This window comes from Cynocephalus volans, chromosome 2, assembly GCF_027409185.1.
Source record: "Cynocephalus volans isolate mCynVol1 chromosome 2, mCynVol1.pri, whole genome shotgun sequence".
NCBI classification, from domain to species: domain Eukaryota; kingdom Metazoa; phylum Chordata; class Mammalia; order Dermoptera; family Cynocephalidae; genus Cynocephalus; species Cynocephalus volans.
In genome coordinates this window covers 159913490-160201847 of record NC_084461.1, presented here as the reverse complement: position 1 = coordinate 160201847, position 288358 = coordinate 159913490, and the positions used below count along the sequence as shown (strand labels likewise).

At 42.9% G+C, this 288358-nt stretch overlaps 4 protein-coding genes across 7 annotated transcripts; 3 read left to right on the top strand and 1 right to left on the bottom strand.

The window, feature by feature from the left end:
- Positions 1-24340: 24340 nt before the first annotated feature.
- On the bottom strand, positions 24341-25356 carry LOC134370661 (calcium uniporter regulatory subunit MCUb, mitochondrial-like). The gene is made up of 2 exons (XM_063087690.1): positions 25333-25356; positions 24341-25279 (listed from the first exon to the last, which is right to left on the bottom strand). Exons 1-2 carry the CDS (start codon positions 25354-25356, stop codon positions 24341-24343), a joined length of 963 nt encoding a protein of 320 aa, XP_062943760.1.
- A 43395-nt stretch (positions 25357-68751) lies between these two features.
- On the top strand, positions 68752-69259 carry LOC134371155 (large ribosomal subunit protein eL21-like). The gene has a single exon (XM_063088173.1). The coding sequence runs from the start codon at positions 68777-68779 to the stop codon at positions 69257-69259; it is 483 nt and encodes a 160-aa protein (XP_062944243.1). The 5' UTR covers positions 68752-68776.
- A 70368-nt stretch (positions 69260-139627) lies between these two features.
- GFPT2 (glutamine-fructose-6-phosphate transaminase 2) lies at positions 139628-185533 on the top strand. The gene is made up of 19 exons (XM_063086225.1): positions 139628-139711; positions 154264-154371; positions 156078-156176; positions 156664-156789; positions 160634-160692; positions 161354-161488; positions 163569-163630; positions 166727-166806; positions 167317-167434; positions 171203-171366; positions 172806-172901; positions 173007-173104; positions 173402-173522; positions 175641-175798; positions 176112-176226; positions 179125-179252; positions 181147-181314; positions 183175-183336; positions 184645-185533. The coding sequence occupies exons 1-19, from the start codon at positions 139705-139707 to the stop codon at positions 184687-184689; spliced, it is 2049 nt and encodes a 682-aa protein (XP_062942295.1). The 5' UTR covers positions 139628-139704; the 3' UTR covers positions 184690-185533.
- Positions 185534-195219: 9686 nt separating this feature from the next.
- Positions 195220-243159, top strand: MAPK9 (mitogen-activated protein kinase 9). 4 transcript variants are annotated; one of them, XM_063085277.1, is made up of 12 exons: positions 195220-195414; positions 205241-205411; positions 215473-215602; positions 218392-218450; positions 220894-221032; positions 230180-230345; positions 231886-231957; positions 236113-236295; positions 237396-237520; positions 238538-238601; positions 239990-240061; positions 241441-243159. In XM_063085277.1, exons 2-12 carry the CDS (start codon positions 205290-205292, stop codon positions 241581-241583), a joined length of 1275 nt encoding a protein of 424 aa, XP_062941347.1. In that variant the 5' UTR covers positions 195220-195414; positions 205241-205289; the 3' UTR covers positions 241584-243159. The 4 variants fall into 4 exon arrangements, with proteins under 4 accessions (XP_062941347.1, XP_062941350.1, XP_062941348.1 ...); XM_063085280.1 differs by lacking the exon at positions 231886-231957 and adding an exon at positions 231461-231532; XM_063085278.1 differs by having other exon boundaries at positions 241436-241533.
- The last annotated feature ends 45199 nt before the right edge of the window (positions 243160-288358 follow it).

The window sequence follows — 288358 nt, the reverse complement described above, 5'->3', positions numbered from 1 at the left end:
GGGAAACACACATAAACAAAGACTTTGTCCATGTCTGGGTGCCTTTGGTGGCCCCAAGGGAGAGGCAGAAGCTTCTTTTCAGACCTAGGGGAGGTATATTTGACTCCTGAGGAGTGATGCATACTCTCAAGCTGTTTGCTCCCAGAGACCCGGTGTGCATTCTGTCATAAGAATCCTCTCCCCATGTATGGGTACAGTTACCAGGAAAGGGATCCAGATTGTGTCCTAGTACACCTCTTCTGTCACTGCCTGCCTTTCCCTCACTACTTCTACTCCCCTGAAGAGTGGTTAGTTTTTAAAGGGAGGTTTTGGTCTGCAGACCATTGAAGTACTTGCATATCCTACTGGCTAACCCAACCTTCCAGGGAACATAGAATCCAAACTGCTGCTTCCCTTTTGCCCAGAAACCCTGCTGTCTGCCAAGCCAACTAGGGGCTGTTCTCCCCTTGCAGTCCTTAGCAGACAGAAAATTTCTGACACCAGTGTATGAGAAGGCAGTTTGGGAGCTCCAAGCTTTCTTTGGGTAGCAACACCAACACTCCTTGGGATATAAGTGTCTGAGGCAGGAGAGAGAGGCTAAAGTTAAACATGGGAACAAGCAATTCTAAACCTATTGTCCTTGAATGTATTTTTAAAAACTTTCAAAAGGGGTACTCTGGGGAATATGGAGTCAAATTGACCCCTGGAAAGCTCTGGACCTTATGTGAGGTAGAATGGCCCAGTTTTGGTGTGGGATGGCCCTCAGAAGGGATGCTAAGTCTCCAAAGGTCTGAGCAGTTTATGAGGTCATCACCAGGGAACCAAGGCACTCAGATCAGTTTCCATACATAGATTCCTAGTTGACTATAGCTATGAATCTGCCACCTTGGGTCCAATTCTGTATTCATAAGGGAAAGTATAAGGTCCTTGTTGCATGAATGGCATAAAAGCCAGAACAAAAACAGGAAAAAATGAAGAAGCCTATATAGGAGAGACCCAGAAGAAGAACTCATGCCTCCACTGTATCCCATCCCTTCAGGGACACTTGGCCCTAGACATCCTTTGCCAGATAGCCCCCCAGCTTCTTTCTTGTTGGCCCCACCAGCATCACCGCCAGAGAGTCCAGAGAGTCCTGAACCAGTGGGGAAGTGACTCTGCTCGGCCCAACAGGTTACAGCCCTTCAGATGCCCCTGTGGGACACCCCAGGCACACAAAAAATCAATCCAGGTGGTGGTGTGCAGCCAGGGCACCCCCTCTTTTATTACCAACCCTTCACAACCACAGATCTTTTGAATTGGAAGCATTATACTCTATCATATTCAGAAAAACCCCAGGCTCTCATGGGCCTTCTGGAGTTGATTTTTCTCCATCACCAGCCTACCTGTGAAGACTGCTGTCAGCTACTTCTCACTCTCTTTAGTACAGAAGAAAGGTGACACATTCTGACTGGAGCCAGGCAATGGTTGCAGCAGGAGGCACCCACTGCCACAATGGACCCCCAAGGCCTGGGCAAGAGATGCTGCACCAGGTGCCGCTCCAGATTGGGACTTAAATGAAAAGAAGGGAGAAACCAGCTACACCAATATAGGGAAGCTCTTCTCCCAAACAGCTGAGAGCGGGGGCCAGGAAGCCCACCAATATGTCCAAAACTACCATCATAACCAAGAAGCCAGATGAGCCATCCACAGAGTTCTATGCAAGGTTATGTGAGGCCTTCCAAATCTACATGCCATTTGACCCTGAAGCAGCCAAGAATCAATGAATGAATGGTCAATGCAGCCTTTGTAGGCCAGTCCTGCACTGACATCTGCTGCACGCTTCAAAAGCTGGAAGGCTTTGCTGGAATGAATGCAATGCAACTCCTAGAGGTAGCCAACAAAGTGTTTGTCAATCAAGACAAAAAGGCCCAGAAGGAGGCAGATAAACACCTGAGGCAAAAGGCAGCCCTTCTGGCAGTGGCACTCAACCCAGATCAGAGTTCTGCACCAAAGAAAAAGAACCCCTGCCAAGGAGGACAGGCGCCCCTACAGTCTAATCAGTGTGCTTTCTGCAGACAGTTGGGCCATTGGAAGAATGAGTACCCCCAAAGGAGGGTGAAATCCCAATCGACAACACACAACAAGGCACACTCTGGAAGAAAGAAGTACAAGCCTGAACCAGCAAGTCAAGAACTACAGGACTTCATTGGCCTTGCAGGGATAGACTCAGATTAGGAAAGACCAGACTCCTTGCTCCTGGGTCCCCAGGAGCCCATGGTTGAGATGATGGTATGGGGCCAACCTATGACTTTTATGGTGGGCACTGGGGCGGAACAGTCTTTAGTCACCAGCCCAGTGGCCCCATTCCCAGGTCAAAAGGCTACCATTGTTGGTGCAACAGGGACATGAGCAGACCAGCCATTCTACAAGGCCTGAACCAGCCACCTCAGGGGTCACAGGGTGACCTATGAATTCCTATATTTGCCCAACTGTCTGGTACCCCTACTAGGAAGAGATTAGCTGAGAAAACTAGGGGCACAAATAACACCTACACACCCAGAAAAGCAGCTCATTTGACTCTGAGCAATCAGGAGACTCTAACAATGGCTGTAAAGTGCCTAGAGAAGAACGGCACCTCTACACCAAGGCTAAAGAAGACTCAAACACAGGACCAGCAGAGCTCTTAAGAGACCACTTCTTTAGAGACTTTCTGTCTGGGAAGAATTGGGACCTCTGGGTATGGCAAAGAACCATGCCCCAGTATAACAGAGCTGAAGCCAAGGGCCATGCCAGTCAGGGTGAAGCTATACCCAGTCCTGCAGGAAGCTCAACTGGGAATCCAGGAACACATCCACCAGTTGCAAGCAGCAGGAATCTTGGTGGAATGCCAATCGCCCTGGAACACACCACTCCTGCCGATCAAGAAGCCCAATGGAAAGTCCAGTCCAGTATCTGTGAGCCCTGAACAAGGCAGCTGTCACCCTCCTCCCCATGGTGCCCAATCCTTACATGCTCCTGAGTCTGCTCCCTGTACAGTCTAGATGGTTCTCCTGTCTTGATTTCAAGGATGGCTCCTTCTGCCTCTGACTGGTGCCCAAAAGTCAGCCATTGTTTGCCTATGAATGGGAAAATCCCCAAACAGGAAGGAAAACTCAACTAACCTGGACTACACTGCCACAAGGGTTCAAAAATTCACCTACGCTCTTTGGAGAGGCACTAGCTTCAGACATAGCTGTCTTTCCAGGGGACAGGTTGAATTGCACCCTGCTTCAATATGTGGATGACATCCTCCTCGCCAGCCCCACACGGGAAAACTGCTGGAAAGGAACAAGAGCCCTACTAAATCTGCTTTCCAACTTAGGATACAAGGTGTCATGGGAACAGGCACAGATATGCCAACAGAGAGTTAGGTACCTAGGATACCACATCTCTGAAGGACACCACTCACTGGGAATAGAAAGGAAACCAGCCATTTGTGCCGTACACAGATCAGACACCAAGAGAAAGGTCCAAGAGCTCCTTGGGGCTGCTGGATTCTGTCAACTCTAGATACCAGGATACTCAGAAAAAGCTAAGCCCCTATATGAGTCAATCAAGGGAGCTGAAAAGGAGCCTCTAATATGGGGCCCAGAACAAGAGCGTGCATTCTCAGAAATTAAAACTCTGTTAACCCAGGCTCCTGCCCTTGGAATTCCAAATATAACTTGGGACTTCAACCTCTTTGTACATGAAAGAGATCATGTAGCCATGGGGGTCCTCAACCAGACTATAGGGTCCTGGCAGAGACCATTGGCATACTTGTCCAAACAATTGGATAATATGGCATTCGGCTGGCCACGTTGCCTGCGGGCCCTGGCAGTCACCATCACTTTAATCCAAGAAGCAGACAAACTTACTTTGGGACAAAATCTCAATGTGAAGGTCCCACATGCAGTGACCACCCTGATGAACAGTTGGAGGTACAAATGGCTGACCAACTCCAGGATGACTCACTATCAGGGACTCCTCTGTGAAAACCTCCAGGTGCAATTTGATACAGTGCAGACTCTGAATCTGGCCACACTTCTGCCTTCTGAGTCCAGCTCCCTGGACCGTGACTGTGAGGAACTGATAGATGAAATATACTCCAGCTGGCCCAATTTGACAGACCTGCCTTTGACTGATCCAGACATGGAACTGTTCACAGATGGGAGCAGTTACATTGAGTGAGGCGGGACAATGAAGGGCCGGATATGCAGTAAGGCAGAGCCCCTACCTCAGGGTTGGTCAGCACAGTGGGTAGAGCTATGGGCACTCATTCAGGCACTCAGACTCTCAAAAGGAAAGCAATTTGACATTTATACTTACTCTAAATATGCTTTTGCAACCTTGCATGTCCATGGAGCCCTATACAAAGAAAGGCGCCTGCTAACAGGAGGAGGGAAAACAATCAAAAACAGAAGAAATTCTTCAGCTTCTTGAGGCAGTTTGGGAGCCCACCCAAGTGGCTGTTATACACTGAAAAGGCCATCAAAAGGGCACTGACAGGATCAGTGAAGGAAATCAACTGGCCGATCAGAAAGCCAAGAGAGCAGCCACCCAAACAGGGCCTCTCAAAAGCCTGGAGGAAACTGCCAAAATCATGCTGGTACCAGAGAGCACAGCAGATGAAGTATACAAAAGAGGAGGCTCAATGAGCAGAAAAGGAAGGTGGGATTAAGACTCCTGAAGGATGGTGGAAGCTCCCAGACCACTGACTGATGGTTCCTCAGCGGCTAGCCCACCAGCTAGTCCTGGAGTATCACAAACTGACACACTGGGGGAAAATGGCTCTGGAAACCATGCTGAGTTGCTACTACTTCATCCCAAAGTTAGCCTCTCTTTGCACCCAGGTCAGCTCATGATGCCCGACCTGCATCCAAAAAAATGCCAAGCAAGGACCCTGACCAGCCCCTGGAGTCCAGGCAGTTGGGACATCACCCTTCAAGGACCTGGTAGTGGACTTTACTGAAGTAAAGCCCAGCACAGGCTATACGTACTTGCTGGTGATGATATGTACCTTCACTGGGTGGACTGAGGCATTGCCCAAATGGTCTGAAAAAGCCTGAGGGCCACAAAAACCTTTTTAAGGGAAGTGGTCCCAAGATATGGGCTCCCTTTAACCATAGAGTCTGATAATGTACTGGCTTTTGTCACAGAAGTTTTCCAAGGACTGGCCAAAATGCTGGGGATAAAATGGAAGCTTCATACAGTATATAGGCCACAAAGTTCAGGAAAAGTGGAGTGCGTGAACCGGACCCTAAAGACTATATTAGCTAAGCTCTGGGGTTCCCTTACCCTTGTTATGGATCCGGTGCATGAGGGACCTACCAGATATTCCCCTTTTGAGATTATATATGGAAGACCACCCCACTCATAGCTAAATTGTAGATGGAACCCTGCCAGCTGGAGAAGATAGAAATGTCACAGTACTTGCAGTCACTGACTAAGACTTTCAGTCAAATAACCAAGACAGTTTTAGAACGAGCTCCCACCCCTTTAGGAAGTTGGGCTTATCAGTTTCAACTGGGTGACACAGTGTGGGTAAAAGACTGGAAAAAGGCTCCTTTAAAGCCAACCTGGATGGGGCCACACATAATTGTATCAACCACCCCTACTTCAGTTAAGGTTGCAGGTCTGACTCCCTGGATCCACCATACTCAGGTGAAACAGGCAGACACCCTAAATGACATTGTCTCATGGTCCGTGAAGGCTAATCCCACCAATCCGCTCAAGGTTTGGTTCCAGAGACGTTCCCCCACTGATCATCACCGTCCTGCTCCAGTCACACTGGAAACTGACTGGTCCATGCATGGCTGAAGTCTAAGGATTGACAAGCCCTGCTTCAGCCACTCTGGAGGCTGGCTGATCCATGCACGGCCAAAGCCTGAGGATTTTGCCATCATGGGACATGATAAGTATATGCCACCTCTTGTCCCTGGCCTTTATTATACTACTTGCTTTGGTATTTGCTATAGGATTGGCAGGAGCTGCCCCAAAGGATTGCAATAGTATAGAGAAATTTTTCCTGGCACTCCTTCACCTCCTGTCAGTAGAATGCTTCTTAGCAATCTCATTGTGGCAATGTGCCTTTTAGATTAACCCTTTCTTTGCCCCATCTGCTTGCCCAGACTGCTGGATTTTATTCTTAGACTAGTGATATTTTTCCCTGTTATGCTCACCAACATGTATCACATTACTATTCCCCTTTTCCTGCAGAAACATGGACTCTAAGCTATTACTGTTCCTGACTTTGATTAGCTGGACATTTGTTTTTGGAAAATCTGAGAAAGGTTTACCCAAATGCCATTGTCAACTACCCGTTTATACAATGCTTGAACCCACCATCAGAATCATGCTACCAGCTTCAGATACCCCAAGCATGTAATAATGCCATTTCTTGGGAAGGACGGCCCCCTTTACAGGTCAATATAGCAAAGGAAAGACCGGGACGTGACCACCTTCCTACCCCATACTGTTGGTACAGGTCTTCCCGTGGATGTACAGCTATCTATACTGGAAATACTTTCCTCCCAATTAGGAGGGCGTGCACACGCATAGACCCCCAAAGCAGGACTCAGGAGGTCCTGATTAAGCCTACCAACCTGACCACCCAGATTCCCAGAACCACCCCAACTGGCTATCAGGAAATGGGATTCCTCACCCAACTCAGGGCCTCCCTTGAAAGAACCCTAGGCTTATCCACAGTTGGTGAGAACCTGTTCATACTACTGGCAGAAAGCATAGCCAAAACCCTAAATATACATAACTGTTGGATATGTGGGGAAGCCCTTGTGAGTGAGATCTGGCCATGGAAAGGGCCAAGTTTAGAGGTTTCCAAAATTCTTCTATGGAATAAAACCATAACCCCACAGGCGCCTGCCCACCCTTTCAGTTGGATTTTGCCTTCAGAGGTTATAGGATGAAATTGTCTGAGTAGAAAGGGCCAAAGATTCACTCAAAAGGTTGGAGAAACTCCCTGCCAGCAGGTATACTCCTTAAATGAAGCAACCTATACCTGGTGGCCTAATGCCACCACCCAGTATTTGGTTCGTCTTTCAGCCAATAGAGTGGCCCACAACCATATTTGCACTCCAAATAACAAATACCCTCAGTTACAGAGTTGTACAGGAACTTGGCCCTTCCAGGGAATTTTAGAAATCAACCAGTACTGGGAAAACTTAAATTCTACTGACCCCAACGTTTGCACCTGAAGGACTGTTTTGGATTTGTGGGGGAAGGGCATACACCCATCTCCCAGATAGGTGGAATGGATGTTTTACTCTAGGGATTATTCTACCAGGTTTTTCCCTGCTGCCCCAGGAACGGGGCTCACAATTGGGAATTCCCTTGTATGATGATTTGAGATCTAAGCGATATATCAACACAGCAGATATAGGGGACATAGGGGGAACTCAAATGTGGGGAGAGGATGAATGGCCTCCCCAACCAATAATACAATACTATGACCCACTCCCTGAGCTCAAGATGGTAGTTGGGGATACAGAACCCCCATCTATATGCTTAACCACATAATAAGATTACAGGCAGTTTTAGAACTAATTTCCAATAGAACCTCACAGCATTAAAACTCCTGGCTGATCTCAAATGAGGGCAGCCATTTATCAAAATAGACTGGCATTAGACTACCTCCTAGCATAGGAAGGAGTTTGTGGGAAATTCAACTCTTCAGACTGCTGCCTTCAAATAGATGATAATCAAAAGGCAGTCACTGACATAGCCGCAGAAATACAAAAATTAGCCCACGTCTCTGTGCAAAAATAGTCGGGAATGAATCTCAAGTGCATATTCGGTAACTCGTTTGATGTGCTTGGAGAGTTCAAAACATTAATAGGAGCAGTCCTGATCATTTTCAGTATCTGCCTGATTGTACCCTGTCTACTTCCTTTGTTAATGCACAGCATTCATGCCACCATAGAAACTTTGGTCGACAGAAGGACAGCCAGTAGTCTGTTAATCTTAACAGACCACTCCTCGCTCAGTCCTCTCTTAGACCCTGAAGACAATGTTGAACAAAATGATGCTCACTCCAAAGTTTAGAGAGCATCAAAGGGGGGAAATGTTAGAAAAATTCAAGATGAAAAATTTTGTGCTTATGCAGCACTTCTGTGACTAACTGTGCTTATCTACCAGGGCCCCAGAAGTCAGCCCAGTTAATAATCAGCTGCCTGCTCAAGTCTCATGAATTCATAGAAACCAAAACTTAAAGAGCCCACCTAACCTACCTATAAAAAGCCTTGTAAGATTCAGGGCAGAGTCCCAGATTTCAGAATGTGAGTTCGCCTGGGTCCCACTAGCATAATAAGCTTTCTGACTCTCCAACCCCCAGAGTGTCTGGAGCTTCCTTGCCATGTCCATTCCATAACAGTGCCTGTGCACCTCTCTCTCTCTCTCTCTCTCTCTCTCTCTCTCTCTCTCTCTCTCTCTCTCTCTCTCTCTCTCTCTCTCTCGGGAGTGTCTCACCCTCTAGCCTTTCTATGTGGCCTTTCTCTCCAGCAAGATATTATCCTGGACTTCTTACATTGCGACCCAGGGCTCCAAGGCAGAGTAAGAAGAAGCTGCCCAGCCTTCTGAAGAATGTCACTTCTTCTGTATTCTATCCATCAAAGCAGTTACAAGCCCAATCCAGATTCCAGGGGAGAAGACAGAAGCCATGGAGCAGCTGCATGCATATACGGGGAGGGGCAGATTTATTTGGGGCTATCCTGCTGGACTAGCTGTCACAGGGAGGGTGCTAATAGTGTTCTCGCCTGCACATGTACTGCTCTTTCTGCATATCTGAAGAGAATCCCTCACAATGTCCACTCATGTTTTCATATCCAGATGAAAGTGCCCCTCATGTTAGGTAAGACCTCTCATTGCAAGTTATAAAACCCCAACTCAAATAGGCTTATGCAAAAAAGAGGTTATTTATTCAGGTGTTACATAACTGAAAGTTCAGGTGTCATAAGACATCATCAAGATCTCACTCCCCAACCTCTCCTCTGCTTTCTCTCTGCTAGCTCCTCACACAGGTAGGAAAGATAGCCAGCAGCACCTGTAGGTGTAGATTCTACCAGCTTCTGCATTTGGATAGAGAGAGTTACCTCTTTCCTAATAGTTCGAGCAAAAGACCTAGGGCAGGCTCTCACTGGCCAGAGCTAAGCCCTATTTCTACTCCTACAGGTAGGCATGAAGTCAGCCCCACATGAACCAGATGTATTGAGAGTTGGGAAGGGATGATTCCTCAAGGACAGTTGGGGGTGGCCAGGGAAAGGAGAGCAGATTCCACCTCACCCCTCCTCTGTGAAGGCTTCTCTGGCAGAGTTAGTCACTGTCTCCTCCAAACTCCCAGGTTCTTTTCCCTTTATTGCAGCACTTACCAGACAATGTGCTTATCATTTGCTTTTCTGCCTCCCCTGCCAGGCTGTGAGTGCTCCAGTCTCACTCCTGGTTTTGCCTTCGCACTGCCAACTGGGATTGCTTCTGAGTCTTTTTTGCTTACAGGCTTTCCTCTGCTCCTTCTTTTAAGAGAATCCTGCCCCTCAGACCCAGGGGAGAGCATGTGACCCAAGCAGGACCAACCTAGGATTGATATGTGGATGTTGGAAGAGGGTTCTTGCCCCATGGGAATGCTAAGCTAGGACAGTATGGATTGGTGGCAGCCAGTATCATTTTCCCCACCACCTGGAAAGATGAGAATGATGAAGGGTGACCATCTTTGTGACATAAGGTCTCAAGGCTGGGTGCTGACATCCTGATTTTGGTAGTTTTTCCTCTTAGCCTGTGACCTATCCCAGAACCTATCCCAGGTACGTGAGCCAGTAAGTTAATTTTTTGCTTAAGTTAGTTTGAGTTAGTGTATTAGTCTGTTTCTATTGCTTATAACAAAATACCTGGAATTGGGTGATTTATAAAGAAAAACAAAATTTATTGCTTGAAGTCTCGGGGCCTGGAAAGTCCGAAGTCCAGGGAAGACATTTGGTGAAGGCCTTGGTGGTGGCAACAGTGACCCAGGGGTCTCACATGGCAGAAATGGTGGAGCAGAGTGATAGAGAGTCTCACTTCTCTCCTTTCAAAGCCCTCAGAACCATGCCCCTGACCACCATTATTAATCCTTTCACTATGGCATGGTCCTACAATCTGATCACCTCTTCAAGGCCCTACCTTTCAATTACCATAATAGGATTTCCCACTGTCAACAGTTAGAGAGAAGATTAAGCCTCAATGAGGTTGGGGGATGGGGGGTGCATCCAATCTATAGCAGTTGAGTGTCTGTTACTTACAATCAAAATAATTCTAATCTGATGCTTGATAAATGTATTGGGTAGATGGATGGATGGAGGAATAGTGAAGATAACCAGGTGATGGCCATGATCATAGATGTTGCTGTGGTGTCTATTACTCAGACATGGCTGGAGCATTGGAATTCAAACCCAGGGTTGATGTAGGATGTGGACCATAACTTTATGAGGCCAGCAACTGGTGTTGCCAAGGTCCCCAGAGATGGGGGGTGTTGATCAGACTGACTATAATAACTAAAATTCACAGGAGAGTGCCAAATGAAGTAGGTCTCAGGGTTTATTTGCAAGACAAATTGAACCACTGTGTGACCAGAATGCTTGCGGTGGAAGATCTATGAATCCTTTTCCAATAGAAAAGTGCATGCAATGCTAAGCCATACTAGAGGTTTCCTGGTGAGCCTGAAAGATGAACGATGTGGAGCTATTCAGCTGCAATAGTCTGATGCCTCCTCTCTAGGGGTAGAGGCTTGGTAGCCAGGGACCAGCAGTGATGACCAAAATTCCTCACTCTTATGCAGTGCCAAGGACATGGACACATGCTGGCCATCTGTTTCTACTTCTCTGGGCTTAAAAGCCTCCAGGCCACAGCTTTCCTGAGAAAAGGCCTGATAGAGTAGAAGAAGTTTTAAATACCAATCATATCTCTACCACATTATCCTTTGTCTCTGGGTCCACTGTATTAGCCTGTAACTGATTGAAAGCCCAACTCATAGCACTTTAGGGAAAAAAAAAAAAAGAAATTAGTTGGCTTAAATAGCTTTAAAAGGCCAGCAAAAGTTCACTAGCTTCAGGTGTGACTTGATCTGGGAGCTAATGACACTCTCAGCTCTGCTCACCACCATGGTGACTTTATCATCAAATGCTATATTGAAGCAGAATAAATGCCAGTCCTTCGAGTTTCAAGCCCAGCAGGAAAGAGAGGGCTTCCCTCAAGAGTCAAACAAATATCCTGGGCCTGACTCCCATCATGTCCATCCCTGAAGCAAACACCATGTTCAGGGGAATGTCATACCCTGGCCAGGAAGAAGTCACATGCCCACTCCTGGAACTTCATTGCCTTCAGCCTCTCCCAAAGCATATGCTATGTTTTGAATGTTTGTCCCCTCTGACACTCATGTTGAAACTTAATCCCCAATGTGGCAGTATCAAGAGATGGGGCTTTTAAGAGGTAATTGGGTATGAAGGCTCTGTTCTCATGAATGGACTCATCTATTCTTGGATTAATGGATTAATAGGTTATCTTGTGAGTGGGACTGGTGGCTTTATAAGAAGAGGAAAAGAGACCTGAGCTATCACACTCAGCCTCCCTTACCATGTGATATCCTGTGCTGCCTTGGGACTCTGCAGAGAGTCACCACCAGCAAGAAGGCCCTCACCAGATGCAGCCCATTGACCTTGGACTTCCCAGACTTCAGAACTGTAAGAAATACATTTTCTTTATAAATTATCCAGTTTCATGTATTCTGTTGTGACAGAAAACAGACTGAGACAGCATACATGGAAAGAATGGGGGGGGGCAGAGAAAAATTGGGGATGCTGCTACTGAAAGAAAGAAGAATAAAAGTGGAAGCAAAGGCAGTGGAGGCAGAGGCCTGAGGTTCACTCTATCAAGCCTCCACCTGCACGAGCACAGACCCCCTTCCTGACTGCTTCTCCAGGCACCTATCTCGTCCTGGCTTCACTCCCAGTATGTGGAGTTAGAAGATGCCTTGATGCCTCAGATCATGGGAGACAGAGTGAGCTTCCTATTCAGAGCTCAGATGTGCTCCCTGAAGACTCAACTTAGAGAATTGATGGGAAGAGGGAAAGGCAGCAAATCTGTTTCTGTTTGTATTGTTATAAAAATAATTTGTAGGCATAGTTTTTTTTACAAAATTAAAACTTAAAAAGCAAAAAGGCATGAAGAAAAAAGTGGATATTTCATCCCTGTCCCCACCCCTATCACACTCCCGAAGGACAAGCATTTGAATTGATTACAATGCTTCGGGTTTAAATAACAAAACAAAACAAACATCAAACCCACTTACTAGATGAGGATACTTACTCCAAATGAAGGATGGCCTTTAGGGTTGTTTAACTTAAGGCTTAATACAAGTATCTAAAATGTCTAGAAGCAGGATATATTTATTTTTAAACAGGGTGTTAGTCACATCTCAAATAATATGCCCAATATGGTGTTCATCAACTACCAGACACCATTTCAGACTAATTAACTTTTCAATTTAAATCAGTGGGTCCAACTGTTGAGCCAGGGGGGAAAAAAGAAAAGAACTCCAGGCTGTTTTGGACACTCTGTATCTCATTTGCATCCTTCCAGGATATTCTGATGGTTTGGGTGTGTGGTGTGAGAGGCAGACGGGAATGAGGGACGGAACTAAGGCGTTTGGCCCCATCTTCTGGAATGTGAATCAGCAATGCTCCAGGTTGTGGGCAGAGCTCCGTTTTGGCCCTGCTCAGTTCCAGAAAGGGGCTGGCGATTCCTCCCACTCAGACATTGCAAGATGCCAATGCCTACAGGCAGATTAATCACTAATACTCCCCTGCGTGAAAAACATTTTGAGTTACCTTGCTACTTATTATGGGATATGAGGTGTTGGAGTGATGGCAGGTGGCTTAACCAGGAAGGGAGACCAGAAGATACTTATTATAGAGATTGTCCTAAAAAAAAGTTTAGGAAACTATGGACCTTGTTCATGGCAGGTAACATAAGGCCTGTCAAGTTTCCAAAAACTGACCTTGTCAGTCTGACCTTCCAGGCCTCTGGGAAACCACCGTGGGCCAGCTAAGGAATGATGTTAGTCTGGAGGACACCCCTCGGGGTACTGCACACTGGACTGATGGCCTGGTCAGTGCACCTCTGCCTCCATGCACAGTGGGTTGGTTCATAATCCCCCCCAGGGTCTCCATGGGAAATCTTGGTGGAGCTGAAGGTAAAAATCTGAAGAGATACAAAGAATGTGGGTCCTCCCAGAGTGAGTGGGGGCCACGGGGCTTCATTCAGGAAACTGGGTGACAGAAGTCTCAGGTTTCTTCATGCATAACTTGATTCATGGGCCACCATCTGAATTTATTAGGACACATTCAGTTTCTAGAATAAAAACCTGATTCAAAGTAATGAAAGCAAAAATAGAAATTTGTTGGCTTAGGGTAATGCTAGCTGCTCTAATCAACAGATACAAAAAAATAACAATTTATTTCTTGCTAACATTCCATTGTGGCATTCCTACTCAGCATGTGATTTTCTTCCACGTAGTGATTCAGGAACCTAGGTTCTTTCCTATAGCAGATTGAATTAGGTCCTCCCAAAACTCACTGAAGCTTGAATTGGGTCCCCCAAGTTTAATGTATTAGAGACTTAGCTCCCGGGCCAGCCCGTGGCTCACTCGGGAGAATGTGGTACTGATAACACCAAGGCCATGGGTTTGGATCCCATATAGGGATGGCTGGTTAGCTCACTGGGTGAGTGTGGTGCTGACAACACCAAGTCAAGGGTTAAGATCCCCTTACCGGTCATCTTTAAAAAAAAAAAAAAAGAAGAAGAAAAGAAACTTAGCCCCCACTGTGACTGTTAAGAGGGTAGGAAATCCTATTATGGTAATTGAAACATGGAGCCTTGAAGAGGTGGGACTGTAGGACCATGCAGTAGTGAATGGATTAAAAATGGTGGTCAAGGGCATGGTTCTGAGGGCTTTTAAAAAAGAGAAGAGTCTTTCTCTCTGTGTGTTCTCTCTGCTTCCACCATCTTGTAATGTGAGACCCCTGGCTCACTATCGCCACCACCAGATGGACTTTGGACTTCCCAGCCTCAGAAACTGTAAGCAATAAACTTTATTTTCTTTATAAATCACCCAGTTTCAGGTATTTTATTATAAGCAACATAAATGGACTAATACAGAAAATTGGTACCAGTGAAGTGGGGTGTTGCTTATAACAGATACTTGAAAATGTGGAAACTGCTTTGGAATTGGGCATTGAGGACAGGTTGGAGGAGTTTGGAGGACTGTGAAGAAGACAAAAAGATGATAGAAAGTTTGGAATGCCTTAGAGACTGGTTACGTGGTGGTGAGCAGAATGCTGATAGAAATATGGACAGTAAAGACCATTCTAAGGAGGTCTCACATAAATGAGAAGGGACTTACTGGAAACTGGGGCAAAGATCACCCTTGCTGTGAACTGGAAAGGAACATGGCTGTGTTGTGTCCATGACCTAGGACTTTGTGGAAGTCGGAACTTAGGAGTTGTGAACCAGAGTATTTGACGGAAGAAATTTCTAAGCAGCAAAGCATTAACGAAGCTACATGGCTACTTGCAATAGCCTATGCTGAGTTATGGCAGCAAAGGCATGACATAAAGCCAGAATTTCAAAGGGAAGCAGAGTGTAAAAATTTAGAAAATTTGCAGCCTTGCCATGTGGTAGAGAAGCAATGGTGCAGCCCAGTGACCATTAGCTAAGAAGGTTAGTACAAAGAAAAAGTATTATCAAGAGAAGAGGAAAAGGGTCCTGAAGGCATTGCAGAAGCCTCTGGGCCAATCCTTCCATTTCAGGCCCAAAGACCTAGAAAGATGAAATGGTTTTGAGGAACAGGCCTGAGGTGCCTTCCACAGGCTCACTTCTCAGGACCACCTTGGGAAGCTGCTTCCAGCACCAGCACCCCAGCTGCTTTTGCTGCTCCAGCCATGGCTACATTGGTCCTGGGTGTGGCTGGACCCACGGCTTTGGAAGATATGAGCTGGAAGCCTTGGCAGCATCCATGTGGTTTTAAGTCTTTAGGCTCACAGAATGCCAGAGGTGTGGGGACTTAGGAACTTCCAACCCGATTTCAAAGGATGTATGGAAAAATCTGGGGGCCCAAGAAGAGATCTGTCATAGGGGCGGGGTCACTGCAGACAGACTTCACTAGAGCAATGCTGAGCAGAAATGTGGGGTCAGAGTTGGAGCAGAGAAACCCCAACAGTGCCATGCCTAGTGGAGCCATGAGAGCAGGACCACCATGGAGACCCCAGACCTGTGGAGCTACCAGAGTGGAACACCAGCTTGGAAGAGGTGAAGTGTGGCCTGAGACCAGGAAAGCCATAGGAGTGGGGTTGTTCAAGGACTTGGGGACCCAACCCCCACAAAAGCATGCAGAGGAGGTCGAACATGGAGTCAAGATACCTGATTCACCAGCTTTGAGATTTAATGCCTGCCCTGCTGGATTTTGGACTTGTTTGGGACCTGTTTCTCCTTTTTTTTGGCCTATTTCTCCCTTTTGGAAAGGGAATATATATCCTATGTTTGCCCCACCATTGTATCTTGGAAGTAGATAACTTGTTTAATTTCACAGATGAGACTTTGGACTCTTGAGTTGAAACAAGTTAAGACTTTGGGGATGAAATTAATTCATTTGCATGTGAAAAACGTGAGTTTTGGGGTGCCAGGAGCAGAATGTAGTGGATTGAATTGTGTCCCTCCAAAACTTCCTGAAGCTTGAATTGTGTCCCCCAAGTTTTATGTATCAGAAACTTAGCCCGGACTGTGACTGTTAAGAGGGTGGGAAATCCTACTATGGTAATTGAAAGGTGGAGCCTTAAAGAGATTGGATTGTAGGACCGTGTAGTAGTAAATGGATTAAAAATGGTGGTCAAGGGTGTGGTTCTGAGGCCTTTAAATAAAGAGGACAGTCTGTCTTTCTCTCTCTCTGTTCTCTCTGCTTCCTCCATCTTGCAATGTGAGACCCCTGGGTCACTATCGCCACCACCAGATGGACTTGGGACTTTCCAGCCTCTGAAACTGTAAGCAATAACTGTCATCTTTCTTTATAAATTACCCAGTTTCAGGTATTCTGTTATAGCAACACAAAACAGACTAACTTACTTCCTCTTATAGTCCTGTCATCCCCTAGGGCAGGGTTCTTATTCTGGGGTTCATATACTACTAAGGGATCCATCGATAGAATTCAGGGAAGGGGCCTGTGAACTCAGATGGGAAGAAATTCAGCATTTTCTGTCATTTTGAATATAGGGAACTAATCTCAGCAGGATGAGCAGTACCTGTGACTGTCATCAGTAGAAAATCCAGCCAGATATTTTCATGTTCTATCACAGTTGTTAGGAAGATCTTTTTTCCCCAATTAATTTTTTCTTATTTTACTGAATTGAAATTTACATTACATAAAATTAACCATTTTAAAGCACACAATTCAGGGGTATTTAGTACATTCACTATGTTATGCTGCTACCACCACCCTTCTCTAGTTCTAATTTTATCACCCTAAAAGAATATGTTGAAGATATCTTGAAATATCATTCTGATTCTTTTACTACTTTGAAAATGTGATAGATATTAGACCCACCTGAAGATCTTGTCATTTAATATGCTATTTAAATGCACAAATATTGTTATGTCATAATACTGAAAATATTTTGGTAACTATTTCAACATAACTAGTTTCCTTTGTAATTCTATGTATTTTCTTTTTTTTTTTTTAGAAGATGACCGGTAAGGGGATCTTAACCCTTGACTTGGTGTTGTCAGCACCACGCTCAGCCAGTGAGCGAACCGGCCATCCGTATATGGGATCCGAACCCGGGGCCTTGGTGTTATCAGCACCGCACTCTCCCGAGTGAGCCACGGGCCGGCCCTGTATTTTCTTTTATGCTATTAAAAAATATTATTCTGAACAGGTATGTGTAGGTTTCACCTGACTGCCAAGAGGGCATAAAAAAATGTAAAGAACCACTGCCCTGGGCTTTGGAGCCCTCTGTATCCAGGCAGTAAAGAGGGAAGTGACAAGAAGAAAGCACAAGTACGTCTTATCCAGCTCATCCTGAAGTCACCAAATCATTTCCTCTCATGGCCATTGACAAGAAATGGTCACGTATCACCACCAATGCAAAGAAGATTTAGGAAAGATTTCCACAGACCTGGAAACCACTTTCTCAATTCTGTCTGAGCACTTGCTTCCAGCAGCAAATCTATACAATGGAAGGGAGAACATGAATTTTGTTGAACAGATAAATATCTCTGCCACAGTCCATCTCTCTGGCCACCAAATATCCACATGCATGTTTCTTCTAACAGGGGGAACTTACTCTTCCTGTCCCTGACGGTGGCCCCATCTGTTGCTGCCTCCTGCCCCTCAGCCTTTCTTCTTTCCTGCTGCCTGGAACACGGAGCGGCCATCTTGGACCACGAGAATAAGGGCCACAATGGCAGAATAAAAATGGGGAGCAGAAAGAAGCCTTGTTGGGGGAAAAAGAGGAATGGGTTAAGGGACATGAAAATCAACTACAATGTATATTGAGAAATTAAAATAATTAATTAAATAAATAAATAATAAACAAACAAACAAATAAATAAAAGCAAGCCTTGTTGGTTCCTGAGCATTTCGTGGAGCAGAGGTACCACACTGGCTCTTGGCTGAGGCCCATGCAAAGACCAAGAGCTTACGGCAGAAAGTGGATTGAGAGTGTTGCTTTTCAAACCAAGTTGGTTATTTCAAAACTGCCTCAGATTCTTTAAGCTGTGAAATTGGGTAGTGAGCAGACCACAAAAGCAAATAAATAATGGACCCATGTCTTAAAGTTTAAAAACTATGCCCAGACAAGACCTTTGGCTATGGATACTTTCGCATGGAACTAATAAGCTGAGAATAGACTGGAAGCCTACAAGGTTTGGGGAGAAAACGTATCACCAAAGAAACCACAAAAATGACCTACAATCCCATAAGTATCAAAACTCAAAAACCCAGTCTGCCAAACCTGCACCCAGTAGGGAAGCAGGTGCTCTAATCCCCAAGTCCAATATGACCATGAAAGAACTTATAACTCCCAGAAGGCAGGGGAAAGCTATAGAGACCAGTGGACAAGGAAGTCCCAAGCGGGCTGACCAATACATTGCTCTTCCTCCCGAGAAGGGGGGCTGCAGTATTTCCAGAAAACCAGATGGGCAGGAATCAGTGACTGTTGTGTGTCTACCATCCTCCACTTTCTGAGTCAGATTGCATTTGTTTGCCGCAATTGTTCTGTTCCTAATGCCTACTGTGTGTGTTGGGGTCTTTTCGTTCTTAGCTTCTGGGCCATGCAAGCCATATTGGGATGCAAGCCTTTGGGTAACACTCTTGGGGAGAGGATAAGAATGGGATGATGTATGGGAAGAAGGCTTTGCAAAGGGGTAGGTTGTACCAGAACTGCAGGATAACTCTTCTCCCAGCACTCCTAGAGCTGAGTCGGAATAAATGACTAGAAACTCTCTGCTTTACCCTCATCAGAGAACAAACCCCTGGGGGGAGGGGCAGACACCTGACTGAGCAGAGTTGGGGAGGAGACCTGGGAGTCTAATTTCTTCTCAGAGTGGTTTCTCCTGTACTTTCTTTTAACACCACCCCCCCCCACCCCAGCTGACCCTTCAGCAGATCATATGTAGCTGATGCCAATTTCTTTTGAAGATTTTGAAGTTTTTAAATTTTTCTCTTTTGCTGCTCAGGAGTCCCCTTCCCCTTTGGAGGAAAAAAAAAAACCCAAAATCCAAACACCTTTGTATTTTGAAATAATTATAGATTCACATGAAGTTGCAAAGAAAGGTACAAAGAGGTCCCATGCACCTTTCACCCAGACTACCCCAATATTAACATCTTTAATAACCACAGTACAATCTCAAAAACAGAAAATTGACATTGGTACAAACCATAGAGCTTATTCAGATTTCACCAGTTATACATGCACTCAGTTATGTGCATGCGTGTGTATAGCTCTATGCAATATTATGCATGTACCTTCATGTGACCACCACCACAATCAAAATACCTAATTGCACCATCACCTCAAGACTCCTTGTACTCTTTCTCAATAGCCACACTAACCCCTCCCTCACCCATCCCTAACCCATGCCAATCACTAGTCTTATCTCTTCAATTAGTTATTTCATAAATGTTCTATAAACGGAACTGAGCAGTATGTATTTTTGAGACTGGCTCATCATAATTTCTTTAAGAATCATCCACGTTGTTGTGTGTATCTATAGTTCCATCCTTTTTATTTGGTACATAGTAGGAGTCATCAAAAAGTTCATGGAAGGGCCGACCCCGTGGCGCACTCGGGAGAGTGCGGTACTGGGAGCGCAGCAGTGCTCCTGCCACCGGTTCGGATCCTATATAAGGATGGCTGGTGCACTCACTGGCTGAGCGCGAGGTGGCCGGTCACAAAAAGACAAAAAAAAAAAAAAAAATGTTCATGGAAAATTTGTATTATCTTTCAATTCTATTTTTTGAGGAATTTTTTGAAGTACCCTTGTATTATACGGTACAGATATACCACAGTTAATTTAACCACTCCTGTGTTGAAAGACAGCTGGTAGTTTCTAGTTTGGGACTATTATGAATATAGCTGCTATAAACATTTGTGTACAAGTTCCTCCATGAAAATAACTTGTAATTTCTCTGTGATAAAGGCCAAAGAATGTGATTACTGGGTCGTACAGTAACTCCACTTTAAGGTTTAAGAAGAACTGCCAAACTGTTTTTCAGAGTGGCTCTTATCATTTTATATTCCCACCAGTGACATATGAGTGAAACAGTTTTTCCACATTCTTGCTAGCATTTGGTGTTATTACTGTTTTTTGTTGTTGTTTTGTTTTGTTTTGGTCATTCCAATAGGTATATAATGATTCCTCATTATGGTTTTAATCAGCATTAGAAAATGTCTAATGATGTTGAATATCTTTTCAGGTGCTTGTTTGCCATCTGTATGTCCTCTTCGATGAAATGCCTGTGCATATCTTGTGCATATGTTCTAATTTGATTGTTGGTTTTTTTAATGCTGAGTTTTAACAGTTGTTTATATATTCTTTATACAATTCCTTTGTCACATATATAATTTGCAAATATTATTTCCAAGCCTGTAATTTGTCTTTTTGTACTCTTAACAGGGTCTTTCACAGGCCAGAAGTTCTTAATTTTGATGAAGTCCAATTAATCAATCTTTCCTTTTATGGTTGGTGCTTTTGGTGTCAAGTCTAAGAACTCTTTGCTTAGACCTATGTCCTGAAGATTTTTTTCTAGGAGTTTTATAATTTTACATTTTACATTTAAGCCCATGATCCATTTTGAATTTTAAAAAAATTGTATAAAATGTGAGGATTAGTTTAAGGTCCCTCCTTTTTGTTTTTGTTTTGTTTTGTTTGCTATGGATGTGTGATTGCTTCAGCATTACCTATTGAAAAGGCTATCCTTTCCCCCATTGAATTGCTTTTGTACCTTCATCAAAAATTAATTGGGTATGTCTACATAATCTATTTCTGGGTTCTCTATCTGATCCATTGATCTATATGACTATCCCTCCACCAATACCATACTGTTTTCATGACTGGAGCTAATAGTAAAGACTTAACTTGGGGAAGAGTGATTACTCCCATCTTTTATTCTTTTTAAAAATTATTTTGGCTATTCTAGGACCTTTTTCTTTCCATAACAATTTTGGATTTTTTAAAATTAATTTTCTAATTTATTTAATGTTTAGATAGAAAAGTATTTTCTCAACATACAAATGAAGGAAAACATCACAAATTGAATTTAAAGTCAATTGATAAGGAAAAAATTTAACCCACAAATATTAACATCCTTAATGCATAAAGAACTCTAAAAAATGAATTAGAAAAATCATAACAGAAATTTGGTGAATGACATGAGCAGATAAGTCACGCACCCAAAAGAAACACAAGTGGCTAATAAGTACATCCTAAGATGTTCATAGAAATGGGAATTAAAACAGAAAAGTGACATTTTTCATTTCTCAAACTGAAAAAATATGATACTGTATAATACTGGTGCTATGAGAGAAACAATGTCAAAATCTTCTAGTTTAAGTAAAAATTGGTAAAACTTTCTTGAAGAACAGATTGGATTCATAAGTAGAAGTCTTTATAATGTTCATACACATTCAACTAATTATCCTACTTCTTGAAACCATAAGAAAATAATCCAAGAAAATATACTGTTTTATGTGGAAGGCAGTTATATAAAGATAAAAAATTGGGAACAAACTGAATGTCCAAACATTCGAGAATGGCTAAATAAATTATGGATCTCCATAAAATGTAATATAATGCAGTTATTAAAATCATAATTTTAGACTATTTAAGACAAATTTTAAAGGTGTAATATTAACTGAAAAGGCAGGATGAGAAACTGTGCTAAAAATTACTAGGTATTTTTAAACTCCAGTTACACCTCAAAAAAAAAAACTAAAAAATTTTTTTTATAAATATTTTGCTAAAAGGGAAATTTATTTAAATGCATATATTAATAAAACAGAAAGATCTCAGATAAACAAACACCTTTGCACCTTAGGAAACTAGAAAGTGAAGAATAAACTAAGCCTAGACCTAGCAAAGAGAGTAAATAATAAAAATCAGAGCATAGATAAAAGAAATAGAAAATAAAAAAAAAATAGAGAAAATCAATGAAACCAAAAGTTGGCACTTTGACAAGATCCACAAACTTGCCAAACCTTTACCTAGACAAACTAATAAAAAAGAGAGAAGACTCAAATAACTAAAGTGAGAAATGAAAAAGGGATCGTTACAACCAAACTTACAGAAATCAAAACGGTTATAAGAGAATACTATGAATAATTGTTGATCAACAAATTAGATGATCTAGATGAAATGAATAAATTCCTAGAAACATGCTTCCTACCAAGACTGAATTATGAAAAAAAAAAAAAAAACCCCAGAAAGTTTGAACAGAACTATAGCTGGTAAGATGAGCGATTATCATTTTTCAGTTTCCTGATGCAGGACTCCCTGGAGGATTTCTTGCAGAGCCAGTCATGTGGTGGTGAGCTCCCTTAGTTTTTGTTTGTCTGGAAAATACACTATTTCCCCCTCATTTCTGAAGGGTAGGCTTGCTGGGTACAGTACTCTTGGCTAGTAGGGTTTTTTTCTTTTAGTATTTTGAATATATCATCCCATTTTCTTCTGGCCTATAGAGTTTCTATTGGGAAGTCTGCTGTTAGTCTGATAGGGGTCCCTTATACGTGACTTGATGCTCTTCTCTTGCTTCTTTTAAGATTTTCTCTTTGTCTTTGAGCTTTGCCAGTTTGACTATAATGTATCTTGGAGAAGATCTTTTGGGTTGAATCTGTTGAGCCTCCTGGATCTGAAAGTACATGTCTCTCCCTGTACCTGGTTAAACTTGGGAGAAGTTTTTGGTTATTACTTTGTTGAATAGGTTTTCCATGCCTTTTTCTTTCTCCTTCCCTTCTGGAACACCCATGATTCAAACATCTGTGCACTCAAGGTTGTCTGCTAGCTTTCTTAATTTTCTTCATTTTTAAAATTTTTTTTTTTCTTTTTTTGTCTGCCTGGATTATTTCAGGAAGACTGTCTTCAAGATCAGAAATTCTTTGGTCTGCTTGGTCTAGCCTGTTACTTCAGTTCTCAGTTGTGTTTTTTGTTTTGTTGAGTGAATCTTTCAGTTCCATGAGTTCTGCCACATTCTTTTTTAAGGTATTAATCTCTTTGTAAATTCCTCTTTCATATTCTGGATCTTTTTTTCTCATTTCATTATGTTGTCTAACTGAGTCTTCTTTTATTTCAGTGAATTTCCTTAAAATTGTTGCTTGGAATTCCTTCTCAGTCATTTCAAAGGTTTCCTGCTCTATAGGGTCTGGTATTTGAGAATTACTGTATTCTTTTGGTGGTGTCATATTTTCTTGGATATTTGTATTTCTAGTGTCTATGTTGATTTCTGGTCATCTGGTAGAGCAGTGCTTCTTCTATTACTCTGCAGAGGGGTTTGAGGAGAAAGACATCCTCTTCTTTTTCCAGTCTCCCAGTGACACTCCTTGTGTCAATGTAGTCGAGTGTCTGTCAGGCCACCTGCATGGTAACTGTGACTGCTGCTGTGCTGTCAAACCACTTTTGTGACAGCCATGGCTGTGGCAGTGACTGTAGTGAGCCACCTGTGCAGAACTGGTGTTTTTATTGTGGTCTTTGCCTGCTTCTGGGTGGAATGGGCAGCTGCACTCAGCACCTGCCTAGGCCCCCTGGGCGTGCTCTGCTGCTTCCATAAAAATTCTGTAATAATCTCTTCCATATCTATTTTTAAAATCTTACTGAGATTTTAATAGAAATTCTAGTAAACTTATAGAGCAACTTGGGAAGACTTGACATCTTTACTATGTTGAGTCTTTCAAATCTCAAATATGGCATGTCTCCAATTATTTAGGGGTCTTCATTGATCTCTTTCACTAGCATTTTATAATTTTCATTATACAGATCTTATGCATGTTTTATTAGATTTATACTTAAGTATTTTATTTTATTTCTTTGGAGCAATTGTAAACATTATTTTTGATTTAGTTTTCTACTTGTTTGTTGTCAGTACACAAAAATACAATTGATTTTTGCATGGTAATCTTGTATCCTGCCACCTTACTAAACTCACCTATTAGCTCTAGGTGATTTTTTTGGTACATTCCTTTGGAATTTTCTGTGTAGACAATCATGCCATCTATGAGCAGAAACAGGTTTTTTTTTTTTTCCTTTGCAATCTCTATGCTTTTTAATTTTTATTTTTATTCTATTTTATTGTTTATTTATTTATTTTTGCTTTTTCTTGCCTTCTTGCAGTGGTTAGAACTTTCAGTACTATGTTGAGTAAAAGTGGTAAGACCAGACATTCTTGCCTTGTTCCCAGTCTTAGAGAAAAAGCATTTGGTCTTCAACACTGAGTATGATGATAGTTGTAGGTTTTGCAGATACTCTTTATCTACAAAGGAAGTTTCCCTTTATTCCAGATGTACTGAGAATTTTTATCATAAAAGTTTTATCATAAAGGATTGCTGAATTTAGTCAAGTGCTTTTCCTGTGTAAATTGATATAATCATATGAATTTCTTTTTGATTTCCAAATATTTAACCTTTCCTTTTTTGTTTTGTTTTGTTTTGTTTTGTTTTACAAGAATTTATTAACTAAAAGAGACTGAACAAATTGAAATGAATTAGGGACTCAAAAATGTCCACTTTTCTAAGTTGCAAAATCAACACAATGGAAAAATCCAATGACGTTTAAAAACATAAGATTAATTCTTTTCATTGAGTTGCTCTACTTGCATTCGCAAATAGGGAGAATGGCCCACCTGTTTCAGGGATTCTCTAGCCTTAGCAAGGTCTTCTTTTAATTTGTTGTATTGCTCCACATCAAAATGCTGTTGTTTTGATTTCTTATGGAAGAACTGAAGAAAGTGCCTACTCTTAATAGATGAGTAAGTATAATCCTGCTGAGTGACTATGAAGTATGCAAAAAACACCATGGAATTCGCAAATGTGATGAGGTATGTAACTGGTTCCATGATATCCCAGGAGTACACCCACCAAGTGAGCCAGGCCAGTGCCCCACCCTGAATGGACAGCAGTGCTAATCCAGCCCATAGGAGTCTGCTTGATTTGGCTTCTGAGCCAGCTTCAATTCTAGCTTTCTCCTGTTCAAGGGGCTGCAACTGTTTCTTCAGATGGTCAATTTTCTCTAGTAAATGGTGCTCTCTCTTTTTCTGAAACTTTTCTAAATGCAAGACTGTAAACAGTCTATGAACCAAGGATTTCATGTTTTTCATCTCAATGGCATGCTCATTACTCGGTTTTTCCTTCTTGGGGCATTGCATATCATATGCTATTTTATTAATGACAAGTTTAAAATCATTCATTAGCAAAATATCCATCAAGGTTGAAGTTGGAATCTTGCCACCATCTATTGTGAAGATGGCTGCAGTTTTGACTCCTTTATCTTCACTTTGTAGGTCCTGAAGGAAAGAACCAACTGTTGACAGCAATGGCTTGACTACAAATTGACAGCGTTCGTGTCTGGATGGCAAAGTAAGTGTTATCAAGGGAAGGCCGTGTCTATAATTAACTGTTATTTCATCAGGTGGCACCACTGTACTATAAAGGTGTGATTGGTAGTACTTCAGATTTCCATCCAGCTTCACACACAAAACCAGGCTCCGAGCGAGGGCTCCAGGCTCCTGTCAGGCTGCATCACAATCCTCGTTTCACTCAGCTAACCAACTTTCCTTACCTGAAGTAAATCCCACTTGGTCATGGTGTATTATTCTATTTCTTTTTAAACACCAAGGTACCTTTATTGTTTTCCTTACGGCACATTCACATGGAATGAGGATAAAAACTTCTATGTCAGGGCAAAAAAAAATTTTTTTTTGTTTGGTGGCTGGTCAGTTCAGATATCCAACGCTTCACCTTGGTGTTATAACATCCACTCTAACCAACTGAGCTAACGAGCCAGCCATGGGCAAAAAAAAAAAATTTTGTTTTAAAGATGACCAGTAAGGGCATCCCAACCCTTGACTTGGTGTCATCAGCACCACCCTCTCCCAGGTGAGCCAACTGGCCATTCCCATATAGGGATCCGAACCTGCAGCCCTGGCACTATCAGCACCACACTCTCCCAAGTGAGCCATGGGCCAGCCCCATGGACAAATTTTAATGGGTGTTGCACCCACCCCCTCTAGTCTTGTTGACACATTTTTTCTGCTCCACATTCTCCCATCACAGGCTCACTTTATGCAATGTACTCACCGGTTCTAGATCAGATGAAAGCTCAGCCTTGCCATACTCAGTGCAGCGGAAAGGCTTCTTGCATTTGTGGGTCCTCTGATACCAGGAGAAACCTGACAGTGCCTTAAAGGCTGCCTGCCGTCCTGGCACTCATTGGGCCTCTCCCTGGTGTGCATTCTATGCTGCTAGATGAGGTTGGAGCTCTGGCTGAAGACCTTCCCACATTCTTTACATTCACAAGGATTCTCTCCATCCACTTTCTTTATATTCATAAGGTTTCTCTCCGTTGTGGAGTCTATCGATGCGTGAGCTGTGAATGAAGGCTTTCCCACAGTCGCTGCACTTGTAGGGCTCTCCCTGGAATGGATGCTCTGATGTTTGCCACATCTGAATAGCACTTGAAGCTCTGGTCGCAGGCATTGCATTGATAAGGTTGCCCTTTTAAATGGCCCCTCTGATCTGTCATGGAGCCCATGTTCACAGTGGCGTCTGACCCAGACACACCGTTCTCATGGCTAGTTCTGACTTCCAGTTTTCTCAAAGATGACTGGTCCCACAGGGGCCTCTCTGGACTTCTCCCTTCCTCATTTCACAAAGATCAAGAGACTCCAGTGCCCCAGGAGGCTCTGTACTGGCTCTAGCACAGCCTCTCTACATCATTCTCCTTCTGAAGGCTCCTGTTTTGGCATCAACCCTATGCTCTGAGCTGCCTCCTCAATAGCTGAAGCAGCACACTCGGCAGCCTGGCTGCCACTTGATGCCTGTGTGAGAGAAAGAGCTTACTCAGCTGTGGGAGGGTCCATCAGGGTATCCTTCTCCTTGACATCTGGAGGCCCAGGCCAGAGGGTTCTCCCCCTTGCTCCACCCTGCAGTGGGAAAAATTTCTATAAGTCTACTTCATCTGCAAACTGTTTACAGAAGCAGTCTTGGAAGCCTTCCAGTAGAAAGTAAAAGACAGGGGCCAGAGTGAGCTGAGAGGGCAGACTGACAAGAGGGCCACTGGTGGCAGTGACCATCAGAGCAGTAGCAGGAGTCCCAGCACCAGAGTCTCAGCTCCTGGCCATGTCGCCTCCCCTCACCCTCCAAGAACCAGAGTGCAAACAAGAGAAGCTGGGGAGATGCCTCGTCATGGCCACACCGCCAGCCCTGTGGGGGGCAACAGTCCCCAGGCCTGCCCATTGACCAGCCCCCTATTATTCTTTGAATACATTCTTGGATTTGATTTGCTAAAATTTTCTTGAGGATTTTCACATTGAAGTTCAGGAGGGAGATTGGTCTTTTTTGTGTTGTTTCTGTCTGGTTTGAGTATCAAAGTAATACTGCCCATGAAATGAGCAGTATGTTTTTCCTCTCCTATTTTCTGAAGTAGGTTTTATAAAATTGGTGTTAATTCTTTGAATGTTTGGTGCAATACCCTAGTGAAACTATCCTAGCTTGGAGATTCTTTATCTTTTTCCATCCTTTTACTTTTTTTTTTTTTTTTTTTGCAGTTGGCTGGTTCAGGGAATCAAACCCTTGACCTTGGTGTTACAAGGCTGCTCTTGAGCCAACTGAGCCAACTGGCCAGGAGCCTCCATCCTTTTACTTTTAATTACCTATGTAATTATCTTTGATGTGCATTTCTTGTAGATAAATGGATCATGATTTTTTTATCCACTATTCCAATCTCTGTCTTTTAATTGATGTATTCACACTATTTATATTTAAAGCAACTATTGATATGTTAGGGCTGAGTTTCCCTCTTTGTTGTTTGTTTCTGATTGTTGCCTCTGTTTACGGTGCCTCTGTTTCTTTTTTCTTGGCTTCCTGTTGGTTACTTGAACATTTTTTTTTAGAGCTCCATTTTGTTGTTTTTATAAGGTTTTTTAGGGTATCACTTTGTATAATTTTCTTAGTGGTTGCTCTTGGTATCACCGCATACATAAGTAACATCGCAGCCAATTGGTATCATTTTACCACTTTAGCAAAGTGTAGAAAACTTCCATTTGGGTCCTCTTACCTGGCCACTTTAAAAATATAACTTTCTTAAATAATTATTCTATGTACATCAAGTGCAATGTTAGATGGTGTTATAACTTTTGCTTCAACCATAAAATACGATTAAGAGAACTTATAAGGTGACAGGTAATTTATTAGGTTTACTTTAGTTTATTCATTCCATCATCCTTTCCTTTCAGAAAAAGTTTCCATTCTTCTGTTATCATTTTCTTTGTTTCTGAAAAGCTTCCTTTAGCCATTCTTTAAAGGTAGGTCTGCTAGCAACAAATTTTCTTAATTTTTCCTTCATCTGAGAATGTCTTTATTTCCCCTTCACTCCTGAAGGACAATTTCACTAGATATAGGCTTCAGAGTTGATAGTCCTTTCAGCAACTTGAAAAATGTTGTATCACTTCCTTCTGCTCCCATAGTTTCAGGTGAGAAATCTGCTGTCATTCAAATTGCTATTCCTTTATAGATAATGCCTACTTTCTTTTTAGCTGTTTTAAATATATATTTCATTGTTTTTAGTTTTTGGAAGTTTAATCATGATGGGTCTTGGTGTGGATTTCTTTGGATTCCTCATATTTGAAGTTCTCTCCAATTCTTGAATCTGTAGGTTTATGTCTTTTGCCACATTTGGGGAAGTTTCAGCCATTATTTATTTGAATATTTTTAGTCCCAGACTCTTTCATCTTTCCTTCTGAAGTTCCTATGATATCAACGTTACTATAGTCCCACAGGTCTCTGAATCTCTACTCATCATTTTTTTGGTCTGTTTTTTCTCTGTGTTCAGACTGAGTAAATTCTATCTATCTGTCTTTAAATTTGCTGGTTCTATCCTCTGTCATCTCCACTCCCCTATTGAGTCTATCCAGCAAGGTTTTAAATTTTGGTTATTGTGTTTTTCAGTTCTATAATTTCCATTTGGTTCTTTTTCATAACTTCTCTCTTTTTTCTGAGATTTTTAATTTTTTCCAGTGTTTCAAGGTAATTTGTAATTGATTGTTGAGGCGTTTTTATGATGTCTGCTTAAAAGTCCTTGTCATACAATTTCAGGATCTGATTCACCTCAGTGCTGGGATCAGTTGATTTTCTTCTCTCATTCAAATTGTTGTTTTCCAGGTTCTTGACATGTTGAGAGATTTTCTACTGTACCTTCCCATATTTTGATTATCATATGAAGGGATTTTTAATCCTATTTAAATCTATTTTAGCAGGCAGTAGCCTGGTTTATCATGTAGGTACTGTCTACTTTTGTAGGCTTTCTTACTGATGACAAGTTAGTTTTCTGAGCCCTTGCAATGCTATTCCAGTCTGCTTTGTTCTGGTGCAATTGGAGCTTTCACCCAGTCCCTGTGAGAGCAGGAGGCACTTTCCTGGTTTGCCTGGTATTGCTGGGTAAGCTCTTGGGGAAGCAGAAGCCACTGGGCCTATGTCTCCTTCTGCCACTAGGTGGAGGGTAGGGAGACACAGGGTTTTGCTAATGCTGCCACTGCGGGGCCCACCAGTGCCCTGGTTGTACAGTGGTGTCTGGGAAACTCCAAGGCTTTGCTGCTACTGCTGCTGAGGTTAGATAACATCATGGCTGGGGGCCTGGTTGTGAAGTGGGAGCTGGGGTGGTCCAGGACTTCACTGCTCTGATGATGCTGGTGCATCATATAGCCCAGGTTGTGGCGCAGGAGCTAGATTTTGAGTTTTTAATCTAGTTTCTTACCTTTAATGTCTCCTGGATTAGTTTATACTATCTATAATATGTCAGTTATGACTCAAGTATCTGCTATTCAACTTCCAAAATTTTGTTTCCCCCTCTTGTTTCTCCCCATTTTTGTTGTGGGTTTATTTATTTCTCCCCAGTCCTTTAGTTTTTATGGGGTTTTGGGAATAAGCAAAATCAGGTAAGTGTAGAATTAAACGGTATTTTTTCTTATACTTTTTAATCTCCTGTATATCTATAGTCATATCTCTTTCCTCATTTCTAATAGTGCTTATTTCTGTTTCTAGCTTTTTTCCCTCCTTAAAGTCAGACTTGCCAGGGTTTTGTCTATTGGCATATTTAAATGCAGTCATTTATTGAGGCTACTTTTGTTTTGTATTTTATTAATTTATTTTTTATTTTTATTAATTTCCTTCTCCTACTCTCTTCATACTTATTTTAATATTCATTTTCTTTCTAGATGTGAATGCTTCGTTCATTCATTTTCAATTTTCTTTATTTCATAAAATTTCATGAAATTTCATGACTATTTTTTCCCTGAGTTTTCATTAGTCTGTATTCAATAGATTTTAAGATATAATATTCCCACTGATACTACTTTATAAATTAATATTTCTCTTTGTGTTCTTTCTTTAACAAATAGTTACTTATGAAGTTTGAAAATGTCTGGATGGCTTTAGAATTCTGGATAGATGGGGCGAAGGTAAGGGTGGAGCAGAAAGAAGCCCCCTTTTGAAGTTAATTTCTCAATTATTGCTTCATGGTGAGAAAATACCCTGTACAATTTCACCATTTTAGAATTTACTTAGATGTTCTTTATGGCTAAATAAAACAATTTTGGTAAATGTTCCATGAGTATTTGAAGGGAGTGATAGTTTCTGCAAGAGACTCTTACACTTGTATGTAGAAGACAAGGGAAAGAATTTTCACTGTAGCTGTATTAGTCCATTTCTGTTTCTTATAACAAAATACCTGAAACTGGGTGGTTTATAAAGAAAAATGAAATTTATTGCTTACAGTTTCTGAAGCTGGGAAGTCCAAAGTCCATCTGGTGATGGTGACAGTGATCCAGGGTTCTCACATTGCAAGATGGTGGAAGCAGAGAGAGCAGAGAGAGAGAAAGACAGACTCTCCTCTTCTTTTAAAGCCCTCAGAGCCACGACCCTGACCACCATTATTAATCCATTCACTACTGCATGGTCCTACAATCCAATCACCTCTTCAAGCCTCCACCTTTCAATTACCATAATAGGATTTCCCACCCTCTTAACAGTCACAGTGGGGGCTATGTTTCTAATACATAAAACTTGGGGGACACAATTCAATCCACTACATAGCTCTTAGAAAACGACTGATATTTACTGAGGGCTTATTTTGTGCCATGCACCATTCCAGGGTTTCTCAGCCTTGGCACTGTTGACATTTTGGACTGGGTAATTTCTTGTTGTGAGGGTCTGTCCTGTGCTTTATAGGATGTTTAGCAGCATCCCTGGCCTCTACCCACTAGATGCCAGTAGTATCCCTACCAGTTGTTTCTACCAAAACTGTCTCCAGACACTACCAAATACGTCTGAGTGCAAAATCACCCCTGAGGGAGAACCACTGCACTGTTCTTTTTTATTTTTTTCTGAATTATAGTTGATTATACCTATTTTGGGGATTCAATGTTGACATATGTTGATAAAATCGATATTACTAGCATATATATTGTTATAAATTGTACTTATTCTTCATGCCCCTTGTCCAATCTCCCCCCATCCCCCTCTCCCTCCCCACTCCCACCTCTGATAACCCTAGATTTTTTCTCTCCCTCTAAAAGGGTAATGGTTACTCTGTTGATTTGTTGCCCAGATGGTCTGTCCGATGCTGAGAGGTATGTTTGGGTCCCCCAATATTATCATAGAGCAGATGCTTCTTCTGTCACTCTGGAATGGGCTTTGTGGAGAGAGACGTCCTCTTCTTTTCTTTGGTCTCTGCTGGTGATTCTCCCTGTGTCAATGCACTCCAGTGGCTGGTGGACCATCTGTGTGGTGGTTGTGACATCTAGCCACTTTTTCAGCAGCCATGGTTACTGTGGTGGCTGTGGTGGGCCACCCACATGGAGGTGAAGTTTTGGGCATGCTCCTTGGTGCTGGTGGTGTACCTGGTTGTGGGGGGCGGTCTGGTCCCCAGCTTGATGCCTCAGGTCCCCAGGCAGGGCCCCAAGGCACTGGTGGTGTGCCTGTTCGTGGGCAGTGAGGTCCAGTCCCCCAATCCATACCCCAGCCCCCTAGGTGGGGCCCTGACACAGTGGTGGTGGGCAGAGTGTCCAATCCCTGGCTCCAGCCTCAGGTCCCCTGATGGGCCCTGAGGTGCTGGTGGTATGCCTGAACCAGAATTAATTTTTTATCCTTTTCTTACTTCTAAAATGGGGGAACTTCCTGTGGGAACCAGTACTTGAGCTCTGTGGTTAAGCTAAATTGCTGCTTTGCTGCTGTTTCCCTAGGGAAGGCTTTTTGTACAGCTCAGGGTTTAATGGTTGACCTTATAGGTACTTCCAGCTCTCCAGAGACCCAATGTACCTGCGTTGTGTAGAAACTCTGATCTGGGCCTGAGTCTTTTCATCAAACTGCATGCCATGCAATTCTGTATTCCTGACCAGTCTCCTCTAAGTGGTCCTGCGCTGGCTCAGGAGTCGATTGGCTGACCTTGCCATGTCCCAGTGTTCCCCCATGGGCCTGTCTCCACCACCACCCATGCTCCAAACACTTCCCATGGGACAGGCCCTGCACCAGTCCCTTGCAATGACTTGCCAGCCTCTGAATGGCTCCTTTTTCAGTTGTTCTGGCTCCTCGCTCCTGTGTGGGTCCACTGGAACCCTATTAGTGGTCTTGCTGTCCTGGGGGCCACCAAGGCCCTCTTCTCCACTGCCACCTCCAAGCAACTCCATCTGAAGGGAACAGCTGCAGGTTTTGCTGGCTCCTGCTCCATGCGCTCAGAAGCTCCAGCCTTAAAGTAGCTGCAGCACGAAACACTCTGAGCAGTTTTTTCTTTCTCTCATCATGGCTTCTCCTGCCTTCATGAGCTCCATAGGTCTCTCATCCTCTTCCCCTGAGATCTAGCAGCCCCAGCTTGGCTGTTGTTACATTTTTATAGTTGTCCATTGCACTCTTCTAAGGGATTACATTTATGAATTTATTTAATCCTCATCACAAACCTATGAGGTATGTTATCTTACTATTACCCTCATTTTACAAATAAGTATCTGTAAACAGAATAAGTGTCTGTAAACAGAAGCCTGGTGAAATTAGAAGTAATTTTCGAAGGTCACAGGGCTATTAAGTATCATTTATAATTGCTAACAAAACCAAAAAGCCACAACCCAGAATCAACCTAAATGTCATTGAATAAATTCTAGAACTTGTATACAAAGGAATGTAGAACAAATTAACTGCTTCATTTATTTATAATGAATAAATCTCAAAAACAATACTGAGAGAAAAAAACAAGTTGCAGACATCCTTTAGATGGGGATAAAATATGCAATATCATCTGTAATCTCTCTGAGAATTCTAATTAGAATTTTCTTCTGAAGTTTTTTTCCATTCCCAGAATTGTTTCTGTGTCTGCGGGAATCGCGGTTTGGGTCTCTTTTTCTTGGTCTTTCCCTTTCAGAAAGCTGGCTTTCTCAAGTGTCAAGTGACTCTAGTTCTTCCAATCACGTTTATGCAGAAAAAATCAGGATATTTGGGGTAGGACTTGTTGACCGACATCTGTTACCACAGGGCTGACTTTGTCCCTGGAGACGAGGATTGCAGATGGCAGACACTTGTCTCCTAGCCTCGGCCAGCCCAGCACTGTCAGGCCAGCCAGTCTTCTGGGAAGAGTGCTGGTAATCCCCCTTGGCTGGGTGGTCTTAAAAATCCCAGGGGGTGCTGCCACAGCCTAATTCACCCATTCCCCATTCCTTTGTGGAAACCTGTAACTACCAATGTCTTCTTTTCACCCTGTTAGGGGCTCATAAGGCCTTTATCACTTTACTCTCATTTTAACACAGCCTTAAGAAAAGAGTAGACATTCAACCAAAGCACACTGCTAAGTCAGTTGGCACTCAAATATCTGCTTTCCAGCTTCCAAAGTTTTATTGCTATTGTTCTCTCATCTATCCTCCCCATGTTTGTAAGAGTGCGTGTGTGTGTGTGTGTGTGTGTGTGTAAATACATATATCCCAGTTTAAATACACACACACATATACACCAGTTGGTAAAATGCTGAATATCCGATTGGTAAATAGAAGCTGCCCTGAGCCCCAAGTGTTCCCCGTAGTTCCAGCCCCTTCTCTGAGACCCGCCAGGCCCCTGTCCCATTTCCCACTATCCACAATCCAGCAACTGATGGGGTAGGGCTTGGTTCAGCAGGGAGGAACCTCCAGAGCCCACCCAGCTTCAGGGCAGAGTCTTCCTGCCTTTGGCTACTTTGAGTGCCATCATCAGTTGGGAGGATGGGGAGCCAAGTGCATGTGGGTGATCCTGTAGGCCTCACATCCAGTTCAAAAGGGCTCCCTGGATGATTCTGACGGCCAGCCAGATTTACAAAGCCATTGGCACAGACAAGAGATCTGGGATTCAGATTCTCCTTCACTTCCCAGATGTGTGATTTTGGGGTTGTGACCTCCGCTCTTGAATATCTCTTTCCCCATCAGTGAAATGAGGATGAAGATCTCTCCTGCAGAGTTCTTAGGAAAATTAGAAGAGATACTGTGTGCAGCGACCCTATCCAGTGTCCAAGAAGGGGACTTACTAGTAACCCCCCTTTAGGAAGGTGGTGTAACTTACTCAGAGGCCACCAGGTGGAGCCATTAGCACCAGCGAGGAAGAGCAGCCTAGCTCAGACTTGGGTGTGCATCTGCAGCTCCTGCATTGACTTTGGTGGTGGTTTTGTTGTTGCTCTTGTTTAAATGTTGTTTAAAGAGACAGAATCAAAATCTCTGGTACTGGAACTAGTGTGTGTGTGTGTGTGTGTGTGTGTTTCTGTGTGTGTGTGTTTGTGTGTGTGTGTGTGTTTAATTGACAAATAATAACTGTACGTATTTATAGGGTGCAATGTGATGTTTTGATATATGTGGAATGATTCAATCAGACCAATTAAAAAATATATTACCTCACATCCTTATTATTTTTTTGTGGTGAAAACTTCATAAATCAACTCTTTTAGCAATTTTGAGATATACAATGCATACTTTTTTATTATAGAACATGTGTACTTCAAGTGGATTTTGTCCACATTTGAAAATCTGAGACCCACTGATTTAGAGCACCAAGTAAAAGGGGTGCAGGCCTGTCCTCCCACTCCCAGTAGTTGCTGGGGCTCATTCTTTGCTTTTCCTCACGTTGGCCCAGGACTTTCAGCGCCACTGTTGGATGAACCCCTGGAATTGATAGGATGGCTCCTGTTAGGGTCCATTTCCCAGCTTTGATCTTGGCTGTCCCTCCAGTACAACACTTTAATGCAATCCTCCAGCCCAGTGTATAGCATCTGTGTGCAAGGAGAATCTTGGACCTTGCAACCCACAGGAAGAGGAGAATGGATAAGTCATACCTATCATGGAACATTTGATTTCTCCTGGGAGCACCCCTCACAACATTAACCCAAGGAAAACATGTCAAGAAGGTGGCTGTAGTCATCGGGATAGAAATGATGGGACCTGAACTCAGGTGTGGTAGAGAGAGGGGAGCAGAGGACAGATTCAGGAAGTTTTCACAATGTGGAGGGGGAGCTGAGAGAGAGGGAAGAGTCTATAAAAGCCTCCTTCTTCCAACTGTGCTTCAAGGACCAACAGTAGCAATACCTGGGGACTTCTTAGAAATGTGGAATCTTGGGCCTTCCAGACCTGCTAAATCAGAACCTGCAGTTTAGCAAGACTTCCAGGTGACTTATGCATACCTTAAAGTTTGAAAAGCCCTGGTCTAGAATGACAGCTAGGATTCTGGCTATTGCGAGTAGGCAGCAATGACATCACCCATCATAAACAGAGCATGGAAGAGGAGAAGCAGGAGCAGATTTGGGGGGAAGATATGTAAGTTCCATTTGGGTCTATGGAATCTGGGGGAGCCATCAGTGTCTGGGAGGGCTGGGCATGTGCCAGAAGCTCTGGGAGTTGGGGGGAGGGCAGGACCTGGTGGGAGGTGCAGGTGTGGGAGCTGTGATGGCTGAAGTCCCGAATGCAGATGAAATCCCTCTGGGAGAGTGGGTAGTATTACAGATGCTGGGTGACCCACTGATATGGGTGGAGTGGATTTGAACTCAGCTCCTCTGACTCTGTGGTGAAAGCCAGAACTTGCCTGTGATTCAGACAAGTGTCCTTGATGCCATGGGGACGCTCAGGTTTATGTCATCTGCCCAGGTCCCTTTTCCGAGTTGCCAGACCCTTGTGACAAATTGTCCACTTGAAATCTCCACCCAGTCCTTCAACTGGCACCTCATACTCACAGTCCCCAGTGGAACTCATGGCCTTCTCCCCACTGCCCCTGAGCCTGCTGCTGTCGGAGGTTGCCCCTCCATGGACTGCATGGTGCACCTGGCCACTTCTGTCAGAATCCTGGGTGTGTTCCCTTCCTATCCCCAAAGTCTTGTTGATTTTGCTCCCCATCTCCATCCACTTCTCCTCATTCCTACTGCCACCACCCTGGTCCAAGAACATCATCTTGAATCATACAACTGCCATGGCCTCAAAGTGGTACCCCAGGATCTGGTCTTGACCTCTCCATTCCACTTCACCCACAACAGTCAGTGGGATCTTCCCCAAATGCAAATCTGTTACTACACGTGTCCATGTCGGCATCTACTGGTGTCTTCCTACTGCTCTTAGAACAAAGACCAAACCTGTCACTGGGTTCTTAACATATGAGATGCAGGGCTCAGCAACCTCTCCAACTCCACCTGGGCCACTCCGCACTGCTTCCTGCACCAGCCTCCCTGACCTTCCTTCTGCATCTGGCCAGGACAGCTCTTCTCAGTCTCAGGACTTCCTGTGTGCTCTCAGCCTCCACAGCAGGCTCCTTTCCTCCCTCCCCACCTTGGAGGGGCTTGCTGGTGATCTCCATTCTCAACGCACTGAGTGTGTCCCTCATAATGGATGAGTGGATAGCACTGAAGGTGCCTGACACCAACGTTGCAATGATGTTTGCTCATTCCCCTGGTTATGGTCTGTCTTTCCCTGATGACTGTCAGTTCCATGCAGCCAGGATGGCAGGTGACAGTTTCTCTAGCACACCCTTGAATTCATGCTGGTATTGAGTGACTGGCTGAAGTGTTCCAGGATCCAGAGACATTCCAGGTGCCTGTGGCAGAGTGGTTGGGGAAAGTTTCCTGGAGCCTTCTTGAGATAAAGCTGGAAGGAGGGCAGGCTTTTTGTAATTACAGACTATTTCAGGCAGGGTCAAGCATGAGAAATGAGACTGAAATGTGCTTACAGGAGATGAAGGAGAAGGACCCATCTAAAGCAGTGACATGAATAGCTGCAGGGAGTCAGGGACGTGAACACAGAAGGCCTCAAACACCAGGTGATAAGGCTGGGCTGGGGAAGGACTGGAGGCCTCTGAGCAGATTCCAGATTCCATGCCCTGCTCCTGACCCTGTGCTCTGGCCTGTCCACAGCCCAGCCCATGCTGTGCCCACCTCCTTCTGAGCTTACCTTGGCTTCCCTGCCCTGACTCCTGTGGCCTTCCTGACTCTCAAACCTTCTGATCTCACGTCAGCAATTACAACCACCCCCAACCCAACATGGGCCCTCAGCCCCCTCCTCCACCCAGCCCAGAGTCAGCTGCTCTCATCTTGCTCTCACCTGCCTGGCCTTGGGGTGCTTTAGCCATGCTCTGGGCCCCAGCTTTTTTGTATGTAAACTAGGGTAAGGACATTTCTCTCTGACCACGTGGAATGTTTTCCCCAACTTCCCCACTGGTGCTGACCCATGACCAGAAAACAGTCCCCACTGGCCCTGAAATTTGACCTGAGATATGCCCTTTCTCCTTGTACCACAGACAGAGGGGCGGCTCCCTTTGTCACCATCTCCCCTTAGTTCCGTGGATTCTTATCTCGAGCGTAGGGCAGGGCCTTGCCTGGGACCCCAGGATGACTCTCCTCCCACCCACTAGTCCTCCCGTCAGTTCTCTGCCAAAGGCAGTGTGCCAGCTGTCTATGGGTACCTACCCAGGGCTTCCCAGCTGTGGCTGGTACAGGAGGACAACCCACTCTGACTTTCTGGAAAACCCTGGGGAATTCCAAGCTTATCCTTGGCCTCAGCATGAGCTGCCATACCCTGCCTCTTCAACATCATCACAGCTGTGCCCACAAGCACCCTCTGATACTTCCCATTCTCTCAGCCCCAGGCCTAGCTTCCTCCTCCAGGGAGCCTTCTTGATGACCCCAACCCCTAGGAATGGGTAACACTGGGCCTCATGCAGAGCTTCATTCACTAGTTTGGTGCTTTGTGGGGTGCAGGGTCTCTGCTTTGTGTCTGGCCATGGCGAGGAGGCCTCAGCTTGTCAAATAACTGAAAACAACACTGAGCAGACGCATCTCCAACCCACAGGAGAGAGAAGGGAGGCTTGCCAGGCTGCTGGCTTTGGATTCAGCTTCTATATGGTGCTTCTAGCAACTGGCAGAGCAACCAGGACACCAGGTCACAGCTTCCAGAAGGAGATACTCCATGGCTGATGTAACAAATCACCACCAACTTGGTGACTTATAACAACATGAATTTGTTCTCCTACAGTTCCGGAGGCCTGAAGTTCAAAATCAGTTTCCCTGGGCTAAAATCAAGGTGTCAGCAGGACTGGTTCCTTTTGGAAGTTCTAGGAGAGAATCCTTCCCTCACCTCTCCCAGCTTCTGGTGGCTGCTAACATCCATTGGCTTGTGGCCACATCGCTCCAATTTCTGCCTCTCTGGTCACACTGCCTTCTCCTCTTCTGTGTCTAACCTCCCTCTGCCTCCCATTTATAAGAACACTTGTGATTGCATTTAGGGCTCTCCTAGATAATCCAGGATAATCTCCTCATCTCAAGATTCTTAATGAAATCACATCTGCAAAGTCCCTCTATGCCACGTAAAGCAACATTTACAGGTTCTAGTGACTAGGACTTGGATATCTTTGGAGGCCATTACTCAGCTGACCACACTCTCCCTCCCTGGGAGATCCCAGCCCTCAAGCTGGAGCATCCCAAAACATAACAGACATGAATGATTGGGCTGCTGGGAGAATGAAACTCCCTGGGATCCACTGTTCTCCAGTGAGGGTAACCAGGGTCTCCACACCACACACTGCCCGGAAGCTTGGTGGACAACTGCTGCAGCAGTCCTGGGCTGTGTGGCTTCCTGACAAGTGGCCGTGGCTCCACTTGATGCAGCCTCAAAGAACATGACTCTTTCTCCCAAAGCATGAGGTGGTGGTTAGGGATGAAGATTCCCAGGCCCAGGACTCTGGGTCTTTCACAAGCTTCCCAGAGGACTTAGATGCTATTGGGGCCTAGATACCATTGGTGTACAGTTCTCAGCTGATGAGCTTAAGGTCATCACTGTCTTGGGGGTCATTTTCATTCAGAGAGACTCCTTCCTCACCTCTGAAGATCTGGGGACAGATGGGTGAGTCTAACAATCTCTCATGAGCACCAGGTAATCAGCAGCATCCACCACTTCAACTAGAGCTCTAAAACAAAAGCATCTCCAAGTTCAGGGCCCTAGGAACTCATCTAGGACAAGCCCACCCAGGCAGGAAGCCTCCAAAACACCTCGCAGAGGTGGGGCATTACCACCATCAAGGCGGCTCTTCCCACTCTGGGCAGTCCTGCTATTTGAAAAGTTTCCTGTAAAGACACCACATTGGCCACCTCAAAGAGACTCAACTGTCACTTCAGGTTGGCTGCCTAGAGAGTGGCAGATGCTCCTCATGGCCCCACAAATACTGATGAAGGGCCCACCATGGGCAAGGAACCATTGTGGCACTTGGGACACTTTTGTGAATGAGGAAGACAAAAACTATGTTACTGTGGAGCCAACTTTCCAGAGGATGGGTCTGTTAGGACTGAGCCCCTCTATTTCCTTCTTGGTAGAGCAGAGATGAAAACCCACCGCACTGCCAGGATGAAGTGGAGCAGAGGACAGAGAGCGGTGTTACTCATCTACTCTTGGTTCCCCTTCTCTCTGAGCCCCCAGTTGGGGTCTGCTCCCCTGGCTTGCCTGCCTGGTCTCAGGATTCTCTGTCTCAGCTGCTCTGGGTCCTAAGAGGATGTCGTCCTCTTCACCATAACTTTGTGTCCAGTCATGTCACCAGCACTAGCTCCCTCCCATGAGAGATGAACATTTCAGACAGGACAGGTGTCTAGAAGTCCATGTGGCTTCTTCACCACCAACTCCTCTTGGGACCAGCATGGTGGTCATCCCTCACATCCCGCGGGCACAGAACCACCATTCTCCTGTTGCTCATCTGTCTTTCCCAGTGCCCCACTAGCTTTTGTCCTGGGGAAGAGAGAGAAAATGGAAGGAGCCTTCCCAATGGTGGGGGGGCGGGGACTTAGAGCCCCAAGAGGGCTCTGACAGCTCAGGAGTATGGCTTTCCAGGACCCCAGCCACTGGACACAACGCTTAGAGTGCCTCCTTGCTTCCATAACACAGATATGGCGCTACTCTACCTTCTTTTTTTTTTTTTTTTCTTTAAAAAGATGACCGGTAAGGGGATCTGAACCCTTGACTTGGTGTTACCAGCACCACGCTCTCCTGAATGAGCCACGGGCCGGCCCTTACTCCCCTTCTTTTGAGGACACCCTCCTCTACCCACTGCTTCAACCACATGATACGAGCATTTACTGAGCACCTACTATGTACTAGGCATTGTTTTAGGCACTCCGGATATAGCAATGACCAACCCAGACAAACGCTCCACCCCCATGAAGCTTATATCCTAGTAGGGGACAAGAATATGTGGTGGGGGGTGTCTTACATTCTAGTGGGGGAAGTACACAAGGGTTAAAATTTTATTAATTGGGAGGCCATTAGGCTGAGATGACTCCAGTGCTTTGGGTCCCTACATAAGCAAACAGAAACCCAACTCATTTGTTATACCTAGGTTAACCAAACTTTGACTTAACCAATCAGAAACCACCAACTAACCTCTAACTAGGGACTTTCCACTTTAACCAATCAAATATCTTCTTCGTCTTTTTTCTGCCAAAACCTTATAAAGTTTTCCCTTTGACCCCTCTTGGTGCAGTGCTGAATCACTTATGGTATGGTGCTGCCTGATTCACAAATTGCTGAATGCTCAAATAAACTCGTTAAAATTTTGATGTGCCTAAGTTTGTCTTTTAACACAAGGAAAGATGTGGTAGCCAGATGGTGGCACCTGCCATGGAGAAACAAAAGGCCGGGGTGGTGGCCAGTGAAGGTCTTATATAAGGAAGCCAGGGAAGGCCTCATTGACAAGGGGACACTTGAGCAGAGACCTGGGAGCAAGGGAGGAAACCATGCAGCCATGCGGGGTAGAGCCTCCCAGGCAGAAGGAAGCCCAAGTGTAAATTCAGAGGCCCCAAAGGGGGACCATGTTCAGCTATATCCTCATGTGTCACCACCCACCAGCCACAGAATTTGACCCTTGACACCTGCTGGTTTAATCATAGTTCCCACCCCTGGTCACAGGGATTGATCTGCAGGGGCAGGAGGACTTTCACTTAAGCCAGCTACTGGTTGCTCTTTTCAGCTGGAGTAGAAAGAAGTACCTTTGCCTCTGGTCCTGGAGCCGAGGCTGCCATGTCTCCATCCCGGGGAGAGGCCGGTCTGCGTTAGTGAAGCCAACACACACTTGGGAGTTGATGGTGAGAGGGGAGGGGAGAGGCTGTTGTGGCTCCAGCTGTCCTTATGGCTGCCTCCCCACCCCCGACCTTCCTGTGTGTCTTACAGCTAATTTGAGTTAGCTTTCGAATTGTTTATATTTTTAATCTTCTGTGTATTATGATGTTTTGACATATTAAAAAAAAAAAATTTCTGGCTGGGGAAAGACTGCTCCTCTGGAGCTAGCCAATTCTTAGAGATAGCAAAGGGCTTAGCCCTGAGCATGCCTTTGATATGCAAACTACCCAATCAGATGCAGACCTCCTCTACAAGGCCTCTACACCCCAGGGGTAGCATTCCCTGCCTTAATCATCCTATCATCCCAGGGCCAGGTATCAAGCAACTCGGGACCACCTCGATAGTTTATTTTTTTTTTTTTTAAATTTTATTTTGTCGATATACATTGTAGCTGATTAATGCTCCCCATCACCAAAACCTCCCTCCCTTCTCCCTCCCCCCCTCCCCCCCAACAATGTCCTTTCTGTTTGCTTGTTGTATCAACTTCAAATAATTGTGGTTGTTATATCTTCTTCCCCCGCCCCCCCAGTTTGTGTGTGTATGTGTGTATGTGTGTGTGTGAATTTATATATTAATTTTTAGCTCCCACCAATAAGTGAGAACATGTGGTATTTCTCTTTCTGTGCCTGACTTGTTTCACTTAATATAATTCTCTCGAGGTCCATCCATGTTGTTGCAAATGGCAGTATTTCATTCGTTTTTATAGCTGAGTAGTATTCCATTGTGTAGATGTACCACATTTTCCGTATCCACTCATCTGATGATGGGCATTTGGGCTTTAGAGCCAAACTAGCCAATCCTAATCTGTTCAGCCCTCCTTGCCTTGCTTTCCTTGGGGAAACCACAATAAAGACTCTTGTCTAGACTTTCCCCTTGCTCCTGTTTTCTGACTCCTGACCAAAACCTGGTATCCCTCACATGACCCTGTATGATGTGCCATGCCTCCTGTGTCTAGGACCTGTGAGTATAATAAAATTTGTTTCCTTGTGCCTCTCCTATGTCTCCTTTTGTAGCCACATCCAATTGACCATCCCATAAAACAACTACTAAATAGCTTTCTCTCACTTCCTACAGAAAGTCCTTCCCTGCCTTCCCCACTTGTAAAACTCTTCCATATTCTTTAAGATTCAGCCTGAATGTCACTTTCTCCAAGATGTTTACCCCAGTAGCCCCCAAAAGGGCTCCCTCTCTCTTCTGGGGTCTTGCAACCCACAGCTAAGTAGTCAAACTTTAGGGATTTGGGGCAGAGATGCTCAGTGCTTGGCTACAGCTTGGCTAGAGCTTACCACATTCAGGAAGTGCTATGGAAGTCCAAGTCAGAGTAGATTGCTTATGCAAAAGAGCTGATACAACTCTTTTCAGAAGAGTCTGTCAAAATGTAGCAAAAACTTTTAAAAGGGTACACCATTGGCCTAACACTTTCACTTTTAGGAATCTACCCTTTGGAAGTAACTCTTAAAAATTAAAAAATAAAAATAAAAAAAGAACTTTCTGTGTAGAAGTGCTCATCACAGTATTATTTGTTTTCAATTTAGTGTTGATCATCAATGTTTTGCATGTACATCATGTAAAGACTTAAGAAAGAAGAATTATACCAAAAATAGCACATACTCCCTTTCCTGTTCAATTTGATTTTTTAGGCATTTAACTTTCATATCTGTAAATAGCAGCTAATATTGCTACTTCTTGACTGTTTCATCTCAAACTTCATTTATTGAGTATGCACAATCCAAGATGAGAATTTAGCTCTCTTTCCTTCCCTTTCTGTCCCCAACGCCTACACCCACTTCTAATCCCTTATCTTCCCAATATATGCAGTTTTAATGCCCTTTTGGTTAGATTGCTCTTCAGGGATAATATCATTGTGACTATGTAAATGCTATTCACAGCTGAACTCTTTGGTACTGTAATTACTTTTCCTTTCCTAGAACAGCTTTTTGTTTGCACTAGAGGTAATGACTGCCATCACTTTCTCTATGTACTTATCACTAATTTTATCCCCAAACTTTCCTCCTGTAAGGTACATCTGCTTTCAGCTGTGTAAAAACACATTAGATGTCTTTGCAGTTTTACCTTCCTGAGGAGCTCTCTTCCCGGCCCTCCTGGTCTGCCCAGTTTGGATGGGTGGCCCTTGTGCCCAGCCCACGGCTTTCACCCAAAGAGCATCTTTCACCATCATCCTGAGGCTCTCTTTTGCCTCGCTCCTGAGCTAGAGCCTCTCTTTCTTGGACCCTATGTAGTCCTCTTTCCTGATTTTCTTCACACACTCTATAGTAGCTTCTAGAAACAGAATCATGGGAGTTAATTATTTTAGGAACTTGAAAGTCTAAAAACATTTTTAATCTACCCTCATGAGTGATTGGTGGTTTTGTTGGATATAGATATCTAAGTTGGAAGTGTATTTTTTCCCTGTTATTCTGAAGGTGTCTGTTTCCTTCCAGAGCTGCTATCAAGACACCTGAAGCATTCTGATTGATTTTTTTTTTTTTTATGGAATGTGTTTTTTTTTTTTTCTTTCTATCTGGGAGCTTATAAATTATGTTCTTTTTACTCAATGTGCTTAAATTTCATAGTGATGTACTTTGGTGTTGGTATACAGTAGTCCCCCTTTGCCCACAGTTTCACTTCCCTATGTCTCAGTTACCCACGGTCACTTACAGTTTTAAAATATTAAATGGAAAATTCTAAAAGCAAATAATCCATAAGTTTTAAATTGCATTCCATTCTGACTGGCATGATAAAATCTCACACCATCCTTCTCCATCTCGCCTGAGACGTGAATCTCCCTTTGTCCAGCATATACACACTGGAGACACCACCTCCTGTTAGCCAGTTGGTAGCCGTCTTGGTTATCAGATCAACAGATCACAAGGAGGATGAGTATTTTGAGAAAGAGAGAGAAAGAGCACAATCACATAACTTTTATTACAGTATGTTTGTTCTACTTTATTATTAGTTATTGTTGTTAATCTCTTGTTATGCCTAATTTATAAATTAAACTTCATCATAGATATTATTATTTCTTTGTTTTTCTTTTTTATCACAGACATGTATGTATAAAAAAAAATCATAGTACACATAGTGTTTGGTGCTATCCATGGTTTCAGGCATCCACTGTGGGTCTTAGAACACATCCCCTGAGGATAAGGGGAGACCACTGTATTTTCGTCAAGTGTATAGAGAACTTGTCCGGGGCGGGGAGGGGTGTCCTTTTCATTCTGGACATTTGTGCTTCTGGGGAATTACTTGAATATTTCTTTGATATCTCTGTCTCCTGTTTTCTCAATTCTCTCTGAAACGCCTATTATATAGATTTGAGATTTCTTGGGCTGAATTGGATATTTTTAAATCTTTTTTTCCCTCATATTTTTTCATCTCTTTGTTGAACTTTATATGTCTAGGATCATGTTTTTGTTTTCTAAAAGCAGTTTGTTTTTCTCTGAATAGTCCCCCCCCCCCCCGCCTTTTAAAATGTAAAATCCTTGAATTCATGAGTCATAAGTGCACTATCTTCCTGGGGATATTAATAATAGGTTTCTTTTGAAAGTTTTTCTTTCCATGCATGGTTCCCACCTCATTCAAGTTATTTGTTTGTTTGCCTGATTGTTAGTTTTGGTCTCTGGACTTGATATAAGAAGGTTTCCTCGAGCGTGTGGTAATCCTTGACTATCCATTCCAATTTAACAATGAGGAGAAGTAGAATGGAGGATTTTCAGCCCCAGCTATGACAGAGAAATAAGTACCGGATTTAGCTTCCTGTCTTAGACAACAATAAAACTGTGGAAAATATGTGAGGTAATAGTACAGGGATATGATTTTGAAAGAAGATGAACAGGTGATGAGCTCCATATTAATTTCAGCTTTCTGCCTGGGAGCACTTTCTTTCCAAACAAACTGTTGCTGAAGTAGAAGGCATTGGTCTTGGTGGGAAGAGGAAATGGAGATTAGAGTTCATAGCTGCTGCACTAGCTGAAATATGTGGGGCAGAGTAACAGAGAGGAGCTCTGCAGAGAAGAAAATTAGAAAGATGCATAGTGGTTCCCTTGACTCTTTGGACAAATACTAAGCTGGAATGCTCAGGGTAATATTCTGTGAGGCCAATCAGAGAACAATGACTGTGAAACTAAGTTGAATGGAGATTCCTGAGGTAACACAATATTAAAAAAATTGCAGTTCCGGCCGGCCCATGGCTCATTTGGGAGAGTGTGGTGCTGATAACACCAAGGCCACGGGTTCGGATCCCTATATAGGGATGGCTGGTTAGCTCACTTGGGAGAGCGCGGTGCTGACAACACCAAGTCAAAGGATTAAGATCCCCTTACCGGTCATCCTTTAAAAAAAAAAAATTACAGTTCCAAACAGCCAAAATAGAAAGAACATGCTAAATGCCAAGCATGCAGATGAGATACTGTAAAGGTAAACAAAACACAGCACTCTTTAAAGGACAACAATATAATCTAGTCCCATAAAAATGTAGCATAAGAATGTTTCGCATACCATCAAAAAACATATAAGAAGTAGCAGGAAACCCATAAAAAGAAAAAAATGTCAATAGAAACCAACTCAAAGATAAGAAAGATAATGGGACTGGCAACCAAGGTTTTTAGACCAGCTATCACAAGAAATTCAAGGATTTACAAAAAACCATGGAAATAAAGAGTGAATAGATGGGGAACCAGAACAGAAATGAAAACATGAAAGGAAAAGTAGACATTTTAGAACTAAAAAATACAAAATCTAAAATTAAAAATTCACAGGATACACTTAACAGGAAAATGAACAGTGCAGAAGAAAAAGTTGGTAAATATGGAGGCAGGTTAACAAAACTACCCAAACTGAAGCAAACAGGGGGAAAAAAATAGAAGCTCATTGATCTATGGGGCAATATAAAGCATTCAAAGACTAATTTACTCTAAGACTAATTTCTACATGTAGTTAGTCTCAGAAAGACAGAAGAGATTCTGAAGCAGGAAAAATACTTGATAATGGCCAAAAATTTTCTAAAATTGAAGTAAAACATAATCCATATATCCAAGAAGCTCCATAAACTCCAAGAAATGTAGACAGCACACAAAAACAAATACCTTTGGCACATCATAAATGAGGCAACTTCAAAAAGTTTGTGGAAAAATAAGATTAAAGGAGAGTATGAATCATCCATGAATTTTTTGAAGACTTCCCAGAGTAGAAGTGCTAAAACTAAAAAAAGTCTTGAAAGAAGCCAGAGAAAGAGGACACAGTACATACAGGAAACAGCAATAGAAATGACCATAAAATTCTCATCAGAAACAATATAACTCATAGAAAATAGAATTTTCTCCTTTAAAGTTCTGAAAGAAAAAAAACCCCACCAATAAGAATTACATATCCATTGAAAACATCTTCAAAAATGAAGGTAAAATAAAGATATTTTTAAATAAACAAAAGCTGAAAGAATTCATTAACAGCAGACCTGCACTACAATAAATATTACATCTTTGAGCCTCACAGGGACAGCTTCAAAACCTAAGTGTGAGTTCTCCTGCCAGATATGCCCCCAACCAGTTAATTCCCCTATAAGCTGGACCAGCTACACCCCACCCGGTCCTCAATCTAATGGGTTTCACTTTCCTGTTGGCCCATGAAATTGTTTAAACATCCTCCAGCTGAGAACCAAGGGTCACCTCACCTGCCTGTCACTACAAAGCCTGCCTCCTACAGGCCCTGCTGGTTCACTCTGCTCCTGAGTGTAAACCCTATGTTGCCCTGCATGGCATACAGTATCCCTTTCCCCTGAGCTGTGAGCATATGTAACTAATAAGCTGCTGTCAATCTCATCTGTCCAGCGTTAGGTGTCATATGTTCAGCCAACTTGTACTAGTTATGGCAAGGAATCACTTTTTCACCAACAGGGTAAATAGGAGGCAATCAAAGAAATGGCTAAAATTAAAAAGACTGATCATACCAAGTTTGGCAAAGACGTGGAGACTTTGGAACTCTCAACACTGCTGGAAGGAATATAAAATGCCACAATGACTTTGGAAAACAGTTTGGCAGTGTCTTAAAAAGTGTGATATGGAAGACATGACTGAAAATGGTAGAGCAGAGAACTCTGGGGGGCACATCCCCCCTAGAAACACTGAAAAAACTTTGCAAAAATCATCAGAAGAAACGTTATTAGAATTCTAGAAGATAGTTAAAGATTTATATCAACCAAGCAAACACTTAACAAGAAGAAAAGCCACTGAAACATGATAGGATAACTTTGCAGCAGTTTAACTTACCTTTGCCCAGTCCCTTCCTTGGGGTGGCAGCACTTTCAAAATCAGCAGTCCACCTGGGGCAGAGTGGACTTGTTCCCAGGGATTTATGTTTATCTGTTTTCAAGATAGGAGGTGTTCAGTTTCCATGGGTTCAGCTTTCAGTACACACCTCTGGGTCTCAAACCACTCTTCAAAGTCTCAAGACCCTCACCTAAAGGAAAGTCACTGTTGCTTGTTGGACCTATATTCGGTACCAACGAGGGGAGATTGAGACCACAAGGGTCAGACTTATGCAAATCTAATGGCTGAGCATGCTCAGTAAAAAGCATTATACAACAAAGGGAGTTTATTCTTTGAATGACCTTCTACTGGAGGTGCTAAAGAGCACAGAATATTCTTGAATATGTCTGGTGCATGTGATAGAATTTGATCAATGAACATGCCCTAAAAAGAGACCAACTGAGCATGTGCAAGACGATGTTACATAACTAGGAACCACCCCCTTAGTTGAATATTCATTAGATAGTATAAATATGTATTAGATAGTGAAATTAATAACAGTGGAATCCGGTAGAAGCCTGCACTTTGCCTGAAGTGTATATTTCTTTCTTTTTATATCAAACTTGCCTTTAGCAAGTTGCTATTCACTCTACAGCCAGCCTGCACTTTGTGAATGTGTATTTCTTTCTTTTGTATTAAACTTGGTATGGGCCCTGCCTGCTCAGTCTCTGGAACTAGGCTGCCCTCTCTGTGATACCTGTATCTCTTACTTATTACATTAAACCTGTTCTCACTTTCTATTGTGACTCTGCTCTTGAATTCTTTCCTGTGGCAAAGTCAGGAACCTGGTAAGAGGACGGGTTGGGTTGAAGCTGCCCATCCGGCCTCCCCAAACCCTCTCCTCAGGTATCACTTTTACCTTGAAGGATTAACACAAGGCATTTACCTTGAAGGATTAACATAAGACTCTTAATTTTGTTTTGCCAACTTGGTATTCTTTCAGGCTGGAGAAGTGGGTACACAGAGAATATTTCTTTTAAAAAATTGAAAGGCAAATGAACATTTTGAAAAAATAATGGAAACAACAGGCATGCCAAAAGTCTTGTAGGAATAGCTAGGGGGTGAGATACTTTGGGGGAATAAGAGCTTTGAAAAGCGTCTGCATATAATGGAGAATCTGGAAAGCCATGTTCATGCTCAGGGGGGATGAATGCTCAGCAAAAGTCTGAGAAAACTCTAAGCTTTTACTTCTTGCTGATTTTTAGGCTCTGGACAGAAGAAAGTGAAGTCTGAGGTGGAGTTCTAAATGGCCTGGCTAAGCATCAAAGGAGTGCCCCAAGATAGAGACACTTTTTACTCTCTCTCCATGCCTCCTCTACTCAATGTATTTAAGGAAATTTCTGTCAAACCATTGGCTGATGACTAAGCAAGAAGGGCAGAGACTTCAGAGGCCATACAAAACAAAGAATACAGTGTTTACATAAATAGGTTTTAAAAGTCACAAAACAAACAACTGCAACTCACAGCAAGCAAGAACAAATCCTGAGAGAATTTGATTTTCAGAGTTACCACATTATAATATTCAAAATGTCCAGTGTTAAACCAAAAAAATATGAGGCATGCAAAGAAACAAGAAACAATGGTCTATTCGCAGGGAAACAATATAACAGAAAGTGTCTTTGAGAAAGCACAGACATTGGACTTAATAAATAAAGATCTTAACTTTCTTAACTATATTCAAAGAGCTTAAAGAAACCAGGGACAAAGAACTAAAAGAATCCAGGAGAAGACTATCTCAACAAATAGAAAATATAAATTTAAAAATACAAACTATAAAAAAGAACCAAATAAAAATTTTGGAAATGAGAAGTGCAATACCTGAAATAAAAAATTTACTAGAGGGGACTGAAGCAGATTTGAGCTGGCAGAAGAATTCATCAGATAACTTCATCAGATAAGGCAAATGAAAGTATCCAGTGTGAGAAGCAGAAACAAAAAAGAATGAAGAAAAATTAATAGAGCCTAAGAGACCTGTTGGACACCATCAGGCACACCAACATATACATTATGGGAGTCCCAGAAGGAGAGGAGAAAAAAAAGGAGCAAAAAGAATATTTGAAGAAATAATGGTCAAAAACTTACCAAAGTTTATAAAAGACCTGAAACTAAACAGCTAAGAAACCCAACAAATTCCAAGTAGCATAAACCCAAAGAGATCCACATGTTGTAATCAAACTGTGGAAAGAGGAGAGAATTTTTTTTTTTTGGTTGGAAGTTGTAATTTAAAAAAAATTTTTTTAGACTGACTGATAAAATTGTATGTATTTGTTGTGTACAACATAATGTCTTGAAGTATATATGCACCGTGGAATTGTGGGATGACTAAATCTAGCTAATTAAAATATATGCATTATCTCTCAGTTATCATTTTGTGGTGAGAACACTTTACATACACTTTCTCAGCATTTTTCAAGAATACAATATATTATTAACCATAGTGACTGTGTTGTAAAATAGATCTCTTGAACTTATTCCTCCTTACTAAAATTTTGTATCCTTTTACCAACATTTCCCTAACCCTTTCTCCAACCACCCAGCCCCTGGTAACCACCATTCTACTCTCTACTCCTATGGTATCAAAATTTTTAGATTCCACATGTCAGATCATGCAGTATTTGTCTTTCTGTGCCTGACTTACTTCACTTAACATAATATCCTTCACATTCATCTGTGTTGTGGCAAATGACAGTATTTCCTTCTTTTTTAAGGCTGAATATTATTCCATTGTGTATTTATACCACATTTTCTTTATCCGTTCATCCACTGATGAACATTTCGGTTGATTCCAATCTTGGATATTATGAATAACACTGCAATAAACATGAGCATTCAGATATCTCTTTGACATACTGATTTCATTTCCTTTGGATATATATCCAGGATTGGGATTGCTAGATCATACGGTAGTTCTGTTTTTAATTTTTTTGAGAAATCTCCATGCTGTTTTCCATAGTGGTTGTACTAATTTACATTCCCACCAAGATTGTGCAAGCATTCCGTTTTCTCCACACCCTTGCTAACACTTACCTTTTGTCTCTTTCATAGTAGCCATTTAGGGCCGACCCTGTGGCTCACTCGGGAGACTGTGGCACTGGGAGTGCCGAGGCCGTGGGTTCAGATCCTATATAGGGATGGCCGGTGCATTCACTGGCTGAACATGGTGTGGGCAACCCCAAGCTGAGGGTTACGATCCCCTTACTGGTCACAAACAAACAAACAAACCAAAAATAGTAGCCATTTAACAGGTATGAGGTGATTTCTCATTGTGGTTTTAATTTCCACTTCCCTGATGATTAGCAATGGAGCATTTTTTCATATACCTGATGGCCATTTGTACGTCTTCTTTTTTTTTTTGTAGCTAGCCAGTTTGGGGAACCAAACCCTTCACCTTGGTGTTACAAGGCTGTGCTCTACCCACTTGAGCCAATTAGCCAGCCCTTTGGCCATTTTTAATTGGGTTATTTATTTTCTTGCTATTGAGTTGAGTTCCTTACATATTTTGGATATTAGCCCTTTATCAGATGTATAGTTTACAAACATTTTCTCCCACTTTGTAGGGTGTCTCTGTTCTGTTGATTGCTGCCTTTGCTGTGCAGAAGCTTTTTATTTTGATGTAATCCTATTTCTCTATTTCTGCCTTTGTTTCCTGTGCTTTTGGGGTCATATCCAAAAAGTCATTGCCCAGACAAATGTCATGGAGTGTTTCTCTTATGTCTTTTTCTAGTAGTTTCATACTTTCAGGTCTTACATTTAGTCTTTAATTCATTTTGAGTTGATTTTTGTATATGGTGTGTGATAAGGGTCTAATTTCATTTTTCTTTGTGTGAGTATCCAGTTTTCCCAACATCATTTTTTGAAAAGATGCTCCTTTCTCCATGTATATTCTTGGCACCTTTGTAAAAACAATCAGTTGGCTGTAAATGAGTGGATTTATATCTAGGTTCTCTATTCTGTTCCACTGGTCTATGTGTCTGTTTTTATGACAGTACCATGCTGTTTTGATTATTATAGCTTTGTAGCATATTTTGAAGTCAGGTAGTGCAATGCCTCCAACTTTGTTCTTTTTGCTCAAGATTGCTTTGGATATTTGGGGTCTTTTGTGTTTCCATACAAATTTTAGTTTAGTTTTTCTTTTTAAATCTCTATGGAGAATACCATTGGTATTTTAATAGGGATTGTGTTGAATCTGTACGCAGTTTTGGGTAGTATAGACATTTTAACAATATTAATTTTTCCAGTCCATGAATATGAGATATCTGTGCACTTATTTATGTCTTCTTCAATTTCTTTCATTAATGTTTTATAGTTTTTGGTATAGAGATCTTTTACTTCCTTGGTTAAATTTATTCCTAAGTAATTTATTTTCTTTTTGTAGCAATGGTAAATGCAATCCTTTTCTTGATTTTTTCCTCAGATAGTTCATTTTTCTTGATTTATTTCTCAGATAGTTCATTTTTAGTGTAAAAAAAAAAAGCTCCTGATTTTCTGTGTTGATTTTGTACCCTGCAACTTTATTAAATTTGTTTATTGGACCCAGAGGGGTGAGCACCAGCCTGCCCCACCCTGCGCCCTGGAATCCATGCTGAGGTGAGCCTGGCAGCAGCAGCAGCGGTGGTACCGTATGACTAGAGGCAGCCCCTTCAGCCTCCTTGGACCAGAAGGGGTGAGTGCCAGCCCACCCTGCTCCCGAATCTGTGCCGAGGTGAGCCCAGCAGCAGCAGTGGTGGTACCACGTGACTAGAGGTGGCTGCTTCCCCTCTCCCTTGCTTGGACCTGCGAGGGAGCACCAGCCCCTGGTGTCTGACCCACTGAGGTGTGCCCAGCAGAACCGCATGGAGCTCGGGGCTCATTCTATGACCACAGATTCTGGAACGGGAACCAAGATGGTTAAACATAGCTGTCACCAAGCCTATTGTCAAGCAAAGACAATTCACCTCCACAGTACAACCAGGGCCACTCCATAGCCAACTTTAGTGTAATAGAAGAAGCAAACCCTCTACCAAATGACCAAACATCAATGAAAAAATACTAGAAGTACAAACAATCAAGAAGAAATTACACCACCAAAAGAACACAGTAATGCTCCAAAATCAGACTCCATAGAAGAGGGAATCCTTGAAATGTCTGAAAAAGAATTTCAAGCAATGATTTTAAGAAAACTTGAAGAAATAAAGGAAGACTCAATTAGAGAACACAACGAAGCAGAAAAAATATCCAGGGTATGAAGGAAGAAATCTATAAAGAGATTAATACATTTAAAAAGAGTGTAGCAGAACTACTAGAAATGAAAGATTCATTCAATGAAATAAAAAACACAACCGAGACCTTGAGCAGCAGGGTAGAACAAGCAGAAGAAAGAATTTCAGAGCTTGAAGATGGTCTTTTTGAAATAACTCAGGCAGACAGAAAAAGGAAAAAAGAATTAAAAATAATCAGAAAAGTCTAAGAGAGATAGCAGACAACCTCAAGAACTCTAGCATCTAAATCCTGGGTATTCCTGAAGGGGAGGAGAAAGGAAAAGGTATTGAAAACCTACTCAAGGAAATAGTAATAGGAAACTTCCCAGGTGTAGGACGAGATACAGACCTTCAGATCCAGGAAGCTCAAAGGTCCCCAAACCTATTCAACCCAAAAAGATCTTCCTGAAGACACATTATAGTTAAATTTGCAAAGCTCAAAGACAAAAAGAGAATGCTACAAGCAAGAAGATAAAAGCATCAGGTCACTTATAGGGGAACCCCCATCAAACTAACAGCAGACTTCTCAACTGAAACCCTACAGACCAGAAGAAAGTAGAATGATATATTCAAAATACTAAAAGAAAAAAATTGATAGCCAAGAATTCTTTACCCTGCTAGGCTCTCCTTCAGAATTGAGGGAGAAATAGTCCATTTCTCAGATAAACAAACACTGTGGGAGTTCACCACCACAAACCAGCCCTGCAAGAAATTCTCAAGGGAGCCATTCATCTGGAATCTGAATAATGGTGACCACTATCACAAATACACTAGAAAGGGCAAAACCCACAGTTAAAACAAAAATACCATCAAGAAAGAGAAAGAAGCAAATCATCCCACCTTAAATTCCCAACTAACATTGAGAAGAGAAATAAAAGGGGAAATAATCATCAAAAGATATTTAAACAATCTAAACAAGAAGCAATTAAATGACAGGAATTAAGTAACACGTGTCAATAACTACTCTAAATGTCAATGGGCTAAATTCCCCATTTAAAAGACACAGACTGACTGATGGGATTAAAAGCTAGATCCAAGTATATGCTGTCTACAAGAGACCCACCTCACCTGTAGAGACACACATAGACTAAAAGGGAAGGGATGGAAAAATATATACCATGCAAATGGAAACCAAAAATGAGCAGGAGGAGCTATTCTTATATCTGACAAAATAGACTTTAAACCAAAAATCATAAAAAAAGATAAAGGCCACTATATAATGATAAAGGATCTATCAAGCTAGAAGACATAACAATCATAAACATGTATGCACCCAATACTGGAGCACCCAGATATATAAAGTAAACACTCTTAGACCTAACGAAAGAAATAGGACCTGATACATCAATAGTTGGTGATCTGAACACCCCTCTCTTAGTATGGGACAGATCCTCCAGGCAACAAGTCAACAAAGAGACACAGGATTTAATCTGCACCCTAGACCAGCTGGACTTGGCAGATATATACAGAACATTTCACCCAATGACTAAAGAATACACATTCTTCTCATCATTTCATGGTACATTCTCCAGGACAGACCACATATTAGGTCACAAATCTAGTCCCAGCAAATTTTTAAAAATTGAAATCATTCCAACTATCTTTTCAGACCACAATGGACGAAAATTGAAAAAACAGTTTAAAAAATATATATATCTGAAAAGATAGTTGGAATGATTTCAATTTTTAAACAATAAGCAAAATGCTGGAAGCTATACAAATACATGGAAACTAAATAATAGGCTACTGAATGACCAATGGGTCCAAGAAGAAATTAAGCAGGAAATCAAAAAATTTCTAGAAACTAATGAAAATATAGATACATCATTAAAAAACTGTGGGATATGGCAAAAGCAGTACTAAGAGGCAAATTTATTGCAATAAATGCTTATATCAAAAGAATGGAAAGACTTCACATAAACAACCTAACACTATGCCTCAAAGAACTTGAAAATCAACAACAATCCAAATCTAAAGGTAGTAGATGGAAAGAAATAATTAAGATCAGAGCAGAACTAAAGAAATAGAGACCCAAAAAACAATAGAAAAGATCAATAAAACAAAAAGTTGGGTTTTTTGAGAAGATAAATAAAATAGACAAACCATTAGCTAGGCTAACAAAAAAAGAGAGAAGATCCAAATAACAAAAATTAGAAATGAAATGGGAGACATTACAATTGATACCACAGAAATACAAAGAATCATTAGACTATTATAAACAACTGTATGATAACAAATTCGAAAACCTGGAAGATATGGATAACTTTCTAGACACATACAAAGTATCAAGACTGAACCAAGAAGAGATAGAAAACCTGAACAGACCAATAATAAGCAAGGAGATTGAAGTGGTAATTAGCAATCTTCTAACAAAAGAAGTCCAGATCCAGATGCTTTTACAGCTGAATTCTATCAAACTTTTAAGGAGGAGTTAATACCAATTCTCCTCAAACTATTCCAAACAATTGAATCAGACACTACTCTCCGAAACTCACTATATGAGGCCAAAATAACTCTGATACCAGAACCAGATAAAAGACACAACAAAAAAAGAAAATTACAGGCCAATATCTTTGATGAACCTAGATGCTAAAATCCCCAACAAAATATTAGCAATTAGAATACAGCAACATATTTTTAAAAATTATACACTATGATCAAGTGGGATTCATCCCAGGGATGCAAGGATGGTTCAATATATGAAAGTCAATAAATGTGATACATCACATCAGCAAGGTCAAGGACAAAGACCATATGATCATCTCAACAGATGCTGAAAAAGCTTTTGACAAAATTCGACATTCCTTCATGATAAAGACTCTCAATAAATTAGGTATAGAAGGAAAGTATCTCAACACAATAAAAGCCATGGCAAGCCACCACCAGTATCATTCTGAATGGGGAAGAATTGAAGGCCTTTCCCTTAAGAACAGGAGCAAGACAAGTATGCCCACTCTCACCACTTCTATATAACATAGTACTAGAGGTACTAGCCAAAGCAATCAAGCAAGAGAAAGAAATGAATGGAATCCAGATCGGAAAAGATGAAGTTAAACTTTCTCTATTTGCAGATGACATGATACTATATATAGAAAAACATAAAGACTCTATCAAAAAACTCCTAGAGCTGGTTAATAACTTCAGTAATGCTGCAGGTTACAAAACAAATGCCCCCAAATCAGTAGCATTTATATACTCAAATAATGAATTAACAGAAAGAGAAATAAAGAAAGTAAGCCCATTTACAATTGCCACAAAAAATAAGATACCTAGGGATCAATTTAACCAAGGAGGTGAAAGACCTCTACAATGAAACTACAAACCACTTCTGAAAGAAATTAAAGAAGACACAAAAAGATGGAAAGATATTCCATGTTCTTGGATTGGAAGAATTAACATTGTGAAAATATCTATACTACCCAAAGTGATCTACAAATTCGATGCAATCCCCATCAAAATACCAATGATATTCTTCACAGAAGGGAAAAAAACAATCTTACATTTCATATGGAAAAACAAAAGACCCCGATTAGCCAAAGCAATCCTGAGTAAAAAATATAAAGCCAGAGGCATAACACTATCTGACTTCAAGTTATACTACAAATCTATTGTAACCAAAACAACATGTACTGGAATAAAAATAGACATTCAGACCAGTGGAGTAGAACTGAGAACACAGATATCACCCCTCAGGCTTATAGCCATCTGATATTGGACAAAGGCAACAAAAGTCTGCAGTGGGGAAAAGACTGCCTCTTCAACAAGTGGTGCTGGTAAAACTGGATATCCATATGCAGAAGAATTAAACTAGATATGCATCTCTCACCAAACACTAAAATCAAATCAAAATGAACTAAAGACTTAAGTATAAGACCCCAAACTGTAAAATTACTAAGGGAAAATATAGGTGAAACACTTCAGCAATTAGGTCTGGTCACAGGCTTTATGAACATGAACCCAAAAGCACAAGCAGCAAAAGAAAAAATAAACAAATGGGACTATATCAAACTAAAAAGCTTCTGCACAGCAAAGGAAACAATCAACAGAGTGAAACAACAACCTATAGAATGGGAGAAAATATTTGCTAACTATGCATCTGACAAGGGATTAATATCCAGAATATACATAGAACTCAAGAAATTATACACTAAAAAAAAAAAAAGACCCAATTAAAAAATGGACAAAGGAGCTAAATAGACATTTTTCAAAAGAAGACATACAAATGGCCAACAGATACCTGAAAAAATGCTCAACATCACTAGTCATCAGGGAAATGCAAATTAAAACTACATTGAGATACCACCTCACCCCAGTTAGACTGGCTATAACCAAAAAGATGGTGAATAACAAATGCTGGTGAGGGTGTGGAGAGAAGGGAACACTCCTACACTGTTGATGGGACTGTAAATTAGTATAACCACTATGGGAAACAGTATGGAAGTTTCTCAAACAACTACAGATGTATCTTCCATTTGATCCAGCAATCCCTCTTCTGGGTATATACCCACAGGAATGGAAATCATCATGTCAAAGGGATACATGCACTCCCATGTTCATCACAGCTCTATTTATAACAACCAAGATATGGAACCAACCTAAATGTCCATCAATGGATGACTGGATAAGGAAAGTGTGGTATATATATATACCATGGAATACTATTCTGCCATAAAAAAGAATGAAATTCTCCCATTTGCAACAATGTGGATGAACCTTGAGAAACATGTTGAGCAAAATAAGCAAAACACAGAGGGATAAATACCTCATATGCTCACTCATATGTGGGAACCAAGAGAGAAAGGAAGGAAAGAAAGAAAGACCACAGTAGTGCAGTGGTCTTACAGAGGAAGGGAATATTCCTAGGGCTGCAAAGTGGAGTGGGGGGGCAAGGGGGAGGGGGAAGGTGGTTGGGGGACAATAGGGTGGGGACGTGGGTTACAAAAGCAATTTCTGGTAATTTGTACCTCATGAATATTCATAATAATAAAAAGTAAAAATAAACAAAAAAGGAAAAAATAAAATATATACAAAAAAATGTATCAGTTATAACAGGTTTTGGTGGAGTTTTTAGGGTTTTCTATATATAAAATCAAGTGGTCAGCAAGCAGAGACAATTTCACTTCTTCCTTTCCTATTCTAATGCCTTTTTTTTTCCTTGTCTAATTGCTTTGGATAGAACTTCCAGTACTACACTGAATAAAAATGATAAGAGTGGGCATCTTTGTCTTTTTCCTTATCTAAGAAGAAAAGCTTTCAACTTTTTGCCATTGAGCATGATGTTAGCTGTGGACTTTTTATATGTGGCCATTATTTTGTTAAGGAACAGACTTTCTATTCCTAATCTATTGAGAATTTTTATCATAAAGCAATGTTGAATTTTCTGAATTTTTTTCTGCATCTATTGAGATGACCATAAGGTTTTTGTTCTTCATTCTGTTAATATGTGTATGACACTTATTGATTTGTGTGTGTTGAGCCATCCTTGCATCCTGGGGTAAATCCCACTTGATCATGGTGAATATCTTTTTACTGTGCTGTTGAATTGGTTTGCTAGTATTTCACTGAGGACTTTTGCATCTATGTTCATCAGGAATATTGGTCTGTAATTTTCTTTTCTCGTAGTGTCCTTGTCTGGCTTTGAAATCAGGGCCTTGTAAAATGAATTTGGAAGTCTTCCATCTTTTTCAATTTTTGGAAGTGTTTGAGAAGGATTGGTATTAGTTCTTTAAATGTTTGGTAGAATTCTGCCATGAAGTTAACTGGTCCTGGGCTTTTCTTCAATGGGAGATTTTTCATTATTGATTCAATTTCCTAACTTGTTATTCATCAGATTTTCTAATTCTTCATAAATCAGTCTTTGTAGTTTGTATGTGTCAAGAAATTGTTCAGTTTCTTCTAGTTATCCAGTTTTTTGGAGTATAATTGTTTGTAATAGTCCCTTACGATCCTTTGTATTCTGGTTGAATCAGTTGTAATGTTTCCTTTTTCTGAATTTCTTTTTTAAAGATGACTGGTAAAGGGATCTTAATCCTTGACTTGGTGTTGTCAGCACCACGCTCTCCCAAGTGAGCCACAGGCCGGCCCCTCGTTTCTGAATTTTTTTATGTGAGTCTTATGTCTCTCTCTCTCTCTCTTTTTTTTTTTTTTTTGGTCTAGCTAAAGGTTTGCCAGTTTTGTTATCTTTTCAAAAAACCAACAATTCTGTTTTTCTTCTGTATTTTTTTTGTTTGTTTTTTTGTGGATTTTTTAGTCTATATTCCATTTATTTCTGCTCTAAACTTTATTATTTCCTTTCCTCTACTAACTTTGGGCTTAGCTTGTTTTTGTTTTTCTAGTTCCTTAAGGCATAATGTTAGGTTGTTTATTTGAGATTTTTCTCCTTTTTTGATGTAGACATTTATTGCTATAAACTTCCTCTTAGAACTGCTTTTGCTGTTTTCCATAGGATTTGATATGTTGTGCTTCCTTTTTTGTTTGCCTCAAGAAATTTTTTAATTTTCCTTATAATTTCTTCTGCATCCCATTTATTATTTAGGAGCTTGCTGTTTAATTTCCATGTATCTTTGAATTTTCCAAAGTTCCTCCTGTTATTTATTTCTAGTTTTGTACCATTGTGGTTCGAAAAAATACTTGATATGATTTCAGTCTTGTTAAACTTGTTAAGAATTGTTTTGTGGCCTAATATATTATTTATCCTGGAGAATGTTCCATGTGCAGTAGAGAAGAATGTGTATTCTGCAGCTGTTAGCCAGAATGTTCTGCATATATCTGTTAAATCCATTTCATCTAGAGTGTAGTTTAAATCTGATGTTTCATTATTGGTTTTCTGTCTGGATGATCTGTCCTTTGCTCAAAGTTGGGTGTAGACTTTTCCTACTGTTGTTTTACTACAGTCTGTCTCTCCCTTTATATCTATTAATATTTGCTTTATATATTTAAGTGCTCTAATGTTGGTTGCATATATATTTATAATTGTTATAGCTTTTGCTGAATTGACCTCTTTATCATTACTTAGTGACATTCTTTGTCTTTTTTTTTTTCAGTTTTTGACTTAACATCTATTTTATCTGATATAAGTATAGCTACTCCTGCTCTATTTTGGTTTCCATTTGCATGGAATATCTTTTTTTCCATCCCTTAACTTTCAGTCTATGTGTGTCCTTACAAGTGAAGAGAGTATCTCATAGGCAGCATATAGATGGGTCTTGTTTTTACCCATTCAGCCATTTTGTGTCTTTTGATTGGAGAATTTAATGTATTTACATTCAAGGTAATTACTGATAGGTAAGGACTTACTACTGTCATGTTGTTAATTATTTTCTAGTTGTTTCATATATCATTTGTTTCTTTCTTTCTCTCTTGCTATCTTCCTTCCGGCTAAGTGATTTTCTCTACTCATATGTTTTGATTCCTTGCTTTTTACTTTTTGTGCATCTGCTATAGGTTTTTGCTCTGTGGTTACCATGAGGCTTACAAAAAAACTTAAAGTTATAACAGGTTATTTTAATCTAATAGCAACTTAATTTTGATCACAAAAACTCTATACTTTTACTCCATTCCCTCACTTTTCACATTTTAAATTTTTGATGTCATAATTTACATCTCTTTATATTGCATATCCCTTAACAAATTATTGTAGCTATTATTATTTTAAACCATTTTGTCTTTTAACCTTTATACTAAAAATATAAGTGATTTACACACCACCATTACAGTATTAGAGTATTCTGAACTTGACTATACACTTACTTTTACCAGTGATTTTTATACTTTTAGATGGTTTTCTGTTACTCATTAGTATCCTTTTCTTTTAGCTTGAAGAACTCCCTTTAGCATTTCTTATAAGACAGGTCTGGTGGTGATGAACTTTTCAGCTTTTGTTTGTCTGGAAAAGTCTTTATCTCACCTTCATTTCCAAAGGAGAGCTTTGCTGGGTATGGTATTTTGCCTTGGCAGTTTTTTTCCTTCAGTACTTTGAAGGAAGGTACTGACCTCTCTCCTGGCCCATAGGGGTTTTGCTGAGAAGTCTGCTGATAGCCATATTGGAACTCCCTTATGTGTTGTTTGCTTATGTTCTCTTGCTGATTTCAGGATCCTCTCTTTGTCTTCTGATTTTTGATGTTTTGATTATAATATGTCTTGTGATAGCTTTATTTCGATTAAATCCGATTTATGACCTTTGACCTTCCTGTACCTGGATATTTACATCTTTTTCCAGAAAAATTTGGAAAGTTTTCTGCTACGATTTCTTTAAATAATCTTTCCACCTCTTTATCTTTCTATTCTTCTTTAACACCCATGACTTGAATATTGGCTGTTTTGATTCTGTCTCGTAAATCCCATGACATTTATTCATTTCTCTTCATTCTTATGTCTTTTTTCTCTTTAGACCATATATTTTGAAATAACTTGTCTTCGAGTTCACAGATTCTTTCTGTGAGGGAAGGATGAGGTGTGCAATGTAAAACTGTCTTTCTTAGCCTCTTCAATGTGTCTTTTCTTATTATTATGCTACAACCAGGTACTGTGCTCTCTCACCTGGTTTCTCACCTGTGGATAGACGTTCAAGTTGATGTTTTTGTGGAGGAGAGGGATGATTACTGAAGAGTCTTACTCTGCCATCTTGCTCCCCTTCTTCCATCTAGTCAAGGAGAGAATCTTGAAAGCATCAAGAGAGAAGTGAACTCGTCACATATAAGGGATCCTCAATAAGATCAACAGCTGATTTCTCATCAGAAATATGGAGTCCAGAAGACTGACATATTTAAAGTGCTGAAAGAAAAGAAACTGTCAACCAAGAATTCTATATTTGGCAAAACTATCCTTCAGTAGACAATAGATAATAATTTAAATGGGGAACAATCTCTTTAACAAGAGGAGCTGGGCCAACTGGATATTTATATGCAAAAGAGCAAAGTTGGAGCCTTCTCTCACACCATATATAGAAGTTAACTCAAAATGGAGGAAAGATCTAAATGTAACAGCTAAAACTATAAAACTCTTCAAGAAAAAATTGGGACACATTTTCATGAGCTTAGATTGGGCAATGGATTCTTAGATGACACCAAAAGCATATGTAGCAAAAGAGAAAAACAGGTGAATTATGCTTCATCAAGATTTAAAACTTTTGTGTATCAAAGGATACTGTCAAGGAAGTGAAAAGATAAACAGTAGAATGAGAGAAAAAATTGCAAATGATATATCTGATAAAGGTCTAGCATCCACAATATACAAAGAACTCTTACAACCTAACAACAATAAAGACAAACAATCCAACTGAAAAATGGACAAAGGAAAAACAGACATTTATCCAAAGAAGATACACAGAGGGTCAACAAGCACATAAAAAGATGCTAAACATCACTAATAATTAGGGAAATGCAAATCGAAACCACAGTGAGATACCACTTCTTACCCACTAGGATGGCAATAATACCAAAAACAACAGAAAATTAGTGTTGGCAAGTGTCTTAGTCTGTTTGTGCTTCTATAACAAAACAGCACGGATTGGGTGATTTATTTTCTCACAGTTTGGGAGGCTGGAAGTTCAAGATCAAGGTGCCAGCAAACTTGGTGTCTGGTGAGGGCTACTTTCTCTTCTTCCAAGATGGTGCCCTATTGCTGCATCTTCTGGAGGGATGAATGCTATGTCCTCACATGGTGGAAGGAATGGAAAGGCAAGAGAGTTCTCCTTTCAACCTCAAGCCCTTTAATAAGGGTACTAATCATAACAAAGGACACACCTCTTAATACTGTTGCACTGGGGTTAAGTTTCAGCATGAAATTTGGAGGGGACACTATCATTTAAATCATAGCAGAAAGGATGTGGAAAAATTGGAATTCTTGTGCATTGCTGGTGGGAATGTAAAATGGTATAATCATTATGGAAAACAGTTTGATAGTTCCTCTATAAGTTAAACATAGAATTACCATATAGGCCAGCAATTCCACTCCTAGGTATATACCCAAAAGAATTCAAAACAGGTACTCAAATAATATCTATACAGAAATGTTCATAGCAGCATTATTAATAATAGCCCAAATGTATAAACAACCGAAATGTCCATCAACAAATGAATGGATAAACAGAGTGTGATATAGAAACACAATGAAATACTATTTGGCCATAAAAAGGAATGAAGTGTCAATACATGCTACAACTTGGATGAACCTGGAAAACGTTATGCTAAGTAAAAGAAGTCAGACACAAAGGTAACATATTGTAGGACTCCATTAATATGAGATATCCAGAACAGGCAAATCCATAGAGACAGCAAAATTAGTAGCTGTCTAATTGGGGGGAGGGAGGAATGAAGAGTGAATGCTTAATGGGCATGAGGTTTTCATCTGACATGATAAAAAAAGTTCTAGAACTAGGTAGTACTGGTGGTTGAACACTTTGTAAATGTACTTAGTGCCACTGAATCAAATGCTTTAAAATGGTTTAAATGGTAAATTTGTTATGTGTATTTTACCACCAAAAAAAAGTATGCATCATACAAAATGATGCAGCCATTCCACCATGAACAGTCAGGACTCCACTCCTGGTTCCACCACCTCCTGGTGGGAAACCCTGGGCACAGCCATCTATCTCTGTCTCTTCTCTGATACCTCTCTCTGAGGAGTTTGGTGGGATGAGCCAGGAACCTGCTCGGGAAAAGAAAGCTCTGTCAGCCTCTAGAGCCATACTTCAATGGGACATGAGCACCCAGAACCCTGAGGGTGAGGTTTGAAATCAGATCCTGGGTTGAGTCAGGGAGGCGGGCAGTGCCATCACCTGTGCAAGCCTGTGAGTGTTCAGCCTCAATTTCCTGTCCAAGAAGCCACAGGGTACACCAGAGATTGCATGAGAGAAAGAGAGAGAGAGAACCCAGTGGAGGGCTGGATCTTTGTGCCCCTGTTTATCTTCAGTACCTGCTCCAGAGAACCTGGTCCTGGAGACACAGATGCAGGTTAGTATCTTAGTTTTATGCCTAGTAGCCAAGTAACTTTCATGAAATTACCAATCCCTTGCAGCCTCAGTTTCCTCATCTGTAAAATGGGGATAATAATATCCACCATAAGCTATCATGAAGAAAGATTTTGCACTGTTTTAAACAGTGAGAAAGATTTTACTCATTCCAAAAAGGTTTCAAGGCAGTAAGATAATGCCGGCAAAGGATCTCACACCTCTCCGTCTGTATCGCTCTGTTGCCTCTGCCCTCCACAGCCCTTCCCTCTCTCCCTCCCACTCTGCCTTCATGATCTCACCCTTCCCCACCCAGGATTTCGGGAAAGAGTCTGACTATCCCACCCTAACAGGAGAGGCCTATCTGTGTGAGCACAGGACCTCAAGACTGGCAGAGAGGAAAGGGGTGAGGACACTGTAGCTTTGCTACAGTATAAAGCTGGCTGGGTTTTCACCAAATGAATGTTCGTGGGCCACTCCGGGCTCACGATCCATTTCCACTGAAGTTGTACCTGTGGCCATGACAGTATGGTCATGCTGAAAACACCCCACACCCTCAGCCTCCCACCCCCTGCTTCCCAGAGGACCTGACTCTTCTCCAGGTTCCACACCCACCCTTACCTCTCCAGGTCTCTCCTGGCTGGGGCCTCAGGCACACATGCCTTCACATGGCTGTAATCACAGTGCACTTCCCAGCTTCTAGTTCAGGCTTCCAAGTTGCAACATAGTCCTCAGAACTCTTCTTCCTAATTCCATCAAGCCAAAGGACGTAACTCACAGAGCCACACCCTTGCTGTGAGAGGTTTTCCCCTTCTTTTGAATTATTTCATCAGAGTAAATTCCCAGCAGTTAGATTCTTGAGCTAGAGAATATGAACATTTTAATGGTTCTTGCTGCTTATTGCCAAATTATTTTCCCACATGCTTGTATACTTTTACTGTCAGTAAATTAATATACTGGTTTCACTACAGCATCACTGGGATTGAGTCTTATCATTAACTTTTCAAACTTTTTGCAAATATATTTATTCCTTAGTTTTTAGAGAATAAAAATTGCTGTAAAAATATTCTTATATTATAGACAAATAGGCCACTGGTAAACAGATATATTACACAAAATAACTATAAATTTCTGGTCTGCTATCATAGCTCTTTCTAAAACACAAATCCTATTTTACCCCTATATACTCCATAAGGACATTTTCCTACATAAATGTAATACCATTATGATACTAAATGAGTGAGAAGTCTTTGGTGTCATCTACTGCCACAGTCCACAGTCACATTTAACCATTTCCTCAAAAGTAAAGTCTCTTTTCATGTATTTTGTCCAAACAAAGACCACACATGAGATTAGGGTGTTAGGCATCTTAATTCTCTTTTAATCTAGAGTGCTCCCCTTTTGCCTTCTTTCCATTGACTTGCTGCATGAGTCAGGTCAGTTGTCCCACAGAATATCCCTCCTTCCCAATTTGGGCTGCCTTGAGGTGTCATTTAACCAACTCCTCCATCTCCCCTTCCTGCTCAAAACTGGAAGTCAGTTCTAAAGCTAATTCATTGCACTCAGAAAACCTCAGAGGAGGGGCTGGGAGCTTCCCCTCATATCCCATGTGGAGGAACATGACATCTGGTGGCTCCTGTCTCAGTGATACCAACATTGATCCCTCCAAGGTAGACATCCCTATCAACATTTTAGGCATTGATTGGTGACTGTTGCTTAGTGGTCAGCAAGGATCCATTCATCAGCTTAGTGCCGTGGGGAATGGTGATTCATTCATTTGCTCATTCATTAATTCTTTCCAGTTGAAGATAAATTTGGAAAGAAAGGGAGGAAGCCAGTGTTCATTGAGCACTTGCTAATGAGTCAGCATGGTACCTGGTGCCTTATTGTGCTCTGCTCTATTTAATCTTCACAACAACATGATGAGGAAGAAAGCTGATATAATTATAACAGAAATAGCAGTCTAACATTTGAGCTGTCTCATCTTATTCGGTGCTGCCCTTGTGGTAGACTTTGTATGTTTGTCCCTAACTTTCTGCTAAGTGATTCAAGGCTCAGATAATGTCCTGACTGGCCTGAGGGCAGAATGCCAGGAAGAAGCAGGGCAGGATGTGCTTGCAGGTCTCCTGCTTCTGCAACACCCCTCCCTCCAGCTCAGGCTGGGTCGTGGATCTCAGCCAGCTCTAGCATTGGCTGCCCTCAGGCAGTGGGGACTGAGACACAGGGTCAGTGTACACATATGCCCACCTAAGGCTGCTCTTAGATGTTTCTTCTAGAAAGATACGAGCACCACCAGCAGTGTCCTCGGTTCAACAGTCATTTACTGGCCACTGTCCCTGCTCTTGTGAAACAGAAGCCGGTCTGTTGGTGCCCATGGGCCATACAGTAGAGGTGGCCAGGTGAGGTTAACACTGGGGATGAAGCTGTGGAATTGCTGGCACAGAGATAAGAGCTGGGTCAAGGCAGTGGAGGTGCTGGCCAGGCCGTGTGGAGAGTGAGGTGCCAATGCAAGAGAAATGATCTAGCCCCAAGTAAAGTGTCCTGGTCTGTGTGGACTACTGTAACAGAATACCATTGACTGAGTGGCTTATAGAAAACAGAAATTTATTTCTCACAGTTCTGGTAGCTGGGAAGTCTAAGATCAAGGCGCTGGCATATTTGGTGTCTGGTGAAGACCCACTCCCTAATTGACAGATGTCTTCTCGTTGTGTCCTCATGCGGTAGAAGGGGCAAGCGATCTCTCTGGGGTTTCTTTGATAAGGGCATTAATCCCATCATGAGGGCTCTACCCTCATCACTTAATCACCTTCCAAAGGCCCCACCTCCTAGCACCATCCCATTGGGGATTACGAATTTGGGGTGAGGAGGACACAATCAGTCTACAGCAGAAGGCAACTGCAGAATCTTACCTAGAACCTAAATGTCTATCAGTAAGAGAAAGACTACACCAGTCTTTCTAGTCATAATGGGGATCACAACAGCTATTAAAAGAATGGCAGAGGGCCTCACACTGACATATGTTTCACTTAACAAGGCAGGTAGATAGTGAAAAAATCAAGCTGCAGAACAATATGGACAGATTATGCTTTTTATGACATGTGCATAGAAACTCTTTATATATGCAAAAGTGGACATAAATGCATAGGTAAGTTTGCAAAGAAAGACAGCTAACCCAAACAATTTTATCTAGGGTATGGGATTCAGGGAGGGGGAAGTGGTAAAATGGTCCTCAGCTTTACTGAAACAATTTCATTTGTATAATAAAAATGTATTCCCATATTACTTGAGTATTTAAAATTAATTTAAAAATATAAATGGAAAACTGCTCAGAGACTGTGTGGTGGCTGCTGTCATCTCAACCTGGAGGCTCCCAAGGCTTGGGGATACTCCAGGCACAGAGGGAAGAGGGATGAACAGCTCCCTGGGATATAGCCCATGGCTACCACCCCCAGCACTGAAGAATACAGGAGGGGACATGGGCACGGCTCTCAGCTCAGGGCCAAGCCTGCATCAGGCCCTCGTGCACAGTGGCTGGGCCATTCATTGTCCTAGGTGCTCTATTGCTGGCCTTCCTCTGGAAGAAGTGGGTGGGGACAAGCTGGGAACTTGGGGGTGGGCTTCCCGCTGGATGTGAGCTGAGGATTCCACCCTGTTCTGCCTGAGTCATGGGAGGCCTTAGTCAGGGTGACCCTGGGCTGATGGTGCTGGTGAATTGGCTGCAGCTGGTTGGCTGTGGTCATCCAGGCCTGCTATATGATTACTCCCCCAGCTCCAGAGCCCCTGCACATTGAGGTGGGGGAGGAGGCACTACCATCCCAACCCAGCACCACCATGTTGATCAGAACAGACCCAGATCTGGCCAAAGGATGAAAGGGGCACTTGCTGGGGGTAGAGCCTGGGAGAGACTTTCCTCCCTCAAAAGAAGGAGGTGCTCCTGAGAGGCCTCTTCCCTCCTACCACATTGTACTCTGTACCCTGGATTGATGACTGACCAGATGAAGCTGCAAAGTAAAAGAGGAGAAAGAGCCTAGCCCCTCAGCAGCATCTCAAGCCTCTGACCAGCCCTGATACTGAAATTCTATTTCCATCCATGCTGTTGTTTGAGTCATGTAGGTTGGGCATTCTGCTTCTCATAGCCAAAGCGGCCCACTGCCAAACTGCCCTGCGGAGAGGTGGTGCCAACTCAAACCCCACCAGCAACTCATGGGTGTGCCTGCATCCCCACAGCCTTCCTTGGGGAAAAGCTCTGTCTAAAACACTTGACAAGAAGGCAAGGAGGACACGATTTTGAAAAAAGATCAACTGCCCTGGCTTGGGTCCCTTGGCTTGCCCCTCTCTAACTGTGGAACTGTACAGACACTGCTGGTAGATGCCCTGCCCAAAGCTGAGGCCTACCCTGAGGTCACACAACACTTCTGAGTGTCCTCAAGGACAGGCCTGAGGTCTGCCCTTGATGCCCCAGGATGAAAGTGGGTGGGTAAGTACCCCATCTTCCTTGCCCCTCAGTGGCACCTCAGAAGGCCCCAGGGGATTGAGGATCTCAGGTCAGATCAGCATGAGCAACAAAAAGTGGAGTCATGCCTTTGGCATGTCTGACATGGGTACTATGGAGTTTGTGCCCTGCCCCTCCACTTGTTCCTGTCTGGAGCCCTATGGCTGACAGCATCTTGATCTGTCTCATTCCCCACGCTATCCAGCCCAGTGTCATGCACATTATAAAAGCCAAATAAGAACATATTTAATGGCTATATAATTGGAGGAGGGAGTCCAGTTTTTAGCTTTGGGGAAGGCTGGCCATAATCACTATTAGAGTACACAACAGTTTCATCACTCAGAAAAAGACTCCTGCCTTTCAGCAGGAACCGCCATCTTCCAGTAATTCGCCAAAATGACGAACACAAAGGGAAAGAGGAGAGGCACCCGATATATGTTTTCTAGGCCTTTTAGGAAACAAGGAGTTGTTCCTTTGGCCACATACATGCGAACCTACAAGAAAGGTGATATTGTAGACATCGAGGGAATGGGAACTGTTCAAAAAGGAATGCCCCACAAATGTGACCATGGTAAAACTGGAAGAGTTTACAATGTTACGCAGCATGCCTTTGGCATTGTTGTAAACAAGCAAGTTAAGGGCAAGATTCTTGCCAAGAGAATTAATGTGTGTATTGAGCATATTAATCATTCTAAGAGCCGAGGTAGCTTCCTGAAACACGTGAAGGAAAATGATCAGAAAAAGAAGGAACCAAAAGAGAAAGGAACCTGGGTTCAACTGAAGCGCCAGCCTGCTCCACCCAGAGAAGCACACTTTGTGAGAACCAATGGCAAGGACCCTGAGCTGTTGGAACCTATTCCCTATGAATTCATGGCATAATGGGTGTAAAATATATAAAATAAAAGACCAAGACTGCTGTACTATAAGAAAAAAAGAGAAAGACTCACTCATGCCACACCTTTGTAGAAAACCCATGCCCTATATCTAGTTCTTGGCCACCACTGATCTGTTCTCTGTCTCTGTAGTTTTGCCTTTTCCAGAATGTCATAAATGGAATCATTACAGAATGCAGTGTAACCTCTTGAGTCTGACTTCTTCATTCAACATGACGACTTTGGGATCATGCATGTTGCTGCATGTATCAATAGTTCATTGCTTTTTAGTGCTGAGTAGTGTTTCATTCCATGAATGAACCACAATTTGTTTATCCATTCAACTATTGATGGGCATTTGAGCTATTTCCAGTTTGAGGAAATTATGAATTGAGATGCTGTAAACATTTGTATAAGATTTTGTGTAAATATATATTTTCATTTCTCTAGGGTAAATATCAAGGACTGGGACTACTGAGTCATATGGGAGTATGTATTTAACTTTATAAGAAACTGTCAAACTGTTATGCAGAGTGGCTGTACCATTTTCATTCTCACCAGCAATGGATGAAAGTTCCAGTTACTTCACATCCAGCACTTGGAATTGACAAAGTTTTGTTTGCTTTTATATTTTTTAAATTCTAGCCACTCTCAAACGTATGAGGTAGTATCTCATTGTAGTTTTAATATACAGAGCAAAACTTAAGTTTTGATGAAGTCAAATTTATCAAGTTTTACTTTTAGGAATCATGCTTTCAATATCATATCTAAGAACTGTTTACCTAACCTAAGGTCATGCAGACTTTCACCTATGTTTTCTTCTAAAAGTTTTATATTTTTTTGTTTGTTTTACATTTATATCTGTGATCCATATTGACTTAATTTTTGTATAACATGTGAGGTTTAGGTTGAGGTTCTTTTTATTTATTTATGTATTTATTTATTTATTTATTTATTTATTTATTTTTTGCATATGAGTGTCTAGTTGTTCCAACAAAATTGTTGAAAATATCCATTCTCCATCAATTTGCCTTTGCACCTTTGTAGAAGATCAATTGGCCATAATTGTGTGGGTCTACTTCTGGATTCTCTATTCCTTTCATTATCACATGATTATGGAGAAAATCTGATGAAATCTATTGAAAAGCTACTAGAACTCATAAGTGGGTTTAGCAAGGTTCAGAATTCAAAATAAATATACAAAAATTAATTATGTTTATCTATACCAGAATTTTAAAATCAGATATTGAAATTAAGAATAAATATCATTAAAAATATAACAAATCTGAAGAAAATGTGAAAGAGCTGTATATTGACACTACAAAGCATTCCTGGGAGAAATTAAAGAATACTAAATAAATCATGAGATATACTTTGTTCATTTATCTGAAGATTCTATTCTATGTTGTTAAGATGTCAGTTCTACCAAAATTGGCCTACAGATTCAGTGCAATTTCAGTCATAATTCCAGGAAGATATTTTTGTGAAAATTGATAAGCTGATTCTAAAATTCATATGGAAAGTGGTCCCACTTGCCCACCTGACTGACAGCACCAGAGCGTGTTACAACCTCACTGGCCCCTGGGAAGTGGCCCTGCCCAACTGATGGCAGAAATACAAAGAATCATTAGAGACTATTATAAACAACTATATGCCAACAAATTTGAAAACCTGGAGGAAATGGATAAATTTTTGGACACATACAAACTACCAAGACTGAACCAAGAAGAAACAGAAAACCTGAACAGGCCAATAACAAGCAACAAGACTGAAGCAGTAATCAGCAGTCTCCCAACAAAGCAAAGCCCATGACCAGACGGCTTCACTGCTGAATCCTACCAAACCTTTATTTTTTTTTTTTTTTTTTTTTTTTTTTTAATTTTATTTTGTCGATATACATTGTAGCTGATTAATGCTCCCCATCACCAAAACCTCCCTCCCTTCTCCCTCCCCCCCTCCCCCCCAACAATGTCCTTTCTGTTTGTTTGTTGTATCAACTTCAAATAATTGTGGTTGTTATATCTTCTTCCCCCCCCCCCCGGTTTGTGTGTGTATGTGTGTATGTGTGTGTGTGAATTTATATATTAATTTTTAGCTCCCTCCAATAAGTGAGAACATGTGGTATTTCTCTTTCTGTGCCTGACTTGTTTCACTTAATATAATTCTCTCAAGGTCCATCCATGTTGTTGCAAATGGCAGTATTTCATTCGTTTTTATAGCTGAGTAGTATTCCATTGTGTAGATGTACCACATTTTCCGTATCCACTCATCTGATGATGGGCATTTGGGCTGGTTCCAACTCTTGGCTATTGTAAAGAGTGCTGCGATGAACATTGGGGAACAGGTATACCTTCGACTTGATGATTTCCATTCCTCTGGGTATATTCCCAACAGTGGGATGGCTGGGTCGTATGGTAGATTTATTTGCAATTGTTTAAGGAACCTCCATACCATTTTCCATAGAGGCTGCACCATTTTGCAGTCCCACCAACAATGTATGAGAGTTCCTTTTTCTCCGCAGCCTCGCCAGCATTTATCGTTCATAGTCTTTTGGATTTTAGCCATCCTAAGTGGGGTTAGATGGTATCTCAATGTGGTTTTGATTTGCATTTCCCGGATGCTGAGTGATGTTGAGCATTTTTTCATATGTCTGTTGGCCATTTGGATATCTTCCTTAGAGAAATGCCTACTTAGCTCTTTTGCCCATTTTTTAATTGGGTTGCTTGTTTTCTTCTTGTAAAGTTGTTTGAGTTCCTTATATATTCTGGATATTAATCCTTTGTCAGATGTATATTTTGCAAATATTTTCTCCCACTCTGTTGGTTGTCTTTTAACTCTTTTAATTGTTTCTTTTGCTGTGCAGAAGCTTTTTAGTTTGATATAATCCCATTTGTTTATTTTTCCTTTGGTTGCCCGTGCTTTTGGGGTCGTATTCATGAAGTCTGTGCCCAGTCCAATTTCCTGAAGTGTTTCCCCTATGTTTTCTTTAAGAAGTTTTATTGTCTCAGGGTGTATATTTAAATCCTTAATCCATTTTGAGTTGATTTTAGTATACGGTGAGAGGTATGGATCTAGTTTCATTCTCCTGCATATCGATATCCAGTTATCCCAGCACCACTTGCTGAAGAGGCAGTCCCTTCCCCAGTGAATAGGTTTGGTGCCTTTGTCAAAGATCAGATGGCAGTAAGTGTGTGGGTTGATTTCTGGATTCTCTATTCTATTCCATTGGTCAGTGTGTCTGTTTTTATGCCAGTACCATACTGTTTTGGTTATTATAGCTTTGTAGTATAGCTTAAAGTCAGGTAGTGTTATGCCTCCAGCATTATTTTTTTTGCTGAGCATTGCTTTGGCTATTCGTGGTCTTTTATTGTTCCATATAAATGTCTGAATAGTTTTTTCCATTTCTGAGAAAAATGTCTTTGGAATTTTGATGGGGATTGCATTGAATTTGTATATCACTTTGGGTAGTATGGACATTTTCACTATGTTGATTCTTCCAATCCAAGAGCATGGAATATCTTTCCATCTTCTTGTATCCTCTCTAATTTCTCTCAGCAGTGGTTTGTAGTTCTCATTATAGAGATTTTTCACCTCCTTGGTTAACTCAATTCCTAAGTATTTTATTTTTTTGGTGGCTATTGTAAATGGGCAGGCTTTCTTGATTTCTCCTTCTGCATGTTCACTATTGGAGAAAAGAAATGCTACTGATTTTTGTGTGTTGATTTTGTATCCTGCTACTGTGCTGAAATCATTTATCAATTCCAAGAGTTTTTTTGTAGAGGTTTTAGGCTGTTCGATATATAGGATCATGTCATCTGCAAACAGGGACAGTTTGACTTCATCTTTTCCAATCTGGATGCCCTTTATTTCCTTCTCTTCTCTGATTGCTCTGGCTAGTACTTCCAACACTATGTTGAATAGGAGTGGTGAGAGTGGGCATCCTTGTCTAGTGCCTGTTCTTAAAGGAAAAGCTTTCAGCTTTTCCCCATTCAGGATGATATTGGCAGTGGGTTTGGCATATATGGCTTTAATTATGTTGAGATACTTTCCCTCTATACCTAACTTATAGAGGGTCTTTGTCATGAATGAGTGCTGAACTTTATCAAATGCTTTTTCAGCATCTATAGAGATGATCATATGGTCCTTGTGTTTGAGTTTATTAATATGGTGTATCACATTTATTGATTTACGTATGTTGAACCAACCTTGCATCCCTGGGATGAATCCCACTTGATCGTGATGAATAATTTTTCGTATGTGTTGCTGTATTCTGTTTGCTAGTATTTTAGTGAGGATTTTTGCATCTATATTCATCAAGGATATCGGCCTGTAGTTTTCTTTTTTGGTTATATCTTTACCCGGTTTTGGTATCAGGATGATGTTTGCTTCATAGAATGAGTTTGGGAGATTTGCGTCCGTTTCAATCTTTTGGAATAGTTTGTAAAGAATCGGTGTCAATTCCTCTTTGAATGTTTGGTAAAATTCTGCTGTGAATCCATCTGGTCCTGGGCTTTTCTTTGTTGGGAGCCTTCTGATAACAGCTTCAATCTCCTTTATTGTTATTGGTCTGTTCAGATTTTCTACGTCTTCACGGTTCAGTTTTGGGAGCTTGTGTGTGTCCAGAAATTTATCCATTTCCTCCAGATTTTCAAATTTGTTGGCGTACAGTTGTTTATAGTAGTCTCGAATGATTCCTTGTATTTCAGATGAATCAGTTGTAATATCGCCTTTTTCATTTCTAATTTTTGTTATTTGAGTCTTCTCTCTTCTTTTTTTTGTTAGCCATGCTAATGGTTTGTCAATTTTATTTATCTTTTCAAAAAACCAACTTTTTGATTCGTTGATCTTTTGAATTGTTTTTTGGTTTTCAATTTCATTCAGTTCTGCTCTGGTCTTAATGATTTCTTTCCGTCTGCTAACTTTAGGTTTGGATTGTTCTTGTTTTTCTAGTTCTTTAAGGTGAAGTGTTAGGTTGTTCACTTGCCATCTTTCTATTCTTCTGAAGTGAGCATTTAATGCAATAAATTTTCCCCTCAATACTGCTTTTGCAGTATCCCACAGGTTTTGGTATGATGTATCATTGTTTTCATTAGTTTCAATAAACTTTTTGATTTCCTGCTTGATTTCTTCTTGGACCCATATGTCATTAAGTAGAATGCTGTTTAATTTCCATGTGTTTGTATAGTTTCCAGAGTTTTGTTTGTTGTTAATTTCTAGTTTTAATCCATTGTGGTCTGAGAAGATACATGGGATAATTCCAATTTTTTTGAATTTACTGAGACTTGATTTGTGACCTAATATGTGATCTATCCTGGAGAATGATCCATGTGCTGATGAGAAGAATGAATATTCTGAGGTTGTTGGGTGGAATGTTCTGTAGATATCTGCCAATTCCAATTGGTCTAGAGTCTTGTTTAGATCTTGTGTTTCTCTACTGATTCTTTGCCTAGATGATCTGTCTAATATTGACAGTGGAGTGTTCAGGTCCCCTGCTATTATGGTATTAGTGTCTATTTCCTTCTTTAGGTCTAATAGAGTTTGTTTTATAAATCTGGCTGCTCCAACATTGGGTGCGTACATATTTATGATTGTTATGTCTTCTTGATGGATCAGTCCTTTTATCATTAAGTAGTGTCCCTCATTGTCTCTTTTTATGGTTTTTAGTTTAAAGTCTATTTTGTCAGATATAAGAATAGCCACTCCAGCTCGTTTTTCTTTTCTGTTTGCATGGTAAATCTTTTTCCATCCTTTCACTCTTAGTCTGTGTGAATCTTTATGGGTGAGGTGGGTTTCTTGTAGGCAGCATATAGTTGGGTCCTGCTTTTTGATCCAGTCAGCCAGTCTGTGTCTTTTAATTGGGGAATTTAAGCCTTTAACATTAAGAGTTGTTATTGAAAGGTGTTGATTTATTCCTAGCATTTTATTGGTTGTTTGGTTGTCTTAGGTGTCTTTTGTTCCTTGCTTTCTGATTTACTGTTTGGTTTCTTTGTTTGTTGGTTCCTTAGGTTGTAGATAGTGTTTTTGTTAGCTTGTTTTCTCTTCATGAATGCCATTTTTATTGTACTAGCGGGTTTAGATTTTTCTTAGGTTTTTATGGCAGTGTTAGTTATTTTTCAGGAACCAAACCCAGTACTCCCTTGAGGATTTCTTGTAAGGGTGGTCTTGTGGTAGTGAACTCCCGCAGTTTTTGTTTGTCTGAGAAATATACTATTTGCCCCTCATTTCGGAAGGATAGCCTTGCAGGGTAGAGTATTCTTGGCTGGCAATCTTTGTCTTTTAGTATTTTGAAAATATCATCCCATTCCTTTCTAGCTTTTAGGGTTTGTGATGAAAAGTCTGATGTTAACCTGATTGGGGCTCCCTTATAGGTGATTTGACGCTTCTCTCTTGCAGCTTTTAAGATTCTCTCTTTGTCTCTGAGTTTTGCCAATTTGACTATGACATGTCTTGGAGAAGGCCTTTTTGGGTTGAATACGTTTGGAGATCGTTGAGCTTCCTGGATCTGAAGATCTGTGATTTTTCCTATACCTGGGAAGTTTTCTGCCACTATTTTTTTGAATATGTTTTCAATGGAATCTCCATTTTCCTCCCCTTCTGGAATACCCATGACTCGGATATTTGAGCGCTTGAGGTTGTCTGATATCTCTCTCAGATTTTCTTCCATGTCCTTGATTCTTTTTTCTTTCTTTTTGTCTGCTTGTGTTATTTCAAACAGCCCATCTTCAAGTTCAGAGGTTCTCTCTTCAACTTCGACAAGCCTGCTGGTTAAACTCTCCGTTGTGTTTTTTATTTCGCTGAATAACTTCTTCAGTTCAGCAAGTTCTGCTACATTTTTTTTCAGGACATTGATTTCCTTGTATATTTCCTCTTTCAGATCCTGTATACTTTTCCTCATTTCATCATGATGTCTAGCTGAGTTTACTTGTATCTCATTCAGTTTCCTTAGAATTATCACTCGAAATTCCTTGTCAGTTATTTCAAGGGCTTCTTGTTCTATAGGATCTAGAGTATGAGATTTATTAACTTTTGGTGGTGTAATTTCTTGATTTTTTGTATTTCTGGTGTCTTTTTTTTGGTGTTTATTCATTGTTGCAGGGGGTTTCACAGTCCACCGGTTTAAGACTAATGACTAATAGGATGTTGCTGTGGTTGCCAATTTGGTATGGCTCCCACCGTGACTGCTCAGTTGGCCTCTAGTGTCTTGTGTGTGTGGTTGCCTCGGGTCTTGGGCTTCTCCGGGGATCCACCTTTCTGGTCAGCTTGTACTCTGCTGGGCTGGTGGATCACGTACCACAGGGTGTGTGATCTCTGTTGAGCTTTCACTTTCTGTACAGGACTTCTCCCCGTTCCGTGTGCTCTGGCCCAGGCTGTTAGATCGTGCAGTGGCGACCCCACCGGGTGTGTGGTTTCTGTCGAGACTCCGCCTCCCTGGCCGCACGTCTCCCCCCTCTGTGCACACTGTGCTGGGCTGGGGCGTGTCTTCTGCACCCCTCGTCTATCAGCTGGGCCTTCAAGACCCTGCTCAGCACCGCCTCGCCCAGGAAGTCTACCAGGTTTCTGCTAGGCACAGACGACCGGTCTCTCTGGGTGCCTTTGTAGCACTGTGTAGATCTTTCTCGGGTCTTGTTGACCTTTGTATCCCCCTGGTATAAACCGAGTCTAGTGCCCGCCTGCAGCCTGCTCTCCGGCAGGTTCAAGCGGACCTGGGAACTCTCCTACCGCACTATTCCCAACCAGAAATTCGTTAGGCTTTTTTCCAAACTGGTGGTCGCAGAGATGGTATCTGCCTCCCAGTAACAGGAAGTTTACCGGGGCCGGAGTCCAGGGTGTGGTGGAGTGACAGTCGGCCCGCCCGTACTTCCTAGCCCTCCCAAAACTGGTCGGGACGCCCCACACCCCCAGTCCTGCCAGAGAACCGCGGAGGGAGTGGGAGAGGAGGTCGGCCCGCAGGGTCCGGAAAGCCCCGCGCCTGGCCAAGCAAATGGGCTCAGTGATGGCCGAGCAGGGCGGAGCTGCCCGCACCTGGGAAAATGGAGGCAGCACCGGGGGCAGTGAGTGGCCTGGTGGTGCAGTCGGAAGCCGCGTGGGCATTCACCCCCCGAACAGAGCTGTGCCAGGGATCACTCACAGTGCTGTGCCAGGTCGGGCGCTCGCTCTGTCTCTGGTTTGTTGCCTTCCGTGTTCTCGGCGCTGCCGCCTCGGGCTGTTCAGTCGCGGCGCCGCTCGGGCGCTCCCAGGAATCTTCTTTAATGCCGGCCTGAAACCTCGAATCCTGAATAGGGCAGCTGGCCGCCTTCAGTGCGGCCCCAGCCTCCGGGATCCTGGCTGCATCCACAGCAGCCCTGGCGCCGTGTTCCCTGTTTCAAGACTCACTTTTGCAGCTAAGAATCAGTTCTTTTCCTGCTCCACACTTCAAAGCTGTTGCCTGTAAATGAGGCAGCCTCTCCTGCCGGGGGCAAAGTGGCGTTGAGCCCCCACGACCGGCCAGCAGCAGCAGTCCTCCCTTAAGAGATGGCCAGAGGAAGGTCCACAAGTTTCCCGGCTGCCTGAGGTCCAGTGGCCACCTTTTCCACCTCAGCTACTCCGCGCCAGCCGCCGCAGCCGCCGCCATCTTGAAACCTCCAGCCTACCAAACCTTTAAAGAGGAATTAATACCAATCCTTTTCAAACTATTCCAAAAAATTGAAACAGAGGCCATTCTCCCAAACTCATTCTATGAGGCCAGCATCACCACGATACCAAAACTAGATAAAGATACAACAATAAAAGAAAACTACAGGCCGACATCTCTGATTAACATAGATGCAAAAATCCTCAATGAAATATTAGCAAACAGAATACAGCAACATGTCAAAAAAAACTATATACCACGATCAAGTGGGATTCTTCCAAGGGATGCAAGGATGGTTCAACATATGCAAGTCAATAAATGTGATGCACTACATCAACAAAATCAAGGACAAAAACCATATGATTATCTCAATAGAAGCAGAAAAAGCATTTTTTTTTTTTTTTGTCGTTTTTTCATGACCGGCACTCGGCCAGTGAGAAAAAGCATTTGATAAAATTCAACATCACTTCATGATAAAGACTTTCAGCAAATTAGATATAGAGGGAAAGTATTTCAACACAATAAAAGCCATATACACCAAACCCATCACCAATATCCTGAACAGGAACAAGGATACCCTTTTTCACTACTCTTACTTAACATAGCATTGGAATTACTAGCCAGAGCAATCAGGCAAGAGAAAGAAATAAAGTGCGTCCAGATTGAAAAAGACAAAGTCAACCTGTCCCTGTTTGCAGATGACATGATCCTATTTGTAGAAAAACCTAAAGACTACGAAAAAAAACTCGACCCCCAAAGCACAGGCAACAAAAGGAAAAATAAATAAATAAGATTATATCAAACTAAAAAGCTCTGAACAGCAAAGGAAACAATTAACAGAGTGAAAAGACAACCTAAAGAGTGGGAGAAAATATTTGCAACCTATGCATCTTACAAAGGATTAATATCCCAACCATACAAAGAACTCAAACAGCTTAACAGTAAAAAAAAATGTTACCCAGTTTAAAAATGGGAAAAGGAGCTGAATAAGCATTTCTCAAAGAAAGATATACAAATGGCCAACAGACACATGGAAAAATGCCCAACATCACTAAGCATCAGGGAAATGCAAATCAAAACCACATTAAGATAGCATCTCACCCCAGTTAGACTGGCAATTACCAAAAAGACAGAGAATAACAAATACCAGCAAGGATGCAGAGAAAGGGGAATCCTCTTACACTGTTCATGGGACTATAAACTGGTGTAGAGATGAAGGAAAACAGTATGGAGATTCCTCAAACTACTACAAATAGAACTGCCATACGATCGGCAATTTGTCTGTTGGGCATATACCCAAAGGAATGGAGATCATCATGTTGAAGGGATACCTGTACTCCAATGTTTATTGCAGCTCTGTTTACAACAGGCAAGAGTTGGAACCAATCTAAATGCTTATCACAGGACAACTAGATAAAGAAAATGTGGTATATTTACACAATGGAATACTACTCTGCCATAAAAAATAATGAAATACTGCCATTCACAGCAACATGAATGAACTTAGAGAAAAGTATGTCAAGTGAAATAAACCAGGCACAGAAAGAGAAATACCACATATCCTCATTCATATTTGGGAGATAAAAAATAAACAAATAAATAAAAAAGAAAGAAACAGCGATCACAATAATAAGTTGAATTTTCAAAAGGAGAGAACAGAATTGAGGTTACCAGAAGAAGGAAATGGTAAGGGGAGTATGAGAGGAATTGGTAAAGGGACACGAAAATTGTACAATGTTGAACATACTAATTACCCTGACTTGAGCATCACATATCACACACAGGTATTGATATTCAACACTGTGCCCCACAGATGTGTATAATCAACTATGTTTTAATAAAAAATAAAATAAAACAAAATAAACATATTTAATTCAAAAAATAAATAAACAAAATAAAATTCATATGGAAATGCAAAGAACCTAGAATAGCTGAAAAAACTTTTGAGAACAATAAAGTTAAAGGACTCACCATACTTGATTTCAGGACTTTTAAAGTTATAGTAATCAAGACAGTGTGCTATTTGCCTAAAGATCCCATCTTTTGGATTATTTGAAAAGCTTTTAGTATTCCATTTTAATTTATCTATATCTCTCAGATATATGTCTTTGTAAATAGTTTTTTACTGGTCACTCTAGGGATTATGATATGAATACATAACTTTCCACCATCTACTCAGAATGAGCACTTTAACTTCAAGTGGAATACAGAAACCTTCACCATACCCTCCCCTTTATACTGTAGTTATCTTAGATATTGTCTCTACATGCCCTAGAAACCCCATCAGAAGATGCTATATTTTATATTAAAAATAAACAGTATCAAACACTTCTAAAGTGTTTTAAAGAACATAAATGTAGAATAGCCTATTATATTTATCCAGAGATTTACCATTTCAGTTGCTATTCCTTTACTCCTGATGTTCCAAGTTTCCTTTTCACATCATTTCCCTTCTACCTGAAACAATTCCACTAGAAATTCTTTTAAAATAAAAGGACAAATATCTTAGTTTCCCTTCTTCTGAGAATATCTTTACTGCACCTTATTCCTTATATTTTTGATGAATCTGAAGTTCTGTGTTGAACAATTTTTTTCTTTCAACAATTTAACTATAGTCTTTCATTCCCTTCTGATTTTCATCTCTACAAATGTGAAATCTTCTTCAGTCATTTCAATTTCTATTTCCTTATATATAATGAATCCTTTTTCTCTGGCTGTTTTAAGATATATTTTGTTATTTTTAGTTTTTAGCAGTTTGATTTTGATTTGTCTGGGCATGGACTTTTTTAGTTTATCCTGTTTGGGGTTTGCTTAGTTTCTTGAACCTGTAAGTTTATATTTTTGGCTAAATGTTTCAAATACTTTTTCTGCACTCCTTTTCCCTCTTTCTCCTTTCTTTTTGACACCCTGAAGACACAAATGTTACACCTGTGGGTGTTGTCTCATGGGCTCCTGAGGCACTGTTCATTTTTTCTACATTTTTTTCTCTGTTCATTTTGGATAATTTCTATTGCTCTGTCTTTGGATTCAGTGACTCCCGCTCCAGTCAGTAAAATTTCTTTATACTGGTAATTGTATTTTTACGTTCTAAAATTTCCATTTGTTTCTTTTTAATATCCTCTGTTTCTTTGCTGAGACTTTCTATTTTTCCACTCATTTCAATAGTCATTTGCCCTTATTTCCTGGAGCATGAACATAATGTTGCTTTAAACTCTTCTTTTTTTTAAATTTATTTTTTATTAGTGTATTCATTGTTACAAATCACAGTTCTTTATACCCCTTAACCAATCCCCCTCCGCTCCCCCCTCTAATAACCATAGATTTGTTCTCTTTGTCTGATAGATTAACTGTTCCTCCATTGGTTTTAAAGTCCCCTTCTAATAGCATCTGCATCATATCTGGGTTGGCATCTGTTGATTGTATTTTCCCTTGAAAGATGTCAAGATTTTTCTAGTTCTTCATATGTTAAGGAGTCTTGTATTGTCTCCTGAACATTTTGAATATTACATTATGGAACTCTAAATCTTTTAAAAAATCCTATAGAGAATGTTGGGTTTTTGTTTATATCATTTAGCAGACAAGGTCCGTCCTACCTGCTTTCTGAGGGCTATGGTTCCTATCTCAGTTCAGTTTTCAAAGCCTTGGCAGTGGTATTTGTATTTGTCCTGTGGGTGTACCACTCAGTGGCTAATCTGGGACCTGAATGGTGGTCTGCCCTGCAGTTCAGATCTCAAAGCCATCAATTTGACATTTAGAGTCAGATCCATGCATGCACATGCACAGCTAAAAGGTGAGTCCAAGAATGCATACACAATTTTATGGGGATAAGATGGATTTTTTGAGCTCCTTCCTCTATGCAATCTCTCCAACATTCCTGCTTCCAGTCCCACCAATTTCCAGGGTTTCTAACTAGAATACTGGGATTTTAGTTTTCCTGCTCTGTCATGTACTTCTGCAACTGTGTCTGCCGTAGGAGCCAAGCAGTGAGAGGACAGAGAAAACAAAAGAGGGCTGACCAGTTAGCTCGGTTGGTTAGAGGATGGTTGATAACACAAGGTCGAGATCCCTGCACTGGCCAGATGCCAAAAAAAAAAGAGAGAGAGAGAGAGAGAGAGAGAAAACAAAAGTCATGGCGTTTTGAGTAGAGGATTCCCCCTCTACTCTTGAGACCACACAGTTCGTTTGGTCAGAAAATGTTTTCCTCCCTCAGAGTTTTAGGTACCTTCCCAGCTACCAATGTTGCTGCACCTCTGTGGGACTCACTGGGTGGGGTGGGGTGGTAGAAATGGAAACAAATAGATTTCCCTTACTTTCTCTTACATGTACCGGCCCTCTTTCCCACTCTTTGCATCAAGGGTTTCTCTTAGAGCTCTTTCTATTCACATCCAGTGCATGCATCTGGGTGTCAGTCTGCCTTTGAGTCAAGGCCAAGCAAAACCAAAGGGAAATAAAAGGGGATAGGGTTCATGCTGTTTTGAGGCATTCAGTGATCTGTTTTCCTTCCCAATACATCTGCTATCATTTTTTAAAAATAGACTGTTTTTTAGAGCAGTTTTAGGTTCACACCCAAATTGAGTGGAGAGTACCGAATGTTCCCATATGAAACCCCCTGCATACTTCTCCTCGCTTCCATGCACAGCCTCTTCTTTGTCAACATCCTGCTCCAGAGTGGTGCATTTGTTATAGTCAATGAACTGACACTGACACAAGGTGTATTTTATGGCCCAGCATGTGGTTTATTTTGGTGCATATTCTACGTGAACTTGAGAAGAATGTGTACTCTGCTATTTTTGGATGAAGCTGACTATAGATTTCATTTATATTCAGTTGTTTGATGGTGCTGCTGTGTTCAGCTATGTTCTTCCTAATTTTCTACTTACTGGATCTGTCCATTTCTGAAAGAGGAGTGTTGAAGACTAACTATAATAGTGGATTCACCCATTTCTCCTTGAAGTTCTGTCAGTTTTTGCCTCACATATTTTCATGCATTGTTGTTAGGTGCATACACATTAAGGATTGCCATGAATTCTTGGAGAATCGATCCCTTTATCATAATTGAATGCCCTCTCTTTATTCCTGATAACTTTCCTTGCTCTGAAATTTGCTCTGAATGAAATTAATGTAGTTATTCCAGTTTTCTTCCCCGCCCCCAGCTTTATTGAGGTATAACTGACAATAAAAATTGTATATATATTTAAGGTGTACAATGTGATGATTTAATATACATAGCATTGTGAAATTATTGCCACGATCAAGTTAATTAAAACATCCATCGAGATTCCTGGGAGCGCCTGAGCCGTGCCGCGACTGAACAGCCCAAGGCGGCAGCAGCCGAGAACGGGAAAGGCAACAAACCAGAGACAGAGAGTGAGCACCCGACCTGGCACAACCCTGTGAGTTACCCCTGGACCAGTCCTGTGGGCGGCAGACGCCCACCCGGCTCCCGCCTGCATCACCAGGCCACTCACCGCCCCGGGGCTGCCTCCATTTTCCCAGGTCCGGGCAGCCCCGCCCGGCTCCGCTGCCACTGAGCCTTCCCACTTGCTGGCCCCGGCGCAGGGCTTTCCAGAGCCTGTGGACCGGCCTCCCCTCCCACTCCCTCCGCGGTTCTCTGGCGGGTTGGTGGCATGGGGCGTCCCCGGCCAGTGTCGGGAGGGCAAGGAAGTACAGGTGGGCCGACTGTCACTCCACCGCACCCTGGACTCTGGCCCCTGGTAAACTTCCTGTTACTGGGAGGCAGATACCATCTCTGCGGCCACCAGTTCAGAAAAAAAGCCTAACCAATTTCTGGTTGGGAATAGTGTGGTAGGAGAGTTCCCAGGTCCGCTTGAACCTGCTGGAGAGCTGGCTGCAGGCGGGCGCTAGACTCGGTTTATACCGGGGGGATTCAAAGGTGAACAAGCCCCAAGAAAGATCTACACAGTGCTACAAAGGCACCCAGAGAGACCGGTCGTCTGTGCCTAGCAGAAACCTGGTAGACTTCCTGGGCGAGGCGGTGCCGAGCAGGGTCTTGAGGGCCCAGCTGATAGACGAGGGTTGCAGAAGACACGCCCCAGCCCAGCACAGTGCGCACAGAGGGGGGAGACGTGCGGCCAGGGAGGCGGAGACTAGACAGAAACCACACACCCTGTGGGGTCGCCACTGCACGATCCAACAGCCTGGGCCAGAGCACACGGAACAGGGAGAAGTTCTGCACAGGAAGTGAAAGCTCAACAGCGATCACACACCCTGTGGTACGTGATCCACCACCCCAGCAGAGTCCAAGCTGACCAGAAAGGTGGCTACCCAGAGAAGCCCAAGACCTGAGGCAACCACACACACAAGGCACTAGAGGCCAACTGAGCAGTCACGGAGGGAGCCATACGAAATTGGCAACCACAGCAACATCCTAGTTAGTCATTAGTCTCAAACCGGTGGACTGTGAAACCCCCTGCCACAATGAATAAACACCAAAAAATAGATACCAGAAATACAAAAAATCAAGAAAGTACACCACCAAAAGTTAATAAATCTCAAACTCTAGATCCTATAGAACAAGAAGCCCTTGAAATGACTGACAAGGAATTTCGAGTGATAATCCTAAGGAAACTGAATGAGATACAAGAAAACACAGCTAGACATCATGACGAAATGAGGAAAAGTATACAGGATCTGAAAGAGGAAATGTACAAGGAAATCAATGTCCTGAAAAAAAATGTAGCAGAACTTGCTGAACTGAAGAAGTTATTCAGCGAAATAAAAAACACAACGGAGAGTTTAACCAGCAGGCTTGTCGAAGTTGAAGAGAGAACCTCTGAACTTGAAGATAGGCTGTTTGAAATAACACAAGCAGACAAAAAGAAAGAAAAAAGAATCAAGGACATGGAAGAAAATCTGAGAGAGATATCAGACAACCTTAAGGGCTCAAATATCCGAGTCATGGGTATTCCAGAAGGGGAGGAAAATGGAGATTCCATTGAAAACATATTCAACAAAATAGTGGCAGAAAACTTCCCAGGTATAAGAAAAATCACAGATCTTCAGATCCAGGAAGCTCAACGATCTCCAAACCTATTCAACCCAAAAAGGCCCTCTCCAAGACATGTCATAGTCAAATTGACAAAACTCAGAGACAAAGAGAGAATCTTAAAAGCTGCAAGAGAGAAGCGTCAAACCACCTATAAGGGAGCCCCAATCAGGCTAACATCAGACTTTTCATCACAAACCCTAAAAGCTAGAAAGGAATGGGATGATATTTTCAAAATACTAAAAGACAAAGATTGCCAGCCAAGAATACTTTACCCTGCAAGGCTATCCTTCCGAAATGAAGGGCAAATAGTATATTTCTCAGACAAACAAAAACTGCAGGAGTTCACTACCACACGACCACCCTTACAAGAAATCCTCAAGGGAGTACTGGGTTTGGTTCCTGAAAAATAACTACCACTGCCATAAAAACCCAAGAAAAATCAATACCCACTAGTATAATACAAATGGCATTCATGAAGAGAAAACAAGCAAACAAAATGCTATCTACAACCTAAGGAACCAACAAACACAGAAACCAAACAGTAAATCAGAAAGCAAGGAACAAAAGACACCTAAGACAACCAAACAACCAATAAAATGCTAGGAATAAAGCAACAACTTTCAATAACAACTCTTAATGTAAAAGGCTTAAATTCCCCCATCAAAAGACACAGACTGGCTGACTGGATCAAAAAGGAGGACCCAACTATATGCTGCCTACAAGAGACCCACCTCACCCATAAAGATTCACACAGACTAAGAGTGAAAGGATGGAAAAAGATTTACCATGCAAACAGAAAAGAAAAACGAGCTGGAGTAGCTATTCTTATATCTGACAAAATAGACTTTAAACTAAAAACCATAAAAAGAGACAATGAGGGACACTACTTAATGATAAAAGGACTGATCCATCAAGAAGACATAACAATCATAAATATGTACGCACCCAATGTTGGAGCAGCCAGATTTATAAAACAAACTCTATTAGACCTAAAGAAGGAAATAGACACTAATACCATAATAGCAGGGGACCTGAACACCCCACTGTCAATATTAGACAGATCATCTAGGCAAAGAATCAGTAGAGAAACACAAGATCTAAACAAGACTCTAGACCAATTGGAATTGGCAGATATCTACAGAACATTCCACCCAACAACTTCAGAATATTCATTCTTCTCATCAGCACATGGATCATTCTCCAGGATAGATCACAAATTAGGTCACAAATCAAGTCTCAATAAATTCAAAAAAATTGGAATTATCCCATGTATCTTCTCAGACCACAATGGATTAAAACTAGAAATTAATAACAAACGAAACTCTGGAAACTATACAAACACATGGAAATTAAACAGCATTCTACTCAATGACATATGGGTCCAAGAAGAAATCAAGCAGGAAATCAAAAAATTTATTGAAACTAATGAAAACAATGATACATCATACCAAAACCTGTGGGATACTGCAAAAGCAGTACTGAGGGGGAAATTTATTGCATTAAACACTCACTTCAGAAGAATGGAAAGATGGCAAGTGAACAACCTAACACTTCACCTTAAAGAACTAGAAAAACAAGAACAATCCAAACCTAAAGTTAGCAGATGGAAAGAAATCATTAAGATCAGAGCAGAACTAAATGAAATTGAAAACCAAAAAACAATTCAAAAGATCAACGAATCAAAAAGTTGGTTTTTTGAAAAGATAAATAAAATTGACAAACCATTAGCATGGCTAACAAAAAAAAGAAGAGAGAAGACTCAAATAACAAAAACTAGAAATGAAAAAGGCGATATTACAACTGATTCATCTGAAATACAAGGAATCATTCGAGACTACTATAAACAACTATACACCAACAAATTTGAAAATCTGGAGGAAATGGATAAATTTCTGGACACACACAAGCTCCCAAAACTGAACCATGAAGACGTAGAAAATTTGAACAGACCAATAACAATAAAGGAGATTGAAGCTGTTATCAGAAGGCTCCCAACAAAGAAAAGCCCAGGACCAGATGGATTCACAGCAGAATTTTACCAAACATTCAAAGAGGAATTGACACCGATTCTTTACAAACTATTCCAAAAGATTGAAACAGACGCAAATCTCCCAAACTCATTCTATGAAGCAAACATCATCCTGATACCAAAACCAGGTAAAGATATAACCAAAAAAGAAAACTACAGGCCGATATCCTTGATGAATATAGATGCAAAAATCCTCACTAAAATACTAGCAAACAGAATACAGCGACACATACGAAAAATTATTCATCACGATCAAGTGGGATTCATCCCAGAGATGCAAGGTTGGTTCAACATACGCAAATCAATAAATGTGATACACCATATTAATAAACTCAAACACAAGGACCATATGATCATCTCTATAGATGCTGAAAAAGCATTTGATAAAGTTCAGCACTCATTCATGACAAAGACCCTCTATAAGTTAGGTATAGAGGGAAAGTATCCCAACATAATTAAAGCCATATATGCCAAACCCACTGCCAATATCATCCTGAATGGGGAAAAGCTGAAAGCTTTTCCTTTAAGAACAGGAACTAGACAAGGATGCCCACTCTCACCACTCCTATTCAACATAGTGTTGGAAGTATTAGCCAGAGCAATCAGAGAAGAGAAGGAAATAAAGGGCATCCAGATTGGAAAAGATGAAGTCAAACTGTCCCTGTTTGCAGATGACATGATCCTATATATCGAACAGCCTAAAACCTCTACAAAAAAACTACTGGAATTGATAAGTGATTTCAGCACAGTAGCAGGATACAAAATCAACACACAAAAATCAGTAGCATTTCTTTTCTCCAATAGTGAACATGCAGAAGGAGAAATCAAGAAAGCCTGCCCATTTACAATAGCCACCAAAAAAATAAAATACTGAGGAATTGAGTTAACCAAGGAGGTGAAAAATCTCTATAATGAGAACTACAAACCACTGCTGAGAGAAATTAGAGAGGATACAAGAAGATGGAAAGATATTCCATGCTCTTGGATTGGAAGAATCAACATAGTGAAAATGTCCATACTACCCAAAGTGATATACAAATTCAATGCAATCCCCATCAAAATTCCAAAGACATTTTTCTCAGAAATGGAAAGAACTATCCAGTCATTTATATGGAACAATAAAAGACCACGCATAGCCAAAGAAATGCTCAGCAAAAAAAATAAAGCTGGAGGCATAACACTACCTGACTTTAAGCTATACTACAAAGCTATAATAACCAAAACAGTATGGTACTGGCATAAAAACAGACACACTGACCAATGGAATAGAATAGAGAATCCAGAAATCAACCCACACACTTACTGCCAGCTGATCTTTGACAAAGGCACAAAGCCTATTCACTGGCGAAGGGACTGCCTCTTCAGCAAATGGTGCTGGGATAACTGGATATCCATATGCAGGAGAATGAAACTAGATCCATACCTCTCACTGTATACTAAAATCAACTCAAAATGGATTAAGGATTTAAATATACACCCTGAAACAATAAAACTTCTTAAAGAAAACATAGGAGAAACACTTCAGGAAATAGGACTGGGCACAGACTTCATGAACACGACCCCAAAAGCACAGGCAACCAAAGGAAAAATAAACAAATGGGATTATATCAAACTAAAAAGCTTCTGCACAGCAAAAGAAACAATTAACAGAGTTAAAAGACAACCAACAGAGTGGGAGAAAATATTTGCAAAATATACATCTGACAAAGGATTAATATCCAGAATATACAAGGAACTCAAACAACTTTACAAGAAGAACACAAGCAACCCAATTAAAAAATGGGCAAAAGAGCTAAGTAGGCATTTCTCTAAGGAAGATATACAAATGGCCAACAGACATATGAAAAAATGCTCAACATCACTCAGCATCCGGGAAATGCAAATCAAAACCACACTGAGATACCACCTAACCCCAGTTAGGATGGCTAAAATCCAAAAGACTCTGAATGATAAATGCTGGCGAGGTTGCGGAGAAAAAGGAACTCTCATACATTGTTGGTGGGACTGCAAAATGGTGCAGCCTCTATGGAAAATGGTATGGAGGTTCCTCAAACAATTGCAGATAGATCTACCATATGACCGAGCTATCCCACTGCTGGGAATATACCCAGAGGAATGGAAATCATCAAGTCGAAGGTATACCTGTTCCCCAATGTTCATCGCAGCACTCTTTACAATAGCCAAAAGTTGGAACCAGCCCAAATGTCCATCATCAGATGAGTGGATACGGAAAATGTGGTACATCTACACAATGGAATACTACTCAGCTATAAAAAGGAATGAAATACTGCCATTTGCAACAACATGGATGGACCTTGAGAGAATTATATTAAGTGAAACAAGTCAGGCACAGAAAGAGAAATACCACATGATCTCACTTATTGGTGGGAGCTAAAAATTAATATATAAATTCACACACACACACACACACACACACACACAAACCGGGGGGGGGAAGAAGATATAACAACCACAACTACTTGAAGTTGATACAACAAGCAAACAGAAAGGACATTGTTGGGGGGAGGGGGGAGGGAGAAGGGAGGGAGGTTTTGGTGATGGGGAGCAATAATCAGCCACAATGTATATCGAGAAAATAAAATTAAAAAAAAAAAAATCCATCACCTCACATAGTTACTGTGTGTGTGTGTGTGTGTGTGTGTGTGTGTGTGTGTGTGTGTGTGTGTGTGTGTGTGTGTGTGTGTGTGTGTCAAGAACACTTAAGATCTATTCTCAGCAAATTTCAAGTATACACTGCAGCATTATTAACTATAGTCACTGTGCTATACGTTAGAGCTCCAGAACTTATTCATCTTATGACTGAAGGTTTGTACCCTTATCAACGTCTCCCCATTTCCCCCATCCTATAGCCCCTGGCAACCACTGTTCTATCTCTGCTTCTGTGGGTTTGATTTTTTTAGATTACACGTATAAGCAAGATCACGCAGTATTTGTCTTTCTGTGCCTGGCTTATTTCATTTAACATAATGTCCTCCAGGTTCTTCCATGTTGTCACAAGTGACAAAATTTTTTTCTTTTTTTATGGCTTAATAATATTCCATTGTACGTTTATGTATATTTTTATGTATATATGTGTCACATTTCCTTTATCCACTCATATATGTTATACCTAGTCATCCATCAATAAACTCTTAGATTGTTTCTTTATCTTGGCTATTGTGAGTAATGCTGCAATGACTATGGAGGCATAGATAGCTTAAGATACTAATTTAATTGTCTTTGGGTATATATCCAGAAGTGGGATTGCTAGGTCATATGGTAGTTCTTTTTTTAAAATTTTTTGAGGATGCTCCATACTGTTTTTCACAATGGCTGTGCCAATTTACATTCTCGCCAACAGTGTACAGGGTTTCCTTTTCTCCACTCCCTTGCCAACATTTGTTATCTCTTGTCTTTTTGATAGTAGCATCCAGCTTTCTTTTGATTAGTGTTAGCCTGGTATTGTTTTCTCTATCCCATTACTATTAATCTACATGTGTCTTAATATTTAAAGTAGATTTCTTATAGACAACATATAGTTTGGTCTTGCTTCTTTATCCATTCTGTCAATCTCTATCTTTTTGATGCTGGAGGAAGGGACTGGAGGGCCTGAGAGCGGGCCTCAACCCATACCATCCTCTTACCAGGTTCTTGACTCTGCCACTGTTTTTCACTTTTTTAAGTGTTTGCCCTAAAGTTTGCAATATACATTTACAACTAATCCAAGTGCATTTTCAAATAACACAATACTGCTTCACAGGTAGTGCAAGTACCTTATAATAACAAAATATTCCTAATGCCTCCCTCCTGTCCCTTTTATCATTGCTGCCGTTCATTTCATTTATACAGAAGCTATAATTATTTTGAACAAACTTTTCTGTCAAATCAATTAAGAATAAGAAAAATGGAAGTTTTAATTTTACCTTCACTTATTTCTCCTCTAATGCTCTTTGTTTCCTTACGTAGATCCAAGTTTTTTACCTTTTCTTTGAAGAATTTTTTTTAACGTTTCTTGCAGTGAAGGTCTACTGGTGACAAATTCTCTCAATTTTTGTTTGTCTGAGAAAATCTTTATTTCTCCTTTACTTTTTAAGGATAATTCTACAGAATGAAGAATTTTAAGTTGGTGGGGTTTTTCTCTCAACATTTTAAATATTTCACTCTACTCTTCTTGCTTGCATGGTTTTTGAGGGGAAGTCAGATGTAATTCTTTTCTTTGCTCCTCTGTAGGTAAGATTTTTTTCTTCTGGCTTCTTTCAAGATTTTTTTCTTTATCTTTGATTATCTACAGTTTTTATATGATATACCTAGGTGTAGTTTTTTGGTTTTGTCTTGTATTTATCCTGCTTGGTGTTTTGTGAGCTTCCTCGATCTGTGACTTGGTGTCTGACATTAATTTGGGGAAATTCTAAGTTATTATTTCTTCAAATATTTCTTTTGCTTTTCTCTCTTCTTCTTTCGGTAGTCTCATTATACATATGTTTCACCTTTTGTGTTGTCTCACAGTTCTGGGATATTATGTTCCAATTTTTTCATTCCTTTTTGTCTTTGCTTCTCAGTTTCCGAAATTTCTATTGACATATCCTCAAGCTCAGAGATTCTCTCCTCAGCCATGTCCATTCTACTAATGGTTCCCTCAAAGGCATTCCTTGTTTCTGTTACAGTGTTTTTTCTTTCTAGATTTTTAAAATTCTTTCTTAGAATTTCCATCTCTCGAGACTACTGATCACGATGGCAGAATATACATTACCCAGCATCACCCTCTCCCACAGTCAACCAATTTACAACTATTAATAATCAATGACAGCCAAGCTGGGGCTGCTAGAATTCAGGGGAAGAGGAGAGACCTATGGAGTTCATGAAGGCAGGAGAACAACTATGATAGAAAGAAAGAAACTTTCTGATCATGTTGATCCCCCCAGCCATTTCAACGCTGACCCTGGTGAGCACACAGAGCAAGAGCTGGCAAAAGCCACAGCTGTGTCCTTCCTATGAAGTTGCTTGGAGGCTGCAGGGGAGAAGAGGGCCTTGGTGGCACCCAGGCCAGCAATACCACTAACAGAGTTCCCATGGACCCATGTAGGACTGAGGAGCCACAGACAACTGAAAAAAAAGAGCCACTGAGAGGCTGGTGAATCAACACAAGGGACTGGTGCATGGCCCACCCCATGGGAAGTGTTTGGAGTGTGGGGGTTGGGAGAGATGGGCCCACTGGGGAAACATTGGGGTACAACATGACAGGTGATCTGCCCCCCAGTCAGCACAGGACCACTAGTGGAGACTGGTCAGGAATATAGAACTGCAGGGCGTGCAGACTGCTGAAAAGACTCAGACCCAGACCAGAGTTTCCACACAACCCAGGTGTACCAGATCTCACAAGACCCAGAAATGCTTACAAGGTCAACAATTAAAACCTGAGCTGCACAAAAAGCCTTCCCCAGAGAATCAGCAGCAGAGCAGCAATTTAGCTCAGCCACAGAGCTCAAGTGCTGGCTCCCACAGGAAGTTCCCCCATTTTAGAAGTAACCAAAGGACAACCAATTAGTTCCAGTGCAGAGTTTAAGTGGTGGGAACAGCGAATAATCCAGCACAGAACTGAAAGAAAACACAAAAAACCGGCAGATCAGAGACAAAGTTCTGATATTAACCAGTAACTCCACTCTCAGGGTGGAGGGTAGGTGCCAAGGGCCTTCGCCACACCCCCCCAACGTTCACATCTAGCCCAGCCATAACTGAATTGCCACTGGAAGTCTCCTGGGCTCCCTTGCCAGAATGAGGGGGATGCCACAGGCCTCAACCACACCTCCCCTCCTTCACCCTCCTCCCGCCCTATCCCCCACTTTTTTCCCCTCTCCCCGACAACTGCTTCACAACATCTTAGAATATAAAAACAAGTAGTAGTAAATAAATTAATTCTAAAACTAAATAAATGAACAAAAATAGAAATGTTTGTATGCAGCCAAAAAAAATTTCCATCTCTCTGCTTGCATTACCCATTTGTTCTTGCACACTGTGTACTTTTTCCATTAGAGCCCCTAGCATATTGATCATAGTTGTTTTAAATTCATGGTCTCATAATCCTAACATCCTTCCCATATCTGAGTATGGGTCTGATGCTTTCTCTGAGTCTTCAAATTGTGTTTTTTGCCTTTTAGTGTACCTTGAGTTTTTTGTTGAAAGGCAGACATGATGTGCTGGGTAAAAGGAATTGCTGTAAATAGGCCTTTAATAATGTGGTGGCAAGGTGAGGGGGCAGGGGAAGCATTCTATAGTCCTGTGAGTGGGTCTCAGTCTTTTAGTGAGCCTGCGCCTTTGAACTGTGAACTTCACACATGCCTCCCGGTAAATCCCCCACCCACCTTAGATGCAACAGAATGGCTAGAGGGAGCTGGAGTTGAATGTTTCCCTTCCCCCATACCAGTTAGGCTCTGACAAAAACCCAGCAGGTTAGGCCCTCATTAACTGGTTTCTCCTGAGGGCAGACCTTGTTAAGAACAGAATGCTTTGGTGTATTTCAAAATGGTTACTTTTCCCATCCCCTAATGAAAGCACAAGGTGAGTTTTCTCCACTATTCACTGTGAGAACCTAGTTGAACTCCTGGGGGTAAAATTCACAAAAGCATGGGGTCCTCCTATAACTAAATCCCCCTGGAGTCTTTAACTCTCACACTTGTCCACACTGAGTCTCCAGCAATTCATCAATTCATGAATCACAGTTCAGGTTTCCCTACTCTTGCACTGGTTCCCACGGAGGTTTCTGCTGTTGGGTTTCTGTTCTGGTAAGTTGTGACTCTCTGTATCTACCTGACTATGTCTCCAGTTTGGGGGACAACAGTTTGCCCTGTAACATCACTCCTCTGACAGGTCTAAGAAGAGTTGATTTTTCAGTTTGTTCAGCTTTTTGCTTGTGAAGATGGAGTGTTGACTTCCAAGCTCTTTACCTGTCAGACTGGAAACTGGGTCTCACTTATTTTTCAGAATCCTCAGATAGCTGCTTTGTGCATTCTCCCGAGTTTTAATTGAATTTAGTGGGAGAGATATGAGAGAATGTGCTTATGCTATGTTAACTGGTACTTTTGTCCTAAATTTGTCTAGGGGAACAAAGTACAATTTATATAGAGAGAGAAAATACTGAGAGGATATTTTAACAAAATATTACCAGTTATTTCTGAGTCATAGGATTTGGGAAGGTTTTTTATTTGCTTTTTGGTAATTTCCAACTTTTCTCTAGTGAGCATTATTACTTATATAATTAGAAAAAAAAATCATTAAATGCTTACGAATGCTCATAAAATGCTCCTGGGCATGGTAAACTCACATTCAGTGTATATAAGAATTTCTAAAGCAGAAGTTGTGCTCTGTTTGGACATATGGAGAGTTCACATAGTACTCTTAGAGGGAAAAGGCAGCCCCCAAATAATGTGAACATTCTCATTCCAGCCCTGGACACCTTTCTGCTTAGGTGGAAGGAGGAATACCAGTACAGATGCTGATCCCTGCTCTTTAAAGCAATGGGGCCTTGGGCCTTTGTTTATTCTAGTTTCCATTATCTATTTTATATTACCTAAATATTTCATTAAAATGAAAATATAAAAACCAAACAAAGAAGTCATTGCCATGGGCTTTTACATGTGATTCCACTCCTCTACCCCATCAGTTGGCCCTGGGGAGACATATAGTGGCTGAGTGGTAGCCTCCAAAAAGATGTCCTTGTCGTAATCCCTGGAACCTCGTGTTACCTTATTTGGGAAAGGGTCTTTGCAGATGTAACTAAGTTAAAGATAATGAGATGAGGAGGTCATCCTGGATTGTCTGGGTGGGCCCTAAATCCAGTAAGAAGTGTCCTTATAAGAGACATGCAGGAGAAGACACACACAGAGAGGAGAAGGTGATGTGAAGACTAGGCAGATACTGGAATGATGGGGCCACAAGCCAAGGAAGCCAGCAACCACCAAAAGTTAGAAGAGGCTAAGAACCTTGGGACACCCTGCCAACATATTGATTTTGGACTTCTGACCTCCAGAACTGTGAGAGAATAAATTTGTGTTGTTTTAAGCCACCAAGTTTGTGGCAGTTTGTTAGAGCAGCCCTAGGAAACTAATACAACTGCAGAGAAGCAGTTGGCAGGTCATTCTGCTCAGTCAAGTGCAGTCCAGATGTCACACCCCAGGCAAACTGATGAAAAGTCAGTTCCAGTCTGACGTGGGGAGAGCAGAAGTGTGTAGGAAGGGGCCCTTGCACGAGAGAAGGCCTCTATCTAGGGAGGAGCAGTGTCCTCTAAGCAGGGATTCTTGGGAGACCAGTGGAGCTACCCTATGGAAGTGTCCCTGTTGTGAATGTCACTCAGATTAATGTTATATCCTTTGGCAAAAGTGTGCATCAGTCAGGATAGGTGAAGCCATGCTGCAAGAATGAAAGAACCCTAAACTCTTAGTGGATTATAACAGAGCTTTATTTTTCCCCCATGCTACATGTTTACGATAGGTTATCTATGGCTTCTGTTCCAAGTTTTCTTTCTCTAGGACCAAGGCTGAAGAATCAGACACCATTTCAATACAACATGTTAATAGTCACCATAGTACGGGGAAAAAGAGCTTTGGCAGATCCCACATATGCAATTAAATGCTCCAACTCATTTGTCTGACTCAATCATCTAACCCCACCCAAACAAGACCAAAAAGTGTGATCCTATCATGTGCTCACAAGGTGGAGAGCTAAGAATATTTCATAAACAGCATTACAACAGCACACTCTCTGTGAATCCAAAGCGACTACATCCCATTGATCTTCTATATCACTGCGCAGCCCAGGGCCTAGCTGAGATTATGTTCATTACTGTTGGATGGCAAAAATGAGAGAAGGAAAGAAGAAAGGAAGGAAGGAAGGAAGACAGGCGAGGAAGGAAAGGGAAATTTTCTGACATGTAGAAAGCGTTCAAGACTTTTTCCAAACCAGCACTGAAAATGGTACCCAGTAACAGCACTACAAACATGTGTGGAGTGCAATTGAATTGACTTTCATTTGTGTCTATTCTAATTTTGACTTATAGCTTTGTGTCAAGCTTGCAAAGCCTGGAATCGGGAGCAAGGTGGGTGCTTGTAGAGCTGACCTGAGCAGTCACAACACAGGGTTGGCATGTGTGGTCACAGAGAAGGCTAAGTGTCAGAACAAACCTCAGTGCTAGGTTCAGTGCCTTAGATAAGGCACAGGCACCATTACAGCTGTGTTCCAGTGACCCAGGGCATGTCCAGCCCTACACACCATTTGTGCTCACTTGCTTTGCTCCAGCAAGTATTTGCATCCTGCCTCGAATAGTCAGTCCCCTCTGGATGACAACGCAGACCTTGCTTTTGTTCCAATCTTATCCTTGAATTAGTCATGACTTGTCACATGCAAGTGTCAGAAACCCCATTCAAAATGACTTCCAAGAAAAGAATGCAAGTGGTTTCAGGTATGGTTGGGTCCAGGGGAATAAATCAATGCTCCGCTTCTCAGTTCAGCTTTCTTCCTTATTAGCTTCATTCTCAGACTGGCTCTCCCCCTCTTTGCAGCCCAAGCCTGTGAGCCTACGCCAGTTCCAGGAACATAGAAAGGTTCAATAAATACTTGTACAATGAATGATGGCCCTTAGCACCCCAGGTTTACCTCCTATCAGCTTAGCAATTCTAGGGAAAAGAGAGTAACTCTTTCCAAACCAAAGTCCTTAGGGGTGATTCTAATTAGTCTGGCTGGGTTTGGTTCATATATTTGTCACAGTCGGGTAGACTTTGCAATGGTAACACATAAATCCTGAAATGTCAGTGACTTAACATAATAAAATGTTACTGCTTACTCATACTTACTCCAATGTATTTGACAAACAGGGGCTTTGCTTCAAGTAGTCACTAAAATATCTGGGCTCCTTTCCTTTTTGACCCTGCCATCTTCAATGTGAGGCCTTAAGGTTATCAATGGAAAGGCAAAAGAGAATATTACATGGGGGGAGATACTTTAAGGCGCAGGCCTGAATGTGGCATCCGTCACTTCTGTCCATATTCCATTGGCCAGAGCTGGCTCCGGAGGAGAATAAAGTGGTTTGGTAAACACATGGTATTGTATCTTGCCACGAGCCCTGTGACCCTCCTGGAGCCAGTCGCTGAGGCCAGGAGGTGTCATTGCTCTGATTGGCGAGGTCTGGATTTCATACTCACTTTTGAAGTCTGGGGAGTGATCATTCCCATCAGACCTCATGGGCTGGCTGTGGGGGTGGGCTGCTTCCTTGTGGGAAAGTCAGGGTGCCTTCACCAGAAGCAGGAATAGGCATTGGGCAAGCAGAAATAACACTGACCACTAATCCCTGGGTGTTGCCTCTTGACCCCTCCTTAACCCCACCCAGGGCCAGCAAATGCTTTCCCAACATCCTCAGTAGGCTCAGGCTGGCAAAAGGGGCCAGAACAACTTTGGCATTATTTAAATTATCCCCAAATAATTTCCAGATCCTATGGTCCACCAAAATCTAATTGAGTGAGAATATTCAAGGCTTGTTTTCACAACACAGACTTTGGACAGATTAAAGATTTACAGTAATGTGTTAAATACCCTTAGAGCAACATGTACTTTAATAACTTGTAAACACTGATTATAAAACTCATACATATTACTTGTAGAAAACTTGGAAAATAAAGAAAGATGATAGTCATCACTGAGATATGCTGCATAACAAATGACCTCCAAATCACAGTGGCTTACAGCAGCAAAGGTTTATTTCTCACTCATGTTTTATGGTGGTAATGGGTCAGTCAAGGCTGTGTTCTACGTGCCTCCACTCCAGGACACAGGCTGAAGGATTAACCCCACAGATGAGAACATTGTTCTCATAGCAAGGAAAACAGAACTGATCGAACCACGCAATGGCTTTTAAAGATTCTGCTCTGACATTGTACAAGTCACTTCTGCTCACATTCCATTGGCTGAAACAAGTTTTCACATAGCCAAGTCCAATGTCAGTCCGGAAGGGTAATATAATCCTCCCAGGGGGAGGCACTGCTGAGTCACAAGCAGTGGGCAGGGACCCTCACAGGAAAGGGGAGTGTATTAGTCCATTTTGTGTTGCTCATAACAGAACGCCTGAAACTGGGTATTTCATGAGAGAAATGAAATTTATTTCTTACGGTTTTGAAGGTTGCGATGTCTAAGGTCCAGTGGCCATATCTGGTGAGGGCCTTCTTGTTGGCAAGTCTCCGCAGAGTCCTGTGGTGACACAGGCAATCGCATGGCAAGAGCGTTTTCATATTCTATCCTTATAAAGCCATCAATCTACTCTCAGATAACCCATTAAACCATTATTCAATGAATGGATTAATCTATTCATGAGGGCACAGACCTCATGATCCAATCACCTCTTAAAGGCCCCACATTTCAAATACCATAGTTAGATTTCCCACCATTTTGACACTGTCACAGTGGGGATCATACTCCAGCTCATGAACTTTTGGGGGAAACGTTCAAACCACAGAAGGAAGAGCAAAAAAAATGGGAATAAAACAGTATGTACACGTATAAAAAATAAAACATAATTATCACAATTACATCACCCAGTTACCTCTTGGTGGATTTATTTCAGAATATTTTTCTAGACATGAAAACAAAGGTATTTGTCTAATCACACTTTGCATGAATCAGTCAAAATACTCAAACCAAGGCAATCAAACCCAAGTAATATAAGCAATAAGCGTAGTCAAACCTCAATCACAAGATCTAGCCAGCCACCCCAGCCAAACCCAGCCCTTGCAAAACAATTGCCCAGAATGGTCCCTGGCTGGAGATACAGATTCATTGGTTCAGCACTTGTTGAGCGTCTCCTGGATGCCAGGCATTGGTATTACTTGACTTCATTCTGTTGATTCGATTATGTAAATTGAGTCCAACATCTGACTTCACATGTAAGTGTATTTTTTTCCTAAATTATATCTAATTTCTATTTTAAACTTATAAGGAAGATTTTTCTGTTGCTAAAAGCTTTATAAGCCTAATTTTAATGACCACATAAGGGTCTATCGCATGGCTCTATAACTATTACATAACCCAGGTCTCTAGTCTTGAACTTTTTAGATGCTTCAAATTTGTGGGTTTTAAAACAAAAAATCTGTGTGTGTTTGTAAAGAATTTATTTCTTCTTACAAAAGTAATTCATTTTCATCACAGAAAATGCAGATGGGGAAAAAAGAAAATTAAATGTGCCTGTTGTTCTGCTGTCTAGAATAATCATATGGTTATATTTAAACATATACACTTATTTATAAACAAAAGTAGGGTCACTTAAAAATATATATTGTGTGATTTTCTGATTTTCTCCTCATGCTTGAGAGTCATAGAGTGACAACTAATAGGACAAAGGTTATGGCCATGTTTAAAGCTCTTGATACATTTTACTATCTCAAAATGTTATATTAATGTGCACTTCCTCCACCCTTGCATGAGTGTGTTCCCCCACCCTACAACAGTCCCCATATTGTGATTGTCACTTGCTTCCACCTTGTCAGTAAAGACCTTGGCTTGAATTCCAGTGACATCCCAAGTAGGCATTGTGTTTAGATGGCAGGCCAGTCCCCAAGAGACAGGGTTCTTTGGGGCCACGTCAGCCTCTACCCCACCTGTGTTATGAACAATGTTGCTCTGGGACCCAACTCTGGCTCAGCCTCCCTTGTCTGGACAAAAGGTGGCTGCTGGTTGCTGCCACCAGTGACTCCTGTCTATGCCTGGTGGATTTGGATGTGAAGACAGTCCTGCAGCTCACTTCATGGGAGGACTAGACATAATAATTTGCTTCTACAAAATACAATGCAGCAATTGTGCATCAAAAGACACTATCAGCAGGGTAAAAAGGCAACTCACAGAATGGGAGAAAGTATTTGCCAATCACATATCTATTACAAGATTTATGTACAGAATATATAATAGAACTCCTACAACTCAACAACAACAAAAACCCGATTAAAAACTGAGCAAAGGATTGATTAGACATTTCTCTAAAGAAGATGTACAAATGGCTAACAAGCACATAAAAAGATGCTTATCCTCACTAATCATTAGGGAAATGCAAATCAAGCCACAATGAGATACCACCTCACACCTATTAGGATGGGTACTATTAATAAAAAGAAAACAAGCATTAGTGAGGATGTGGAGAGCTTGGAACCCTTGTGCACTGTTGGCGGGAAGGTGAAATGGTGTCACTGTGGAAAACAGTGTGATGATTCCTCAAAAAGTTAAAAATAGAACTACCATATAATCTGGCAATTCCCCTTCTGGTTATGTACCCAAAAGAATTAAAAGCGGGATCTCAAAGAGATATTTGCACACCCATGTTCACAGCAACATTATTCACAACCATAAGGTGGAAGCAACACAAGTGTCTTTCAGTGTATGAATGGATAAACAAAACGTGGTATGTCCATACAATGGAATATTATTCAGCCTGAAAGGGAAGGAAATTCTGATATATGCTACAACATGGATGAACCATGAGGACATTACACTAAGTGAAATAAGCCAGTCAGAAAAGGACAAACACTGTATGACTCTACTTACGTGAGGTATCTAAATTAGTCAAATTCACAGAAACAGAAAGTAGAATGATGATTTCTGGGGGGTTAGGAGAGGAAGAATAGCGAGTTATTGTTTAATGGGTGTAGAATTTCAGTTTTGTAAGAGTTCTGGAGACGGATGGTGGGGATGATGGTACAACAATGTGAATGTACTTAATATCGCTAAACTTACACTTGAAAATGGTTAAGATGGTAAATTTTATGTTATGTGTATTTTACTACAATAAAAAGCAGTTGGAGGAAAAAAATTTTTGGAAACAGAGTGGTGGTGGTTGCACAACATGGTGAATGTGGTTAATACCACGAATTGTTCACTCAGAAAAATAAAACACAGCACAAATAGTGGACGTCACCTTACCTGGCTCCGTCTCACTTGCACACTCCCTCTCACTGGCACTCTCTTGCTTCCTCACTTTTATGAAGCCAGCATTGTGAGCTGCCCTGTGGAGAGGCCGGTGTGGTAAGGAATTGGGAGCGACCTTTGGCCAGCAACTTGTGAGGAGCTGAGGCTGTCAGTCTAATAACCCACAAGTTTTACAAACAGCTATGTGAGTGAGCTTGGAAGTGGACATCCATCCCCAACTGAGCCACCAAGCTCTGAGATCATTTGTTACACAGCAATAATAATGAAGAAGAGCTCCTGCTCTCTCATACAACTGAGGAAGAAGGAAACGCTTGCTCTTTTGTCAAAATGAAAATACTTTTTAATAATAAATGTTGAGAAATGATGCAGTAATCAATACCAAGTCAAAATCAACCTGCACTAGGGTTCGCCTTTTTTTGTTTTCCTTTGGAAAACATGGTGTTTTAAAACATTTTGCATCAGCATATAAAACTTGGGAGATTTCACACACGCACCGAGACTGCTGATCTTTCCTGACAGATTGGAAGCTGGGCAGCCATGGTCCTCATTCCTGCCTGGCAACTGACAGCAGGGGCTGAGTAGTAGTGTTGGGTTTAATTTAGGTGTGGACTCTCCTGTTTGTCATAGAACACACTGCTCCTCATTGTCTCCATTTCTGAGGCCAAGTGTCAGCTGCAATTTATCATTGCATTTCCACCATTTCTTATGGTAAGAGTCAAGAGAACATTAAGAGAATGTTAAGATACAGCAAAACATTGTTCCCACATCTTCATCAGAGGAAAATAAAGACCAAGAGAGTCAAGAGTTCAGACATCTCTGCTGCATGTGATGCCTGCTATGGCTGGACTGTCCAGGAGGCTACTTCATTCATCAGATTGGTGCTTCAGCTAGGATGGCTCCAACTGCAGGGATGGCTCAGCATATTCCTGAAGCCTCAGTTCTCCTGTTAGTTGAGTGCCTCAATTCTCCTCCTTGTAGTCTCAGGACTTTTCCCTCTTCGTGTGGCCTTTCCAGGTAGGGAGCTTCTTACATCTTGCATCTTACTTCTTAATGTCAGCTCTCAAGAGTGCAAAAGCAGAAACTGCCAGGCCTTTCTAAGGCTTAGGACTGGAACTGGCCAAGTGTCACTTCTGACTCATTCCATGGGCTAAAACAAGTCACAGTCTCAGCTCTAAGAAAAAGGACTACACAAGGGTATGAATACTGGGAGACGTGAGTCATTGGGGGTCACCAGTGTTGAAAGGTGTGTGTCCATACTGCCCAAGAACATGTGGCAATATGCCAGCACAACCATCTCGAGTTATTTCACTTGGAAATTAAAGGAAGGGGGGAAAGGCAGCCCCAGAGAACAGGAAAACATGGAGCCACTTAGATTACACATTGAGAAGGTAAAAAATGGCCTGGCAGCTAGAAGCTGTCACAGAAGCTATATCTGGTTTCAACAGTGAGACCAGATACATCAGCTACCTTGATGTTTGCATGAGTCAATCCTGACAAGTCCTGAGAAACTAGTACTCTCAACAATGCCCCGTTAATCTGGGCATACACGAAACATCACAAGTCAGTAGCAAAAAGAAGATTCTGAGGGCAACATTCCCAGGGATTGGCCAAGGGTCAATCTTGGTTCCAAGCTCCCTGGAAACATACAAGAATTGAGCAGTCACACATGCTGTGTTAACACTTTTCTCACAGCATCATAAGTTTGAACATGAAGATTATTAGCCTATTTACAGATGAGGAAACTGAGGCTCAGGAATACAATGTAACAGGTAGAAAGAGACTTGAACCTAGGACTGTCAGAAAGAAAAGACACATAACTATTAAGAGGAAGGACTTCAAGGCCAGATAAGTCTGGGTCCTTGTGTCAGTTCTGCCACTGAATTCCAGTTTTGCCGTGGGCCCATCTGCATAACAAACATAAAAATAACTGTGCCTCTCTCGGAGGACTGCTGCTAGGAATGCATATAATAGTGCAGCAGTGGTACTTAGCACAGTACATAGCACACCATGAGCGATGCATAAATATGAGCTATTGGGATCATGGTGATGATGATGTGATAAGGAGGAAGGGATGAGGAGGTGGACTCCCTCACCTGATTCCACCCAGAAGCACAAAAGATGGACTGGGGGAAGCAGCAGGAGGTGCCCCTTTACTCCAAGGGCACTGCTACAGCTCAGCTAGAGACCCCTGACTTTCCAGCCCCCAGAGCCCCTCTGCAGCCTGGCAGGAATAGAAGATGGGGCCTGAAAAGGTGATCGTAGCAGCTTCCTCAAGACAGGTTCAGGCTGCAGGTCCTGGCCCATTGGCATGTCAGCTCTGATGGGGTCCACAGGCCAGGCCAGGGGGGAGCAGAAGAACAACCTGCAGGAGCTCAACCTGTGCATGTGTGGTCTCTGGGCCTGGGGAACCCTGGCCCCCTGTCAGAACATTCTCTGAGACAGGACTCAGTCCCCGGGCCTACAGGCTGTTCTGAGGCCCAGGCCTGGGCTTTGGAAGCCCCTCTCCAGTTGTTTGTTGGGGGCAGGACTCCAATGAGGAGGGGCACGAAGCAGGGGCAGCAGCAACGCTGACCATCAGGCTTATGACCACCATCAAGCCTTCAGCGGAGCAGCTAGACTGGGGCAGGGGGCGGTGGGAGTGGAGAATGCACAGACCTGGCTCCCCAGATGGGCTCGTTGCAAGTGTCTGGGTCTCAGTAGACTCATGTGTAAATTGGTGCAACATTTAGCGAAAGGCAGAGGGTGTAAACTGCGCTGAAGGCCATGCCAGCCCACATATTTCTGTTATCTGGTCCTCACTTTAACATGTTGGGCTGGTTGCTGATATTTCAACATCAGAAGATATTTACCTAAAATTTGAATTTCCAGCTTCTTGTTAAAGATGGGGAAGGGGGCTGGCACTGTGGTCTGGCCACATGGGACCTGCAGTGTCACAAAGCCACAGGTGGCTGGAGCTGGGCAGCAGCTATCTCTTCAGACAAGGGCCTCCCTTCCTGGCTGGCCCCAGTCCCAGCCAGCTACTTGCTCCTCCAGCAGGCAGCTGCGTCTGGGCTTTGCCAGCTTCACAGTGCAGACCACCGTGGTGACCCTGCCCACGGGTGCCAGGCAAGCGAGGTCAGACCGAGGCCTGCCTGGCTCCAGTTGAGGTTTCACCATGTCCCAGCTGTGGCCCCAAGTAGGTGTGGTCCCCAATCCTGCATGAGGGAAATCATTCTGCCTGCCAACCAGCTGTGGACATGGGCAGAACAAGTGAGGGTGGGGAGAGGGGTGACGGCAGAGGCCTAGAGTGGGGGCCACACTGCTTGGTCCTCACCCTCTTCCTTCACACCCAGACGGAGAATCTGAAGTCACGCTCAGGGCCTGACCCCAAGCAATCTGAGAGATGCTGGCAGTCTGCTGCTTAGCCTGGGGTTTGTAAACAGGGCGGGGAGCACTTGGAAATTACAGACATGGGGGGCCAATGGCAAGGGAAGCTCTGAGGGGGTCTCGGTGGTCCGAGGCTGGAGCTTGCATGGCATGGGAATGGGCAGGAGGCAGGCCTTCCTCACTGTCAGGACCATGTGGTCTCAGGGGTCTGCTTGGAGGTTGGGGGTGCATCACAGGAAGCTTGCAGGGTGGGCTTTCATCTGTCACCCTTGCTCAGTGGGGACATGGAACCAGGAATGCTCAGCTGCAGGAATCTGTAGTTTCTAGGTCCCTCTGGGAGGAGAAGTGGAAGAAACCAGAGGCAGATGGGTCAGCGTAGCCTGAGTCCCAGTCCTCTGGCCCTTGCACTTGGCAGTCCCCTGAATAGCCCTTCTGGGCCTCACCGCCTGAAGTCTTTTTTTCTTATCTTTCTTTGGCAAGCTTCTTCAATACACAGTGGAAAAGTTTCCTCCTTCCAGAAGCTTCCTGTGACCCATAGGCAAAAAAAATCCCTCTTCGTGCTGGGTGCCTTGGGACCTGGACACCAGGACGTTCCCTCATCATCCTGCCAACTGGGCACTCTGTACTGTGATATTCGTATGGCCGTGTTCCCCACTAGCCCCTGAGATCCCAGGCGCAATGGCCACCCCTTGTGTCCCCAGTACCCAGGCCAAGGCCTGGCACACACACATGTCTGGTACTTCTCACCCATGTTTCACAGCACAAGACTGGCGTGTCCTCTCTGAGCGTCCCATGTGCCTGTGGTCCTTGTGCAAGTCATAGGCCCACCCCCAGGAGCGCACGGCCTTGTGGTGTCAGGGCCCATGTGCAGCGGGCCCAGGGGACGGGAGGGGTCTGCCTGACCTCAGAGGGGTGTGTGCAGGGACGAGCGTGAAGTCATGCTTGTTTATGAGGCTCTGACACAACACTGGTCATTTCCTCCCTCCTGGTCCACACGGCTCTCCTTCCTGGCTCAGCCAGCCTCTGACTTATTCTCTGGCATTATGCACTGTCGCTCTTGCCACCCATTTCAGCAGGGACAATGGGGTCAGAGCTGTTTGTCTGCGATTTAGGGTAATGAGCATCAGGGAGCACTCTGGCCTCAGGGTGAGACCTCCCAGCAGCTGTCTAGCTCAGCCCTGGCACAGTGTGGGTTGTGAGCCATCCCAGCTGCAGCTCAGCATCTCTGTGGGATGGGGACAGACCCATAGAGAGCCCACCCATGGGGATCCCCTGGAAGGAAATGACCAGAGGGACAGAGAAGTGGTACGGCCAGCTCTGGTGGCTCTATCCTGCCTCACTGCTCATGGGCCTCTCAGAGAAGGGTTTTCAGGACCCGGAGAAGGGGATCCCAAGTTAGGGGTCCCAGGGGGGCCTCAGAGAAAGAGGGAGGGAGGGTCATGAGCCCAGATGTAGGGCAGCAGGTAGGGAGGGGGTGCCAGCATGACTGTCCCATGCCTTATGTTGGGGAAGGGCTAGCTGGCAGGGGTCAACACCAAGGAGGAAATGGAGTCGGAAGGCCCTAGAGTTTCCTTGTTGAAAATAAGGAGTCCCAATTCTACTCCATTCCCCAAGAACTGGCCCCTGGGGCAAAATGCCTTCAGGGGCAAGACAGGAGAGTGACACAGACTTCACAGAGTAGGGAGTGCCTGCCCTATCTAAAACCATTTACAGTCATTCACCTTCAAAAAGGTGAAAACACGTTGCTGGCCAAGAAGGATACACTGTGCTAGGGTGTACGTATATGCACGCACACACACGCACACACGCACACTCACACGAGCGCTGTCCCATTTGGTGTAGATGCAGCCACTTTGTGGTTCTTGACAAGAAGTCTGACAGGTTCTCACACCTCAAGGACAAGTGTTTTTGTCCACAAAGGTCAGACTAGGTTAGACCATGTTAAAAAATAAGGAACTTACCATAAAGATAACATAAGGTAGTCTAGCTATTCTCTGGCTCTTGCTTTATTTATTTATCTATTTATTTATTGTTGAGATATAGTTTACATAAAGTAAAATGCACAAATCTTAAGTGCACAGTTATTGAATTTTTATCCAGGACTACACCCATGTAATCTCTACCCAGATCAATATAAGGAACATTTCCATTAACCTGGAAAGCTCCTTTATGCCCTAAACCAGTCGATCCATACCTACACCTTCCCCAGAGGCAACTGCTGTTCTGAATTCTAGCACCATGCATTAGTTGTCACTGTTCTTGAACTTCATATAAATTGAGTCATACTATGTAAACAGTCTTGTACAAGTCCATATGAACTTATGGTTTCATTTTTCTTAGATAAATGCCTGGAGTGAGATTTCTGGATCATAGAGTAGCTGTATGTTTACCTTTATAAGAAAGTGTAAAACAGTTTTCCAAAGGAGTTGTAGCATTTGACACTCCTACCATCAATGCAATTGAGTTCCAGTTGCTCCACATCTTCATCAGCACTTTGTATTGTTAGTTTTCTAAATTTAGCCATGCTGGTGAGTAGATAGTTGATTATTTCTCTGTGTAGTGTAAGGCAAGGAGTCAAGGTTCATTGTTTTATATGGATTTCTAGTTGCTCCCTGTCCATTTACTGAAAAAATCTTCCTTTCCTGTTGAATTGCACTGGAGTCTTTGTTGAAAATGAAGTCACCACATATGTGAGAGTCTATTTCTGAACTCTGTATTCTTTCCATTGGTCTCTGTGTCTGTTCTTACACCAACACCACAGTGTCTTGACTACTGTAGGTTTATAGCAATTTTTACATCATGTAGCATAAATCTCCCAATTTTGTCCTTCTTCAAGTGTGTCTTGGCTCTTTATATTGCCATATAAATTTTACAATCAACTTGTTGATTTCTACCCAAAAAAAAGCCTGCTAGAATTTTCATGTGAATAGGATTGAACCTACAGAGCAATTTAGGGAGAATTGACATCTTAGTGATGAGTGTAACCAAGATCCATGAACTTGGTATACCACACCATTATTTAGATCTTTATTAGTTCCTTTCAGCAATGTTTTGTACTTCTAGTGCAGTGATCTTGTACATCTCTCATTAAAAATTTTCATGCTATTGTACATAGTATTTTTTATACCACTTTGGTCTCTTTCTTTTTTTTTTTTTTTTTTTTTTAGACATTATTTAAATTTTATTTTGTTGATATACATTGTAGCGGATTATTGCTCCCCATCACCAAAACCTCCCTCCCTTCTCCCTCCCCCCCTCCCCCCCAACAATGTCCTTTCTGTTTGCTTGTCATACCAACTTCAAATAATTGTGGTTGTTATATCTACTTCCCCCCCCTCGGTTTGTGTGTGTGTGTGTGTGTGTGTGTGTGTGTGTGTGTGTGTGTGTGTGTGTGTGTGTGTGAATTTATATATAAATTTTTAGCTCCCACCAATAAGTGAGAACATGTGGTATTTCTCTTTCTGTGCCTGACTTGTTTCACTTAATATAATTCTCTCGAGGTCCATCCATGTTGTTGCAAATGGCAGTATTTCATTCGTTTTTATAGCTGAGTAGTATTCCATTGTGTAGATGTACCACATTTTCCGTATCCACTCATCTGATGATGGACATTTGGGCTGGTTCCAACTCTTGGCTATTGTAAAGAGTGCTGCGATGAACATTGGGGAACAGGTATACCTTCGACTTGATGATTTCCATTCCTCTGGGTATATTCCCAACAGTGGGATAGCTGGGTCGTATGGTAGATCTATCTGCAATTGTTTGAGGAACCTCCATACCATTTTCCATAGAGGCTGCACCATTTTGCAGTCCCACCAACAATGTATGAGAGTTCCTTTTTCTCCGCAGCCTCGCCAGCATTTATCGTTCATAGTCTTTTGGATTTTAGCCATCCTAACTGGGGTTAGATGGTATCTCAATGTGGTTTTGATTTGCATTTCCCAGATGCTGAGTGATGTTGAGCATTTTTTCATATGTCTGTTGGCCATTTGTATATCTTCCTTAGAGAAATGCCTACTTAGCTCTTTTGCCCATTTTTAATTGGGTTGCTTGTTTTCTTCTTGTAAAGTTGTTTGAGTTCCTTATATATTCTGGATATTAATCCTTTGTCAGATATATATTTTGCAAATATTTTCTCCCACTCTGTTGGTTGTCTTTTAACTCTGTTAATTGTTTCTTTTGCTGTGCAGAAGCTTTTTAGTTTGATATAATCCCATTTGTTTATTTTTTCCTTTGGTTGCCCATGCTTTTGGGGTCGTATTCAAGAAGTCTGTGCCCAGTCCTATTTCCTGAAGTGTTTCTCCTATGTTTTCTTTAAGAAGTTTTATTGTTTCAGGGTGTATATTTAAATCCTTAATCCATTTTGAGTTGATTTTAGTATACGTTGAGAGGTATGGATCTAGTTTCATTCTCCTGCATATGGATATCCAGTTATCCCAGCACCATTTGCTGAAGAGGCAGTCCCTTCCCCAGTGAATAGGCTTGGTGCCTTTGTCAAAGATCAGATGGCAGTAAGTGTGTGGGTTGATTTCTGGATTCTCTATTCTATTCCATTGGTCAGAGTGTCTGTTTTTATGCCAGTACCATACTGTTTTGGTTATTATAGCTTTGTAGTATAGCTTAAAGTCAGGTAGTGTTATGCCTCCAGCTTTATTTTTTTTGCTCAGCATTGCTTTGGCTATGCGTGGTCTTTTATTGTTCCATATAAATGACTGGATAGTTTTTTCCATTTCTGAGAAAAATGTCTTTGGAATTTTGATGGGGATTGCATTGAATTTGTATATCACTTTGGGTAGTATGGACATTTTCACTATGTTGATTCTTCCAATCCAAGAGCATGGACTATCTTTCCATCTTCTTGTATCCTCTCTAATTTCTCTCAGCAGTGGTTTGTAGTTCTCATTATAGAGATTTTTCACCTCCTTGGTTAACTCAATTCCTGAGTATTTTATTTTTTTGGTGGCTATTGTAAATGGGCAGGCTTTCTTGATTTCTCCTTCTGCACGTTCACTATCGGAGAAAAGAAATGCTACTAATTTTTGTGTGTTGATTTTGTATCCTGCTACTGTGCTGAAATCATTTATCAATTTCAACAGTTTTTTTGTAGAGGTTTTAGGCTGTTCGATATATAGGATCATGTCATCTGCAAACAGGGACAGTTTAACTTCATCTTTTCCAATCTGGATGCCCTTTATTTCCTTCTCTTCTCTGATTGCTCTGGCTAGTACTTCCAACACTATGTTGAATAGGAGTGGTGAGAGTGGGCATCCTTGTCTAGTTCCTGTTCTTAAAGGAAAAGCTTCCAGCTTTTCCCCATTCAGGATGATATTGGCAGTGGGTTTGTCATATATGGCTTTAATTATGTTGAGATACTTTCCCTCTATACCTAACTTATAGAGGGTCTTTGTCATGAATGAGTGCTGAACTTTATCAAATGCTTTTTCAGCATCTATAGAGATGATCATATGGTCCTTGTGTTTGAGTTTATTAATATGGTGTATCACATTTATTGATTTGCGTAGGTTGAACCAACCTTGCATCCCTGGGATGAATCCCACTTGATCGTGATGAATAATTTTTCATATGTGTTGCTGTATTCTGTTTGCTAGTATTTTAGTGAGGATTTTTGCATCTATATTCATCAAGGATATCGGCCTGTAGTTTTCTTTTTTGGTTATATCTTTACCTGGATTTGGTGTCAGGATGATGTTTGCTTCATAGAATGAGTTTGGGAGATTTGCATCCGTTTCAATCTTTTGGAATAGTTTGTAAAGAATCGGTGTCAATTCCTCTTTGAATGTTTGGTAAAATTCTGCTGTGAATCCATCTGGTCCTGGGCTTTTCTTTGTTGGGAGCCTTCTGATAACAGCTTCAATCTCCTTTATTGTTATTGGTCTGTTCAAATTTTCTACGTCTTCACGGTTCAGTTTTGGGAGCTTGTGTGTGTCCAGAAATTTATCCATTTCCTCCAGATTTTCAAATTTGTTGGCGTATAGTTGTTTATAGTAGTCTCGAATGATTCTTTGTATTTCAGATGAATCAGTTGTAATATCGCCTTTTTCATTTCTAATTTTTGTTATTTGAGTCTTCTCTCTTCTTTTTTTGTTAGCCATGCTAATGGTTTGTCAATTTTATTTATCTTTTCAAAAAACCAACTTTTTGATTCGTTGATCTTTTGAATTGTTTTTTGGTTTTCAATTTCATTCAGCTCTGCTCTGATCTTAATGATTTCCTTCCATCTGCTAACTTTAGGTTTGGATTGTTCTTGTTTTTCTAGTTCTTTAAGGTGAAGTGTTAGGTTGTTCACTTGCCATATTTCTATTCTTCTGAAGTGAGCATTTAATGCAATAAATTTTCCCCTCAATACTGCTTTTGCAGAATCCCACAGGTTTTGGTATGATGTATCATTGTTTTCATTAGTTTCAATAAATTTTTTGATTTCCTGCTTGATTTCTTCTTGGACCCATATGTCATTAAGTAGAATGCTGTTTAATTTCCATGTGTTTGTATAGTTTCCAGAGTTTCGCTTGTTATTAATTTCTAGTTTTAATCCATTGTGATCTGAGAAAATACATGGGAAAATTCCAATTTTTTTGAATTTATTGAGACTTGATTTGTGACCTAATATGTGATCTATCCTGGAGAATGATCCATGTGCTGATGAGAAGAATGAATATTCTGAGATGGTTGGGTGGAATGTTCTGTAGATATCTGCCAATTCCAATTGGTCTAGAGTCTTGTTTAGATCTTGTGTTTCTCTACTGATTCTTTGCCTAGATGATCTGTCTAATATTGACAGTGGGGTGTTCAGGTCCCCTGCTATTATGGTATTGGTGTCTATTTCCTTCTTTAGGTCTAATAGAGTTTGTTTTATAAATCTGGCTGCTCCAACATTGGGTGCGTACATATTTATGATTGTTATGTCTTCTTGATGGATCAGTCCTTTTATCATTAAGTAGTGTCCCTCATTGTCTCTTTTTATGGTTTTTAGTTTAAAGTCTATTTTGTCAGATATAAGAATAGCTACTCCAGCTCGTTTTTCTTTTCTGTTTGCATGGTAAATCTTTTTCCATCCTTTCACTCTTAGTCTGTGTGAATCTTTATGGCTGAGGTGGGTCTCTTGTAGGCAGCATATAGTTGGGTCCTGCTTTTTGATCCAGTCAGCCAGTCTGTGTCTTTTAATTGGGGAATTTAAGCCTTTTACATTAAGAGTTGTTATTGAAAGGTGTTGATTTATTCCTAGCATTTTATTGGTTGTTTGGTTGTCTTAGGTGTCTTTTGTTCCTTGCTTTCTGATTTACTGTTTGGTTTCTTTGTTTGTTGGTTCCTTAGGTTGTAGATAGTGTTTTTGTTAGCTTGTTTTCTCTTCATGAATGCCATTTTTATTGTACTAGCGGGTTTAGATTTTTCTTGGGTTTTTATGGCAGTGGTAGCTATTTTTCAGGAACCAAACCCAGTACTCCCTTGAGGATTTCTTGTAAGGGTGGTCGTGTGGTAGTGAACTCCTGCAGTTTTTGTTTGTCTGAGAAATATACTATTTGCCCCTCATTTCGGAAGGATAGCCTTGCAGGGTAGAGTATTCTTGGTTGGCAATCTTTGTCTTTTAGTATTTTGAAAATATCATCCCATTCCTTTCTAGCTTTTAGGGTTTGTGATGAAAAGTCTGATGTTAACCTGATTGGGGCTCCCTTATAGGTGATTTGACGCTTCTCTCTTGCAGCTTTTAAGATTCTCTCTTTGTCTCTGAGTTTTGCCAATTTGACTATGACATGTCTTGGAGAGGGCCTTTTTGGGTTGAATAGGTTTGGAGATCGTTGAGCTTCCTGGATCTGAAGATCTGTGATTTTTCCTATACCTGGGAAGTTTTCTGCCACTATTTTGTTGAATATGTTTTCAATGGAATCTCCATTTTCCTCCCCTTCTGGAATACCCATGACTCGGATATTTGAGCGCTTGAGGTTGTCTGATATCTCTCTCAGATTTTCTTCCATGTCCTTGATTCTTTTTTCTTTCTTTTTGTCTGCTTGTGTTATTTCAAACAGCCCATCTTCAAGTTCAGAGGTTCTCTCTTCAACTTCGACAAGCCTGCTGGTTAAACTCTCCATTGTGTTTTTTATTTCGCTGAAGAACTTCTTCAGTTCAGCAAGTTCTGCTACATTTTTTTTCAGGACATTGATTTCCTTGTACATTTCCTCTTTCAGATCCTGTATACTTTTCCTCATTTCATCATGATGTCTAGCTGAGTTTTCTTGTATCTCATTCAGTTTCCTTAGAATTATCACTCGAAATTCCTTGTCAGTTATTTCAAGGGCTTCTTGTTCTATAGGATCTAGAGTTTGAGATTTATTAACTTTTAGTGGTGTACTTTCTTGATTTTTTGTATTTCTGGTATCTTTTTTTTGGTGTTTATTCATTGTGGCAGGGGGTTTCACAGTCCACTGGTTTGAGACTAATGACTAACTAGGATGTTGCTGTGGTTGCCAATTTCGTATGGCTCCCTCCGTGACTGCTCAGTTGGCCTTTAGTGCCTTGTGTGTGTGGTTGCCTCGGGTCTTGGGCTTCTCCGGGGAGCCACCTTTCTGGTCAGCTTGGACTCTGCTGGGCTGGTGGATCACGTACCACAGGGTGTGTGATCTCTGTTGAGCTTTCACTTCCTGTGCAGGACTTCTCCGTGTGCTCTGGCCCAGGCTGTTAGATCGTGCAGTGGCGACCCCACCTGGTGTGTGGTTTCTGTCGAGTCTCCGCCTCCCTGGCCGCACGTCTCCCCCCTCTGTGCGCACTGTGCTGGGCTGGGGCGTGTCTTCTGCACCTCTCGCCTATCAGCTGGGCCTTCAAGACCCTGCTCGGCACCGCCTCACCCAGGAAGTCTACCAGGTTTTTGCTAGGCACAGACGACCGGTCGCTCTGGGTGCCTTTGTAGCACTGTGTAGATCTTTCTCGGGTCTTGTTCACCTTTGTATCCCCCCGGTATAAACCGAGTCTAGCGCCCCGCCTGCAGCCAGCTCTCCGGCAGGTTCAAGCGGACCTGGGAACTCTCCTACCACACTATTCCCAACCAGAAATTCGTTAGGCTTTTTTCCAAACTGGTGGCCGCAGAGATGGTATCTGCCTCCCAGTAACAGGAAGTTTACCGGGGGCCGGAGTCCAGGGTTTGGTGGAGTGACAGTCGGCCCGCCCGTACTTCCTTGCCCTCCCAACACTGGCCGGGGATGCCCCATGCCACCAGCCCCGCCAGAGAACCGTGGAGGGAGTGGGAGAGGAGGCCGGCCCGCAGGTTCCGGAAAGCCCCGCGCCAGGCCAGGCAAGTGGGAGGGCTCAGTGATGGCCTAGCAGGGCGGAGCTGCCCGGATCTGGGAAAATGGAGGCAGCACTGGGGCGGTGAGTGGCCTGGTGGTGCAGGCGGGAGCCAGGTGGGCATCCACCCCCCGAACAGAACTGGGCCAAGGGTCACTCACAGGGTTGTGCCAGGTCGGGTGCTCGCTCTCTGTCTCTGGTTTGTCGCCTTCCCAGTTCTTGGCCGCTGCCGCCTCAGGCTGTTCAGTCGTGGCGCGGCTCGGGCGCTCCCAGGAATCTTCTTTAATGCCGGCCTGAAACCTCGAATCCTGAATAGGGCAGCTGGCCGCCTTCAGCGCGGCCCCGGCCTCTGGGATCCTGGCTGCATCCACAGCAGCCCTGGTGCCGTGTTCCCTGTTTTGAGACTCACTTTTGCAGCTAAGAAACAGTTCTTTTCCTGCTCCACACTTCAAAGCTGTTGCCTGTAAATGAGGCAGCCTCTCCTGCCGGGGGCAAAGTGGCGGTCACCCCCCACAACCGGCCAGCAGCTGCAGTCCTCCCTTAAGAGATGGCGAGAGGAAGGTCCACAAGTTTCCCGGCTGCCTGAGGCCCAGTGGCCGCCTTTTCCACCTCAGCTGCTCCGCGCCAGCCGCCGCAGCCACCGCCATCTTGAAACCCACTTTGGTCTCTTTCTAACGGCAACTCTTTTCTGTTTTTCTCTCTCAACCATGTGTTCATATTCTCAATCCAAATTTTGAGAGGAGGCAGTCTGACTGGTCTGTCCAACACCAAAATCTCCCTAAGGAGACGGCTGCCCTTGAGTCAGGAGACCAACTTGATCCCATTACCAAGCACATCATACTCTTCCTTCCCTGAGCAGGAGACTCCAGGTACAATATTTTTCCATGGGAAGGAGAGATTGTATGTGGCAGCCCCTGTGACCAACTTGCCCACTACAGTATTGTAGTGGGTTGAATGGTGACCTCCCAAAAGACATGTCTACCTGAAATCTCAGAACGTGATCTTAATTGAAATAAGAACCTTTGATCTCCAGCCATATGACTCTTAAAGCTCCCGAGCTCATCTGAAGTAAGAACCTTTGCAGCTGTAACTAAGGTAAAGATCTTGAGATGAGATCATCCTGGATTAGGGTAAGCCTCCAATTCAATGATGAATGTGCTCATAAAGATAGAAAGGGAGAAGACACACAGAAAGAAGGCCATGTGAAGATGAAGGCAGACATTGGAACAATGCATCTACAGGCTGAGGAACACCAGGGATTGCCAGCAGCCACCAGAAGCTGGGAGAGATGCATGGAATGGATTCTCCATCGAAGGCCCCAGAAGGAGCCAACCCAGCTGACATCTTGATTTCAGACTTCTGGCCTTCAGAGCTATGAGAGAATAAATTTCTGTTTTAGGCCGTCCAGATTGTGCTAACGTGTTAGAGCAGCCATAGGAAGCTAATACATCCATAGACTAATAACTGACGCAAAACAGACACTGAACGGATCGGTGATTACAATAAGTGTGCCTGACTGAGAGAAAGAGCAGCACGCCAGAGGGTGCAGGCGGAAAGCACCTCCTTCTTTCACACACCTTTCTTCCATGCTGTGTCCCTCTGCCTCCCCAGCAATAACTGCTGGGATTCCTGAACTTCAGCGGGGTCTGCCTCATGCAGGATTCCTGTAGTGAAAAACACAGGGCCCAGTCTGTCCTTTACTGTTCTGCGCCATGTTCTTCCAGCTCCTCCAGGTTGCAGAGGTAAAAGGAGAGGTACCATTCTTACTTGGTGTTGATGCCCTTTGGGGTGGGAGACATCCAGATGTTAATTCTTTCCCTGGCTAAGTGCTTCTGGGGTTCTCTGGCGACCCTTGACAGGGAACCTCTGGCTACAGTTTCCTGACGCTGGCAATGCTTACTTGGCTGACTGCGAAAAGCTCCTCCTCTGCTCCTGATCTGGAAGTTCACCCTGCAAGACCTCTTGAGTCTACAACTCGAGACCAGCTACCTCCCAGAGGCTCAGTGGCCAACGGGAAGCTTATGCATGTTGCAGTGCCAGACTGTAAATACAGACCATTCCTAACATGCTGTTTTAATTAAAGTGACTTTAAAATAAGATTTAACATCTGGCAGGTCAATTCCCCCTAACCATTTTACTTTAATAATGTCCTTGTATACTTGCTTTTTGCTATAAACTTTTAAATCGTTTTGTTCAGCTTACCATTTCTCTCCACATTTCTGTGCCCCTACCCTCAAAAGGCCAAAGCACATCAAATTTAAATTCTAATTTGGGGGAAATGACATTTTTATGATATTATGTGTAAAACCATCCAATAACTTAATTTTTCTCCATTTGTTCTACTTTCACTTGAGATATTTCCATTCAATTTCACATTTTTCTCATATATGTTCTGTATCTTTTTAACAATATTATTCCTGAGATTTTATACTTATTGTGAATGCATTTTTTGTTTTCATTTCTAGCTATTTTAGAAAAAACATTTATTTTTTAAAATATATCATATTTTCAGCCACCTTAAATTCTTTTATCAATCTATTTCCAAAAATGTCATGGTTTATCTGGATGTACAATAATTTTATTTGCAAATAAAAATAATTTTGTCTGTTTTTTCCCAAATACATCTGATTAACCAATTATTTTCTTTTCTTGCACTATTTCTTTAGCTAGCACCTCTAAAATAGTCTTGAATTTAATGGTGACAGCAGACATCCATTTTTTCTGGTACTTTAAATAAAAATTATTTCAGTCCTTTCATATTTTTGTTTCTCACCTTTTCTCTCCCTTCTTTCTATCTAGACATTAGGCATGATAGCTGGAAGCCCAGCAGCCATTTTGTGATCTTGAGTATGGGAGCTATATGCTGAGAATGCTGAAGCAGGAAGGTGGAAAGAGACTGGGTCCTGGTAATACATAGTCATCACCCTAACCATGGCCTACTTAGGCCCAGACTGCATTTACATGAGATAGAAATGCACTTCTGTCTTGTTTAAGTCCCTGTCATTTTCCGGATCTTATTCCCAGAGAAAAGGAATGAAGGAGCCGGCTCACCCCACTTCAAGGATAGAGTGGTTCTCTCGAATCTTGCATACTACAAGCCTCTGCACCCAGCCCTACTACCTGTTGCAGGCCAACCCCAAGGAAAGAGAGAAAGGAAGTTGCAGGGGAGTTCAGGGCCTGTGCTATCCAGCCATGCAGCACACATAAGGATGCATGGCATAAGCCATGCTGTCCTGGGAGCCCTCAGGCTGTCCAAGACACCTGGTCATCTTTACAGTTTGTCCCAGACATCATCTGAAACCTAGTCTTCCTGGGACCTAAAGGCCACAGACGCTTTCAAATGAAGACCCAACCCCCCATACTCAGATCCTGGCCAGCCAGCCCCTCAGTCAAGGCCAGTGACTCCAGCTTGGCAGTGGACACTTCCTTCCCCCAAAGCCTGGCCTCATTCCAAAGATGCCAGCATCTCCATCAGAGGCACAGTGACTCATGATTGGAGGCCCTGCTCTGAGGCCCAAACAGCATGCTTGGCTTTCTGCAGCCAGAGCTACTGGATGCAGGAAGCCCGGCACATGTTAGAAAGGAGCTGCCTTATGTGAACTCTTCGAGTTTCCTACATCTTGTGTTTGGTGTTCAAAACCACTGGGCAGACACCCTTTCTCTAAAGCCTGAGGGGCCAGGGCCTTATTTCTGTATCCTCTCCCAACTCCAGATGGCCCTCAGATAGTTGGCTGGGAGTTTGTTCCTTCTGCACCCTCACAGACAAACTGCCCCATTCTAATGTGGATACTGACCCTCACCAAGAAGGTGTCCTCTCCCCTGCGTAGTGTTTCTGAGGCACTGGCCCTGCCCTCCACTTCTCAGGGAGAGCTTCTGCTTCATCCAGCTGCCTGCATACTCTGATTCCCACCACGACCCACGTTTGTCTCCTGGTTTGGAAGGCCAAGATTCTCTCAGTTAGGAACCTTTGGGATGAAAGTGGCCTAAAATCACACCAAACTGACCTAAACAGCAAAGTGAATGTATTCTATCATCTGAAAAGACTAGGCACAAACTTCAGGTAAGGCTCATTCCACCCGCTCAGACATGTCACCAAGAACCTCTTTTCTTTCTGCTCTTTCTTCCATGGTGATGTCATCCTCCTGGTGGCCCCAGTTCCCCCAGGCTCTTCTCTCATGTTAACAAAACAGCTGCCACAGTCTACACTCATATCTTTTCTGCACAGAGGTCTCTTTAAGAGTTCTCACAATAAAGAGAGGAAGGCTTGCACTCCAACAATCTCAGCAAACATCTCACATTCCCCAAACCCTGGTGACTCAAAGAAATATACTTAATAGAGCTCTCTTTGGGTGAAAGTCATCCTGGTTTTCTTTTGGGGAACAATCTTCTCTCTTATGGTTCAAAAGGGGCTGACTTCACAAACTGGAGGGGAAAGGGTCCCACTCTCAAGCCCCTCCTGAAGGCCCCAGCCTGGGGCCAAATTGGCTCACAGGAGCCCTGGGCCAGGAGAGGAGGCTGTAGAAGGCACTGCGAGGGGCAGGACTTGCAGGCTGGAGAACTGTGGATGCAGAGGGCCCAGAGTAGGCCTCAAAAGAGGAGTGAGGGAGAGTGTTTTCCACAGAGGGCATGGCCTGAGCAAAGGCAGGGAGGCTGAGACACAAGGTGGGATGTGAGGACAGGCCCCAGATACACGACTGCCAGGAGGGACAGGGCAGGGCCCATCCAAGGGCCACATGGAACAATGGTACCAGCAGGGGAGGGGTACACAAGGAGGGCTTGGGGTACAGCCCCTAGCTTCAGCAAAGACATCTGAATCTTTCTCATGGAGGATATGTCCTGACCATGTGGCCCTTTCTGCAGTTTCTCCTTCCCCCTCAAAATGGCCCTGTCTCTCCCCCACCCTGCCAGCCCTGACTCCCATCACCCCTGCCTGGTCCAGCCCCTCAGCTGTGCTCCAGGCCATGTCTGGAAGTCATTAGTGGACAGCAGGGACCTCCTGCTGTCTGCACCCGGTCAGAAAAGCAAACAGAGCTGGGGGCGAGGGCATGAAAGGGTCCCCAGTTCTAGCCTGGAAAGGAGCCAGCTGGCGTGAGGGGGAACATGAGACATGAGAGAGAGGGAGGGCAGGGAACAGAGAGGACATGCAGATGTGGGGGCTGTGCGTATCTTTACAAAAGAGGAAGGAGCCAGAGCCAGCCTCAGCAGGGAAGAACAGTGAGAGGTGGCAGTGACTATGGTGCCTGCAGGTCACCATGGCCATAGCTCTGTGTCCTCACAGAGGAGGACACCAAGCCTTACAGAGATTAAGGGGCACTTCAGGGGGATCTCAGTGGGCGATGGCACAAGGCTCTCCTGGACTTTTTGGGACCCTCCTCTGGCCATTACAACAACACTGAGGCGTTGGAGGAGGTGACCCAAGTGGCCAGAGTCGAGAGGCAGCTGCAGAAGTGGGACCCAGAGGGCCAGGCCGAGAAGCAGTGCCCCACTGGACATGGAGAGGAATGCTGAGGACTAGCCCAGTGTAGGTAGAGACAGGGGGCACATCTCAGATCCTCTTACTCCTCTGAGAAACAGCACTGCTTGGTCTCTCTCATTGCCCACAAAATCTGAGGGTTTTGGTTGACAAACTGAACTCGTATTTAAGAGAATAAACAGAGATGGAGCAGGAGCAAGACTCTGGCCTTGCTGGAAGGCCAGCCTGAGGCAAGTGCCTCTGTACGCATGGCTTACTGAATTGTCCCTACTACATGGGTACTGTTTGCCCATTTTACAGATGGAAAGCCTCTGCAAGGTCACAAGCCAGGGACTGCAGCTGCCTGGGCCCTCTGGCCTCAGGCTCCCCAGGTTCTGGGATGAATGGGGAAGGGGACAGTGGTCCAGGTATGTTCCTGCAGACGAGGAGGGTGAGGCTAGGCTTCTGGGCTGCAGAGTGGACACTTTGACCCAGTTAGGAAACCTCACTCCTGCTGGCCTCCCTGCCCCCCAGGGTGCTGGCCAACTCTCCAGCACATTCTCAGCAGTCTTTTGTTCCTAGCCCCCCAGAGGCAGACCCTTCCCTGTGCCTTTCAGTTCAAGTTCACAAGCACAGATGCAGATTAGCAGTTAAAAGGACCAGGTGCTCAAACGTGGCTGAACAAAGTTTCTTTTCTTCTTCCAGGAAGAGTGAGGGCCAGACCCTGGGCTCCTCACCAGTGAGGGGAGGGGCTTGGCCCAGCCAATGGATCAGCTAAAAAAAAGAGCACAGAATTCTGAGATGAGGGGCCTTCTCCACTTCAAGGACTCTGAGTTCCAAGTCTTAAACTAACCTCTGTGTTCATCTTTGAATTTCTGGCAAGGACTGGCCTCGGGTTTCCAGGGCGGGTCGGCTCCAGGGTTCCGCAAGCTGCCTCCCTTGCTCACAGTACCGTCCTGAGGACAGAAACTCAAGGAGGCAGGGCCGCGCACTGGCATTCCCTCTGAAAAAGGAATGTACTTGGTAAATTTCTTTCCTATTGTTTTTGTATTGCTTTGATTGGTTGCAATGAATCATGCTTTCATTAAAAAAAAATACAAAACAAAAAAGTTATTTCAAAGACAAGTCTCTGATTGGGTTATTTGGAGTTCTGCCTAAAACATAAAGCAGGGAAACCACTCATAAGTATTTTAATGTACAAACATATCAGATCTCCCCTTTCTTACATTCTAAAAAAAATTAAAAGAAGCAAGACTTGATTCTCAAAAAAAAAAAAAAAAAGTGGACAGTGAGCCCATTACACATGAACACAGGGACAAGAGCAGACAGACTTGGCAGCGCCCCAGACCCTGCAGGTCTAGGGTTCAAGTCTGCAGTCCTAGTCATCGGGCTTGGTTGAGCCCTAGGACCCTCACCACTACCACCTGACTCCACCCTCCATCCCAACCCTACCCACTCTTCAGCCAACATATGTTTATCAAGCACCTACTATATGTCAGACTCTGTTGTAGAATCTAGGACTATAGCAGTGGACAAAATGGACAAAAATCCCTACCCACGTGGAGTTGACATTCCAGCGAGGGAGACGGACAGTGAACACATACCTGGCATGCATCTAGCTAATGGAAGGTCTGGAGAGAACGGGAGCAGGGAGGAAAGGAGGGAGATATTAGGATGTGGGGAGGTAGAGGCTGCATTATTAAGCATGGTGTCCAGGGAAATGTCTCATTGAGAAGATAACGTGGGACACTGAAGAGGTGAAAAGGGAAGGATTCCAGAAGAGAGCTCCAGGCAGAGGGAACATGTTGGCATGTTTCAGAAACATCCAGGGCCAGCTGCTCTGCCTGGCTGGAATGAAGTGACCAAAGTGGGTAGGGGGAGGAAGTGCGTGGGGGCTAGTGATGCTGAGACAGTGGCTCTGAACAGAGGATGGACAAGACCTGATATCTGAGGCTGCACGTGGAGAACACACTTATAGTGGGTTGAATGATGCTCCCCTACCCCCCAATAAAAGATATGTCCCTGTCTCAGCATCTGTGAATGTGACCTTAATAGAAAAAAGATTTCTTGCAAGCATAATTAATTTAAGGATCTCAAGATGATGTCAGTGGATTATCCAAGTGGGCCCTAAATCCAATGACATGTCCTTACAAGAGACATAGGGAAGAGAGACAGTGGGAGAAGAGGAGAACGTTATGTCAAGACAGAGGCAGAGATGGAAGTTTTGCATCCACAAGCCAAGGAATGCCTGGAGCCACTGGAAACTGGAGGAGGCAAGAAGGATTCTCCCCAGAGCCTTCAGAGGGAACATGGCCCTTCTGACATCTTGATTTTGGACTCTGACCTCTAGGACTGTGTAAGAATAAATGTGTGTTATTTTAAATTACCCATTTTGTAGTCACTTGTTACAACAGCCACGGGAACCTAATACACCACTGCAGGGTACAACGGTGAAAGTGGGAGACCAGCCTGGGGGTAACTCCAAGGCACAGCCACCCAAGTGACTCCCGAGTCCACTAGGTCTGTCCATACACAGTGTTTACCGTGTTTACTCACCACCTGAATTTTTTTATGTCTCTCCCTGTTTTCATTTAAATAATCTTATTTTAAAGTGCAGTATTACATCACTGAGTTAAATATAAAACTAATTCATTTTCCATAAATATAAGGTAACCATGAAAATAAATTCAAGGAAAACAAAACTGTTACTATGTTCTAATGACATGCCCTACTGCCTGCCAAGGTCTCTGAGTCTGAGACCTCTACTTTGTGTCTAAAAACATAAAATAGGGCTAGTGTTAGGAGTCAAATGCAAAACAGCATCAGCAAGAGCTTCTCTCACCATGTGACCCCGTGTCCCTACATGCCTAAAGTCAGCATCACCCCCACTTTGCACAGCCCACACCTGGACAAGCATATCCTTTACAGCTCATGTCCCCAAACCCCAGCTGACCCAGCCAGAGTAACTCCACACTGCCAGCGAAGGGTGATGTTGGTACTCTAAACCCAACAACACTTATACCTGCTATGTGGGGAACAGAGTTCTCATGATGAGCTGGGATGGGAGACAGGAACTTACTCTCCTAGAGAGGTTGGAAGAAGGCCATCTCCTTTTGCAGGGGTGGCACAGTAAGCCAGACGAGGACCCAGGCCTGCTCACAGAGGAGACTCCTGCAAATGAATGGTTTAAACGGGTGTAAGCTTCTCTCCTGAACAATGGGGACAATCCCGTGATGAGCTGTTTTATTGGTACAATCACGTCGTTTAACGACGGGGACATGTTCTGAGAAATGGGTCCTTAGTTGAATGCGTCATCATGCGAACATCATAGAGTGTACTCACACAAACCTACATGGTGTAGCCTACCACACACCTAGGCTATGTGGGATAGAGCCATTATAATCTTATGGGACCACCATCAAATAAATGGTCCATTGTTGACAGAAACGTCATTATGCAGCACATAACTGTATTTTTAAATGTTGAAGGATCGAGTGAAGTGCACAAATATTTAGTTACAGATTGATTTTTCTCTGCATGATATTTAAACCATGTGCATGTGAGACACTGACCTGAATTTTTCAATCCACAGAGCCGTAAAAGTACTGTGCTTCAGAGGGATTCCTGTGGCTGGGCTCCAGGGAACTCACAAAGAAATGACACCATGGGCAAAATTTAAATACCTTCCTGGTTCGGAGACAAGTGTCCTCACATCAAAACAGCATGAAGTTGTAAGAGAGCCAAATTTCAAGCCGGTGACTTCCATCTGTCCTGTAGATCACTCCACACCCTGCCCCAGGAGCCTGACAGGCCTACCTAAGAGGGGAGCAGGAAGTTCAGTATTGATTCCCCAGGTTCCATCCCTGCAGGGTGACTGGCTGTCCCTCCACACAGCCCCTTCCTCCTCTGGTGTCTGGTAATGCTCACTGCTCCTGTCCTAGCCATGGGGCACTGTACTCTCCCTCAGGCTTCCCTATACCCTCTCAACACCTTGGTAGAGTCTCTTATTAAACTCTCCTCAAACGAAGGAAATCCTGCCATTTGCGACCATATCAATAAAGCTAGAAGAGATTATGTTAAGTGAAATAAGCCAGTCACAGAAGGACAAATATTGCATGATTCCACTTACAAGAGGCATCTAAAATAGTCAGACTTATAGGAGCAGAGAATAAAACAGTGGTTGCCAGGGGCTGAGGGCAGAGGGAAATGAGGAATCGCTTCTCAATGGGTTATAAAGTTTCTGTTAATGCAAGGTAAGTAAGTTCTAGAGATCAGCTACACAACATAGTAAATACAGTTAACAATTCAGTATTGTGCACTTTAAAATATGTAAGGAGGATAATGTTCTTTCCAAAACACACACACACACACACTCAAAAAGAACACAAGGAAATTTTCAGAGGTGACAGATATGTTGAGAACCTTGGCTGTGACAGTATCAGAGGTGTATGCATTATGTCCAAACTCACCAAGGTGTATACATTAAATGTGTGCAATTTTGTACATCAGTTATACCTCAATAAAACTTTAAACAAACAAACAAAGAAATTCTCCTCAACTTACCATATCTGAATGTGTCACAGGAAAAAGATCCTTAGAATCATCTCTGGGATCTGATTGCTCACATATTTGAGGAACACACAGATCATACCTCCTTACCAGGGGGAAATGGGACATGGGACAGCCATCATGTGGTAGCATCATGATTACTCAAAGGATGGCCAGTGGTGGCATGAGATAAGTGCAGGTGAAGAGCAAGGCATTGGAGCCAAGGTGCTCAGTTGCTATAGCAACCATGGCCCAGAGAATAGTAACGGCCCTAGAGCATCATTTTTCAAAATGTGGTCCCCATCCACAGACCAGTGTCCAAAAGCACTGTCATCCACTAATGGCTTATTGCTGGTCAAAGATGAGATACATTCAGAAATTGATTGGGTTTGGGAACCTTCATAGAATTTTGATACAGCTGTGATATCCAAGTGCACCCAAGAGCATGACCAATATTCTTGTCTTATTGCACAGGTGTAGACCCATTCAGGCATTGTCAAACTCATATGGTGAGTCTCACGTGGTGCAAGCTCATCCTTGTCACATACAGCAGGACTGTGCTGTTACTACATGTGAGGTTTTAAGGTTAGTCTTTACAGTAACCCAAAAGTATTTAAAATATGGAATCCATTTCTTTCTTTGAAAGATAATTTAACAAAAGCTTACAGAATAAATTGTTGGGACTGGCTATCAATTAAGAATTGGAAATGAATTTTCAAAATATAGCATCACTTTTAGATAAAAGTTTTAAAAAATCCTGAGCTTGCTGAGGTCAGTTTAAAATCTCTGCATTCATTTCTGTCAACATACCTCTGTGGGAGACTGGCCTTTCTGCTATTAAAATTACTAAAACAAGGAACAGAAAAAGGTTAGCTAAATATTGTCCCCTGAGAGTGACATTGTGTTAATTCAACCTAGGTTAGAAAGTTAGTAAGCAAGAAGCAAGTCTGTTGAAATTATCAAAAATGAGAATCATTACTGGGTCTCCCAACTTTTTGTTTACAGTTGCAAAATGACCAAAATTTATTAATGTAAATATGATTCTTTATATTTATCACCTAATGTACATTTTCAGTGAATGTATAGATTTTGTAATTTTAACAATTTTTCTATGCTGTTTGTTCTAATTATATTTAAAGAAAAGTACTTTTATATATGTACAATCTAACATTTTGTATGTCTTGTATTTTGTATTTCTTGTTTTTAAGGTTTTTTTAGTAATTCATTTTTAATGTATTTTACAAAAGTCTGCAATGTGTTGGAAATTTTTTAAAATGATCCTTTCCCATAGGTAATTTGAGAAGTGCCACGCTAGAGTGTGCTTAGGGACAAGGAGAAATTAACAGGTAAGAACGTCAACTGCAAATGCAAGTGGAGGATCAGAAAGCTCCAGGCAGCCTCAAAGGTGGTGTCATCTCCTGAGCAGCAGGGCAGATGTGGCTAAAGATCAAGCCCAGGGTCTGATTGTAAGGGTTGCAGAGTTGCAATGACAATTAAATGCTCAACACTGCTAGTGTCAATTTCACGTGGTAAGGACATGGGGGTAAGGGGACCCTGAGGCATGGGATGGGGCAGTCAGACAGACACCAGTGAAAATGAGCACTCTGAATTCCCAATTCCCAGAGTCTCCCTTGACAACAGAGGTGATCCTCTGATCCAGGGAACTAGCCTCCCCTGCATGAAAGCCTTTCAATGACTATGCCTATGCATACATGTACCCCTCAGGACCTCCAAGCTCACAAGGAAAATTATATCCTACCACAGCCCAGACAGAGAGGTATAGGGCCTGATCTCAGTGGACAAAGCATGAACCCCAAAAGAGTTATATGACCTTGCTAACCTGGTAAGCAGGAACCCAGGGAGTATGGGGGTTCAAGGGAAAGAGGACAGGCAGATTCCATTGCATTTGACCAAGGGCATGAAATGCAAGGTTCAACCAGCCCATATTCATTGACATGGAAGCACTTTATAATCCTGCCAAATTTAATGTGCCAGCTTGAGATGAGGGAGAGATGCTATCCGCCAGTGGGAGCCTCGAAGGAACACGGCTCAAATGTTGGAGCCTTCTGGCATGCTGAGCAAGGAGTCTGGAGGCTTAGGAAGATAGGATTTGAAATGTTTCTTGTGCTGTGGACACCCTAAGGTGGGTGTCCACAGAGGCCACAGAGATCATCACACTCTGTGCCCATGTCAAGTGACACGCCAACACAACTTTCATTCAGACTGCCTGGTCCCATAATTTCCAATCTTGTTCCGTCTAGGCCCTGCCCAGACAACGAACCTGTTACCCACTGCCCACGAATCTGAGTATTTGTGCTGATTATCAGCCCAGGTCTCCGGACAGAGCAGGACTTAGGCTATGTTTTAATCAGCTGTTTCTCCACTGCCCCACCACCCACTTTTTTTCCTGCTATCACATGTGAAAAACACTGGCGGTGGCTAACGTTTTAGATTTCCACTGGGAACAAATTGAGGAATCAAACCTACCCCACAATGATGTGATAGCTCAGGGTTTAGCAAACTGTGACCCATGAACCAAATCTGTTTTGTAAATAAAGTTTTACTGGGACACAGCCACACTCATTCATGTATGTGTTGTCTGTGGCTGCAGCAGTCAGTTGAATAGCAACAAAGATGGTGTGGCTCACAAAGCTTAAATATTTACTATCTGACCCTTTGTAGAAAAAGTTGGCCAATGTCTGCTATAGCTACTGGGGATTATTTTGTCCCTTTGTGGGGACATAAAGTTTTACCTGAATGAACTGGATGCTGAGGGTGAAAGGAGTGGACTGTTTTCGGTGTCTACTCTCCAACTTTCTCCATCCTATTCTGTATCCCAGAAGGTTAAGCTGTATGGACCACATCAAAGGGATCTCTTTTCCTCTGACATCCACTTGGTCTCAGCCAATGGGAAGTATTTAGCAGAAGACTGGAGAGAGAGGAGAGTGAGATCCTTCTTGTAGGGTCACCTGCATCACACAACCAAAGGTCACAGCTTCTATCAGACACCCTCCACACAGCCCTTTCAGTCTCCAAGTTCTGGAAGCTTCTCCCTCCTCTTCCCCCTTCAGGCACAGGAACAGTAATGGTCCCCTGTTCCCACACTTTCACAAAGGATCCTTTACAAAAACCTCAAACTACCCAATTTTCAGGTGCCATCAATATCCTGCAAGGACCTTGACCAATACAAAATGTAGCTTCACTTATTTTTTCTATAACTAAATTTAAGTTGAGTTTTGAGCCCCATTGCACTGGGATTGGGTTCCATTTTAGTAGATTTCTGGTCATCCACTAATACAGGGTTTCACACAAGCATGTATCACACCCCTGCCCCTGCTCAGAGTGGCCCTAAGATTGATTTGCAGGGGATAGTCTCAGTTTCCATCTGTTGTCTTGGCATAGTTATACACATTGCCCCTCCTTGCTTTCAAGAGCCCCAGGATTAGTAAGTTATGTGGTGACCCTACATGAATGTGCTAGGTCAGCCTGGGGGAACAATCTTGTTCTTTGTCCAGACTGTACAGCTGGCATCTGCCACTTATCTAGTCCAGCCTGAGCTCTCAATCCTCACAGCTTCCGGCAGCCTCCTCCTCTCCTGTCTGCTGAGCCTGCCCCATTCTGTCCGTCTCTCAGCTTCTTCAGCCTCCTTGATCCTGAGCACTTCAGAAATATCAGCGAACAAAACCGGAGAAAAGCCCCACTTGCAAGGTTTTTTCTTCTTTCATATTTTCTAATAGATGTTTTTTATGCTATAAACTTTCTTCTGAATACCACTTTGTATGCATTGCACAGGTTTTAGTAGATATGTTCTTACCCAACTCCTAATGTCCTCTTCTGCTCTAGGGTATTTAAAAGAATTTGGGGTTTATTTGTTTGTTTTTTATTTCCCAAGAATATTGTTTTTGTGTTTTGTTTTGTTTTTATTTATCCTCTTGTGATAATCAGAAAAGTCATTTTTGTTTAGTTTCTGCTTTTTGAAAAATATTTAAATTTAAATGTACTGTACAATTTCATGAATGAAATTATTTAACCCTCTTCTCTTATTTAACCCTCACAACTCTGAGCTACAGAGTATCATTCCCATTTCACATGTGAAATAACTGGGGTCCAGAAGGGTCTAGCAATTAAGGGTCTGAGGAGCAGAGGAGGGATTCAAACGCTAACCCAGCAGGCTCAAAGTGGCACTGCTTCCCCGCCATGAGAGCATTCCAGGAGTGAAGGCCCTGCCTGGGAGTCCACTGGCAGAGGAAACGGAACCCTCTGGACGCAGAGCCTGCTGGGTTGGGGTTTAAACACCTTCTCAGCAGTGGCCTGAGCAATTGCATCTTCTCAGTGAGTGACAGTGGAGGAATGAAGTTGTCCAGTCAGGGATGTGCAGTCACCCTCTCAGGCCTGAGAAGTCACCTGATTGTCTCTGCCCAAGCCCACCCCTCAGATCCCAGTGGCAGTTCAGGCCCTACTGCTTGTCCCTCTCTCCAGTGCAGCAGATTGAGCAAGGTGCCCAGCCTTGGTTCTCCTGGGGGAGTAGAAACAGAGTGGAAGTTTGGCTGAGGTCTGGTGACTGAAGCCGGGGCCTGGTCCACAAGGGGGTGCTCCCAAGAGCACTGGGCAGGGTGGTTGATGTCAGGCAGGTAATCAGGACCATTGGTGGCCTCTTTCAGCAGGGGCAGTTGGGGAAGGCTTCTCTGAGGGGGTGACAAGAGCCACCTGGGTGGGAGGAATCCTTCCAGGCTGAGGAAACAGTAAGGGTCAAGGCCTTGAAGCAGAGCAAGTGATGTCTTAGGCCATCCACTTACTCTGACATTAGAGACTCAAGCTCACATACTGAGCATGGCCCTTGAGGTCTCTCCTGCCTGTCCTTTGGCCTCCACAAAACACAATGGGCCCCTGTGAAAACGTACTAAACTCGGGTGGTCCATGGGGTGTTAGGGGGTGATGGAGCACAGGCCAAACCTGGCAGCATAGCCCTGCCTGAAGGGCCAGTAGCACCAGCCAGTATTCAGTCTAGACCCCCAACCTTGAGGGTCCTCAGCCCACCAGATGACTCCGGACAAGGAGCCGAACCTCTCCAGGACCCTCCCCATCTGTCCAATGGGCAGATGGGCCCAGAAGGCCTCGGAGTCCCTGCAACTCCACTGTGGTCTGACTCATTTGTGCTCTGCAAACAAGCAACATACAGCTCATTTTCTTTGTCTGTGGATGACAAGACATCTCCAAAAATTCCCGTTCAGCTGGGAGGGGTGACAGAAAGGCCATCTGGCCAACACTCGTCCTTGTGACCGGCGATCATTTATTTCCCAGCTGTGTTTTTAGAAGAAAATAATTAAGGCTCCAAATGCTGCCAACAGGGTGGCTCTGTGTCTGTCCTTGGCAGTGACACTCCAGCAGAGCCCCGGCTCAGAAGCTGTCTTCCCCACCCACCCACCTCTGCATGGATGGCCCCGCCTCTCCCTGAGCTGCTGCCCTCACACCCTGCCGGGCTCACCCCTGCCCTGCCCTGCCTGCTTCCTGCTGTCCTCTGAGCACCCACCCTGTGCTTCATGGTTTGCAGAGCCCATTCTCATCCATCTTCATAACTGCCTGAGAGCTAGGCCTTCTCAGCTCCATTTTACAGATTAGGAAACCAAGGCTCTGGGAGATGAAGGGGCTCATCCAGGATTATAGACTGGCAAGAGCAGGCACCAGAACTTAGATCAAGCCTCCTGACATGGTTCCTTCATCTTCTCTCCCCCTTCCCCCACCTTTCTCCTCTTCAAATCCAGGTTCTCCAGCTCTGAACTCTGTCTCCAGCACAGTTTCCTCCCTAAGCTTTAGACTCATATGCAATGGCCTGTGGACCCCTCCTCTGGGGGAAGGGGTGTCTACTGGCACCTCAAATTCAACAGGACCCAGTCATGCCCACCCCCTCAGCCTCCTGCCAGCTTGTATTCCAAAGACCAGCAAGTGTTGCCCCCCAGAGCTGGATACATGGGGGTGTGCCAGGCTTCTCTTCCCCCCACCCCACCCCGTACCTGTGGGGCTCTGTTCATGCTGCCTTCCAGGGCTCCCTCCTACTCACCATTCCTCCCACCCAGCTTCCTGCTGCCCCAGAGATCTTTCCAAAATCAAATCCCACCAGGTCACTTAAGAACTTGCACTAAGTCTCCAACAACAGAAGAGATAGAGAGGCCCCCCCAGTCTACGCTGTTCCTGAGCCTCACATCCCAGGCTCCTGTGCTCTATCTGAGGCCATAATTCCTGCTGGGCTGGCTCCCCACACGTCTCTCTTCTACCTGGCCCGGATTGTCCAGATGTCCCTCCCTCCCCGCTAGGCAGATTCCTATGCGTTTGTGATGGACAAAAGGTTTTACAGCACCTCAGATTTTACTTGGGATGTCCACCCTCAACCCCAAGGTGGGTCTGTAACCCAGACCTACAATGTCACATACAGTGATTGGCTTCAGGTAAACTCCAGTCCCCAGCTTCCAGGACAGGCCCATGACTGGGGAAGTGAGTTTACTCCTCACCAGGGCGGCTCACGTACAGACTCCCGGCTGCCTAGAAGGTCACCTGCCTAAGCCCCGAGACCACCCAGAGGCAGGTTGAGTGAGAGACAGGAGGATATAGTACCATGAAGACACTGTTTGAGCCTCTGGACCCACTTTCAAGAACAGTAGGTTGGTCTTGTTTTGTTTTTGCTTAAGCCTGTTTGAGGTGATGTCCTGCTCATGAACTGAGCAGAGAGGTCTAAGGCCAGCACTGTATGGAACTCCAGGCTGGACTTGAGCGGGATAGGGCAGGGAGAGGCAGAACCAAGAGGAGAAAGTGGGAGAGGACCAGGCAGAGCCTTGTGCTCAGCAGAGACCTCGAGGGTCCATCACAATGATCCATTGAGGTGCCTGGTGACAAGATTATAGGGATTTTTTTGCTGGCAAGTGACAGAACACAGTGTCACATCCCCAATTATTTTTAGTCATCCAAGTGTGGAAGGCACCTGGCATAAAGCTGCATAATAGCCAGGATCCAGGATCTCTGAAATGAGCAGTCACTATGACCTACCTGTGCGTTTAGGGCCGGTGGGAGCTAAGACAGGGTTCGATTGCCCCTTCCAGGAAAGTGGTCATAGTATCTCTGCTGTGATTCCATCTTTGCAGTTGGACATGCCAGGCTGGAGGGCTAGGAGGCCAGATATTGGCCTGTTTTCAGTTATTTCTGCTCACCAGTGTCTACAAATCCATGAGAAGGTTCAAATCAATTCACTCCACAGACTGAGATTGTGACCTGGGACTATTTCCACCCCTACAGGACACAGAGCCACTTGTTCTCCCTGTCATCAACAAGAGGACAGCCAGACTGGCTGGTGCCAGAGGCTCAGGATCCCTGCTTAGCAGGCTGTTGGCAGGGTGGGGGAAACACCAGGGACAGCCAAGATGGTGATAGGAGGCAAGGCACAGCCCCATCACACCTCCATGAACGCTGTCCCTGCAACGAGCCTGTGAGGGCCCGGGACTTACACATGCCTCACAGCCCCTGACCTCACAGCACTCACGGGATCACTCATGTGGCCTGGGTTTCCAGCCTGCTACCGGCCACTGTGCAGGCAGGACAGGAGGACCACACTGCTCCTCCCAGACAAGAGGTCAGCCTCTCTGCTTCCAGGAGTACAATGGACAAGAAGCCTTCCCCTCCAGCTTTGGCGGCTCTTAATTTCTTTTCTCCACAGTGGGCATGATGAAAATGTTCTCAAACTCTTGTAGTGATGTTTGAACAACTCTACTTATATACTGAAAACAATTGAATTGTTTCTCCTCCTGCTTTATCGAGATATAACTGACAAATAAAAATTGTCACAAATATACTTGTGGTGTAAAATGTGATATTTTAATATATGTATATATTGAAATGATTACCATATCAAGGTAATTAACATATCCATCACCTCCATAGTTATTGTGTTTTTTTGTCTGTTTTATTCTTTGTGGTGAGAACATTTAAGATCTACTCTCTTGACAAATTTCTAGTGTATGACACAGTTTTATTAACTTATAGTCACCACGGTGTACATTTGATCTCCATAACTTATTCTTCCTGCCTAAGTGAAACTGTGTACCCATTGACCAATATCTCCCCGTTTTGTACACTTTGAATGAGTCAATTATATGGTAAGTGAATTATATCTTAATAAAGCTGTTAAATATAAAATAAAAATACAATGAAAATTATGCAATACATAACATCTTTGTAGCCCTCTTTTTCTACTTAACAATATAGCTTATGCAGCCGTCTGAGTCTCAGGACTACCTGGCATTTCCTTGTGGGTATGTTCATTCTTCATGTAACCAAGCCCTACTGATGGATATTGGTTATTTTCAATGTTTGCTAAGTATAGACAGCACTAGGTGAACATCTTGAATTTTTTTTCCTAGTTGTTCCTTATCTCATTAGAATAATGTGTTAGAAAATATACATTTTAAGATCTTTGATACATGAGGGTACTTCAAAAAGTTCATGAAAAAATAGAATTAAGAGACAATACAAATCTTTCCATGAACTTTTTGAAGTACTCTCACATATTGGCCAAACTTCTCTCTAGAAAGTTGTACTCTGATATTTTCTGGAGCAATGTATGGGAGTTCCTGCTATCTTCATCTGATGGAAAAGGAGAATGCCTTGCCTGAGGCTGCAGGGAGTCAGGCTCCTTGGTCAGCCAACTCCAGGGCCAGCACTCTCTCCTGCCCTCTGTCTTGCACTGGCATTTCCATCCCTCCCTGTGTGTTCTAGGCCCTGGGCTGCTGCTTTTCCAGTAGTACGTGGTCCCCACACAGCCTCAGCACCTGCTCCCAAGCCAGAGAGGAAACAGGCATCTGCAGGAGCACAGTTACACAGGGCTTTGCAGGGTGTAAAACACTTGCTACTATCAGACCATCCTAAGCAGGGGAGAGCAAATGGCATGGGGGAAGTAGTGAAAGTTTTTATAGATTACACATTTTTAAAGTCTTGGAGACCACCTGCCATAACAATGTGTAGATGCTGTTTGTATCCTGATTTGAACCAACAAACTATAAAAAGATATTTCTGAGACAATCAAGGAAGTTCAAAGATGAAGAGAGTGTTAGATAATATTAAGGTATTCTTGTTTTTCTGTTTGTTGTGATACTGGTATTGTGATGATAAGAGTCTTTATCTGTAAATCCACAATGAATTATTAATAAATCAAATCATATCAGGGTTTGTTCCAGCAAAACAAAACAAAAGCTGGAAAGATAAGTGAAACAAGACTGGTTAAATGTTGATAATGGCTGACTCTGGCTAATGAGTATGTGAGGGTTCATTAGACTACTTTTGTGTATTTGATATTTTTCATAACAAAAAATATAAAATACAAAAAAAGTTGTGTGTATACACATCTGTTAAGATCATAAAGATTTTCTAAAGATAATATTGTTGAAGAAAGAAAGTTAAAAAGTACATACTCTGGTTTTCATTTACAAGAAAAGAAAGATGGTTTTTGTAGACAGGTGAAGTTATTTCAGAACATATGCCAAACAGTGCTGTGTTAGCAGAATGTGGAAGGCCTGTTTTATTATTCGGCTTGTCCTGTCTGTGAAGGAGGTGTTTTCCCTCCCAGAAGCATCAAGATCCCCCTTCATGTCAGCTCGGGTTGGGTAGAGAAAATCTCCATCACTAGCAACAGTGCCATTCACTGATGCAAAGGATACCCCAGCAAGCATACACGGTTCTCTAATAACTGGTTTCCTGCAGCACCGTGAGCTGTGAGACCCCACACTCAGCCCTCCACAGAAGATCAAAGTTATAGTAACAATCATCTCACAGATTATATGAATGGGTGATGGAACAAACAGCATCTCATGAGAAACCTCGAGGAATTTCACAAAGATCAGTGCTTGTAGAAGCATGTCACAGGAAGGTCCCACCCCCACAGTGCAATGCACGTGAAGGTGATGAATGCTTAAGTGATGGGGCAGGCTGCCTGGAAGACCTCTGACATGCCCAAGAAGCAAAGGCCGCAGGAGAGGCAAAGAGTGCAGTGGTTCCTAGGGCAGGGGTCAACCTCACCAGGTAAGCCAAGGCTCCACCCATTGAGTGTGTGAGCTCCTCAGGCCCTGCCAACAGCAGTCAGAGTCCAAGTGGCCGTATACAGCCATGATGTGGACTAGTGCAGCCACCCTCTACTTGAGGTTGGCTCCATGGCCAGCCCTGGGCTGAGTACTTCTGTTAAAGCAAGAGCCAGGGAACCATGGTCCATGAGGCCAAACCCTGCCTTTGGCCTGTTTTAGGATGCCCAGCAAGCTAAGAATTGTTTTCCTATTTTTAAAGGATTTTGAAAAACAAACAAACCAGAATTTAAAAAAAAAAAAAAGAAGAAGAAGAAGAAGGAGAATATGCAACAGAGAAATCTTATGTGATCCACAAAGCCTGAACCATTTACCTAATGAATTCTCTGTTGTCCCGCTCTGCTGGGTAACTGTCCAGCCTTCAAGCTCCTTGGCCAAGCTTCTCAGCCATAGCTCTGGCTGTCGGATTCCACAAGGCAAATGCCTCAAACAACAGAAGACACTGGTGGGGCATCAAACCAATGTTCATTATAACTGGCTCCCCCCAGCTCTTCAGAGCATTTAAGCCCTGGGCTTTCTTGCAACTTTCCAGGTCAGTGCTGGCAGGCAGAGCTTTGCCCCCAAGAGCACCCTTCTATGGCCTTTCAGAAAATGCCTGTTTTTAGAATGGACAGATAAATGAAACTTGAAACACTTACCTTGAATTATTAAAAACAGCCTCTTACAGGCTCTTGAGTCCCTCCTCCTCTAATTGGTCTCTGCTCAGTGGCCAGCCTCACTCCTTTTTTTTTTTTTTTTTGGTATCAGAAAGAGCTTTAAATGGGGGACATGATCCCAGCCTGCACAGTACCCACTACTCCCTACAGGCTCCTTTCTCCCATTTGCCTTCCTTATTTACATGGCTTGCTAGGACCCTGTGATCATTGGGTCCTGCACAGGGTAAACAATTATGCCATGCTTACTTCCAATGCCTGACATGCTTTCTCCCACCCTGGGCTTTGCATATGCTGTGCTGTCTGCCTGGAATGTTCTTCTCCAACTCATTTGCCTGTTGAACTCCTTCTCAGCTTAAAAAATTCAATTAGAACCTGAACCCCACCTCCTACTGTCTGTGTGCGTGTACTTGGCTGCTAGACTGTGAGCTCCTCCAGGATGTAGCTGGGTTGGTTTCCCCTCTACATCCCCTGGCCTAGCACAGGGCAGGCCAATGGAAGCATCAAGGCCATTTGTGAGATAAAAGAACAACCATGCTCTACTTCACCTAATCTTCCACGAATGTAAAGCCTCTCCCTGCTTTTGCAGGGATCCCAATATGTGCCTTTTTCTCCCTGAGGAGATGCTTTGCCTGAAATAATCCAGCAGCTAGGTGTGGGGTGAGCTTAGGTAGTGCCATGCTGGTGTGGAAAAACAGGCATTGCCATCATTAGCTGTCCTAGTTTGTTCAGGATGCTGTAACAACATATCCATTCTGGGTGGCTTATAAACAATAGCAATTTATATCTCACATTTCTGGAAGCTGGGAAGTCCAAGATCAAAGCACCAGCAGACTAGATGTCTGGTAAGAGCCTGCTTCCTGGTTCATAAATGGTGCCTTCTCACTGTGTTCTCACATGGTAGAAAGGGGGAGGAGTTCTCTGGGGTCTCTTTTATAGGGGCACTAATTTTATTCAGGAGGGTTCCACCCTCAAGACCTAATCACCTCCCCAAAGTCTCCATCATCTAATACCATCACCTTTGGGTTTAGGATTTCAACATATGAATTTTGGGAGGACACAAACATTCAGACCTTAGCACCAGCTCCTTGTCTTCGCCAGAGCTGACAGGGACTGCATGGCTTGGGGTGGGCCTGTCCCTCTCCCTTTACCACTGTGTCACAGCCAGTGCTTGGTGCAATATCAGATTTCTGTTCATACCACACAGACCACACCTTCTGCCAACCATGCAGAATGAAGGGCCAGCTTTTCTTAGGTGCAATGGCACCAGAGCTGCATCAGGGACAGCACTGGCATTCCTGGGCTTTGCAGCCCAATTTGAAATTCTTTCTAACTAGAAGTCATACTCTAGGTACAAAAGAGTGTGTGCAGTATGACCGTATTATTGTTTAAATAATGACTATATATGCAGAGAATAACCTTTGGAGGGATGTGAAAAGTTGACAGTGGTTAATCCTTTAAAAAAGTTTTTAATTCTGTATTTGCTAAATGACCATGTATTTCTGCTGTAAGAAAAAATTTATAAAAATGTATAAGTAGCCATAAATATATATATAGTGTTTTTTTTTTTTTTAAGTTAACCTGCAGTCATAAAAGAATACATAACTTCAGCTCTGTGGCAGGCCTCCTCCTAAGTTTTAAGAAGAAAGGGAAAGAAGGTGAAACGAGTCCTTGTCTCCAAGGAACTCTATGTAAGGTCACCACTGGGCAGCCCCAGTCTGTGCTGAAGAAGGGAAACGGGGGCCTGGGGGCTGTGGAGATGTGGTGTAAAGCCACTTGGTGGCCAAAACCAGAGCTACATGACCCTCCCCCTTTCCCATGTTCCAGCCAAACTTCTGATTGGCTCCAAGCCAAACTTCCTCCCCCCAGGCTCTTCCTTTTGAGAAGGATCTCTCCCTCAGTTTCTTGCCCAGCTCTCCATTTCTGACTGTTCTCAAACCCTGGCCCCAGAAAAGTCCCTCAGACCCTCAATAAGCATGGACTTTTGTGGCCCTACCCACTCACCCATCCAACCCATCCTAGCTCTGCAGGAGGGGTTGGGGGTGCGGGATGTAGCCCCAATCCCTGCTGTTCTTTGTCCCCTTCACTTTGAGAGTGAGCTGAGGATCAGCAGCCCTGAGGTGGGGCACTCTGTCCAAGTCAAGACACATGGGATGTCTGGCCTGGGCTCCCTGAATCACACCTTCTGCTAACTGTGGGCACCACTCAGAGGTCCCTCTAGAGTCTCTCCCCTCCCCTATGGAGTGATCCAATGCAGGGCTCTCTGATGCAGGCCTCAGCCTCCTGCACTCCCAGCTCCCTGGGCCCTCTGCTGAAGTCCAGGAAGCTCTGAGCTTCATGGCTTTGAGCTGGGCTGGGTCTCTGGCCACCACCAAGATCTACCTGGCATTTCCGCATTCTCTGTATTAGTCTGTTTCTGTTTTTTATAACAAAATACCTGAAACTGGGTGATTTATAAAGAAAACAAAATTTATTGCTTACAGTTTCTGAGGCTGGGAAGTCCAAAGTCCAGGGAATACATCTGGTGAGAGCCTTCTTGGTGGCAACAATGACAGCAGAGTATCACATTGTGAAATGGTGGAGAGAGAGCTTCTCACTCACTCTCTTTTTAAAGCCCTCAGAACCACGCCCCTGACCACTATTTTTAATCCATTCACTACAGCACAGTCCTACCATCCAATCACCTCTTCAAGGCTCCACCTTTCAATTACCATAATAGGATTTCCCACCCTCTTAACAGTCACAGTGGGGCTAAGTTTCTAATACATGAAACTTGGAGGACACAATTGAAGCTTCAGTGAGTTTTGGGGGGATATAATCCAATCCACCACAAGGGATAAAAGGTAACCTTGCCAGGTCACCCTGCAGCCACAGCCCAGCCAGATTCAGGCAGAGCTGGGGCAGGTAGAGACTGGTAGGTAGCAAGGACCCTGATGACAATACAAGAGCTGGTGAAAGTCCAGCCAGAAACCCTGCAGGAGTTAGAGGGCTACCCTCACTATACCCTGAAACCCTCACCAGACCCAAGCAAAAATGTCACAAGGAAAAGCAGCTGAACAGAACCTGTGGCTGGGGGTTTAGCAAGTACATCCCATGTCTACCAAGACAGCCACGGACTCAGCTGAGCTGTTTGTGTTGAGAATAGTGCTGAGAGAAGAGGCAGTGGAGCAGATCTCTGGGTTGTTTGGAGAAGCCAGGTCAGAGAGCAAATCTCCCAACTATAAAGAGCATTGAAAAAACAGTATAGGTGAAGAAGCCATGTCTGTGGCTGCTGTTTGCAATTTCAGCATGTGGCCGCACCTTGCTAGCCAGTGGGATCGAGGTACTATTGGAAAGTGGGGCCCTGAACCAATGCTGGGACGGGGGGGCCTAATAGCTATGTGGCCAGGCCCAGGCCACTGCCCTCCCAAAGAACTCTCAGGGGATTTGTCCCCAAAGCAGGGGGTATGCTAGGCTAGCAGCTGCTGCATATGCCTACACAGGGGTCATCGCATTCATTCATGCCACTCTCCACTACGGTGCTGTGAATCTCCAAGTAGAATGGGAGGCATATCTGGACCCTGCTAGGACCCCAGCGCTCCTGGTGTCTTAGTGTTAGCAGAGGGTCTGATGACATCATCTTATTCCCACTTCAGTTACAGACAGTGGAAGCCAGTCTAGGGCAAAACAGCCTGATCTCCAGACTCAAGTTCTAGCCCTCGGCCGGCCGTGGGACCTTTGCTTACACCTGCTCCTCCCTCCCTTCTCTAGTCTGTTAACTTCCTCTGGCAACCTGCCTTGGCTCTGGACTGACCTGCACTAGCCTCAGGACCAGTCCCAGCCCCAGCCCAGTTCCAGGCAGAGCCTGACACCATCCCTGTATCCTACCTGGAATTGTCTGGCTCATTGTGTGACCACTGGCCTGGTGTTTGCTTCCCTGCCACTTCGTAAGTAGCAGGAGGGCACAGGCCAGATCTGTTCTAACTCATCGTTAAGTCTCTAGCACCAGGACCAGCATGAAATAGGTGTCTAGGAATGAGGGAATGAATGAATGAAAGTGACCCTGCATAGTGGAGTGGGAGGAACAAATGCAGTGTTTCCTGGATCAGCTCTGCTATTTCCCAGCAGCAAGACTCAACCAAACCCCCTCCTTTACTGTCAGTGAGCCTCAGTTTCCTCAACGGTCCAATGGGTACAACAAATACCTCCTCTCCCCAGAGCCTCCAGAGCCTGCAGAGCCGCGGTGAAGCTAGAAAGAGTTATGTCAGAAAAAATGCTCTAGACAAGAGGTAAAAAGCTTCATTTTGTTCTCTTATACGACTGGGGACTGTTTAGAATGTCAGGATCTTTTCCTAAGAAGAAAAAAAGAAAAAAAAAATCCAGATGGCTTCAAAGTACTGCAAATGTTGGGACAGTTCTCGTGACCTTCCTCAGGGGACTAGGGGTGCCGGAGCAGTGGGGAGGGGAGGGGAGGGGACAGCCGGAACCGGGGCGGGGAAATGCCGACCTCGGTGACTCACTCACGGTGGGGTCGGATTCGGGCTCCAAGCCGGCCGGGTTGGAGAGGCCCAGGGCTTGAGCGGGGGCCAGCTGCCCCCAGGACGGGTCTGAGGAGGGGTGGCTTCTGGGTCGACCTCAGTTTTACTCATAACCTGGGGGAATCCCTGCCTCCAAGTTCTGGCTATGCATTAAATCCCAGGTTCGAATTCTACAACTGCCGCTGCTATCCAGTTTTGGCAAAGTCCCCTTCCATCTCCGAGGAGCCTCGGTTTTCTAATCTTTCAACCAAGCCCAGGAGTTCCATCCTCGCAGGGTGGGAACAGGGTTTATAGGCCTATTGTGTGCCGCGTTTCTGGTGCTCGGAAAAGAGTATGTCACACGGAGGGGCACGTGCCCGGAACAGCTGCTCACTGTGGGGTTTTCCTGAGCTTGTGTATTATGCCCGACATTGTGTTCTGTGCCTTACACAGTCTCATCATCCTCACCGCCACCTTGGAGGTAGGTTCCATTATTATCCCCGCTTTACAGATGGGGAAACTGAGGCTCGGAGCGATCAGTCCCCTGCCCAAGGTTCCACGTCTAATCCGGTTTAGTCGGGGTCTGAACTCAGACCGTTTGCTGCCCCCTCTGTACAGCCCACCTCCAGGATCTAGTGCCCGACCCCTTGCATTACAGCCAGGACTTGTGTCTGGGAGACGCCCCTCGCCCAGACTCCTGGAGGCTTTGTCCCAGCCGTTGTCACGACAACCGGGAGCCAATGGGAAGCGGGCAGGCGGGACGAGGCCCCGCCCCGGCCCCACCCCTCTCAGAGGACTCCGAGCTATAAGGGCCAGAGGCCGAGCGGCGGGAGCCGGAGCCCGCGGAGCGCAAGGCGCGCACGGAGTATCCAGAGTGTCCGGAGCGAGCAGATTCCCCGAGCCGTGAAGGAGCCTGAGAAGCAGCCACTATGTGCGGTGAGTGCCGCACCCAGCCACGACCCCCTCCTCCTGGTGTCCGCGGGTCCCTGCGCCGCAGCCTCTCAGCACCTCCGCCCGAGAGTCGGGCGCGGGAGACCTGGATGGAGGAGCCAACCTGCCACAGTCTCCGACCGTGGGGCTCTCACTGGCCGGGCCTGCCTTCCCTCCTACCCCGGCCCCCGAGTGGGTGTCTCAGGGAGGTATGAGGGGTGCCCAATCCCAGCCTCCGATATAGGGGGACCCATGCCCGGCCCCCCACAGAGAGGAAGGAATTGGTCATGTCCCGGGCCTGGACCCCCACAACACAGAGGTGTCCCCACCCCGTATTCAGGGAGGGCGCTTTCCTCCACTTCCCCCGAGTCGCCCACAAAGGCGGCCACGCACAAGCTCACGCATTCCTGCAGCGGGATGCCCACCCCGCCTCTCAGCCCACGGCGCCCACCGAAGAGAGGCGACCCCACTTGCACCCTCCCCGCAGCTCGCCGTGCTCTCCCCCGCGGCAGCGAGAGCAGCCTTTGGTGTGCCCCACAAAGGCCTGCGCGTCCTCCTGGCGACCCCAGTTGAACTTCTCGTCCCTAGAAGGGTTGATTCCGTTGTTGCCGCTTCTTTGCTGAAAAGGGCTCTCAGCGAGGCGCGGGAAGAGGCAGTAATTGCCGCGGAGCCTCGGGCCCAAGCTAGGAGAGGGAGTCCTGGGCGCGGGGCGGGGCCAGGCTCCCGGAGTCCGGGGTCCGGATTACCGCGGCGCCCCGGCGCTGTCCGGCTGGGCTGCGAGGAGGTGGGGAGGGCGGCCGCGGCGCTGAGCGCACATCTGCAATTCCTTACTCTCCTGGCTAGGCCGCCTCCGCTGGCCGGGAGGGAGCCGGGAACTTCTGCTGGGACAAAAGGTCACTGTGCCTTTTTTTTTTTTTCTCTCTTTTCTTGGGTAGGATTCAGTTACCCATTCCAGGCTCCTGTGGCTGGAGGACCTGGTGGAACTTTTGAAGCCGTGAAAGGCCTCTCTCTGACTTTGCTGAGGGCTGCAGGGTGGGGTGTACCAGCGGAGAGCCCTGGGCCAAGGTCTGTACAGGCCTTGTCTGGGAGGCCAGCCGCTCAAGAAAAAGGAACAAGCGGCCAAGGAGTGAGCAGCCAACTTTGGGATACAGTCTCACCAAAGCGGAACAGGCATCAGTTTAAATTCCTGGACCCTCAGCAAAAATCTCAGGACTCTGGGACATCATTTGCAATGTGTAGGGCTGGCTGCCTCTGGGCGTTTCTGGGGACAGAGATGAGGCAAAAGTGGCAGTTTTGCCAGATCTTGAAGTCCTTCAGGTTCCAAACCCCTCTGTGGCATTCAAGGCCCTCGGCCAGCTGGTGGCCTTAGAGCCAGACTTGTGCAGGAGACCCTTGAACTAGGAGGGTCCTTGCCCTCAGCACCAGAGGCTTCCCCTCCCTCCTCCTCTCAGATGTCTCTCCACCCCTACCCCCACCCCAGCCTGTCATCCTGCTTCCTACTTGCATCTGGCATTCTCCAAAGTCTTTCTGAGCTTTTTTGGTTTTGGAGGGGGGGGAGTTCTACCTCCTCCAGTTCTCAAAATCACAAGTTTTCTGTTCTGCTTTTTTAAAGGGCTATGCGGGTATTGTCCCCTAGGGAAAGGTTGAGCTTTGGGTTGTATCCAGCCTATATCCTAACATATTCTGGTACTGACTCATGGTTGTGTGTGAGAAGGGGCTTGAGGTCACCAAAGGACACCAAGGGCTCAGGAGCAGCCTTGGCCCATGAGGGTGCCTACTCAGAGCCAGAATCAAAAAGTGTGAGCTGGACTAGGAGACCTTCTCAGAACTCATTTCCCTAGGGTTGATTTTTGCTGATCTTGGTGTGGGGCGGGGGTGTGCAGCTCAGCAGGGAGTCATGTGGAATTCCTGCATGGGAAACTTATTTCCTTTTCAAGTATGCCAGGAGAGGCTCAGCTTGGTGCTAATGTGTCTTTAACATCTCTCTGACACTTGCCAAGCACCATTTGCACAGATGAAGCTGTCCCAGGCTCATAGCAGGAAACAGCAGCCAGCTAGAATTGAATACACTGGTTTGTTTTTTGTGGGTTATGGTCTGTGTGTATACGGCAAGTGATGCTGATTTTCCTTTTATGGTTGTTTTCTTTTGTAATGAATTCATTTAAGTTTTTGAAAATTTAGTCAATTTTTCAAAAAAATATTGAAGAAATGATTGTGCCATTGGTACAAGGATATTGCAAAAATTGTGAAGATGCTCCTGGAAAGAACCACATAACCTCTTCACTTTACATTTGGGGAAATCGATGCCCAGAGAGCTCTGTACACACCTGTGTCTGAGCAGGAATTGTTTTAGGTCCTTTCTTTGGGCTTTGCCTGTTGCTGCCACATTGAAGCAGCCTCAGGTCTCAGATCTCCTGGGTTGTTCCTGCAGGGGTCGTGATCCAAGTCCCTTCCTTATCAGTTTGCTGATGACCAGGCTCAGATTGTGTCTTTGCTTCTTCTCCCACAGAAAGCCAGGGCCTGACAGTAGTTGATCCTTGGAAAACTGAGCCGATGTCCCTCAAAAACTTTCAGTGCACTGAGAGTTTAGCTGAAGTGACACTTAGGTACTCATGTGCAGTTTTGTTGACATCGAGAGTTGCTGGCATTTTGCTGACTTTCTGCTAACAGAAAGATTACTATATTTCCTTCCTCTGTCTCTCCCTCCCTCCCTTCCTCCTCTCCTTCCTTTTCAATTCAGCCATGACTGCTCAACTGCTTGTGGAGAGGCCCTATGTTTTCCAGGCCCTGGGTTTCAAAGGTCACATGGGTGTGGTCCTCCCCTAAAAGAATGGACTGGTGAGTTGGAGGGCCAGTCCAGAGGCTGGTCACTGACCAGGGACAGGATAACCCAGCAGGTAAATGCTGCCACAAAGGAAGACCTCATGTGCATGCTACAGCCTGGCAGTCTGGGGCCAAACCAGGCAGACAAGCATCCCTTTGTTTGATGCATAGAATTTGAATATTTTTTAAAAATTAGTTACCAGATTACAAAATTGGGAGATTTCACATAAGTAGGAGGGATTTTTTACTTCTCTTGGAAAAAATCCAAAGATGAACAACCCTGAGTCCATATTTCCAAATAGCCCTGGGTGGCACCTTGGATGTTGGGCACAGCTCCCAGTTCTCCCAGCCCCCTCCCAGCTGCCGCACTCACTGATGTTACCTTTGGTTCCCAGCAGTCTGAGCTGGAGACCCGGGCATAGAGGAGGCACAGAGCTGACTTTCCAAGAAGAAAGGGAGGGACCTGAAACACTGCCATAAGGGCCCAGGCTCAAGTAGGAGCTCCCCAGAGAGAAGGGAGTGACAGGCATGCTAGGCTGTGGGCATGGCAGAGGCAAGGTCACAGCAGCATGGGGATTTGACAAAAAGGACTGCACTTCCCACCCATGAATTCTTAAACTTTCCCTGTCCTTCCCTTACTGCACTTAGTAATTTGTAATGGGGTGGGGTATGAGTGGACTGGGCTATGTAGAGTTGGTGAATTCTTAGTTCTTGCTGGAAGGTAAAGTACTTGCCTTGAAATCAACATCTCTTGTCTTGGTTGGTGTATGTGTTTCCTCTGGCTGCTGTAACAAATGACCACAAACTTGCTGATTTAAAACATCATACATTTATTCTCTCATGGTTCTGGAGACGAGAAGTCCAAAATCAGTTTTACTGGGATGAAATCAAGGTGTCTTCAGGACTGCACTCTGTCTGGAGGCTCTAGAGGAAGAATCCTTTCCTCGCTTCTTCCAGCATCTGGTGGCTGCCGGCCTCTGGTGGTTGTGTCCGCATCACTCCAATCTCCGCCTCCGTGGTCATATCACCTCCTCCTCTGCATCAAATCTCCCTCTGCCTCTCTCTTACAAGGACACTTTTAATTGCTTTTAAGGCCCACTCAGAAAATCCAGGATAATTTTCCATCTCAAGATCCTTAACTTAGTCAGACCTCTAAAGACCATTTTCCATATAAACTAGCATTTACAGATTCTAGGGATTAGGGCCTGATCTCTTTGAGGGCCATTATTCATCCTGCTACAGCTGGATTCTCACTTTCAGGTTCTTTCTTGCAAAATAGTACAGTGTTGTGAATGACAGATTTAAGTTTTGGCTACGAGGACCTTAGCCAGAGGTTCACCAGCATCCCCCCTTCCACACATGCACACAAGTCCCCTGGTGCCAGCACTCTAGGACTGGACCCATCCCAGTCAAAAAGCAAATGCAGTATTGGCAAAATACCCCCTCCTTCCCTGGCAGGGGGCCACATGCCCATTTGGACCAGTCTTTACAGCTTCTTTGAATGTTAGTTCCTGTGTCATTTTCTTATGGCATTTGCTGCATCTTGCCCTCCATTCGTGTACATACCCTTCCCATTCATCTCTTCCCTGAAAGGAGCAGGCATGGTTTTTATTCCCCAGAATCAGGAGAGGCCAGGGACACACAGGCATATACCGTGTGTATTTTCTATTTGTTTGTATCACAATACTTCAAGAGTGCTTGTCGAGTGCTTAAGGGGGACTTGCCTCTTGTCTCAGTTGGAGCGGAGTCTCTTTGCTGTTATAGATGGTGAAACAGCAACCCAAGGAGATTGAGTGACTCAGGGGAGGACTCGCTCTTTCCCCCATACTTCTTCCAGCTCTCAAACGCCCATCACATTTGACACTCCTTTCCTTCTGTGACATTTCAGCTCATAGATGGATTCCTCAGAAGGAAATGGCTTTGCTTATGTGACTGGAGTTGAAGACGGCACAGTCTCTGGGATCATGTTGTTTGTCTAGATTCCTACTAGGCCTCTGTAGCCTCGCTGGTAAAAGTGGGTGAAACAGAGCCCCCTATTCAGTGATGTGCTGATACATTTTTAACAACAGGCCCTCTGGCTTGCTGATTTCTGTGATGTGAATACTCTCACCATGGCTAGTTTCAGCTCATCAACATGAGGCCCCTGATGTGGAGTTGGGAAGAAAAGGGCTTGGCCCTCAGGAGCCAGTCCTAGCAGCTCCACTCACTGCTGTCCCTGCTTACCGTTGCTGGCACGCGGGTAGAGGACTCAGCAGGAGCTGCCACCCTCCTCCGCTCCTTCCTCCTCCTTCCCATTGTCATGTGAGTCCTCCATGGCCAGTCTTATCCATCAGATTTCCCAATTTCAGAAAAAAGCTTCTGGAAATTTTGTACTATGAGGGTACTCCAAAAAGTTTGTAGAAAAACAGAATTAAAAGATAATACGAATCTCTCCATGAACTTTTGAAGACCCCTCAAGTAGCATTAATAAACAGTGCTTTTAAATGGAGCGATTTTTTTTGTATTTAGCGAAATTAGCTTATGAAGAGACTTACGGTTAGAAATAATTTTATGAGAAAATTCTGAAGATGAATTCAGCAAAAAACAAGCAATTTAACCTGATCATCTGCCTCTTTTTAATTTTCAAAGGAAATATTTCTCACTGAAAAAAAAATGTTTTTGGGGGCCGGCCTGTGGCTCACTCGGGAGAGTGTGGTGCTGATAACACCAAGGCCACGGGTTCGGATCCCATATACGGATGGCCGGTTTGCTCACTGGGTGAGCGTGGTGCTCACAACACCAAGTCAAGGCTTAAGATCCCTTACCAGTCATCTTTTAAGAAAAAAAAAAAAATGTTTTTGGCTTTTTTTATAGCCAAATTTTGGCAATTTAAATAAGACTTCTATTTTTTTCTTAAGTTTTTTTCTTTTAATAAAATGTAGAGTACATGTCACTTTCTGCCTTGTTCTTGATAAAATCCTAAAATGACAAGGGCATCAGGAACTTTTCTCTTAAAAATAGATATGCCTTGTCCACATTTACTGCAGGAAACAGAGGTGAGGTAACTTTAACCTGTGGAGTCCCAAGGAGGCCTGAGGCAGGATAAGGCTGTCTTCAGAGGAGCCAAGTCCCCTGCAGACCTTGAGCCAGGCACTGGGGCTGCTCAGGGCACCTGTAAGAAGCCAGCTGTGGGACCACACGCCTCCACGGTACCTACACCTTTGCTCTTGCATCTGTGAGGAGGCAGCATGAATTGTCATCCCCATTTCATTGATAAAATGGCCTTCCCCAGTCGATGTGAGCAAGGACTGGATAGTCAGAGAGGCCACATATGGTGGCCTCCCCACAATGTGGGCCTTTCCCGGGAGATAGACTTGCCTCACCTTCCCCCAGCACCACACCACGCCCAGACACTTATCAATATTCCTTCAGGCAGAAATCCACTCTAGCCATGCTCTTCTCTCGGTCAGGGATTAATCCAATTTGGGACTTGGAATAGTATCTAATCCGTATTAGGTGTATGGACTGAAATATCAGCCCCTTCAATTCTGAGAAGCAGTGCATGTTGGTGGAAAGAGGGACCTCTGTCTGGGGAGGGTCCTAGCTTGGGTGGGCGGTGATGTAGCTCCCACAGAGCAAGCCCCTCCTCAGTGTGGGGTCCAGGCTGGATCTCTACCTGGGACTGCCCACCCTTACTCAGTGTTTTCATTGGGAAGCCAGTGCTCAGAGAAATGGAGAAATTTTCCAGAACCACTTCAACAGAATCAGAATATGGACCCCAGTCTGCCCACTGTGAAGTTGACTTCTTCCCTCATTCTCCAAGCCCCAAACCACCCCTCCCTTATCTCCTATCCTGAGCACTCCAAGAAAATTCCAGGAGTTCAGTGCTCCTAGTTTTGGCTGATATCCTTGCTGGCCGGGTGTCCAGGGGTGCAGACTCCCTGAGCTGGTCATTGTTGTTATCTGTCACTTGGGGGTTGAATCCTGGGTTTTGGAGGCCCCTGCATCCCTAGCCCTTCATGAAACCTTTGGTTCTGAGTTCCTGTATGACCTTGCAAGCCTTGTGCAGAGAGAGCACTAGAAGCCCCAGTCCTCCCAGGTAAGACAAAGCCAAGAAGCTACAGTCCTCTCTCGGAAGGCTCGTCTGGAGTCCCTCTAAGTTTATCTCAGTCTCTCGCCCTCTGGAACCTTTCCTCACTCACTTTCCCCATCAATTTTAAGAGTGGGGCCCTGAAAAGCTATTTGAAAGTCTAGGTGCCAGGATAGAGATGTGGGCATGGGGTATGTGACTGAGCTGAGGTGGCTGGGCCGGGACAGCCTCTGCCGCAGGACTGGGCATTTCTCAAAGCCACCTTGGCTCTCCTGCCTATGGGAGGGATTCTTGGCCCAGAGCTCTCTTTGCTGAGGCTGCAAAGTGCTTTATTTCTTTAAAATATCTCAAGGATCCTATACCTCAGACTCTTGATCCCAACCCTCTGTAGCCTTCTCAGGAGCACGAGGGCACCTCCCTGTCCAGTCCCTCTGGGCACTCAGCACCCTCCACCGGCTGCATCTCCTACTGCTCCTCCATCTCTTGCCATTTCAGTTTGATAGGTGAGGCTGTTCCCCAAATTCTGTAGGCCTGATGTCTCCTCCCTCTTGGTTTTACAAAGAGCTTTCCACATGTAAGAAGAGTTGTTAAAGAAAGCATAGCACCCAAGGGAGACTTCCTCCTTGACTTAATTGGAAGGACTGAGACAGAATCATAAAGGGAATTCCTTTCCCCCAAAATGGTTTGGTGCCATTTACTGCCCTGTTCTGAAAAATCCTGTTCATTTAAAATCCAGTCACCCAGACATCCCTAGGAATGAAGGCCAGTAAATGGCAGTAAATCCAAGTAGAAAGTGAAAGATGTCTTGAAACAGAGATGGAAAAGGAAGTTTAGAGGTGGGAAAGATTATTTTCATTTGGAGTTCGGGGATAGAGGAAGCATCGTGTGAGAATCAGCGTGGGGAGCCCAGGTGGTTACTGCATTGGGCTGAGGGCACTCTGCAGGAGTGGGACCCAGAGGTGGGACACTGCACGGTGGTGTGGGGAGCAAGGATGGGTCAGACCAAATGGGAGGAGAGCTTGACACTAGTCTGAGGATGGTAGCTGTAGGCCCCGGGGGGCAGAGAAGGGGAGGAAGGGATTAGTTGGAGCCTGCTTTGTTGTGGTTACCTAGGCTCTGGTGGGGAGGGGGCTGGATAGGAAGAGAAAGGGGGAATTAGACATAGGAGTGTCCTGTGATGGGGCTGGGACCTCAGGAGACAGGAGAAGGATGTGTGAACACAGCAGCACCTGGCCAGGACCCAACCAGGGAAGCTCTGAGATCTTTCCATCCGGTGGCAGGTGGGACTCCCACAGGCCAAGTACCCTTTGTGAAAGCTATCTCTCCCCCCTTGGGATAGGATTATATGCTGATTCAGGGGATCAGTGATGAGCCTGGGCCCACAGTCTGGGAGATCTGGTTGTAAATTACTCAAGTCTTTGACTTTGGAGCCTCAGATGCCCTTTATATCCATGAAACCACAGTCTCGGCACAAGGCACTGTGAGGATTAGATGAGATAAGGTTCAGAAAGGATTGGCACTGGGAAGCCTCTGTAAATGGTGGTTTACTCTGCAGCCCACCCAGCAGAATTCTGGAATCCTTCCCTGGGACCTGCTTCATTTGTCTAGAAAGCTCTCTTTACCCTAGTCCTGAGACCATCACAGTACATGGGGAGCAGAGATGAGGAGGGGTTTTCTGAGGGACATAAGTCTCTGTGTTTGAGTGTCTTAGGGTTAGCCATGGATGCTGGCAGTGCCATGCTGCCATTGTGAAAGCAACTGACACTCAGGGGACTGACACCCCGGCTCAGCACAAACCACTTCCCTGGGCTTTCTGTCCCTCATGTCCATGTTGTGGGTTCCAGCTAACAGATCTGCTTGTGAATGGTTGAGCATGGCTATGTCTCAGGCCCAGCTCCAAGGCCACTTTCTCTGGTCATCCACATCCATTCATTTATTCATGCATTCAAATTCAACAAATATTTATTGAGCATCTAAAATGTGCCAGGCTCTGGGCTCAGTGTTGGGGATACTACAATGGATGAGAGATGTGGTTCCCATCTTCCTCTTCATCCTCATGAAGGTTGAAGTCCAGTGGGGAGTCAGACAAAAAGTGAAGGAAGCAAGTGGTATATAGAAAATAAATAGGGCCACATGGCTTTAAAGAAAAAACAAGGGAGAAGGGGGAAGGCCTGCATTGATTGCATGGGTAACCTGTCCCCTGAAGCCTGCAGAATGGGTCAAAACCACCTTTGCAAAGAACCAGTGCAGGAGCTGGCTACTCCCACCCCAGCAGGAAGCCCTTTCCCAGCTCTCAACTCCCAGCGCCTCTGCCCACAAATCCCCTGAGGGCTCAAGAGGTCCCTGTGTATCTATGTATTCTCTTGACTCACTCTTTGAGGCCCCCAGACAGACCATCCCGGCACCTTGCAGCACCCAGCACGGTGATGAGGCCCTCCTGGACCCAACAGGTGTTTATGGGATGAATTAAATCTTGATCAAGCCATAGCCAAATCGTGCATTTGATTTAGCCATCATTTCCCCAGGCAGAAGGCCAAGAAGAAATAACAATAAATGGTACTATTTCCACTTGGTTTTATTTAATGATGATTTCTTAAGGGCTTGGTTTTATTTAATGGTAATTTCTTAAGGGATAATTTCTTAAGCTCCTTGCCTGATTTTATTTTAACAGACACTTTCTGTGTGGCAGGCACTATTTTACATATGTGCTTCACAGAGACACTCTAAATTCTCCCAAGAACCCTGTTTCGTGAGATGGAGGCTTCAGTGAGGCTGCACAGAAAGCAAGGGCAGAGCTGGGATTTGAGATGGGTATCTGGCGCTGGACGCACACCTCAACCGCCACCCTCTGTGCTTCTTGCTGTTGCACAGCTAGGGAATGGCAGAGGGAGGAAGGAGGCTAACCCAGTGGGTGACCCTGTGTCCATCATTTCACAGATCAAAAGGTGTGTTCAGGTAGCGCTTTCTTCCCTCTGTGGCTGTTGTTCCTCCAGGCGAGTGGGGTGGGGAGCCATAGTGAAGTCAGGCTGGGCCAGCCCAGCTCAGAAGGTCGAGGGGCCAGGGGCCTGGCCAGGGCAGGAGTTGCTGTCTGAGGCCCTGCAAAGGGAATGACAGTCAGAGGCCCTGGTACTGTGGACATGATAGGAGGGTTAGAGCAACCCAAGGTGGCGCCGTTCCCTGGAAAAGCAGAGCCAGGCAGAGGTTTGGGCAGAATTCCCAGGTGCCACACCATCACTGTTAATGTCACTGGAGGCTCTTAGCTCCCCTCAAAGGGACGCCTGTGCCCACAGGAAATGAGGGTGAACCAGGGCTGTGTTTGCATTCGCCACTGTCAAACAATTCGTCCTTGTCAACCCTTGTGCTTGACTAGGATGTCCCCTTTCTGGCAGAATGCAACAGTCATGTACTCACTACTATCGAATTCATATAGTGGCACATGATAAAAATATTATATGAGCGTATTTCAAAAAGTTCCTGGAAAAATGGAATTAAAAGATAATGTGAATCTTTCCATGAACTTTTTGAAGACCCCTCATATACCGGCACGTGGTGAAATTTCCTAACCATACAAAGAGGATACATGCAGCAGAAAGGAAGTTTCTGCTCAACGTCCAGTGGCCTCCTCAGAGGCAACCACTGTCCCCTGGGTCTTGGGTGCCCTTCCAGAAATACTCTATGCACCTCTCTGTCCTCCTCTCACCTGCATAATTTGATCATGTTCTGCAAGCTGCTTTTTCCACTTGACACATCTTGGAGATTTAAGTTGTTTTCCAAGAGAGCACACAGCTTCACCTCCTTCTCCTTCAGCCATGGCCTGCCAAAGGCCCCCCATGCAGCTGCACCATCGCTTACCTGGTCTCTGCCTGGCAGCAAGCTGTCTCTAGTCTTTGGCGACCACAAACACTGAGCAGCTGTCCATGTACATGCACACATGCATCTCTGCAAAGCTGTCTGTTGGATACATTCCTAGAAGTGCAACAGCTCTGGTCAACACATATATATTTTTACTTTTGAGTGATTGCCAAATTGCCTTCCAAAGAGGGTGCATGAATTTAAACTCTCACTTACTGTCAAACTGTTTGATTACTGATCTCATAGGTTAAAAAAAAAAAAAAATGGATTCTCCTTGTAGCTTTTATTTACAGATGGAAGAGTTTCCAAAAAGGAATTCTGATCTTAATAGGAAGAGAAATTCCTGGGAAATCAGCTGCATTGTATTTTATTACCTTTTTTAAATAATAAGAGCACAGTGTAAATGCTGTTTTATTCACTTCAGTTCAGCAGAGTGCAGAGAGAATTTAGCCAAGAGGATGAGCTGCAAAAGGAAAGAGACAGTGCTTCGTTAATGAAAGAAGTCACTGAATAGATGCAAGAGATTTCATGTTGAAAATTAGATTTATGCCTTCTTGCACAAAGACTTTGGAAACCACTCCTTGGCAGCTTCCCTCACTGCAGTCATTTCCCAAACTGCCCTAGTGGCCACGAGCCTCCCGGCTGGGTACAAATACAGCCGTTGCTCTTGAGGATGAGGACCCTTTACCTGTCCCAGCTCACCAGGGCTCTGGCACCACCTCCTGCGTCTCTCCAGGAAGCAGTTGTGGATCTGAGTCACAGACACCACGCAGAACATATGCGCCTGACATGTGCTCAGAAGTGAAGTGTGGCCGGGAGGAAGGGGAATTGCAGGGAGAACTGGAGAGCTGAGCCACAGAGCACTCTCAGGAAAGCCATTCAGATTTTGTCTTTTCAGAGCTGGCGATGGTTACCTTTCTGTGCCTTCATATCATCAGCAATTCCTCTCAGCTTCCCTTAGGGAGGTGCATATGTAATTCTAGAATGTTCCCAGGATGCCAGAAAAGTTTAGCTTAAAAGACTCCAGCAGTGATCTATTGAGTTACTTCATCCTTCATGTAATTGTCTCCTGTAGCTATAATGGTCTTTACACTGGCTGGAATTTGACAATATTACCTAGAGAACTTTCTGATTGTATGCAGAAAAATTAATGTTATGGAAAGTTTCACCTAGACAAAGATTGTGGTGATGCTTGCACAACTCTGTGAATATACTAAAAACCACTGAATTGTACACTTTTAACAGGAGGATACTATGGTACATGATTTATGTCTCAAGAAAGCTGTTAAAAATTTTTTAATGTTGACATTAAAAGGTAACTCTTCTTTTTCTTAATAAGTAAGGTGACAAAAATACATCCCATGCCCAGATGTTTTCTTGGTTTGAAGTGTAGGATATAAAGTGCAAGCTTTGACGCCACAGCTCTACAGTGGCAGGTGCCTTCATGGATGGGGGGGTGGGGTAGGGGGCACCTCAGCCCGCTGGGGAGGGGCCCCGAACTGCACACACAGCCCATACATTCAGCGCCTCTCACCTGACCTAAAGTCAGCAAGGAAGACAAAAATAGCTTACTGTCAAAATTGCCCTTGGCCATTTTTAAAAGAAAAATGTCTGTGACTACTCATAAAGCACAGTGTGCACGATTTTTATATAAAAAACTTAAACCATGTATGCAAATGTATCCTGTGCACAGTAGCATACTGTATATAAGAACGCTAAATATAATTTATAGTCCTATTTAATTTTATCATCTATTTTTTTGATCAAGTGTGTGTAGATGAATTTTAGTAAGTGAAATGTTCATATCATGGGACCCTACTTACTGTTTTGGAGTATGCATATGACATTTATTTCACTGAAGTTTAATCATTCAGATATACTGTATTGACTTGAATCTAATCTTCTTAATGACCGAAGATATTATAGGTGGTTTAGTGTATAATCATGGTCCACCCTCAATTATCTGTGGGCAGGTTGTGATCTCTGAGGCTCAAATCTCAAGAAAATATTTAATCCTGGTCATACTTTTCTCTCAGCCCAGCAAAATGTAATTGGGAAAATAAACCTTCTTTCAGACCCTCTCAGTATTCATCATGCGGGAAGCACTGCCCCGTGGTCAGGAGTGATTAGGTCCCGAAGTCAGCTCTCTTTGGTTCCACTCCTGACCGGATGAACCGCAGTCTCCCCAGGCTTCTGTTCCAGAAAGTAAGAGGATAGTGGCAGGACCAACCTGGAAGACTGTTGAGAGCTTTGACTTATATCTGTGTGGGAACGCTTGGCCCAGCGTCTGGCACGTAGTGCGTTCTCAGTAAGATTAGTTACTGCTATGGCCTGAATGTTTATGTTCCTCCAAACTCATACGTTGAAGTCGTTACCCCCAAAGTGATGGTATTGGGATGAGGGGCCTTTGGGAGGAGATTACGCGGTTGGGGTGTAGCCGTCATGAATGGGATAAGTGCCCTTATCAAAGACTCCAGAGAGACCCCTCGCCCCTCTACCATGTGAGGTTAGAGTGGAGAGGTGGCTGTGTTCAGGGTGGATTCTCCAGGGGCCAACGGAACATGAAATGATCACATTCCTGCTGTTGTCAAAGTAGGAATTCATGGTCAAGCTCCAAGCCAGCCCTCAACAGACACCAGTCTTCTGGCACCTTGATCTTGGACTTCCCAGCTTCCAGAACTATGAGAAACACATTTCTGTTGTTCATAAGCCATCCAATCTGTGGTGTTTTGGTATAGCAGCTCAAATGGACCACCACAGTTACTATGAATATGCCTGAAGCCCAGTAACTTTTCATGATCCATACTGTTGCTTCCCTACATTAATACAGATTTATGGTCATTCTATTCCACATGCATTTATTGAACAAGGACTGCGTGCCCAGCCACAGTGAGAAATATAAAGATAGAAGCACCAGCCTGTGCCTTGTCAGAGGAATGTAGATGTCTCGTGAGGCACTGGGGTGGCCCAGAGCTGGGAGCACTTCTGCTGGGGTCCAGGACAAGCCTCTCCTGAGAGGGGGTTTTGGAGCTGAGCTTTGAGGTGGGCTGGTATTCATAAGTGGGGGAAGGGAGGATGAAAGGACAGAGGGATCATGGGTGGGCACTCCCAAACAAGGGAGTGGAAGAGTTTGGAAAGGCAGAACCAACATGACAACTATTACTTTCTATTAGGAGAAATATTATTTTGAAATACAAATACAGAAAATGAAGCCAAACAAAATCTTCTTGGCTTGTTGATTTACTTTGAAGATAAGTAATTCTCCAGGGGCCAACGGGACATAAGATGGTTTTATTCTTGCTGTTGTAAAAAAAGTGCTGTTCATGCTCAAGCTCCAAGCCATACAGGCAAGTGGAAAGTGGAAGCAACGGTCTCAGCATCTGTTCCCACCTGCCACAAGGGACTGCTGAGACTTCTTATGACTCAATGCAAATCAAGGAATGCATGGAAGTGGTGACTTCCAGATGTCCAGAGGTGGTTGGGTTGTTTTGCTGATCTTTGCCACAGGGAAAGCTGTCTCCTGAACGTACATCCACAGGATAAACTCTCTGCAGAGGAATTACAAGGCCAGCAGGTGTGACACAGGGTTTTTGAGTGTTTTTGTTGTGAGGGGGAAGGGCTGAGTACAGTACCATTCCAGAAACATGAGGAGAGGGCCATTTCTCTGCAACTGTGCCTGGGAAGGCCACACCTTCCTCTACAAGCAGCCTGGGGAGTCTTTCTGCAATGCCACCTCTGTCGGCATTCCCAGAATTTTTTCTTCTAAACACCAACAGAGTGCTTTATTAACATGCCATTTTTTCTCTTTGAACAGGAATCTTCGCCTACATGAACTACAGAGTCCCCCGGACAAGGAAGGAGATTTTCGAAACCCTCATCAAGGGCCTGCAGCGGCTGGAGTACAGAGGCTATGACTCGGCAGGTGGGTCCTTGTGGTCCAGGGACAGAGCACAGCTGCTCTTCTCACCCATTTGCTTTATTGTGGGGTTTTACGACCTGGGCATTTTTCTGGCAGTTCTTTTTAATGTTTCTTTTCAACATAAAAATAATACTTGTTCATTAAAGAAATTTGAAACTATAGAAAAGAAGAAATAAGGGTTAAAAAAAAAGAAGTCCGCCAAAAGTACCCCCAATCAGGAAGTGGGGAGGTATTGGTCAAAAGGTACAAAGCTTCAGTTATGCAAGATGAGTAAGTCCTAGTGATCTACTATGCAGCATGGTGCCTGTAGTTAACGATGCTGTATTATATACTGAAAAATTTGCTAGGAGAGAAGATAAATTTTCTTATCACAAACACACAATAATAATAAAGAGGACAGAAGGAAACTTTTGGATAGGTTTATGGCATAGATAGTGGTGATGGTTTCAGGAATGTATACTTATCTCCAAACTTATCAAGTGGTATACATTAAATAATACAGCTTTTTGTATGTCAATTATGCCTCAATAAAGTGGCTTAAAAATGGTGCCCCCCCCCATCAATCTTTGTGTCCCTCTCTAATCATTGTTGTACATTGGGATGGTCTGGGGTGGGGACGGGTGGAAGTGTTGTACACAGATATTTTTGTATTTACCTAAATTATAATTATGAAATTTTATAATTTTATAGTCTGCTTTTTTCCCCCCTACTTATCTCAACATTTCCATTATCCTAAATTCTTCCTAAATTTCCTAAATATCTTTCTAAGTGGCTACACAACTCTCCACTGGGTGACTATCTCAGAGTTTTCTCCTCCGTCTGCCAAACAGGTGGATATTTAGTCTGTGTCCAATTATGAATTAAGCAGCCTGAGGAGAAAGGGAGAGTCAGATAATTTTATATTCCTATCATTTCTTAACAGAAAGCAAGTCAGATAAAGTCAGATAAAAGGTTGCAGGAACAGTAATGCGGTGGAGATACCAGCTAAAATATCATAGTGCAAAGAGCACAACAGGATACATGCCCTTAGATGAGCCCATTGCCATTAGTGATGGGCAGGGTAGTGCCTCCCTACTGGAAGCTTCCCATGGTGCTCACCCTGGGCAGCCCCGGACCCAGAGTAAGGCAGTGAGGAGTAAGAGTGTAAGCCACAGCCCAGGAGTAAGCAGGGAGTTTCCTTGCCTGCTGTTTAGTATTGCCACAGTCATAGCCTCTTCTTTCACAATAAATTTTCTGAAAACTCTATACAGTCCCTGACTGATGATGGTCTGACTTACAGTTTTTCAGCTTTATGATGGTGCAAAAGTAACATGTGTTCAGTGGAAACCATACCTCAAGTGCCCATGCTCATTCTGTTTTCACTCGCAGTATAGTATTCAATAAATTACATGAGATATTCAACACTTTATTATATATAGGCTTTGTTAGGTGATTTTGCCCTGCTGTAGGCTAATGTAAGTGTTCTGAGCATGTTTAAGGTAGGCTATGCTCAGCTATGATGTTCAGTAGGTAGGTGTACTAAATGCATTTTTGACTTAATGATATTTTCAACTTAAGATGGGTTTATCGGGCAGTAGCCCCATCATAAGTCGGGGGACAAGAACTGCAGGAGACAGACAGCACTGGGTAGCCCTAACCTTGGGTGGTACCTTGCAATGAAGTGAGACAAAACTTAAATTCCATTGTAAAAAATAACATTTAAACTGCAGGTGTGGCAATCGATGGAAATAATCATGAAGTCAAAGAAAGGCATATCCAGCTCGTCAAGAAAAGGGGAAAAGTCAAGGCTCTTGATGAAGAACTTTACAGTGAGTGGAAAATGCTCTGAGTTAGAGTGATACATACAGCCTGGGCACCTTTAAAGTATTTTATTCCAACAGCATTTGGGATGAAAAATATTCATTTATCCAAGGTTGGATAAATAGAAGGAGGGTTAAGCCCATGTTGTAAAAGAGTTTCACAGAATGTGGGCTGGTTTATTTTAGGTGGTGGTGCATGGAGAATTTTTTAATTTTAATAGTTATTATTTTAATTTTTCTGGCAAATGGCACTGCTTTTCTATTTTAGTAGTGAAATATCATTTTCTTTTTAAAGTAAGTTTATTTCAGTTGAGAAGTGAGTTAAGTTACTGTAAACTTCAGCATGGGTGGTGCTTGGGTCTGGCAGAAATCCCAGGGTTGGAATGTGCTGTTGGAATAGGTGTTATGTCTCGGTGTAATGATACCGCTTCGCCTTAACTGTCCTATGTCAATGCTTATTTTTAAAGTGTGGCAAACTGATTTTTCTTTCATTTAGAACAAGACAGCATGGACTTAAAGGTGGAGTTTGAGACGCACTTTGGCATTGCCCACACACGCTGGGCCACCCATGGGGTCCCCAATGCTGTCAACAGCCACCCACAGCGCTCAGACAAAGGCAACGGTATGTAGTATGGCCTTGCTCCCCTGTCCCTGATGGCTCTGCCTCACCCTGAACTATGTGTCAGGGTTGATCTTAGCCAGAGCTTGTTCCACACCCACGCCTAGCTGAATTCTCAGCCTGCCCTGTCTTTCTAAGAGAACCCAAACATCCCCTCTCCCAAAGCCCTGACTGGTGGCCCTGGGCCTCAGTCAGGAGACAAACTCAGCCTGGCCACTGGGCAGTGCTGACCCCCATGCATCCACAGGAAAATGATGGCACTTTACCATGAGTGCTGCTGGCTCCTCCAAACACAGCCTTTGAGTGGGATACAGCAGAGGGAGGGACTGAAGGGCTTGGGCACTGTTCCTCCCCAAGAGACTGAAGGGTTCAGAAGCCCGAGCCCTCAAGGGAAGGATGGGGTTGGTTCCTCATCCAGCTAAACCCACCTCCCTTTCCTTCAGGGAGTGACCCAGAGAGAGGGTAGCTGGCAGCGCTGATCTTGGTTCATTCTGAGGAGGCTGTAGTGAGGCCTCAGCAGCCAAGGGGTTAAGATTTGAAGAAACAGACGTTGCAACTGGCAGCCCGGGAGCTCTTCCCAGAAGAGCTCTCAACTCAGCCCACTTCATGTTTTTGAAAATTAAGAATTATTGTTCATAGAAGTCCAGACTTCTGGCATCCCTTGAAAAACTGGAAGACAGGGAAATACTGGGCTCACATTACCCCAGGTACCACTGATCATCAGTGGACCAAGGTCACAGAGTGGGCAAGGTAATGGCTTATGGCAGTCTTTGGTGGGTTGGGGGTTCTCCGCTTCTCCCAACTGCTCCCTCATGCCAGCCCCAGCTCATAGCCCATGCCCCTCTCCTGGGCACCCAGGAGAGTTCTTCATTCCATGGTTCTCATACATGACACCCCCAGCCCCCTCTCATGGGGGAAAGACTGAGCTCCCAGTGGCAGCTCTCAGGGGCTCTGTGGTCAGCTCCCAGGGTGCTGGAACCTCCTGCAGTAGGACACAGTAAGCATAAAAGATGGAGAGAGGATTTAATCCCTAACTCCTCCCAGGCCTCCAAGGCCAAGCAAGAGTCTATGACATAATCCAGGCTTTTCAGTGGGTCGCCACTCTGGGTTAGACCCGGTCAGGTCAGAAGGCCCTGCCGATCCACACCTGGACATGACTAGAGACGGTGTCGAGCAAAGAGAATGATTTCTGGAGTCAGCAGGGCCCCACACCCTGAGACATCCCCTGGCAAATGATACTACTTTTCTATTTAAGTAGTGATGTATCATTTTCTTTTTAAAGTAAGTTTATTTCAGTTTAAAAATGAATTAAGTTACTGTAAACTTCAGCACGGATGGTGCTCAGGGATCCAATAGTAAAGTAGGGATCCCATACATCAGAGTGGTTGTTGGGGGCTTATGAGCAGGCACTTTGCTACACTCTTGACAAGGCTCACTGCAGTTAATCCTCGTGGAAGTCAGGCCATGGGAGAAAGCAGCACCTCCCTGCTCAGTGTCCTTTACCAACTACAGATCAGTGGCACTCCAAGGCAGTGTGCAGCACTGGGTGGGAAGGGCAACACCCCCACCCCAACAGAGAGTGCAAGGTGGTGCAGCTTCTTTTTGTAGTACCCTGCAGGAGTTCACCAGTTCACCCTGCCCAATTTGGAGAGGAAGGTATCCTCCAGAGAATGAAAGGAGAGCCCCATCCTCCTCAGCAGAGCAGCTGGAGATAGCAGAGGGGCTGGGGCTACATGTGTGTCCATGTGGTCAGGGTGAGGCTTTTGCTGGGGACTGTTTCTTGAGTCTGGTCCATGCCCTGAACATAGGGTATCCCACAACTGGGGCAGGCAACCTACACTCAGGAGGAGAACAGCAAACCACATGGTGGTGAGAACCCAGAGTATACATCTGGCCAAACCCCAGGTCGGATGCACGAGCTGGTCCCTGGAGCAGCAGTGTTGGCTGAGAACACACTGTACCAAGACCTTGCGCCCTGAGACATTGCCACTCCAGTCACAGCCTCCTGCCCACCCGAGTGATAAGGTGAACCTCATCCGAAAATGCAGACAGTGATTCTGACTGTGTCCCCAAAGCAGGGAGGCTCCAAAGAGACCCATCCACACCCAAACTTGGAAAATCCTGCCCTGACTCAGGATGAGTAATTGAAAAGAAAACAACATGGGCAATAAGTAAAGATTACTAAAATTTCTTTAACAACTCATCAGAGATAGCTAAAGAGCATACTTCTAAAGAACTCTTACACCTAGCAACTGCATTGCACAAGGAAATTACGCAAAGAGGTTCTTGCAAAGAAAACATAGATTCTAGGAAACAAATGAATATGAGAAGTTAAGAGAACAGAAACGAAAGAAAATGTAACAGAGTTCAGAAAATAGTGTAAAGAAACAATGTCACAATAGATGTGAAAAAAATTGAAGAAGGAAATGGATATGGAGCCAGTTAATAGAGATCCAACATATGGATAACTCGTGTACCCAGGAAGAGATCAGAACAAATGGAACAGTAAAGAAATAAATACATAAATACATAAAGCTGTGGCACGGCTCTGCTGTGGACAGCATACCTGCTGAAAACTGGGCTTTTCTTATTTGAGCCCCCCAATTTTTGTGTGAACTTACAGAAATAACAATTTGGGTTTTTTGGGTTGTTGGTTTTTTTTTTTAAATTGAGAGGAAGTCATGGTGAAAATAAAGAAAAAGAATAACAGCAAAGGTTTTAAAAGATGTAATAGGAGAAATCTTTCCTGAACTGAAGAAAAACTTGAATTGGAGATCCGAAGGATCACTGAATAATAGTCGATACTTATGAAGAGCATCCAACTTCTAGACACATCCCAGTGGGATTATTGAATCTCAGGGGCAATAGGAATATTTCTATTATCTAGAGTGAGTGGGGATGGGGGTTACTTGTCCAGAAAAACTCCTAGGCTGGTCTTAGAACTTTCCCTCAAGTTACTCATTTATCAGCTGTATATTGAGAAAATTCAGTGGAGACTGAGGCAGACACATCCCCCACCCTCTCAGGGTCTGCCAGGGGTCCCACCTGTGCAGTGGGGTGTGTGGCTGGTGCTTGAGGAGCGGGGAGCGGCTGCAGCAGGCAAACCCAGCTAAAGAGCCATTCTCACGGCCACCCTGGAATGCAGATAAGCCCAGGAGTGCCAGAATTTCTGGGTTTTCCCCCAAGAAAACCAGGATTTTAAAGTGAAAATTCAAAACCTCTCAGGGTCTGCCAGGGGTCCCACCTGTGCAGTGGGGTGTGTGGCTGGTGCTTGAGGAGCAGGGAGCGGCTGCAGCAGGCAAACCCAGCTAAAGAGCCATTCTCACGGCCACCCTGGAATGCAGATAAGCCCAGGAGTGCCAGAATTTCTGGGTTTTCCCCCAAGAAAACCAGGATTTTAAAGTGAAAATTCAAAACTTTTTAAACTGAAATATTTTTACAATGCAGTATGGGTCAAGCACCTCTGTGGACCATTAGCCTGTGTCCTCTTTGAGCCTAAAGCCTATTGGGAATGCCTGGAATCATTTCTGGATAATGAAAGGTTAATCATCCCCCATTTGATGTAAATGTCAACGCCTACTTGAAATATTGTAGAACACAAGTAAGAGCTTTATGCGTGGTCAGGTTGATGGATGCTTGCTACTGAAAGAGAAATATGTATTTTCTTGAGTTTAAATTGTAGTCATCGTGGACATCAGTTCCAATCACTGTAAATGAAGTTTGCTCTTAACAGAAGTCTTCATATGAGCGGAACTGGCAGAGAGTTTTCAAGCTGTCAAATTATCTTCCTCTGCATCTGACTTCATTTCTTAATAACATTTCTTTCTTGACTAAACTTTTCTTTCAGAATTTGTTGTCATCCATAATGGGATCATCACAAACTACAAAGATCTGAGGAAATTTCTGGTAAGATACTTCCCTTGGGTAACATCAAAGCTGAGTGGTATTTGTCTTCCCCAGAAACCTCCCAACCAGCTCATTTCCCTCTGGAAACAAATGCAGGAGCCGAGTGACGCCCACTCTCAGCCACAACACTGAGCATGAGCCGCTGCCCTAGCTAAGCCAGCCTCCCAGACCTTGTTTTGAGATACCAGGGCATTAGCGTTTATCCCAAGGGCCACTGCAGATTCACAGAATCGAAATATCATGAACTTAGTTTTATTAAAATATCTGTACTATGTAACACATGGACTCATATACCAAATGGAATGTGGGGTGGGTAGTGAAATGGTGAGTGTCTGAAGTTTGAAGAGATTGTGCGGTGTTGGTTGGGATGTGGGTGGCTTTGACTCCACATATTTTATCATTTTGACTGCTGTTATTTTGCAATGTCCAGATTAATGGCAAGGACAAGCTTCTGAGGAGGGATGATCTCAGGGAATACTGGAATGAGTCAGAAGTATTTGGCTTTGTGATTCTGGCAAACATTTTTCATCCCTTCCCAGTTTTCCTTGTTCTCTCCTTAAGTCACTCCAAGAGCAAATCATAAGGGAGGAGAAAGGAAGTCTGCCAGGCCAGCATTGCACAATGACCATTATCTGACACTGTGTCCAACCACATATTCCAGGAAAGCAAAGGCTATGAGTTTGAGTCAGAAACAGATACAGAGACCATCGCCAAGCTGATCAAATACATCTTTGACAACAGGGAAACCGAGGACATTACATTTTCAACTCTGGTCGAGAGAGTCATTCAGCAGTTGGTGAGTTACAAGTCCCCTCTGTCTAAATCACTCCTTCATTCCTTCATTTTTCTTAAGCACTTATTAGGCAAATTTGTACGAAGTACGGAGGATAAAAGATGGCTCATCTACAGCCATTTGGCCTTAAGATGTTGCATCCTTGTAGACTTGGGAGAAGTTCTGCGGTTTGGGTGGTAAACATCCATTAGAAAGCTCCTTGCTTCATTTTAGCAGCTCTGGAATTGTGTGACTGGCCTTATAGTCTATGACTTCTGACAATGCACATGTGAATGTGGTGATGATCTGTTGTGCAGGAGAGGGTTGAGGTCCCAAGGGAGGATGGTGTTTCTGTGATAGGAGATATGAGAGCATGTCTGCGTGCTGAAGGGAATGACCCAGGAGAGGGAGAGATTGTGATGTACCAGAGGGCAGGGCCCAAGGAGCAAAGGCCCTGAGAAGGCCAGTGCACCCTGGGGGATTGTGCAAGGAGAGGCTTTTCTTGGAGGAGGCGGTGGAGCAGACAGCCTATGTGGGATGGGGAGGAGGAGGGAGGGCTCCAGACATCCCAGAGCCCAACCTCATGGCGTCATTGTCGTCCAATATCTCCTCCAAGGCCATGGGCACCTGGAGACAGTGCTCAGGGCCGAGAATCCGTAACATCCTGGTTAAAAGCTGCTGTGGGCACCACATTGTGGTTTAAAATATGTCATCCTTGAGAGGGTGTTTTCAGAGTCTTTTTTAAAAAGCAAATCTACTGTTGAAACCATTTGTCCTATGACTCCCATTTTGGAGAATCTGTAATTTAGAGGACATATTTATAAGTAAGAGCCTATCCCATACTTTGTGTACAGCAAACCAATACTGTATAATGTACAGTAAACCAATTTTGTATTTCTTCTTTTCCATTTGTAATTTTAAGTTTTGAAAATATCACCCCAATAATGGCACTTTTAAACTTCTGTGACTTTTCTTACCTGAAGCTATACTGGGCTCTTTTTGACAGGGAACATAAAGTGTTTTTCTATTCAGTCGTACTTCACTGTTGACAAAAGCAGCAGGGTCTGTCTGAAGCTCCTTCTTTTGGGCAGTTTGAAAGGCCCTTTTTGAGGCCTGGGGACACTGACGCTGGGTCCCTCCAGCTGTGCAGGTGCGTTGGCAAAGTGGACACAACACACTGGCCACACAGGGCCTTGGGCTGCCCAAGGTTCCAAAACGGGGGATTTCACATGGAAATTCAGATTTACAGCCAGTTGTATATAACTGAGTTCTACTAGGGTTGAGGTAAATTAGTACAAGATGTTCAGAATGTAGAGGAGAATATAGCAAGAATTCAAGTAGAAAGAGCATTTTGAGTATTGAGTTAGGAGAACTCGATTCTAGTTCTGGCTTTGCACAAACCAACAAGCTAAAGCACAGAGGTATGACAGTCATAGCCGCAGAAATAGTAATAAGAGCAAGAACAACTCATGCTTCCCTTGGATTCGCTGTATGCAGGGCATTGTTCTAAGCACGTCAGCACATTAGCTTACAGTCATCACAGAAGCCATACGAGGTAGGACTATTCTTATCTCCATCACAGATGAGGAAAATGAGGCACAAAGAAGTCTAAAGTGATTGCTCTGTTAAGGGATGGAGCCAAGATCTGAACCCAGGCTCTACTGTGGGCTGAGCTAAGTGCAGCCCCTTTAGCCCTCACAGGTGCTCCCTGAGAAGGCACCATCCCTGAGACCCAGTGCAGGGCACCCTGGCCTTGGCTCTAGTTTCCTGTGGCTCTGGTTTCCTAACTGCACCAGTCTACCTAACTCATCACAGAGCTGGGCATCCCTGACGGGTTCCTTCTGGGCCTGGGCAGGTGTGCTTTATGTTGCTGATGGTGAAATTCTCAAGTTCTGGTCTTTGGTACTTCAGCGTGGCATCGTCTGTTTCACTTTCCCTCCTGACATCACCCTACATGAGCTGTTCCTGTCTTGGGCTCCCTGAGTGACCCCAGGACTTCCTGCCGTGAAGAGGGGCCCAGGGAGACCCTGCTGGGGCCTTGCGCCAGGCTGCAGCACTTGGCTAGCCAGAACGAGCGTTCATCACTCTTTTTTCATGTTTTCAGGAAGGTGCATTCGCGTTGGTTTTCAAGAGCATCCACTACCCGGGAGAAGCCGTTGCCACAAGGTGAAACAAAACACATTGACTTTCCAATAACAAACAAATAAATAAAATAAAATCATTTATCTTGGGGCACGAGGCAGGAGTAGGGCCTCTGACAAACTAGAAGTTGCTTGCTGTGTCTGAGGGACAACTGTGGCTTAGCCCCAGAGACTGTACTCCACCGTCTCTATGACCGTGGTACTACAGCTTTGATTTTTAAAAAGAGAAATCAGAAAATTAGATTTCTATTTGAAATCTCCAGATTTTCAGAGGTTGACAACAAATTCAAATTCAAAATTAAACTGTATAGAAAGGGCAGATCCAGGTTTTGTGGGGCTTGAAGCCGACACAATTTGGGGGACCTCCTTTAAGAAAAAGCATGCAAATTTATGAACTCAAAACTAGGAGTCCAAGTGAACACTGATTTTGATCCAGTACGGAAGAGGCCTTGAAGGCTCAGAGCTCAAACTTCATCACCTTCACAGAAGCAATGTCCCAGGAATCAGCCCAGAAGTCCTGGTTCAGTCCACATGTCCATCTGTTTCAGCCCCCTATGGCCCCTGGTGCTGTGTAGATTCACTGAAGAGGATAAAGTGCCATCCTGTGATCTTATATTCATCCATCCATCCATTTACCCATCAGTTTATATTTGTTGAACACTTATTGTGTACTGGGTCCTGGGACCTAACGACACCCAACCTGATCCCTGCCCTTAAGGACTGGACAAGTGTGCAGGAGGACAGAGAAGGGCAGAGGACTGTGATGCTCTGTGATGGGAGCTGGGAAGGCCACTGCACCGGGGGCCTAAGGGGGGAGCAGGTGTCAGCTTGGGGAAAGTGGGCAGTGGGAAAAAGTGTTCCAGACAGAGGAACCAGCGTGAGCAAAGGCAAAGGGCCCAGAGAGAATGTGGCACTTCCAGCATCCCTGCTTGGACAGGGTGGCAGCAAGGTAGAAGGGCACTGGTGGGACTTGAGGCTCTTCCATTCTCAGTGTGCACTTCCTGACACCTGCTGTGTCCCAGCCATGGGGGACAGCAGTGAACAAGGTAGTGCAGACACTGCCCCATGAACCTCACAAGCTGGTGGGGAGCAGAGGTGTGGACAGAGGTCCAGCTCTAAAGGGCCTCAGTGCCCTGCAGGCTGCAGGCTCCATTCCGAAGCCATTGGGGAGTCATCAAGAATGCAGATGTGGCTCTGGGAGACTGAAAGGGTAAGACTGTTCCTCACAGACTGTTCCCCACGAAGCAGGGAATGATATGAATTTATCATGATTTTATTATTTCCAGGACTGGAACTAATGAACCATTTAGAATCCATCCCTTCAAATCATAGAATTATAACATACCAGTTGGTTCCTATCAAATTTAGAAGCCCCTTTTAAAACCTGATATTATCATATTATTACCACTTAAAATGAATGCAGAAGAAAGCAGCATGAAGAAGGAATAAAGCTTTAATTTTTTTTAAATTGCCTGTAACTGATGGCTCTATAACCTCCAGGACAATCTTTGGATATCTTGGGAGAACTACATGTCTCAAAGTCTAGAGAAACCACAGAGCTCAATCTACACAATAAAATCTGGGAGAGCCATTTGCCAAGAAAATTAGACAACTGCATACTTTCTCACTGTCATTATTATGAAGACTATTTAAGGTAGTTCCCCACTGGACCCAGAACTATGTCTCTGATTTGCTTTAGACAAAATAAAAGATTGTCCAAAATATTCAAGGTGCTCACTGCTCCTTCTTCAAAGCCACAAACTTGTCCCCCACTTTGAGAAGTCAGAATTGGGGTCCAAACAGGTCAACACTTACTGGCCTGTCATTGTTGAACAAACATTTAGCGACTGTATTGAGTCAGGTTAACAGACCAGATGAATATTTGTGGACTTGATTTAGGCTGATTAACAAGTACTTCATTAGTTCATTGATCTAAGTTAGCAAAAAATCGATTGAGGTGAAATGTTACCCCATTTTATCGAATTAATGTGTTTGAGACAGCTTTCTTACATTGTCTTATTACAACTTTCTCAGTGTTTTCTTCTCATTAGTAAGTTAACATGTGTGAGTATAGCTGTTTGAGGGGGTGGGAGGTAGGGGCAGGCACACATCTTTTGGTAACTATTGGAATTTTACCTGCCTGGCTTCTGACTAAGAATCACAGGTATGGAGTGTCTGAGTTACCAAAGTGAACTGCTTACCACTATGCACTGAAAATTTTATTTGTGTGATGTAATTTATAAGAATAAACAAAGAATTAGATTTGGGAGGGAAGATGTCATTAAAATCATGGAATAATACCTCAAACACATTCACCACCAGAAGTTCTGAGCCAGAAAGAAATATCAGTTAAGTGCTTTACTGAAGATCTCCTCTGAGATGCTCAGAAAGCTGGGCACTTGTGCCTGAAACAGACTCTGGGAGAGAAGAGTTGAGTTAGAGTCCCTCCCCCTGGTCAGCTGCAGAAATTCCCCAAGACTCTGCCTTGTGAAAACCACTGTCCCCTTTATTTTGAAGTCCACCTTGTACAGGTCAAAGAGTCTAAGCTTCATCCATGAGGTGTCACTTAGGTGGAAACAAAACCACCCCTAAAGGCACATTAAGTGGCTCACAAAGCAGAGAATACGTGAAAGTCAGTTTGTTTAGTGCTACTAAAGCTGGAGAATAACTGGACTAGATGAAAGAGAGGAAAAAAAGGGAGTCTTTGGGCAGATCCTGGGCACCCAGTGCCCCCACTTTAAAGACACATGGCGAATGGAGGCAGTGGAGGGTCAACATGCCGTCAGTGCTTCCTCTGCTCAGCCTCTGCAATCTTACCACGTGGGTTAGTCACATGTGGGGATTTATTGAACTGGAAGAGTTCCAGCTCCCATGAAGATGGGGGCAAGACAGGTTACCAGGTTCATTGTGCAGGCAGGTGATGCCATGTTAGTGAGCTAGGATTTGTGTGCTAGCCTGTTGTTTATTGCTCCACACCTTGAGGACATCTTTCTGTAGTCAAGGTGTCCATTCTGTGGCAGGAAAAGCGCTAGATTCGGGGATCCCACCTCAGATGCTAGGAGGTTGCCCAGCCCTGGGGTGTGGAGGCAATGGGTAACTTGATGCCTTTTTCTCCCTGTAGGAGAGGCAGTCCACTGCTCATCGGGGTGCGGAGCAAGTACAAACTCTCCACTGAACAGATCCCCATCTTATATAGGACGTGTAAGTTTCTCAAAAAGGACTTAACAGCACAGCTACTGACCACTGTCTCAGGACTTAGCACCTGCTTTTATGTGGTCAACTCCTCTCTGAGGCTAGGATTCCTTCCTCTGACTGGGCCCAACCATTACGTGGCTCCAGGTCCAAAAGGTTTTCACACAACTGAGACTTGGCTCCATCTTTTTTTTTTTTTAAGTTTTTTATTATGGATGTTTTCATACACAAAAGTAGAGAGAACAGTGTGCAGCTGCATTGTATAATGGCAACCGTGCCCTGATTTGAGTATTTCTTGGTTTGTTTTAGTTTGCGTTATTCTCATACTGTAGCTGTTTAAATGCTCTTGCAGCAGTACTGTGCTATTTGGGGATCTTTTACATGATTTGGCTGACGCAGCCAATGCTAAAAATTGCAAATTTCTCCCACACATATTCAAAGAGTAAATTGGTTCTTTGCTGCACATTATGCAAACAAAATAGTCTGATGGGATTTGCAACCCATTCCTTCATTTGCTAGGCAATATTGAGAATGTGAAGAATATCTGTAAGACAAGGATGAAGAGACTGGACAGCTCCACCTGCCTTCATGCTGTGGGCAATAAAGCAGTGGAGTTCTTCTTTGCTTCAGATGCAAGGTAATTAAACATTTTCACCTTTCTTTCCTGAGATTATATTATCGAAGAATGACTGCCTAAACACCTCCATTTCTTATTTATCCCTCCATTTGAGCTGTCTTCTTATGGCTCAGCAAGGGGTGGGGTCCAAGGCAGATTTCAGGCCTCGATGGCCCTTGTCCTGGAATCCTTGTTCAGTGTCCAACTGTGTACTCTTGTGGGCAGCCCTGGTGGCCAAAAGCCAGATCACTGATGGACAAAATGTTTTGGGCCTGCATGAAATCATTGCCTTAGTTGCAACATTTTAAAATTGGGAGATTTCATATAAAAATTTGGATTTCTAGCGTATCTAGAAAAACTGGCACATCTGAGTACACAGGGCTGTGATCCCTCTGGCCCCAGTTGTCTGAGGCTACTCCTTTTAGATGGGGCAAGTCTCTCCAGACCTCAATTTTTCCCACACCCCACCGTGTCTTTGCCTTGGGCCTGACCATTCGTAAAAGATAGAGTCAAGATTTAGGGATTTTTGTCCCATTGATTCTAAAGTCTGTGTTCTCATCAATCCACTAAATAATTTTGAAATCTGAAAAATTCTGTTTCATACCCATTTTAGTACAAAACTTGTATATTCGCACATATACATACATACAGAGGGAGGGAGGGAGGGAGGGAGAAAGACAAAGAGAGAGAGAAGAGAGAGAGAAGAAAGAGAGAGAGGACAAAAACACTTTCCTGTTCTTTGAAGTAGAAAACCACTGTAAACACCAGTACTACCTCTTTGATCCAAGCCTTTATTATTTCTTTCATTCTGGATGGGTTTTCTCTTTCTCACCCAGCCTCTAACAGGACCTTGCTGTGAAGCAGGGAGGACACCAGGCCAGGGCTCCTGGGAAACAGGGAGTAATAAGAACCTAGAGCCTGGGCTGCTAGGCCTGTTTCAGCCCACAGCCAGCATCCTACTTAAAGCAGATAGACAAGGGCAGTGTTTTCCCAAACTGTGTTCCTTAGAACACCATTGAAACGAGAAGCTAATATTATTTCAATAATTCTAATATATAGCATTATTGTATAGATTTTGGCATCTATAAGTGACGTCTTCCCATTATAATTTGCTGACTTTTTTATTTCTTAGAAGCATATAAAATCATTGTGACCTTAAAATCAATGGTATCTTATATTCAATGATATATGGTAGATGTTTCTAAAACAAGAAAAGGCAGGAATGCCTATACTTTAAAAATTTAACTGAAGGGCTGTTAGAACTAGTCCTAACAGCTGGTCAAAGAATAAAGGTGTAGGAATCTTACATCCCAGCAATAGCCACTAAGCTGTCAGTTGACTGGGGGAGGGACCATGTCTACCTTATTACCTCTTGTATCTTCTCACATGACGGCACAATAGACCCCCAGCAAACGTTTGTTGAACAAGAAAAGCAATACTAGTCACCAGGGTTGAAAAAAAAGTTTTAATTAAATTCCTTAGAATAAATTTTAGTAAAAATATTTTAGAACCTGTTTGGAGAAGACTGCAAAGGTTTACCATAAGAAATAAGAGATTGGAATAAAGGGAGAGATTCCACATTCCATGGTAAGAAGAGTTCATATTATTTTAAAAGTTAATAAGTATAAATTTCAAAGTTAATTTAACAATCAGAAATTATTTTTTTAAAAGTTTGATTTTCCCCCAAATTAGTCTGTAAATTCAGTGCTATAATTAAAATCCTCAAGATTCTTTTGTTGGTTTGTTTAGGTTTTTGGAACTTAAAAAAGGGATTCGATAATGTATGGTGTGTGGTCAAGAAAACCAACACATATTGAAAAAGAATGACAGGGGTGACCCTCCCAGATACGAAGACACACCGTGGAGCCCCCAGGACAACCGTAGCTAGCATGTGCTGTGCACTGATATCTGGGAACTGTGCTGAGGGCCTCACCAGGTTTACCTCCGTTTAATAATCACAACACACCTCTGGCACAGCAGTCATCTCTGTTTTGCAGAGGAGGAACGTGAGACAGGCTTAGAGGGTTTGTCTATGTTGCCTGAGGGCACAGGACTAGTAAGAGACAGAGGCAAGGAGTCCACCTCAGGTCTAACTCCTGGACCAATGCTCTTAATGACTAGATTATATTACCATCCATTTTGTAAATTAAAATAGTAATTATATTTAAACATACATCTGTTCACATAAATATAAACACACATGCATCAAGAATTGTAGGGAGGCCAATGCTACAATGTAAGCAGTATTTATCTCTTGGCGATGGGATCGGTCATTTTTGCTTCTTCCTCTTGTTACTCTGTGTTTTTTACTTTTTATACAATGGACATGTATTGTTTAAAATATTTGTACCCATGCAGTTGGTTTTCCATCCTTCTTTATCATTCTGCCCTAGGATCTGGCTAGATACACCTCTCTTAGAACCATGGGATTTGATAGTTTTTCTCTTTAACTTTGCATCAAAAGTTTTAAATGTTCATTTTTCTGCGAAGGCATGTGTGTGGATGTAGCACTTGGTAGAATGAGGGGTTTTTCTCCAGTGGTCCTTCAAGCACCACCTTCGTGTTTTTTACTGCATCTGTGCACCACCTGTGCTATGGATAACCTAATTTTCTTTTTTATTTACCAACTTTTCTAACAAATTTTCTATCACGATCTCAAGGGAAATATAATTATCACACTTCATACGGAGAAAATTTTTATTAAAATGAATGCAATGACCCTACATTTCATTGGTGGGCATATCATATAGGTGGCCTTTAGGTCCCCTTTTATTTCTTGTCACATGTGTGTGTGCCTGGGTGTGTGTGTGTTATGAAACTGGGTCATTTGTCCTGATGGGTTGCCCATTGTCTGGATTTTGCTGAATGCAACCCCCATGGCATCATTTAACATATTCCCCTGTCCACTGTATTTCCTGTAAACCAGAGTTTATAGGTGTCTAGAAGCTTGATCTTATTCCAGTTTTATTTTTTGTCAAGACTACTTTATGGGTGGTCGTGTGTCGTGCCATTAGTAGGCACACAATGTCTCATTGTCTCTCTTTTTGTGCTAAGATAGATCAGGAGGTTCAAATGTTGCCAGCCTTATCCGTCCACTATAAAGTTTCTCTCAGCTTTTCACCTCTTGATTTCAACAGCCATTGAGGATTCTTGATTAGAACTATTAATAATTGAGTCCACAAATTGATTATTCTTATTCTATCATTCCTTCTTTACTAGCGATATTACTTCTATAAGGAGAAACTTGCCTTCATAAACTATGTGGTTATTTTGAAAAACAGATTGTTTCAAAAGGCAAGATAAGAGCTTCATTCTTTCCCTTTACAATTAACAATAATGTGTTGGTTCCTGAGCATTCTCCAAAGGTGACATTGTTTGGATCCTGATTTGAAGAAACCAATTGCATAAAGACATCCGTGAGATTACTGGGGAAATTTGAACAGAATGAATATTTGATGATATGAAGGAATAACTATTAATTTTATTTATAGATATGATAATGGTATTATAGTAGGTTAAAAATAGTCCTTATCTTTTACAGATACAAGTTAAAATGTTTTACAGAAAAAATGATGTAATGTCTGGGACTGGTTTCAAAATAATTCAGGGGGAGGAGAGGGAGGTGTGGAGAAGAGGTATGCAAATCAATGCTTTTGATGTGGTGTCTCTGTCCCTCTTAAAATGCCTCTGATGTGTATGGACCCCACACCTGGGAAACAGAGAGTGACTACCACCTTGTAACTGCTGAGGGCAGGGGCTGATGATGACACCTGTGTTTTCTTGCTCCAGTGCTATCATAGAACACACCAACCGGGTCATCTTCCTGGAGGACGATGACATCGCTGCAGTGGCTGATGGGAAACTCTCCATTCATCGGGTCAAGCGCTCAGCTAGTGATGACCCATCTCGAGCCATCCAGACCTTGCAGATGGAATTGCAGCAAATAATGAAAGGCAGGTATCCTCTGACAGTCCATTTGCAGGAGCCTCGAGGAGAAGACGCTCAGTGGTCGAGCTCCTGATGCATTCTGCCTCATCATGGGTGGGCCCCACAGCCCTGCTACCTGCTGTGACCACTGGGCAGACTGCAGGGGATGTGGGGACCTGGCCTGACACCTCCAAAGGTGCTCCTGCCTCTATTCAGGCACCAGGTCCTCCCTGCTTCATCTGACCCCACACTATCAACGGCCTCCCTGGGACACATTCCTATGGCCCAGGAGTCATTTCTCCTCTGGGTGGGAGGTCTGCAGTGGTGGGCTGTGGACCACTCCCTACGAGGAGAGCTTGTCTGCCTGTACCCACTTTTGTCCCCTACAACCTCTTCTCCAGAGGGCAGCCTGAGTAAACTTTTAAGAACATGAATAAGACCCTGTTATCCTCCCGCTGCTTAAAGCCCTCCAATGGCTTTCCACTGTTCATAGAATAAAATTCAAACTTCCGTGTGTCCCACAAGCCCCACTCACCCCACCCACCCAAGCCAAAGCCCAGCCCCATGCACTCAGCCCTTAGTGGCCGTGCCCCATGCCCTGGCCTGACTGCCTGCCCACCCGGGGGTGCTTGCACCTGCTGTTCTTCCCATAGGACTGACTCCCTTTGATCATCTTGAGCTCGCCTGAGACAGCACCCACTCAAAGAGCCCTTCTCTGATCTGCATGTGCTGTGGCCCCTCCCCAGCTCCCTCCTTCCCCGCCCACCTCCTCACTTGCTTTGTTTCGTGGCACTCTTTGTACAAGTGCTATATTGTAGGCGGCAGACAGGGAACACTGGCGATGTTTGGCATCACGGTGCATGTACCCTGGATAGCACCACCACAAGTCTGTGGACGCCTCCAAAAGATCAGATGCAACACCTCCGTCACGCGCGTGAACACCATGCAGCCAAATAGTCCCTTTGACACCATCCAATCCCATTCAACTCAGAGTCCTGGAAATGCATGTGTAGCTGGAAAGGTTTTTCTCTATTGCAGAAGCTAGGAGGGTACTTTTTAAAAAGAAAATGGCCTTTTTCTTTGGGTTTGTTTAATTTGTACTTCCGCAAGTGGGAGGCTTTTTGGAAGTAAAGCGTTTTACCTTCTGGCCTTGCTAAGGGGAGTGTGGCCCAAGAAGACCAGCCATGCCATTTGTTACTTACATGCCTCAGGCAAATCTCTCCCTTCCTTAAGCGGAGAGTCTAATGCGTAAATTAGAGATAGCCTTCATACCTGACCTGCTTCCCTCTGACTTGTCCCCATGGGCATCAGGAACAATACTTGGGGAATCCCTTGGGAATCTGCAATGGGCTTTAGAGGTGTCGCTATCAGGACTGCAGAACAGCTTTTCCCCTGATTAAAAGTTAAGCAGTGGAAACGTAACTAAATAAAAACTAACCAGTCTTGTTGATGTTGATTTGACCAGGTAACTTCAGTGCATTTATGCAGAAGGAGATCTTTGAACAGCCAGAATCAGTTTTCAATACCATGAGAGGTCGGGTGAATTTTGAGACCAACACAGGTAGGTAATCCTGATACTTGGTGGGGAGCCTCCATCTGTGCTCTGCACCAGTGAATGTGGTCACTGTGTAGAGTCAGTATTAACACCCTGCTGTGTGCCCTGCAGTGCTCCTGGGTGGCTTGAAGGACCACTTGAAGGAGATACGACGATGCCGACGGCTTATCGTGATTGGCTGTGGAACCAGCTACCATGCCGCTGTGGCTGTAAGCGTAATACGCTGGACCCTTGAAAGTGCAGGGAAATTAGAAGTAGTTTAGAACAAGATGTGGGTCTTAGAGTTTATCATGTGTTTGGCCTTTCAAATTCGGTAAAGCCCTGTACCTGTTCCCATGAGCCAGTGTGAGAACTGGCACCAAGTGCTTTCTTCTGCAAGGTAGACTATAAGTGACTGAAGTCCCCTCCCTGCCCAGACAGCAAGGTGCCATGTCACATACTGTCCCTAGAAGCCTAGATGCCCTTTGTCCAGGACTGACTTTAGTCCTCATTTTTATTGGCTTCAGACACGGCAAGTTTTGGAGGAACTGACCGAGCTCCCTGTGATGGTTGAACTTGCTAGTGATTTTCTGGACAGGAACACACCTGTGTTCAGGGATGACGTTTGCTTTTTCATAAGCCAATCAGGTAAGGATACAGGCTGCATGGCCAGGTTAGCCTGAGCTCATCTCTGGGTTCTCTTCTCTCTGTGACATACTATATGCCCCCTCCCTCCTTCATCCAATTAAGTCCTCTGCACACCTACCATGTGCCACACACTCTCCTGTTCAGGTCATTTAACTCTTTTAGCCACACTCACTGTTGCCATTGTATGGGGGAGGCAAGTGACTTCTAAGGTCATGCAGCCAGGGTGTGATAGAGCTGGAATGGGGTCAGGAATCCAGGTCCATAGGTTTTTTTCCCCTGCTCCGCTGTTTCTCCCTCCTCCTGCCATTCCAAGTTCAGGACTTCAGAGACTACTCACCAAGGTGTTAATAAATATTTGCTGGACTTAGTTTAGTGGAGAGAAAAAAAAAATCTTCAAAATTCTAGTAGGTTGAGAGTCACACCAAGGACTCAATGTGGGCTCTGTGCCCAAACCCAGCTGCCCGCTGTGTGCAGTGCCCAGGCCACCCAGTAGGGGGAGGCGTGGAGAAACATTGCTCCAGTTTGGGGCCAAGAGCATTCCCCTGAGCTAAGCAAACACTGCCAGGTGGCAAGGTTTTGAAAATTTGCTCCAGCTGGGTCAGGTACTGCCTCAGGGAGGTGATCCATAGCCATGTACTTGGAGTCCTCTTGAGCTCTAGGAGGACTTTTAAAAATATTTTAATTATGTAGAATTTCAAACATTTGTAAAAGTAGATTTATACAATGAATTGCTTTGCCTTGGCCAATCTCGCGTCATCCATACCCACATTAATTCTTCCCCTCCACTGGGTTATTTTGAAGCCAATCCCATACATCGTGTTATCTCATCCATAAATATTTCGGAATGTATGATAAAAGGAAAAAACATAACCACAATGTTATTATCACAACTAAGAAATTGACAGTAATGCTCTAATATCTATTGGGGCTTTTGATACTACTTCTATTTTGAATGTTTAATACAGTTTCCATTTTGATGACATGCTAAGAAAAGCTAGTACAGACACACCCACCATCTGGCTGGCCCCCTTGTTACCCGGGTGCTGCCATGGTTGCCTTTGGGTTTACGATCCCATTAGAGCCTAAAAATATTTCATGAATTGGTGGGAGCCATTAGCAAAAGAACAGAGGTGGATTTAATGTGAAAATAATGCAGTGGCAGCTCCTGATTCTCTACATACAAGTGTTCATCCTTTTACATGAGATTGAAAACAAAAAAGACCACTGTATCTCAACTGGGGGCAGGGCCAATGAAGATATAGTCATCCTCCTTTTCTCCTCCAAGCCCACCCCACCACTGACGCTGAGGAAGGGCCATGTGGCACCCCAGTATGCTAAACATAAGTATGAAGAGAAAAAAGGAGAGGAGAATTGGGCCACCCAGCAGCACGCCATAGCACCAGCCTGCACTGCAGCAAATCTAGGACAGGCATAGCCAAGAGCAGCGGCCGTGTGGCCAGAACAGCCTCCAACGACTCATGTGGATTCTAATGGTTTTGATTTTATGGTCTGGCTCATACTTAGAGTTCTTTGGGGCTTACAAACAGGGAATTTGTGCTGGTTTATGCATGAACCTGTTTGAGTAGCTTTGTTATAAAAACAATTTGAGTCCACATCGGGAGGCTGCAAGAAGCGTGTCCTTTCAAAAAGAATCTATTTGAGAAACACCATTTGGGGACATTCTTGCTTTTAAATGTTAGATCTGTCAAATCTCAGCACACTGAATATGGCAGCTTAGAGGAGCAGAAAGAGCCCTGGGAGCCAGGACCACCTGTCACCAACAGCTGCATAGCCTTGATGGAGGTGTTGATTTCCTCCTGTCTCTGAGCCCCAAATCCTCAAGGGCAAAATGGGGACAGTGGCCCCTATGGGTTATCATGAGAGTTAAATGAAACAGTGGGTGAAAAAAGTGCTTGCCACATAGTGAAATCTTGAAACCAAGAATCAGCCAGAAAAAATTGTTGAGCATGCATTTTCCTTTCTGAACACCTGCTAGTTGTGTCTTGGGCACCAATTTCCATGTAAGAACCTGGGTAAATGGGGAGGAGGGGGATGAGAAGGGAGGGGCAGAGCTCAGGCTGGCAGAGCACCAGCACTGAAAAGGGCCCCGTGTAACAGGGGAGACTGCAGACACCCTCCTGGCACTGCGCTACTGTAAGGACCGCCGCGCCCTGACTGTGGGCATCACCAACACCGTGGGCAGCTCCATCTCCCGCGAGACCGACTGTGGCGTCCACATCAATGCAGGGCCCGAGATCGGCGTGGCCAGCACCAAGGTAGAAGGAGCCGCGTGCTCTCCTCCCAGGAGAACCCAGGCCGGCGGCGGGTTATTTGCCCTCCTCCTCTGCTCTACCAGCGCTGCTTTGTTTTCTTCTTCCTTTTTGTTGTTGTTGTTGTTGTTGCTGCTGTTTTTTCTTTTTTTCCCATTGTTTTCTTTTTTCTTTTTTTTTTTTTCTTGGTGATTTCTGTCTCTTTATAATCTCATTTTGTTCATACAGTTTTCCTGTGTTTGTCCATGTTGTCCCTTAGCTCTTTGAGCATCTTTGAGATGGTTGTGTTAAAAGTCTTTGTCACCTCCTTTGTCCACAGGCTTATACCAGTCAGTTCATCTCTTTGGTGATGTTTGGCTTGATGATGTCTGAAGACCGAATTTCACTACAAAACAGGAGACAAGAGATCATCCGTGGCTTGAGATCTTTACCCGGTATGTTGCAGAACTCAGCTTTCCATATTTTTAAATCCAGTGAACTGTTCTTGACCTCTCTCTTCTTTGATTCTCTCCTATAAACAATGCTGTTAATCAGTCCCTTCTCCTAAAACTTTCTACCCACCACTAAATCCCTCCAGCACGTCCCACTGGGCCAGGATTAAAATCCACACTCCTCACCAGGCCCTGGAGCCCTGCACACTGGGCTCCTGTTGCCTCTGATCTTATTCCACTCCCTCCCTTTCCTTGGGCTGCCTTGATGACCTCAGTGGTGCCAAGCTCTTTCCCTCCACAGGGACTTTGCACTGGCTCCTTCTTCTGCTAATAACCCTCTTTCTCCAGGTCTTTGTACAGCTGACAGCTTCTAATCTCCAAAGCCTCAGCTCAAATGTCACCTTCTAGGAACCTCCCTGGCCACCGTAACAGAGGCCCCAACCCCATGTCCCAACACTCTCTGAAACATTAGCCCGTTTCTTTCCCTTATAAAACACCCCGTGATCTGAAATTACCTATTCACCTGTTTACTGGCTTGTCTCCTCAACTAACCTTGTCTGTTGGAGTGGTGGCCAGCACAGGGCAGAAATACAGTAGATGTTTGGTAAATATATGAGAAAGAGCAGTCCCTTCCTGTGCCAGATTGCTCCTTCACAGTCCACCAAACTTTCCTCTTTTGCTGGGCAGCAGGGAAGTCCCATCTGTTGTAGTTGGTGAGATACAGTGTCAGTCACACTAAATGGTGAACTCCTTGGCGGTTTCATATATTTCCTCTCAGGAGATCATTCATTCATTCATTCATTCATTCACCACATATGTATTCAGAACCAGTTACATGCCCGCCCTGTGTGCCATCCTTTGACTGCCAAGGTAAGCAACAGTTCATTTCCTTCAGTCACTTCCACTCCAGGGAAGGAGAGAGACCTCTTGGAACTTTTTGTGCAGCCCTGAGAGTGTGAAATGAAACAGACCTCACCCTGTGACTGATGTGGTACAAGTGCTGGGGGCACGATGGCCACAGGGCCATGGGGCAGCCTCTCCCAGAGACAGGGACAACAATGGGTCCTCCCTGGAATCCAGGGGAAAACCCCAGAGCAGGCAGTAGGGAAAGCCAGCATCTAACAATGGTAGATAACAAGGCCTAGGGGTCTGAATCTGGCCAAGACAACATGCTGAAAGTTGAGTGAGAAGAAAAGCATTCTTTAAACCAGGTAATAACCATGCAAAAACAGGACTATATTCTGATGTCTAAGTCTGCAGTTCTCAAGATGTGATCTGCAGGTCCTGGGTGTCTCCAAGACTCTTTCCGTCAAAACTGTTTCAAAGTAATACATTATTTATAATCCATACGACTTTTTTTTGCCTGTGTCAACATTTACAAAGGCAATGGTGGCTACAACTGGCTCCTTAGTGACCTAGTAGTCGTTGTGTCCTTCACCACCACACACCCAGTTACACTTATGATTGTCCTTGATGAGGTGGTAAAAGTCATTAGTCTGTAAATTGCAACCCTTTCTAATATTCCATGTGACAAAATGGGAAATACGCATTAAAACCCTTCTGCTGCACACTGAGGGATGATGGTTGTTTCAAAGAAAAGCCTCCTCGTGATTGAGTAGCAAGCTGACTTGGGTATTTGGCAGACAGTTACTCAAAAATGAACAGTTAGGCTGACACTTCAAGAAAAACAACTGACAGTGTCTGTTGCAATGATAAACTTTAAGCTTTTAATCATAACTTAGAATTTTGGAAAACTTCTATTTGCCACCTTGAGCTTGACCACTTCCAAATATTTAAAGACTTCCCTGATGAGATCATGGTGATGTTAACAAATGTGATTTTAAAAATATATTTTATGATGAAATATATCCATTTCTAGAAGATTTGTACAACTTAGTGGCTGATGCATGGTGTTACAAAATAATGTACATGTAAAAGATCCATTTAAAATGCAATATAGACCAGTGAATTTTAATGTAACAAAAAAAAGTTTATTGATATGGTTTCAGATTTCACATATGCAACTACCCTTTTAAGAAACTACCACTTTTTGAGTTTGATGTAGTGTTAAAGAATATTCACAATTATTTGAAAAAGTTATTTAAATACTCCTCCCTTTTCCAACTACAAATCTCTTTGAGGCCAGATTTTATTCCTATACTTCAATCAAAAGGACATATCACAACAGTTTGAATGCAGAAGCAGATATGAGAGTCAACTGTCTTTTCTTAAAAAGTCAGGCATTAAAAAGATTTGCAAAAATGTAAAACAATGGCACTCTTCTCACTAATTTTTTTGGAAAATATAGTAATGTAATGGATTTGTTATTATTATTATTAAATGAATTAATAAATTTTTTTAAATTCTCAGTGTTATTTTCTAATCTGGTAAGTATTTATAGATATAACCCACAAAAACAAAGCCTCTTAGGGATTTGCAATAATTTTTAAGAGAGTAAAGGAGTTCTGAGACCAAAAAGTTTGAGAACCACTGGTCCAGCTTATGCTGGCTTTGTCTTAAGACACAGCACATGGCAGGTAAGAGGAGCATTAATATGGAGTGTCAGTTCCGTGTCATGCTGGCTGGTGATTTCGCTTCTCTGACCCTCAGTTGCCTCACCAATAAAATGTATCTAGAAATAATATTTCCCTACCTACCTTACTGGTGCTTGAGAAAGTATTTACACAAATATGAATCACCATCCCAACAAAATCCTGCCCAATAACCCAAGTTATTTCCCACAATCTAAGTCTAAAACCTTTCTCAACTAATGCAAGGGAGCAAAGTGTATGAACTGATGTGAGTTCCAAAACCTTGTCTTACACACTATAATTTTTCTATATGAATACTGTTTAAAATCAGAATGACTGGCTTTCTCCCTTTTCTCTATGCGTGGCTTAGAGCTGATCAAGGAAGTATTGTCTCTGGATGAGAAGATCCATGACCTGGCTCTGGAGCTCTACACACAGAGGTCGCTCCTCGTGATGGGGCGGGGCTACAACTATGCCACATGCCTGGAAGGAGCCCTGGTGAGTGTCCCTCCCCATCCCTGGGGCAACATGAGGGCAGACACAGGAGACACCCAAAAAACCAGTGGGAAGGAAGGCAGAGCATTGAGCTTGGGGAGTGGAGGGCTCATGGACCCCTTGGCCGCCCCCATAAGCCTGCATTGAGCACCAGCTCTTGACCAGCTCGTTCTAGGCCAAGGAACACAAAGATGGGTGAGGCAGGTGCCTGCCCCCAAGGAGTTCCCAATCTAGTAGGAGAAGGGGACAGGGCACCCTTGGGTGAGCTCCTCAAGGTGTCTGGCCCATGCCAGGCTCCATCTGGAATAGCTCATTCATACCTCATGAACATCCCAGGAGGAAACTAAGCCTCCAAAAGTTCAAGTATCTTGCTTAAGGTTACATAGAGGAACTGAATCGAACTCAGGTCCATGTGGCCTTTGCTTTTTTCCACTACCACAAGCAGTCTGTGTGGGAGGATTTAGGCAGACCAGAATTACAGGATGGGGTCTGTGCAGAATTTCCTTGTCACTGCTCAAACATCCAAGGGGAGTTTGAGATCGTGCAGCAATGACCTTCAAAGGTCCTATATTTTGTAAATTAGTGATGGACTGTTTTGCCCACTGAGGCAATATAGATCCATGCAAGCGTAAAAGAAAGCTGATGGGGCAGGGGCAAGGTGCCAGGACCATATGGCTACAGAGAGGGTGAGCAGAAAGTTGTGCAGGGGCCTGAGTCATGTGCTTGCCCTTTACTCACTACTAGCTTGCTGTTTGTGGATCAGACTGCCCAGCCAAGGTAAACAGGAGACAGTCCAGGTGAGGCAGCATTGGGCACCAAGACCAGGGCATCATCCACTCCCTCCCACCACTCCCATTGGAAAGACAATGCCCGTGCGGGTGGTCCACAAGAAACATCACAGGGTGTTATTCATGCTCTTGGTTGGGAGTGCATGCCTGACCTCAGGGAGCTCCAACTTCCACATGGTCCCATGGAGATCCTGACTCCTGCCAGAGGAAGTGAGAGGCTACATCACGCTGCTTGTTAGGCCAGGCCTGGGTGGAGTGTGCTTTCAGCGCCCTGATGGCTGTGCCGCCTGCGTGTGGGGACTCAGCTGCAGTGGCTGAGCGAGCTGGTGAAAGATGCATATTCAACTGCGCCTGCAAGTTAGTCTTTGGGGAAAGAAAGAAGCGTTTAGGCGGCTGCTGGCACAAGTCAATGGCCCCTCTGTGGTCACTTGAGGCTAGTGCTCCAGCTGCCTGAAGCCTCCAGGGAGGAGCCCCACCCCTTACAGTGTTTCCCTGGCCCAAATACATAGTTCTAGGGGAGTTGAGAGATGTTTTCCTTGACACTCTCATCAGCTCAATGATGTGGATTTAATGGTAACTGAATAAAAATGAATCTACCTGAACATAGGAAAAAATTCAAATTACAGCCTAAGGTGTGTGATTTTGCTTGATAGGTCAGTTGGAGCAACCCTTTGGAAGTTATTAAGGGTCTAAAATTGGGGGAATGATTCATCAGATAACTGACGCAGGTATATCTGAGCAGAATACAATGCTGTCATTATAAAAAACTGCAGAGAGGCCATGTGGCTGGCTACAGGGGGAAGGGGGCAGGTAGACTGATACCAACTTGTCCATCCAAAGGGGGTGGCTCTGCATGGAACTGAAAGATAGAGCTGCAGTGCCCAGGGCCAGGCTTTGTACATGCCCTGGACAGTAGCCAGACCTCTCCCCTAGCCCTGGCCTTGCCAGGTGCCCTCCTGACCATTCCAAACACCCGTGCCTTGCAACCCTCAGCTCTCTGCCTTCCAGAAATATCCCTCCCTTGGCTCCCCTGCTTTCCCTCTGGCTGGCTGATCTTCTCCAGCCCCGTCTACCCAGTGTGACTCTGATCCCACCTCCTGTTTCCCCAGAAAATTAAAGAGATAACCTACATGCACTCAGAAGGTATTCTGGCTGGGGAGCTGAAGCATGGGCCCCTGGCGCTGATTGACAAGCAGATGCCTGTCATCATGGTCATCATGAAAGATCCTTGCTTCGCCAAATGCCAGAATGCCCTGCAGCAAGTCACAGCCCGCCAGGTGAGGGCCCTTCTCTGGGCTGGGGCCACTTCTCTTCTGTTCTCCTCTGTACATGCCTACTTCTCAGTGTCTGCTAGTACTGTCTGTGGATTGTCCTGCCAGTGACAGGGTGGGACCACACATTCTCTCCTGGGTCTACTTATGCACACATTTGGAAGAAACTGGCCAGCCTGCAGCCATGCCCACAACAGCTCCTCAGTGACCTAGACTGCTCTGAGTTGCCCTGGATCCTAGGCCTGGAGACCACCAAATGAGATAGTCCCAGGGGCAAGGATTTCCCAAGACTGCTGTGATACAGTTCTGATGCTAATTACATGGAGTTAGGTTAAATTACACAGGCTAAGGGCACAGACTTGCACAAGACTGACCTCACTTCAGATACCAGCTGCAAGCTCAGGGATTCACAATTTACCTATGTTTCTAACCAACTGGCTACAAATTCAGGCGTTCCCACTATTCCCTCATGTTTGATAATTATCTAGAATGATTCAGAGAACTCAGAAAAGCACTATACTTATGATTTTAGTTTTGTTACAAAAGATACAAATCACAACCAGCCCAAAAGAAGAGACCCAAAGTGTGAGGGTCCCAAAAGTGAAGCTTCTGTGTTAGGATGTGTCACCCTCCCGGTACATCAGTGTGTATCACCAGGGAACTCATCTGAGCTTCTAGCTTCAGTGTCCAGAGCTTTTATTGGCGTTTCATTAAGTAGGCCTGATTGAGTGGGTCATTGGCCATATGACTGAACTCAATTTCCAGCCCCCCTTGTGTCCTTGGAGGTTGGGACGTCAAGCTGATAACATGTGGCCTACAATCTCAACGCTCTAATCATGTGGTTGGTCTTTCTGGCATGGTCAACTCCCATCCTGAAACTATCTATGGGCCCCCCCATGAGTCACCTTCTTAGCATAAACTCATGTGTAGCCCAAAGGACCCACCATGAATAACAAAGACACTTCTATCACTCAAGAAAGTCCAAGGGTTTAGAGGCTCCCTCCTGGGAACCAGGGAAGAAAACCAGCCAAACACTATATTGTATAACAGCTGCCCTGCAGTGGGAGGGCAGAGCCCCCACAGATTTATCTTGGGAGTTAAGATAAAATAGGGTGCTCCAGCCAGCTGCCACCGCTGGCTCAGCATAACAGTCAGAGAGACGATATAAAACACAATTGCATTATCTCCCCGCTTAAACCCTCCAGTGGCTTCCCATCAAGCCTTCATAATCTGGCTCCTTCCTCCTATCTCACTGAGTTCTGGCCACTCCGGCCTTTCTTCTGTTTCCCATTCATGATGAGCTCATTTCGTTCCCCCAAGCCTTTGCACTGATTATTCCCTCTTCCTGGAATGTTCTTTCCACAGATATTCAGACAGCTGGCCCCTCATCATTCAGGTCTCAATCCAAATGTCTCCTTTTTTTGAGAGGCCTTCCAAGACCTCACCATTGTCTCCCAATCACATTACCATATTATATTGCCTTTGTGGCATTTATCTGAAATTCATCTTTATTTATTTGTTTGCTTGTTTTGTTTCCCACCACCAGACTGTGAGCCCCATTAGAGTTAGGAGTGGGTCTGCCATGCCCTTTGCAAAGCACACTGAAGGCACTCAACAGAGAGGTGCCGAATGACACAGCAGGATGGTGATCACCTTACCAGGGAAGGGGAACAAACACATCAAAAAGCATCGAAGATTTTGTCTCTTAAATGAGTCATACACATCACCTCACCCATAATTTCAGCAAAAACAAAAGATTACTGTTATCTTTGCAGTCATGTTGATTCCAGAAACACTGCTATGTGTAAGGGATTGCTTCTTTCAGAGATGATTGATCTATTTTATGATCATATTTTTCTCCTTTAGGGTCGCCCAATTATACTGTGTTCCAAGGATGACACTGAAAGTTCCAAGTTTGCATATAAAACAATCGAGCTGCCCCATACCGTGGACTGCCTCCAGGGCATCCTGAGTGTGATTCCACTACAGCTTCTTTCCTTCCACCTTGCTGTTCTCCGAGGATATGATGTACGTCTCAAAATTGCACCTAGCACAGCAAAGAGGAGAAACATAACACCAAAATTCCTTTTTGTTCTTTTAATACTTCTTTGGAGTAAATAGTCATAGGAGAAATAATTTTAGTTAAGGTAACTCTCTTTTTAAAGTAGCTTATACCCGCTGAAGACAAGCTGGGAACTGCAAAATGTATAGAGAATGTAAGAAAATGTATAGAGAAATGAAAGAATAGAAAATGTACCAAACTGTATAGAAAAATGTATCATTAAACTGTAACTTCATCGTCCAGAGGCAATGTTAGTTAGAAAAGTTAGTGTCTTATTCCAGTCTCTTTCCTGTGCATGTGAGGTTTTTTAAAACATTTTTCGATATTATATTAAGGATAAAATTTTATATCTTCCTTTTATTATTATATTACAAGTATTTTCCCACATTTTAATGAACTTATTATATGCAACATTTAATCATTGCCTAATATTTCATCACAGTCTTACAACATTTTTTAATAATTACTTAGCTAGTCTTCTATTATTTAAACCATTTCCAATATTTTGTCTTCATAAATAACACTGCAGTGAACATCTTTGTACATACATCTGTGTCCCACATTTAAGATTTGTCCATAGTCTAGCAGATGATTCAACATTTTGAGACTCCTAATATATTACCAAATTACTTTCCAGAAAAGAACCAGTTTATGATCTCACCAGCAAATGTATAAGAACACACAATTCATTGTGTCAAAGAAATAGGTTTTATAACAATTTTATTTTGAGAAGCTTTTAAAAACACGCAACAGTACAAAGAATAATGTGTACATATCATCCAGAATTGACATTTGCTAGCATTTTGTCTTATTTGTTTCATCTTTTTTTAATCTGTAAATGAAATAAGACATTGCAGGTAAAGTTGAAGCCCATTTGATGAACCATTCCCAGTCACGTTTCCTTCCCACTCCCCACCCTAAACTAACAAGTCTCTTGGAATTCTTGTGTCTCCTTCCAAGAAAAGTTTTTAACAGGACAAATTGAGCTAGCATTTTTAAAAGCATGGGTCATATTCTTTTAATAGTGTTAAAACAGCGTGACACCTGTCAGGTACACAATAAATGTTTATTGAAGGAACTAAGCATTATATAGTTAAATGAAGCTTCTGGAGTAAGGGATCTGCTTCCAAGAGGCAGGTCCCAAGGTAGTTTATGGTTGGAGGTGACCAGGAACATCTGTCTGCTTGTTTTTAAGTACTCTGTTAATAGTCTTTAACATGCAGCATGTTTCTGAAATCTGTGGGGTCCTGAACAGCCACTTTCTTTCATTTTAGGTTGACTTCCCCAGAAATCTGGCCAAATCTGTAACTGTGGAATGAGAACAAGATCAAGACAAGAACATCACCACCTTTAGTCTGAATCAAGACCACTTGTCCCAACAGCAGGGATGCCACGCTGGGAGAGAAGTGAGCATTCCACGTGTTCTGCGTGTTCCCGGTAGAGCTTGACAGCTTCAACGTGCCTTGTACCCAAGTGCTTTTGCTTACAGCAAATACTGTTTCTCTGTGTCCTTGAAGTCGCCAGAGGAGAAGGGAATCATTGTTTACACATGGGGATCAGAGTGGACTTTTCCACTACTGTGCAATAGAGATACAGCTCTCTTCAGAGTAACTGTGAACCTTTTATAACCAACACTAGTTAGTTTTAAAAGACAAAATATTTATAATGATGATTGTATAGCTTTTAAGTTATTTTTCTAGTATGTGGCTTTCTGTAGTCGTGGTAATGCCCAGACTGTACATACCTGGCTGTCTCTGGGCTCACTCCTGGTGGGTGGCATTCATCTCAGATTTGAGCACAAGGCATTGACCCTCTGGATTCCTTTCACCTTTCCTTTCCTCTCTAGGCCACTCCTAAATCCCACCCCCTGCCATCAGTGAAGCCCCTCCACCCATCATCCTATGCCTCCTGTGAGTCCAGTTGAAATCTCAACTTCTTTCAACATTTCCTTGTCATCTATGGCCCATATCCCTCCAACTCTCCATCTTCTATTTAATCTGATTATGATTCTTTTAAAGCCCAGGCAGCATTTTGGTCCCTGCTCCCTGACCGTAGTAAAACAGCTTGAAATATCCCATGCAAGAGAATAGTTTCAAGTGGGCTACCTTGCTCTCTATCTGAAAGCGTGCACAATCAAAGTACTATGCAATTGTAAGACAATAAAGACAGTACAATTTTTTTTTTTTGTCTTACGTGTTTGGATTTTGTTAACCCCTTTCTTTTTGTGTACTTTGGATTTTGAGAACGCCGCAGGAGCTCAGCAGTGCCTATTGGGAGTAGCCCTTTGTGTTAGTAACCACTGGCATTGTCCACACACTCAGGACCTGCATCCTTCTAGTACAAATGTGAGGATACAATAAAATGCAGGGGATTGGGACTCTGAGCTGAGGGTCTGCTGAATCTGAAGGCAGTCGGGCCATGTGGTGCTGCCCGAGATTCTCGCCCAGAGCCTGGAAGCAGGATAGAGGGATGAAACTCTCAAATTTGTATTGTTTTTCAATGAGCCTATTATAGCCACTGATTTTATTAATACAATCAGTCAGGAAGATAGAAAGCCAAAGACAGAGTTCTGAAGGTTGGAATTTAGGCTCCCTACATAAGAGGATACTTCAAAAAGTCCATGGAAGTGGAATCAAAAAATAATACACATCTCTCCGTGAACTTTTTGAAGTACCCTCATAAGTACTATCACACTTGAGTGATGTCTTCATAACAACTAATTGGTGCATGTAGCGCTAGAATCTCAGTAAACCTTTGTTCTGGGTTACCTGTGGGCTCCTCACAACTTTCCCATCCTCTTCTGTGCTCTCCCCTGCATCACAGGGGTTGGATATCTGAGAACTACATTTTCAGGTTAAATTCCACTAGTGAGATGCACTTATGGGAGATTTAGAAGATAGTGGCGAGGCAGAAATCATACTATTTCTTTCTGGCAGAGGCAGATAGACGCATGGTTTCAGCAGATGGGGGGTTCTACTATGACCCTTAGGTGCTCCCCAAAATTTGCCCACCTTAGCATTCCAGGCAGGGGCAGCCACAAATATGTTCCTTGCAACTCCTCCAAAATCCCAACTCTGGAAAGCTGTCTGGAACCCACAGGCTGCCTTAGCTCTCCCTAACTCCATCCTGCAGTCCTCACAAATTAATCAGGAGGTAAGTCCTAATGGACAGGCCTAGACTGGTTTCTGTCTTACTGACCGAACCATGACCAATACAACTTCTGAGATTAGGAGACTGTTTACAAACTAGCCAGAACATTTTTATCTGGACAAAACCCAGAAAAATATATTTCATCTTTATGCCCAAGAGGTGACGACCATTCTGACTTTTGTGCTAATCGTTCCCTTGCATTTCCTCAGAGTCCTACCTGCATGTTTAGAAACACTCTACTGGCTAGTTTAGAAAACAGAGGGCAAGTGCACACTAGTGTGTAAGGAGAAGGCAGCACTGCCCCTGGTGGACAGAGGCTCAAAGACTAGGTGAGTTGACCAGTCAGTCCCCAAGTCATGGTCTGACTTCTGCTTCTCTGGAAGTGGACAGGCCTCTTCTGGGGAAGTCGTGAAGAAGGTCATGAGGGAGTCTTGGGAAACACTCAGCTCAGCACAGTTGGGTGCGTGGCGGGACCAGGCACTGGACACGCAGCAGAAATACAGTCAGAGGGAGGGGGCTGCTCTGTGCCTTCTCCTTCTAAGCCCACCATGCCTGCCTCCAGCTCTCAGGGAAAAGCTGGGAACTTCTGTGAGTGATCTACGTGTTCCCAGCAGAGCAGAGAAGAGAGACTCTCATCAACACATGTTAAGACAAGCCACATACTGATGGGAATCTGGACAAGCTCTCCTGGGCATTCTGTCCTCAGGTTAGAAAGGTGGCCGAATGGAAGTGGGGTCTTGGTGATGACAGTCTATCTCCTGGGTCACATGGCTGCAGTATGGCTAGTTGCCCTCCACATACAGTGCAGAGCTGTCATCCTGGCATCACTTTTCACCATTCCCCAAGTAATTCCTTCTCATCTCATGTGTAGGGCTCCTGTTTCCTGTATCTGTGTCTTTCTTCTTCTGAGTTTCCTTTTCTGTTTTGGTGAAGCACATTTTTCTTGAGAAAAGGTGTTTAGGAGGTGTCTTAGTCCATTCAGGCTGCTATAATAAAATAATAGTAACAAACTGGGTAGCTTATAAAAACCGGAAATTTACTTCTCACAGCTCTGGAGGCTGGGAAGTTTCGGTGTCTCGGGAAGGCCTGCTTCCTGGTTCACACATGGCAGTCTTCTGTGTCCTCATGTGTTGGAAGAGGCAAGGCAGCTCTCTGGTGCCTCCTTCAGAAGGGCACTAATCCCATCACAAGGGTTCCACCCTCATGACCTAATCACTTCCCAAAGGTCTTGCTGCCTCATACCATCACATTGGGGGTTACACAAATTGGTTTTGAGAGACACAAACATTCAGACCATAACAGAGGGTAAATATTTTGAGAACTTACATGTCTGAAAATGACTATTACTCACACTTGATTGAGGGCTTAGCTAAATATAGAATTCTAGGTCAGGAAAAATTTTTCCTTCAGAACTTTAAAGGTAATACTCCATCATCTTGTTCCCAGTGTTGCCATTGAGTCCAAAGTCATGTGATGTGTCCCTGTAGGTGACCTTTTGAACCTGTTCATTTTGTTCCAGGTGTTCTGAAATACCACAGTGAGGTGCCTGGGTCTCTTTTCACTTCGTGTTGACTTCACTTTGGTAACTCATGCCCTTCAGTCCTAGGAAATTTTTTTGAATTACTTTGTTGTGGATTTTTTTTCCTATTTCTCCGTCCTCTCCGGATTGCCTATTATTCAGAGGTTGAAGCTCCTGGACTAAGCCTCTAATTTCTCATCTTTCCTATTGTCCATCTTTTTGTCTTTTTGCTCTACCAATTGGATAGTTCTTCTATTTTCTCTCTCAACCTATTACTACTAAGATTTTTCATTTCTGCCAACATGATTTAATTTCCAAGAGCTCTTTTATTTTTGCTCTGAATACTCATATATAAATATATATATTTTATAACATGTATGCTATTTTTTTTAATTTAACTGAAGTGTATACTTTATTCATATTTCCTTACTTTTTATATAATGTCCTCTTTCTGGTATACAACATTAAATGTCTCCTAAGGCTCCTCTTGGTTGCAACAGTTTCTCAGACTTTCCTTGATTTTGACAACCTTGACAATTTTGAGAAGCACTGGTGGGTATTTTGTAGAATGTCCCTTAGATGGGTTTGTCTAATGCTTTTCTCATGTTTAGACCGGGATTATGGGTTTTGGGGAGGAAAGTGCCATTCTCACCACTTCATATCAAGGGCACATACAATCAACATGTCTCATCACTGTTATGGTAGCCTTGATCACCTGTCTGAGGCAGTGCCATGTGTATCCACTGTAAAGGTACTCAATTTCCCCCCCTTTCCATACTGTACTCTTTGAGAGGAAGTTAGTATGCTCAGGCCACACTTAAAGAGTAAGGTGTTATGCTTCACCTTCTTGAGAGGGGAATATCTACATAAATAATCTGGAATTCTTCTGCAGAGATTTACCTGTTCACCATTTATTTATTAAATAATTTATTTCTCTTAGTATGAACTCATGGATATTTATTTTATACTTTGAGTCATGGCCCAATGCTATGCTATTCTGTTGCTTACATGGTTCCAGCTATGGACAATGGGAGCTTTTTCAGTTGGCTCTTGTGTCTCTGACATACCAACATCACTGTGTGTGTCTTGCACTGCAGTATGCTCCATGCTCATCTTGTATAGTCCCTACCCATGTTTCTTTTATTGAAGAATGGTATCAGAAAACAAGATCTGGGCTCTGAGTGTGCTTGATGTTTGTGGGCTGTCATTGCTTCTAGGCCATCTCAGCTGAGACAGCAAGGACATATGCGTGTATGCTAAATATTTTTTAAATGGCTGGTTCTTGTTTCAAGAGTGTGATATTTTTTCGTTCTCTCTGAAGCCAGCAATGATGTATTTTTTCTTTTGAGATTTCCTTCTCCACATAGTCTGTTTCTTTCAAGATGCAGTTTTCGGGCCGAGCCCGTGGCGCACTTGGTAGAGTGCTGCGCTGGCAAGATGCAGTTTTCTATTAGATTGTCTTAGTTTTCTTCACCATATGAGCTCAGGCTATTTGCTCAGATTCGAGGTGGGCTGATTGGATGTTCTGAGCATGTGGTGGGGCTTATTGATGCCAAGATTCACTGCTGGGAAATCTGGGGTGTTCTGCGGGGGTTGGGGGGATAGGTGTCATAATGTCAATATCTCAGGCCTTTCCTTCAGAGCTGGGCAGATTTCCAGAAAAGAGCTTTCTGGTCCCCAACCTGAGAGTAAAGGCCCAGCTGCTGGTGCTCTGGGAGATGCCTGGAGGAAGAAGGCTGAGAGCCACAGCCACCAGATAACCCTGTTTCCATACAGCACCCCTGCCTACAGCTGTGCCCCCAGCTCAGACACCCTCATTCTTATCATCTCCAGAGGCTAAACCCCCAGACTTCTTCTTTTGCCAACTGTTTCTGCCCTTTCTCCTGCTGTGTCCTCACATGAACCTGACCTGCCCAGCCTGGCTGACTGGTACAGGAGTGGAAACCCTGCCAAACGGAGCCATCAGTCTTTGGCTGCAGGTTTTCAAATTCGATTTGGCACACAGGACCCCCTCCTCCCCCCCCCTTGGGTAATGGAAGAGCAGAATGTGACATGGGGAGGAAGGCAAACCACACACTGATGCTGATGCTGAGAAGAATGGGACATAACAGCATTCTGGTGACCTCCAAGGTATAGGGTTCCCATGGCCAGCTCCTCTCCTGGATACGACATGATGACTGGAATCTCCACAAAAGCAGCAGCTGGGAAGTTCCACAGGGGAGTGCCCCAAACCATCCCAAGATGAGGCCTTTGGGATTCCAAAGAAAGAAGCACTAAATGCCAGGGTGATCAGTCCAAAGCATTTACTAGGGGAATTCATGTACGGAGTGCTGTAGCGTATCCTCCTGATGGACAGCAAGAGAAAGTAATACTCTACCTAGGGATGTCCACAGCAGCAAGGAGGTCAGGATATGGAGTTTATATATGAGAGTTTATGGAATTTGTTCAGGGCCGGGGCCAGTTTCTTTCAGCATTATGGGCAACAACCTAGATCCGTTCATCAGTTCCTGGGAATGTTCAACGCCTGGTTTTGTATCAAACCTGCTGGGAGGAATCTACAGCTGGCTGGATCACAGAGAAGTCAGGCACAGAAAAAAAGCAGGGTGCCTGGGGGACTTTATGGGACCCTCCTAATAAAAGTCCCCCTTCATCTAAGTGCGGGTTGGTTTTCTACAGCACACAACTGAAACAGTCCTGACTTACACCCCTTAGCACATCTCTGGTCCTTGTAAGCACTGGGGAGAGGAGTTGGGGGGAGTGGAGGGAGAGCAGACAAGGTAGGGGAGAGGGCAGAGAAGGCCTGCATGGTGCGCAGTCTGCAGCCAGCATTTCCCACTTCTCTCCTGGAGCCTCTCCTCGTAGCACGCCCACCAGGCTGGGCTCATCACCCATGCCATTTCCCACAGAACTGAGGCCGGAGAAGGGAATCCCTTGCGCAGAGGAGCACAGTTGGTAAGAGGAGAGCCACATAGGAACCCAGGCCAGTCAAGGGTGGACGAGATGGGAGCCCTGGAAACCTGTTGGCACTGTGGCTGCACATGCAGCTGGTCCCTGGACAGGTCCCCAAATCCCCCTGGCACCCCAACCCACAGAGCCAAGGCCCAAGCTCCTCCTCCCTCTTGTGCTCTCTTCTCCTTGGTGAAGAGCCCAGTGTGGGGCAGGGAAGTGGGCGGTGTCTCTGCCAGCTGTGGCATTGAGGAATGGCCACAGCTGAGAGTCAGGGCAGGGGAGGGCGGTGGCATGAAGAAGGCAGAGGAAGGAGGCTGAGGGTCTCAGGAGGAGGGAACAGGAGGTGGTCTTCATCACAGAGGGTACAAAGCGGGGGAGCAGAGCTGAAGGTAAAAACAGGGAAAGGGGGCAGCAGGCGGGTAGCTGGAATACAGGCTAGAAGGGTGAGTGGCCAAGGGCAGAGGACCCTCTCCAAAAAAAAAGTCAGAAATTGTGGTTTCCTCCCTGACTCCTCCTTCACCCCCATGTCCCACCTCTCACTAAGACCTGACAATTTCATCCCTTTAAACCATTTTTAAACAATTTCACACCTTAAACATCAAGTTTATTTAAGTATAATTTATCTACATTAAAAGTCGCCCTTTTTCAGGTGCTCAGTCCTGAGTTTTGACATAGTTACATGATCACCACCATAATTAAAATATAAAGTATATCCATTCTCCCCTAAAATTTCCTGGGGAGCCTTTATAGTCATTCCTCTCCCACCACTTGACCTCTAGCAACCATTGATATGATTTTGCTTTTTCCAGAATGTCATATAAATGGAATCATAGAGGGTGTAGTCTTATGTTTGGCTTCTTTCACTTATGTGTTTTTGATACTTATTCATGTTGCACAGTTGTCAACAAGTCAGTTTGCTGTGTTTTGTTTTGTTTTGTTTTTTAAGATGACCGGTAAGGGGATCTTAACCCTTGACTTGGTGTTGTCAGCACCACACTCTCCCAAGTGAGCCATGGGCCAGCCCTCAACAGGTCAGTTTGTTGCCAGGTAACATTTCACTGTATGGATGCACCAACATTTGTTTACCCATTCACTGGGTTATGGACATATGGATTGCTTCTGGGTTTTGCCTATGTTGAATAAAGCTGCCATAAACATGCATGCAGAGCTCTTTATGTGGATATGCTCTCTTTCTCAAATACATACTCAGGAATGGGAATGGCTAGGTAGTATGACAAGTGTATGTTTAACTTTATCAGAAACTGCCAAACTGTTTTGCAAAGTGCATATACCATTTTGCTTTCCCACCACCAGTGCATGAGAGTTCTAGTCACCAATACTGGATACTGTCTTTTTTACTATAGCCATCCTTTTGGGTGCATAGTGGTAGATTATCACAGTTTTAATTTATATTTCCCTAAAGTCTTAAAACAGTTTTAAAATCAATCCCTTCTTGACAGCTGCTGCCATGGCACCAGGCCAGGCCTCATCCAAAAGGGCCTTTGCAACAGCTCCCTAACTGGTCTTCTGGGCTTAAACCCCTCATCCCCACAGTCTCACGTGCCCGAGTGATCTTTCTGAAATAAATACCTAATCACATCACTTAATTCCTTGCTTAACACCCTTCAACAGCTGCCCTTTACCTTCACAGCCATGCTTCCACCTTGCGATGATGCCCCAAAGGCCTGTAGGTAAGGGACCAGTCAAGTCACAGCTATGTGTGGCTAACAGGGAGTGGTGGGCATGGTGGCAAACTGGGGGCGTCCTCTAAAGGGGCAGCTGCCACTCAGTTCCAGCTGATCTCTGCCCTTTGGGAATATAGGCCTCATGTTGCCAGACCTTCTAACTATTCAAGAGAAGCCAACAATTGAGATTTTTTTAAAGCAAAGCCTCCCAATTTTTAAAGATTGGCAACTAAATCAGTCCAAAAAAACCTCTCTGGGCAAAACAAGGTATACTAGCGAGCTAAAACCAGCCCATGTGCCACAGTCAGAAGTACCAATCTATCTCAAGGCCCTCCTGACTCTCCAGTTCACTTGCCCTCATCTCCTGCAAGACCAGGTAACTTCTTGTTCCCTGAACACAGTATACAGGTCCTCACTACTGAACCTTTGGGCCTGAGTGCCCTCTCTGCCTAAGCCACTGGCCCAGGATACTTCTGCTGGCTTTCCAGCCTTAGCTGGGCTTCTTCCTGTCCAGGAGTCCTTCCTCAACTGATTCTCCCCCACTCCTGGCAGGCTAGATACATCCATCATGCTTACATGTCCACCCAGGTCACACACACTTGTGACAGGATCTTTTCACTTGCAAGCCTTGACCAGGATTCCTTGTGCTCTTCCAAGGCATGGACCAGCACCCCCTCCCCATCCTGTCACCTTAGCTGTGTCCATCAATGTTCACTGTATTTCATAAACCAGAAAAAAAGGAGTGTCACTGCAATAAACAGAATCCTTATGGAAAACTCAGTATGAAATATGTATAGATGTGTTTGTAGGTACAGTGATTTTTGATTACTCACTTTGTATGGAATGAGTGCAACAAAATCAGGCCTGAAGTGTCTGGGAATTGGTGGCCCCTTCCAGAGGGGAAGCACAGCTCTGACAGCCAGGCTTTTACTAGTTTCCCATAATCTTTGATAATGGCAATTTTTGGTTCCCCGTTTTCTCTTGTGCACCTGAGGCAGGCGGCAGCCAAGGATGAGGTGATAATAGGTGTAGGCAGTAGCCCACTAAACGGGACGTCCTCAATGCAAGCCACACTCAGGAGCTAGAATTTCAAGCAGGAATGAGCCATGAGCCATACTCGATTTTAGAAAACTCCCTCTGGTGGCCAAGGCGGGGGTGGCCTAAGAGGATCTACAGGTGGATCTTTTTCCTCTACTCCACCCCTTCTCAGAGGCCCTGGTGCCTCCACCAGCCAGACCCAGCCCTAGTGCCCTCGGAACGTGGGTCACAGGCTTGCTGCCCTCCCCAAATTCTGTAACCACCCTTCACGACCCCCAGCCTCTTGACCTCCCCATAGGCAGTGTCCTGCTCCTTCCCCCAGCTATGGCCCCAGTCACTATGTGGACCCTGGCAGCCTGTGACTGTTGCTGTACCTCCACGGTCACCATTTATCAACCACTGTCCCCCATTCTTCCAGTCCCCAAAGGCTAACTCCCCTTACCCTATCCATATATCTCTGAGCTTTTTCCCAATGTGTCCAGCCTCCTGGCCTCAATTCCAGCTTTACTATCCAAACATAGATCTGGCAACACCCACCATCCTAGATTCTCCCATCAGTTTATCCGAGACCGCAGGCCTGCTGGAACCCACCCGGAGAGCTGCAGGAGGTAGACGCCTCAAAAACAGCTCCGTGTCAACCCCAGCTCCTAGCGGGCCCTCAGCACTGCACTCCTCTATTCCTCTGAGACAGAGGCTTGCACCCTGCCACCAAGCGCACTCTCCTACCCCTGTCGCTAATGCACTGGGGTCACTTGTCTACCCATGGACATGTCTTCGCTCCCCGTCCCCCGCTACCACCTGAATTCTGGCCGCACCCCTACAAACCCATTCACTGTGGCATGCGCAGCGCCCCCCGCCGCAGCGAACGACAGAGTCCAAGGCCCCGCGCCTCCGCCTTCCCTCGCCGCCTCTGCCTCCCCGTGCCATTACACGCCAGGTTCCTGGACGCCGAGGCCCCGGTCTCCCCTCGCTCTCGCTCCAGGATCTCTTCGAAACGGGCGGGCTACCGTCTCAGACCCTCGAGGCCATCTCGCCGCTGCGAGCCCGCCCTGGCAGCCCCGAGGCCCAGCTCCCCCGCAGCGGTGAGGCGCCTCGCCCTCGTTGGTCCCTCCTCCGGCCCGGCTCTCGGTCCTCTCCGTCCGCTCTCTCCGCCGCCTCCCAGCTCCGAGTCTGGCCGCCGTGCCGCGGGCCCCCTTTCCCGGACAGCGGGCTCAGCGGACGGGCCGAGCCTGCCTGTGTCTCCAGCCCACCGCGCGCACGGCCCGGACAAGGGCGCAATGGCCGGTCGGCCCGCGTAGCAGAGCGGACTGGGGGGCAACGCTCCCCGCCGAGCACTGAACCCAGACCTCCGGCGCCCGGCCGAGCCCCCGCCCCGTCCGTACCGCCGGGCAGCGGCCCGCCCCCCTGGTGCTATTGGCCGCGCCTGCTCGGCTCTCCGCGCGCTGATTGGTCGGCCCGTGGGTCGGTCAGGCCGGGCGCCTAGGCTGCGGCGGCGGTGGTGGCGGCGACGGCGGAGGGGAAGGGAGCCGGACCGGAAGGGTCGAAACGCCCCGGCGCCCCTTACACCGGCGGCGGCGGCGACGGGGCGGAGCGGGGCGGGGCGGCCGGCAGAGCCCGGGGTAGCGGAGCCGGGAACGGCCAGCGCTCAGCGCCGCCAGTCCGCCCGCCCGCTCTCTCACCCTGACGCGGCGGCGGGAGGCGAGGTGAGCCCGGCGGGCGGGCTAGGCCCGGCGGGGGCTCCTTGGGCCGGGCCCCGCCGGGTAGAGATATCGGGAGAGCCGCGGCTGGGATCTGGGGGGCGGGCCGGGGTCTGAGGGGCGCTGGCGGCCGCCGCCCCTGTCCTCTGATATGCAGCAATCGTCCCCTCCTGCCCGGCTGTCAGCAGCCCCTGGGCTGCGGGCCCGCTCCTCGGCCCGGCCCCGCAGACCTGTCCGTGGGGTCTGTGGGCGCCATCCCTCCCGATTGTGAGGCACGCAGCTGCACTACCGCCCCGGATGCTCAGGAACCCGGGGTCTGGTCCCCGCGACCTTGGCCAAGGCGCTGACCCCCCCGCTCTTCTTCGGGAAAGTGGGGGAAATGTCTACTTTTTTGGACAGGGCTGTTGTCAGACTGTGTGAAAGCTCCTTGGCAGGAGCCCAGTACACATTTATGGAAAATTTACCAGGATACGGCCCCTTGCTGCTGTGAGTGTGGTAGGAACCCCCTCCCCATCCGCCCAGGGTCCCCCACCCCCATCCCCGCACTCCTCAGTGCCTTGTCATTGGACACTCAGGGTCTAGCAACGCCAGAACGGGCCCTGACCATCTGCCGTACTACTTCCCCTACCCAGAGCACTGCTCTCGCATCCCACTTATCACAACTGCCTTGAACATGCCAACCCCCCATTTACCTCAGGACTTTTGCTCTTGCTGTTTCCCATGGTTGGAGTGTCTGTGGGATCTTTACACAGCTGGCTCTTTCTGCTCCTTCCTCTGGTCAGATGTCTCATTTTCAGTGAGGCCTTCCTTGACCACCCTCTTTCTTCCCTTAGTCATTCTATTTTATTATTTTGTTTAATTTTCTTCGTAGCATTTTCTCTGATTTGAAACTATTCTATTTATTTGCCTATTTTCTGTCTCCCCAACTGGGATGTAGCTTTATGAAAACAGGTAGTTGTGTGATTTGTCCACTGCTTCATCCCCAGTGTTTAGAAAGCACACAGTAAGTATTCAGTAGTATCAATTCAATGAATTAATGTGTGATCTAAGGAATGACCCTGCCTTCCTGTTATCTGTGCTTTATCTCTTCATTTAGTGTCGTCTAACTTACTTGTGAAACTTGTAAGCAGATGGAAGCTTGCTCTCATTTTGTGAAATGTCCTTGACCCCTTTATTTGGTAACTGTCAGAACAAGCTGTGATATAAAATCTTACATTTTTATAATAGTTTAGCTTCTTTCCACACATTCAGGAGACATTTACTGAATTCTGCATTATCTAGGTCAGCTTTTTGTTAGGCCCTAGGGACACAAAGGAGATAGCAACAGGGTCCCTTTCCCCAGAGAGTGCAGGAGCCCAATGGAGAAGGCAGGCCAGCCGACAGTTCCACAACAGTATTTGACACCTGCTGTAGTAGAAGGGCCTGAGCCATGGAAATGTGGAGGAGGTAACAGGTGGTGCTTGTGGCCTTGAAGGATGATGAGGAATTTGCCAGGCAAGAAAAGGCACAGAAATGTGAAAGGACAGGGCTAAAGAAGGACCTTGGCCCAGTGCAAAATGTCAGTTGTAAGAGCACGGAGTGGTGGGGACTCTGGAGAACCAGAACCTCACCCAGCAATTTTCTAAAAGAAGTCAGAACTCCAAATTGTATCAGTACTCTCCTGATTTTTAAATGTTAGCAATAGCTAATCAAAGGTTTTTCAAAGTGCTGTGAGCCAAACCAGATACAGACCTCATTCACTTTGGTTGCAGGATTGTCAACCTCCAAGGCAGGCTATGTGGGAGGGAGGAGCTGTGAGGAGCTAGAAAGGTAGCCTGAGGCCAGGGAGCTAGGCTCTGAGTGCCTAGGTACTCATTTGATTGTCACTGGAACTTTGTAAATAGCAGCTGTAAAACCCATATTACAGAGGAGGAAATGGAGGCTCACGAAGTTTCAGCAGTCTGCTTCATAGCAAGCAGCTTGGAATTTGAACCCAGGTCTCCTGCATGTCAGCATTTTTTTCCTGGCTCCCTCAACTCTTAGTGTTCTCTTTTGGTTTTTAATTTGTTCTGGAAGAACAACATTTAATTTATTTAATGTTTTTCCTCCATTTAGCCTTTTTTTTTTCCTTCAAAAGATTCGTGCAGGGTTAATAGTAATCCTATTTTGGCATAGTCTTCTCTGGAGAGCTTTGATTTTCCTGAGAATTTAATTTTAATTTGAGTTCCTGAGAACTATAAAATAACTTGTTAACAGATTAAAATGTGTTAATTTGGTCTTCTACCTAAATGTTAGAGGGTACACTTGAATTTGTCTATTTAAAATAAAGTCTTAATTTTCTGGATGAAAAAAGTGCTAGACAAAGCAATTAACAGTGAGTAAACCAATTGTTTTCATGATGCATAAGATAAAACAGAAACCAGATTTTTTGCTTAAGACTATTGATTTAGCAGTCGGGCAACTATTCTTGGTCTAAGTGTGTATTTATACTTAACATATGATTGGAAAGATTCCATTTTTACATAATTTTCTTTAAGAATAATTAATTCTTAATAATTTGTAGTTGGCCTTTTTGTGATTGTGTGAACTAGTTTCAACATCAGTCCTTTAACTTCAGTATGGGAACTTTTGAACATATTCAAAATAAGCAGAATAGTACCCAGCTTCAACAGCTACTGGTCGGTCTTGTTTCATCCCTAACCTCATCCACTTACCCCCATATTATTTTCAAGCAAATCCTAAACAATGTGTCATTTCTTTTTTTTTCTTTTTTTGGCAGCTGGCCTGCATGGGAATCCGAACCCTTGATCTTGGTGGTATAACACCATGCTCTGACCATCTGATCTAACCAGCCAGCCCCCGTTTATTCATCCATGAATTTTTCAGCATACTTCTAAAAGATAAGGATTCTTTTTCAAACTTGAAAAAGCAATGATTCCTTAATATCATCAAAGTCAATATTCAAATTTCCAAGTGTCCCCCGAGTTTTATAGTTTTTTAAATACTTTTGAGGTAGATCCAGATAAAGTCCAAACACTGTGATCGGTTTATATATCTTTTAAATTTATTTTAATCTGTAGATTCCCCCCTATTTCATTTTTCTTTTACTTGTAGCTTATCTATTGAAGCAATTTGGTTTTTCTATAACATTTCCTTAGTTGGACTTTTACTGATTCCATCTCTGTAGTGTAATTTAATGTGTTTTTCTGTATTTCCTGAAAATTAGTTGGATCTAGATGAGGCTTGGTAAGATTCAGGTTATATTCTTGTGTCAAGATGCCTTTCTGGTAGGCTGTGCTCTTCCATCTAGAGGCACCCTGAGATTCTTTGCTCATCCTTGTTTTACAGATGAGTGCAGTCACTTGCCCCAAGTCACCCAGTTAAGTGGCAGACCCACTGGGGTCACATACTGACTCCAAAGTCCTGATCTTAACCACCACTCCACGCTGTCCTATCACATTTATTCTCCTGCTTAGTTTTGCCTTTAACAAACATTTACTGGGCACCCACTCTATAATTAGTAAAGGATTTAGAAATAAATCAGACACATTTTCTGCCCTTAAGGAGTTCACAGAGTAGAAGCAGAGGTAGACTAGCAATGCAATATAAAATGAATACAGTTAGGGGTGGCAAAAAAGAGGGGGGGCATGCCCAGCACAGTTTGAAGGGAAAGGCTATAGAAGAAAACTTGCAAGAGAAGCAGGTGCTTGAACTAGATTTTAAAGGAGGATGAAGGTTGGCCAGGAGAACAAAATGGGGAGGGAAGTCATTTCAGGGAGATAGAACACCTCCGGCAGAGGCCTAAAGGTGTGCAGTAGCCAGTATGTCTGCTGACTCCACGTGGTTTGATATTGCCCAAAAGTGGACCAGAGGTCCTATAGTCTCCTGTGCTGTGCTAAGGATTTGAATCTTATTCTCAAGGCAGTCAGTCACAATTGAAGGAATTCAGACAGGAGAATGGTATGATCACTGCTTATTTTCAACAAATCTCTCTTTTTAAAAAATTCCTTATTTTGAAATAATTATAAATTCACAATAAGTTGCAGAAAAAGTACAGAGAGGTCCCATGTACCCTTTTACCCAGTTTTCTCCAGTGGTTTTATATTTACATAACTATAGTACAGTATCAAAACCAGGAAATTGGCATTGGTACAATGTGTGTACAGTGTCATTTTATCACATGTAGAGGTTTGTATAACCACCACCATCACAATCAAGATACAGAACTATTTTATCATCCCAAAGATCTCCTTATGCTACCCGTTTTTAGCTACAACACCCCTCTACCACCCCACCATCTATAACCCCTCACAACCACTAGCCTGTTCTTCATCTCTGTAATTTTGTCATTTCAAGGATGTTGTATAAATGGAATTATACAGTATGTGATGTTTTGAGGTTGTCTTTTTTCACTAAGTGTAATGCCCTTAAGATCCACCCAAGTTGCTGCATGTATCAATAGTGTGGTTCTTTTTATTGCTAAGTAGTATTCCATGGTATGGATGGATAGCAGTTTGTTTTACCATTCACCCATTGAAGGACAATTGGATTGTTACCAGTTGTGAGCTATTACAAATAAAACTGCTATGAACATTCATATACATGTTCTTGTGTGAACAGATCTCTCTTTCTAAAGTGATTTGGGTACAGTGGTTTGGAGGCTGGGAGAGCACTTCTGCTGTTGCTGGGTCTGGGGAGTATGAGAAGGCCTTCCCAGAGCACTGGGGGTGGTGGTTGGAGAAGGGATGGACAGGCTCAGGAGAATGGCTGGCAGAGAGGAATCCTTGCTGGATCTTGAGGATCCATCAGTGAGTCAGGTGATCACCAAATACTAGTTGTTATTCTGTATCATAGTATATACGTGGTTTAAGAAGTAATGTTCAGAAGGATGGCCCTGAGAGACTGTAAGGTTTTGATTAGCAAAGAAAGGTTAAGTTGTTATGCTAAGCTATTTTTTATAAGAAATAAAGTAGGAAAATAGAACAATTTATTAAAAATTTCAGTAGCAGGTATTGAAAGAAAGAGGGTGATTGTGAGAATCTGCTTTTAATCACATTAATTGGTTTATTTAAGTATTGCATGTCCTGGGTATTATGAAACTTTAATGTGATTAAAGGTTTGCATCTGTGGATCACTGAATCATCTTCATCATCAGAAGAAAAAGCATTTTGGTAGGGGGAAGCCAACTTGATGAAATGTGAAGGCTATGTCCTGACCAACCCTTTGACACATGGCTTTACTTTCTAAATAAACTTAGTGATATTAGAGTGGTATGTTGGGAGGAACATGAATATTGAGATGAAACACACCTAAATTAAAATCTGGGCCATGCCAGGAACTTGGGCAGCTCTGTTTCTGTCTCCAATCCTCAGGTTCCTCATTTTCAGAGTAGGAATAATAATATGCCCTCACAAGTTGTTATGAGAACATTTATAAATAGGTACCCAGAGCCTGGCACACTCTCCTGCCCCCAATCTCATCTGCCTCAAACTCATCCTCTGTACAGGTGTTAGAACGATCATTCCGCAGCTTCTCATGTTAAATATTTTGTTTAATCAGTTTTTTTTAATGTGAAATATGTGCATGGTTTAAAAATAACAAAAAACAGAACAGAAAGTTATAATGGGAAGAGTGAAAGTTTCTCATTTACCACTGTTTCTCCGTACTTGCTAGCATAGTGTGTGTTCTTACATAGATTGGCATTTACTATGTACACTCTTCTTCAACTTTCTTTATTTCCTTTATATGTCATAGACATGTTTCAATAACAGTATCTAAAGTCCCTGCATTCTGTTTAATGGCTTTATTGTACTTCTGTTCCATAATTTATTGTCAGTCCATAGTGTACATTTTAGGTTATTTCTGGTTTTTTGCCTGTTGTGAGAAGTGCTACAAACATCCTTGCACAAATAACTTTGAATACTTGTTCACATAACATTTGTCAGATATATTTATAGAATTGTAGTTACCAGGTTAGGATTCACGTGCATTTAAAATTTTCATTAGCTATTACCTGTATTCCTTCCAAAAAATGTTTTACCAATTTACAACTCTTACCAACATGTATGAAAGTACCCGTTTCCTCATGCCTTGGTTGATACTGTGAACAAACAAGCTCAGGTCTCTCCATCTCCAGGAAACATTCCTTTACATCCCTCTCTCCCTGCTTTTAAGGAGCTCATGGTCTGGGGGAAGGAGGCAAATTGCAAAAGCTGTTACAGTACAGCCCGATGGTGCTGCTGAGTGCAGAAGTGGTATGAATGGAGCACTGTGCTGGTCTGATGATAGTGGAGATAGCAGCACATCCTGGGAGCCAAGGGTGAGGAACCAGCACCCACTGGTATGGGAAGCAGAGGCAGCAAACGCAGATTTCTGTGTATTGCTAATGTAGTTGCATGAGGAATTCTAGTACTTCCTGATTTGTTAAACTGTTTTCTGAGTCCCAGTTGATGGTCCATTTTGCTGAAATATAATCTCAACAGAGTTGATTCATTAAGAGCTAAATTACATGCTTTCTCAGGTTGCCTTGAGGTACTTTCTTTTGCTCTCATGAAGCCCAAGCTTGACAGAGAAGGTAGCTTTGACACATTCTCTTAGTTGATTTTTTTTCTGCCTAATAATAAAGGTACCTTATTTTAACTTTAGAATTATTTTAAATCTTGCAAAGAAATGATATTAATAATTCTAGAACCTCAGATGATTGTGCTCCTAAACTTCAAAGAAACTCTCCTAATATTGTACTAGTCAGAGTATGGGTTGCAAACAGCTATAGCAGAGAGAGTTCCAGAGTTGCTGAACAAAGTTGAGATTGATTTGTGCCAATCCCAACTTGGACAGGTGGTACAGAGTGGGAGGCAGCTCTGTGCCACAAGGTCACTCAGAAACCCAACTGGTGGGCCGCTCTACCATCTGCAGCATGTTACTTCCATCTCTGGATCTACAACAGCTGATCCCTCAGCCATCAGTAAGGGAGAAAGATAGATTGCAGGGCAAGCAGCTTTCTGTAAAAAATGTGACTGGAAATTGCACACACTGCTTCTAAAAAGTTGGTCATATGGCCATACCTGACCCAGGAAAGCTGCCAAATATCGTCTCTGGTTGGTAGCCATTTGTCCAGCAGGACTGGGGGGGAGTGGATCCTACAATACATCAGCAGCCTGTATCTCAGTCACACTGTTGTCCCTTAGGAACTTCACACCTTCCTGTCCAAAGCTGCACTTGCCAACTCTTTCAACGTATCTTCTGCTTACCTCCATCTGCTTCACCCTCATTTCTCCTCATCTCCTCCAGGTCAGCAAGTCACGTAAATTCTTCCTGAAAGCCATGAATTTCCTTCTTTATCCCACCTGTCATTTTTACCTGACCTCCTTATCTTCAGTCTTACCTACTCTAGTCCATTCCTTTCTTAGCTTCCTGAATAACCTCTCTGAAAGACAAGGCTGATCATGTGCCTCTGGTGCTTTGATGACTTCCACAGCCCTCAGGACCAAGCCCACCCAGATGGCTCTGACTGGCTTCCAGGATCCGTGGTGGTGTGGCCTAATTTTCTCTCTTCAGCGTCATTGCCCCACTACCTGGCAAAACTAAAGCTCAAGTGACTTGTCACATTCAGAACATGCCTCTACCTCTCTGTACATGTTACTTCTCCTCCCCATATCCCCAACCTTCTCCATCCTTCTGGGTTTAGGTCTCTCCTTGTGTTGGGTCTCTTCCTGGGTGTTCCCACTGTGTGTGCTTTGTAAGCTTACTGAGGGCAGGCACTGTGTTCTGGAACGGGAGTTCATCCACAGTGGGTGCTTAGTAAATGTTTTGTGATGACCATTGTTGCTGGTGTATTTACAATATGGCAAAGGAATAGCTGCCACCAATACAGCGGGTTTTAACAGGTGCTTGCCCTTTTACCATCTGTCTCTAATCCTTTGCACTTGCCTGCTGCTGGCAAAACAATCTAAAGTAGGTTCCGCCTCCCTCATGAAGCCTTCCTTGTCTTCTGCACTCCTGCCAGGGGTAGGATTTCTTTTGCCTTTTGCCTTTGTTTACATTTTGCTTATGGCCCTTACTTCATTGTAAGTTGTATTATAACATAGACAATGAACTTGCTCCTCACACTTCTCCCCCACATAGTGAATTATATACTGCTTTAAGACTGGTTCCTAGCTGATCGTGGTATATCTCCTACAGTACTTATCACTTTCTTGTACAAAAGCATCCCCTAAATGTTGAATTGTTTCAGCTTCTTACAAATTATAAATAACTTAATCTTTAGAAAAGGACATTCCTTTAGATGATAGTAAAATGAAGCAGGATTGTGGGAAATCATTAAATGCTGTGGTGTGCGTCAGGTCAGCAAAGGTTTATTAACTGCTTATGCTGTCCCAGGGGCCAGTGCCTCCCTGTCCTCCTGTCCCTGGAATGTGAGACACCATGGTGAGCAAGACACACAGGGCCTTCCTGGAGTTTAGGATACAGTGACCTGACAGACTGGGTCAGCTCCTCTGTCCCCTCCTCACAGCAGTGTGGCTTGGGTGGTTATTCCAGCTCACTAAGCCTTGGGTTGCTCCAGTGTAACAGGAGACTGACAACCTAGTTGTGCGGGTCCATCAGGAGCAGTCCTGGCCAGGTGCACTGATGGCTCTCAGCAGGAGTGGCTGGTCAGACTAATAGCTGTGTGCTTCAGCAGTGGTCAGTTGGAGAAATTATTAGTTTGACTTCAGTCCTGTGTTTAAGCTTGTTCTTAACCAATTTATTTCCATGTTTAAGGGAAATCCTAGACATGATTGTGTTGAAATACAAATCATCACTACAAAAACTCTCATTGGATAGGCATTAAATATTAGATAGTAGAACAAAAAGGCAGGACTTTGATGGAGCTGTAGAATAAAATTTAAATTCTGTGTTTTTTAACAGTATGGAATATTTACCTATATGATTTTATTATTGGATTTATAATTTTTTAAAAGGTCAAAAGAAATAGCTTGTTGACTTTTAAATAAACATCATCAGACAAGGGCTAGGGAACCAAGTAAATGTAGCCACCTGCCAATTTCTGTGTTCTTTTTTTGTATAAAATCATCCAGGTTCCTGCAGAGTAGGAATCTCAGCCTACTGCCTACACCACAGAAAAGCTGCTTTCTGGGGCTACTGGTTTATACTCATACATATGTAAATAAACTTCATAGTGTCGATATTATTGACTGTAGGTTGCAGCAGAATTCTTTGTATATGGATATCTATACTGAAGCCCAGTAGTGGTGTGAGGCTTGGGGATGCAAGCCAGTTCCTGGCCACTCTCATGAGGCAGGGGCACATTATGGGTATGCACGGCACATACCAATAGCACCAGTCTTCTACCAGCCTGTCCTTTTGGCATATGGATCTAGCTTTCTGGTTTATCACTTTAACTGGAATCTGTGGACTTAGCAGAAGACTGGTCCATTTCTTCAGGAATTTTTGAAGTGATCATTTTGAGACAGTACACCCATCTCTGGTTGAGATAGCTAGGCATAAACTGGTTCCACAGGAAGCAAGCTGATGAGAAGCATATAGGGCTATAGTTTTACTATGGCTAGCAATAATGTATACATTCTTTTCCCCACAGGTGGTTATTTCCTAATCCAGTCCCTTAAAATGTGGTCTTGTGGGCCTCAAAATTCCTTCCTGTTATAATGGTCTTGTACCACTGAAATATATTTGCATTTTTTGTGTCTTGCTTAAGTTCAGAACTTGTTCAAACTGAGTTTTTCAACTTATAGCCACATTGTGTTATATACCAGTAAAGTTGAAACGCTATTAAGTGAGCTATGTCTTGAATAATTTCAGTAAGAATGCACATTCATTCTGTTTTTCTTTTAAGGAATCTGACAACTCTACCAGGTCTTCGGAATATTGTATGACACTACATCATGAGTGACAGTAAATGTGATAGTCAGTTTTACAGTGTGCAAGTGGCAGACTCAACTTTCACTGTCCTAAAATGTTACCAGCAGTTGAAACCAATTGGCTCTGGAGCCCAGGGTATTGTTTGGTAAGTATGGTGTGTTTTAATAGTGTGGATTGAGTGTTTGCTGTAATAAAAAGTAAAACTAAGTTGTCAGCATTTAGAAACACTGATGATAAAAAATACTCTGTTATAGGTTTTTGAGCTAAATTGAATCAACCTCTTGCTCTAGCTATATGTAGTCAGGTTGTAGGATACAAACCCAAATTCTTAGAATGCTGCATAAATTTAAATAGGTAACAATTTTTCTTTTCCTTTGTTTCTTTTTTTCTTTTTCTTTCTTTTTTTCTTTTTTCTTTTTTGTTTTGTTTTTTTTAATTTTCCCTGTCATTATATCAGAGTGATAGGTATGACAGTGAGTTGTAACAGAAATTTGGAGTTTTATTCATTTCTTCATCATGGCCACCTTTTCCCCCCCTCCCCCTTTTATTCCCAATCACTCCTATTCATTTCTAGGCGCCATCATTGCAGTGCCTTGCCATTCATTGGCAGGATGAGGCCAGTCAGTGTCATTATCACTCCATGGATTAACCAGGAAGGGATGCTGTGTGAGGGGTTGGGCTGGCCGTCTCTTCCCTGGTGTCTCACTTCAACTATGTGTCCAGCCCAGGACGTCAGAACCGTTAGTTTGACCCTGAACCTTAGTCTCTTGCATGGTAAGACAGTCAGCTGCCGCGACATCACTGGCCAGCTAAAGGTAAAGTTTTTCACATGTTTTCTAGACTACAGTTATCAGCACCTTCCAAACTTTTTATCCCTTATTTTTCTGGGCAAAGCTTTTTTTTTTTTTTTTTTTTTTTTTGTCAATAAAAACAAGATTATCTTTGCATCTAGAAGAAACTGTAAGGAAGCTAAACATCTAATGTTTACAGCTCGTAGGCAGAGGAAATTCAAGATAAACAAAAACTCTTCTGGATGTTCTGGTAGAGGAGTTTATGTTTTTATGTAGAGATTTTGAGCTTAGAGAATCTTCATCAGTGGTTTTTAACTGATCCTCTGTTACAAGACATATGATCAGGGAAATCAATTGTTCTTTGGCCTCGGTGTCTGAAGCCCCTGAGAGCTAAGAGAAGATGGCAGTCCAGAGCTTCTGAGAAAAGCTAATGAGGGGGAAGAGGCTGTTTGGAAGGAATACCTAGCTTGTATTTAAAATAGTGGAGATCTTAACTTCCAAATGATAATGTGCTATGTTGTTACTTAAATCCAGTGTGCCAAGAGAACTTTTATAGTCAATGGATGGTTCAAATTAGGATACTTGGATTTTAATAAAAAGTTGTAAGAAGTAAAACATTCTTTTGATTTAGAGTCTATCTCTTACTTGGAATTAGATGGTAATTCGACCTAGCTAATTTGGTGAGAAAGAGACAGGGAGAAAAAGAAAGAAGGGAGGGAGAAGTGGGAAATATCAAAGGTCTTGGGGGAATGTTTATGGCTGTGGACAGGCAGTCATTTAAAACATGGGCTTCATTTTTTATTGGCTTGTCATTCACTTGTTTCTGAAGGTTAGTCATAATGTGAATAGTGTATATTATCTAATCACTACGAGCTCTGCCATGACCCTCACAGTATAAATGGTGAGATTAAGAACTAGGAAGGTTCATTGACTTCTCCCCATCTCACAGGGTGTTTGTGGTAAGCCTGGGACCAGAACTCAGCTGTTGGCCTTTGGGGATCTTATTGCTTAAACTGAGAAAAGGCTTGTTGATGACTTTGAACCACTGATACTTTTTGATTTGACCAGGATTCTGACCTAACCTCTGTTTAGAATCTTACTTTAGAATCTTAAAGTACTAATCTTAGTACAATTCCAAACAGAGGTTAGGTCAGAGTCCTGCCCTATGTCTTCATAAAGCTCTAATTTAAATAGAAGATCAACTAGTTGTGTAGTGTATTACTATTATGATATTTTATTTCTCCAAAATGTAAGACCACACATGGCCCCTGTATCATTATTTATAATGGATATCATAAAGATATTCATTAAATACCTATTTGAAAATTCTCAGTTAATTGTATTTGTCTCTATAAACAACTGTCATGTTCAAGAACAGTTTTAATTTTTATAGCTATAACTGATATTCACTTTTATGGTATCTTTCTATCTTATGTTCTATTAGGGAAAGTAAACACATTATAAGTGATTTTAGCCTCCTTTTTCTCTTTCTGTTTTGTGTCCATCCTTCACCAGGCTATGAGACACCAAGTAGAGTTGGGAAATAATCTGGGAATGGCACATTTCTGTTTTTAAAAAAGTTTACTTTTTCTAAAAATAAACTTAACAATAGATTAGTTATTACTTTGACAACAGGAATTGGATTTTTTATCATATTCCTTATTAAAATATTTCCATTATACAGTTAATTGATGATCTGAAACTTCCTTTGGTCATTATTGTACTTTAAAATCATCTGTTAGCGATCCTTTGAGAGTGTGGTAGGCAGAATAATGGCTTCACCAGAGATGTCCACATCCTGATCCCTGGAACCTGTGAATGTGTTAGTTTACATGACAAAAGGAATTTTGCAGATGTGATTAAATTAATGATCTTGAGGTAAGAGGATTATACTGGACTAGCCAGTGGGTCCAGTGTAATCACAAGGGTTCTTTTAAAACAGAGACAAGAGGATGATAGTCAGAGAAGTGATGACAAAAGCAGAATTTGCAGTGATATGGGGCCACAAGCCAAGCCAAGGCATACAGGAAGCCTCTAAAAGCTGGAAAAGGCAAGGGAACAGATTTTCCCCTAAAGCCTCCAGAAGGAACGCAGCCCAGCTTACATCTTGATTTTAGTCCCATAAGACCCATTTTGGACTTCTGACCTGCAGAACTGTAAGATAACAAATTTGTATTGTTTTAAATCGATGAGTCTGTCGTAATTTGTTACAACAGCAATAGGAAACTAATACAGGGGGCATGTGTGTTTTTGAGAAATAAAATATCATAATAGCAACAGTGTATGGTTTATACAACTAGTTAATCATCTATTTAAATTAGAGTTTTTTGAAGACAGAGGGCAGATAAACTAAAGTGTAGGTAGGGCCAGTGACTTGTACAGGATTAAATGGAAGAGCTGGCACCAGAATAAAATATTCTGACTCCTAATTTTAAATTGTTTTTACAATTGTCTTTGATTTGTTTGTTTCTATATTTTTGTTTATTAAAAAATATTAGTAAAATTTATTAAGAAATAAGTTTTTAAATGTTTATCATTTTGAAGTATTCATAAATATCAACTAAGTTATATAATAAAATTCAGTAATTACAGAATTTTGAAGCTGTAGTGGGGAAAATGTGTGTACATTTATTTTATGTATACAGTTTTCTCCTAAAATCCCAATTTGTTCAACCAAAATAGTAAAGGTTATTTATTTTAAGAAACAGTTCTATGAAGTGTTCAACCTTTAAAAAAAAATGTGTTTAATATTAAGTTAGGCAGAACTTAGAAGTAACAATTACTTCTAAGGAGTAACTTTAACATGAAATAATCGGTATAGCTCTTATTCCTTTTTGTTTCCTCTAGTTCTATACAAGCATGATCATTGGCCTGTTCTTAACACTGTTCATAAAAATAAATAAAAACATCATAATGTCCACAACAAAATTTCTGTGATAAAGGAGATACATGGTATAAAGCATAGGATGGCTGTGATTTAGGAGACTTCAGTTCTGAACCCAGCTCTGATCCTCATAGTAGTAGTACTTTATGACCTTGGGCAAATCACTGTGTCTTTATGGGCCTTAATATTTTCACCTCTAAAATCAGTGGTTTGGAACTTCTGATTTAAGATGGTGGATCAAACAACTAAACAAAGAGAACAAGAGGGCATTAATAAGTGAGTGAGAATTTTAACAAATTTATGAAATATAAAAAGTAGTTGGAATCATGATATAGGTAAAACAGCAGAGGAAGTAAAAACAAGTAGACAAGACATTTGCAACAAGGAAGGAACTTATGTATGGGAGAACCTCAAAGAGGCTGTGGGTTAGAGATGACAAGTACAGAAATTGAGGATGAAATGAGTGGTTAATAGTAGGGGGGTTAATTAAAAGTGTGACTGTGAAATAACTGTGCCAGTTTGCTCCCAACATTCCTACCCCCTCCCCCATGCTCAGAATTTACCCCTAGACAGTTAGTAAGTTAGTGAAGAGTTATTAGGTCAGGATCCAGGAAAGGACAGAAGCCTAGTGAAGGAAGTCTAGTGAAGGGAGCCCAGCATTTGGGGCTGTCTTTCCCTTGGGGGCATTTGAAAATTCTGGAAGAGGCAGTTGAGAGATTGAGTAGTGCAACAGTTTTAGAAGTGTGAGGTCCAGCACACAATTAAAAATAACTAGGCACTCAAGGAGATTAAGACTACATGAACAAAATCCAGCAGACACAACAGACAAAATAGATGCACAGGAAATATTAACATGATTACATCCAAATTTTTAAATATCTATGATGTTATTTATGTTCAAGGTGATAAAAAGCAAGATGAACAATTTTGGTGGAGACATGAAAACTTTAAAGAAAAAGAACTAAACGGAAATTCTAGAACTAAAACCTGTAGTAACTGAATTATGAACTTAATGAATGTGTTAACAGCATATTAGGTGTAACTGAAGAGAGAATTAGTAACCTGGAAGATTAGATTAGTAAAAAAATATCCAGAATGAAATCTGGAGAGACAAAAGAATTAAAAAATCCAGAAGAAAGAATGTATTAGTTTTCTATTGCTGCATAACAAATTACCACAAACTTAATCATTTAAAAGAACATCCATTTATTATCTCATAGTTATGTAGGTCAGAACTCTGGGTGGGCTTGCCTGGGTTCTCTGCTCAGCCCCTCACAAGGATGAAGTCAAGATGTTGTCTGGGCTGGGCTCTTAAATGGAGTCTCTGGGGAAGAATCTGCTTCAAGCTTACTCAGGTGGTTGATAGAACCTACTTCTTTCGAGCTCTAGGTTTGAGGTCCGCAGTTCTTTGCTCTCTGTCAGCCAGGGGCCAAACTCTGTTCCTAGAGGCTGCCCATTTTCTTTCTCAAGTGACCTTCTCCATCTTAAAGGCAGCAGTGGCATGCCCATTCCTTCTCATGATTCAGATCTCTCTGACTCCCCCTCTTCCCATCAGCCAAAGTAAACTCTGCTTTTAAAGTGCTCTTGTGATTACATTAGGCCTACCTGGATAATCTCCCTTTTGTTAAATTAATAAGTATGCTTAGCCCCTTTGCAGGACACAGGGTCAATATACCAAAAAAAAAAAAGAAGAAGAAAAAAAAGTAATCAATTGCAATTTTTATATACTGGCAGCATAGATAAAATGAAAATTGAAAAGGACATTTAAAATAGGATAAAATTTTTTTAATTATCACACATGTAGGGAAAATATCTAGCAAAATGTGAAAGAACTTTAAAAACTAAAAAATGTTAGAAAAAAGAAAACTTAAATAATAATGGGATATATCATGTTCATGAATTAGAATACTTAATACTATAAGGATATCAGTTTTCAAATTTGCAGATTAATTGAAATCTAAATCTGTCTTTTTTCAAACAAAATGGACAAGCTGATTATAAAATTTATGTGTAAAAATAAAGGTCCTAGAATGATCAAGGTATCCTTTAAGAAAAAGGGAAAGGGACTCACTCTGCCAGATATGAAGACTTACTAGAAAACCGTGGTGGTTAAGATGGGGCGGTGTGGGTGCAAGGAGAGACAGTAGACCAGTGGAACACATAAGGAACCTAGAAGCAGAACCACACACATAGGGGCTTCTGACTTATGACAGTGGTGGCCTTACACAGCAGTGGGCAAAGGACAGTCTTTTAAATAACTGGACATATGAATATTCATATGGAAAAAAGTAAAATTTGACCCCCACTTCACATTATACATAAAAATCAGTTTCAGTGGAATTGCTCTAAATGTGTAAGGTAAAACAATAAAACTATTTGAAGATAATATAGGAGTATTTCTTCATTATTTTGGGGGTAAGAAAGGATTTCTTTAAACAAGACATGAAAAGCATTTATTACAAAAGGAAAGATCAATAGATTTGTATTAAAGTTAAGAACTTCTGTTTATTAAAAAAAAGCCATCATCAAGAAACTGAAAAAACAAGCATAGAATGTGAGAAGATATATGACTGAACAAAGTCTCTTATTTAGAGTATACAAGGGATTTCATCAGTAAGATAAAGACTGACAACCAGATAGAAGATAGTTTGTCACAAAAGAGGATATCCAAATAACCGATTATCAGAGGAAGAGGTGCTGGATGGCTTTATTCATTAGGGACGTGCAAATTAAAATGACAATGAAATACTACTGTAGACTAAGCAGAATGGTTAAAAACTAAACAACTGATAATGCCAAATATTGATGAGGATGTGGAACAGCTCACAGACCTCTCTCAGATGTTGACCTTTCATGCACTGCTGGTGGGCTTAGAAATTGGTAGAACCACTTTGGAAAACAGTTTGGCATTATCTACTAAAATAGAATACAGTAGTCCCCTCTTATCTGCAGTTTTGCTTTCCACGGTTTCAGTTACCTGTGGTCAACTGTGGTTAGAAAATAGGTGTATACAGAACAAAAAATATTTTGAGAGAGACCACATTCACATAACTTTTATAACAGCATATTGTTATTATTGTTCTCGTTTATTAGTTATTGTTGTTAATTTCTTACTGTGCCTAATTTTATAAATTAAACTTTATCTTAGATATGTATGTGTGCATATAGGAAAAAACAGGTGTATATAGTGTTTAGCACTATCTGCAGTTTCAAGCATTAACTGTGGGTCTTAGAATGTATCCCTGCAGATAAGGGGGGACTACTATATATACATTTCTACTCTTAGCTATCTACTCATCAGAAATGCATACATAGTGGACCCAGATTCATGTACCAGAATGTTTATGACAACATTTTTGTAATCACTTGAAAACTAAAAGCAACCAAAATAGATATCAACATTATGTGATAATTCATGCAAAGGAATATTATAAGCAATAACAAAAAAAAAAAAAGAATGAGTTATAACTACCTACAACAACAACGAATGAACTTGCAATGTTGAGCGAAAGAATTCAAACACAAGATTCCAAAAACCTGTCAAAAATAAACGAGGGTGGCTTGAGGATGCATGTGTAGCTGGTAAAAGCAAGGAAGTGATTATCATAAAAGTCAGAAGTAGTTATTATCTTGGGTGGACTGCCTGGAGTGATTAGTTGGGGATGTCAGAGGGGCTTTTGGGATACTGACAGAACATGACTGTGATAGATCATTGAGCTGAGGAACAAAGAAAGAAGCAAAATGGATGAGTATTAGGAATAAGCCTTCTCACAAACAACACTTAATGTTAGAAATCAGGGGAGCAATGCCTTTAAAGTCTCAAGAGAAAATTGATTTTGAACTTAGAAGACAATCTATCAATCATGGGTGAGGGCAGACTAAGATCATTTATCTTCCCTGAACTTTTTCTGAGGAAATTCCTTGAGGACATACTCCAACACGAAAGACAATACAATATCATGTAATATGAGAAAGTGGAGGGAGGCCAGTGAAAAGAAATCCCAGGAGAATAGCTGTGTAGCAGGCTTTGAAAGAAGCTCCAAGAAAAATGTCTTCAGAAAGAGTGGAATAGATTGCAAGCAATAGATAATGTGAGTAAGAAGCTAGGAAGTACTGGTGATAGGCTAAAAAAGGTATAATTTTCTTCTCTTAATAAGACAAAAAAAGGTTTATTAGAAACTTGTGGGGGGAAATGCTAGAAAAAGTCGTGGTCCGAATATAAACCAAATTTAAAAGGACATGATGTTACATCAAGAAAAGAGAATCCATTTGCCCTTGATGCTGGAAACAATCTCATTCTCTTATGAGTGGCAGCAAAGGTCATGTTGTCTTTAGAAAATGAAATGTAATCCCAGCTTTGCAATTAGTAATAGTTACATGTGCACACACATACATACACTCTATGTATTGATTTTCAACTTTTAGACACATCCTAAAGAAGAAACACATAAGACTTAATTGTAAATAATAAATAAACTGTAAAGCTTGACCATGTAAGACAGAAGTTTGGAGGAAAAGAGAGGAGGGTAGAGAGATGGAAGACAAAGGGGATGGAATATAATAGTCTCATTTTATATCCTGGGAAGTCAAGAGGTTCCTTTGAAAGTTGGTGGAACAAGAAATTCAGGCATGCTAAATTTACAAAGGTAACCAAGGTAAAACCTAAAACTAACCTGAGAGCAAAAAAACTGGGAGGTGTTGGGGATTTCAAGTATGTGGTTAACTCTTTAGTTTTCATAATGGGAGTAAATAGATTAATTCTAAAGTTGATAAATGACAGCTGGCTGGTTAGCTTACTCGGTAGAGCAAGGTCTAGGGTTTGGAACCCTGTACCGGCCAGCCACTGCCAAAAATTAATAATAAATAATAATGATGATGATAGTAAAGTTGATAATGAAGAAATTGTTATAAAAATATATTCTTTGGAGTTGAAAAGTGGCCACAAAACCCAAACCAGGAATAACTGAAGATAGTTGCTCCTGGAATTGGAACTAAGAATGTGGAATCATGTGTCTACCCAGATGTTTAGAATTGGTCCATTTGGCTCATTTTAGACAAAAACTTTTTTTCAATTGACAAATAAAAATTGTGTATATTTATCACATACAACATGTTTTGAAATATGTATACATTGTGGAATGGCTCTATCGAGTCAATTAACATATGTATTACCTGACTTTTTGTGCGTGGTGAGAACACTTAAAGTCTTAGCAATTTTCAAGAACACCATACATTTTTATTAAGTATACTCACCATGTTGTACAATAATAGATCTCTTGAACTTATTCCTCCTGTCTAACTGAAATTTTGGATTAAAACTTTTGAGACCAAAAAGGTGTCTGTTTTCAAATTCTTGAGTCTGAGAAATAGGTACAAACACATACATGTGTACAGGTACATTAACTAATGATTTATTTTACAATAGATTTATCTTCAACATTTTATAATTCCTATGAATGGTACATTTGCTTATGGGCATGTGGATTTACATATGTGTATGCATGTGCACAAAATGTAAACTGAATTAAAATGAAATTTAAAATAACATGAAGTTTCTAATAATTCTTAACCAAATGTTACAGAAGATAGCCTTCAACTTAAAAACAGATTAATTAAGTTAGAGTTGTTTGGCAAAGACATTATTAATAGAAGAGAGTAAGTGTTAACAGTGTTATAAACTTAATAGAATTAATAAATAGAAACAGTATTTAAAATGGTGCTTGTTTTCTCAGGTGGTCTTTAGCAGCTTTTAACCCCTGATGAATAGTCAAAAGGTAATAATATTAATGGTGCTATAAGTACTGCATAGTTAGAAATCTGAAAATGTGTAATCAGGCTACTCAATTTTTTATGTCTATTTTCTGGAGGAAAATGAACCCTAAATTTCAACTGGGAACTTGAGATGCTGACTAGATTTTATTCTTACTATAATAGGAGGAGGTATTTTTAGTAGAATTTCACATATAGCAATTGCTTACATTAGGGATTTGGTATCTGGGGAATTTACCATGAGCTGAGATTTTGGCTTCTGTTTTCTTTTTACATCCTTTTGTTTTGGAAAAACACAATCAATCAAGATTATTATATTTTTCTCATGAGTTCAACCATTTCTGCTGCTGTGATACTTCAAAATATATTTACATTTTAATCTGTGATAACAGTGACTTTTTTCCCTAACTTCTTGACATGTTTAGACTGCAGATTTCATTGGTCTTATATGCTCTGTATTAAATGACCCGATTCTGAACATAATGATCTCAACTAATATAATGAGAATTCAATGTGCAAAGGATTGCTGAATACCGTCTTAACTGCAGCTGTGCTTCTGCAAAGAAGTTAGTCCATCCTGCAATCTTAGCAACTCGTTTTGCTCTTCATATGTAGAATTACTTTGAATAGAAAGGAAACAAGCAGAAAGATTTTTCCTTATTTGTTATTCATTAAAAAGATAATACATTGAATGTACATTCTGCATTGCTATATTTTCCAAAACCATTCTAATGGAGTGTTTATTATATTTCCTAATTATAGTGCTGCTTTTGATACAGTTCTTGGAATAAATGTTGCAGTCAAGAAACTTAGCCGTCCTTTTCAGAATCAAACTCATGCAAAGAGAGCTTATCGTGAACTCGTCCTCTTAAAATGTGTCAATCATAAAAATGTAAGTTAGGTATATATTTCCTCTGTGTGCTTTGATGTTGTCAATGGTGTTATAATCTTCAGGGTCTTTTGGACATACATTGAGTTCAGACCTAGGACAAACTAATGATTAAAATGGCTATTAAAATGGTTATATTTTATTGATAAAATTCTTAATTATCGTTGGGGTAGTTGAAGTTAGAAAGTGGTGTCATGGTCTAGAGGAATTTAGATCACTCAGTTATGGTAGGAATGTCAGTTAATCCTGTAACCATTTGGTTTCCACTGTTTCTGTTTCTATAAAATAGGAAAAAATATTGACCTAACAAAGTGAGAGCCAACTAAATAATTTTTGATAAACATTATTCTACAAGTAGCTTTTTACCTTGCATATGGATGAATTATAGATGAATTTTTGTATATCTCTCCGTTTTGTGGGAGGGTTTTTTGGCAGCTAGCAGGTATAAGGATCCGAACACTTGACCTTGGTATTACCAGGTGGCGTTCTAACCAACTGAGCTAAGAGGCCAGCCCTGTCATCTCAGTTTTAAAAACATGTTATTAGATGCTATTACATTCAGGATAGCTGTACTTGTCATCTCCATGTCTTAAAGAAAAATAATATGTCTCTAGAAACCACATTGTATGTCCTACTAGTGGTCTCTGAGCATTATTTTGATAACCTTGCCATGTTATGAAATCATAAAATGTTAAATGTGGAAGGGGCCTTGGGATCAACTCATGTGACCCCTTTTTTTCAGAGAGGGGATGAATATTTAAGATTATGCTAAACTCTATATGGTTCCTTTTGCTTTAACATTTATGCTGGATCTTTCTCATGTAGGAACATTAAATACGAAACTAAAATAGGTTCATTCTTTTGAGTCTGTGGTTTGAGTTGGTTTCAATTTCTCAATTTTACTTATTTTAAAATTTTTTTCAGGTTACAAAAAAATATGTGGTTATTTTTAAAAATTAAAACAATATAAACAAGAAAGCAAAAATCCACGAATCTCACCACCCACAGATTACTAGCAGTAACATTTTAGTGAGCATTCCTGTGCATATGTGTGCACAGAAGCAGAAACGAGATCAATTATGTTAGTCTTCATCCTCCTTTTTTTCCTTTGTGGAATGTTGGTACAGCTCATATACTTCAATGAGCATAGATATATACCATGATTTAAATGGCTGTGTAGTACAGGTACACAATAACTTATTTAACAGGCCACTTATTGTTGGATATACTGTTTCCAATTTTTTGCTATTACAAACAACATTGCAGTGAATATCCTTATAGATGAATTTTTGTATACTTGTCCAGGTGAAGTTTCTTGGTCAATATTGCTGGGTCAAAGAGTGCTTCTGGTTTTAATATGTGCTGACAAGTTGACCTTAAGGAAAACTGTCAGTTTTACACTTTCATTAAGAATATTTGAGAATGTCTTTTACTTCAAAATCACCCAGCCCTACATATTGTTGATTTTTTGTTTTACTTTTGCCAATCCAATAGATGACAAATGATATCTTACTTTTATTTCTGAGGTTGAATTTCTTTCCATATGTTTATTAGTCATTTTAAAAATTTTATTGAGAATTTGCTTTTCATGGCCTTTGTCCATTTTTCTCTTGGCCTCCTGGTCTCTTTCTTTCTTTCTTTCTTTTTTTTTAAAAGGTGACCAGTAAGGGGATCTTAACCCTTGACTTGGTGTTGTCAGCACCACGCTCTCCCAAGTGAACTAACCGGCCATCCCTATATAGGGATCCGAACCTGCGGCCTTGGTGTTATCAGCACCACACTCTCCCAAGTGAGCCATGGGCCAGCCCCTCTGGTCTCTTTCTTTTGCATTTGTAGGAAGTTTTGTGTGTTAAAGTTATCAACCCTTACTTTTAAAATTTATTTTTGTTTTTGTATTCAATGTAATTAAATATCCTAGGTTTCTTGTCATGCTTTAAAAAGACTATTTTACACAAGGATTATATAAGTGTTTATCTATATTCTAATGTTTTACAGTTTCATGTTTTAGATTTAAATCTTTGTTCCATTTCCCATTTATCTTGGGGTAAAGACTGAAGTATGGACGCAGTTTTATTTTTTTCCTTGGCTAGACAGTCACTCCAATCTTATATAGTGAATAATTCATCCTTCCCTTGGTCATTTGAAATGATTAAAGATGTGTGTTTGATGCTCAAAGCAATGCAACTCAGTGTTTACAACCATGGAGTGCCAGATGAAGGCCTGTGATGGGGTCAGCTCTTTAACCCTCTTTAAGTAAATATATACAGCATGCTATGAGGTGGCTTATCTTCATCACACCACACATGAGCTTAGCCTTCATATTTCAGAACTTTTTAGAAATTTGTTCATAGTGTATAAGTTTTCAGAGTTAAGATATTGCTTTATTTAGTGTTTTTCCACCCATAATTTCTAATCTTTTCTGTTCAGAGCCAAAAAGACATTACGAGAGTACTTCAACAAGTTCATGGAAAAATAGAATTAAAATATAGTACAAATCTTTCCGTGAAAGATTTTTTGAAGACCTCTCATATGTGTTTAAATCCTGTAATGATAATTTAAGTTACTAGGGACACATAAAAGTGATTTGATTTAAAGTACATCTTATTTTCAATCGATGTTTAACTTTTTTCAAATGCCATATAATAGAATGTTTTGGTAAAAGCAATAATAATGATAAATACTGAGCTCTGCTGTGATTTTTTTCCCAGTTTTACTACATTTTAATGTTAAACTTAATTTTTATAGTCAAGTAGAGTTATCTAACATGCTAAGGTATAATTTTTTCTTTTCAGATAATTAGTTTGTTAAATGTGTTTACACCACAAAAAACTCTAGAAGAATTTCAAGATGTGTAAGTATCATTTTTATTTAGTAATGCACTATGCATCAAAGACTGAAAATTTAGAAAAGGAAGTAACTGCCTTTTGTGCTTAGGATATATAGGTGGCAATTAATTTTTAATGATATCATAGATACTTTTCTCTGTGGAAGAGAAATATTAAGAAAAATGGATAGTAATATTCAGTTATTTGTGCCTAGAGGGTTATTATCTCCATAACAGATAAAGGATGACTGAAAAGGATTCTTCAGAGCAGGCAGTGACTATCGATGCCACTGCTCTGTTTTATTGAACTACAAAATGTTTTTCTCCAGTACCTAGTCGCCAGTATTGTAGGGTTCAGGTGTTTGTAAGTATCATTTGAAATGATTAAGTCATTAAATTTGTGTCCAGAACCTTAAATAGAATTAACTTACCAACTCACAGTGAAATAGAATATTAATTTATCATATTGGGGCATGGTGTCCAACTTCATCCTAAATTTATTGGTGTAGTCAGTCATCCAACAAGTATTTGATTGCTCACTGTGTACTAGGCACTCTCTTGAACTTGGTATATGTTAGTGACCAAAACAGCCCAAAATCCCTTTATTACTTAGGTGATAAACTCCCTCCTAGAGACTGCCAGGGAAGAGAGACAATAAACATAATAAAGAAGGAAAGAATGTAGTTCATTAGTATATGGTCAGTGCTGTGGACAAAGAGTAGAGTGGGGTCAGGGATCAGAAGTGCTGGGGTTGGGAGTCAGGCTGCAATTTTAAATAGGGCAGTTGGAGAAAGACCTCAGTGAGTTGGTGACATTTGAAGGAAGCTTTAAAGTAGGTAAGGGAGTTGGTCCTACAAATATTTGGGGGAAGGTGGAATGGAGATAGGAGAAACAGACAGTGCAAAGGAGTGGCAGTGGGAGCATACGTGGTGTGTTCTAAGACCAGCAAAAGCCTGGTGTGGCTGGAGTGGAGGGAGCAGGGGAAGGAGAAGAGGGTGGGATCAGAGAAGTGATGGGTGGGACACTGCAGGGACCTCTAAGCCTTTGTAAGGATGTCCTTTTGCTCTGAGGCAAGTCAGAGTAAGATTTACAGCAGAGCAGTGAGCTCACCTGACTTACGTTTTAAAAGAATAACTCTGGTTCTTGGGGTGGGAACCCACAGAAGGGACACAGAAGACGAGTTAATTAACAGAGGCTACCGCAGCAATTCAGGTGAGAGCTGATGGTAGGTCTGTTAGGACCAAAGGATAATAGTGAGGGTGAAGGGAATAAATTGTATGCTGAACTGTTCCAAAGATAGAGCCACAGTATTTGCTGATAGATAGGACAGGTGGTGAGTGAGAGGGGAGCTGAGGCCTGAGCACCTGAAGGATGAAGGAGCTCTCAGCTGAGAAGAGGAAGGCTATGAGAAGAGCAGATTAGGAGTGGAATCAGGAGTTCAGATTTGGACGTGGACTTCAAGCTGTCTAATGGACATTCAAGTGGAGCTGTGAAGTAGGCAGTTAGATAAATTAGCCTGGAGTTCAGGAGAGAGCTCTGGGTTGAGGGTAGGAATTTTGAAGTTGACAGTATATAGATTGTATTTAAAGCCGTGAGACTGAAGATCACCAAGAAAGTGAGTGTAGTTAGAGAAAGGAAGAAGGCCAAGGACCGAGTGCTGGGCACTCCGACAGTAAGTAGGGACAGTCAGGATTGTAGGATTGGCCATTGGATTTAGCATCATGGAAGTCATCAGTGACCTTGAGGAGGACAGTTTCAGCAGAGTAGTGGGGGCACAAGCCTGACAGTGGGATTAAGAAAAAAAGAGAAAAGAACTGGAGATGGCAAGTCTAGACACCTCTTTGGGGAGTTTTGCTTGCAAAGGGAGCAAAGAAAATGGGGTGATAGCTGGTGAGGGAAGTGGGGTCAAAAGTTTTCTTTTTTATTGTAATTGTTGTTGTGTGATCACTTTTTTAAAAATATAGACTTCATTTTTAGAGCACTTTCAGTTTCACAGCAAAATTCAGTGGGACGTACAGAGTTTTCCCATATACTCTCTTCCCCCACACATGTAGGGCCTCCCCATTATCAACATCCCCCACTAGAGTGGTACATATGTTACAGTTGAACCTGTAACAGCATGGTTTGTATGCTGACTGATCCAATGGCAGCAAATTTAAGTAGAGGAACTTGAATTATGAGATTCTGTTTATTACGATGTAAAAGTTGTTTTGTTTTTAACTTGAAAGACATTGGGTAAGTTAGTTGTTTTTATATTCTTTGGAAAATTTTTACAAAGTTCCGTTATATATTTGCTTCTTTTTGAGACACCTTATAAATACATAGAGAAGACAAGTTATCTTTTTACTTTAGCTAGTGTTGTGATTAGATAATAAGTTGTTATTGTTTCATAGAAAATTCCAGTTTAATACCCATAAAGGAATTCTGGATAATTTTCATGCACATGGCTGATGTTTTTTTTCCTGCACAGGTATTTGGTTATGGAATTAATGGATGCTAACTTATGTCAGGTTATTCATATGGAGTTGGACCATGAAAGAATGTCCTACCTTCTTTACCAGATGCTTTGTGGTATTAAACATTTGCATTCAGCTGGTATAATTCACAGAGTAAGTAGTGATATCATATTAATTTTTAAAATCATAATCATTTGGTTGTCATAATTCTCAATATACAAAAGAATATTAAGATATTTTTAAAAATTTGTCAGGGTTGAAAATCCAAATAAATTATGGAATTGTGTTGTGTTTCAAAATAGAGAAAAATTGCAAAAGTAGGACAAATAACTCCCAAGTACCATTTACTATACCTAGATTTACCTACTGTTAATGTTTTTGTCATATTCGAAATCCCATTTTTAATGAGAAAGAAATTTAGATTTGTGGTGGGGGAAAGTTAGAGGCCAAGTAGTAAATGAGACAGATGCTTGAGAATTCTTTTTTTTATTTTTTTATTTTTTATTTTAACTTCTCAATATACATTATAGTTGATTTTTGTGACTCTTTACCTGTTCGTCTTTCCTCCCTCCCTCTCTCCCTTGTCCCCCTTGAGAACTCTTACTTAAATTATGTACCCAATATCCATTTCTCATATCATAAAATTTTGCCAATACAGCATCCGTGTCTCACTGATGGGAGCAGCATCACTCTTTACCCTGTGCTTTGGGAGTGGCCCTGGGTGAGCTCCTTGACTAGGCTGAGGCTGGGTTTTGAATGATGGTGTTGCCTGTACTGTCAGAAAGTAACATTTAAAAACCAGGGAGATAGAATGTAATCCTCTAAGCTGATTTTATAAGTTTTTGTTATTTTTTGGCTTGTACTGCTGTATAATTAGAACATCATGATAGAATTTTTTTAAAACACCTGCAATATTGAGTGAGACTAGAGGAGGAGGTAATATATATATATATATATATATATATATATATATATATATATATATATATCGGAAATAGATATTCTTAGCATTCCTTAAATTATTACTATACTATTTTGTTGGCAGACTATCTAGCAGACTATCTTTAGATTTTGTGTTCCAACACTGAGAAGTTGTATTTTCTCTGAACTAAAATCTGTGTGGGGAAGAAGACAGTGATACAAGAACAATGAAGTAGATAGTTTTTTGATGGTATAGTAGTATCAATTCTTTGAGATCTGTTAGGTGCCAAGAAGGGTTAGTTCCATCACAGCCACTGAATGGAGGTCTCCTGCACTGATAGAGCCCTTGCTTGTCCTCTCAAGCCTCAGGTCTGTGGCACAAGGCCAGTGTCAGGGTGTGGCATCTCTTGTCCTCCCAGGACTTGGTACACTGATAAGCATCTCATTTGCAAGTGTGCTGATACTTAAAATATAGCTTTTGCTGCCACCAAGTGGTCAGTTAAAATAATGGTGAATTCGGCTTAAAAATAGTAACACTAGGCTTCTTAATTAAACATAAAGATTTCCTAACTTACCATTCTAATTATCTTGCTAAAATTTTCACAGACCGGGCTGGCCCCGTGGCGCACTCGGGAGAGTGCGGCGCTTGGGAGCGCTGTGGCGCTCCCGCCGCGGGTTCGGATCCTATATAGGCATGGCCGGTGTGCTCACTGGCTGAGCGCGGTGCGGGCGACACCAAGCCAAGGGTTGCGATCCCCTTACCAGTCACAAAACAGACAAAAAAAAAAAAAAAAAATTCACAGACCTTTATATAATTTAAGGCATTCTTAATATCTCTTAGATACATCTTTTATTAAATTTATGCTTTAGAATAATTTCCCAGATTCTTAGGTCTTATTATGTTAAACCTTATTCATTTTGCAAAGGTAAATGGTTTTCCTGACTTGCTTCTCCCCACTTGGGCCCAGAGGTAAGTGGGAAAACAATATCCTCCTATTACTGGAGATTTCATGAGAGCTGCAGCATACATCTTTTTAATGGTCCCTACAGCTTGGGTCCACCCTGCTGACCAGCAGGTCAGACAGGACCCAAAGAAGCATTGGGTTTGCCCAACACGGATTTTAGAAACCTAAGACCTGAGAAAATGACTCTGTTTCCGCCTTTGTGTGCTGTTCACCAGCCTACCGGTTCCTGCCACATCCTCCCCATTAGCTTGTACCCTCCTTCTTTACACATTCATGAGGCCTTGCCAGGCTCATGGCTGCAATTGTGTCTGCTTGTGAAAGTCATACACACTCATGTGGAAAAGTTTCAAACAATGCACAGGTATATAAAACAAAGAGTGAAAGGTCCCAATTTCCCACCCCCACTCCCACCCCTGTCAAGGTCCCAAGAGCTGAGGAACCCTCAGTTAACCCTTTAGGGTGTTAGCCATTTATGTGAACCATCCCCGGCCTTTTTGCTCTCTACCGTGCCATACACAGAAACACTTTTAATTTTGCTCATTAAAACTTTCATGCTAAACATAAAATGTAATTATTTGAGAAGTAGTTTTACGTTTGATCCCACCACTTTTTGCTTTATATGATTCAAAAAATTAAAAGAAATAAAAGTACCTCAGCTCTCCATTACCACCTGGAGATGACAGTGATAGCAGTTTGGTGCATTTCCTTCCTGACTTTATACTGACACTTCTCTATTTAATGATGTTAATGCCAACATATCTGTTTATACTTATGTCCTTTTTAACTTGTATTTTTCAAAGATGGGATCATCTTGTATATAACTGTTCTGCAACTTGCTGAACAAGTTGGTTGGTTTGATTTTTATTTTTATTAAAGATCAGATCATTCTACAAATATTTATGCAAAACAGATCCCCCACCTCCTTACTCTATTTCTCCCTCCCTAGAAGCAAACCCTTTCAGTTCTTTTAGCTGATTGTTTTGGTGTTTATCATCATATCTTGCAATAATATGTTTAGATATCTCTTCATTGGTTTGTTTTCACTTTGAGGCATAAGATGCTGATTTTGCTGCCTTTCACCAACCTGACCCTCACTCCTACTGCCTTTCCTCTCTCTCCTTACCCCCAGGATAGTTATAATGTAATTTTGTTTGGCTCAGTATTGTGTTTTATGTCATCATGACCATGTGAATGCTTTTCACAACTGAGTCTTCTATTTATACTCTGATTATGTTTCTTTCCCTTGCAACTTTTTGTCCCTGGAGTTAACAACACATCTTTTATTTGCTTGAAGTTGATTTTATTTTTTTTAAGGGGGTACTAGTTTTCTATGTTTTTAATTGCTAATTTAACCCTAAGCTTTCTGCCAAGTGTCTAAATTTTCTCTCAGTGTGTCCAGATGTCTTAGGTATTTCATAAATTTCATCTTCTCAGAAAATCTCTCAAGAGCCTCCATCCTGCTCCCATCTGGACTGGTTGCCCCCATACCTGCTGCGGAGGGGGTTATCCTGGGTCTCCTCCAGTGTTTTGCTGGAGATTTCCTTCGCCTCCTTCCCATGTTGGATTCCTTGCTTCCTGACCTTCCTTGTCTCTTTCTCTCTTGGTTCACTCACTTGTTTGAGGGAACACATCCTCCAAAAGATTCTTTAAAAGATTGTGCATGAGAGGGAAATTTTTTGAGGCCTCAAATGTTTGAAACTCTTTATTCTTCCCCTCACATGGTTAAGAGCTTGGTTGGATATAGAATTTTATTTACAAATCAGTTGCCCTCAGAATAATGAATTTAGTACCCCGTTGTAGAGAGGCATCCAGTGTCATTTCTAGTACCCTGGTTTGGGTTTCATTTTGATTCTGTCTCTGGAAACTTTTTAAATTGTTTTTTACTTGTATTCTGAAATGCTATGATGATATGCTTTGATATGGACATTTTTTTCATTAATCATGCTGGGCACTTGACCCTTCAGCTCCAAGCACATCACAGTGTTCTAAGAAATTTGTATTATTTCTTTTATAACACCCTCTTTCCTCTGTTCTTTATTATCTCTTTCTCTGAAGCGCCAGTTTGTTGGAACTCTTTATCCTTAAAAGTTCCTTTTTATAGTATTTGTTCTTGTTGCATGGATGAACTATTACCTCTCTAAGGGTAAATTTGTTTTGAAGTTTTTTATTACTCCCTGCATTGTGTTTTCTCTACCTTGAGTTCTTTTTTTTAGTGTGTTTTGTCTCACCCTGTCATTTCTCAGATGGGATGTCTGGTCATCCTTTGTGATCTGATCCTTGAAGGCCAACTGGCAGTGCTGAGTTCATGGGCTGGAATTGTTCAGTGACGGTTCCTCTATGGCAGCAGGTAGCCACAGGTGTCACTCTCTATGTTCTTTTCTCTGGGTGCCATTTAGTTTCTCTATAAAAGACTCTTCTAGTCTCTTGACAGAGGGATATAAGCCTGGCTGCTGTGTAGGGTGGGGCTGGATTCTTACGTGGCAGAATCTAGACTTCCACTAAAGAGCCCTGTCTTGAGGCTGGGCCCCTCACCCATGCCTTTTCCTGTGCTTAATACCAGCAAAAAAGAAAAAAAGAAAAAATACTGTGCCTGAGGCCCCTAAGTCTGGAAACTCGGTTTTAGTTTCTCTAGATAATAGGCCAGTGGAGTGAGGAAGGAACAGAGGCCTCACTTGAGGGGTGGAGTTGGGGATCCAGAAGCTCTAAGTACTCCTTACCTGGATCCCTCTGTGTTCTACTCCCTGCCTCAACTCACCTTCCGCAGTACCTGGGGTTCACTTCCTGAGCCTGTCCTGGGTGTGTGGTCCAAATTGTCCTGCCATGGGCCAGTTGCAAAGGTTGGTATTTCCTTCAGTCAAGTCATTTACAGCTTCTCTGCCACTTTCTGTCCCCACAGAGAATGGGTTTTTTTATTGAAGACATTAGCTTGCCATGGTGGGATTAGACATGCAAGAGATTTACTGGGAGAAGGCCTGGGAGGAGAAAAGGGGAGAGCATGTCAGAAGAGGTAGGTAAGCCATCAGAGGGCAGTGAAGGCCTGACCCCTTGAAGGAGGGAGAGGAGGAAAGGAGGGTAGGGAAGCCAAGCGACAGGCTGCAGTGCAGCTCTAAGAAAGCATTGGCCCGGCCACGGAAGTCCTTGAGTCATCCAATAGATGATGCTGGGTCTCATGGGAATGGGCCTGCTTCTGCCCTCCTGCCCACTCAGTCACTGGCTGAGCTGTCTTGGGAGGCATGGCCATGGCTGAACAGAGAGGTAGGTTCAGAAAGCAGCAGCTGGGGCCATCTGTCGTGTACTTACACAGTAGGGGATCAAGTAGCACATTCCATGGCCCCCCACAGTCTACCCTGGCCCCCCGCAGCTCTACTTTGCATAGTTGGGGAGCAGCTTCCCTGTGGTTCCCATGGTCCCTCTTGCTCAGGGGGAATTTAGAAGATGGAGGTTGGTGGGACGGACACGCTGTAACTCCTGTCTCTACAGTTGATCTCGGGGCCACAACGAGTACTCATTCTCTTCCTTCTCCATTATTCATAATCTCAGCTGTCACCTTGGCAGCTCTCTGTGGTTTACCTAGTCTGTGATCCGAAACTTCATTCCTGAAGGGTCTGAGTCTCACAGCTCATGGTGGACATCTGCCCAGTCCCTGATTGTATGGCTGGAGCTCATAAACTTGGCATTGGGAGTAACCCCCACATTAGTTCTTTAGACTGTGAAGTAAGAGTTATGATGGGAAGGCCAAATGGAAACCTGAAACTGCCTTCCTTGAGGTAATAAATCACAAACATTATTGCACCCTATGGGGTGGGAGGTGGATGGAGGAGATTAGTGCCACCATTAAAACCTCAAGGTTTCAGGGACGGTGGTCCTTCTCAAATATCAGTTTAATTCACTAGTCCAGCCCTTGAAGAAACTAGATGGATCCTGGAGAATGACTATAGACTACCACAGGCTTACACAACTAGTAGTCCTGGTTGCAGCTGCTGTGTTGGATGCGGTGTAGTTGCTCGAGCAGATTAATAAGGCCTCAGGGAGATGATGTTCACTGGGCAAATGCATTCTTCCATACTGATTAGAAAAGAGGGTCAGAAAGCAGTCACACTCGGGCCGGCCCGTGGCTCACTCGGGAGAGTGTGGTGCTGATAACACCAAGCCAAGGGTTAAGATCCCCTTACCGGTCACCTTTTTTTTAAAAAAAAAAAAAGAAAGCAGTCACACTCATGTCAGCTGGGCAGCGATATTCTTCTACAGTTTTGCCCTACACCTATGTTAACTGTCCCACCCTCTGTTATAATATAGTTAGAAGAGACCTGGACCACAGTCTGTTTATCACTTGGCCCCCTCAAGCCCCACCCCCAGTGGAGGAGGCATGGTGATGCTTAGAGTCTTTGGGTTTCGGTGTCCACTCAGAAGCTGTGTCCAATTGTCCTCATAATGTCTGGTTATTCTCCTTTCCCAGTGCACAGCCACCTGAATAAATGGCTGTAGGTCCCTGTGGAGAAGGACTAGGGAAATCCAACAGTAGACACTTGTCACGATATACAGAGTCCTCCCTCCTGGAATGGATACCTCTCCAGTCAGTGGGTCTGGGCCTGGGAACTGCACAAGCAATTGTAGTGGTCAATTGGGGTGACCTCCCCCAGCCCCTGCTCTTGCCTTCTTCTGGTTGCAGGTGTTTTGCAGCCCCTTGTTGGCTGCCCATAGAGATGCCATGTTCTAGGAGCCATCTCCACAACTCTCTGTGGGTCAGCCCCCAAATTCAAGTATCGTTTGTATCTTGTGTTTCTTGTTTCTCTTGTTTCAAAATGTTTTCAAGATTTGTAGGAGCAGTGTTGTCTTTACTCTGCCATCTGAAAACCAAAAGTTCAGTTAAGTTTTGGAAAGCTGACTCTGGTTGTTTTGTGGAGGCTATTTGCAGAGAGTCTGTGGCATGGAGAGCACTCTCAGGAGCCCCTGCGACCTGTTCTATCATGTCCCCGTTGGCAGACATCTATCAGGAGGTGAGAGCACCTCTCACAATCCTGCTGGTGACACCTTGCACAGGGCACCGCAGCAAGGAAATCTCTCCACATCACAGACCTCCCAGATTTGTGTTTCATTATCGAAGTTTTCCAGCAGATGGCAGTAAAGTGTGTTATTCCAACAATCAGTTTATGGTGACAGTTTTCTTGCAGGTACTATCTTGAGATGAACATGTTTTCTGGCTCACTGGAGGCTCATCAGGCTGGCAGGTGGCCTGCTGAGATGCTTCCCACCATTGCTGTTTGTCCTCAGTAGGACCAGTGCTGCTCTAAACATCCTTGTTCATGTGGCCGTGCTGTTCTAGCAAGGTTGGATTTCAGGGACTGCTGGGTGCTAAAGTATATACATTTCAATCTTTTTAAAACTTAGCTACCTAAAGTGAAAGTACCTCTTGATGTCCCCACTGACAGGTAAGGAAGGGTCTCTTTCTCTCAGCAACATTGGACGTTACTATTCTTTTTGTCATTGCCATATGATAGACTAAAAATGGATCCTCATTGTTTTGATTTTTTTAAAAATTTTGTGAGGTTGAGCATTATTTTATCTATTAGTAATTTGTATTCTAAAATGCCTATGCTTGTCATATTCTCTAGTTTTAAAAAAGGAAACTAGAAAAAAATTGGTCCATTTGGTCTTAGCTGTATTACTGACTCCTAGTAGAGGAGAAGAGTCCCTGAGTGGAGTTTAGGGCAGCTTCTTTCCTGACTTTGCTTTATGCAGAATAGCAGATGCATGAAAAGGGAGGCCCCGCCTTCTCCACCCCAGGACACTCTAGGAAATGGGGGTATTTGTACAGTACCCTGAGGTGGACTGGAGGGGTTGGGGGGGGGACTCTGTATGGGATCCAGGAGAGATTTCCATTGCATCTTTAAACATTATATATTTATAATTTAAATTTTACTGTATCCAGGAAGTTTGGAAAGAGCATTCAACAGTATTGACACATAATTGCAGCTGTTGTAAATTTTCAAGTGGTTTTCTGCTTATCCTGATAACAACTTCACAGCCTTCACTGTCTGGAAGCACACCTGCAACCCATTTACAGCCTTTCAGTTGGGAAGTTTTAAAGTCAGGTGCTGGACAGTTTTAAGTGTGAAACTTCACACTTAAAGTACTGCCAGGTTCTACCATGTGGCAGTGATTTGTCCATTTGACATTGCAGCTACACATTTGAATACTCTTGTGAAAAGAATAGATGTGAATTGTTTTAAAAGTCACAGTTTCTGGGGTGAGTTTGCAAGCTAGAGTCCCCAGGCAAAGGTCAAATTCCTGTGGCCTGAGGAAAGTTCTGGGATGTGGGGGATCAGCATGAAGAAAGTGTGGTGGAGTATAGCAAATGTGTTCATCCAAGAAACATTTTCTGAGTGTCTGCTTGTGGCAGTCCTGCTCCTGAGTACTGAGAGCACAGTTAGGGCCTTGCTCTCAGAGTCAGCATTGCAGAAGGGAAGACAGATGGGAACCAAAAAATGAGCAGGTGACTTCATTTGTGCTATGTGCCATTTGTGGAGACAATGACACAGGTGGTGTGTTAAGGAGAGGTGAGTCCATGGTGGGGGGCGGGGGGAGTTGAGATTGGTGATCATGGAGTTCCTCTTCCAAGGAGACAAAGAGCCATGGGAAGATTCCAGGGTCAGAAAATTCTAGATCTTAGCTGTCCAGTATGGTAGCCACTAACCACATGAAGCTATTGAGCATTCAGAATGTGACTATAATTGTAAAATACACACTGGACTTCAAAGACTCAGTACCAAAAAAAAAAAAAAGTACCAAAAAATAATGTAAAATATCTCATTAATAATTTTTTATGTTGGTTACATTTTGAGTGATAATACTATGGATATATTGGGTTAAATAAAATATATTATTAAAATTAATTTCATCTGTTTCTGTTTATGCTTTTTAACATGGCTACTAGAAAATGTAAACTATACACATGGTTTGCATTATATTTCTATTGAACAGAGCTGCTCTGGACTGAGTGAGGACCTTGGAGGATGGCGGGGGAGGAAGAACTGGAGTGTTGGAGTCAGTTGAAGGAAGAGCAGGCATGGAGCGGGGGAGGAATGAGGAGGACATGAGGACAGAGAGGCAGGGCAGCCTGCAGGGCCTGGGAGGCCATAGTGAGGAGTGTGGAAGCTCTCAGAAGATATTAAGCAAAGGAGAGTCATGTAGGTTTCCACTGAGAGTTAAGAGGACCATCTGATCTCCTTAGGCTGATTTGTATTAGTTCCAATTTGAAGGTAGGATTTTCCAAGCTCCCAGAGTTCAATTCTAACTATCTCTACACTCTCACATACTTCAGTAGTCACTGACTTCACAAAACCCTCACCACTGTAAGATTGTTTATTAAGCATGCTTTGGTTCATTACATTAATTTAAAACATTTCATTCCTAGGATTTGAAGCCTAGTAACATCGTAGTAAAATCAGACTGCACGCTTAAGATCCTTGACTTTGGCCTGGCCCGGACAGCATGCACCAATTTCATGATGACCCCCTACGTGGTAACGCGGTATTATCGGGCGCCTGAAGTCATCTTGGGCATGGGCTACAAAGAGAACGGTGAGTACAGACAAGACTGGAAGAGACTGTGCTGTTTAAAAATAGTGCTAGAGGTCTCTAGTTCATTCTCTTTTCTTTGAACTGTATGAAGTATAACATGGGGACTGTTGTACGTAGATTATCATGGTCCACAGATATGAAATAATTAATTTTGTATTTCCATTGGTTACAATCATTCACTTTTAAAAATTCACTTTTAAAATTAGTATTTTTGAATTTTCTATCAAAGTATAACATACTTATAGGAAAGTATGCAAATCCTGAGTATACAGCTCAACGTGAGCACACCCACATGACCAGCAGCCTCCGGCAACTCGCCATGTACCCCCACCCTCTAGGTCTCAACCTATAAGAGTAGTCATTATCCTAATTTCCAGCACCATAGATTGGTTTTTACATACTTCTGAACTTGGTGTAAATGGAGTGGTGCAACAAAATTGGTGTTTTTTAACATCAAAACTTAACAAATTTGTTGAAAAGATCTGCATCACATTTTTTTGGCAGTTGGCTGGTACCGGAAATTGTACAGGTCGTAACACCGCACTCCAAAAAACTGAGTGAACCGGCCAGCCATAAATCACGTTTACTTGTTAAAAAAGACTGAAAGTTTGCCTGAGTCATCTGAAACAAGTTTTGCTTCAGGCTTATTTAGATTCTTTGTAACCTGTGCTCTCACCCTAAGAGGCGCACTCTGCAGGCTTCCTTTGGAAGGGAGAGAAAATTAAATTGCCTGCTAACTTCTCCCCACCAGCAGGGGCATTTAGATAGCTCTGCCTGCATTGTTTGAGGCTCGGACTTCAGCTGGGGCCCCACAGAAGAGGGTGGACTCTGTGGAAGTCAGGGCACCTCTGGCAGGGCCTCACCAAGAGCCCCACAGAAAAAGCCCACCACTGTGGGGCCCATTTCCCCACTGAGCACTGCTGCCTTTTTGACACATCAAAGAGATTTTTTTTCTGTTTAGAAAATGATTACTCAGGTGTAGTGTCAATATTTTCCAAAAGCTTGCACTGATAAAGCTGGTGAAGTTTACTGAGATTGTCTCTATTTGGGAGGGGGTTTGGAGAAAAGAGATATGGGGCTCTCTAGCTGGTTTTTAATCACCTGGTGTTTGGTAGTGGACATCTGGTCTGTCGGGTGCATCATGGCAGAAATGGTCCTCCATAAAGTCCTGTTCCCAGGAAGAGACTGTATCCTTCACAGGGAGAGACCCAGTACTTGGCCATGGAGGCTGGGGGCAGGGGTGGGCATGTGGCCCTGAAACGCTTTGTGTTCACAGGCACTTCTTGTTTCTGGCTTTTGTTTGTTTGTTTGTTTGTTTAAGCTGTAAAGTATTGGAATCTTTGGCACTAAAACCCCAGATTGCTGCAAACTGAAGGCTAAAATAGAGGTCAGCAATCATTTATATTGTGTAAAAAGTTCACCCTTAGCTAGAAATTTATTTTTCCATATTTGTGTGTTTAGTACACTGTTAGAATTCCTTTTCCTCACCTTTGTTTTGTTCATGGCACTTCATAATTTTATCATTTCATTTTATTTTCAGTTGATATCTGGTCAGTGGGTTGCATCATGGGAGAGCTGGTGAAAGGTTGTGTGATATTCCAAGGCACTGACCGTATCCTTCCCCGGGACCTTGACCCCAGCTATGCTTTCCATAAATGCCAAAGGCAGCATGATCTCACCTGCTCACATGAACGCTCAAAAAGAAACTATTGTAATTCTAGACTGTGTTCTAAGGGGGTCTTGACTATGGTTGTTAAATTAGTGTCACAAACCGAGTGGTTCAGTTTTACATTTTCTTTTTTACATGACTACCTGTGATGATTTTATTGAGACTTAGAGTTAAATCAGTTACACAAGGGCACTTCAAAAAGCTCATGGAAAGATTTGTATTATCTCTTAATTCTGTTTTTCCATGAACTTTTTGAAGTACCCTCATATTAGTTCTTAGATTTATCAAAAGTAACTGGACATATAGAAGAAATTATTTACTCTTTGATAAATGTATTCTGATATTTAAACAAAGATACTGTTTTATGTAGTTCATTCCATCAATTTAACTAGGAAAAATGCTACCTAAATTAGGCTAGTATGCTTGTGTAATTTAATTAACATACTATTTTGTTAGTTATTGATATGCATTAAAACATTTTTCCTTAAAGTGAAAACTGAAGTACACTACATAAGACCTAAGTGAAAAAGGTTAAAATGAAAATTTTGTGAGGAACAATATATATTAAATTTTCTTGTTTGTTACTCTGCTGACATTTAATAGAAATTTTAAAAACATCCATCTAGAGGGTTATTTTGTGACACACTGGGGAAGTTAAAGTGCAAAAGATTAACTTATACTGTGGTCAGCAAATCATATTAATAATATATCATAAAGAAGAATAGATAATATAATAGTTATAATAGCTTTCTTTCCTCATACAGTCATTCTCCCATCTTTAATATTTTTCACCCTGACATGGTCCTTCAAATGTACCCTTTTTCATTTGTGTTCTAACCACTTAGTATTTTCATTAGTCTTTGATTTTGTTTTTGTTGTGAAAGCTTAAAGTGATCTCTCTCTCTTAGCAGACTGATGATTGCTTTTCAAAGAAATCAAGCTCTTTAGTCAATGTGTTGCATGTATTTTATGAAAGTAATTTTAGTTTTTTTATGATTTTGAGGGCTGTTTCCTTATAAATTTTTCACAACACAAACTTGGAATGAAAAGATTTTATTTCTATCATTTTGTTATTTATCTTCCTTTACATTTTTCACATCATAAATTATATACGTGAAATTAAATATAACATTTTATTTTGTTCCAATAATTTTTGTAGCAGTTTTTCATAGCCTTACTTCAGATTCACTTGTTTCAAACTATAAATAAGGATGTCTTTATTTTGCAAGTAAACTCAATTAAGAAGGGAAAATTTGAGGTATTTTAAAGATTAATAACTTAGAAGTATCTACTTCATGTTCAGTTTCTCTCAATTCTTACTTATTTTGTGCCTTTCCTTGTTTTATTTATTAAGAAATGTTTTCCTCAAAAAGTACAAAAGTGGAAAATGTGGGTACTTTTTGGTGCATTCTAGTAAGTAAATTTCTACTTTACATATTAACGTGCAATGTCAGTAATTAATGGTTTTATAATCAAGACTCATGCAGTGATTAACATCATTTTCTAAAGAAAATTTTGCCAACTTTTTCAAACATTAGATTGAAAATTTGGGGCATAGCAAAAGGTTCTAGAAACCAGACTGAGGTTCTCAGAGATTTGCTTTAAATTTGTGACCTGAAGTATAAAAAGAACTCCTGTCCCTACTATGGCCTATGAGAAAGCTTTATCCAGGTCATCTTGGGCTTAAGTTTGGACTCCTCCACACGGTAGCTCTTCATCTGTGAGAAATTCAGGGCCTCTCTGAGCCTTGGTTTAAACCCCTTTTGTAAAATGAGAGACCTATGGTCTGCCTCTCAGGGTCATGGGAGTTAAAGAACAACAGTGTCTGTGCACACCCTGAAGGTCCACCTGGCTTGTTGAGATCTCTTTCTTTCCTACCTCCTGGTCCTCTATAAAAATGACCCTTTGTAATTAATCCAGCACATATATATTGAGCACCCACCCATTTCTAGGCTACTGGTCTGACTTAGGTTTTAAAAGTACCACTCCAGCTGCTGAGTTGAGGGTAAGGTAGAAGCAGGAGACCAGTGCACCAAGCTGGAGGAGTGTAGGTGGGGAGAAAGGCTTGAACTCTGCATCTGCTTTGAAGGTCAACCCTTCGAAGAGCCTTTTGAGGATTTGGAGATGTCTTTTAGACAGTGGAAATATGAAGCATGGAATTCAGGAGAGAGGAGGTCTGAGATCGAGAAATAAATGTGGGAGTTGTCAGTCTGTTGATAGCACTGAAGCCTTGAGATGGTAGAGAATGCTTGCAGAGAGGGAAGAGAAAAGCACCAAAGACTAAGCCCTCTGGGGTGGTGGAGAAAAGAGAAACAAGGAACGGAGATTAAGAAGGCAGTCGCAGTGACACCCTCCTCTGAGAGTGCGAGGGGCCCTGGAGAGCCAGAGAAAGTTACTGAGGCAGCCCCATTAACTCTGTAAAAAAGATAGGGACTGAGAAGTGACCATTGGATTAGTGCTGGCTACTGGCAACCTTGATGAACACAGTGTTCATGGAGTAGCACTGGAGAAAGCCTGTTAAGAGTAAGCTTAGGAGAGAATGAGAGGCTGGGAATTAGAGATACAAGCATAGACAGCTGTTTAAGGAGTTTTGCTGCAAACGGGAGTAAAGAAATAGAGTGATAGCTAGCAGGGGATGTGGAGGTCAAAAGAAAGTGGCTGTTGTGTTAACATAGGAGAAAAAAACATCATGTTTGAATGGTGATAGAATGTTCCAGTAGAGAGCAAAATTTTCATGACTTAGGAGCGAGAAGAAGGAATTGTGGGAGTTCATCCTTGAGTAGGCAAGAGGGCAGGGGTCTAGAGCCAAGCGGGCTTGGCTTTAGCAGGAGCCCAGACGGTTCCTCAGTGGAAAATGGTGCACAAATGCTGGGGTGGTGGGGGCACTACTGGGAGTCTGTGGGTCTTCTCTTGCGATTGGTTCAGTTTACACAGTGTAGAGTGAGCATGGGGAAGAGGTGTCAGAAGGATAAAGAGGCAGGAAAAGTGTGAAATCGTTTTCACATTTTGGCTAAATAGGTAAATAAAATGTAGGCAAAATTTTGATTTGGTAATACATTTGAAACAGATGAGTGGAGAAGAAGAATTTGCTAGATTTGAATGCCAGAAATTTATTCCTGGGCAGGTCTTCGGAAGTGTAACATTCTGGAAGAACATGTGTCTGTTCCCTAGGTTATTTCATGGTGACGTGAGTTCATTTTTCTAAGATATGCCTCAGTTGGTTGCTTTTTTAAGCTGTTGCTTACATGATTTGTTCTGGCTTGCATTCTCCTATATAGTTGACTACAGTTTCGATATCACTTTGCACATATATTATCCCAGTTATCCCAAGCCTGTGACATAGGCAAAGCTGGAATTGTCTGCATTATATAAATAAGGAACATGACCCCAAGGAAGATTGACTTTCCTGATACCTTATGTTTAGTGCACAGATGACCCTAAAACCCAGGTCGTGTACTTTGAAAAGAAATAAAATGCATTGCCCAGGTATTGCAGTGATGGCTGGGAGGGTCAATGCCATGTAAAGCAGGATGACATCTCAAAGCCATCATTGCTCAGTCTAAGTCTAGTTGCAGGAAAGAATGCAGTCCCTTGGGAAAGGACTGCTCTGAGGACTCATAAAGCTCAGAGCCCAATTCCTGTCCTCTTCCTCACCATGCCACACCCAGTGGGCGTTCCACAGGCCTTTGGTTCCCCAGCTGTACACTGAGGAGGTCAGACAGGTCTCTCCACAGATCTCTCAAGTTCCTTTCTACTTTAGAGAGCTGTGAATCTAAGATAGCTTTAGTATGAAAATTGACTTCAGTTTGTTAGGTAATTTTTATCTAATTTCCTGTTTAATTATTTGTCATAGGTATTATTAGTTACAAAATAGCTTTATTTTGAACTCTAATGGGAAGGCATATAGACCTCATTGTTTTGATTTAATAAGCTGTGACCATAATTCATAAAGATGCAGACTATAAAAGTTTTTAAAAATCCTCCAACTTGGAAACCTAAAATTTATTCAAATATTATTTCAAAATGCTTTGAATGATGCTACTACCTGTAATATAAATATAGACATTTCAGTTGTATTTTCCTCAAGAGACCTCTTAGATATTGATCAATGGAATAAGGTTATTGAGCAGCTAGGAACACCGTCAGCAGAGTTCATGAAGAAACTTCAGCCAACCGTGAGGAATTACGTGGAAAACAGACCGAAGTATCCTGGAATCAGATTTGAAGAACTCTTTCCAGATTGGATATTCCCATCAGAATCTGAACGAGACAAAATAAAAAGTAAGAGATCCTTTTGTTCTTATACTTATTTTCATAATTCAAGTGAAGGTTTCACTTTTCCATGTTTGCATTCTAAAAAAAACCTGTGAGTGTTAGAAGATAAAATAGTTGAAACCTTGAAATAAAGTCAATTACAGGCTAGAAGTCTGATCTTTTTTAAAGAAAGAGCTTAAAGACCTAGAAGTTTTGTCCTCAATAAAATGGCATAACTGAAGCCTTTGGCCAAAGTTAAAATATTCTAATCAGTCTGAAATACTCTTAGAATTATAGTAACTGGAATTCAAAAAGTTCTCAGGTATAAAAAACACTTGAATAAAAATTCTAGAGTCAGAAACCAGTTCAGTAAAAAAGGTCCTGCTCACCTTTCTCCCTTCACTAAAATGTGAGTGCTTAAGGAAAAAGAATAAATTTGTTTCTGTCCACATCAATGTAAACTGTGCCTTAGTCAGAAAAATCCCAACCTTTCCTTTGCCTGTATATACATGTTGTGGACTTGAATTGCTGAAACGTAGGTGAGTCTTATATTTAACTAAGTTATTAAATTTGTTGGCTTTTTTCCTAGCTACTAATCTCTAGATTTTAAAAAAAAATCATGTGTGTTGCCAACATTGTATACAGCTGGCAAAGCAGAGGCATCTGCAAAGTGTTTTATACTGTGGGAATGTGAGATTATTATATGGTTTTAAAAGTGTTATAATTTTATTTTGCTGTGACATGGAGAAAAAAGACACCCCCATGCCTCACACCCATACTCTTGGCAGTGCCACCCTTAGCTCAGCTCTTGCCACCCTCTCTACCATGGTTTCTCAGCATCTGGCCCTGTCCAGACACTGGTCTGAGGCTGCCTGTTTGCCCTTCCCCATACCACTCCCCTCACAGAGACATAAAACCACATTGAGAGCCTGTTTTGTCATGAAAGTGGCTGCTTGCCTTTTTCTTAAAAGTTTTGGAGCTCTATTGAACCTGTCAAACATTTCTCAGAGTTAGTATATCTTTGTTCTATCTGTGCTATCAATCATATTTAGTTCTTTATTGTGTGGTTTTCTTTGTTTCAGATTAACAACATTAGTTTATTAATGTTAGATTTGTTTTCACCCTAGCAAGTCAAGCCAGAGATCTGTTGTCAAAAATGTTAGTGATTGATCCAGATAAGCGGATCTCTGTAGATGAAGCTCTGCGCCACCCATACATTACTGTTTGGTATGACCCCGCTGAAGCAGAAGCGGTAAGTAGCTATGTGGCGGAGACTAACACGTAGAGGCAGGGCTTACATTTCCTTGGATTTTATGTCCGTTAGTCTGGAATGGCTACATAATGATAGCAAGTTCTAGATTTTAGGGCTTCTGATTATAAAAAGGTCAAGGTTTTTTCACTACCCCTTTAGGGGTACTTGCTGGAGCTCTAGCTCAGAGTACCTTGGCAGTCAACATGTTTATGCTGAGGAGACATAATTATCTTCATTTATGCAAATGCTGATAAGCGACAATAATTTATTAAGCATCCGTTTTGTACCTAGCACTGTTCCATGGGCTTGGGTTACATCCTCTTACTTAGAGAGACTAAGCAACTTCACAAGTTTGTTCATCCTTCCCCATCTCCATTGCCCCCACAAGGGAGTTTCCCTCTGAGTTTGGTGCCGGTGTGCGTGTTTCCATAGCAACACCAGTATGAATGACCTTTAGCTGGAAATGAAATAACAGCATAGTGCCATACTTACTCCATGCCATTTTTATGTCTTGGCCTATGGATTTAAGCACCATTTTAAACATTGTTTTATATAAAAAAGGATCTGATTTATAGGCAGACTTTTGGAATAGTCCATTTATGAGCTGGGGATTGGGTTTGGGGGTTCTAACGTGCAGCATAAACCTGAAATATGTTTTAAGAAAGAACTGCACCTTCCACAGTTTCCAGCACAGTGCCTTACCCATAGTGGATCTCACAGAAGCTGCTTGTGATTATTAACTTTGTAATTACATTTGGGCAGATGTCTTTAGAGTGTTTTGAGATCATGGGATTTTTGAGTGTTAATAGCTTCCTTCTTTGGTTAATTTTTCCTTAATTATTTTTATTCTGCAACTGATATAATACCACACTTGTGACAGAAATCTTTAATAAACCATGTATTGAATGAAACTAAATGCATATCATAAAAAGACTAGAAATCTTCCAAGTGATTTTACCTTTTTTCATACCTCATTAGTTTTTGAACTGTTGACTTTACGTGAAATTTAATTTTTAGCCACCACCTCAAATTTACGATGCCCAGTTGGAAGAAAGAGAACATGCAATTGAAGAATGGAAAGGTAAAGACAGAGCTTCTTTTAATCCTTATGACATTTTTTACAATCCTATAAAGTGGAGGCTTTTCACTTTTTAACAACTGCTCTTTGGAAAGGAGCAAGAGACCCTGCAGCCCACTTATCCTCTTTCTCCCCACATCCTAGTAGAAAAAGAACTTGAAGATAAAATAATTAAAAAGAACATATATGAATTCATATTATTTGCTTTAGTAGTGAAAAATAACGGCTTCTTCACATGATTTTACATTATCAAATATTGGTTTGTAAACTGAACTCAGTAATTGTATCACGCTTGCAAACTGTCAAGTAACCCCAAGTCATAGGCCATGCATTACCTGCAAAGTTGCCTGTACAGGCAGACATGAGAGAGCCAAGCTGGAGGACATATGAACTTCTGCACTATTTTTAGCCATGTAGTTGTATATTTGTTTTTAAAATCTAGTTTGGGGGAAATTAGAGATCAAAAATAAACAAATAGGTATTATTACCACTATGAGTGTATTTCAAAAAGTTCATGGAAAGATTTGCATTATCTTTTCATTTTATTTTTCCACAAACTTTTTGTAGTACCCTCATATAAGATTGACCAAACAACCCACAGCAAACTAAACCTGTAAAGGGGAGGCGGAACTAACACTTTTTCATTAGAAAGCAAGATCAATAGTAACTGGGAACCCGGACAGTGCAAGTCAGCACTGATGATAGGTCCTGCCCATCATCAGGATGATGTGGGCAGTGCCCGTTACCTACATGTGCTTGCATGTGCTTGCATGCGTTCAGCAGGGTAGTACACACAGCCACATTCACAGGCCTCAGTAAATGCTTGCAATGTGGTAATGCTAGTTCATAAATACCAAAATTTTGGCAACCCCTAATAACTTCCTTAGTAGGCAATTAGTTTTTCTTACAAAGGAAAGTTGAGGAAAACCAAAGTTGATGCCAAAAAAAAGACAGGTTTGTGGATTCATTTCTGGCCAGTCTGGAGGAGTTCATAGCCCACATGTGGATGCTGGTTACATATGGAGAACCACAGGTAATGACAGAGAGAAATGCATTCAGATGCATGTAAGGACATCCAGTCCCTTAAAATGTCCTGTGAGAGCCACTCTGCTAGTCCTCCATCTCTTTGTAAATCCCCCTGTGGATTCAGAATGACCTATGTTTTGTGCTCGCTTCGGCAGCACATATACTAAAAACAGAATGACCTATGTTTTTTACTACTTTAATAGTCTCATTGAAAGATAGAAAACTACATTACAGAATTGACTGGATATCACAATTAAAAAATAATACATCACTATGCCCATGGAGTGGCTCCGATTGATTTGGAATCAGAGTTTAGAGATGCAGAGAAACAGATGATATATTTTAACTTGCATTTCTATTTGAAGAGCTCATTTACAAAGAAGTAATGGATTGGGAAGAAAGAAGCAAGAATGGTGTTGTAAAAGATCAGCCTTCAGGTTAGTGATTGCTTTAATACTTTGATTGTATAATAGTTTTCTTTCCCTATTCAACTTTTATAAATGGCAGCAATGTGTTAACCACCAGCTTCACCAGCATTGGATTTGAAAACCCCTTGTGTGAAACAGTTTCCCCTCTTGGCTTGTCCTGGTTGTGGTGGCAGCTGCTAACATTTTACTGATGTGCTAGGCACTGAGCTGTGTTATAAACATTCTTGTTTCATCCTTGCAACAACTGCTATCAGCTCCATTTACAGATGAAGAAATTGAATTTAAAAGCTTTTCAATGTACATTACCCTCTTTGTATTGATTCCTCCCCATTAAAAAAGAAAATTAATGCAAACCTAGGTAAAATGGAATTTGATTTTCTTTTCAGAAAATTGTTCATAGAAATTCCCCATTATCCTACTTGATCCACCTAGCAATAGAAGCTAAAAGACTAAGTAATTGTACAATTAGGAGAGACTCTGATGTTAGTGCATTAACCTATGTAACTTTACTAAATGAAACTCTTAAATTCTATTTTCCCACTCCCACTGGAAAGAGCACGTACACACACTCACACAGAGAAGTGCAAACTGTGCAGCTTCTTATTCTTGAATTTTATATTCAACATGATATATATGTCAAGCATCTAGAGATTATATAACTTCAGTGACCATTTAGGTGCTGGTTGTTAACAAAGTACAAATTTAAGACTGCAGACACTGATTTCAGAGAGCCTGGATGTTTTACTTTTGTTCAGGCCAGACTAAAAGATGGATGGTATAGAATAGTTTCATTTGCCTTGAAAGATTAAAATGTCAGCTTTCTGTATTCATAAAACAAAAATAAAATGTACAAGAGGACACTAAATTTTTTTTCTTTTTTTTTTTTTTAGTACACAGTCTTTATTTCAGGAGATATTTTTAATCAGAGAAGATTTCTTTGAAGGTTGATACTTTTTTCCTTGGACTTAGTATTTATGTTATATTGAAATGTCTGATGATAACTTGAATGCTATTTAGACTTAAACCTTTTGTGATACTGTGTTTTAGGATAAATTTAGCAATTTTCTTTTAAGGTCTGTTTGAAAGCAGTAGATATTTTCTTTCTTAAGTGGTTAACATGATTATATATGACCTCATATATATTCAGCCACTGGGGAGAAACGGAGAATGTTGCAGGGAAAGACATAAGAATATTTGGGATTCTGGGCCTAAAGAAAGACTCAAGGAAAAGTTCAAAATGTACAGTTGACTAGTTTCTTATTTATGCTAATAGTTAGGATTGAGAAATTACAAAAGGGCAGAGCCAAGAAATGGCCTGAAGTCTCTTTGCCTGGATTTGCAGCAATGTCGTGCCTCAGATTTTATTATATTTGGTTTTCTTAGCACAGATGCAGCAGTAAGTAGCAACGCCACTCCTTCTCAGTCGTCATCTATCAATGACATTTCATCCATGTCCACTGAGCAGACACTGGCCTCAGACACAGACAGCAGTCTTGATGCCTCGACGGGACCCCTTGAAGGTTGTCGATGATAAGTTAGAAATAGCAAACTTGTCATCGGTGAAGGAACTCTCACTTCCACAAGCCTGAAATGCTTAGGAGTTGATGGAACCAAATAGAAAAACTCCATGTTCTGCATGTAAGAAACACGATGCATTGCCCCTACTCAGTTCTTATAGGATTGCCTGCTTAGATTATAAAATAAAGCAGATTATGTCTGAAGAAAAAAAGTGCAAGCCACACTTTTAGCAATTTTGTCCAAGATCATTTCAGGTGAGCAATTAGATGAATTTTTTTGAAGTCGTGTGGTAATAGTAGTGACAATTTCCCATCATCCGTAACTGTTGGGACTTATATGCATGTGACCACAGATGCTTGTTTGGACTTGCTGATCTAGCACTTTGGAAATCAGTATTTAAATGCCAAATAATCTTCCAGGTAGTGCTGCTTCTAGAATTATCTCTTAATCCTCTTAAGTGATTTGGTGTCTGTCCAGAAAGAATAGAATTTGTGTGTTAAATGGCCACCATATTATATCTTACCCCCTTTTATGGCATTATTTATTCTATCTTTTGTATTTCAGAAGGAATATAATTAAGTCTATTTAATAAGTACAAAATATAGCTTTTCTTAAATTTGTGATGTTTGGGGCTGCAAACTATCACTGCTAAAACCAAGACACTTATATGAACACTCTGTTTTCTCTACATTGTCTAGTCTGGGACGAGTGTACATTCAGCTTTACTGCATGATAAAATTTTCAGTTTTGTGCTGCTTAAGACAAATAACTTTGAAATCCTATCTACCTTATCTCTTTTTTCTCAATCTTCTGGACTTATTAATTTAAACCGCTACCTAGAATTTCATGTTCTTTATTAGGCATGTAACACTCCATCTCAATAATATTATGGCAAATAGACTCTTGAATCCATTGCCTAATGTTAGAATAGAATTTTACAAAATGATCACTAAAGATTATTGTAATCATTTACTAAGTGCTTCCTTCACCAGAGACTGGCTGGGTTCTTTACTTACCTTCCGTCATTCAGGTGAAATTCATGATTTCACAAGGCAGCCTTTCCCTTTGCCGATACCATGTTCTTAATCGATTTTCTTTTTTCACTGAAAGAAACCAGATAAACCCCCCTTTGGTCTGTTTTAGGAGGCAAGGCTGATTCAGAATGCCTGTTTGCTGTTGTTTTCCATTTTGTGGAGGCATTTCCTTTGTCTAAGGGAAAGCCATGAAACTTCTGGGAAAACTCTTCAGAGGGATATGAAGGAAATACCCTAAAGAATAGTAATTAACTATTGAATATTTTCTGATTTAAAACTGCTCACCTGAAATTGATACTTTCAGACTTTTTGATATGTAAATTATTCGAACTTTATTAAGATACTGAGTATTCAAGTGTCACTGCAGAAATGGAGTTATGATGATCACATTTTGGCTACCTGTGCTCATAATGTTTTTTGCCTTGAGCTTAATTTGTTACCAATTCATATCTTTTGTTCAATTATCTTGGAAGCTTTTTGGTCAACGTGCTATAGAATGTGTTCTGAGGAGGAACTTTGATAAGAAAGTTATTATAAATATTATCTAAAATGTATGATTCTCTTCTGTACCAGTTGTATCTTATTGGTCGGTCTTATCACTGGAAACTGGAACCCTTGATGAGAAAAATTAATATTGAAATAAGAAATAGTTTTATGTTGTGTCTTTTAGACACTTTCAAGTACAAAATGGAAATACTAACTTGGACTGATGCAGAAACACCTATTATATGGCTTGAGATTCTTTTAGCCTTGAAGGCCTGATGGTATAGTTAAGAAAGTTATCACTATACATATATAAACATCTTAAAATGGCCTTCTCTCTAATACACATTCTTTTAAAAGACTTTATTTACTAAATCTATCTTTAAAAGGAAAAACAAAGAAAAGGGAGAGTTTTTAAAATGCACTATCTGCTCTATGCCATGTAAATGCAGCACGCTGATAATGAGGGCTCATTGGGGTCCCACTTACGAGAAGATGCTTGTAAATGGAGCAAGGTGCCCCACAGGTTGGCTGTCTGCTCACTCATTCCTCTGTGCATTCAGCAAGCCTGTTGTCACGGATGGAGCCCGTGATGTGTTTCCTGCCAAGACCATCTTCTGTCAGGTAGAGGTGAGTGCACCTAGGACAGGACACCAAGCTCCGTAGAAATACCTCACCCCAGTTTTAGGGTCCTCCCTCCTGAACCTAGATTTGCCAGGGTCCTGGTGCAATGCAGATAGTTTCAAACTGATCTCTGTGGATAAATGCTGATGTTGCATAAAGAACAAAAATGTGCCCAACTTTTTCATCTTTTCTATTTTATTTTTGTAATTTATTTTGTACACAACCCTGGAAGTAACTATTTTGGACATGTATTTTTATAAACCAGGTAATTTATTGTTATCCTGGAATTTGGACTAGGTTTGTTTCATTTGTTGGCTTAGTTTTCAGTCAAAAAGGAAATGACTGTTTCCCCTTTGTCCAGGTCTTAATTTCAAGTGCAGGTTCTGGAGAGCAGACAGAATTCTATCAGAGTAGGAGAGCAGTCTAGAAACACTGGCTATGCACATTGAATCAGTTTTAGGCCTAGAGATGGAAACGGCTCTGTTCTTATCTTTGGAATGCAAAACTCAGAGCCCCAGTGCTGAAAGGAGAAAGTCCACTGCAGGGCCCCTTGCTGATACCTAGAGTCCATTATTTGAAACACTGAACAGGAAACTGGTTTAATCCAGATGTAATGCTGTGTAAGTCATGATAATGACATATGAGTTCATCTGGTTGATTTTTAATGTAACTCCTCCAGTATTTCATACTGGTAGTAAATACAGGTGTGACCTTTCAGATTGCATATCTCAAAAGTAACATTGCCTAATGTTTTATAATAAAATATATTATGTGTGTTTTGATTGGTGAAAATAATACAGACTACATTTTCAAAGAGAAATGTATAGCATGTCCAATTTTTGTGTTTTTAAGTGAAAATTGACTATATTTCGACATCACAATCTCTGATTACAGATTTAACATGAACATGGGTAGATGTTGGAGTGTCATGATTTCAAACAATACCAGCAAATGTTTTTAAATTGAAAGGCAAAAACGGTTCTCTGTTCATTGTCTTACTGAAAATATTCTGCAAATTCCTTAATATAAGTTTTCAAAAGCAATGGCAGAAAGTTTTGGCTTCAAAAACATGCAAGGACAAAATTGAATATTCAGAGTATTGGTGTAATTGTCTTCTCAGAAGATGTGGCCAGGAGAATCCACCAATCAGTCTTTACTTGTATTGCTTAAAATCATTAATGGTGCTGGTGGTTTTGTCCATGGGAAGAGCCACTTTCATCTCACTTCTGTTTTTGTGGCCCTTTAGGATGTCTGATACTGAAATCCACAGGAGTAAAAGAGTCCTCAGTGTCTCTTTCTGTTCTCTGTTTAAAAAGACTAGAGTCATTCCAGATAGATGAACATCAGTCTTACTTTTAAAAGGTCTGTAAAGAAGGAATATGTTTCTCTTAACATTGGTCTGGCTTCTATTTCTCTGTTATATTTCCCTCCCAATTTCAATGTAGACAGCATTAAAATACCTTTTATTTATTTGTTGAAATGATAAATATAAGTGGGGTTGGGTTTTTTGGGAGGAGGGAGGATGCTAGTATTTCAAAATAACTTCATAATTAACTACCTGATGTTGTCCTGAAGATTCTGTGGCTACTCGTGTAAATTTAAGCATAAGGTTACCTTTGACAATAAGGCTGTTTTGTAATATTTTTTTGTTTTTAATTAGGAAAGTTGGTAACAAAATAAGCACTAACAGAGAGTGGTCAGTCACATCTTCTTGCAGCTGAATGTGATCATGATTTAAGAGGGATGAATCTGACACAGCCATTGGGAACTAGTCATATGCTGGGTCCTCAGGGCCTGGGGACCTCATGCTTCTCCAGAGTTTGAAAGACCAAGGCTTTGGGAAGCCGAGGATTATTGTGAGCAGGAGTGTTTTCTATTTCCCTTTGTCTTGGTGTTTTAGAGTTGGAAGGGAAATTAGGAATCATTTCTTGTAACCCCCCACCATACAGCAATGAGGAGGCTGGAGCCCCAGAAAAGAGGAGCACCTTACCGGGCATCAGAAAGTGAGTGACAGGTTGGCCCCTAACCACGTGCTGCAGCATGTTCTTGCCAGTCTTACTCTTCACTCTCTTTTAGTCATGAACACCTTTGAGAATCCAATGAAAACTATGACCTTCTCCCAAGAAAAATACCATGAGCACAAAGTTTTGCCAAGCTTTCAGAGGAAAAGGGGAGAAAAAGAAAATATGGGTAACAAGAAAAAAATGAAATAAAACATACATAAGTCCTAACATACCAGTAACTAAAATCTAGAAGACTGGAATGCCACAGTTATTTAACTTGGGTTCATAAAGAATATTATACCCAACAGGCAAATTCCTTTTGATCACACATGGAACTTAAAGGAAATCAGGCCACAGAGGAAACTTTAGTAAATTCCAAAATCTGTTTCAACAAATGCCCACTGAGTATCTCCTCTGTACCAGGCCCTTGGCTGGAGACAGCCATAAATAAGACTCACAGTCCCTGCTTCGGGGGACCTTAACACTCCATGGCTGCAGTCAAATAATCCAGCATTAGTGGGTGTAATTAAATAACCACATAAATTTATTCTTAGCCTCAGCTGGGGATAAGTGTTGAGAAGGATGGTTCTGGAAAGCTTTGTAACAGGAGGGTCACCCTGTTGGGAAGGTGAGGGAAACTTCCCTGAGGAAGCAGTGGCTGACTTGACAACTAAGGACAAGGAGAAGTTCAATGGTGCAGGAGGATCTAATCCTGTCGACTTCATCCTTCTCCCTATCTCCATCATCACCTGACTGCAAACCATTCGTCATGCATGGGGACAGTGACTATATTGGCCTAAAGGTTCTCCTGGCTTCCACTCTTGTCCAGCTCCAACTGTCCTTCACCCAACCTGGAACGAGCCTCCTGGGATGCAGCTCTGACCTACATAAAGCCTCCATGGGTCCCAGTTGACCATAGGGTTGCTTCTCAAATGGGCTTCCCATAGCCATGCTGCTTATGCACACCTTTACTTCTCCACTATAAAGGTTACCAACCATCATATTTAGGACGTTGAAATGTCTTAAAACTATCTTCTGTGCTTTTTCTAGTGGTCAATTCTAAAAACTTGAAGGTCAGTAAACAGTATTGATGCTGTAATGATGGTACCACTGCCAAGACAAGTGGTGTCCTCGGATTCCATTTTCTCTCTTGTACACATCTTTTTTGCTTTTCCTAGAGTTTCTCTTTAGACTTCTGTTTTTATTTTACTTTTACTCTCTTTTTTCCAAGCTTTACTTTTGTTCTCACTTTTCCAAGTTTATTTATGGTTTTATGTTCATGAGTAGAACCAAGCCACGGTAGACAGGGTAAAAGTGATCACCAATCTCTTTCATGGATAAAGATCCCTTTCTAAGTCAAGGAAGTGTTTAGATACACACATAATAACAGTCATACTGTAGTGTCAACTGTTTTAAAAACTAGATTATGTCAAACACCTGCTATGGATGAAGTGAAGTTTTTTCAAAAAACTTTTCTTTGAAGTATATATATGTACAGAAAATTGGACAAGTTTTAAACAGCTCAATGAATTTCTACAAGCTGAACACACCTAAATAAACAGCACCCACCCAGATCCAGAAATGCAGCATTGCTGTCACCCAGAAGCTCCCTTATGACCATTTCCAGTCACCAAACCCCAAGGGTAAACACTCTCCAACCTCTAACCATATAGATTAGTTTTGCCTGTTTTTATATTTCATGTTATTGGAAGCATACAGTAGATACTCTTATATCTGTGAGTCTCTCCATGTTATTGAATAGAGTTGTAGTTTATCCTCATTGCCATTGCACAAATATACACAATTTAGTTATCCATTCTACTGTTGATATGTATTTGCGTAGTTTCCAGTTTGGGGCTATTGCCAGTAGTACGGCTATAAGCATTTTGTGCATGTCTTTGGTCATGCTTTTCTGATGGGAATGGGATTGTTGAGTTATGGGGTATGCACATGTTCATCTTTAGTGGTGCATTAGTTTTCTGTTGCTGTTGTAATAAATTACAACTAAAATAGTGGTTACAACAGCACAGATTTATTATCTCACAGTTGTGTGAGTCAGAAGTTGAGGTTGGCTCAGTTTCTCTGCTCCAGGTTTCTCAAGGTTAAAACGAAGATGTCCACTGGCTGGGCTCTTATGGGAGACTCTGGGAAGAATCTGCTTCCTTCTGAGCTCCTTCAGGTTGTTGGCCAAATTCAGTTCCTTGCTGTTGTGGAACTAAGGTCCCCATCTCCTTGCTGGCTGTAAGCTGAGGGCTGCCCTTGGCTCCTAGAGGCCTCTCTTCAGTCTTTACAGGTGGCTCCTACATCTCAGACAGCAATGGTGTGTCAAGTCCCTCTTGTTCTTGGAATTTCTTCAACTTCCCTTCCACTGCATCTGTTCTGCTCCAGCCAGGGAATTTTCCCTGCTTTTAAGGGCTCATGTGATTAGATTGGGCCCACCCAGATAATCCAGGATAATCTCCCAATTTTAAGGTCTATAACTTTATTTATTTAATGTATTAAATAAATAAATAATGACTTTTATTGCTTACAGTTTCTGATGCTGGGAAGTCCAAAGTCCAGGGAATACATCTGGTGAGGGCCTTCTCTGGTGGTGGCTTCAGTGATACAAGTTATCACATTGTGAGATGGCAGAAGCAGAGAGAGAGTCTGACCTCCTCGTTCACTATCTTTTTAAAGCCCTCAGATCCATTCCTATTATTCCAGGAGTGGATCAATCCATTCTTGAGGGTGCAGTCCTCACAATCTAATCACTTCTTCAAGGCCTTACCTTTCAATTACCATAATAGGATTTCCCACTCTGAACAATATCACAGTGGGGGCCAAGTTTCTAATACGTGGAATTTTGTGGGACACAATGTAAGGTTCAGTGAGTTTAGGGGGGGACATTCAATCCACAGCATTCCAACCTTGGCCCCCCAAAGCTCATGTAAATACATCCATTCCATTTCCAAAGTCTTAACCTGTTTCAGCTCAAAGTCCAGAGTCTCAAAGTTCCATCTGTAAAATCAAAATAAGTTGTCTACTGCCAAGATACAATGGTGGGACAAGCATAAGGTACATATTCCCATTCAAAAAGGGAGAAATAGGCCAAACGAAAGGAGTAACAGGTCCTAAGCAAGTCCAAAACCCAGCAGGATAGGCATTAAGTCTCAAAGCTGGCAAATCATGTGCCTTGATTCCATGTCCAGCATTTTCTGCACACTGGTTGGGGGCGGAGGTAGGGTTGGCTTCCAAGTCCTCAGGAAGCTCTGTTCCTATGTATTACCTGGTCCGAGGCCATGCTTTAGCTCTCCCAGGCTGGCATCGCACACTGGTATCTCCACAACTTTGAGGTCTCCATGGCTGTCCTGCTCCCACAGCTCCACTAGGCATGGCCTTGGTGGGGTTTTTCTGCTGCAACTCTGACCCCACATTTCCTCTCAGCATTGCTCTAGCAAAGGCTCCATGCAGTGAATCCACCTGCTTTGGACTGATTGAATTGTGTCCCCAAAGTTCATATATTAGAAGCTAAATCCCCACTGTAACTGTTGTGGATGGGAAATCCTATTACGGTACTTGAAAGGTGGGGCCTTGAAGAGGTGATAAGGTTGTAGGACCACTCTGCAGTGAATGTATTAAAAATAGTGGTCATGGGCTTGGTTCTGAGAGCTTTAAAAGAAGAGCACAAGAGAGGTTAGTCTTTCTCTGCTTTGCCATTTTCTGCCATGTGAGACCCCTGGGTCACTGTCGCCAACACTAAAGCCTTCACTAGATGTGTTTCCTGGACATTGAACTTCCCAGCCTCCGAAACTGCTAGCAATAAATTTCATTTTCTTGTAAATCGCCGAGTTCCAGGTATTTCTGTTATAAGCAAAAGAAATGGACTAATACATCACCCCTTCAACAGATCTCTTCTTGGGCCCCCAGACTTTTCCATATATACTTTGAAATGGGGGTGGAGGCTCCCAAGCCTTCCCAGCTCTGGCATTCTGCAAGCCTGCAGACCTAACACCACATGAATGCTGCTAAGGCTTCTGGCTTTTATTTTCCAGTGCTGCATGTCCAGCCACATCTGTGACCAATTTAGCCATGGCTGGAGCAACTGAAGTAGCAGGAGTGCTGGTGTGGGGAGCAGCATCCCAAGGTAGCCCTGGGCAGCGAGCCCATGGAGAGTGCCATGGGCCCATTCCCCAAGACCATTCTGTCTCCCTAGACCTCTGAGCCTGGAATCAAGTTCTGTAACTTTACATCTTTGTAGTCTAGTCCTCTTTGCCAAGTGACATAACATATTCACAGGTTCCAGGGATTAGGACATGGGCATCTTTATTTGACCTACAGTAGATACTACACAACAATTTTCCAAAGTCATTGCTCCCATTTGCATTCCTACCAGTGGTAGATGAGAATTTAGGTGGCTATGTAATCTCTCTAACCCTCAATATCTTCTGTCTTTTCCTATTATAAGATAAGCTAACCCATAAGATATCTACTGTGGGTCAAAAAGTTCATGTGTTGGAAACTTGATCTCCATTGTAACAGCGTTAAGAGGGTGAAAAATTCAATTATGATATTTGAAAGGTAGGGCCTTTGAGAGGTGATTGGATCATGAGGACTGTGCCTTCGTGAATGGAAGCACATGAGAGAGCTCTTGCTCTTGGTCCTGCCATTCTTGCCACGTGACACCCTGCATTGCTGTAGAGAGTCACCACCAACAAGAAGACCCTCACTAGGTGTGTTTCCTGGACCTTAGACTTCCCAACCTCCAGAGCTATAAGAAAGAAATTTTCATTTTCTTTATAAATTATCCAGTTTCAAGTATTCTGTTGTAAGCAACAGAAAACTGACTAATATAATATCCCACCTTATCTTCTGTTTTACCCATTCTGGTGGGTCTGTAGTGGCCTTGGTGTGGTTTTAATTTGCAGTTCCATGATGACTATTCAAGTTAAGCACTTTTTCATATGTTTATTAACATGTGACTATCTTCTTTCTTTTTCAGAGATTACAATTCTCTGTTGAAATTTTTTATCCTTTCACCAATTTTGTATACATTTTCCTCTATTTTCTTGAAACCTAGTGATTTGATTTTATTTTTCCATAGTTATTTTAAAGTCCATATCTACTCATTCCAATATCTGGATCATTTGAAGATCTATTATTATATGGCTTACATCTTCACATGTATACTAATTTATTATTCTAAACATTGTGATTTAAAAAGTAGAGGCTCCAAATGATGTTTTCTCTCACCAGAGGGGTCCCCCTTTCTTCTTTTTGACATGGTCTTTCCTCAGTTGGTGAGGGGGCTTATCACTTCATTCCATCAGGTACTGAGTAGGTTCAGTCTGTGTACCAGCTTTTATAAGTCTGAACTCCCTGCTCCCAGAGCTTTCTGGATTATTGAAATTGCAAGAGATGGAGCTTCACTCCTCAAAGGTGTTAACCTTCCACCCACATACTTTCATAATTTGGCAAGGATCTTGTTGAGGAGACAGGTTTTGTGTTGGCATCCCTTTACCCCAAGCCTCCAACTTTTGTCACCCCCAAAACACCAAAGTCTGGTGAGTTTTCCGATCCCTGGTAGTGGCTTCCTTCCAGGACTTAGCCTGGATTCTCAGCCTCTAGCTGTGCTCAGAATTGATAAGTCCCCCCAGATGAAAAGTGGTCATGGATCCTCAGGGTCAAGTCTCTGCCTGCCCTCGTGTGGCTTTCATTTGTTGACTGCTTTGTTTTCAGTTCCCCTCCCCCAGTGGATCTTGTCTCCGAGGCACTGTGAGACTAGACAAATAACTTTGCCTCTCAGAATCGTTTGAGCAGTTAAGCACCTCTCTCCATCCCCTACTCCATCCAACAGACTCAGAATTCAGCAAATGCTTTAGGGAGAAATTAGCCTCAAATCTCCAAACTTGTGCAACTGCTAAAATCTTTGCTGATTCTCTTTCCCCCAGCATTAGCCCTTTCTACCTTCTCTAAGCCCCATATCCCCAGTCCTTGCCTGGAATCCAGCAAATACCCCTGAGGGAAGAAAGCTGCCCCTCAACTGGCTTACCTCAGAAGGGTTCTGCCCTATCTGGAATTTTAGTCTATGCAGTCCTTGTGCTTCCATAAATCTCTGGTGCCTTCAAAAATATGATTTTTTAAAATGTATCCAGCCTTTTCTGATTGTCAGAAGGAACACTGATCTGCCACAACCTACTATCCAGAAGCAAAAGCCCTTTTTGACTTTTTATTATGAAAATGTTCTTACTTGCAGAAGAGAATAGAATAATGAACTCTCTTCACCTTGATTTAACAGTTAAGATTTTTTTGATATCTCCTTCTATAGACTGAATTGTGTCTCCCCTCCCCATTGATATGTTGAAGTTCTAACCCCCCAAAGTGACTATATTTGGAGACAGAGCTTTTAGGAGGTAATTAAGGTTAAATGAGGTCATAAGGGGGAATGGGGAATCCTAATTCGATAAGATTGGTGGCCTTATAAGACGAGGAAGAGAGAGAGATTGATCTATGTCATGCACTGAGGAAAGACCATGTGAGCAAACAGGGAGAAGGCAGCATCTCCAAGCGAGGAAGAGAGCCCACCAGAGCCTGGGCATGCTGGCTCCCTGATCCCAGACTTCCAGCCTCCAGAACTGTAAGAAAATTAATTTCTGTGGTTTAAGCCACCCAGTCTATGGTATTTTTACTATAATCAAAATAAGTTATTTATTTATTATAAGTTACTTATTGACATCATAGAAATTTATGCCTAAATTTTCCAGTATGCGTCTTTAGAAACTAAAGTTAATACCAAGTCTATATTCAAATTTCCTAAATTACAGAACTCTTTCAGAAGAAAAATAGTTGCACTGAATTCCAATGCTGCCTTAAATTATTTGTATTGTAGTCTTATTTAGATGTGTTTGAACACAAAATCAAATATAACCAGCATGTTGAATAAGCAGGGCTCATGATATAGAATTAGTATTCAACTTTATTTCTGCCCCACCCCCACCCACTGCCTCCTTATAGTCAGTGGGGGAGCAACTAATTGAAAACATTGATAGATCCCATGACTTTTGGTCACTCATGAGAAACAGAAAACTCAATGATCAATCTAAGTCAGAAGTTCAGTCTCACTTCAGTAACTAAAATGGCCAGTGTCATGTTAGAGTTAAATTTGCCAAACTCATTCAGAGTTAAATTTTCTACCTTCTCTGCCCAGGGTATTCAGTAGGCAAGAAGGCAGGGGAGGGGGCATGGGATATTCCTCTCATTCCCCATATTTTGCTTCTATCCTTTCTCTCCTTACTAGCTTGAGTTATTTATCCCAGTAGGGTCAAAAATGGGGAGTGGGAGATAAGGAGAGGCAGGAAGGTTCTACACCCAACTGGCCCATCTTAAGATGGATTTGAGCTCTCCCATCTTTGAGGATCTGTTTCCCAGGATGCCACTCCTGGTACCAAGTTGGGCCACCAGGCAGGGTCCAATCAGGGAAACAGGAACCACACTAGGTATTTCAACAAGGAATTGAATGGAGGTCCTTGGTTAAACAGATGTCGGAAGGCTTAGAGAGAAAAACAAAAAACAAACAAACAAACAAAAAACAGGTAACAATGAAGTGACTATAAGAGGCAGCTACCACACTCTGGGGAGTCAAGAATAAAGGGAAGATTCTGGGCTTACCAGAGTCTAAAAGTTCAGAGGAGTGCCCCACCAAGATGGGAACTAGATTTGTGAGAGGGGCATGGCCAGGCTGGTGGTGGCCCCTATGGGACAGCGATTGAGCTGTCCTAAGAGGGTGGAATGAAGCTGAACCTGAAACCAACCACCACTGTCTGCATGAAAGCCCATTGCTGCAGGCCACCGTCAGGACAGTGAGCATGGCAGGAAAGAGCAAGTGCCTTCTCGTCTCCTTCTAGAGCCTCCCATGGCAGAGCCAACAAGGAGCCAGCTGGCAAAGGAGGAATGTGTACCACCTCAGCCCCAGTTGAGTGAAGAAGGGAGGCTTGGAGCCCAGAGACAACAGCTTAATAACTGGCACAAAGAGATGGTGTCCTCCCCTTTCCCTCATTTTGCTCCCATCCCACCTCCTCCTCCAGCTTTGGACCCCACCAGGCTCAAAGCAGGGAGAGAGAGAGAAGGGGCACAGGTAGGTTATCCACTCAACAGCATCTGGTAAGATGGTGTCAGGCTCTCTGGCCTGGCACGTGTTAACACATGACTTGTTCTCACATGGGACTCAGTCACGGTGGTGTAGAGATGTCCCCTCACGGCTGATTTCCGTGGTCTCTCCAGGCAGTTCTCCAAACCCAAGCAAAAGCACTTCTCCCTACCAATGCTTCTCTCCTCACAGCCCAGGGCCTGCTACATAATTAGCAGGGCCCAGAGCAAAATGAAAAGGTGGGGCCCCTTGTTCAAAAATCCAAGAAGTGGTGCTGTTAAATGTACTAAAATATAAAACTTTTTCCTCTTTCTTTCTCGACTTGTCCTGGTGTTTTTGGTATGCCATTTAGTGTCATTCTCCGTAAGGAAAAATTAAAATTTGAGATTATTAGCATGAACTTTACTGCTCATCTTTATATTGTTCAATTTCAGTTTTAAATGCAATTATAAGAGCATTTAACACCTATGCAGAATCACAGAAATGACACAATTTGTATTTTGTAGCTTGTATTTCATTCTTACCAGAGCTGTGGAAATGCTGCACAAAATTAACTCAACTATTTTTATTTCACTTCTTGACATGTATACATTCTCCCCACATTCTCTATCCCCAGCTAATTAATGAATAAGGAAGGACAGACAAGGAACTATGAGTTGCCCTGTCTTTCCCTTTCCTTCTCTGTTGCCATTTTCAGCCTGTTTGACTAATATGAGGAAGTAACACAAGTGAGAAAGGATATGATCAGGTTCCTTGGCCAGTCATGATTTTTAGAATGCCATTGCCTTCTCTCTGTGTTTGAAGCAAGTTCTGCTTAGAACAGAAAGCATGGCCTCTCAGGGCTATTGGTGCCCCCACTGACTCAGCTGTACACGCTCAACTTGTACTCACTTTGAGTCTCTGAACTGCCAGGCCTCGTGCTTCCACCAGTGTCCTGTGCTCATAGGGCACCACGAACCCTAAACATGGATGGGCTAGCAAGGAATAGCAGTGGAGACGAGGTTTGAACTATTTCTCACAAGCATACCACATTGTCCCATTGGACTTCACTTAGAAAACACCAGGTCAAAGATCAAGTTATTAAGAATTTCGAGATGGCGGCTGCAGAGCAGTGAACCACACCCAGCCAATGCAGCTGCCCATGAAGCTGGCCCTGCCTCAGCCTGGGAATTCTGCAGTCCACTCACAGTTCCTCCTGCCCAAATCCCACCCCACCAGCTCTTTTGCACACATGGCCCCTGTATGCTCCATCAGAAACGCACCCTTCACCCCAGAGAACTCTGCAAGGGCACCGTTCTGCAGCTCACCACAGTCACTGCCCTGCTGGGAGGTTTGCTATAGCATGTACCTGAAAAGTCCCCATCATGGACACGTGGGCCTGGGGTCCAGCCCATTCTTCACTCACCAGGAGCCTCATCTGCCTGGATCATGCAGCAGGTGCCTGACTCACATGTGCTGAATGAGCTCATGTCAGTTGGGCATCTCTGTCATTTTCCCCAAGAATGTGGGTGATGTTGCTCCCTCATAACCTGCAGCACATTTCAGTTGTCTCCAGGCTCTCTGGGAGAAGGGACTAGTCCAGCCATAATGTACATGAAAGAAATGTTGAGATGATGGATCCCAAACCTGACTGGGCTCAGAACCACTCCGGGCACCTGCTAATAGATTCGGATTCTCAGGCCCAACCCAGACACTTTGATTCAGAGAGGTCTTGGCAGGGGTCTTGGGCATCTGTGTTTGTAAATAAGCTCCCAGGGAAGGTCAGGACTATTTCACGTCCACTCTGCTCAGCCAGGTCCTTGGCTCGGGGAGGGCAATCCAATCCCAGCCTTGATGTCTCTGCACCCACACACAGGGCAGCCAGTGTGAAGCATGAAGGGTTTGGACCCTGGCTCTGCTGGGCCACCCACACAACTTGCCTGTCCTCTCTGAGCCTCTCTTGTGGAATGGTGTTTTAGTTTTCTGTGCTGTTGTTGCAAATTACCACAAACTTAGTGGCTCAAAATAACACAGTTGTATTATAGGTCAGAAGTCCTACATGGGTCTCACTGGGCTTAAAGTGAGGTTCAGCAGGGTCAGCTCCTTCTAGAGGCTCTAGGGGAGAATCCATTTCTTTGCCTTTTCTAGAGGTCACCCACATTCCTCGGCTTACAGCCCCCTTCCTCCAGCTTCAAAGCTACCAGGTAGCATCATCTCTAACCTGCTTCCACCATCATATATCTCTCAAGCCTCCTTCTGCCTCCCTCTTCCACTTTTAAGGACCTGTGTGGTTACATTGGGCCCACCCAGATAACCCAGGATAATCTCCCCATCTCAAGATTCTTAATTATACATGCAAAGTCCCTTTTGCCATGTAAGGTAACATATTCACAGGTTCTCGGGATTAGGACATGGACATCTTTTGGAGCCATTATTCTGCCTACCACAAATGGGGATGATAAGCCTATATTCCTTTAAGTCAGCATTTCTTGAAGTGTGCCCTATCTTTGGCCTGTATCAGCATCACCTGGGCCACTTGTTACAAATAGAGAGTGCGGGCCCACCCAGACCACAAACCTGAGTATTGATGGGGGAGTCTCTGGATGGTGTCTTGTCTTCAGGTGTTCCAGGTGATTCCTATGCACGCTGACACTGGACAGCCCTGGATAGGCGTGATCTTGAGTCTGGCAGGCACATGGGGGGTCTCAGGAGGGGAGAGGAGGTTTACACATCCGTTCCCTACTAGAACCTGATGGGCCAACCATGTTGCAACTCTCCTCCAAGCTTTGGGGACTGAGGACCTTTAGGAGGTGTTTCCCATGCCTGCAGATTTAGGCTGTGCTGGACGCTTTCCCAGGCACCCAGTAAGGGCTCCTCCAAACCTAAATCTATGCTCAGGGACTCTGGTTTCCTCATGCCAGTGACTCAGCAGGCAGAGTAAGCACCTTTGCCAGCAGGGGTTATTGACCCTGCCTCCTGTTCGTGAGAAGTGATGCGGTGAGGGGACTCTGTCTAGGATTCACCACTGTGTTTCTGTGTCCAGTTATAACCAGGGATGGGCCACTGTAGCAGCCATGGCCTGATGAGGGAGGGCATGCTAACCTGTGCTCCAACCCTGCAGGTCACCCCCAGGTGCACCACCTAGCCTGGCAGAAGTGCTGCCTGTGGGTGAGGGGACCTTAGGAGGGGTGGTAGAGGAGGGAATTGACCTCATGCACTTAATGTAGAACCCAAGGGAATCTGAATGTTCCAAGGGGTGGATTGCAGCTGGCGAGTTTTGCACCCTGCACTGAAATCACCCACCTGTGTTCAGCACAGCCAGGTGGGTGGTTCTGTACAGGTGCTGCCCAGTGGCCCACCTCAAGTTCACCTTTGCTGCCTCAGGAATGTTTCTTAAGTGGGGAAATCTGTTCAGCCTTCACACAGGAGCAACCTGGAAGCATAGGGGATATAGGGAAATTCTCTGCCCAGCAGGAGAATTCTGAGATGCTTTCTGCACAGTTCCCCAAAGGGTCTCAACAGGGCTGGGCCTTTAGTTGGCCATGATGGTGACCATCCTAATAATGCACCCTTTATGGGTTGTTCCTCTGTATTAGTCCATTTTCTTCCACTTATAACAGAATACTTGAAACTGGATAATTTATAAAGAGATTTATTTCCTACAGTTTGGGAGGCTGAGAAGTCCAAGGTTGAGGGGACGCATCTGGTGGGGGCCTTCCTTCTGGTGGAGACTCTGTAGAGTCCCTAGGCAGTGCAGAGCATCACATGGAGAAGGGACAAGAGATGTCCTAACATGCTCTCTTCTTATGCAGCCACCATTCTGTTCCCAAGATAACCCATTTATCCATTTACCCATTAATCTATGAATGGATTCATCCATTCATGAGGGCCGAGCCCTCATGGTCTCATCACCTCTTAAAGGCCCCTCCTTTCAAATACCATATTGAGGATTAAACTTCACCATGAGCTCTGGAGGGGACAAACATTCAAACCATATCACCCTCCTTCCCTATTTCATGCTGTCTGGGATCCCCTCCCATGTAAACAAACTGCAGCCTCATCTCAGGCTCTGCATCCAGGGCATCCCATCCGTGATACCTTCCTTCTTCCTCAGGCCAGCCCTACTTGGAGCCTTGTGATGGGGGCTGGAGACCCAGATCAGAATCAGACCCACACTCACCTCACACACACAGGCACACAACACCACACACACAAGCGCCACACACTACACAACTCACATGTTATACACACAGGTGCTGCATGCACATGTGCCATGCACATGCATGGAATACAACACCACACTTGCACACACGCTGCATACACACACATGCACACACACCTCCCAATCCTTGTCCAGACTTGGCCAGTAGGCAGGGCCCTGGTCTATAAAAGATAATTAAACGTGACACCCACAAGTGGTGGCTATGCAATGACTATCTCCCAGAGCTTTGCCCTTGTAGTAACTTTGGAGAATTCTCACCAGACCTAAGAATGGATGAATTATGGGTTGCACTAATAAAATGCATTGGCCAGAGCTCAGAGTTCTGTCCTTGTTGTTCTCTGATTTTATTGATGATCCTGCTCAGCAGCCTCACTGGGTGTCACACTCCTTCCTGAGTCATCTGCTGTGGCTGTGCCAAGAGTTGGGGGCAGATGTGCTGCCGAGGCCTTGCAGGTTCCCAGTGTTGTCTGAAGCTTCTGGAACCCCAAGGATCTCCTTCCTTCACCCCGAGGGCCCCAACCAGACTGTGCACCCACAAGTCCAGCCACCTCCAGATGTCCCCCAAATACCCCTGGCCCCAGTCTCAGCAGATCCCCATCTACTATGAAGGGTCTCCTCACCTCCCTGGGAAAGATGCCCCCATTCACACTGGCCAGACCCCCACCACCTCTGTTACTCCTCACACATTCTCTTCATCTTCCTATCATCCAGCTCTGTGGCTTCTCCCCCAGAAACAACCCTTGGGTCTTCCCTATCCTCTGCCCCTGCCTGGGGTCTGCACACATCAGCCCTCCCCCGTCTGCCACCTTCTCACAGGCTCCTGCCTGCTGCCTCTCTCACACGTCTTCTCTCAGTGGGCAAGGACCGCAGTCCTGCCAACGCAGTGCTGAGCTGGTGGGGCAAACTCAGGTGGTCTCAGAGTCGCATGTGTGGGGCCATGGGCAAACAAGGCGAGGTGCAGGGGATTCTGGGAAAGGCTTCACGGGTACCAAGTCCAGTATGGCTGAGGACAGCACCACCACCTCCTGCTGGGGGTGCTGCAGGCAGAACTGGGGCCATGCCTGCCCCCTACAGCCACACCCAGAGGATGGAATTCAGCTCCCCAAGACCCTGCCCAGGACACCCCACTCAGCCTTGTCCCCTCCCACTCCTACCCCGGCTCCTACCACTCTATGGCCTCTTTTGCCGCCCCCCTAAAAAAGATGCAAAGTTCATGGGGGTCACTGGGCCTTCGCCCCTGCTATCCCCAGAACATTCTTCGCACAGATCTATGTGGCTGGCTCCTCACCATTCTGGTCTCAGTCCAAACCCCACAGGCCCAGAGAGGCTTTTTCTGAGCCCTCCTGTCTAAAGTGCCCCACCACACTCAGCAACCTCCCCCATATGGGTTCCTTTCTACCACTTAGCGCTCTCTGAAGTGATCATTTTTATTCTTTTGTCTATGTGGTTAGTTTTAAGTCAGATCACCGAGGGGGCAGGCACCCCGCATCCTGCTCGCTGCTGTAACCACAGCCCTCACCTGGCACAGGCACACATAGGCCCTCAGTAAACATCCACCCGATGACTGTCACAGGGTGGGTTGTGGATCAGGGTGGGCTGAGATGATGGCTCTCGGGAGGACTCACCCTCTGACCCAGTGCCTATGCTCTGGGGATTAGCCCCTGGGCACATTCTGGAACGGGGAGGTAGGCTGGAGTGGTGCAGTGGGGTGGGGTCGGCCTAGGGGCCTTGTGGGACAGTGTGCTCTCTGGTGGGCCAGGAGGGGTGTGGGGACAGACATTTCTGGGGCACAGCTACAGCACCTGCAGCCAATGTCCGCCAAAGCTGGGGATGGCTCAGAACAGAGCTCCATGCTGGCCTCAAGGCTCAAATAGCTGCCAGAGACCTCAAGGGACACAGACTTTTCCCCCCTTGTCTCAGGACACAGCTTTGCCTCACCACCCATGTGGGACATTGACCTGTGGCCACAGGCAAGTCCACCCTCATGTTTCAGCTGTTCTGCCAAGTATTGCCTGACTCTAAGCATCCCGCACCTTCACCCAGCATGGCGATCATGCCTCAGTGGTCCTGGCCATTTGCCAGCTGAAAGGTGCTTCATCAGGGGCCGCCAAGCCTTCGCTCACAGAGAGGTTGTGGGCTGGGGAGAGGCTGGCCCCTGCTCCTCTGACTTGGGCTTGTTTAGGAGGGCCCCATGATGCTGCTCAGGCGCCAGTGTGTCACAGCTGGGTGGTCAGCTCTTCAGAGTTCTTTCTTGCAGCCTTCTCTCCCTAGAACCCCGCTGTGCCTCTGGGAGGCTCACCAGGACTGACCCAAGGCCTAGGGACATGGGGTGAGAATTGGAGAGGATGCAGGGATTATGTCCAGCAGCAGCCTGAAGCCAGGTCCCAGTGCCTGCTGGGACCCACGCACACCCCAGTCTGCCCACCTCCCTTCCTCCTCCCCTTCCCCACACCTGGCCCTTGGCATTACTTAGACATCACCCTCACTGGAGCCAGCCCCTGGCCCTGTCCCAGGCCCTGCTGCCTCCCTGCTTAGCCTGCCTAAACATCTGTATGCCCCAGGCGGGTGCCTGTTCTCTAGGCCTCAGTTTCTCCAACTGTGGGAGAAATGGGCTGTTGTTTTCACCTGTCCATTCTTCTGGAAACAGCCCTCAGTGCATGCTCAGAGCAGCACCCTGCTCCATTCTGCATCCATCCTCGGGATTGCCTCAGGGCTAACTCCACCAAGGCAACACCCAGACCTGTTGTCCTCACACGCCAGATCACATTTCTGTAATCTGCAGAAATGGCCTGAGCTGAGCTCCTCGGAGCCTGTGTGGGGCAGCCCTGGCTCTCCTTGAACTGTCAGGCAGATGCACCCTTTCCATGGGTGTCAATCCAGGGATGCTGGGGGCTGTTCTGCCACAGAAGGACTGGGACATGGGGGAAATGGATTCCTACTCATACTGTTTAAGCTCCTGGATCTGGCTATTCCTGAAAGCTGCATGGTTGGCTTTTTACTCATGAGCCAATAAATTATTTTTACCTAAGCTAGTTGGGTTGAGTTTCCTGCCACATCTCACCAGGCAGGTTTTGACAACCAGAAGACAGACGTCCTGACCTCTATGCTGGGACAAACCAGGAAACTTATATTGTCCAGGCAGAGCCAGTTCCAGAAGGTCACCAGATCCCGTTCTGGCCCCCTCTCTCTTTCTAAAAGTGAAATAACACACTGTTAGCCTCCCACACGCCGGTGTCATCCGAGTGGTGGCCAGTTCCCTGGGCTCTCCCTCCTTCCCTCACGAGCGGGCGCTAGTGGGGTTGTGTGCAGTCTCCTCCACCCTCAATGCCCACCCTGTGTCCACGGGACTCAGGGACACAAAGCATAGTTCAGTGGCCATTGTAGAAGGAAGAGAGTCAGAGGAACGGCCAGGGCCCAGCCTTGACGGAGGGGGGCGAACTAGGCCAGAGGCTCCCCAGGTGAGGGGGTCAGCGGAGGGCAGGTCTGCCTGATGCTCAGAGCCGGACAGTTCTGGCCTGTGGGACCTGGCCACGGGGATAGGAGGCGAGCGGCGGCGGAGGGTCCTGAACGCGTCTGGACGCTTGGCCTTCACCCAGAGGTCTGGGAGCAGCGAGGCCAGGTGGGCAGGACCTCCGGGGAACGGGAGGACGCTGGCAGGCGAGCGGGAAGGCTGGTGGCGGGGCTCCCGCTGCTCCACCCCGCGCCGCCCCCCCCACCGCTTCCCGCTCTTCCGTGCGGCCGCCAGGGGGCGCGGCGCCGCGCTCCTCCGGGGCCGACCGGCAGGCGCTTGGGCGGGCTGCGCCGGAGCCGCGCGGGCGGCGGGCAGCGTCCAGGGTCCGCGACGCCACGGCTGGCAGCGGGCGCGGCGGGCGTTGCCCATGGGCCGGGCCCGGGCTTCGGGCGCGCCGGGAGCGGGTGAGTGTTGGCGCGGCGGAGCGGAACAGCTGGCGCTGCGGGCAAGGGCGCGGGGCTCGCGGACGCTGGGGAGGGGCTGCGGTCGGCGACCCGGCGCGGGGTGCGATGAGGTCACGACGTGTAGCCGCGGGACAGACAGCCTGGAGGGATGGCGGGCGTCCCGGCAGCTGGCGGGGACGCGCGGGCCGGCCTCGGGGCACAGGTGCGCGCGCGGGTGACAGAGCGCGTGGCTGGCCGACCGGCGGGGCCGGGAGCGCGGCGAGCGTGAGTGCGCGCCCCGCGCGGTGCGGGTGGCGGTCGGCCGAGGGGCTGCGCGATGCGGGGAGTGTGCCCGGAGGCCTGCGGGGGCGTGTGCCGGAGGCAGCAGGGGCCGGGGCCGCGGGGACTGGAGGTACCTGGGAGGCGGGGAGGGAACCGGCGAAGGGCACACCCCCGGCCGCCTTGCGGGAGACCCGGCTCTGACTCGCGTCCCCCGCTCCTCCACACGGCGCGGGGAGCAAGCCGCTGTCAGCCACTCGGGTGGCGGGAAAAGCCAGGCTGGACCCAAAGCCTCCGCCCCGCACTGGACCTCAGTTTCCCTGTCTGTGAAATGGGGACAGCAAGGCTGGCCTTCGGGATGCTTGTGAAGGAGGGATAGGGAATTGTCCTTGGAGGAAGAAGGTGTTGTCGTCACTGGAGCTGGGATCGGAATTGAGGAAAGGACCAGAGCTACCATCAGAGGGCCTGCAGGGACTGTGGGATCTGCTGGGGGCTCTGGGTGTGTCCTTCACACAGTGACAGCAGACAGGATCAAGGGACCACCTAGTCTACTCTCTGTGTTTAGATGGGGAAAGGGAGGTATGGAGGAACGGCGGGGATGGGGTGCTCCGGACCCTGCCCCACGTTCAGCGCGGGGTGGAGGAGGCAGTGTGGAGAAGACAGACCTGGCAGCTCGGGGTGGTGGAGGGCTCGTCTCAGCCCCTACCTCCCGCTTCCAGGGGCTGTGAGGACGACGTTCTGTTGCACCTCAGGAGTCAGAGAAGGGCCCTGGGAAGATCCACCTGCCAGACAGGTGAAGTTAACTGAGGCTTAGAGAGGTGACAGGGCTTGTTCAAACTCCCAAGACCGAGTAGTATTCCACTGTGTATGTATACCTTATTTTTCTTATTCACAACGGCATATTCCTCTGCTAAAGAAAAAAAAAAAGTGAAATTCTGCCATCACAGCAACACAGATAAACTTAGAGAAAATTATGTTAAGTGAAATATGCCAGGCACAGAAAGAGAAAGACCTCATGTCCTCACTCACAAGTGGGAACTAATAAATAAATAAATAAATTTCAGAAAAAAGGAAGATACGACAATCACAATAATTCGCTGAACTTTCAAAAGGAGGAAACAGAATGAGGCTGCCAGAGGTGGGAAAGGGGGAGGGGGTTAGGAAGAAATCGGTAAAGGGCCGCAAAAAACGATTGCATTGTGTAATGTCGAACATTCTAGTTATCCTGATTTGAGCATCACTGATGGTACACAGGTATTAATATTCAACGCTGTGCCCCACGGATATGTACAATCAACTATGTTTCGATAAATAAATAAATAAATAAATAAATAAATAAAAAGTCTCAGGACCATGAAGTGGCAAGCTGAGGTTTCAACTCTGATAGGACATACTCCAGCCTCTGTGCCAGGCCAACGGGGGAGGCCTGGGGTTGTCCACTCAACTCATCCAGCACATTAATCCAGCACGGCAGTACCTACCGTGCTGCCCCAGTAAGTGCTTGCAAGCAGGTGTGGGAGCAGGGAAGCAGAACAAGTAATCAAAGGAAAAACCGAGGTCATGTTAGAGGATAAGTGCAAGGAAGAAAATAAACAGGGTAATTGGGGCAGAGAGAGAGCAGTGTGGGATCAGAGCTTTAGCCTGTTCAGGGAGTGTGTCCCTGAGCAGTGACCTCTGACTGTGATGTGAGTGAAAGGATGAATCCCACAGAAAAGTTCTGAGGGAACAGCAGGTGTACGGATGGTGGGAGGAGAGCCAGTGAGGGGAGTGGGTGGAGCTTGGATATTCTTCTGGGTGTGATGAGCTGTCCCAGAGGGTCTTGAGTTTGAGTATTGAATGGATGCCTTTGATGGCTGGTGGGAGTGGACTGCAGGGGGCAGGAGAGGGAGCAAGGAGGAGGTTGCTGGAGTCAGCCAGGAGGAACTTTGGACTGGATGGCAATGAGGGGATGTGGAGCTATTTGCAAGTAGCAGCCAATAGTCTTCCAGATGTGGAGTCCACTTACTGGCACTGTAACCACTGGGAGGCACATGTCCTGGCAGGACCAGATACACAAAGAGGGCAGGGTCTTCTGTGAGTTGTCCAGCTTTAGTAGACAGGGGAGCCTGGGAGCACTGCCCCACTCCCTGAGTTCACCCCGGTTCATCCTGCCACTCTCCCACCTCCCTGTGCCCAGTGGGGAAGAGGGCACCTGCCTGGAGTTTGCAGAGGTAAAACCAGATGCTGGGTGTTTGGGCTCCACCTAGCCTCTGGCCCCCTTCAGGCTGGTTCTGACTCCTTCTGACAGGGCCCCCATAAGTCTGAGCTTTGTTCCAGCTCTCACTTGTTCTTGGACCCAGACCTAGAGTCAGCCATTTTGGCAAGAAGCCTTGGCTCCTTTAAGGGTTGGGGTGCAGTGGGGGAGGCTTCGAAACCAGTATCTGGGGTTAGGTGTGCTCATGACACCTTGTCCTGGTTGCCTCTAGGCTTTGTTAGTGGACCCAGCCCCAGGCATCTTTTTTTACTAAAAATTAATATTTCCATCTCCTTCCTTTCACAGTGAGAACCTGGTTTCCCAAAACATCAGTATATTTTCTCACTTGCTTAATCCTAGAATATACCCAAAATAGTTTCAGAATTTCTACATTCAAACCACTACCAACTAAAACCTACTAGGTCAAGTTCAGGGTTTCCTTGGGTGTGTAGTCAGAGTACCATGTGATTGTGTTCTCAATTTGATATAGTGTTAGTTTCATGTGTTTCTGTTTGCATTCCATTTCAGTTTTTTCCTTTAGACTTTATAATATAATTTCATTTTTTTAAATATCTAAAACATGTATATGGTTGAAAGGTTAAAACTATAAAAAAGAGTTGTACTTAGGAGCCTCAGTCCCATCCCTGTGTCTTCCTCCTTGTTCCCACACCATAGGTAATCATTTTAAATAGTTTCTGGTTTATCCTCCCTGTGTGTTTGTTCGTTCGTTCTTGCAAAACAAGACATTTATACATTATCACAAAAGTGATAATATACATCTCTTTTGTACCTTGTTTTATTTTTTTTCAAATAAGAATATCTCCTGAAAATCACAGAGACCTTCCTCATTCTCTTTCACAGCAGCATAGTGCTCCATTATGGGGTTGCACTACAGTCTATTCAACTTGTGTCCTATAGGAGGACGTTTGGTTTTTTCCAGGCCTTTGTTGACATTACAAATAGTAGAGTAATGGATAACCTTGCATGTATGTTGTTTGTATTTGTGGGGGTGTATCTTTAGAATAAATTTATTCTCTGTTAAGGGGTTGCACTGTTTTGCACTCCTAACATGAATGTATGACAGTGTCTGTTTTCCCCACAGCTTCACTGATTTGAGAGCTGAGAAATAGTATTTCAGTGTATTTTAATTTACATTTCTATTATTATGTGTGAAATTGGATGTCTTTTCTTATGTTTGAGCCATTTGATTATCTTTTTTTGTGAATTGTCTGTCTATATATTTTGTGCATTTTCTACTGGATTTTTGCTCTTTTGTTCCTGGATTTAAAAGTTTGTTTAAAGTACATATTAGAGAGATTATTGTTTTACCTTTGCTAGGCTGTAAATATTTCTCTCAGCTTCTTTTTTGTTTTTCACTTTGGTTTTGGTGGGTTTTGCTCTTAAGAGCTTTTTATTTTTATGTAGTTGACTTAACCACACTCTTCTTTTAATACATCTGGATTTTGAATCATAGTTAGAAAGACTTTTCCCAGCCCAATTAAAGAGGAATCATCCATGTTCTCGTACTTATTTGGTTTCATACTTAGTATATGGATCCTACTTAATCTCTTTCCAAATGTCTATTCCTCTCTCCCAATACCATTTATTAAAAAGGTCATCTTTTCTCTAGGGGTCTTAAATGTACCTTTATCATATACTAAACATCCCAAAATCCTGGGCCTATTTCTAGTCTGGCTCATGGATCTGTCTGTTCACATGCTGGTGAAAGCATTAGAGTGTGTGTGTGTGTGTGTGTGTGTGTGTGTGTGTGTGTGTGTGTGTGTGTGTGTGTGTGTGTGTGTGTGTGTGTGTATTTAAAGGTGGGGAAGACTTTATTCAAGGCTATTGCAGTAAGGGAGAGATTCAACTCTCCTTTGTTGTGTTTTTTTTTTATAATTTTAGAAAGGAAACTTCTTTTTTATTCTTTTTAAAATTTTAATTAACACATTGTAACTGTACATGCATATGGGGTACAATCTGATGTGTTGATACATGTATAAGTTGTATAATGTTTGGGACAGGTAGTTAGAGTATCTATCACCTCATGCATTTATCATTTCTTTGTGGTGAAAACATTCAAAAGCCTTTCCTCTAGCTATTCTGTAATATACAAAACTTAGCTTTTAGCCATATAAATAAAACACCAGAACTTGTTCCTCCTATCTATTTGTAACTGTGTACCTGTTGGCCGACCTCTCCCTGGTTTGCCTTCCCCTCTCCCCTCCCTAGTTTCTGGCAACCACAGTTCTACTCTCTGCCTCTATGATATCAACTTTTTTTCCTCACTTTGTTGTGTTTTAATATCTGGTAGGCCTAGTTCCTTCCACTGGTTTTTATTTGGAGGGTTTCCTAGCTATTCCAACTTGCTGCTGGTATTTTTTATTGTGATCATATTGTTTATATACTGACTTAAGGATAATTGACCTCTTTGTGAAGCTGAGCCATCTTATCCAAAAACGAGAGATGTCTTTTATTTGTTCAGGGTTACTTTCAGGAGAGTTTTGATGTTTTCCTAATGTAGATTTTTCACATTTCTTGTTAAATTTATTCATGAGTATTTTACCTTTTTTTTGGTGCTGTTATAAATGTTTTTTTCTTTCATTATGTTTTCTAACTGGTTATTGTTCCTATGAATGTTACTTTCTTTTTTTTAATTTTATTATTTCATTTTCATTTTTATTTTTATTTTTTTAAAGAAAATGTAATTTTATTAATATTGTTTTTTACATTCTAGAATGTTGCTGCAAAGCAGCTGGGAGGGAGAGGGAGAGGGGAAATGGGAAGGAAATGGGATGGAAGAAGGAGGAAGGAGGAGGAGTGGGATCGAGACCCATGATACCTCCCTCATTCCCACAGGGGAGACCAGGGGACTTCCAGCAGTGGCTTGGTCATTGCCAAGCTGGGTGCAGATGTCAGGGGGGTGTGGCAAAAGCCCTCACTCCCCCACCATCCCAGCTTGGGAACCCAGGGCCCTTATTGCTATGCCTTGGTGGTCATTGCTGGGCTGGCTGTGCATGTCGAGGGGGCATGGCCAAGGCCCGAGGCCCCCCACTGCCTCAGCTCACGAGGCCCGGGGTGCTTCCTGCAGCAGCTCAATGGTCACTGCTGGACTGGCTGCAGGTGTTGGGGGGGGCATGGCAAAGGCCCAAGGAGAGCCTGGGGTGCATCCTGCCACAGCTCGGTGGTCACCATGGGGCTGGTTGCAGGTATCAGGGGGCTGTGGCCAAGGCCCGTATCCCCCACCCTCAGGATTGGTTGCAGGTGTCAGGGGGCATTGCTGAGGCCCCTGGCTCTTCCCCCTTTTCTGGCTGGGTAGCCCAGGGGACTTCTGGTCCTTCTAGGTGTTATAGGTGCTCTTTGGTGAAATGAGACCTTTACTAGTTAATGTGAAACTTTGCCTTAGGTTGCAGGTACTTTGTTTTTTCTTTCAGTTCTGTGTTGGATTATTTGCTATTCCCACCACTTAAACTCTGTGCTGGAACTACTTTATTGTCCTTTGCTTACTTCTAAAATGGGGGAACTTCCTGTGGGGACCAGGATTTGAGCTCTGTGGTTGAGCTAAATTGCTGCTTTGCTGCTGATTCCCTAGGGAAGGCTTTTTGTGCAGCTCAGGTTTTAGCGGTTGACCTTATAGGTACTTCTGGCTCTCATGAGATCCAGTACATCTGGGTTGTGTAGAAACTCTGGTATGGGCCTGAGTCTTTCAGCAAACTGCATCCTCTGCAGTTCTATATTCCTGACCAGTCTCCTATGAGTGGTCCTACACTTATTAGGGGGCAGATCAGCTATCCTTGCTGTGCCCCAGTGTTCTCCCAGTGGACTCATCTCCCCTACCACCCGTGATGCAAACACTTCCATGGGACGGGCTGTGCGCCAGTCCCTTGCGATGACTCACTGGCCTCTGAGTAGCTCCTTTTTTTCAGTTGCTGTGGCTCCTCAGTCCTATGTGGGCCCACGGGAACCCTATTAATGGTCTGGTTGGCCTGGGGGCCACCAAGGTCCTCTTCTTCCTTGCCACCTCCAAGCAATTTCATCCAAAAGGCACAGCTGTGGCTTTTGCCAGCTCCTGCTCTGTGCTCCGTGCTCTCAGCAGCTCCAGCCTGGAAGTGGCCAGGGCTCGAAATGGTCAGAGCGGTTTTTCTTTCTCTCATGATGGTTTCTCCCACCTTCATGAACTCCATACATCTCTCTTCCTCTTCCCCTGAGCTCTAGTGGCCCCAGCTTGCCTGTCGTTGCTTTTTTATAATTTTAAATAGGTTGATTTGTGGGAGAGAGTGACACTGGACACCGTCTATTCCACCATCTTGACTGGAAGTCTATTTTATTTTTTTCTACCTTACTAAATTTATTATGCTGTTAGTTTTATCATTGATTCTCAGAGAGTCCAGGTATTCTGTCATCTGCAAATTCAAGTAGTTTTACTTCCTTACTGATTTTTATACATCTATTATTTTCTTTTATCTAATTAAATTGGCTAAATACCTCCAACTTAATATTAAATATTGTAATGGCCATTCTTACCTTGTTCCTGACCTTAGTAAAATGGCCTATAGTACCTCCTCCATTAAGAAAGATGCTGACTTTAGGCAGTGCCAGTGCATGACCAAGCAGGTAGGCCTTGTCGCCGCCACCCAACTCAATCCCCAGCCCGGCTGAGTGAATGCCGACCAGAGAGGCACCCTGCCAGAGAGGCCTGAGATCTGCAGAGACCTCATGCCCCGCAGTGCCAGCACGTGACCGAGGAGGTAGGCCTCACCACAGCCACCCAACTCCATCCCCAGCCTGGCCGAGTGCATGCCGACCAGAGAGGTGCATCCCAAGAGAGGCCCAAGACCCGAGGCAACCATACACCCAAGGCGCCAGTGGGCAACCGAGCAGACACTGAGGCAGCCATGCGAAATTGGCAGCCCCAGCAGCATCCTAGCCAGACAATAGTGCCAAACCATTGGACCATGAAATCCCCTGCCACAATGACTAAACATCAAAGGAAAGATACCAGAAATATGAAAAATCAAGAAAGTACACCACCAAAGGGTAATAACTCTCAAGCTCTAGATCCTATAGAACAAGAAGCCCTTGAAATGTCTGACAAGGAATTTCGAGTGATAATTCTAAGGAAACTGAATGAGATATAAGAAAACTCAGCTAGATAACACGACGAAATGAGGAAAAGTATACAGAACCTGAAAGAAGAAATGTACAAGGAAATCAATGCCCTGAAAAAGAATGTAGCAGAGCTTGCCAAGCTGAAGAATTCATTCAAAAACATAAAAAACACAACAGAGAGTTTAACCAGCAGGCTTACAGAAGCAGAAGAGAGAATGTCTGACCTTAAAGATGGGCTGTTTGAAATAATATAGGCAGACAAAAAAAAAAAGAAAAAAGAATTTAAAACACTGAAGAAAATCTAAGAGAGATATCAGACAACCTAAGCACTCAAATATCCGAGTCATGGGTATTCCAGAAGGGGAGGAAAAAGGAGATTGCATTGAAAACATATTCAACAAAATAGTGGCAGAAAACTTCCCAGGTATAGGAAAAGACACAGATCCTCAGATTCAGGAAGCTCAAAGATACCCAACTGTATTCAACCCAAAAAGGTCTTCTCCAAGACATGTTATAGTCAAATTGGCAAAACTCAAAGACAAAGAGAGAATCTTAAAAGCTGCAAGAGAGAAGTGTCAAATTACCTATAAGGGAGCCCCAATCAGACTAACATCAGATTTTTCATCACAAACCCTAAAAGCCAGAAAAGAATGGGATGATATGTTCAAAATACTAAAAGACAGAGATTGCCAGACAAGAATACTCTACCCTGCAAGGATATCCTTCCGAAATGAAGGGCAGATAGTGTATTTATCAGACAAACAAAAACTGCGAGAGTTCACCACCACACAACCACCCTTACAAGAAATTCTCAAGGGAGTACTGGGTCTGGTACCTGAAAAATAACTACCACTGCCATAAAAACTCAAGAAAAATCAAAACTCACTAGTAAAATTAAAATGCCAACAATGAAGAGAAAAAAAAAAAAGTTTATCTACAACCCAAGGAACCAACAAATAAAGAAGACAGTAAATCAGAAAGAAAGGGAAAAAAGACACTTAAGACATCCAAACAAAAATCAGTAAAATGCTAGGAGTAAATCAACACTTTTCAATAACAACTCTTAATGTAAAAGAATTAAATTCCCCAATCAAAAGATACAGACTGGCTGACTAGATTAAAAAGGAGGACCCGACTATATGCTGCCTTCAAGAGACCCACCTCAACTATAAAGACTCACATAGACTAAGAGTAAAAGGATGGAAAAAGATTTACCATGCAAACAAATGAAAAACGAGGTGTAGTAGCTATTCTTATATCTGATAAAACAGGCTTTAAACTAAAAACTATAAAAAGAGATAATGAGGGCCACTACATAATGATAAAAGGATTGATCCATCAAGAAGACATAACAATCATAAATATATACGCACCCAATGTCAGAGCAGCCAGATTTATAAAGCAAACTCTATTAGACCTAAAGAAGGAAATAGACACTAATACCATAATATCAGGGGACTTGAACACTCCACTATCAATATTGGACAGATCATCTAAGCAAAGAATCAGCAGAGAAACACAAGATCTAAACAACACTTTAGTCTAATTGGACTTGGCAGATATCTACACAACATTCCATCCAACAACCTCAGAATATTCATTCTTCTCATCAGCACATGGCTCATTCTCCAGGATAGATCACATATTAGGTTACAAATCAAGTCTCAACAAATTCAAAAGAAATGGAATTATCCCATGTATTTTTTCAGACCACAATGGACTAAAATTAGAAATCAATAACAAATGAAATTCTGGAAACTATAAAAACACATGGAAATTAAACAGCATTCTACTTAATGACATATGGGTCCAAGAAGAAATCAAACAAGAAATCAAAAAATTTATTGAAACTAATGAAAACAATGATACATCATACCAAAGCCTGTGAGATACTGCAAAAGCAGTACTAAGGGGAAATTTATGGCATTAAATGCTTACTTCAGAAGAATGGAAAGATGGCAAGTGAACAACCTAATACTTCACCTTAAAGAACTAGATAAACAAGAACAATCCAAACCCAAAGTTAGTAGATGGAAAGAAATCATTAAGATCAGAGCAGAACTTAATGAAATTGAAACCCAAAAAATGATACAACAGATCAATGAATCAAAAAGTTGTTTCTTTGAAAAGATATATAAAATTGACAAACCTTTAGAACGGCTAACTAAAAAAAGAAGAGAGAAGACACAAATAACAAAAATTAGAAATGAAAAAGGTGATATTACAACCGATACTTCTGAAATACAAAGAATCATTCGAGACTACTATAAACAACTATATACCAACAAATTTGAAAATCTGGAGGAAAAGGATAAATTTCTGGACACACACAAACTACCAAAACTGAGCCAAGAAGATGTAGAAAATCTGAACAGACCAATAACAATAAAAGAGATAGAAGCTGTTATCAGAAGACTCCCAACAAAGAAAAGCCCAGGACCAGATGGATGCAGAGCAGAATTCTGCCAAACATTCAAAGGGGAATTGACACCAATTCTCTACAAACTATTTCAAAAGATTTAAACAGAGGCAATTCTCCCAAACTCATTCTATGAAACAAACATCACCCTGATACCCAAACCAGATAAAGATACAACTAAAGAAGAAAACTACAGGCCAATATCCTTGATGAATATTTATGCAAAAATCCTCAGTAAAATACTAGCTAACAGAATACAGCAACACATACACAAAATTATACACCATGATTGAGTGGGATTCATCCCAGGGATGCAAGTTTGGTTCGACATATGCAAATCAATAAATGTGATATACCATATCAATAAAATCAAAAACAAGGACCATATGATCATCTCTATAGATGCTAAAAAAGCATTTGATAAAATTCAACACACTCATGATAAAGACTCTCTACAAGTTAGGTATAGATGGAAAGTATCTCAACATAATTAAAGCCGTATATGATAAACCCACTGCCAATATCATCCTGAATGGGGAAAAGCTGAAAGCTTTTCCTTTGAGAGCAGGAACTGGACAAGGATGCCCACTCTCACCACTCCTATTCAACATAGTGTTGGAAGTACTAGCCAGAGCAATCAGAGAAGAGGAGGAAATAAAGGGCATCCAGATTAGAAAAGATGAAGTCAAACTGTCCCTGTTTGCAGATGACATGATCCTATATATCCAACAGCCTAAAGCCTCTACAAAAAACTCTTGGAGTTGATAAATGATTTCAGCAAAGTAGCAGGATACAAAATCAGCACACAAAAATCAGTAGCATTTCTTTTCTCCAATAGTGAACATGCAGAAAGATAAATCAAGAAAGCATGCCCGTTTACAATAGTCACCAAAAAAATAAAATACATAGGAATTGAGTTAACCAAGGATGTGCAAATCTCTATAATGAGAACTACAAACCACTGCTGAGAGAAATTAAAGAGGACACAAGAAGATGGAAAGATATCCCATGCTCTTGGATTGGAAGAACCAACATTGTGAAAATGTCCATACTACCCAAAGTGATATACAAATTCAATGCAATCCCCATCAAAATTCCAATGACATTCTTTTCAGAAATGGAAAAAACTATCCAGACATTTATATGGAATAACAAAAGGCCATACATAGCCAAAGCAATTCTGAGCAAAAAAAATAAAGCTGGAGGCATAACACTACCTGACTTTAAACTATACTACAAAGCTATAATAACCCAAACAGCATGGTACTGGCATAAAAACAGACACACTGATCAATGGAATAGAATAGAGAATCCAGAAATCAACCCACACAACTACAGCCATCTGATCTTTGACAAAGGCACCAAGCCTATACACTGGAGAAGAGACTGCCTCTTCAGCAAATGTTGCTGGGATAACTGGATATCCATATACAGGAGAATGAAACTAGACCCATACCTCTCACCATATACTAAAATCAACTCAAAATGGATTAAATAATTAAATATACACCCTGAAACAATAAAACTTCTTAAAGAAAATGTAGGAGAAACACTTCAGGAAGTAGGACTGGACACAGACTTCATGAGTATGACCGCAAAAGCATGGGCAACCAAAGGAAAAATAAATAAATGGGATTATATAAAACTAAAAAGCTGCTGTACAGCAAAAGAAACAATTAACAGAGTTAAAAGACAACCAACAGAGTGGGAGGAAATATTTGCAAAATATACATCTGACAAAGGATTAATATCCAGAATATACAAGGAACTCAAACAACTTGACAACTAAAAAACAAGTAACCCAATTTAAAAATGGGCAAAAGAGCTAAATAGGCATTTCTCAAAGGAATATATGTGAATGGTCAACAGACACATGAAAAAATGTTCAACATCACTCAACATTCAGGAAATGCAAATCAAAACCACACTGAGATGCCATCTCACCCCAGGTAGGATGGCTAAAATCCAAAAGACTGTGAACGATAAATGCTGACAAGGTTGTGGAGAAAAAGGAACTCTCATACATTGTTGGTGGGACTGCAAAATGGTGCAGCTTCTATGGAAAATGGTATGGAAGTTCCTCAATCTACCATATGACGTAGCTGTCCCACTGCTGGAATATACCCAGAAGAATGGAAATCATCAAGTTGAAGTTATACCTGTTCCCCAATGTTCATTGCAGCACTATTTACAATAGCTAAGAGTTGGAACCAGCCCAAATGTCCGTCATCAGATGAGTAGATACGGAAACTGTGGTATATCTACACAACGGAATACTACTCTGCTATAAAAAAGAATGAAATACTGCCATTTGCAACAACATGGATGGACCTAGAGGGAATTATATTAAGTGAAACAAGTCAGGCACAGAAAGAGAAATATCACATGTTCTCACTTATTTGTGAGAGCTAAAAATAAATAAATAACTACACAAACAGCCTGGGGTGGGAGAGGGAAGAAGACACAACAATTACAATTCCTTGAAGTTGATATTACAACCAAACAGATATGAGGTTGTTGGGAGGGAGGGGGGAGAGGGCGGAGGGAGGGAGGTTTCAGTAATGGGCCACAATAATCAACCACGTTGTATATTGACAAAATAAAATAAAATTTTTTAAAAAAGAAAAGAAAGATGCTGACTTTAGGATGAGAAGAGATAGGTGGCTAGATGGATAGATGGGTAGATAGATAGATCTAAATAATAAATAATGTTAAAGGAGTGTTCATTAGTTCCTATTCTATTGGGTGATTTTTAAAAATCTGGAATGTGTGTTGATTTCTATTGACGCCATATATGGAGACAATTACATGATATTTCTCCTTAGCACTATTAACATGATGGATCATATTAATGAACTTCCTAATATCAGGGACTAGGGTGAGGCAAGCAATGAGGCACAAAATGTACGAATATTAATACTAAGCCATCCTTTCATTCCTGAAATAAATGACGTATTATGTTTTAATATGGTTGTATTAGTTATTGCTGTGTAACAAGTTACCATAAACTTGGTGGCTTAAAGCAACACACACATATTCTCTCATAGTTTCTATGGATCAGGAGTCTGGATATGGCTTCTCTGGGTTTCTGCTGGTGTTGGACAGGGCTGGCTTCTCATCTAGAGGCTTGACTAGGGAAGCATTTGCTTTTCCATTCATATGGTTGTTGGCAGCATTCAGTTCTTTGTGGTTGTAGAACTGAGAGCTTAAAATTTTTTGCTGGATGTTGGCTGGAGGCCACCCTCAACTTCTGGTGGTCACTCACAACCCCTAGTGGCCACCTGCAGTTCCCTGCCACATGGTCTTCCCCAACATGGCTGTGTACTTACATCAAGCTGGCAAAGAGAGTCTCTAGAGCAAATCTGCTAGCAAGACAGAATCATAACATAACAAAACGTAACATAGCATAACATAACATATATAACATGACAATGTAACATAATCATGGAAGTGATAGCCTATCACCTTTGCTATTGGTTAGAGGAAAGTCAAAGGTCCCATGTACTCTCACAGGCATGAATGCTAGTAGACAGGGATCGTGTGTGTGGGTGCCATAGAGACCATCTTCCTCAATGGTGTTGGATTCTGATTGCTAATATTTATTTTTGCTAGTTTCCCCAGTCATCCTTTGGCAGGACAAAGCTTAACTTCTGATGGGTTCCTTAAGAAGGGCGTGTGAGCACAGTATTCCCTGATTTCTTTCTTTCTATACCCTTGATTCTTGAAGAATATATTGGCTGGTTATAAAATCCTTGGCTCACACTTTCTTTCCTTAAATTTCTTCAAATGTTGCTATGGGTTGTGTGTTTGCATGATGTTGTCAAGACATCTGATGTAAATATGTTTTTCTCTCCTTTGTAAGAGACTTGATTATTTTTCTGGAGTGCCAAAGGACTTTTTTTCTATACTTTCAAAGAATAATCATTTTACTAAGCAATGTCTTGGAGTTGATTTCATTTGCGATCAATTTCCTCAGGTACATGGGGGGTCCTTTGAATATGCATATTCAAGTCTTTTATTTCTAGGAAGTTTTATTGGATTATAGTGTTAAATGTTAATTATGTCCCATTATTTTGTTTTTCTTCTTCAGGGATTCCAATAATATATATGAAGGTACTTCTGAAAGTTCATAGAAAAATAAAATTGAAAGATAATACAAATATTTCCATGAACCTTTTGAACTACCCTCGTATGTATGTTAGATCTTTTTCCCCCCATCTTCTATATCTGTAACTTTCTCTATAATTCTCTTTACTACATTATTTCATTTTTGTTTTGTGGTTGCTTTCATTCATTTTCTTAGTAAACATTTTAGTCCAAATAAAATTTAGTCAAAATGAAGATTTTAGTCAAGTCTATTTTCCCTAAGAGATCTTTTAATTTAGGGTTCATTTCTGAGATGATTTTGTCTTTTTCTTCATTTTCTTTCCTGACTTCAGACAACTCTAATTTCACGTTTACCTTTTTTTTTTTTTTTTTTTTTGGTCCATTTCTGTTGAGTTTTTGAATTTATAATTTAGGGCGTTTTTTTTTTTTTAATGTGTTTGAATGTTTTCTTAGGGTATCCAAAAGTATGTTCAGGCTGCTGTAACAAAATATCATAAACCGGGAGGTTTAAAAACAACGTAAATTTATTTCTCACTGTGAAGTCCAAGACCAAGGCACCAGCAGATTAGGCATCTGGTGAGAGCCACTTTCTGGTTCACAGACTTCATCTCACTGCAACCTGACATGGCAGAAATGGGAAGGGATCTCTCTGGGGTCTCTTTTATAAGAACACTAATCTCATTCATGAGGGCCCTGCCCTCATGACTTAATCATCTCCCAAAAGCCCCACCTCTAAATGCCATCATGTTGAGGATTAGGCTAAAACATATGAATTTGGGGGGGACACAAACATTTAGTGTATAGCATAAGACAATTCCCATGCTATATTTTTCCCTTTGCAAATTGGTTTGTGGGGAGAATTAGTGTCGGTTCCTTACATTGGCTTTGTATGGATATTATCTGTTATCTTATGTTAACTTAGAAATGTCTTTGCCCGGACCGTTAATAATATAAGGTACTGCAAAAAGTAGGTGGAAAAATAGAATTGAAAGATAATACGAATCTTTCCATGAACTTTTGAAGTACCCTCATAGAGTAGATGACCATAGGCAGGAACTGGGGGTTTGGGGCTATACAAGGTTTCTTAGTTCAAGAATGCCCTCTTCTGTTGACATAGTGAAGGACAGTGTCTCTACTTGTCTTTTGGAGATGGGAGCAGTCAAGTGTCTTCTGAGTTTGCAATTTACTTTTATTTCTGTAGATCCTTGAATTTCTATGCTTGCTTCTTCCTATCCATTTACCACCAAGCTTCCAAGGGTTGCCTCTACTTCAGAGCCACATGACTGTCCCCTAGAAGCAGGGCCTTTCTGACACAGCCACCTCTGGCCCGTACACTTTCTGTCCCCTTTCCATTCCCCAGCAGCCAGTGCCCCCCCCACCACCAGTCTCAGTATTTCCCCATGCAGGGGGCTGGGACTTTCCTAATTCACACCAAGTGGAAGTATGCAGCATCCTGTCTCCAAGCTGAGCCGTAGGTGTGAGTATGGGTGCTTACATTTGCTCTCCTGGTGGATCTGAATTGGTTTTTATCACAGAAATGTCATTATCTGTGAGGACCAGAAGATGTCTCAACCTTTTTACTTGGAAACCTTCATAAAAATTGATGTACTCTCCACCTAAATTCTTCAATTTTTAACAATTTGGGATATTTGCTTTATCTCACTGCTCATTATTTTTGCTAAACCATTTCAGAGTAAATTGTGGGAATTACGACATCAGCATCACTTTAGAACAAGGAAATTTTTCTACAAAACCACAATTCAATATCACACTCAAGAAATTTAAAATTAACACAAAAATATTTCCTCAAGTGCCGTAATAATGTCTTTTTTGGCCTTACTTTAAAACCCAAGATTCAATCAGTGACCAAGCACTGCATTTGTTTCTTATGTCCTGTAGATCCTTTAATCTACAGCAGTCCCTCCACATTTTTTAAAAATCTTTCCTGCCATTAACTCTTTTGAAGACTCCACATCAATTTTCTCCTACAATGTGGATTTGTTGGATTTCTTCCTCGAAACTTGATTCAGGCTAAGTAGTTTGGGTCAAAGTTGTTTTAAAATTGCAGAATGTGATGCTTCTCTAGAAGGAGAAATCCAGCCCACCTTCAGTCTCCCCCTCCTGTGTCTCTTTCCTAAGAGATACAGCATCTGCCAGCAGGTGTGTAGAGGGTGGGGGGAGGGAAGAGGTGTGGTTCCTTTGGCTGAGTATCCACCAGGAGCCCAGGAGCCAATAATGCCAGTGGCTGGCACAGAGCCAGCCACAGTGTCCACTGTGCATTCATTTTCTTCCCTACTTGAGGACCCAACATGTGTCCCTCACTTTCAGAAATGATAGCGGAGGGCCTGACCCTCCTCTGCCCAACAGAGCTCCCTGAGGCTGGGGCCTGCAGAAGGAAGCCCTCTCCTGCTCTATGAAAAGGTGCTGTATGTCCTGCCAATTTCCATAGTTTCCTTAGGACCTTACTACCTAGGGCACTCCCAGGGAGGATGCCCCCATACTACTGAGCCCCATAAACTTGGCGGAAGAGTGCTATGGACTAATCTATTAAAGACCTATGAATTGGAGAAAGGGGAGTGTGTCCCATTTTACTGTTTTTGAATAAAGCTGACATAGACTCCAGTGTTGCCAGTTAAAGGCCTTTCCATACTGCACAGCGATCATTCTAATGGTGAATTCCTCCTTTTCATGCAATGGATATGGCTAGGGCTAGGAAGGAGCACAGCCTCTTGGAATCAGCTAAATAGTGCCCCTGCAGGGTAAAGATTTACATGATTCATTTGGCCAGTAAGTTGTTCATTTGTTTGCTTTTAAATCCAGACAGCATTCATAAATTCTAGAGTCTGGCTAAATAATAAAATGACCACTGCTCTCTTTGTGGTTTAAAGCTCCATGCGGTGCCACTGGCTGTGTGCCTTAGGCCTCAGGTAATTCTCAGAGCAACTACCATCTATCTAACAGGTGAGAAAACTGAGGCTCAGGGACATAAGGGGACTTCCCAGGGTCACCAGCCAGTGTGGGCTTTGGAGCTCAGTCCGCTGTTTGTGGTTTGTGCTGTCTACAGTCTGGGCTATTTTTGCACAGCGTGGCCTGCCCTTCTGTCTTTATAGGGTCTCCACTCTGTGCACGTCACCCATCTGAGTGTTCGTCCACCCACCCAACAGATAGGTGCTGAGCCTCCACCCAGTTTCAGGCCTGAGCTGGGCTCAGCCTGGAGCCCTCTCTGTTAACACTCAGGCCACTTTCTGCCCTGTCTAGGTTCATCGCCAGAGGCCACCACTGCCCTGGCCAGCACCCGGGATTCCATCGCTGATTCCCTTCTGCTGCCCCAGGAGTTGTTGAGTAATTCACAAGGGTGTGCGGATGCTGGATAAGGAAAGCAAGTGTGAGTGTTTCTAAGTCCCCGATGTGCCCCCTACTTCCAGCACCAGTAGAATAGGCCTCACTGGGAAAGGTGCCATGCTCCAGAGGGACCAAGGAGGGTTAGCAGGACATCGGGTGCAGGGCCGGCCACAGGTGCCCTGTCAGTGAGAGTGGCCCTGCCCCACCAGTGTAGGCTGAGGGGAGCCTCACTGACCCCTGTCTCAGGCAACACACCTGGCTGTACGTTTTGGGTTGAAGTCAGCTGTTGGGAAGCCTTAAATTCTTTGAGTGTTATCACTCGGTGTTACTCAGAAATGTTTGCGGTTAAATGTTACTCTTTCATACAGAACATTTATTGACGCTTACTACCCACCAAGCAGGGCATGCCACGTTCTTTATAAATATTAGTTCATGAGAATGGAGATGAGTAAAATAGAAAACAAACAATAGAGGGGGGAAAAAAACCTTTTGGAAAGGTTAATAAAGTTGATCAACTTCTAGTGAGACTGACCAAGACAAAACAAAAGAAAACACAAGTTACCAATATCAGTAATGAAAAGGGGACATCACTGCGAATGCTACACACATGAAAAGCAGGACAAGGGATTTTTATGAAGTATGCCAATATATCTGATACTTTAGGTAAAATGGACAAATACCTTGAAAGAAATAACTTACCAAAATTGACTTAAGAATAAGTAGAAAATATAAACAATACTATTTCTGTTAAAGAAATTGAATTTATAATTAAAAACCTTCCCAGACAAAAAATGTCAGGTCCAGGAGGTTTCCCTAGTGAATTCTATCAGATATTTAAGGAAGAAATACCATTACACCTCATTCAATTAACGAAAATTAATACATCAGGTAATAAGTGCTGGAGAGGACGTAGATCCATAGAAACGCTTATAATCTTTGTGTGGGAGTGTAAATTGGTCAATCAGTTTGCAAAGCAACTTAAAATTATCTCGTAAAGTTGATACTTTTGTACCCTGCAAAGGAGCAGCTCCACTCCTGGGATGTCCCTGGGAGAACTGTGTGTGCATGTGCTCCAGGAGCCCTGCTCTTGGTAGCAACAACTGGAACCAACCCACGTTCCATTGGCAAGAAAATGGAAAAAGAAATGGCACAGTCACATAATGGACCATCAGACAGCATAATCTTAGAAACATCACGCTACGTAAAAGAGAACTGTATACAGGTTGATGTCATTTTTATAAAACTTAAAAGCAAACAAACATACAATATATTATTTAGAGATGCATATTTCTGAGATAAAATGTTATTCAAATGAATTTTTTTAAATTCCACGCAACAAAAAATTATAAATATGTGACAGGATGGATATGTGAATTACCTTAATTTACCGTTTCACAATGTATATCAAAATACCATGTTGTACACCATAAATGTGAGGATATTTCAAAGAGTTCATGGAAAAATGGAATTAAAAGGTGATATGACTCTTTCCATGAACACTTTGAAGCACCCTCATATATATAATTTTTATTTGTCAACTATACTTTAGCAAATAAATAAATATTTAAGAAAATTCCAGATAGTAGGGATCTGGAGGGGACAGGAGGTGGGTAGAGAGGATAGCACAGCTGATTCATGATGTTCCACTGCCTACCTGGGTGAAGGGCCTCCAGGTGTCTAATATATGTCGTCATGCTTCATGACTTACGCATATGCTACAGGTCATCTTTTTATGTGGCAAATATTACATAACAGTTATTTTAAATGAATAAGAATGTGTTGGAAGGAGTTCCCATATCTTCTTCCCACACTCATGTTAGTCTGCTCTCACTTTGGAAAGCCACTGGATTAATGAATCCACATGGTCATCAGGCACCTTTCTGCAGCAGGCCCTGGAGATGGGTCCAGGGTGTCCCTGAGCTCATGTCCATGTGAGGGCTGCAGTCCAGCTCAGCTCTGGGGAAGCTGTTGGGAGGACGCGATCCCCCAGCTGCTCTTGAAGGTCAAGAAGAGTCGGGGAAAATGTGTGTGGTTGGGGCAGGAGCGGAGATAGGAGTGAAGGCTGGGGCCTCAGCATGAGGAGCACTGGGAGCTCACTGCCTGCTCTCTACAGCAGACCCTGGGCGCCTCCATCGTCACCATCCTGCACAGAGTGAGGGGCACAGCCTTGTGTGTGCAGAAGGGCTCTGGGCCTCCTCAACCAGTCATTTCCTGGTTTCCCTGTCAACCTTCAGCACAGGAAAGGCAGGTAGAGGAGCCAGGAGGAGCACCCACAGCTCTGAGCTGCAGAAGGCTGAGGCCAGCCTTGAAGGGACAGGTCACCCTGCCCACTCAATGCCCAGATCCGGGCCACTCAGTACATTGGTTAGGAAGAGTGGGCTGGCTCTGACCCTCAGAAAAGGTTAATCACACTCCGTAACCTCTGTGGGGAGATGGGATCTACCTGTGACATATTCCCATCAAAATGGTGTAACTTTCCTGTACTTTAATGGTTGACAACGCTGCCCATCCGTCACCTGGGAAGTGGCCGTAACCTGACCACATCAGGGGTTTTCTGCAGCTTAACACTTCTGACAACTGGGATGTTCTGAAAAGCCCCTTAAGAATAAAAAATTACATACTCAGTGGTTTCTGTGAATGTGTGCAGGGCGGATTGTGGAAGGGGTTTAAATAGGCTGAGATGACGACTGTGACAGCTGCTCCTGGGACGTGAATTGCAGGCCCCCAGTGGCCTGCGGTTTGAAAACAGATGTTTTTGCATGAGCGCAGCCAAATTGTATTAGCACTTTGGATGATGAAAAGGACTTTAAGTGTCTGCATGTTGCAGTTCTGAAATACTTGCTGGGGAAAATGTATTTCTATTTTGCAAACAGTGCATATAAGAAGGAGGAACAAATTAAGTTACTGTGCCATAAACAATTTCATGAGCAGAGTCATTGACAGATGCACATTTCACATAATAAATGTGATCAGTGGTGTTGCCACTCACCTAAGGAAGACAGGGAGAGAAACAGGAAGCCCATCATCCCTTCCTGATGCCATCGTCATCCCCAGCTCAGACAGTGAGGAAGACCCAGCAGTCCTGCCCTCCAAAAGCAGAGAGGGCAGCCCAAAGTCACACAGCACCCAGGCCTGGTGGGACTTTCAGGGACAAAGTCACAAACGTTCCTCTTTTTACTTTTTCAACCTTTTCTTACAGAAATTTTCAAAAACATATATGTAAAGAATAGGATGAACATGACCACCACACCCCCATCTCCCAGCTGCCAGGGCCGTCGGCTCGCAGCTCATCTTCCTCTGTCTGTATTCCCTCTCCGTTAGGGTCATAAAGCAAGTCTCCAAACAACATCGTCTTCCTGGTCAGGACGTTGATATGCATCTCTGAACGGATAGGAGTTATATTTACGTAGTCACCGTGCCATTGATACATCTCATGAAATTAATAATAATTTCTTAATATTGTCTAGTAGCCAGTCCATAATCAGATATTCCAATTACTTCAAAAATATCTTTTTACAGTTGATTTGTTCAAATAAGGAAAGATCCAAGTTCCACATATCGCATTTGATTTTTATATGTCTTAAGTCTCTTTAATTCTATAATAGTCCTTCTTCCCTTCCCTTTTTTGTATTTTGGCTTTTGGTCTTTATTCCATTGATTTGTTAAAGAAATTAGGACATGTGTCCTGCAGTGTGTCCTATCTTATGGATTTGGCTATTTGTATCTTTATGATGTCATTTAAATTGTTTGTCTAGCCCCAAAAGGATAGTTAGATCTATAGCAGCACTGTCTGGTAAAAATACAATATGAGCTCTGTGAATAATTTGAAATTTTCTAGCAGCCACACTAAAAAAGGTGAAATTAACATTAACAATATATTTTATTTTATCCAGCGTATTCAAAATATTGTCATTGCAACATGTAATCAAAATAAAAGTTACAAATGATTTATCTTACATTCTTTTCCATACTGTCTTTAAAATCAGATGTGTATTTTGTGTTTCCAGCATATCTCAATGTTGTTTTCATCAGAAATAACTGATCTGTATTTAGATTTCATAAAAAATTACAGTTGGAAAACATACTTAAAAGTTTTCCAATAAATGTACCAAATATCAGTTTTTATCAACTTCTTTTTTTAAACAGCTGTATAATTGACATACAATATACACTCATGACATATGTTAACATATGCAAACACTCATGAAACCATTGCCACAATGAAAGTAATGAACATGTCTACCAGTTGCTATCACTCAGTGTAATTAATTAAAACTATTTTCTTGTTGTTATCAAGAGTTTCCTCCATTTCATTACTGAGCAATATTTCATTTATGGATATACCACCATGTGTTTACCATGGTAGGTGGCATTCTAAGATGACCCCAAGATTCCCACCCCCTGCTATACATGTCCTTCCCTTGAGAGTGACAAGCACCTCTGAACATGATGAGATATTAGATTATTAAGTATATTACATGGCAGAAGGGATTTTGCCAATTAGCATCACTAGTCAGTTGACTTGGAGTTAACAAAAAGGGAAATTATCCCAGTGGGCTTGACTGAGTCAGGTGAGCCCTTACAAAAAGAACAGAGTCCTTCATGAAGTCAGACAGATTTGAAGCCTGAGAGATTCTCCCCTCGGCCTTGAAGAAGCAAACTGCAGTACTGTGGAGAAGGTGAGAGGTCTCTTACGGCTCAGGGCCTGGACTTACAAACACAAGGAAATGAATTCTTCCAAAACCAGTGAGCTTGGAAGAGGATGCCAACACTCAGATGAGATAGTAGCCTCTATAGATACCATGATTCCAGCCTTGTGAGTCCCTGAGCAGAGGACTCAGCTAGAATGTTCCAGAATCCTGACTCACAGGAACCGAGATAATAAATTTATGTTGTTTTAAATCACTAAGTTTGTGGTCATTTGTTACACAGCAATAGGAAACTAATCTATGTATCCATAACATCAGCTGATGGACATTTGGATTGTTTATGCTTTGTGACTCTTATAAACAAAGCTGCTATTAGCTTTTATATCCAAGTCTTTTACATGCAAGTCTTTTTTACATGATTTCATTTTCATTGGGTAAATACCTGCAAGTGGAATGGCTAGGTCATATAGTAAGTTCACATTTAACTCTTTAAGAAACTGCCAAATTATTTTCCAAAGTGGTTGAACCATTATACATTCCATCTACCAATATATGTAAATTCCAGTTGCTCTACATCCTTGCTACATTTGGTATTGTCAGTCTTTTAAATTTTAGCCGTTCTAATAGGTGTATAGTGGTATCTCATTGTGGTTTCAGTTTTCATTTCCCTAGTGGCTAATGATATTGGACATCTTTCCTTGTTCCTATGTGCCATCTGTAAATCTGCTTTGATGAAGTGTCAGTTAAAATATTTTTCACATTATTAATTGGGTTTATTTTCTTATTGTTTTCTGAGTTCTTTATACATTCTTGATACAGGCTCTTTAACAGATAGGTGATTTATAAACACCCTACCCCCAACTGTGTGGCTATCATTTTATTCCCTTCATGGTGTCTTTTGAAGAGCAGAAGTTCTTAATTTTGGTGAAGTCCACTTTATCAATTTTTTCTTTTTGGTCATGTTTTGGTGTTTAAGAAATTTTTGACCTAACCCAAAGTTACAAAGATTTTCTCCTACATTTTTTCTAGAAACTTATTTATAGTTATAAGTTTTACTGTTATGTCTGTGATAAATTTTTAGTTAATTTTTGCCTTTGGCAGGATGAATGGATCAGTATCATTTTTTTTTTTTTGCATGGGATAACTGATTGTTCCAACACCATTTGTTGAAATAACCATCTTTCTCCACTGAATTGAATTTACGTCTTAAAAAGTCAATTGGCCATATATTTGCGGCTCTCTTTCTACACCATCTGTATTCACCTGATCTCTTTGTCTATCTTGATGCCAATACACTACTCTCTTTGATTACTGTAGCTTTAAAATAAGTCTTAAAGATAGGTGGTAGAAGCACTCAAACTTTGTAGTACTTTTTCAAAGTACTTTTAGCTAGTTTCTTTGCACATTGAAATGAATTTTAGAATCATCTTATCAATTTTTTAAATCTATAGATCAATTTGGGAGAATTGATGCCCTAACAACGTTAAGATTTCTGCCATGAACAGATATTTATTTGGGTATTTAATTCCTCTCAGCAATGTTTTGTCATTTTCTATGTACAGCTCTTGCCCATACTTTCTCAGATTTAGCCTTAAATATTTCATTTTTTTAGTCTACTGTAAATAGTATTTTAAAATTTTAATTTCTAATATTCTGTTGTTGGTATGTAGAAATACAGTTGATCTTTGTATATTGATCTTGTATCCTGCAATGCTGCCAAACTCACTAGTTACAGTGCTCGTTACAGATTCCGTAGAATTTTCTACATAGATGATCACATATCATTTGTGAATAAAGACAGTTTTATTTCTTCCTTTCAATCTAGATGTCTTTTATTTCTTTTTCTTGCCTTATGCTATCTAGAGCCTCCATTACAATGTCGAATAGAAGCACTAAGAGTGGACAGACTTGCCTTTTTCTGATCTTAGGGAGTAAGCATTCCCGTTTTTTCCATTAAGTATGATGTAAGCTGTAGTTTTCTCATAGATGCTTTTTATCAGGTTGGGGAACTTCCCTTCTGTTTCTGATTGGCTGAGACTTTTTTTATTAATCAGAAATTGGTTTTGGATTTTGTCAATGCTTTTTTGCATCTATGAGATGATCATACGGTTTTTCTTTTTTAGTCTATTAATACGGTAAATTACAAAGGCTGTGTAACCACCACCTCTATGTACTTTTATCACCTCCAAATAAAATCCCATACTCATTAAACAGTTGCTTCCCACTCTCCTCTCCCCCCAGCCCCCCAGTAACCATCAATCTGTGTTCTGTCTCTATGGATGTACCTATTCCAAATATTTCATATAAATGGAATCATATAATATTTGACCTTTTGTGTTGGGCTTCTTTCACTTAGCATAATGTTTTCGGGGTTAATTTATGTTGTGACATGTATCAGTACTTCATTGCTTTTATGACTGAATGTTCCATTTTGTGTGTATACCACAGTTAGTCATCCATTCATCTGCTGATGGACATTTGGGTTGTTTCTACCTCTTGGCTGTTGTAAATAGTCCTGCTATGAACATTCATATACAAATATTTGTTTGAGTACCTGTTTTCAGTTCTTTAGGGTGTATAACTAGGAGTGGAATTGCTGATCATATAGTAAGTAATTCATGATATTGATAATTGGTGTATTCTCTTTTTTCTGATTAGTCTGACTAAAAGTTTATTAAATTTTATCTTCTCAGAGAATCAGCTTCTAGTTTCCTTGTTTCTATCTATTGTTTTTCTTCTGCGTACCTCATTGAATTCTGCTCTGAATATTGTAATTTCCTTTCTTCTGCTAACTTTTGGTTTATTTGCTTTTCATGTCCTACTTTCTTATGGTGCAAGCTGAGATCATTGATTTGAGGTACAGTGATGCATCACTTAATGATGGGAATACGTTCTGAGGAATGCATCTTTGGATGATTTTGTCATTGTGCAGACATCATCGAGTGTATTCACACAAACCTAGATGGTATAGCCTACCACACACCTAGGGCTTAAGATACAGCCATTACAATTTTATGGGACCACTGTTGCATATGCAGTCTGTCATTGGCTGTAATGTTGTTGTGTGGCACATGCCTTCATGTGATCTGAGATCTTTTTTTCTAATATAGGTACTTACTGCTATAAATTTTCCTGTAAGTACTACTTCAGCTGTATCCCACATATTTTGATAGGTTGTGTTTTCATTTTAATTTAAATCAAAATACTTTTTAACTTCCTTTATTATTTTTTCTTTCATCCATAAGTTATTTAGGAGTGTACATTATTTAGTTTTCAAATATTTGGGAATTTTGTAGATATCTTTGTTAATGATATCTAATTTAATTCTTTTGTGGTCAAAAATCATGTTTTCTATTACTCGAATCCTTTCAAATTTACTGAGACTTGTTTTATGGCCCAGAATATGGTCTATCTTGTTAAATATGCATTTGAAGTGAGTATGAATCCCGCTGTTATTCTGTGAAGAGTTCTATAAATATGGATCTGGTTGAGTTGCTCAGTGATATTGTTCAAGTGTTCTGTATCCTTCATGATTTTGTCAGCTTGTTCTATCCATTATTGAGGAAGGTGTGTTAAAATCTCAACTACAATTGTGGAATTGCTTATTCTCGTAGTTCTAACAGTTCTTGCTTTATATATATATATAGTCATTATTATTTATTACAAGCATATTATTACAAATCGTGACTTTTCTTTATTCCCTTTACCCAACTCATCCCTTCCCCTCCCCCTCCCCATCTCCCCCCATCTCCAGTATCCTTAGGTTTGTTTTTCCCTTCTGAAAGTTCAATGTATTGTTTTGGTTTTTTCTGTCTTTCTCTCTCTCTCTTTCTTTCTTTCTTTCTCTCTCTCTCTCTCTCTTTCTTTCTTTCTTTTTGTGAGAACATGTGGTATTTCTCTTTCCTTGTCTGGCTTATTTCACTTAACATAATTTTCTCCAGATTGCTTTATATATTTTGAAGAACTGTTATTAGGTGAATACATGTTTAGTATGGTTATGTCATCTTTATGAATTGACCCCTTTGTCATTAGGGAATGGCCCTCTTTTTCTGTTTTAATAGTCTTTGATCTGAAATCTATTGTGATGATAATAAAGTAGACATAATAATTATAATTAGACATACCAGATTTTTTTCCTTTTATTATCCTTTTACTTTTAAACTATTTGTGTCTTTATAATTAAAGTAGGTTTTTTTGTAGATACTGCTTATGTGGTTTGTGTGGTTCTTGCTTTCTTATCCTGTCTGAAAACCTCTGCCTTTTAACTGGGTTGTTTAAACAATTTACAT

Bases quoted from the DNA above. Each gene is read 5' to 3' on its own strand.
- MAPK9 (XM_063085277.1), top strand. From the start codon at position 205,290: ATGAGTGACAGTAAATGTGATAGTCAGTTTTACAGTGTGCAAGTGGCA. The intron at 231,958-236,112 runs GTATCCTTCCCC...GAGACCTCTTAG, and splicing joins GATATTCCAAGGCACTGACC to ATATTGATCAATGGAATAAG. The intron at 238,602-239,989 runs GTAAAGACAGAG...TTCTATTTGAAG, and splicing joins TGCAATTGAAGAATGGAAAG to AGCTCATTTACAAAGAAGTA.
- LOC134370661 (XM_063087690.1), bottom strand. From the start codon at position 25,356: ATGACCAAGTGGGATTTACTTCAG. The intron at 25,280-25,332 runs GTAAGGAAAGTT...GCAGCCTGACAG, and splicing joins CCAAGTGGGATTTACTTCAG to GAGCCTGGAGCCCTCGCTCG.
- GFPT2 (XM_063086225.1), top strand. The intron at 161,489-163,568 runs GTGAGTTACAAG...TCATGTTTTCAG, and splicing joins AGAGAGTCATTCAGCAGTTG to GAAGGTGCATTCGCGTTGGT. The intron at 173,523-175,640 runs GTAAGGATACAG...CCCGTGTAACAG, and splicing joins CTTTTTCATAAGCCAATCAG to GGGAGACTGCAGACACCCTC.
- LOC134371155 (XM_063088173.1), top strand. From the start codon at position 68,777: ATGACGAACACAAAGGGAAAGAGGAGAGGCACCCGATATATGTTTTCT.